General features: G+C 45.8%; 11 protein-coding genes and 1 long non-coding RNA gene across 26 annotated transcripts; 5 read left to right on the top strand and 7 right to left on the bottom strand.

Moving 5' to 3' along the window:
- Nucleotides 1-12,242: 12,242 nt before the first annotated feature.
- LOC308068110 (uncharacterized protein) lies at nucleotides 12,243-25,761 on the bottom strand. 2 transcript variants are annotated; one of them, XM_080398136.1, is made up of 9 exons: nucleotides 25,604-25,761; nucleotides 21,240-21,584; nucleotides 19,650-20,084; nucleotides 18,604-18,693; nucleotides 17,082-17,141; nucleotides 15,339-15,394; nucleotides 14,626-14,710; nucleotides 13,954-13,984; nucleotides 12,243-12,889 (listed from the first exon to the last, which is right to left on the bottom strand). In XM_080398136.1, exons 1-9 carry the CDS (start codon nucleotides 25,746-25,748, stop codon nucleotides 12,817-12,819), a joined length of 1,320 nt encoding a protein of 439 aa, XP_080254262.1. In that variant the 5' UTR covers nucleotides 25,749-25,761; the 3' UTR covers nucleotides 12,243-12,816. The 2 variants fall into 2 exon arrangements, with proteins under 2 accessions (XP_080254262.1, XP_080254263.1); XM_080398137.1 differs by having other exon boundaries at nucleotides 19,659-20,084.
- A 4,940-nt stretch (nucleotides 25,762-30,701) lies between these two features.
- LOC308068111 (hepatitis A virus cellular receptor 1 homolog) lies at nucleotides 30,702-39,661 on the bottom strand. 4 transcript variants are annotated; one of them, XM_080398141.1, is made up of 8 exons: nucleotides 39,437-39,661; nucleotides 35,857-36,201; nucleotides 35,222-35,272; nucleotides 33,274-33,353; nucleotides 32,959-33,015; nucleotides 32,062-32,176; nucleotides 31,438-31,477; nucleotides 30,702-31,050 (listed from the first exon to the last, which is right to left on the bottom strand). In XM_080398141.1, exons 2-8 carry the CDS (start codon nucleotides 36,101-36,103, stop codon nucleotides 30,957-30,959), a joined length of 684 nt encoding a protein of 227 aa, XP_080254267.1. In that variant the 5' UTR covers nucleotides 36,104-36,201; nucleotides 39,437-39,661; the 3' UTR covers nucleotides 30,702-30,956. The 4 variants fall into 4 exon arrangements, with proteins under 4 accessions (XP_080254267.1, XP_080254264.1, XP_080254265.1 ...); XM_080398138.1 differs by lacking the exon at nucleotides 39,437-39,661 and adding an exon at nucleotides 38,216-39,310; XM_080398139.1 differs by lacking the exon at nucleotides 39,437-39,661 and adding an exon at nucleotides 36,285-37,691.
- Nucleotides 39,662-40,486: 825 nt separating this feature from the next.
- Nucleotides 40,487-44,010, bottom strand: MED7 (mediator complex subunit 7). 2 transcript variants are annotated; one of them, XM_080398143.1, is made up of 2 exons: nucleotides 43,789-44,010; nucleotides 40,487-43,277 (listed from the first exon to the last, which is right to left on the bottom strand). In XM_080398143.1, the coding sequence occupies exon 2, from the start codon at nucleotides 43,256-43,258 to the stop codon at nucleotides 42,566-42,568; it is 693 nt and encodes a 230-aa protein (XP_080254269.1). In that variant the 5' UTR covers nucleotides 43,259-43,277; nucleotides 43,789-44,010; the 3' UTR covers nucleotides 40,487-42,565. The 2 variants fall into 2 exon arrangements, with proteins under 2 accessions (XP_080254269.1, XP_080254268.1); XM_080398142.1 differs by having other exon boundaries at nucleotides 43,842-44,008.
- A 9,487-nt stretch (nucleotides 44,011-53,497) lies between these two features.
- Nucleotides 53,498-87,343, top strand: ITK (IL2 inducible T cell kinase). Its single transcript, XM_080398135.1, has 17 exons — nucleotides 53,498-53,957; nucleotides 67,374-67,478; nucleotides 70,464-70,545; nucleotides 71,984-72,112; nucleotides 72,773-72,813; nucleotides 73,628-73,779; nucleotides 74,244-74,309; nucleotides 74,498-74,552; nucleotides 76,821-76,900; nucleotides 77,550-77,686; nucleotides 78,462-78,536; nucleotides 79,241-79,412; nucleotides 80,146-80,362; nucleotides 81,109-81,173; nucleotides 81,263-81,381; nucleotides 84,041-84,198; nucleotides 84,734-87,343. Exons 1-17 carry the CDS (start codon nucleotides 53,787-53,789, stop codon nucleotides 84,803-84,805), a joined length of 1,896 nt encoding a protein of 631 aa, XP_080254261.1. The 5' UTR covers nucleotides 53,498-53,786; the 3' UTR covers nucleotides 84,806-87,343.
- On the bottom strand, nucleotides 85,093-89,949 carry LOC308068114. Its single transcript, XR_013929863.1, has 2 exons — nucleotides 89,404-89,949; nucleotides 85,093-88,623 (listed from the first exon to the last, which is right to left on the bottom strand). It is a non-coding gene; the product is annotated as an uncharacterized lncRNA (long non-coding RNA).
- A 172-nt stretch (nucleotides 89,950-90,121) lies between these two features.
- CYFIP2 (cytoplasmic FMR1 interacting protein 2) lies at nucleotides 90,122-145,384 on the top strand. 4 transcript variants are annotated; one of them, XM_080398129.1, is made up of 31 exons: nucleotides 90,122-90,264; nucleotides 97,007-97,147; nucleotides 99,211-99,300; nucleotides 99,379-99,456; nucleotides 102,249-102,350; nucleotides 103,371-103,552; nucleotides 103,882-103,978; nucleotides 104,669-104,797; nucleotides 105,981-106,085; nucleotides 109,180-109,271; nucleotides 112,115-112,232; nucleotides 113,082-113,201; nucleotides 113,836-113,961; nucleotides 114,515-114,681; nucleotides 114,970-115,117; nucleotides 115,449-115,602; nucleotides 116,151-116,307; nucleotides 117,032-117,128; nucleotides 117,683-117,759; nucleotides 118,739-118,847; nucleotides 119,198-119,317; nucleotides 119,975-120,174; nucleotides 120,657-120,744; nucleotides 129,468-129,611; nucleotides 131,149-131,239; nucleotides 131,915-132,045; nucleotides 135,124-135,196; nucleotides 135,709-135,803; nucleotides 139,755-139,993; nucleotides 140,500-140,647; nucleotides 141,212-145,384. In XM_080398129.1, the coding sequence occupies exons 2-31, from the start codon at nucleotides 97,031-97,033 to the stop codon at nucleotides 141,377-141,379; spliced, it is 3,762 nt and encodes a 1,253-aa protein (XP_080254255.1). In that variant the 5' UTR covers nucleotides 90,122-90,264; nucleotides 97,007-97,030; the 3' UTR covers nucleotides 141,380-145,384. The 4 variants fall into 4 exon arrangements, with proteins under 4 accessions (XP_080254255.1, XP_080254254.1, XP_080254256.1 ...); XM_080398128.1 differs by lacking the exon at nucleotides 90,122-90,264 and having other exon boundaries at nucleotides 109,183-109,271; XM_080398130.1 differs by lacking the exons at nucleotides 90,122-90,264; nucleotides 97,007-97,147; nucleotides 99,211-99,300; nucleotides 99,379-99,456; nucleotides 102,249-102,350 and adding an exon at nucleotides 102,996-103,132.
- FNDC9 (fibronectin type III domain containing 9) lies at nucleotides 120,754-123,283 on the bottom strand. Its single transcript, XM_080398144.1, has 2 exons — nucleotides 123,228-123,283; nucleotides 120,754-122,256 (listed from the first exon to the last, which is right to left on the bottom strand). The coding sequence occupies exon 2, from the start codon at nucleotides 122,247-122,249 to the stop codon at nucleotides 121,587-121,589; it is 663 nt and encodes a 220-aa protein (XP_080254270.1). The 5' UTR covers nucleotides 122,250-122,256; nucleotides 123,228-123,283; the 3' UTR covers nucleotides 120,754-121,586.
- A 5,437-nt stretch (nucleotides 145,385-150,821) lies between the features above and the next one.
- NIPAL4 (NIPA like domain containing 4) lies at nucleotides 150,822-160,328 on the top strand. 3 transcript variants are annotated; one of them, XM_080398620.1, is made up of 8 exons: nucleotides 150,822-151,002; nucleotides 152,231-152,479; nucleotides 155,187-155,243; nucleotides 156,283-156,373; nucleotides 157,466-157,626; nucleotides 157,716-158,299; nucleotides 158,758-158,802; nucleotides 160,190-160,328. In XM_080398620.1, exons 1-7 carry the CDS (start codon nucleotides 150,966-150,968, stop codon nucleotides 158,767-158,769), a joined length of 1,191 nt encoding a protein of 396 aa, XP_080254746.1. In that variant the 5' UTR covers nucleotides 150,822-150,965; the 3' UTR covers nucleotides 158,770-158,802; nucleotides 160,190-160,328. The 3 variants fall into 3 exon arrangements, with proteins under 3 accessions (XP_080254746.1, XP_080254744.1, XP_080254745.1); XM_080398619.1 differs by having other exon boundaries at nucleotides 150,823-151,002; nucleotides 158,758-160,290; XM_080398618.1 differs by lacking the exons at nucleotides 158,758-158,802; nucleotides 160,190-160,328 and having other exon boundaries at nucleotides 157,716-158,749.
- A 5-nt stretch (nucleotides 160,329-160,333) lies between these two features.
- ADAM19 (ADAM metallopeptidase domain 19) lies at nucleotides 160,334-197,737 on the bottom strand. 4 transcript variants are annotated; one of them, XM_080398617.1, is made up of 23 exons: nucleotides 197,556-197,737; nucleotides 194,530-194,609; nucleotides 191,815-191,885; nucleotides 182,005-182,083; nucleotides 180,907-180,983; nucleotides 179,056-179,248; nucleotides 178,545-178,610; nucleotides 177,156-177,227; nucleotides 176,158-176,324; nucleotides 174,936-175,020; nucleotides 174,549-174,688; nucleotides 172,742-172,919; nucleotides 171,978-172,067; nucleotides 170,525-170,720; nucleotides 170,087-170,195; nucleotides 169,357-169,561; nucleotides 168,710-168,790; nucleotides 167,510-167,618; nucleotides 167,271-167,406; nucleotides 166,963-167,029; nucleotides 166,218-166,427; nucleotides 163,588-163,734; nucleotides 160,334-162,805 (listed from the first exon to the last, which is right to left on the bottom strand). In XM_080398617.1, the coding sequence occupies exons 1-23, from the start codon at nucleotides 197,608-197,610 to the stop codon at nucleotides 162,782-162,784; spliced, it is 2,637 nt and encodes an 878-aa protein (XP_080254743.1). In that variant the 5' UTR covers nucleotides 197,611-197,737; the 3' UTR covers nucleotides 160,334-162,781. The 4 variants fall into 4 exon arrangements, with proteins under 4 accessions (XP_080254743.1, XP_080254740.1, XP_080254742.1 ...); XM_080398614.1 differs by lacking the exon at nucleotides 197,556-197,737 and adding an exon at nucleotides 195,048-195,422; XM_080398616.1 differs by lacking the exon at nucleotides 197,556-197,737 and adding an exon at nucleotides 194,795-194,978.
- A 5,964-nt stretch (nucleotides 197,738-203,701) lies between these two features.
- On the bottom strand, nucleotides 203,702-216,974 carry SOX30 (SRY-box transcription factor 30). Its single transcript, XM_080398628.1, has 5 exons — nucleotides 216,227-216,974; nucleotides 214,732-214,971; nucleotides 213,288-213,467; nucleotides 209,644-210,124; nucleotides 203,702-207,635 (listed from the first exon to the last, which is right to left on the bottom strand). The coding sequence occupies exons 1-5, from the start codon at nucleotides 216,813-216,815 to the stop codon at nucleotides 207,260-207,262; spliced, it is 1,866 nt and encodes a 621-aa protein (XP_080254754.1). The 5' UTR covers nucleotides 216,816-216,974; the 3' UTR covers nucleotides 203,702-207,259.
- A 79-nt stretch (nucleotides 216,975-217,053) lies between these two features.
- On the top strand, nucleotides 217,054-223,280 carry THG1L (tRNA-histidine guanylyltransferase 1 like). Of its 2 annotated transcripts, XM_080398626.1 has the most exons (6): nucleotides 217,054-217,296; nucleotides 218,874-219,050; nucleotides 219,516-219,685; nucleotides 220,403-220,491; nucleotides 221,089-221,196; nucleotides 222,484-223,280. In XM_080398626.1, exons 1-6 carry the CDS (start codon nucleotides 217,103-217,105, stop codon nucleotides 222,643-222,645), a joined length of 900 nt encoding a protein of 299 aa, XP_080254752.1. In that variant the 5' UTR covers nucleotides 217,054-217,102; the 3' UTR covers nucleotides 222,646-223,280. The 2 variants fall into 2 exon arrangements, with proteins under 2 accessions (XP_080254752.1, XP_080254753.1); XM_080398627.1 differs by lacking the exon at nucleotides 217,054-217,296 and having other exon boundaries at nucleotides 218,910-219,050; nucleotides 219,520-219,685.
- Nucleotides 223,281-224,308: 1,028 nt separating this feature from the next.
- Nucleotides 224,309-240,609, top strand: LSM11 (LSM11, U7 small nuclear RNA associated). The gene is made up of 5 exons (XM_080398554.1): nucleotides 224,309-225,243; nucleotides 225,274-225,822; nucleotides 229,396-229,535; nucleotides 230,299-230,382; nucleotides 231,940-240,609. The coding sequence occupies exons 2-5, from the start codon at nucleotides 225,399-225,401 to the stop codon at nucleotides 232,342-232,344; spliced, it is 1,053 nt and encodes a 350-aa protein (XP_080254680.1). The 5' UTR covers nucleotides 224,309-225,243; nucleotides 225,274-225,398; the 3' UTR covers nucleotides 232,345-240,609.
- The last annotated feature ends 10,974 nt before the right edge of the window (nucleotides 240,610-251,583 follow it).

Here is a 251,583-nt window from a genome sequence, read left to right as displayed (position 1 = left end):
ACTTTCGACCTCATATTTTTTGGTGGCTAGATAGAAATTTCTCGAGGCTAAAAGCAGGAGATAGGTAGATGACTTTCTATTGTACACAGTCTGAGAGAGGTAAGACCTTACAGGAAGGTACTACAGAATTTTTCCGATTTGTTTCAGGGCAAAAAGGTTGTGCAAGGGCAAAAGAGAACTGAAATACTTTTGTGAAATCAGATGCTTGTCATTTTTTAAGTGATGACCAAATGGAGGTGAGATTTGAAAAGGATGCCTGCCTTTCCACGAAATTTTTTGAAAACTAGATGTTGCTGTACTCCAGTAATTAAGACCTCCAAACAGTTGGTGAGAAATACAGGGTTTAAAGAGAATCCACAATTCTACTGACGTGCAATAAGCTAAAGCAAATTAGAAACCTTTTAAAAATTGTAAAGTTGAAGAAACTGTTGGAAGTGCACTTAGGTCAACTGAATTATGTTAGCAATTTGCAAGACAGACCTGAAAGCTGGATATTGGGAAAGAATTTGGGTTTGCTTTTTTTGGGTTTGGTGGTTTGGGGTGGGTTTTTTGGCTTTTCATTTTGGGTTTGGTTTGGGTTTTTTTACTTTAAAAACGATATGCTTTATATACATATATAAATTGCATGACCTTCCAGATGTGACATTCCAGATTAATTTTTAATTCTCTCAGAAAAGAGTAAATAATGGCTAAGGAAGCAGAACAGAGCACATCCAGGATCACTGTTGCCTCTGCAAAAAAATCCTGTATTGAATAAATTTCCAATCCCAAACCAAAAATTCAGGTTCACCGTGGATCATAAGACTTGTGTCCTACACTCCAGCTTTCCATAATGAATTTCCTTTTAAAAACTCAGACTAATAGCACTCTCTTCTTGAATTTTGCAGTAGCATCATACACAGAGCCCTAGAGGTTAGAAATACTGTCTTGGGGGCAGAATGCCATGAAATAAGATCACACTGCCAGACACGGCTTATAAACAAGAAAATCTGAATTCTCAGCAAAGTCTGACATTATTCAAAGCACCCATAGACACACAGGGAAATCTACATGCATTTGATGCTCTTCTCCTAGAAACCCTTTTGCTAGGAAAAAATAAAATAAAAGCTGCAGCCATAGCACTACTCCCTGCATCCAGCCTTGCAGAGACACAACTCTGAAGACTGCTCAAAGGAAAATTGCAATGTTAAAATCAAGTAATTTTTTTCCTTTTCTATTACTGTTTGCTTCCAGATAAGGAAAGGTACTACAGAGTCACTTTGGAAGTAGCCTTTAATGTACCTCCAAGATTTCTTGCAGTTTAACTGGTCATTTCTTCACTAAAAGATGCTGCTTACACCACCATGCTGGGGCAAGACAGTCTGAGCACCTCTCCCATTGCAAATCAGCATTTGTTATTCCTTTCTCCATTGAAGGATACTTCAGAAATTTCTCTGAAAAAGAGGGAACAGAATAAGCAAGAGGAACTTATTGGCCCATCAGCACCAGCAGATGCCAAGAAGCAGGGACAGATATAGGTGTGTGCACATACACACCTACATACTTATATATATATATATATATATATATATATATCCCCTCTTGGGGGGGCGGGGGTGGGAATTGCAGTAAAACAGATATCTATGGGTCTCACTCTTCTACTGCAATTTGTCCCCTCCTCAGGATGTTTCCCTTTCCAACAGGAGGGGCAGAAGCTCTCCCATCTTCCTCACTCCTTCGGCACCACGGCTCTAACCTGCCAAAGCTGGTTTTACATGACTCTGCTGGTCTGACTTCCCAACTGGTTAACAGCCCTCAACAGCAAATAAAGCCTCCAGCAGCAGATGAGCAAAGTGATTGAGAAAGCCATAAAAACTGAAAGGAGAAAGCAGTCTGTAGTTAAAACAAGCCTCAGCTCCTGCTCCCCAGCAAACTCCCCCAGTAAATACAGAGAACTAACAGGTTTATTGCCCTCCCTTTGATTGTATATCATTATTACAGCATTGTTTTCCCAGATACCAATTCCTTCTTAGCTCCCACTTGCAATAAAAACTGGAGATTTGGGTTCTTTTTAAAGATTAATAGACACAGCTGCCCTCATACTCTAAACTTGTGAAGTGGCTGAATGTCACTCTTGAAATTCCAAGTTCAAGGCCCTGACAGTTATCTGCTGGGGCTGGAAGTCAATTAAGTCATGGATTACAGTAGGGTTGCATGGAGGGAAAGGTTGGTGGTGGGCTAGTAGCACTGTGGAGAAATGAGACCTGTTGAAGAACAATCCTTCACAAAGTCTTCAAAACTAGCAATGCTTTTTGATGGAAACATACAAACAACAAAAATGAAAACAATTTCCTTAGAAGTTTTCAAAAGAAAAAAATTAAACTTGGCACAGAATGCCTTGAGACTAAATTTATCTGCGCTGTGCTTTGAAGACAAGTAGGAAGCACTGCCCAAACTAAAGCACAAACACAACAGCTCATTCACATGGGAGCAAACCTTCCCTTGGGAAGTTCCCGTGGAGTGGCTGGGACATGCAGGATGAGGGTGGGAAGCCTTGTGCCCAGTGCTGTGCGCAGGTGGCATGGATCAGCACAGGAGGTGCAGGGATGGACCAGTTCCCAGCTAGAGGAGCCGAGGACGGGGGGAAAAAGGGCCTTTTGCCTGGAAAAAACAGAAACTTGGTTACTTTTTTTTTTTTTTTTCCTCTCTTTTCATTTTGCTGGTGGGAAACAGTTTGCATGCAAGAGCTGATTTTGTTTGGCTGTCCCAGCCCCAGGGGGATTGGCGATTGCCCTTGTCCCTCAATGGACCCACCATCCCTGCACAACATTCATGCATAGGCTTACTATGGAGCTGTAAGGTCCACAGAGCCATCCCATGGTGCTCCCTCGGCTGTCAGGCTAGGCACAGGCTGACAATTTATAAAGAAAAATTTATAAAGAAAAAGCCTTGCTGCTCACAAGGTTTAAGTTGGACAAGTGGGTAACCCTGTCAGCCCCAGGATAACACCAAGGGCTGGCAGGAAGGTCTGACAGGGCACGTGGGACAGTCTCATCTCCCCAGAGCTGGTGTCCACTTTCAGTGCTGGCCACATACCCAGCCAGTTCCCAGGACAGGGCAAGCTAGGACTCCTTGCTGGCACCCTTTTGAAGGGAGGAACATGGGACAGTAAGCCTAACGTGACCTTCGCTGCAAGCCAGTGTGGGCTGTCAGGACACAAAAGAAGAAACACACCCATGGACTAGCAGCAAGTCCACAGGCTCTAGCAGTTCTCTGGCCAACACAGAAATGCTTCATTTTAGCTCCAGTTATGATGTCTGCATTTAGTATTCATTGCCGTGTCACTGATCCTCATGAATTCCTTCCATGTGCATGTGCCTCTCTCATCCATTTCTATCAGCATCGCGCTGTAATTTATTATTAGTTAAGAATTAATAGACACTTGGAAGTATAATGTTACATTTTCCTCTTCTAGTTCTCAGAAGCATTTCATACAGCAGATCAAGCATTAAATCTGTCATGTAAACACATTATTTTGTCATGTAATGCATTATGATCGCACATTACCAGGAAAATGAAAAGCGCTTAATGGTTTGTGTTTGATGTGTACTGTCAACAAAACTCAGGAAGAATTTATAAGGTGTTGTAGTTTAATGAGTACCTGTTTAATAGGATTTGCCGTATCATTCAAAAATGTGGCTTTACAGGAGACATGTGATCCAATTAATTTCTATGTGAATTATAAAGCCCAGTCTAGATCTCCAGGCTTCTACACAGCAAAGATAATAAGATCCAGGGAACTGTTTAGAAGCAATAAATCATGACCTTTTCTCGTTTTCTCTAGGAATATTCCTCTCTCCTTCATCAGGTTTTATGAAGCTGCAGGGATCATGTCTGAAAGTGCCATCCAGTATCTTGGTATTATAAAATTAATTTCTTCTGTAGAATAATTCAGCTATAGACAGGAAATGAATGAACTAAAGAGGGAAGAACAAGCTGATAAAAATGAACCCTACCAAACGCCCAGCCACCGATGAGCCCGGCAAAGTTTAAAGGAAATGAAGCAGTTTGCTAATGGCTGGGGAAAGCTTCAGTAAGCGGCTATCTAGGGGGAATCTCAACCCAGCAGACTCCTAATGGAAGCCCCACACACCTGGCCAGAGGTATCCCAGCAGCAGCACAAAAAAGGCCAAAACTCAAAAACAGATGAAATGTCTTCTCCCTTTCCTCCCCAGGATATTGCTGGGAGCACCTTCCACAAACCCAGACAAGATGCAATGTGACATGACAAAACCCAGAGGGAAGCATGAAGACAAATTCCACCCTGCCATAGCCTGCAGAAGAACCGGTCAAGCAGTGCTTATGCTGCGGAGAAGATGGCCTGTAGCTTCCCACCATCTTGCTTCCAATATTAAAATTGGTTTCAACCATTCCGGTGAAACTGTTGTCACAGGACCTCCCCTGGGCTTCATAATCCATACATCCACATTGGGCATCTCCCCACAAGTTTAATAAACCTGCTCTGTTCCTGTCCAGCACTGGAGGGGTTTTGTTCCCCACAAGGTCTGTCTGAAGGAAGCAACCACAGCAGAGCAAAGCAGAGCTTTCCCAGGAAAAGCAGAGGCACTTAGTCATCACCTACATACACCCCCAAGGGCTCACTCTGCTGTGGTCCTCATGTTCCCCACCCGTGCAGTTATGGTACTAGTAAAGCCCTCAGGAAGGATGGACACGTTCTCCAGCTTTGTAAACTAAGCAACCTAGAGACAGAAGAAGGGATTGGGTTGGTCAGAAACATCACTGAAATTCATGGCCAGTGGGCTCTCATTCCAGTTTTATGGCCGATTTGTTTGTTTAATGGCCTTCTGCAAGTTCCACGTCCTCTGCAGGCTCCAGTTCTCTACCATCTCCTCTTCACTGTAATACAGCCACCACAGAGCCTGTAGAGATGCTCAGATCAATGATGCTGATGGTGTCCAGAGAATGACCATTAACACTGGTGTCCCAGCACGGAACAAGCTTGTCAGAAGCGCTGGTAGGCTGAGAAAACCGGCATAACTCAGCAGGCTGATGACACCATTGCCCACAGCTGATAAACAAGCTTTCCACAGAGACAACGTGATGCCCTTTACTAGAGCTCTTTACTTGGTAGCCTACCGCATACTCTCAACTGTTAAACACAACTGGGAAAAAATGACTTGTAAAAAGCTAGAATGACACAGCCTTCCTGTCCTAGAGAAGACAGGGGCCTGATCACACCCCAGAGACACTCTAACTTCAGAGACAGCCATGCTGCCCAGCACTGCTCCAGCTAGGATGGAGCCTGCAGGTCTGACAAGGCCGTGAGGTCTTCTAGCACTGTTGGGGAAAATGTCGTGGGTGTATTTAACCTAATCATACTGTCAAAGCCACACAGCACACACAAACTCTTGTACTGCTAGTCCCTATGATATGGGACCAGGGTCGTGCACGTAGTTAGCAATGCTTAACTGAGTTCTGAAGTTCTGCCACAAAAAAAGCATCCCCCACCTTCCCTTGGGTGACCTTCTGGACTAGTCCCATCCTCCCTCCTTTGACTGTGGAGGGAGCCAACGGCAGTAACACACCAAGTGGATCCAAGTTAGAGCTCCCCTTGACCTCACGGTACACAGTTCACAGGACAAAGTCTTTAAAACCTCTCTTCAGAGGGCTTTGGTTAGAATTCATCCAGACCTGATGCAATTAAATGCTCTAAGTTATTAATATTAACAAGATTTACTGCTCCCCATTTACAAATGATTTGCATTTTTATGCATTCTTTTAGCATGGATCATCATGAATTTCTTTGGTATTCATGAGGTTGCAATTTGTGTATTTCCATAATTACCTCATCATATTCTCCATTAGGTAATGGACCAAGGGCATAAAACACCAAGCAGAATTCAAAAGCAGCATTGACTCACCACCCCATTGAGAGACTGATTTTCCCTTGTCCTTGAAGCAGAGCTTACAGGAAAGCCCTGGGAAAGAGCTCTGCCTCAGCATGGGCTGAGGTTAACAGGTTGAAATGAAAATAAAAATAAATTAAAAAAATCACTGCGTGATCGTACAGCCTATGGGAGTTCCCCTGTTCACCATGCTAGGTCCATTGATAAGTTCTCTGCGCAGCTCCCTTGGGCTTAGGAGGATCATACCACATGCGTTACAAGCTAAGAAACCACAGTCATTCCAGTTCCACAGTTTTTAAAGTAGGACACAGCTGAGAGCTGAAGGGCTCACGCATACACCTTCTGCACACCAGTTCCAAAAACGGCTCCGACAGACAGTCCCTCACACCAGGATGCCGTCACTGCATCCCCTAAGGGAAAATTTTCACCCAAAACTAACCCAACCCAAACTTCATGGATAATTCACGAGTGCGCTGCAGGGAGAGGGAGGAAGGAGGAGAGATTTCATGTACATAAAATCCTTTTTGTGTACTTAGGAATGGATACGAACAGATTTAAAATTAACGGGCTTAGTTCACTGCTGGGCAAGTGATCTAAAACGTCCGATAAATAATTCATCCCAGCAACATACATCACTGTGCAGCCTGGTCTGCAATGCAGACCATGTCAGAGGGGGTCTCACTTGGTGAAAGAGAGAAACGAGAGACAACTTAATTCAGTGCAAAGTGAATAATCCAAAATCCCATAAATGATTCATCACTGGATTAAAAGCTATAGATTTCTCCATAAAATTCTCTGCCCTGCATTAAATATGCAGATGATTGTATGATGTTTATTAACTACTGGAAGGCTTAGTTAAGAATGACACCAGCTCTGGTGCCTGAGAGCAACTTTGAAGCCATGAATCTTCATTAGATGTACATTTAAGCATGAAAAGGGGTTACCTTCAAGGATTCAAGGCTCACTAACATCAGCAGAACTACAGAGCATACACCAGTACATGAGAGAGGAGAGCCAGGCTTTAGTATTTTTTGTTTTAGAAAACATAACTGTAGACAGAACTTATTCCCTGGTTTGGATTACCTACCCTATGGTTCTTTTCCCAGGTATTAAAAAAAACAACAAACCAAAACAAAAAAAACCTACACCCACAACCCTCTCCTATTTTCTAGAGATTACATTTTGAAATAACAAGAGCACACACAGCTTCTTTCCTTTTTTTTTTTTTTTTAAAAAAAATTACAAAACCAAACCCAAACCCAAACATTTTTGGAAGTGGTAGATTTCCCTTCCCCTTGGGGAAGGCTCCATGCTTGATAGACTAAAGAAAGTCAATGAGCTTATACCAAAGACCATTTCCCAACACCCTACTCCCCAATCCTTCCGACAGTTTTTGCACAGTCCAGTTTGCATCCATCTTCCCACTGTCCTTGTGGCCTCCTATCTCAGCTTCAAACCACTGGGAGCTCTCAAACCGAGGTTACCACGGGGTAAGGAAATGAGCCTTCCTACCAAAGGGCTCTCTGTAGGGACCCCCACTCAAATCTCTGCGTTTCTTTTAGTTCTGAGCACTCCCCAAAGCGAGCATTCGGAGGACTCCTTGCCAAGACCACCACATTTGCTCATGAGCTTGAGGGCAGGAGGGAGTGGATGCTGGGATGAGCTATGGGATGGTTAGAGGTCGATGCTTCCCTTACCACATCGCTGCTGCCATGGTGTGATCGCAGGAGGTACTCAGGTTTGGGGTTTATGTTTTAAATCAGGAAGTGAAACCAAAGCCACACTGCACCCAGCCAGGGTTAGACATCAGTGGGAAGAGGAAACCAAGAAGTGCGTGGCCACCACGGCCTCAGGAGCACTAGAAAACCAGGGTGTTACTGAAATTTGCAGGGAACAGTGCTCCTAGGGGGGACAGAAGCTGGAGCCCAGGCCAAGCATGCCGAGAGTGTGCCTTGGAGCCAGGCATGAGCTGAGCTCCAGCCGGGACCTCCACCCCGACTGGAGGAGGCTACATTTATTCTGCTTGGTGGCAGCAAATCTGCATCGCCTTTACAGCCTCTTTAGTCTCTCCAGCTGTTTCTCTGCTCTGTCTCTGTAGCTCAATTTTGCCATCTGCTGTCACATCTGCAGCAACACGTCCCATTTCCGATTTCTACCAGGCTAACATTTTCCACTTTTTCATGCATTCATCTCACACTGTGTGGTTATCTCTGTTCTTTCCCCAAGTCCCATGATGCTATTTATTCTTATTTCTAATTTCCTATGTACTCAGCCACGTTCTTCCTTTCTGCTTGCTCTTTCTTAAGCTCCAATTAGATTCCACCTTTGGAACCCAGAGATTTATTTACATTAACCTTAAAAAATGCCTAGAAAAGCACATTAAGGCTAAGAAACAAACCTGGAAACATAATGAAATGTGCTGCTGAGAGGGAAAGGGACTGTCAGAGCAGTCAGCTCCAATAAAGTCTATTAAGAGAGGTCTCTTATTAATCTCAAAATTATATTTAATTCATTCCTCTGGTTTCTCTTTAAAGGATTTGTATTCCTAACTCAGCCCTTGCTTTTTCTTTTTTCCCCCAGTATTTTCTCCTGTTTTCTCATTAGTCAACCCCATGTCTCAAAATATTCAGATCTCCCTTTTTAATTGCTTTTCTGCACCTCCTTCATACTAATCGGGTAGTTCAGTCATTATCTCTTCATGTCAGACCTCCTTTACCCAATTTAATCGGTCATTTTGATACAGGCAATTGTCCACTAAGTGCTGGGGTCCAGTGAAAAATTATTACTTGGACCAAAAAGCTAAATCCTTCATTAATTAACCACCTCGCTCCATGGAGCGGAGCCAGACTTCCCAGATATAACACCATTTAGACTTGACATGGACTCTGAACAAATTAAAACCTGCTTTGCCCTAGCCACAGGCTCCCGGTGCAAGCCCATAAATGCCGCAAGAACTCCGGCAGCTCAGAGCACTGGCGAGAGGCGTTAAACCTGGAAGATTTCAGGGTTTAGCACTTGGCAGTTTGAGAGGTGGGAGGCAAGATCAGGGGAGACCGGAGCTTTGGGGAAACACGCTGCAGTTTCATAACAAACAGCTTTGCTTGTTGGCAGCTCCTTGGGAGGTAGGGGAGGCCAGGGAGAAGGTGTGCATGGGCAGACCTTGCAGGGAGACCTGCTTCAGCCAGTTCCATGGGCAGCAACAAGTTGTAGCAAGGCAACCCTCGAGGAAACCCTCACCCCACAACGTAACAGCACGAGCCTCACAGCACTGCCAGGTCCAGGCTGCATTTTGTCAACAATTTCCCAGTCTGAAGCACTGGCCCCTGTAGGGCTTTGCAGCTTACACCCTGCGTATCGTCTTAAGCTGCTTACCAGAGGGTTTTCTTGGCTGTAGTGCTTTATCTTCACTCAAGTGCACTTCTTTGCCTTCCAAGGCAAAAGTTTTAAAAATAAGGACTGATAATTCCAGGCGCCAATGACATACTGAGCATCAGAACAGGCTGCCCAGGGAGGTGGTGGAACCACCATCCCTGGAGATGTTTAATAAGATGTATAAATGCAGTGCTCAGGGACGTGGTTTAGTGTGGACTTGGCAGTGCTGGGTTAACAGTTCGACTTGATCTTAAAGGTCTTCTCCAACCTAAATGATTCTATAATTCTATGAATCTTTTCTTTCTAAAAACCTGCTGCATTCATCCTGTTTTTCTCCACTAGATCCAGAAACTGCATTCTGGGGCTTCTGTTGCTTTTGGAAAACAGCGTTTCTTCCCTCCCCCCACCTCCCAGCCCCAGCTACATTTTAAAGCGCTCCCTTTAACATTTCACTGAACATGCTGACAGCCAGGGTCAGCTTCGCAGAAATTACTTCAGTGTATTTTCATTTATATATAGCCCTCCCAGATTCCTTGCTTCCAATTGCCACTCTAAACCCAAACCTCACCCTCAGTGATTGAGGTGAGCCAAAAGATAAATAAAAACACTCAGCAGCACAGGTTACACTTAGAGCTTCCCTACAACATTCTTGGGCTGCATTTCCACACGGCTGATCAGATCAAACTCACTTTGTTGGTTCCCATTTCTTCTGCCCTTGTGCAGCTCCCCAAAGCAGAGCCTTCAAGTCCAGCCAGTGCCACAGCAAATGTGCTAGAACCTTCTCCAGCAAGAGCCAGCCCTGCTCTAAAGAAGTTATTAGTGCAGAGCTAATTAATAAGAGCAAAAGGATTGGCCCAGCCCTGCTAATTGGAAGTTGCAATGAAGGTATTGCTGGCTTAATTAGCAGGTTTACTGGGGAGGGGGAAGGTTGTTTTTTTTAAAGGAGTACATGAAAACTGTTTGGGGGGGTTTCCAGGGGGAAGCTTTGTGGGTTTTTTTTAAAGGAGTACATCAAAACTGTTTTGTTTTTTTTCCCTGTATTCCTTAAAGATTTGTGCTGATTCCATGTCTAGAAGCGTGTCAGGTGCCAGGCTCCTGGGCTCAGCACGTGCTTGTCGGGGCAGTGGCAGCCACATTAACCAGCATGGGGCAGACACAGGTCTCAGCCAAGCCCCCCGCCGGGGAGCCTGCAAGCCACATCCTCTGTCTGGGGGCTCTTCTGCCTCCCACAGCACAGCCAGACCAGGCTGCTGAACCCGGGTGAGACTGAGAAGGACCACAAAGAGGAACCTCCCCTGCCTCCCCCTAGCCCACGGCCTGTGGGAAGATGCTGTGCATTCAAAAAGTCTCACTGCAGCCCTGACCGTGACCAGCGGGGAAGCCCAGAGCTGCCACACAGTGTTTTCTTCTGATCAAATGCCTTTCCCACAGCATGCTCTTCCTTCCAGTTGTCATTGCCCAGAGTTGCCAGAGCAGGGACCGGTGACCCCAGGCAATGGAGATAACAAACAGCATCGTGGATTTGAACCTTCTCCCTTGCCATTCCCGCAGAGGCTGCAGCAGAGCTGGCGAGGACCCCAATGAGCTGCACAAAAGCTCTGCAGGGTATCCCAGAGATGATCCCCCAGCCTCTGCGTTCAGTCCCACTTCACCAATGCCCCCAGGCTGATCACCAGTTTAGTCTGGCTTTCAAAGCCTAAATCTCAATCCGGCTGAAAGACAAGCAAAAGGCCCCTCGGAAAGGGTGCAATTAGCGCGGTGAAATGATGGGCTTCACTCTGCCATGCATGGCCAGTCTGACCCGCAGCCACTCAAAGGTTCCAGTTTTCCCAGCTGAGTAGAACACAGAGTTAGCGCTGCAGAGCAATCATTATGGCAGCATTTACAGGGTTTGAGGATAACAGGGAAGATTTTGGACTTCCCTGGACGGCTCTGTGCTGCCAGAAGCCCTACCTCCTGCTCAGACACCCCAGCCCAAGCCAGGGGCCACAGCACGGAGCGGGGCTGCCCCCCTGTGCTAACCACACATGTGCCCGTGCAGCCGTGTCCAAACCATCCCCATCCTCAGCGTCAGTTCTAAGCACAACACAGGATACATCTGAGCAGCTAAGCAGCCTGCTTGCCAGCTCTGTGACACTGACATCCTTGGAACAGGGATGGCAGGTCCTGCCACTGTCCCTGAGGGTGGGGTAGGAGTGTGGGGGCAGCTTGTTGCTGCAGAAAAAGATTTGGGACAAATCCTGTCCCCAGCAGCAGCAGTGTTCTCCCCTACAGCCCTCCTGTCCCACTAGAAGCAGCAGAAGGTGAATGACACACGCATCTCTCCTGCTTTGCTGGTTTTCTTGTTTCCAGAGCCTTTCCATGGAGATCACAGGATTTTTGCCTAGGCTGCTCAGGAACACTGAGGTAGCTTCACCCATCTCCCATGGGCACCTGAAGGGATGGGCAAGTTCCCAAGATGTGGCTGTGCTCAGCATTGTGCTTCTCACCTCCACCTTCTCTGCAAGGTAAATGGGCAGCACCGGTGGGACCAGGCACCCCGATGTCACCCATACAAAACCCAGCCAGGCAGCACTAGGCTAACCTGTGACCGGGTGCTGGGGCTGAGATGAAGCACCCTGGGGCTGCATGGTGCCAGTCTGCATCGCCAAGCAGGCTCCGCCACCAGAGCTGCTGATCTTTGCAGGTCGTTGTCGTGAGGACCAACAGGCAACTCCAAAGGAACGATGGGGGATCCCCTACGCACGTTGATGGGGAGACGTGGTTTTACAAACGAGTGGGACTAGGGTTTGTAGGGTCAGGATAGAAACATTTCCCTGCAGGCTGGACTTGCGGGCTTTTCCCCACGTCTGGAAGTGCTGCAGTACTTCTTTGGAGGGCTGAGACAGCACACCAGGCGTTTCAATACCTGAGGAATAACTCCTGTTCAAATGACTTAGGATGTGGCATAAAAAATGCAACTGCTAGCGATAAATTACAAAGTTTATTAACATGGTCTCCAAGGGTCATTCAAACACGCTGAATCACAGGCAGCATCGGTACCCCTTAAGTAGTCTACATTTTTGATTTATACTCATAGCATTCTCGTAGTTTAATTTTTCTCTTGATTATATAAAAGCAATAAGAACTGCATCTGCTGATTTTTTTTTTCTTTTTCTTTAGCAATTTGAAGTTAGGCAGCATTCCATGTTATTTCTTCTCTCTTCTGTTCCTCACAGTATAACTCGTATTCAGGGAAAAGCATTAGTAAAAATGGAGAAAAACAAATTCAGTTCTGTAACGTAGTATTATTAGTAAGAAGGCAGATGCCAGAAACACCTATGAATAATGCGTAAAGGACCTTCTCAAAGTAGCTTCTTGATGCAGTGATTTTAAAGGTGACATGACAAACTTTGCACGAAGATTTAAAATTTTCACAGTTGAAGCTTTGGCCTTTGGTTTACATCCATTGATATTTTTAGGGCTCGTAAGCACCTCTCAATGCAGCACGAGACAGGCCCTTTTTATTTTCCGTGGCATCCACAGATGTAAGAGCTCTTCACAGGGAAAAAATGCTGTTTTCTCCTTCAGCGCCACTGAAAACTTTTTCAGGGTTTTCTGGTGGTCCAAAGCTGTAGTGAGAAGCATAGATCACTATGGATGGGGCAAAAGCACATTGCTGCTTCAGAGCAGCCTTTCTTATTTGTAACATCAGCAAATTCCCATCAAAATGGGGACCAGTAGCTACTGAGTCCACTAACTTCAATGGTGCAATGCCTACTTTTTACATCAGAGAAGTATTTACCTTACTTACATCCTTCTAATGGATAGGAAAGGGCTGTCCAGATCTTATAATGACAGCTGTAGGGTAACCACCAGGGGTTACCAGAAAAAAGTCTCTCCTTGGGCCCCAGTCCTTATCTCCTAGGCATGGTATGCAGTGAGGGACCATCTACCACTGAAAAATTATTGATCTTTGGCAAAGAGATACTTCACTGAACTGCCCCGTGGTTTTGTCTAGAGAAATATTTTATTCAAGATAAGCCAGAACACATGAACATCACCCTCGTGCAGGGTGACTCACCATACTTCCATATTTCATATCTGCCTCAAAAGAATCACCTCAGTGATCGCCTCAGAGACTTCAGTGTGACCCAAGGAGTGTGTGCGAGGGTGCAGTGGCCCCGTGAGAGCTGCAAGATTGATCTGGTGGTGGAAAGCTTGGTCTGCCACACTGCTGCAGTGTACCCTTCAGGGGACCCATTCTTCATGCATTGGCATGAATTGCTACTCCTTGGAGGTCCATAAATCCCTGATCCATTTCTGAGCAATCATTTTGCTGGTTGATCATCATAATCATTTATCTCTTCATTTCTTTAAAATAATCCCATCATAGTTATGTCCTGGGTTTTGATCAAAGAATAAAGCAGATTAGGAACTTCCTGGAGCTGGGGTCACTACATATCAGTAAGTACCGGTTCCTCAAGTTCTCTGGTGCTCTGGATGTCTGTTGATTGCTACATAGAAGCAGTATCCAGGAACCGTTTGATTTTCTGGGGTGAAGTTATCTGAAGCTTTCTCATAATACAGTTTTGGTAGGCAGCACCACAACCCATTACAGTCCGTGGCCCATACCTTCCTGCCTCTAAGAAAAATTACATTGGAACTTTTAATAGGAAATTACAGAATGGATTACCTTTTTATTATAAACTTCTTGGTGTGTTTACCTAGAAACAAAATAATATTAATGTCACAGTGGCAAAAAGAAATCTGTAATTCTAATGAATCTGTCAAATGAGTTCCTAAGCAAAGATAGCAAGCTGCAAAATTTCAGTGGGCTAAGCAGGGAAGAAAGGATCTCATTCTGATTGAAGTTACACCAATGTCTGTCAGGAGCGATTCCAGGAGACTTTACTACGGGACCACTCTACTATAAAGCAAGAACCAACAAGATGAGCCAGACCTGCAACAAGTGAGTGAACCAGTTCTTTGCACAGGCTCCCCCCACAACTCATGCTCCCTAGTCCCCTCAGCGTGGTGCAGTCCTGGAGTAAGGACAGCAGCCCCCACAAAATCACGGAGTCACAGACTGGTCGGGGTGGGAAGGGACCTCTGGAGAGCACCTAGTCCAACCCCCCGCTAAAGCAGGGTCACCTCGAGCAGGTTGCACAGGGTCGTGTCCAGGGGGGGTTGGAATGTCCCCGCAGGAGGGGACTCCACAGCCTGTTCCCATGTGTCACCCTCAATGAACAGTGCTGTCACAGGGGCCGTGGCAGACACACCAGAAGATTAACCAGAGATACAGGAGCACCTCTGCACTAGGCCAGCATTAGAAACACTAAGAAATCATGCGCTTAGGGATACTTACGTTTCCAAAACAACAGTGAGGGCATCAATATGAAAAGAACGGACACCACTATGAGACAGGCAATGAGAACGCCATAGCTGACAAACTGGAAGGGAGAAGAGAAAAACTGAAGAGGCTTTAGAGGCATGTTTACTTCAGACCTACTCACACCGGAGTGGGTTGCCCTAATGGCTAAGAGCTCTGAAACATCTGGGCTGGAGTTTGCAATGCTTTTCTGAGCTTGTCTGTGCAAAGCATGGAAAAGACACATCAGGCTGATCGTGATAAACAACATGAATTACCTGTTAAGTATTTAATAAATCTTCTAAAGCATTTGAGCCTAGATTCGTCCCACTTAACATGAACTTCTTAATAAGGTGTCTAAAGGAGAAGCTTAGTCACCCTCATCCTTCTCTTAATCAGAGACAGGGCAGCGTAACAGCCCTCCTAAGCTGCCTTTTGCCTAGTCACACCCCGAGGATGCTTCCTCTGCCTCTTGCAGGGGTGTCAGGGCGATGAGGTTTTTCTGACATGTCCAAGCCAGATGGGATGCTCACAGGCTTCGGCTTTAACCACTGGAAAGATGAATAGATGGTTCCTGAGCTACTAAACAGAAGTTCAAGCTACTGTTTGCAAACACTGTCCCTTTAGTATGAATACATTGAAAATCACTAGCGTGTCCTGCTGTCCTTCTGGCTTCTAGTTAAACACTTGAAACTTAAAGGAAGTTTTACCTTATCTCTGTTACCATCATGTTTTTCAGCCTTGCTATCTGAACTTCCTGAAATCCCTGAAAATAAAAAAGATTGCAATTATTACTGGCACAGTCACCTGAAGGAGTGATGGCCACTGTGGTTGTCACTGCTTTAGTCAAGGACTAATGAACTCTCAGGGAATGAGGAGGGCAAAATCTGGCCCTGAGCAGGAGAAATAAAGCACCTTGCAACCAAAAGGGAACAATATTTCAGCCACAAATGGTGTATCAGGCAGTCATTGGGAAATGTCAGTCCTCATCAAGGGAAGAGGAGGCTTCCTGGGGACAGCCTATGAAGCCAGGCAATAGAAACTTGTCTGCTGTGAACAGATGTTGACTTCTGTGAGCATGGCCAGATGTTGTAGGCAGTAGCAGTAGTAAACAAGGTACAAGCCTAAGTGGAGGAGCTGCATCAGTTTAACAGTGGTCAGACTTCAGTGTGATTGCAGTTTTTGAAAGCTGCGTTAGTACTAAAAACCACAGGAAACATTTTTACATTCAGCTAACTTACCACAGATTTAACAAAACTCTATGAAGATGATGATGATGATTTTTCTTTTTTTTTTTTTTAATCTAGGGATATTAAGAATAATTCAGTTACAGTTTTCTAAGCTTTGGAAATAAGGATGAACTAAATGAATGCTGAAGAACTCTAGTAGCAAACTTTGCTGTTATTCTATGATTCTACTCTCATTTTTGCTAATGAATGTAAAGTCACAAGAAGTTAATGTAGACTGGGCTTTGTTTCATCATGACTTCATGCTACAAAGTACTGAGGTATTTAAGTATTTGGAGCACTTGATCTGTCACAGGAAGCACTGAATGTTTAGCAGCATCTTAAAAACAGAGGAGTCACTCAGCTTAGTGAACCAAAACCTCGGCTTACACCCTATGACAGGAAAGCTGCTATGCCTTAAGTCATGCCTTAATGTATAGAAAGGCTGTGATGAGTAGTGCTTTCAAAGGTTTGACAGGAGAACAACCAGAGTCTCCATCTGAGCAAAATGTACCAGGGACCAGATGAGTCATTTGTCGAGGCATGTATATGTAACACACTTGCAGCACCCAAGACCACAGCCAAAGGAAACCCTTAATATGCCTGAGTGTCATGAGTTAATATGACCCAGAATGTCACATGAGGATGATCAGATGGCCACAAATAATCCTGTTAGAAAAAAAAATTGGTTGTTTTCTTTTCTATATTTTTTAACTTTTCAGACTATCTTATTCAGTGAACAACCTAATCTCTCCCAAATTTTTCAAATCTGATCAGCTCTCTAGGACAGCTGAGTTGATTTGTCTCCATGTATCAAATAATTTTATCAAATTAAAAAAAATGCATTTTATCAAAGGCATGGACAAGGCACAGGAAGCTCATATGCATGCAACTGTGGCTAGAAATTTGCACTGGAGTAGAAAAGAGATTATGGCTAATAAGCACTACAGCTACATCCTAATAAGTGCTAAAAAACCCCCAAACCTCACTAATAAAGTGCTAGTTAGCAAGTGCTAAGAGTCTCAGGGATACATGAACATTGCATTTTGCCATTTGCTTGTTTTATGACACCCCTCTTGCCCTCTCTCAGAGGGCAGCAGAACTACCCCCAGACACACAACAAATGCATATTACACTCTGATGTGCCCCACGAGTCGAAATCAAACTTTCTGGCAGCACGCTGCAGCCAGACGGATGGGAGCAACTATTGCTCCTTAATTTCCATACCTGTAGATGCAAAGGTTCTCTTCGGGGTCTGAAGCATGGCTGGCACTGGTGGGGTTGTTGCTGGGACAAAGCAGGTGGAGACAGAATAGAAATTATATCAGAGCCTGGTCAGCAGGAACCAACCCCCCACAGCTAACCCAACCTATCTGGCAAGAGTTGGGCTTGGAGATGGAGGGTCTCAACCACAGGTTTATCTCCCAGCCAGTGTGCAAACATCAGTACAGAGTTCAGCAACAAATTAGCCTTCTCTTACGTCATTAAGGCTGAAGTTGGTCCATTTAGTGCATTATTTCACAGAGTAAAAGGAGACTGAGTCAAGAATTTAACTTGGCTTATGGCTCTTACTAGACAGCGCTCGATTATGTTGCAGCATTTTCACACATTTATGACAGTTTGGTTCTCAGAAACATCATGACACAGGTTTTTGCATGGGTGGGTGTGTACATGATTCACATAAGCACGGTACGTTTTCTGCTGTTATTGCTTTTGTGGTGGCTCTCCCTAGCCCACAGTCACAACTCAAGTTGTCCCCAGAATCCCAGAGGTAAGACCCTTTGCAAAATTTCCCATTCGCAATGGCAGAATATAGGCATTGTCCAGAACTGTATCGGACAGATGGCACGTGAGGCAGGGGTGAGAAACCCTCACAAATCCTCAAGAGACCAGTTTAGTCTCTTCTGTAAGCTCTCTCCAGGGGCATTAAGGAACTGTTTCCTAAACTCCATTTCTGCAGTAAGTCTCTACGTCTAGCAAAAGGAGATCCACAAAACCCTAAATACTGTGTTTTCAAGAATGAAGGGATTCTTGACACCAGTTGAAACTAAAAGGACTCTCTTAACAGCCACATATGACATGTCATCCTTGAATTTTAGCTTTCCTTTTTTTAAGTCCTCACTTGAGGGCACCTAGCAGACAGACTATCACACCTGAGTAACTTGTGTCATTCTACTTTTGTACTTGACTGAGAGATACAAAGTGCAAGCTTCATGTAAGTTTGTTCATTCCTCAGATACGGTGTGGGTTTGTATACCCGTTCCTTTTCTCTTGAAGGGATGACTGATGATTGTGGTAATTACCTGCTGCTTTCTGTCATGACAAAGGACACACGTTGAGCTCTGAGGAGCTGAGCCTGCGGCCACATCTGGCTGAATACATTCAATGGGGTTCAAAGCTCACAACACTCAGGGAGGATTTAAAATGGAAAGCTCAATGAACTCACAGTGATGACAAATTTCGGCTTGAATGGTGACAAAGATCAGTTCTTAACTTTTCTCAGACCTGAGCAGACAGTAGTGAGTGACTCAAAATCTACTTCCTTTGGATGCTTAAAAACATGTTTTTCTCAGCTGTTGTTACATCCTGATTTCAAACAAACAGTGTGGACCCTAGATACCTCTTACTTACAGATGCAATGAATCGGTATGTTTGATACACTTCAAAATAGTCAATAGTTTTGTTTAAGGCAACTTCTTCATTTCTCTTGAACATGCAACTTCTGACCTTGCAACGTTATCCTCCTCACCTGCACTTGGCACTTCTTCCACCATGAGAGAAGTGTGAGCACTTTTAGTTCCCTCTGCAGCTGAAAGTGTACTTGGGAATTCAGTGGTCACTAAAACAAAGTAAAAAAGTAACGTTTATAAAGATCGCTGATTAGGAGGGTCTTCGTCTGGCATTCAAAATTGCTTACACGGTTCTGCATCTGCAACTAAGAGGTGAAAATCTGTACCTTGGTTTTCATGCCTGCAGCTCATCCTACCCAGACAAATGATGTACTTTAGTAACATGTCCAGCGTTTAGACGTTTTGAGAGTTCAGCTGTAGTTGTAGCTAATTGTTGCCAAGTTTACCTGGGGTGAGTTGTTACGGCTGGAAGATGAAAAATGATACAGAAAAGCTGTTCTCAGAGGTTCAGAAAGAACTTCAAGTGGTAGAAGACCCCAAAAACATAAAAAACCCAGCCTTGTGTGCAGACATCAATCTGTGGAAAAGAGGTCACTGATGTGGATAAAGTAGTGACCTAGGGATGGTTAGGATGAGAACAGGTCACTCTGATCAACTAAGTATTAACATTAACAACAGCCTTCATTTGGGATGACAATGTAAGTACTCAATTTTAAGCATGTTTTGAATTCCCACTGACTCTATTGCTCAAGCACAACATGCTCTAAACTAACCTTTTCAGCAGACCATTTACAATTGTCTTTCCCAAATCAAGAAAAAAAATAGTGCATACTTGAATGAATCTTTCTTACTGCATCCCAAGTGCAAGACTTTGCATTTATTTCTGTTGTACTTCATGAGGTTTCTGTCACATTATTTTTCCAGCCTGTTAAACCCCTGAATACAAGCCTGATCCTCTGCTGACCTGGCTGTTCACCCTAGTTTGACATCATTTACAACATTTGACCTGTGTTTCTTTAAACCTACTGAGACATACCTATAGGCATCTTGGAGAAAACCTCCCAGATACAAATACAAGTATCTGGAGAGTCTCTATGATGGCAGGGTCAGGCTAACACAGACCATCTCTGCTACACAGAGACAAGAAAGACTTTGTGCTGGCTACCCTTTGTACCTCCAGGAAGAGGGACAGGCTCTGCTGAGCAGAACACGCTGTCGTCTTCAATCCTCGTATCAGCTTCTTGGAAATCAGTTGGAAAATCTGGGAGAGCACTGGTTGTCACTATACTTGCTAGAAAAGCATCATTTGCTGTTCCAGCAAATGCTGGGGGAGCAATGGTCTCCAGTGTAGTTACTGCTGGAGGCTTGGTGGCTGCAGTTGTTGCTTCAGGGACAGTGGTTGTCAGGAGGACAGCAGTCCCTGCTGTGGCTTGATGATTGGTGGCTGCAGTTGTTGGTCCAGGGACAGTGGTTGTCAGGAGAACAGCAGTCTCTGCTGTTGTTTGATGATCAGAGGTTGCTTGGGGAGCAGAAGCTGTTTTTCGAACATGTTTGGGGGAAACGGGAGCCTTTCTTGTAGTGGTTGTCATCACTGGAGGGGCTGCACGGAAAAAACATAGTCAAAAGAAAAGGCAGATCAGAGCATCCTGATCCGAGCCCTGAGGAAAACCAACCAGAAATGATTGAAGGTTATCTAGCTGCTAAAATACTGAGAATAAGGTGGGAGAGTTGCTTATTGAAAAGGTTGTTCAGTTAGCAGAAAACATGCCCCAGCCAGATCAGTTGCCATATTTACAGATGTGCTTTTTTTCCCCCCATTAAGTTTCAGACACCCCCTCCTTAACCCCCTTACAGAAAAGGAAGGCCCAGAATCTTGCATGGTAGAACCCAAAAATTTGCAAACTTTGTGATTTTGCTTCTCAACGTACTTGTAAAAATAAAATAAAATCACTTGATTTTCAGCTACAAGCTTCTTGCTAATCTTTTCAACCCATCCTTTTTGTTTTTTTTTTTGAGCTCTGTTGCCCTCAGACTCAGGGATGGACATGGGACTTCAGCATTTTTCCCCCACTCTCCTGTATGTCACAAACATACAAGAGTGTTGTGCACATCAGCACCACCTGCATGCCTGAACACCCCATAAAAGTCAGAAAAAGATTGTCTGTCTTCATTGTGGAGGGTGGGTACCATCATTTTTTTTCTGTGCTTTGCAATGCTTCTCAGCCTCTTCCCATCTTTGTAAGACTCTCACATTATCCTGCAGCTCAGCAAAATAATGGGAAGGGAAAAGTCCTTCAAGACTCTGAGACAAAATTTCTAAACACATGGGTCTCGTTATGACATGAACCAACTAAAGCCTTTTTTGTGTTGGGGTGAACCCCAAAGGCAAAACTGAATTTCATTCCAAAGGCTCTTCAAACGATAAATCCCTTTTATAATTCCATCATATTTTAAATGTCAAATATAGCCACACAATGAGAAATTAAATATTTCATTTGAAAGGCAAAAAAAAAAAAAAGGGTAAAAGTTACTATTTCCTCATCAAAACTGCTCATTGAATGTGGTTCAATCTAGCAACTGGTTGCAGACCTCACTTAGAAACTGTATTATTTAGGAAAAGTGGGGGGGTTTGCCAAAACAAACAAACAAACAAAAAAAAAAAAGAAAAAAACAAACACATAAACTCCAATTTTAAACTCCTACCCAGTGAGAGGTTTCTTCCTGACAGCTGTATCACGAAGGTCCCCAGACTCACCTCTGACCACCTCCAGCCGTATGTTCTGTTTGATGTCATTGAACCAGCCTGGGATCTCCACGCGGCAGCAGTATGTACCAGCATCTTCAGCCTTCACCTTCCCGATCGTGAGAGACACATCTCCATAGGAAATATAGCCCCGGAGATTGTACCTCTGAGATTTCCTGAACGTCACCCGGTTTCCAGTGGTGTGCAAAATTTTGTTACTGCACTTCGAATTTGGGCACGGGCCTCTGCCCCAGCACATGTCGGAGATGTCCTGATGGCGTGCCACCCGGTAGAGGCAGGGCAGCTGAACAGGTTGCCCTACTACTCCTCTAACAACAGCTTCGGATGCTGCGTGCGCTGTCAAGGAAGGACAAGGAAAGATGAGAGCTAGCAGTCTCCGATGCATGACTATGCAATGCAATAAAGCAGGGAAAGAAACACTCCTGCCTGCAGGCAGGCCACAGCTCCTGATCCCCTGAGCCTTCTCCTGGAGCCTGTGGGCTCAGGACACCACAGGCTATGGCCAGGAGCTTGCTGACGTGGGCTCACTGCTGGAGGGCTCCATGCTCTCGCCACAGGCAGCTGCTGGAGGGCTGCTCCCAAAACACATCGCCCATACCAAACATGCGGTGAGCGAAGCTGAGGTCTGTCGCTGGCAGCCTAAGCACAGACTAGACGTGTGCAAATGGAATCTGGGAGCTGTGCTCCCATCCCATCTCCTCTCCTAAGAGACTGTTTGAAAGTTGTTCAGGAACCTGGTGTGAAATACACCTGGGTTTCTCAGTCCACCAACATCTCCTTCAAAAAGGAAATGCTGTCACAGTCGCCTTTCACTGACAGTCTCAATGGCAGGGTCCAAAATAGCTATTCTTGTGTAAAATTAGGGCCTAATTAAGCTGGCAGAGCAGTGGGATCTGTATGGGAACCTGTTCTCAGAGAATGCGCTGTTTTTTCTGTTTCTGAGCAAGCCCTGCCAGCTATCCCACCTACCTTGCAGAGCACTGTGAGCATAGAGGCTTTAACTGCTGGTGTTAAATGTTAAATGTTAAAAAGAGCATATGCATGCTTTCCTCGTGCTCTTACTCTTAATGACCAGCTTTACTCAGTGTTTACTGCAATACCCACCTTAGCATCTGACCTGAATCTTCACCACATATTGTTCCCTCCTAACTGTCTATGCAATTCTTACGATTGCCCTAAAACAGATTTCTTCTTCATGAAAGGCACTATACAAGAAAGGTTCCCATAAAGGAACAGATCTTTTCTGGTTTACATTCACCTAGCCTGTGTCGGTCCTCCTACCTTGTTGCCTTTTTCCCCCATGTTATCATTTACACATGGTGGAGCAGGAACTGTGGGACCTGGGGAGCATCCAGATCTGGTCCTCTGCTGCAGCAGGAGGATCATCCCACAGACCTGATGTCTCATGGCCAGCTCGCTTACCCCAAAGACGGCTTACAGCGGTTGCTGCTAGCATCACCAGCTTTGGCCCTGGTTTGCCAGACGCTTCTATTTTGCCAGCTGTTTGAATGCCTTTTCTTTTTGGCGTAACTCCCAGATAGCAAACAGATGCTTCCAACTGCGTCCATGTCTCTTTTGTTTTGTCTTTAATGGACTATTCCCCAGGTGAGGATTTAGTCTGTGGCAGGCTGCCTCACGACTTGTTATTGGGATGACATTTCAGCTTCGTTATTGCTTATCCCGTTGGCAAGATAAGCCAACTTGTTCAGGTTGCCACGGCTCCAAATGCTGAAAAAAGTATGCAATATGGTGTGAAGGGCAGAAGCTTTTGCAGGGAAATGAAGGGAGGGTGTGCAAAAAAATATGAATTCCTGAATACAGGATAAGGCTTTGCAAGATGGCTGCTTGTTCTAATCCTCGGAAAGGGAAGGTGCGTTTGCCTTGTTACAGCAAAACAAACAGAAAGCAGCCTTTTCCTGTGACAACAGAACAAAACAGTTCATCTGGTTGCCCTTGAAAGTATCCCTAGGGGAGTGGGGGGTTCGTCACTGCGTGGTTAATGTGTATTTTCCAGTCACCCCAACAAAGATGTGCGTAAAACTAAGACCAGTTTGAACTGTTGCTGGAGTCACTGCTGCCTGAGGAGAAACGGGCTCATCTTCTGTTCTTATTTCATCCCAGTCCTGCACAGCACAAAAGCAGCTTCATTAAGCAACCCTTTAACTAATGAATTTTTTCCTGCTTTTCTCTTTGAAAGAAGCAGAGCCCTGAACTTAATAAATAAATAAATAGATAGATAGATAAATAAATAAGTAAATAAATAAATAAAAGAAGAGGGAAGACGTAAGGCACCAGAGTGTCTGCAGTGCAGTTTCCCACCAGTATTGGTGCTAGAAAGTTACAGGATTTGCAGTTTCAAATCCTGTTTTAATTTATGTGAAGCCAATGTTGCTAACATCTGCCTGCACTGCAGGTTGGTATGGAAAGCTTCAATATCGCAACAGCCTTGATTCAACACTATGAACCTCTGCAAGGACTAAATTAATTCCTTCTCTGGTGCAGTCCCTTCCACAGGCACATTTTCCAAAAGAAGTGGTAAAGAGCACTGAATTAACATCTCTGAAATTAAGAGGTTCCTGAGATCGTTATATTGTGACACTGTGGTCTTACTGCGAGAAGAATCCTACCCTTGTCCACAGCAGTGACCCTCCTAGGCATCCAGATCTGACCCAAGGCACCCTGAGCATCAGCTGTGCCTGGGTCATCCTACCGAAGCTGCTCTAAATCCTTCATCCAAGTGAGAGAGAAATGGACTCCAGATGTTTAATACATGTTCCAAAATAGAAAGAGGTGCTCATAATTGTTCAGATCATACCGATATACACATATTTATATATAGCGTCTCTTGAACTAACCCTCAGGGTCAGCTGGTATTAAGCACTAACTCCAACAGCTGCTGTTGTAGTGGTCTTCTCTCCCACAGACTGGTCGTTGGATGGACAAAGACATACATCCTCCAGGCAAGACAGCTGGTTGAAAAAGCGTTTTGTTTTTTTCTTCATCTATTTCTGGATTAATTTTCCCTCTTTGTAGAAGATACTTGGCATCTTTTCCCTATCAACCCTTTTTTTTTGTATTTCTTCTTGAAGCTTCTGTACTGATGAAATTGCAGAGAAAATGACTGGTAAACAGAAAAGAAGCATCTAACTGCCCACTCTGCTGGTTTCCTGAGTCTCAAGATAACCCATTCTCAGCACTGAGCCAGGTTAAAGAGAAGGTAACAAGAACCCATCCTCATCCTTCAGTAGCTCTGCATCTAAGAAAGTTTTTGAAAATCAGACCGATAGGAGGCAAGTACCTCCAATGTATTTTAAGGCTGAAGATCTGGCAAGAGAAGAGCCCTCCTGCTTTTTTCTGCCAAAACTTACAAAAGACAGAAAATATTATATTCCCTGGGCTGCAGCAAAGTGCCAGCAAGGCTCCACAGGGGCAGCAGACACTGTGGAGGTTGTATTACCTTGCCTCAAAGAGCTATGGATCAGTCACCTCTTGCCCCTCAGTGTAGCCCACCGCTGACCAAACCTTTCCACTGCTTTTCAGATCAATTTAAGAACATCACAGCTGGAAGAGATGTTACACATAATATTTCATCCTGGAAGAGGTCACGCAATTAATATTGAGTCATCTGAGACAGAATTTCCTGAAATGCCTGAGTGATTTAAAAGCACAACTCTCATCAGGAGCCCGTGCCCCACTGAAAGGGGGTGAACCCACATTCCTGAGCTGCCTCAGGCAACCTGTAAACTGCCTTGCTGATGCTTAAATGTGCATGCAGAAACGTCGCCAGTACCAACCATGCCTGCAAGACCCTGTCTCCAGAGTTATTCTTCTTTGACTTCTATCTCTTTTAAAAGGGTTCAGATTTTAGGTAGGTGAAGTGCACATTTGGGAGTTTACTCCCAAACCTCCAGCCACGCTTTCCCCTACTCGGTTCACAGCGGCAGGCAGCCCTCAGTGTTTCAGAAAATCCTTTCTGTATCATTATACTCATTCATTACTCCATCACTATTTCAATTCCCCAGCTTGGGCTGTGTCAGCACTGTCACATGGTGGAGAGAGAGAGGAAAAAGCAAAGCCGGCAGTACGCATTTAACAGTAGTAAAGAAATCAGATAATTTGGGGGGATGGGGGAACTAACAGAGCCTATACACAGAGGAAACCACATACTTTTAAAAAAAGTTTTTAAAATAAATCAATCAGTAATAACTCAGTAAGTTAATAAAACTTTTGAAGTTCTGTATACGATTATGACCTTTTCCACTGATTTTTTTTCACAAAACAAATGGCGCTGGTTTTAATTTTACAAAATATTTTGTTTTCTGAGCAAGCAATACAAAAAGCAGGTGAAGACTCACCTATAAAGATCTGTACCATAATCCAGTGAAACAGCACCAAATGGGACATTTTAGCTGACGGAAACTCCAGGGCAGTGAGTAGAAGGAGAGAAAACCAGAATGTATACTTCCCAGAGATGCTGAGTGAGCCCCACTGAAGTCTCATTTCTCCATTCCCAGATTTTATGTACCGCAACTACTTCTCTTCTACGCTTCCGGACAGAGCCGGTCAAACAAGGAGATTCTTCTGCTGAAATCAGCGTCGGCACAGGCTCCCTCTGAGTCCTGGGTGCAGTTCTGGGCCCCACAACTTGAGAAGGACATGAAGGTACTTGAATGTGTCCAGAGGAGGGTAACAAAGCTGGTGAAGGGCTGGAAGGCACAGCCGATGAGGAGCGATGGAGCACTCTAGGTCTGTCTAGTTGGAGAAAAGGAGGCTGAGGGGCGACCTCATTGCTCTCCAGCTTCCTGAGGAGGGGATGTGGAGAGGGAGATGCTGAGTTCTTCTCCCTGGGATCCAGCGATATGACACATGAGAAAGGTTCAAAGCTGCACCAGGGGAGGTTTAGACTGGACATTAGGAAACATTTCTTTACTGTAAGGGTGGTCAAACACTGGAACAGGCTTCCTAAAGAGGTGATTGATGCCCCAAGCCTGTCAATGTTTAAAAGGTGTTTGGACAATGCCCTTGATAACATGCTTTTTTAACAGGCTTTTTGTCAGCCCAGTGGTCAGGCAGTTGGACTAGATGACTGTTGTAGGTCCCTTCCAACTGAACTATCCTATCCTATCCCATTCTATCTCCTTCCCTCTTCCTAAACACTCAGCATGGCACTAACCATCAGAGATTTCAATCTACTATTTGTTTTGCTTTTCTGGAATTCTTAAGGCCCGTTGCTGTTCTGTGGTACTGAGCAGCAAGAACAAGCTCTGTGCTTACAGTTTTACACATTTGGCTTACTCTCCACCTCTGGCTTTGTCTTCACTCACATTTTCTTCATCCCTCATTTCCCCTGATTCTACCTTCTGCTTGAAGACCCCTCTCTTTCTTTCCCCAGCTTCATATTTTCTATTTGAAGAGACAGCCTCTGTGGAGGAACTCACACAGATGTTCTCTCACCAAAACATCATCCTTCTCAAAGATCCGCAACACCATCTTCCAAGAAATACTTTTTACTCTTTCTGACTTTTTTTTTTTTTTTACTTTCTTACAAACCGATAAAGTTCTCTGGAGATTTTCCTCTGGAAAAGATGAGTAATAAAGCAAAAGTAATTCAGGGCATTAAGGTCAGGAATGAAGAATTGCTGATAGACAAAATTCTATGCAAATCAATGTAGCATGGTGCAAACGGGAGAGCAAATCCAAGTTCAAATGATAAAATGATGGACTTTAACCAGACATTACCCCTCAGGAATGAGATTTTGGGCTTATCATGAATAGTCAAGCCCACAAAAATATCATGCCTCTAACTGGTAACATTTAAAAAAGCAAATAAAATTTTAACATTATTTTAGTAAATTTTTAACATTATATTAGTAAAGCTATAGAAAACAAAGCAGAAGACAGCGTTACAGCACTGTACAAATCTGCCTTGGATTCTATGCATTGTTCTAGCCCCCACAAAAGCATATCTTCAATCTAGAAAGGGTGCCAAGAAGGGAAAAAAAATGGTGGAAAGTGTAGAAGAACTTCCACAGGAGGATTAGATGGGTAGTCTAAGATGAGTCAGCCTGGAAAAGAGACAATCTAAGGGGCACTACGAACAAGTCTTCAAAATCTTGAGTAGCTGAGGAAAAGTGGACGGGGATTAGTTGTTTGACATCCCCTCCAACACAGCATCAGAGAAGGATCCTTTTGCTTGCAGACCAGTTGGACTCGGTAGTACACTGAGGTAGGAGGTAAGCTCCATGATGTCACAGTGGCAAGAAGCAGACCCCCAACAGACCAGGCTCCAGCAAAGCCAGGATGCCTGGTTTCCTTCACCAGCATCTAGCAAACTGATGCTGCTGTAGCCAGTTCAGTGCCAGATTCAAGCAGCGTGAAGCTCAGCAAACTATTCTGAGTTTATTCTGAATAAAATTGGTGCTGCAGCGCTGCTCTGTACCCTCACATGCTTTAGCGTAGCACAAACAGCAACCAGTGGGGACAGACACAAGAGTGTCCTATTGTCAGCATCACAAGGCAGGTTAACCAGCAATCAGTAAAATACCTAATTTGCTATATTCTACCAGGTACAGCTCGTACAATGCCAAATACACACAGCCTGAGCTGCTCTGTGAACAGAACTAATGAAACTTGATGGATCCAATATCTTGGAGACCTTTTCCCTACAATGATCCCAGTCCTGCCTTTGTTGCGTATCACTCGTATCACAAGCAGCAGCTGCGAGTCAATGCTCTGCAGGTGCCAGTGCAGGGAGCAGCTGAATCCCACCTGGGGCACAAATTTGAATCTTTATCCAGCTACCAATTTCCATGAAGCTTTTCCAAACAGAATTGGTCCTTATGTTGCAGGTGACTAGAGAAGGAAGAGGATGAACACAGCATCATACCAGCTTTGTTTCTGTAGCAAGACTTGGTTTAAATGCAGCAGAGTGCATTGAAAAAGGCCACCCCAAATCCAAGTGTGCTGGGAAGAACCAAAAAAATGTGGTTTGCTTTCTGCTATCTAGCAGCTTCTTGCAGGCAGAAAAGGCAGGGCAGAGCACGGTCTCAAAAATAACCAGTTTGCAGCTCGTTAGCCATCCCACACTCAGTGTGCTGCTGGTTTGTGTGCAGCTGGATAATCCCATAATGGGTGAACCGGCTCCAAGTGCCACCTGCTCATCTCTGGGCCTTATTTTGAAATGCCTGTTCCAAGATCCACTGACATGAGGGGAAGTAATGAAAAAACAGAGGGACCTTCTGCCTGCATGTATTTATATGTATTACACACATAGCCAAGGCAAAGTTCTTGCTCCACACAACCTTTGCAAAGCCTGTTTACCAAGTCACTGCGCAGCAGAAAGGAAACTTTAATCAATATTTTGGTTATCAGATATTCTAGAATGTTATTTCACATGGAAAATTCACTGATAAAAGAACTAGCCTGTAATATTAAGAAAAAATATCCTTGTTGGCAAGCAGTTTTGATGATTAGCAGTCTTAAGGGTGGTCCTCAAACTCCTTAAAAGCATGAGCGGTGAGAATAATAAGTGTGGAAACTTCACACTTGTCTGATCCCAGTAGAGATGGATTTGGTAAAATTGCAGAAAACAGAAATTGCTGAAGATGTTTCCTGAGACCTAGTTCAGAGACCAGATCAGACCTCCTCCAGCTCCAGTCATGGGCTAGAGCCCACAGCAGCAACATGCTCAGCCAGGCAGGAGGAAAACATTTGCAGTAGGGTCAGTATTTAGTTTAATAATATTTACTAATAGTCAAATACAAAAATACTGCCTAACAGCAGCAGGTCTTTTCTAGTTTTGGTACCTTCTTACAGAACGCAACAACACATGAGATGATGGCAGAGCTTGTCTCCTCCAGCACTTTTCCTGGCCCAGGGATTGGTAATCACCCAACATCTGTGCTCCCGCACTGAGATCTTCAGTCAGCCATGAATTCATCTCATTTTTAATCTTTGTGCCTGCTGCAACAGACAGCCCCAAGAGAATGCACAGCACAAGTGAAAAGGCAAAGCGCACCATGCTTTCCATTTCTTCCTTCCTCAACAGGATGAAGAGCCTTCCCCTCCTCCGTGAGTCTTTGCAAACACACTCACCTGCAATATCACACCTTAGCCAGGCTCTCCATGACTCCTGGGGGATAACACTGCCCTCCCCAGCCAGCTCAAGCCCTCCCATCTCTACCACCTGGAGGAAAGGGAGGTAACTGCTCCACCGACCCCAGCTCCCCTTAAAACACACCCAGACCATGGCCTCAAGGGTGCCAGCTGCTAACACAAACGCCTACTGATTTTATTATTGCTCCTTTATGTCTCATTGTATAATACAGCCTTGTTCTTTGCATGACTCCATCAAAAGTGATGAACTCAATGATCAAAATTATGTGGTAAGTCTGCAAGTCATCCCCATGGCAGCAACGTCTGCATCTGGCGTGCCACATCACTGCTCGGGCTCAGCTTCAGGGCAAGACTGATGCTGACCAATATTTGGCAAGAGTTTTGGAAGTCCCCAGCTTCTGTTTAAAAATGTGTTCTTAAAAACAAGTGGGGAAAATTTTTCTTCCATTTAAAGCTGGTTTGGGTGCTGTGTTTATTGCTCAGCAGCGTGTAAAGTGTTGATTCCTACTCATGGGGCTGCCTCGGTTTATTTAATTAAACCAAAGTTTAGTGGTGCAGAGAATAAAAGCAGATTCAGGTCTAACTGAGGAAAGGCACTAGGCTACCGATACTCCCCATTTATGAGCTAAAAGCAGACAAACAAATCCAGTGTAAGACATTGGCGCTGTTTGGTATCTAAAGGGGTGTAAAAGCCGGGGAAACTTGCAGCCAGTATTTTGTGCAAGGTCCACGACTTCTCCACAAGCTAGGAACAGTAAGAATTTATTTAACTTTACAAAGCAGTTAATTTTTGTTCGGTTGTTTTAGAGGCCTGGAAGTGAGACTTTCCACACTGAGGACTTCTCAGGGCACAGGCGGGTCAGAGAAAACCACAGAAAAAGTGATGTATTTTGCAAAGGAAAACACACTTAGTCATAGGTCTCTGAAAACAAGCTGTGAACACCCTGCACGTTGTACTGAACCTGTAAGCTCCAAGGACAGCCCATGAGGGGGTGAGCATCAATAGCTCCTCTAGATTTAACTGTGGGTGGACAGGAATTTTTAGTACATTGCATTACTGAGCTGCTACCAGGACTGGGTTTACCCGACTCCAATAAAATTCACCTACATGCATATTGAAATACCAATATTGCCAAGTTTTCCCATGCGTCTTTTCCAGCATGGCAGCAATGACATTGCTTCTGCACTCGGGGGGCAGTTGGCAGATACAACACACAGCAAAGACAAACTTTTAAAAAAATATGTGTGTTTTTTTCCTTTTATAACTTTTATGACTGCGTAGCCATTCTAGCACTTCCTCTTTTTTTCCATAAAGGAAGAGAGAATGTGAAGCAGATAATAAATATAATGGTAACTTTATTTAGGGTTTGATAAGTGGATTCTGGAAATTTCCATACAAACCAGTAGGGTTTCTGTTTCCGGAACAGGCTGATAAAGTTTTTAGTTAGAAGTCTAGCTTTTATTTGTTTAATTAGAATGTGAATAATGCTTCAGTAGCCCGGTCACATTTAGCTGCTGAGCAGGGAGAGCAGCTAGACATTAAATACTTTGCAAAATGTTCGGTGATGACAAAGGCAAGCATGCATATGGTCCTTAGTGTATTATATAAATGTTCTCCTCTGCATGGGCCTCCTCTTCCAGGGCACTATGGTTCCCTGCACCTTCTGGCCTCCAAAATGCAATGAAGCTGTACAAAAGAGTAAAAACCATGCTGTTAAATGAAAACCAGACAACAGAAACACAAAAGAGCAGACAGCTAAACTCAACCAGCTCACTCGAAAAATGTAAAATATGCAAAAAGAGTTATTTAAACACAACTGATAATGAATCATTTTTCCACTTATGAGACAACACTTGAAGTTTGTGTGCTCCTTAATGCAGTGAACTGACAGTTATAATTAGTTATAAGTGAAAACGAGAAGTAGCGGGATTTATTGATTTGTTTTTGCAGTGTTTCCTATTAATTCAAGATTTAAAAAGTCAAAGTACGCAGTGGAGTGGTCAGCATACCGACAACATTTTCTTTCTGCAGCCTAGTTTGCCCTATTAGCTAAAGCAAAAACAGGATACTTACCTTGCAAAGTCACCCGTCTTCTTTGTATTGTATAAATATTCTAGTGATCATCCAGAATGAAAATAAAGAATAAAAGAAAGGGAAAAAAAAATCTTTAAAGCATCAGAAGTAGTGGGTTGAAAAAAACAAACTCAAGTGTAAGAAACTAAATAAGGGAACTTTAAGCAAACGTTTTCAGTATATAGGAAATACCCATTATTTCCATGAGGTGTAATTCATATAGCCTGGTCTGACCAAGAGCCTCTAGGCAGAAAGTCTGGCACTTTAGAAATAGAATATTTAGAAAAATATTGGATATAGTTATATGAAACCAGAACAACATGGCAACTGAGGAATGGGCAGGAGAGGTGGGCTTGTGTCAAGGATCTCCTCACCAGACCCCAGGTCGACTGGTTGCTAAGGAGTCCGAGACATAAAATGATGAGACCATAATTAGCACCTTGCCCTTCTGTGCCCCAGGGGCTACGGGGGAGCTGAGCAAGCAACCGCGGCACAGGGCAGGGAGTGAAGCCATCCAGAGCCCTTAGCTCACTTCCCTGAAGCAGAAGACACATGGCACCTGCCACAGTTGTGGTTTGATTTACGGGGCCAATCCTTGAATAACCACCTGTGGAAAGTACTTACGTCTAGTGAGGAACAGAGCCAAAATAAGGATTGCTAGAAGTACCGCACACAAACCAACCCCAATGTATAGACCATTTTCTGAATACTGCTGTCTGGGTAGTGATACGGACATGTTCTGTCAAACACAAAACAGATAAGCATTAATGGCACTGACAGCAATAAGCCCATACAGTACCCAAAGGCCATTTGTGCGGTCTGCAACCATGCAGTAAAAGTACACTTGAAAGCAAGACCCTAATTTCAGATACAGGACTAGTTTCAAGCAGTATCACTGCAACAATTGTGCGAGCCATGCTGTTAAACACATTCCTTTTTGAGATTGTCAAAGAACCTGAAGTTATGACAAATCCTACTTGTTAAGGTTTAATACTATTTGGTGAATATTTTTTTTTTTATTATTAAAATATCTCCTGATTTTACATGCTCCCACCTTTTTTCAGCTTATTCAGCAATTATTCAAGGCTTTATAGGGATAAGTAAATATGCCTTCTCTTTGCATCGGCCTTTATTTGGGCTAAACTTCTTTATGAAGCCAGCTAACCTGGCTTCATTACCTCTCATTAGGATAACTAACCTCTCGTTAGGAACTCAGGCCTGGAGAGATGCTGAAGCGCAGTATGGTCCCCGACTTACATTCTGCACATGAAGCGGTACGAATGCCCACAGCATATGCTGCCTTGTGGTCTGCCAAAGCAGACCTTCCCAAAGGCTAGCCTGTCTGCCTTGCCTTCCTGATAAAATCTGGGTGACGTTACCACCTGTCACCCTGTATATGTGCTGGAGGACTCAGCAGACAGACACAGAGCTGCCTGTCCGAACCCCACTGCACCAGGAACACAGGGCATCCCTGTGCTGTCAAGTGGTCCAGTTTCCACTCTTCCCCAGATCCGGCCATACCTGCAGGTTTGCAGTTACATCCAAGCAGTCTGAGGTGCTTGAGCAGGGACCAAAGGCCTGAAAGGCAATATAGACGTTGCTAAAGCTCTTCCTCCAGCAGTAGGAAGTACTTTATGCATGCAAAGCAGGTTTGGGGAATTTTCCTCTTTAATAATGAACACATAAGCATTCTTTCATAAGCACTAAATGTGCAAAGTATAAAAAAAAATATTATGCAATCAAACTGAAGCAGTACAAGTGAACTGTAGGGACGACCCAACAACCTCCCATGTCACTCCACTTTGTCTAGGTATGTTAAAGCACGGAGATGCTTACAGTCTGAGGAGCCTCCGAAGCAGAAACCAACGGCCACGTTCTTGTGGTGGTGACGGATGATTCACTGCTGCTCCCATGAGCTAAGCAAAGGCGAGACAAACATATCACTTGCACAGAGAACCGTTCTGCCTCGACAGAGAGGAATTCCTACTGCTGACACGGGACCACCAAACTTAGGTATCTATCAGGAGTCTCGGCTCTGCACATCATAAAGAGGTTGGTGCCTTCAGAGGGCAGCACAAAACTCCGAATATTGGAGCCTCTGCTGTCCTTTTCAGAGCTTTTCATCCATTCCAAGAAGCACTTAGTTCATGCTGTTATCTCAACACAGGACCCAACCAAGGTAGGAATCTCTTTTTGGAGCCAAGAAAAGGAAGTGGATGCCTACAGCAAACTTAGGATATCTGATGAAAACTGATGAAGGTTGTTAGCTCTGGGCCTTGAAAGAGCAAGTGGTGCAGAGTTAGAGAAAGTGATACTTTTAAAGTCCCAGACAGCTGTACAATAAATAGACTGACCAAAGTGTGATATGTTTGCATAAGGACCTGCAGCATATTTTCAGGTAATTTCCCAGAGCAAAGCTGTTTGCAATATTTAAAATTCAGAGCTACAAACTTATGTCTTCTGTATCAGTCTCAGTTTCTCCACGTGTTGTCAGATGATATGTAACACTCTTGAAAAAAAGATCTCCTGTTCACATTATGATAACCCAGCTGGTTCCTTTGATGTTTTAAATTGTTACCCTTATCCTACAAACTTTATTTTGAAAAGGACAGCAGCAACTGCTTTGCTGTTCTCTTCTATTGGAGATTCTGGAATATCCCTACATCAGCGGCACACGATCACCTGCCTTTTCCAGTCTCTCTCTGTGTGAACATGCACATAATTCACTTGTGCTCTGAGAACAAAAGATTGTCCCAGCAGCAGCTAAGGAAGATGTCACAGGATTCAGAAAATCCACAAGTGCTAAGATTGGAAGCCAAGCTATTTGCAACTAGAACAGAAACAGTCTGAGAAAAAGTTTTCACTTCTTCTTCCAAAAAGGAAATGCAACTGTGGTAACATTTTAGAGTTGCTTAGCTGGAAACGTCTGAGATGGAGGGAGAAATACAAATGGCATCCGTGACTTTTCTTTCAAAATCCAGAGAATAAGCTATTACTAAGCTGTGAGTTCTCTCTTATCTATTGGAAATTAAAGTTGTCTTTTTTGAAAAAGATGCAGCTGAGTCAGTATACCACAGAAGTCTATAAACTTGACTGGAGTGGAGAAACTGAGTGAAGAATAGTTGTTCACTGTCTCTTTCACTGCAACAAGGGGCCTCACATCATTAAACATGCATAGGCTACAGAGGACACAGGCAGCCTCCGAGACACACATTGTACCAGGGTAGAAGAATACTTCGGTGCTGTATCACCAAATTACTGCACAGTATCTATGACCCTCCTTAATCATCTGCTGTCAGCTGCTACTGGCGACAGGATCCCAAATTAGATGCAATTCTGAGCTAGCCCAATAAAACAGTTCCATGTCATAGACCAACAAATAAATTTAGTCAATAGTGGGTAAACCCAACTCCTCAAAAATTGTGGTTTACTGTTCATGGGATGCGTTTCCAGAAGACAAGGTGAGATTTTACACCACAAAGAAAACAACATACCAAAACAACAGCCATAAGAAAAAAAATGCTTGCAGGACCAATAAAACATCTACTTAAGCGTAACACCTGAAAGCAAGCTTCCTCCTGCATATACATGTCCCTTCTGTTGGACTCTCTATATAACATCAGGCAGAATCTAAATCTAAGTTTTGATCTCTGGTTCTATCGTAATGTTTAGTAGATTTTAGCCAAGATACTTATATCATCTGTCATTTTGTTCCCTTCCTAAGATCCCCATTTGCAATATAGATTACATATGTTATTGAGATGAATACTTGGATAAAAGTTACCTGAGGTCTGTTCAGAGGTGTAAGTGTGAGGACTTGCAGTAGAGATCCTAGCTGATGTTAAAAAATAAAACAAAACCAACACATTATAATTAACCTTAGTGTGCGCCTATGTAGTGAGTGTGTTTCTATAATCAAAATTTGCTAGCATCAGCTACTTGTTCCATATATTATCATGCTTTTTATAAAAAAAAAAGAGAAAAACAAACAAAACAAAAACATCAAAGGAAGAGTCAATAAATTGCCCATACTAATTGTGTGTCCCTGGGCTTTACTCTAGGATCAAGCAGGGAAAATGAAGCACTGTCTTTATGAAAAGGGCACAAGTAAAAAGCTTTGGATGAATTAAGTACCCAATGCTGCCCTTTCTCTTAAATTCTTCAAATAGTGTTTCTAAGCAAGCAGTGCTGTGCACCATGAAACAGAGCACCATGTCCTTTTTTTAATTGCAGTGACTGCACTGGGATTACCCCAATGCCAAAGGCAGTTTAAACAGCACTAACAGTAGATCTGCAAAATCCTAAAGATCAGTCCTATGAGCGATTATAGAAATAATTTCCACCATAAGCTTTGAAATCCAAACCCAACCACAGATTTACCACAATGGTATTCACACAACAGCACGCCTCTGCACTCACCTTTCTCTATCACAACCTTGTGATTACTTGTCTGATCATTGAACCACCCCGAGATCTCCACGCGGCAGCAGTATATCCCACTGTCCGCTTCCTCGGCGTTCACGATTGTGAGGGACACGTCTCCTGCTGGCAGGTTCCCTTTCAACATATACCTGCTGCTGTGCCGCTCTGTAACCTTCCATCCATTCGTCCAGATAATGGTCTGAGAACATTTTGAAATAGGGCAGCTGGCACGACCCCAGCACATCGATGTGACGTCTTGTCCCCTTTTAACACTGTAAAAGCACGGCACGGTGACATTCTGACCAACCTCTCCTTTCACAAGTGATTCCAGTACTGCAGGGCCTGTGGACAAAAAGACAAACGTAGCTGTTGAGCTCAGTACACGCCAAATGGAAGCTTCTCACCTATCTTGCGTGACCCGATACCTCCCAGCCTGCAAACACCACCAGGCATTGCTGAATCAGGTTTTCCATAAATAGATGTGAATCCCAGCAGGACTGATGCAGTGAGGGAGAATGATCGGGCCAGTGATTTGTTCAGAATGCGCCTCTAGAGAAAGAAGAAATACACTTTCTGCAGCCTCTGCAGGTAGGCGAAGAGGTGAAGAGAGAACAGAGTTTGGATCTGTACAACTCTATGGCTTCTCTTTAGCCACATCCAGTCTGTAAGCTCTATTATTTTGTTTTCCTTATTTTGGATTTAATGCAAGCCACACATGGGGGAACAGTAAGACATTTCATTAAAACCATTGTGGGAAACACTTCCTCTCTTTCAATGAAAGGCCACTAAACAGTAGATTTCATCAGAACAGTCACTGCTTAATGCATTTCCTTTTCTCTTGCCTAATGACAGATTTTGCCCATTCCTATCAGACAAGATTTTTCAAAGCTTTCCTGAGAAAGGTATTTTCGCTACCTTATTTTCTTCCCTCAGTCTTAACGCAGTTTCTAACTTGTTTAGCCCCTATTAAAGGTAATTTTTCATGTTTCTAGAAGGCTGTGTCCCACTATTCAAGTCAAAACAGTGAGACCTAGCTGCCAGTAGTCCATTCATCCCGGTGAGATAGTTTATTTGGCTCCATTCAGAGCACTCCAGCCAATATTCCCTTTAGGAGGGTTTTATTAAGAGCTGTGTTAAGTGCCAGCCAAAATAATTTCTGCTCTGGCAGTCCAGTTGTAGCCACCCCGTAACCACTTCCTTCTAACAGGTTACGCAGTGGTGCTCCTGAGGTGCACGCTGTCTGTTTATACTTCAAAACAACATCAACAAAAAAGCAACAACTATTTGCCATGTACTTACTACTACACATTTCTTATCAAATTCAGTAACATGGGATCACGTTTCTAAGTATTTTGATCTATCCATATTAATGTTTCAGGGATAGAATTCTCTGCAGCAAGTACAGGCAACAAATCATCTCTATTAAAAATCTAGCCTAGCCTATAATTAGGAAGGGAGCTCCCCAGGGCAGATCCACCAACATGCACCAGCGGATCTCATGCACTGTATGACTTGATTGCAATTGCCCTTTGTGAAAAAGCTGTTTTGCGCAGCTCAGTTCAGTCATTTTCCTTAACTTATGCTATTATACTTAAAAATAAATCTGCACGCAGAGATTTTGCCACAACAGCTTACTGGAAAACAATCACTGAAACTACTATATTTTATTTAATATAAAAAAGCAAGCTCAAAATGAATCTCATCATGAAAGGCTTTCTAAAGAAGTACAAGAAACAATATCTGTAGTTTCTTTTTTCTTTCTACCAAACATATTCTACCACCAAATTTTTAATGCCTATCTGTCTATTCTAGTTATCACTCTGCAACCTGTTGCCTTTACACAGTATTTTCCTAGGACAACTGCTTTCTCAGAACAAAAAGGGGGAAATTATTATTAGTTTGTCCCAATAAAATTTCATATTGGTTACAAAACACCAAAGGCCACAGATGACCTTTTATCATTCCTCCCAAACATTCACAAACCCTGTTGAAGTAAAATAGCCTTGTTTTACAACTTTTCTAAAATGATGTAAAGTTCTCTATTCATCTCTGATGATCATTATTCAAAAAACCCAAACGATCGCTTACTAATAAGACTAGCAGACAGCTGAGGAAGGAGCATCTTTAAAACCATCATACCCTCAACATGATTTTGTTTTAAAAAGGAGATAAGGCCATCAGAAGACTATCGAGCCACTGTGATTAAAGTTCTATTCATAACACAAAACTGCAGTTTCTGTGCCACACAGCCACTCTTCCTGTTGTAACGTAAAATATCTCTTTGCAGCCCTCAGAAACACTGATGCATGTTACCTCCATCCACCCCTACCCTATTGGCTTAGGCTCACTTAATTACCTGTAAACAGGATCAGAAGAATCCAGATCACGCAGAAATAAGGCGACATCTTGACTGAAGATGAGGAACGCTCCTGCTCACCCTTCAGGCACTACATTCAAGAAAACTTATCTTCTTCATAAACTTCTGGTTTTACTTCTCATTACACCATCTTCAGACACAGCTGAGAACGCTCTTTAGTCTAACCCGGACTGCCTTTCCTGTGGTGAGACCCTAGCAGCACAGCCAGGCACCGAACTCTGGCTGACAGCGGTTTGATTAAAACGCTAAAATACTTCGCAGTACTTCACAAATCTACTTCTCATTTTTTCCAGATCTGCTGGATTACAGCATACGAAACTACCATCAGCACCACTGAGCTGACAACACTATCAGTAATCCACTGCCCCATACCGCATCCCACAACCGGTTTTCCCACAGTAAACAGAATTAGCATAAAAGCTTACATAGGATATGTAACAGACTATGGTAAATGAAAAGGACTTGGCAAAATAAGATTCCTAGAATGAACTACTCAAACACTTAATTGTAAGTTTCTGGTTCTAATACTTCGAAGCAACTCAAGAGCATCTTTAGACAAATGCTGTTATCTTTGTAGGCTGTAGTTTGGTAGTATTGGAAAGCTGTCCTACTGTTACACATCTGCAGCCTAGTAGAGTTGCAGTCTTTTTTCATCAAACTCTTAAAAATTCTGTACGCATCTGGGCTTTTGCAATATAAAGTAAAACATATGGAACACAGAGGTCACTTTAAAAGTAGTGTGGAAATCATGTCATCTCAGGCACAAGGCTCACTTTTACAAAATATTAGTGAAATACAGCTTTGAGAAATGGTGTTCCCTGGCCACTCTACCCATCCCTGGATTTCCTAACTCTTCCCGAGGACATCTGGTCTTTTTATATTGTTTGGACTACAACTGCAGCTGCGATCAAGTGTATTTCATCTACGGCCAACAAGTGTTCTTCGCTGAAGCAACTAATCTAGCTGAGACTGTTCTATTCAGGAAAAATTAAGTACTAAGGATTTGCTTTTTAATCAATAACTGAAACAGTAGAAATGCTTCCAAAAACATACATTAGGCTAGAATCAGAACCAACGTAACTGTCTCACACTGACTACCTTATGTGACAGCAATCACCAAAGTGACAGTTTCTTTAAACAAAAAGGAGAAAAAGCAAGGAGTTAAAGTAGCCAAGAGACAAACACTAGCAACATACTTACTTGTAGGAGAGAACAGAGAAAGAGGAATAAAGGGGGATCTTTTGCATGCAGTGGTTGGGAGCAGGACACTCAAGAAATTGCTTCTCTTTGCTCCTGCTTCTGGGGAAACAGGAAACTGCAGCTGCTACAGAAACAATTCTAATCATAACAGCAGGATCCTGAAACTGCCCTGCAGAACTGGAAAAGGCAGGGCAGCCTGGCTCTGGCAGAAGGCGGGTGACCCCACACGCCACAGCCATGCCATGATGAACTCGACGGTTCCATGTGCGACAAACATCCACCTGCAGACCAGGACATGTCCCTTCTGCCAGTTACCTGCAACAACATGCAGTGTGCGTGGGTCCACATGGGTTCCTCCTCTGCACGGGCCATGTCTGAGCTCTGGAATAAATTAGTAGGATAAGAAAATACGGAAACTGTTACCCCAGAGCTCTGCCTGAGCCCATTCTACTTGCTTCACCCAGGTTGTTTTGTTCATACAGTCTACAGTAGTTTGCGTACTGTCTGTATCCCCAGGAAAGCTGTTCTGGTCACACAGCAAAAGAAGGTGAGATACACGGCAACAGTTAACCCATTTGCTTCAGATTTCATCTCAAACACAGACCATATGGAATACACGTTGACATAATTCCCATGTTTATGCATGCTTGCTTTCCAAGTTCCTACTTTGTTTCTGCAAGAAACGAGCACCATTACTGTAGAAAGGTTGCCAACATCTTTTTCATGCAGCCTTAAAGTAGCTGCACATTTTTCCTTGACTCAGAGCACATAGTCAGATTGTACTTTGTGAAAATAAAGCCAAACCAAAACATTAAATATCAAAGTTTAAAGCACTGTTGGAATCATCTCTTCATTACACTATTTTCAAGCCGTATGATTAAATGGCTTTTTCTCCTTTTCCCCCTAGATGAACAGAACTGCTAACTTTCCCCTTTTGTCTACTGGTGATACACTTGGCTACTCTGTATCGAGAGACTTCTGAAAAGTTTCATTTCAAGAAAATATACTTCTGTTGTCCCTGTGATTGTTCAGATAGTGTAACAGAAGGGCTGAGCTTTTGTCTTCTACTTTTTTAATTAAGAAAACATTAAACAAAACACTGCCTAACACCCGATGTTAATTTTATCTCACAAGTTTCATAAGGCATATACAACCAAACACATAGTGTATACATTAACATTTCAGGCATAGAATACTTCAAATGTTATCACATCCAAAAATAAAATCAGGATTTGCTGAGGTATGGAAAGACCTCATCATCAGGAGCATGTTAATTAACACACAAGTCAACATTACAGTCAAATTTGCTATCAGTGAGTCACATCATCCTACAATACCTGAAATGCCCATTTCCCTGGACTAACAGGCCTGTATCACGCACTGCCTTCACTGCAGCTACAGTCCACTGTTTTCCCAAAGTTCTAACAGAAAAAGGGAAAACGATCTTTGCTTTCACCTGACAACAGATGGAAACACCAGTATTTTCAGCTGAAAAAAGCCCAGGAAGCCCCTCACAACTTTCTAAAGATTTGCCTTAAACATAGAAAAAAGTAATTAGTGCATGAGCTCTTTTATCTGGGAGACACTAAACATTTCTTGGTATCTTCCACATGAAAGAACATTTGCAAAGTAGGTACTAAATTAATCCTGCTCACTTGCAACTGTTTCAGTTACTGACAAGCTATACAATTTAGGTCTAGTCCAGGGAGAAGGACAGAAACAGTAGTGGTTGAATAAAGGACAAGTGTTAACTTTGTAAATTTATAAATTTATAAAAAGCCAAAAAAATTTCTACTTCTTGTTACTTACGTCATGTGCACTTAAAATAGCAGATGATGCTCTCCAATGAGTCATAAACCTGTTTCAGTTCATTGCACCCTTATCTGCACTGAGCTCGATCCCCAGCACCCAACAGCTAAGTACTTTTGCCTGCCCATTTAAGTAACATTTCTGAAAACAACAGAATTATCAAATGAGACATAGCTTGTTAAAATAGACAGTTAAAACCAGAGTTTGTACCAGTCCCCTCACCCATAAATTTACCTGGTTTTCAGTTGCTGTATATACTTTGGAGAAAATGTGTACTATGGGGCCTCCAGGGCTACATGGCAAAAAGATGGAAGTAGGATTCCCCTGACAGGAAGGGTAGGGTAAAGAAGCGACTTCTTCACTATCAGATCACTCTCTCTTGCTATGAGGGACAGATTCAACTTAAATGTTCTTTAAATGTGGTTAATACAGCTTCTACTTGATGGAATACAAGCAGTTTCTTTCAAACTTAGTTCTCTATTAGTATAAATACTAATTATCCAATCAGACTCTCCCTCCTGAGAAAACACACTCAGCTGGGCACAGAGCCCACCTAAAATGCAAATACAAAGCGTGTGCACTGCAAAATGATTAATTTCATGCATGTATATTAATTATGCTGGAAATATGTTAGTCTAAGCATATATGTGGGGGGGGGGGAAATGTAGGCATTTTTGTAAACTCAAGACTGGTTACAAGTTACATCTGAGGAAGTTAAAATCCAATTAATTTTAATTCATTTAGTTGTTGGGACTCCTGACTGTGTCTTTATAATGCAAACTACACCACATTACATCTGTAAATAAAGGAATTCTTAGGTTTTCTTCAGTACAGTTATATTACTACAAAAATAGAAAGGAATGGATTTTGCAGACTTCACACTGATTTTATTTTTAATGTTGAATTACACATTCCTGAAAGGACCCACTGAAATTGTGAACAACTAGCACTTGTTTGAAACAAACTGTCAAGTGCAATTCTTGTCAGATCCCTCGCTTGCTTCCACACTATAAAGCAATTAAAAAAACCAAAACAGCACACCCAAAAATCTAGAAAGTGACAAATTAAATACAATAGAAAAAGCTAACTTTGAATGTATCATGTGAAGTGGTAGCCACAGATTAACAAAAAGTGTATTTTTGTTTCTACCAATAAACACAAAGCTCACAGAATATTAAAAATTTTCACCCGTCTAGTCACTCACAAACTCAACAGGTGTACAATAAATGCCTTTTCTGCTTGTACAACAAAATACAGTGTATACCCTTAGAATCTGTTCTGCCTTTCACTATGGCAAGCTAACAAAAACAAATGTTTTCTTCATGTCATTTCATCAATAATGCTACACATTGCTGCATCTTTGTCTAAAACCTGATCTCTCTTGCCACCAGAACGATCTCTCTGCTTTTCACTCTGTCCCATACAGCTGCTGCCAACATCAGTATCCATTGGTTCCGTTTTCACTCTCAGTCCTCCCTCTGAATGAGGCAGATCATCAGGCAAGGAAGCCAGGCAGTTCTGAATCATCTCTACAACTCGCTCTAAGTGCTTCTGAAATCGCTCTGCCGTTTCCAAGCGCTGACGCTTCTGCACCTCCATCATGACTCTCAGTGTCTCCCTAGCTTGGTGAGGGCGATACTCGTTTATAAGATGATGGACATGAACAAAAAGCAGTTTCAAGTCTTCCAGTTTCTCCTCTCGCTTTATACTCCCTGGACTCCTTATCAAGATATCCAAGAGGTCCAAAAAGTTGACCAGGATAGACATATTAAGTTTTCTTAATTCCTTCTTGTGATCAAACTGCATAGGATGCAACCGTTCAATGCCCTGGCTCTCTAAGGGTCGAATAATCAGATCATCACATTGAAACTGATTACCAAACATCATATAACTGTCTTTCACAGGGGGAGGTGGCTTTGGAGCCAGGCCTTTACGGATATTTTCATCAGTATATTCTTTTATATATTGCATTGGAGGCGGAGGAAGGGCGCTCACTTGCTGAGGTTCACCCATTTTTCCCAGATGAAAATACCTAGGGAATGTCCCAAGAAATAGATGTTAAACACTTTGCATGACAACCTTACCATATAAATAGAAATAAAGGCACTATAAGAGAGCTGGCTGCAAGAAAATGAGCCAGAAACCATCTTAATGTGTAGAATAGAGGAAACTCCCGAATAAAACCACGTTAGCTTTTCACTACGGTATACTTTTAGCAGGATTAACTTCACCGGAGGCATATAAAGCGTTCATTTCCCGAACTGTGGCCAGCCTGAAAACAGGGCAGCCACAGGAGTTCCGTCCCCCAGCGGAGGCCTGGCCCACTCACACCACGCCCCGCGACGGAGGAAACCGCACGGCCCGGCGGCGGGCAAGCACGGCCCGCAGCGGGGGATGCGGCCTGGCGCCCTGGGCCCACCGCCGCCGCCCTGCCCTGCTCCGGGAAGGCCCAAACCCCGCCGCGGGTTTCGCCAGGCCACTGCTGAAGAGACAGAAGCCGGGGGCGCGCTACGGCAAGACCCCATCGGCGACTGACCACGTACCCAACGGAGAAAACGACTCCACCCGGCACCCGCAGGCAGCCACCCGCCCTCACCTGCCCGCCGAGCTCCCCTCAGCCCAATCGCCGGCGCCTCACTTCCGGCCGGCAGCCGCTTCCCTTCCCCTCCATTGGCTCGCCGACCTCGGCCGGCACACTCTGATTGGCCCTTCCGGACACCGGTCAGAAGTTTGCTCCACTCAGCGCAGGGACTCCCGCGGGGGGCGGTGCCAAGCACGGCGGGGCGGGCGGTCGCTGAGCGAGGAGGGGTGGGGGGGGGGCGTCGTGGCGGCGGCCGCGCCTGGGCTCTGAGGGGGCCGCTTTGTGCCCGGGCGGGGGGGGGGGGGGCACATTCCAGCTGATGCTGTGGCCCCCCAGGGGTGCGGGGCTCCCTCACCAGCAGCCGCTCCTGAGGCGGCAGGGCCAGAGGCCTGCGGGGGCGGCAGCGACCGGCCTGGCCTTTTGTGTTGTTTTCCTTCCATTTTGTTTTAGAAGGAGTGGAAGAATAAATTACGGATTTTTCACCATGGGGAGCACGGGGAGCTGGGCTTGCTGGCATCACCTCTGCAGGAATTTCTCCCTGAAATGGCCAGCAGGAAAGGATTGTTTGACACTTCGCCGTTTGTGGCCCGTTTTCTCTCTGCCTCAGCAGAGGGCAGCAATGGCCTTTGTCTGACGGGGACCCGTTGTGCACAGGCAGTATCATTCATTCGCTTTTCAGGATTGATTATTTCACCAATAAAAAGTTTTGATTGAATGGAAATTACTTTGTATCCTGTTAATTGTTTTTAAAACAATGCAAAGAAGATCCAGAATAGATAGGTTTATTTGACTAGAAAACCTGAAAAAAAAAATTAAAGCTCCTGTTTTACTGTATATCTGAATATTTAAGTATTCCAAACCAAACAGCACTCTACAATTGACAAGGAGTGCAGCCCTGACTGCAAAATAGGCTGATCTGTTTTCATTTGTAAGTAAAGTGTATTTTAAGGAGGAAGTGACCCCTTTGGAGACGTTTGTTCTCAGGTGATGTAGCAAGTGTTTGTCACATAGGAAGGAACCTCAGTGCACTTGCTGAAGAAGTCTCTCCCCTTAGAGAGTTTGATGCCCTTGTTCTCTGGCAGTGATCACTTAATCCGAGTTAAAGGTTTTCCCTTTTCTCTGTATTCACACAGGTTGAGGTCATCAGTGTGCTTATAGTTTAGTATTTATCCACATACGTGTATATACACATATGGCCCATATTACGTTTTGAAATCCAGGCCCAAAGACTTTTTTAAAAGTACCTAGGTCTCGATTTATGCATGTTGTTCAAAGGAGAGTGTTCTTGCCATTTGGTAGTGACTTACAGCTTTAGGGAAAATTGACAGTAAATTGATTGGGGCTCAATCTGTATTTCTCAATAGTTTCTAGACTGCCAGATCTGATGCCATCTAATATCGGAAGTGATGTCTTCGCTTTTTCTGCCCTTGATGCCATTACTTCTACTTAAAAAGTGAGACAAAAGTTCTTACGTTAAGGATTTTGTGGTGCCCCAAGATGTGAATTAATCTAGTGTTCTTTTCAGAAACATCCATACGCACTAAAATGTCACGTGTGTGAATAGATTGCTCAGACCCAGGAGGTTGGGTACAGAAAGCTCTTATTCTTTGTGCATAAATATCCCAATGAGCAGCCACAGTGGGCAACACAATGCAGAAACATAACAGAATAAGGTGGTTTGCCCATGTTTCCAGTTTTCAGCATTTCAGCACTGGACCTGCGCTAACCATCCCTTTGAAATGCAGGAGTTGGGCTAGTACACAATCTGTTAGTAGAAGCCACCTATAAGAAAACTCAAAACCACAAAAAGTCATTGGATTCCAAAACAACTATTACACACTTTAATTTTTCTGACAATCAAGATTTTAAAAATGAAAGAGGTTAAAGGATGGTGATGTTTAAAAAGCTGCCACCTGTCACCACTTTCCTACCATGGCTATGGAACTTAGGTTCTCTACAGGGTGAAGGAGTGCTCTGGGCACTGAACTGGGACCCTGATAGTCTCCCATGCCACAGGCTTGCTGTTTGGCATGAACCAGTCATTCAAACTTTCCATATCAATCCACAACAGCAAGAAGATCTAAGAGACCTTTAATCTACATCCATAAAATCAAAATACTTTACCACATTGTTTGTTTCATCAGTTGGTGATCTTGTCAGTTGAGAATCTAAACAGTTTGAACAGAAAATATGTACTATCAGCCAGCGGCATCTGAGATGGCTTATCTTTTCTTTTTTTTTTTAATGTAGTGTTTGTTTCTAAGTACTACTTCAATGCATACAAATAGTCATTTTGAAGATGGGAAAATACTCCAGGATGGAGATGCAGATCTTATCAAGGCACATAAACATGGAACTGAGAGCATGCTTTTCAAATACAGGCAAGGGTGCAGTTCCATGCTGCAACTAAAAAGTTTTCTGCTCTGAAAAGGGAGAAAAAAATTCCTTCACCCTCCTCTCCTACTCTTTCCTTCTGATCCTGCTCTCCTTTCTTCCTTCGCTGCTCCTCCAGCCCCCCACTTCTGGCTGTGCAGTCCTTTCTTCTCACTGCTTTGTATCATCACCGTCAGGCATCAGATTGGAAAGTAAATTGATGCAACTCCAAACCCGACAGAAAACATTACTGTAATTTTTCTGAATTAAATTGTTGGCTCTTCTAGTAAATCAAGTGAATTCACTGTGCTATCAGTGAACATCAGGGCGAGCTTTTAAAAGAGGAGAGTGCATAGGCAGAAGGAAGGGAGGAGGTCTGGGAGATGGTGAGGGCAGTGGTTCTCCATGTTTCTGTGGTAGCAAGCTCTCAGCTTGTCTCGAATTGTCTTCTTACATCATACCCTGAAAGGCAGGCAAGGAGTAAAAGGCTCTGCCTCAAGAGGTGCATGAGAGAAGCCATATAGTAGAAGGTATTTTGGTTTTATTGGACTCTCCAGACTTCAATTTCACATTCTTTTAACAGGAACGGATTGATTCTCTAGTGCCTCGCACTCAGCGAACTGTGCAAGGATGTAAAATGCTGTGACTTCAACCAGTAAAAGGCTGTGGCAAGCCAATCACTTGGTTTTCATGTGATCTCTGTGATTTTCTTGAGTCATTTTCCCAGTCTGTATGTAGTGGCCAAGACAGAGGGGATATAACGTCAAACTAAAGCAGAAAAAAAGAGTTTCAGTCTAGTTCTTAGTAGCACAGCTGATTCTCAGAAGACCTACTGATGACCCTTTCCAGCCTACAGGGAGCTGCTAACATATGTCTTTACATTGGTTCCAAATGAGAAATTAAGAACAATGGTGTCATGCATAGCACTCTGCAATTTGCTTTCTGCAACATTTCAGCTCTTCTCTGAAATAAGGACACGATCCAGTACAAGCCTACCACTGTTAATACAGCCCCATTCCTACAGCATCTCCAAATTGTGGGAATGAACCTGGACAGCCCTTCAGCAGATGGTGAATCAGTACAATGATATTCTTCGCCTCAAAGACACGTCATCTTAATTTACTGCTTTAGTTAAATTTGGCTTGGTTTTCTTCATAACTAATTTTAGGCAAATTGGCACGTTTCATTATCGGGCATTCCGGTTCTGTTAATTCAGCAGCAGTGTGTACAGTGTGTGCCATTGCAGTATGCTAAATTATTTTAGCACAATTTGAATCCAAGCATTATACAAGCACAGCAAATACAAACCCCATTGTCAAGTATGGTCATAGAACAGCACTGCTCTCTTCTGTGCTAAAACACATTTCTTCCATTTTTGATTGCTATTGCACTCTAAATAATGTGTGGTGTGGTTTTCCCATGTTTTCTGAAAAAAAACCCCAAAATGAAATTCAGTTCCAGTCTCTTGTTGGGCTTAGGTTGAGTGTTACATCTTACAGCCTCGTTAAGCAATGAGCTCAGAATTTTCCTTTTTTGGTGATTGTTATAGGCTTTATTGCAGGATATAACAGGGAGGGGGGGAAAGAAAAGGCGTCTGTTGGGGGTGAAGGGGACTTAAGCAAGCTTTATGTCTCCATCTGCTGTGGTTAATTCCCATCTCCCTGTCTCCTGCTGTGGCTTTGGGAATTAATGAATTTGCAGTGCAGTGCTGTGCTGCCTTTTCAGCTACAGCCTATTGGCACACTTAATAATGTAGGAAAGAAGTTTAATGTTCCTGTCATGTAAAAATTGGGGCACACCAATCTTCCATGCACGTGACAGTTTAACGGTTCCTTGCTATACAGCCTATTACCAGATTCAAATCTCAGTACAGAGCCTGCATGATTATTTAGCAATGAAACAGGTATCTCACTGCTGGGTAATAAATTGACACGGCTCAAAATCCAGGCACGTTTTGATAGAATCAGCCAGCACTCTTTCCTATGCTCAGAGACTTAATCTTCTTTCTGGAAGCAATCCCCCTACCTGATTTTTAAGTCAGACATTAATACTGGGACTTCATCACACACCTGTGTTGCCTGCCTATTCTAACTTGTAGATGCACATGCCTCAAAAAATGTTCTGCATGGCGTGAAGAAGTAGTCCCTATCCAGCCATCAGCAAGCTGGGTCGCTGCAAACATGTCATGTTGCCAGAATAAACTGCGGGATTTGCAGCACTGCAATTTGTCAGTAGTGTAAGTCACGCCTTTGTCTTCAGAAGGAAACGGTCACAGAAGAAACCACAATAGGCAGGCAATAATAAAAGGAGCTGGAACAAATTCCCAGTTTGGGTATGACCTGATGGAACTAGGGTTTTCTGTCTGCATTTTCGCCTAAGGGAGAACAACTGAGCAAAGGATTATTTGTACCTTCATCACGGAAGAGTGAGTCCTAACCCTGTGCAAGTTCACCAGTATAAAACATGTTCTCTATGTTACTGCCAGCGTCAGTAAGCCTGGGAGTGATTCACTTCAGGCATTCAAATTATGGATAATTCACTACACCCGCCGAGCAGATGCTCAGAACAAGGCATCTACTTTCCCAGGGCTCCCGAACAGTTCACAGGGACAATCTTGCTCTGGTTCTCCAAGAGCAACTCCCTTGGTCACTGGGAGCAGTGTGAGCGGACTCAAAGGTGCAGCTGTAAGACCTAGAGGAAAGCTGGATGCATCTGGCTCATAAAGACCAGGCTAATTCTTCCCTTTTTCTGCAGCTTTCTGTCTTGTTCTTTGGGTCTACTGGAGACATGTTTATTGGGGTGATAATGAACTGCCAAAGAAGCAAGACAGCTGAGTAAGCTAAATAGAGTTTCTCACACTCTAAAATAGCTAAGTAACAAAATGGGTTGAATTCTGGAAGCTTGGAAGTTGAATGATAATCATCATATTGAACAGCTGGTGAAAAGGAAGAGCTGGCACCCAGGCAGTAAAACTGGCCCAAATATTACACATGATAGAAGTATACAGATCATTTGGTGAGAGTGCAGATATAGCTGCAGCCTTCCCGTCTGTTTTTTTACAAAACCAAAAACTATCTATATTTAACTTTATAAATTTCTCTGCCGCCTTCAGGACATAAGCATTGGTATCAGAGCAGGATGTGCGGGTGGGGAGATTTCCACAGTTTGCAATAATAAAGGTGTGAACTGCATAATCTGGTAAATCCCCTAAGAAAAAATCCAATCCCAAAAATAACATTTTTCAGAGCAGAAACAGACCAGTTGGCAGGACGTGGCAAGGGAAGAACAAAGGTGATTAAAACTAAAAAAAGGAACCCAATGAAGCCAGCGTTGGTAAGAATAACTTTATCTGTAACCTAAACTTGCCCAGCACAGAGGAGTATTTAGTGCACACAGCACCTCAAACTTAAATCTGAAACATTTACAATATTTCAGATTTTCCTGCATAGGGATGGAGAAGTGTCAGAAGATACATGGTAGCAAGCTTTATAAAAGCACTTAAGCTGAGAAGATGTGGGATACCTAAAAAATTCATCAGACTTTTTCTCCTCATCTTAAGGGATAGACCTGCAGTGGTTTTAAGATACTTAGGACAGTTATATTAAATTTCTTTCTGTTAAGGATACAGAATTTCTGTACCATACAATGCAGAGCGGTGCCAAAAGCCTTGAACAAAAGGAGTGTGCTCATCCATGCTGTCCATCATACAAGGTCAGGTTCCAGAAATGAGATACCTGTGTTAGTGGGAGACTCCAGCTCACCTGAGGAGCCCTTTCAGGAAGGCGGTGTAGGTTGTGTGTAGAGCTCTACGGGCTTGTACACACATCTGCCAGCTCTGCAGCTAACTTGCTTCTAGACAAGTGGTATATTTCTACCTGAATATATAGGTACGCATGTGTGTATATAGATACAGATATATATATATTTCCTGCCCTACTGTGGAAGGGTCCTGAAGCCCTTAAATGCCTGAGGCTTTGTTTAAAAGGGTTATAACCTGTTAGTCACCCAGCTGGATGATAACATACGATTTACATCTACAGTTCATGTCATGAAAGCAACAAAGATTTTTTTTTAAAAAAAATTGATTATGAGAAATCACGATCTTCAAAATTAAAATTCAAATACACATAAGCAGGTTTCTCTCTCATAAATGTTTCATTAAATATAAATACAATTCTTAGACCATATGTTTTTGTATATAGCTGGCTATATATTCATTAGACCTACAGAGCATTCATATTCTGGTTTTGGCTTGCTACACTCACATGTTTGCTAAACATGGGGTTTGGGATTAATGTGAAAAAGGAAGATGAAGGGTAGATCTGTGGCAAGAGTGGATACAAAAATATGCCAGTCCCTACCTTCCTCCCCAGTCTGACAGTGAAGAGTTACCTGTTGATAAAGATACTGCAAAACAGAAATAGTAGCTCTCACTGAAATCAGCTCCTGTGTTATATCAATGGCACCCAAATCTGGCTGTGTTGATTTGTTTCCTTCCTTACAGTCATTCGTATTCTTTTCCCTGTCTAATATCCCAGCTGGCCCATCAGCAGTTTGAACTCACCATGGAAAACTCAGAATGGCTGACCTCACCTGCTAAGTCCTGCTAGTTCTGACATAACTACCAGATTCTCTACCATTCCAGGCCAAAATCTGTGATTATTTTCTTACAACTATGTGTGTCTTTCTACATATGTTGTATCAACACTGTGCCTTCTCTTCTGCAGCAGCTCAGCTTGTCCAGTTCTCCCACATGCCAAGCCAAATCCCATTTGTTCCTTCTTCCTCTCTCTCCTTGACCCTCAGAGCATCTTCCCGTCAGACCTCCTACAACACGTGGCATCATACCATGTTTACAGCAAACAAAGTGCAGTTACCAAGCCTCCTATCTGAATATTTGATCAAATCGCTCCCCTCTTCACGTCCCTCAGCTAACTCATCTATTATCTCATGAAGAAATCAAGCTGCCAGTCACTACATTCGAAGAATTTCTTAGCTTTCGCCCCACTACCTACCCTTGCTGAATCTCTTCTCCCCCCACATCCTCCCATCCCCAGCAGCATTGCTCCCCTCAGAGGTCTTTGTGTTGGCATCTCATCTCTTCGGTGTCCTCATAGCTTTTCTGTAAGGCTATGAAGTCACACCCTTCCATTTCTATTTATATTCAGTTTTCTGAGAAGACAGAATGCGCGTCTCTGCCAGCACGCTGCAACCCCCCCTTGGCCCAAGCTACAGAGATTTTTCAGAAAGTCCTTAACTCACTACAAATAGTGCAAAGAAGAGACTAGAAAGAATAACATAGTCCTAAATAAGTGTTCATAGCTAAAAATGCAATGACAGTACAAACTGTGGTTATAAATTCATCTGTACTGACACAAATCAAGTGAAATGCTATTAAGATCAACAGGGGATTCACTGTTGCTGGCAGGGTGAAGTCTATACAATTTGTCAGGACACCCTACTGTCCATGTTTTGGTTTATTAATTGCAAGAAAGGGTCTTTGAGCACAATTTAAATCAGCAAATTCTCAAGAGGGAGGAAAGTTACGTGCATGCTAAAGTGGTCCTATATTTTAGAGGTGCAAGCACCTAAACAAGGTCTGGAAGTATCCAAATAGCTGCTGTTTACACAAGACACAATTTCAGAAAACTCACAGCGGACTCATCGTTTTTTATATAAGTGCACTGCATGAAGCAAACGGTTTTCTAGAAGAATCAGGAAATTTGGCCCGAGTATTGATTGTGGTCTACAAATAGATACGGAATCCCCCGTGGCAGCAGTGGCAATTTTTCAGGAGATCACAGACTTGTGTCATCCTTCTTGTTCAACCACAAAAGTTCCTTCGAACTCACTCTGTCAAGAAATGAAACGTAGCTTTGCTAGACTTGCAGGTGACAAATGTTTCAGTATATACTGCACCTTGTCTTTGGCAAGACCACCAGAGAGAAAGAGAGATGCAAGGATCAGCTGCACAACAGCTTCTGTTTGTCCTTGTTTCTGTTCCATGATGCTGCATTGGCTTTAGCAAATTCTCTTACAGATTTGTATGTCAAGTGCTATCTTTAAATTGTATTTTTATGGCAAATGCAGGTTCTCTGTTAGCGTTGAACAAAATCAGAAAGGAACGTTTAATGATCCCCCAAACATGCTGCCTAAACAATGTAACATAAAACAGCTAGAAAGGGATATGCCACTTCTTTTTTGGGGAGGGATAACCACCACATTCTATTGAGAAATATAGTACCCAAGTCCATCTATGAACTTCCCTACAAACTTTATGAAAATCCAAGCTTTCATTTAAAGTTTGCAATACTGGTATTTGTTCAGATTTATTTTTTTCCTCATGAACTGAATTGAAAATAATAAAGTGTCTTCTTTGGAGCTTTCAAACAGCTCTAAAAATACATCAGAATAGAGAGTTACCTCCTTATATCTTAATGCTACGTTAAACTAAAGCCAAAAGTCAGCACTGATAAATGATTTACACTGGAACAATTTTCAGAAATACCAAATTAATGAAAATACTTACCTTGCAGATGCCCCATATTCCGCCAGACTCCATCTCTCCAATCCTCAATAGCATCAGCAACACAATTATACATCACTAATAGAAAAACCCCACACAATAAAAACAAAAGAGTAGAGAAAAATGAATTGCATTTCCTTTAAAATACAACAGTGCTGTCATACTGACTGCATTAGGTATTTTTTTATAATTCTATATTTAGCCTGGTGCAAACTGCTCCAAATGGTGCCCTAAAGTCCTCTTGGATGATGTTTGTGCTTGCTTCGCTGCTGATTATGCTGGTCTTGATTGCATCTGCAGAGGGCATGTTGTGCCTGTGCCTCCAGGAACATCCAGCCACAGCCTAATTAGAGCGCACCTGAAGCAGTCAGTAATCAGTAAGTAGTAACCAATGATAATTAATCAGTTATCAGCTATTGTAACCATTTGTTTTCGGTTTAAATATCTAACGACTGCAAATATTTATCATTCTTTATATAAATATATCCTGGCTATAATGGTCTTTGCTTACATAGCACAAACTTTCATGTTATGTGGGAAACTTCCTCAACAGAAGTTGTATGAAATCTCTGAGACTCACAGTCACTGTTAAATACTTCAGATGGGAAGACACCATTCCTTAAAAAAAAGAAATATGGATGCATAACCTACTTCCAAGAGGACAGAAGAGACACTCATCCTATACATCCATGTTCAGTGCATGTATTTATAACTGTATTTACTAGATAGGCAAGTAGGAGACAGATGCTTAATTATGCCACACCCCTTTAATTAATCCTTAATCATTGACTCACATCTACTGAATGTCCCCCAAGTGTTATTTTTTCCACAACATTTACCTTAGCGTATATTTCAACATGTACTGTTCATTTTCTGACTTCAGAGAGGATGTGGTTATGGTTTGACAGAAAGGAAGCTTTGCTGTAGATGGGAAGATAAAGCTCAAAGCACCTACGCTGCCTTGTGAACACTTTTTTTTTTTTTTTTTTTTTTTTGATTAACTGCCTTCCTTCTTCTGTTTCTTTCTTGGATGGGCACTCAGCGCGTAGGACAGGCATCCCATGTCCTGGGAGGCAACCGTTCTTGGCTCAGCCATGAATAACTGTGTACTCCTGGAGGAACTGCTGATCAAAAAATCCCAGCAGAAGAGAAGGACTTCACCCTCCAACTTTAAAGTGCGCTTCTTTGTCTTAACCAAATCCAAGCTGGCTTACTATGAACATCGCCATGGGGTACGTCAGCCATTTTCTTTCTCATAATAGAGTAGTGGAGGGAAGGATGCTAATGGAAGGAAGGATGATCTTGGTTGAATTTTATTAACTTGGCTTTTCCGGTCCTTGCTACAGCACCATTCATTGATAATTGCAAAGTGGTCAAATGGGTCATTTAGAGCTTCTGATCAGTGGGCTTCTGGTGCGCACGGAGGAATAAGATTCCTTTGCAATTTATTGAAAGGGTCTGGTTTTGTTGTAGGGATGTAGCTGTTACAACCGGTGTGTGTAACAGTTGTGTGAGCCTGTGCCCGGTGGTTCACACGGGTACGGGGGTGACCTGGAGTGGCGTATTGCAAAGATCATGAGTGTAACCTAATGACATCTGTGAAAAAAATCATCCACAGATCTCACTCTCTCATTCTTTTCTTCTGGGCAGCAGCCTGATGGCTGGTAGGAGACCAGTCCTGCATTTTAAAATAGATTCATGTGCCATGTGTAACATGTCTAGTCTTTGGAGTTAGCTTCAGAAGGGATGCGATGATGAGATCCATGCTCAGACTAGACATTGTTTCCCCAAGCTTGCATTTCCCTGATTTGCTAAATACGAAGAAAATTAGAAGACAATCTGTGCGCCCCATTGTGCTGAGTGTTCTAGTGAAGTGAGAATTATTTCCTTCTTCTACTTAGCTGGATGTTTGCTGAGCCTCATTACAGTTGTAAATAATATTGCTTGTTTTCCAACAGTCACTGAACATGCTGCTAATCCATTACGTTTAGGCACTGTTACTGTGGCAGAGCAGAGCTGGGGATCGTGCTGCTTTGCTCTCCAGCACCAGCAACTTCAGACCATCTGATCTTGCTCAGTTGCAGAAAATTAAGTTAAAATTGAACCCAACAAAAAAAAGCAAAGTATGATGTGCCCTTGTATTTTATCATAACCTGCTTGAGGTTGGATACCAGCTTTAAGGGTTAATATTCATTTTTACTTGCAAGTTATTTCTCTGAAATATGCCCAAATAAATGTTTTTCTTGCTTTTATTTTATAGTCCATGTTTCTCTTACCGCCATGTTTAGATAGGATAGTATTTATTGCTACATACTATGTCTGTATTTGGTTTGAGACTATTTGTCTGCTCTCCAAACTACCTTCTAAATGCCATTATTTTAAGATTTTAAATTCCATTATAACTATTCCACTTAATTATACTGGGTTAAATTTTCAAAAGCACCTAGGTGATTCTGCTGTATATATTCAGAAAAATCTTCATAACTAATTTTCTTTGGTGCTTCCTGAGTCTTGGTGAACTTGAGATGAATGCAACATAGACTTTGTCCAGAGACTTTTGCAGAATTGCAGTAGGTGTCTGTCAGCATCTTTAGACACTGAAATAGTTTGGAAAATCTGACTTGGTGACTTTCAGTGGGGCATAGATTTCATACACTATGTGAATGTCTCTGGAAACTTTCTTCTCTAGTCTTCCTAAAGGTCAATTACACAAGATGAGGGTTTGGTATATTATCTACTTCATGTTCTATATTATGTGTTCTAAACATTGCACATATTATATATGTGTAGACATGTACATTTAAACACGCATGTAGCTTTAGGCCCTTATACACATTTGAGGGATGGTGGCTATATCCATAATTACAGGGCTGATTTTCCATGAAACTCTGATTATTTTCTGACACAAACTGTCAAAATCAGGTGGTTACATGAGCAGAACTTGGTACAAAATTGAGAGAAAAGAGTTTGTCCTGTGAAATACTCCCAGAACTGATCCTCTGGCTCTTCAGTAATCTTCCCCAAGATGAGTCCATCCTGGTAAGACCTTCACGTGCTCAGGTTGTTGCTGTCCTGGAGAGGAAAGCTTTGGGCAACCCATGTAAGCACCATCTTCTTTTGTGCTGGGAATGGAGTGAACCCCTGGCAATTGAGTTCACAGCTAATGAAGGGAAAATTACAGTATGGGTCCAAGACATGGGCTATGCCCATCCCCATGAGTGAACCAGGAGCAGAGAGCATACACAGGCGTCGAAACCGATGGTCTGCAGTGCTCATTCTGTAGCACAGCCCTGGCACAGGTTTGCCTCTGCTCCACAGGGACCCTCTTAGATCATCCGGGGGGGGCTGGCAGGGGTTAGCACCGGCCGTCACCACTGCCAGCAGGCAGTTTGCAGATTGTCCCCCTGCTCTGGAGGTTTAGAGCAGAGTGGTAGGGACATCACTGTTCTCTGCCAGCTGGCTGCAGTCATGGGGAGCATCCTCAGGCATGCGTGTGGCACCATATAAGTGGGGCCATCAACTGTCTGGGCTTTTAACATATGTATTTGTCAAGGGAGATCTCTATGGATGGTTGCTGCAAGTTTTCAATGAGTTTCTTTAAGAACCCCTCACCAGCCTGCCCAGTGGCTTTCTGTACGCAGAGTTCAACACCATACAGCACCCACCTCCCTGCTCCCCAGTCAGTCACAACAACAGTCAGTAACAACAGCCTGTGCACAAAGTCAGGCAAAACAACTAGCAAACTGCTTAACAGTTTGAGAAACCCCCGTTTTCAGTTGGGTGGCTTGAAGTAAAGCATACGCTTACCTGTTAAGCCCGGGTTTACATGTTTTGCCTGTATTTGACAGGGTTTAGCACCCAGTCCCTTTCTCTGCATTTTGAGATCATGAATATAAAAAGATGTTGAAGAGTTTATTGTAGCAGTCCAAAATAAGGAAATAAACAGGTCAAAGGGGCACAGGGATAATTCTGTAAATGTCACTAAAAACTGTCAAGACAACCGACATCATAAAGGGAAATTTTTGCAATAACCGTAATGGCATTTTCATCATGACAGCCATAGCTAGAGAGAAAGCACTGTTCTTCTCAGGAGCCAACCACACAATCGCTGTTAATGTTAATGGACGATATTTACATATCTCATTAGGAGAATGAGCCCCCAATAACTGACAACAATAAGAAGCTGTGTTTTCTGGAATTCATTATGTAGTGCACAATGCACGGCTGTCTTGACATAAAGCAAAGCCCTGATACCAGGCACATGTATTCAGCCCCCGTCTCTACTAAAGTACATCAGAAATGCATTTATTATAACATGCAAATCAATACCATGGGCAAAAATTCTTCACTTCCAGGGTCTGATTTTGTAGCTACTGTACATGGGAGTAAACAAGCACATGGGAGTGATCATTTTAACTATTTCAATGCGCTTGATCCTCATGAGAATAACCAATAATGCAGGCACCATGTGTTACTTTCAGAGTCCCCGTACACTTGCAGTACTGTGAAAGAAGCAGGCAAGTGAATCCCTTTGGGGAGGTGTCTAGGACAGAGTTTCAAATGTCCTCACCTAGTCTTAGCAAAAACACTTAAACTGGTGACTTCATCCCATTCACCTGTTCCCATCGTCCTTCACCTATATCCCATTCACCTAACGGCTTATGGTGTTCGGTAAATGCTTCAGGTTAGCAGGCAGCAGAGTGAAGAGAGGTAATATTTCGGACACTAAGTAGATGTTCTTGCATAGTCTTCATCATGTCACATCCCTACCTGGGCAGGGACAGCCAGAAACTAGCATCTCTCCCCGTATTTCAATTAGCTGTAGTCTAAAAGTGGCACAGATGTCTAAGGCTGATGCCATGCTTAGTGAATAGGCCACTGTCTTCTGGGCTGGTACCACACTAATTAAATGATCTCTGCATCAGAGCTGCTCGTCTTGGCATAACTCAGACCTGCAGGGACTTCTTGAGTCTGTCTGTGTCAACTACAAAGTGCTCCATGTCCCTACACCACCGTTTTCCCTCTTCAAAAATAGGCATCTTGTCCTATACAGGCATTCTGAGAAGTGTTTCAGGATGGCGAGACGTGCACCTAACACCTGGGAAGTTCAGGCACATGAATATTTTTAAATTTTGTATCTTCATGCACTCATGGGCTATTACTAATCCAGCTTTTAAAGGCAGCAGTGAAAGGCGCACACAGAAAGGGCCTGGGTTCCCTTTTCATTGACATCAGCGCTGTTCTTCCTACACTGGTCAGATGCTTAGGAGGTCACAAAGCATGAGGCAGCCTTGTCCTCGGCTCTTTCATTCAGATCTTTGCTATTCAGATATAAAGATGGCACTTTAGCATGTGTTGAAATTTGCTTTCAGTCTCTTGTTCCAGGAGGACAAAGGAAGAAGTAAGTTGGCTGAAAAGCCTTTTATCAGCATCCTAAAAATGCTTCAGCTGCTTCTGTTGCATTATTTGCACACTGAGTTACTTGCATCGGTCCAGCTACCCACAGTAACAAAAGCAGCGTTTTGTTCCCCCGAGCCGGCAGTCCATTTTACCTTGATTATTCTACACAGAATCCAACTTGTCCATCCTGCCCTGCAAGGACTTCCCCCCAACTCCAACCCCCACCCACCCCCCACCCCCCACCCAGGACTCTAATGTAAACAGACTAAAACTTTTCTTCTAAAAGTCTCCATTTTGATGTTCCTATTAATTAGAGTGACTATTCATACCATTGCTTTGGGTATTCTGAAGACCTTAACAGTCATGAAGCTATAATCCTCATCTAAAGTGAATTTAATTATGGTTTTAAAGACTGCCTTCCAAATGCATATCTGAGTAGATACATCATTCTTCATGACTTGTCGTGTATTTATTAACAAGTTCTGTTTGCTTGCCAGAATTTGCAATACCATCTGTCTTCTGATGCATATCTCCAACTAATTTATTAATAATACTCATATCACCCACAAAGAAGTCAGGCTTGACATCTGTCTACATCACAGCTGTTTCAATGAATTTTTATATAATAAAATAAATACAACCTTAAATAAGGTGGAGACAATGTACAAGCCTGTGCCTAATGAATCCTTTAGGACACCTCTGTGAATTTAAAATGGATATTTTTAATACTCTGAATTGTATTATTTGAGTTGAGGGAGGATTAAGTTCATGTTGTTTGCCACAATGAGCCTCATTTCTATTGTGAAATCTCATAATCATGGTAATACTTGGTTGGGTGGCACTACATAAATTCATTTAGTCGGGCTTCGTGCACGGGGCCAGCATTAGATCAATGCTCGGAGCAGGACTATCGCCAACGCTAGAACAAGTCAGCGGTAGCATTGACTCGCCACTGCTTGAAATCCAAGGACAGAGATTTCACATCTTTGGGCAACCTGTTCCGCTGCATCTTATAAAATGTTTTTGTGGATATTTACAAAGTTCCCATCTCTTGCAATTCCCATTCACGACCTGCGGCATGATTCAGGGTGGTGATATTGCCTAGGCAAGATTGCTTGAAGCAAAATGCTGGCAGTTCTGTGTCTGGTGTCTGTGGCCTTTCTAACTCTACAAATGTGTGGCAGAGTCTGGTAATAAAAGTAGCTTCTTTTTGTTGGAATAACGAACTTTATCTTCCAGGATTTGATTATAATTATTTAATTTTTGCACTTTCTGTGCATACCCAGTTCTACTCCTACTTTTTGCCTGTTTATTGTTCTTTAATCTTTCAAGAATTTTTTACAATTACTTCGAGCAATGTCTTCCCAGCAAATGTCAGATAATTCCATTTTCTCTAAGTTACAAAGCACAAATCTTTCTTCTGTCAGAGAACACTAAGGACGCGGCAGAATCTTCAACCCATGTTTTCATTTATATCTTTAAGAAGGAAGGAATTTCTCTGAACGTGAATATACTGCAATAAAATCAAGATTTCCTAACGGTTAGCTTTTATTAGACTTTTCTACTCTGGCCATCTTTTGTTTCCAGTGACTGCCTTTGCTTTATATTGCAATCAACATTGCCACTGATGTTGCTGCAATGCCTGCAGGAGCTCTTGGCTAAGTGTGCAATGTCTGAGGTTGGGCTCATCTAACACAATTCAATGCACTCTGCATCAAGGGGGTGCCCACCTCTGAAACACCTTCGTGAAAATAGCTGTAAAACAAATTTATTAATTTTCTTAATTGAAGCAGGAGGACAAAATAGTCATGACAGGCATGTAAGCCAAGCAGCCACATTTAAAGATTTAAATATCAGATATAACAAGGTATTTAGAGGTATTAAAATATAACATAACAGTCAGAGTACTACAGAAAATCCTAATATTATCAATTATCACCTCTTTCCAGTTTTCCTTGAGAGCACTTAGTATTGGTAGGAAATGCAAAATCCTTTACAACTTTCCTTTAAGAGTCAAATTGCTCAGTTCAGGTTTTTAATTTAATTTTTCGAAATTTTAGATTGTTTTATGTCTCATAAAACCTCAAACTATCAGTGTTCCCAATGAGAAAACTCCCCAAATACTGGATGATGCTAGTATTCAGGCAAAGTTTCTGTGAATCCAGCAATCAACAGTTCTTAATATCCTAACTATTAATAATAAAAACAGCACATACCACAGTGTATAGATAAGGGATATGATAAGAGATAGAAAGTAATTGTATCAACACAGTGTTCAAGGAGGTTCAAGTTCAAGCTCAAGTCTTTTGGTCAGTGGAAAAATACTTTAGCAGGAGAATTACCACGAAAAATAAGCCGAGTGATACCTCATAAGCTCCTAGTTACTATTTTCTGTGGTGTTCTTCATTGCCATCTCAGCACCAACACATGGCTATGAGAGACCCATTCTCAGTAGCAAATAAACTGGAGATTCTGCAACACCGTAGGCATAAGCAGAATTTGGGCAGCTCAGCAGATCAAGAAATTCCTTTTCTGATTACTTCAGAAGCTCAGCAAGCCCTGAAGAAAATCATACCTGAAAGGCAGCAACATGTCACCGATTGAAAAAGATGAAGTTCAAGCCAGCTGAACTCTCTGCCGCTGGCAGGTGTTACACCTTGCACAACGGTTTTGCTTGATGGTGGCATTGATCTGTCTGCAGAGGGTCCAGCAGGTCCGTTGGAGTGCTCTGCTCATGGACCCACTTATTTCCTACCAGTGGTTAGACCTGTCATTGTGTCTCTTGCCTTGAAGCCGTGTTGTCCATAAAATGATGATTTAATAGCTCGAGCAGAGACACTGTATGGTGATGGTAAATATTTTCTAATGGAGTTACGTGGAGAGAAATCAGAGCAAGCAATGGCCATGTATACCTTCATTGTTCCTAGAGCTTAATTTAAGCACATGAGAGTATAAAGGTGTGCTCGTAGATCACGTCAGCAGTCCATGAGCCAAGTGGCCTGTCTCCAGGAGTAGTCAGTACATGCTGTTTAGAGTAAAACTACAAAAATAGCCTCAAATGTTCTCCTGGAAGCTGATAGGGAATATCTTGGAGGATGTGACCATACAAACTTAGACCTTATTTAGACTTTTGAAGCTCAGAGGCAGCTCTGTGAGAGACTCTTCAGCTTTAAATAACTTTTTCAATCACTATGAAATCAGCCTAAACTATCGTGAAGACAGCATTTTTACGATGGGATTTGTTGGGGTTTTATCATCTTAGGCCCCCTGAGCTCATTGCTCTCAGGTGCTACCAGAGAACGTGCGCTGAGCCGGGAGCAGCCCATGCCGATTCCCAGCTGTCACCGTGTCCCTTTGCTGTTCAGAGCTGGGAGAATATTTAAAATTGGTTACTGTGCTCTTAATAGCAGCATCATAAAATTGTCACTTTGTTACTTAAGACATCCCCCTGTGGGCATTCAGCTACAGCTGCGGGCTCTGGGAACACAAGAGCCCTCTCTGTTTTCACTTCTGTTCACTCTTAGCCCTAATCAGCTGAGTGGAAAGGATTTCTGCATTTATTTTTGTATTTTTTCCCCCCCCCGTCCTGTTGCTGCCTGTGTATCAACACTGCAGGTGTTCTTGGTCCTAAAAGCAGTGGGGTTGCAGAGGCACGGCTGACGGTACAGCTTAGACTCCATAGTCTTCGTGACAGGTGATAACATACATGAAAGGGGAAAAAAGTGTGAAGATCCCAGGCTGAATTTACAGCACTTCAGTAAATTGAGTAAATACAGCAAAGTTCAGTAAATCCACTTTCCTATATGGAAGTGCAGCCAAAGGACATCAACACAGATGGAAGCCAAGGACTGTATTTCCATATTTTAGAATAGGAATTGATTTTCACAAAAAAAAAAGCCACAGAAAAGGCACACGTGAAGTTCTACCTGCATTCAAGCACTGCCCCAGGGCAGCTGCATTGCCTCTGCTCCGTGAAACCAGCTCATGCCCCCTCCTGAGCCTGTTTTGACCTCTCCATCTCACCATGGTGCACGTGTCCCACGGTTTAGAAACCAGCAGGAAAAAGCTACAGATGGGAGTAATGAGATGGTTAAGTCATATTGTTGTTAACGCTAAGTTGTTGTTACTGTGTGCAGTCACTGAGTCATTAGTAAGAGTTGTGGACAGGGCCTGGAGAGCATTCACCGTGCTAGTATAAGCCCTCTGCAGAGCCACGATAGTCCTCTTAAGGCCAGTACCTACAGCAGATGTTGAAGGGACTGCTCCCACCAGCACAGCAGTCTCTCACTGCCTCTCCGAAAATACTTCAATGTGCATTCAAGCCTCTTTTCACAATTACATGCACTTTATCCTAGCGGCGTGCACAAGTCAAAGCTTTTGCTTTTTTGCATTTTTTTCCCCCTGCCTTTCCTGAGGGACTGTATATAGCATTAGGGGAAAAAAAACCCAACAAAACCCTGGCTTGGTTTCACCACCTGAAGCCCACAGAGTAAGAAACACCAAAATCAGCTTCTGCCTCTGTCCAGGCTGCACACTGAGCCCAGCCGGAGCAGAGGGACAGGGAGCAAGTGGCACAGGACAAGCAGGTCATGCCAGGGGCTGAGGCTAAGTCCCCTCATTTACTTTACCACCAGTTAAGGATGGTTCCTTCTAGTCAAGACAATAAGTGAAAACAGGGAAAGAAGTTTGGCTCAGGTTCTTACAAAAAACTGATGCTACAGAGAAGATCATTAAATGCTTTTGTTGACAGAAATGTTTTTGTCAGTGAGCTCGGAGAGGACTGGAATTTCCTACCTTACTCCACCACAGCTATAAATTCAGGTCAGGGAAAACGTCCAGCTGCAACTGAGGTGCAGCGGGCAAACATGGGCTCATGGGCAGATCTCATGGCAGGAGGAAGGACCCCATATCCAAGGGGGCACACAGCAGGGATACAGAGGGGACCATACTCCATCCTGCTGCGAGGCGCCTGGCTGGGCTGGGAGGAGTAGCCAGCATCGCAAAGGATGCAAACACCCAGTGACATGGGGCAAAGCAAGCCCAGCTGCAGCCTGGAGAGCCCTTGGTGGTGATCGCTACCGAGGAGTTTGGAACCACGTGAGTCTTAATTGCTTGGTTTTCCCCTCACCAGCACAAAAGAAACAAGGTACAAGTTCTTACACAACTTCTGAACAAAGCTGCTTTATGAGACGTGGCATGTTGCCTTTCTGCCTGCCAGAAAATGCTGCCTGCTCTCTCCTCCTATGCTCCTTGAGATAATGCTCTGCCCACCCCTGCCTTACCTCTCCCTGGCTTTTGGCCTCCCTCCCTTCCCTCCGCTTCCAGCACTGGTGGCTTTTTTTTGCTGGGGCCCTTTGGTAAATACAGTGGGGTTCAGCAAAACCTTTAAGCATCCACCAAGGGAGCTTCAGCCTAAACGTTTGCTGCAGCGCATTTGATGAATGGGCTTCGCAAATAGCAACAGCAAAGTGTTAGCCAGAAAGTGGCACATTTCTCAGACTGCACAGCCCCGTATCTTGCAAGATCTTACGACATTCGTGAAGCCGGAGGGTACAGAGTCGTGGTCGGGAAGCGTGCTCACAGCGCAGGTCTGTGTCACCTGCAGCGGCCGCTGCCAGCTCGCTGCCCTCTGGCCGTGGGCTCCACATCCCCGCTCCTTCCCCTGGTACAGACCGTGCACTGGGCAATAGCGATTCGTTTTGGTGGGTGGCCAAGCTGTCACGGTGTGGCTGAGTAGCAGTGTTGGTGGTGAGTCTTAGCACCCGACAGATGCCAGGTGGCTCGTTCCCCAAGCAAGCACGGGGAGATACCTTCTTGTGTTGCAGAGCAGGGCTATGTCAGTTGTCCCACAGCCAGCTGTCCTAGTATCTAAGGCAAATAGGGACCACTGGGGTCATCGACTTTATGCAGTAGATACAAACTAAAGGATTAATCAGTGAAAGAGCTGCTGGAGCTGTCTGGCAAGAGGATGTGAAATACCAAAGATGAAGGCGTTCAGAGCTGTTAGCTCTCCTTCCCAGAATTGCCATATTGCAAGTAACGGACCAAAAGGAATCGAGCAGGACAGACAATCTGCAGCACAGTGTACTTCTCATGAGGCGGCGGTGTGCCTCGGTTATCTTTCTACACACATTTCACAGTAAGACCACTGCTGTTTTTTCTGACCGACCAGCTAAAACATCTACTTAATTATACTCCAGGCAGACTGAAAACAAAGGAAGATCTGTCAGCAAGTTTTGTCTCGCCCTTTTAGGAACAAGTCTCCGAGGTTTTTTGGAGACCATTTTTAAGAGGCTTTTCCTCTCCACTCCCTTCCAAATGGCCCAGTTGCTTTTGTTGGATTAAAGTGCAGTCAAGCATCACAAAAGCAGGGTTATGTTTAGTTTCCAGCCCAGTTTCTGGGTAATGCCGGGTTTGTGAGTGGTAATTCCAGTTGTTTGTGCTGCTAGAGGACTGTAATTGTTTTCTATCAACCAAGTCCCATCTGCTGAGGATCTGCGGCACTGCAATGGCTGTGAGATGCACCCTGACATTGCACTGCAACATGAGATTATGAGGAGGTTCCGTTGCCAAATTGTGTGATTAAAAAGAGCACAGTAGGTGATGAGAGCTAAAAGGTGACTGCAGAAAGCTCCTTGGGGAGGCTGGACCCTGTCTTTCAGTAGAATTCAGAAAGGTATCAACTAAAACTAGTCTGCAGTGAAAAAGCATAGCGTGACTGGCACAGCATCGCTTCCTAAAGCCCCAGAGGAGAAGTACATGTGGTTAAGCCCTGGGACTTCAAAGGAGTAAGATGAAGGAGGGTTCAATTCTAGCAAAATTGAAGGGTTTTATAGGAAATAAATGGCTTTACGTCTCATCAAAAGGGTAGAAGTCCCAGGGGCAGAACAAATGATAGAGGATGTTGTGGAGAAGAGACAAAGCTGGAAGAAAGAAATGAATTGACAGGAATGAAAGAAAATAGATGGTGAAAATAGGGTGCAGTAAGGCTTTTAATGCTTGGGAATACTCTTGATAGTTAATTGGTATTTACATTTCGGGGTGCTTTATGGCCTTGGGTTTACTGATATGAAAAATCCCACTCCACCCCATAGAGCTACATAGGAGATGTTGTCGACAGGAGACATTCCTGGGAGCAAACCCAGAGGCACTGGTTAAACTGCAAGCAAATGCAAATACAAAACCCCAATACAACAGCAAAGTCCAGCAAAAGCAATGTGAGACCACACAGTAGTCATTTCCCTCTTTGTCCTCAAGTCCGAGTATACAAAGGCAAAATACCCAGCCCGTTTGTGCAAGAATGAGGTCTGAGGAGCCCTGGGGTCTCTCAGTTTTGGGGCTGCTTGACAGTACACTGTGGCAAACTTCACCCCATCTCCAGTGGCATCAGCTGCTTCCCTGTTTTAGGCTATATTTAGTAATGAAAGGAGCAAGGGAGCAGCAGGGAGGGTTGGCACAGCAGTGGGGACAACCACTGCCAGCAGGGCAGAGCTGCAGGGTCATGGTGACATAGGGAGCAAGGGGCAAGAGGATCTGGAGGGTGAAGGACTCAAAGGGTTGCGCTGGGGGTCCAAGGGAGGGCGAGTGTTGCTGAAGTCTTACTGTATCTCTGAGAACCTGTGGCAAGTACGGCTCGGTCACCGAAGTTCACGCTCTCTCCCCTTGACAGTTGCCTGTGTTTGAAAAACAGAAGCTTTTGCAGTGTTTTTGGAGTTCTTAAATCTCACCCATTTCCGCCACCTTGTCACAAAGCTGGGCTGGGAGACAGCTAGTGTTTAATTCCTACTGAAAGTGAATCAAAACAGGAAACCAGTTTGCCTCCGAAGAGCAAATGCATTTGTAGTGAATCTCTCCGAAGCCTGCACCAGATACCAAGCCTCAGCTCAGCTCCCATCCGCCACGTGCCCGCATCCCTCTCATCCTGCTCCTGCAGAAGCTCAGTGCCACTTGTCAAGGAGCTATGGGGCAAAGATTCAGGGGGAAATCGAGTATGCCGAGGTAGCTAGGATGCTTGAATATCTTTTCTTTTCTTACCCTTTCCTAACTGCCCGTACTGTTATCTAGTGGCGTGGTTTAACCCCAGCCATCAACTGAGTACCACACAGCTGCTTGCTCACTCCCCCTGCCTCCCAAAGGGATGGGGAAGAGTTTTGGGAAAAAGGTAAAACTCATCAGTTGAGATAAGAAGAATTTCATAATTAAAATATTACATTATGATAATCAATAATAATCATTGCAATCAGAGGGAGAAGAGGTATAAAATCCAAAAGTGAAAAAAGCCAAGTGATGCACAACACAGTGGCGCACTACCCGCTGAGCGATGCCCAGCCAGACCCCCCAGTTCCTATACTCAGCATCATGTTCTCTGGTGTGGAATATCCTTTGGGCCAGTTCGGGTCACCTGTCCTGGCTGTGTCCCCTCCCAGTCTCCTGTGCCACTCCTTCCCTCTGGCTGGCTGAAAGAAAAGAAGAAATTGAAAAGTCCTTGACTTAGTATAAACATTACCCAGCAACAACTAAAAACATCAGTGTGTTATCAATATTATTTTCATGATAAATTCAAAACACAGCATTGTACCAGCTACTGAGGAGAAAAGCCAAAACAAGGACATCTAGGTATCTGGTATATGATGAATAATAACACAGAAGAGGCTGCCAGAAACCAAAAACTGGTCAGGATATTTTTGAAGGTATTATTTATTTCAAAATTTCCTGTTATTTTTTCTTAGCTAAAACCCCAGACAGAACAAAAACAGAGAAGTGTTTTGTTTCTTGGAAAATAGACGCAGTAAAAAAGTTACATTTTAGATAAAATGGATAGTTCTGAAATTCTCAGTAATTGAATAAAATATTTATTCTTTTATAGCTTTTCAGTGTGAAACTGGGGTGTTAGTGAATTGAACGTTTGATGAAAAGAGTTCTTTTTGGTTAAAAGAACATTCTATTATTCATAAAAGAACATGGAAGAAAAAAGTAAAACCTGAATTTCAACCAGAGATTTTGACTGGTTCGCTAAGAATCCATGTGCTGAGTTGAAATATATGTACGTGCATATATGTGTGTGTTTGTGCAACCCATATAGCAGTGCCAGATATGAGAATGATTCTTTATCATTTTAAATGTCTCACATTATCAGTTAATTTGCTTCTACTCCATTCAAATTAAATCTCCCTTGGACACAACAGTCTTGTCTAATTATTCACTTAATCCACAGTCATTAGCATTAACCAAGTGCTTTTCTCTTTTAGAAAAAAAGGACTTTGAAGGGTTCTGTGGAACTTTCCAGGATTAAATGTGTGGAAATCGTGAAAAGTGACATCATCATTCCCTGTCAGTATAAATATCCTTTCCAGGTGAGTCTGTCTGCAGGCCATACTGATAGAGATATCACTTAATTTTCCATTTCAATAAAATTCTCCCTCACAGTGCGGTCATCATTGTACACAACATCAAGGTGAATAATAACAAAGGAAGAAGAAAAGAGAGCCAGGTTTGCAATGAACTGAGGAGTCAGAGACTGAGTGTTACTACAAGATCCATAAACTCTTCCACTCATTGGTTTTAAATTGGAAAGGATCATTAGATCTTCTAATCCCATCCCTTGTTTAACAGAATATTCAGCTGTCCCACTAACTCATGGTCAGGGAATGCCCGTCTTTCGCTGGGGGAATCCACCCAGGGTTTTAGCCAATTTACCTTTTTTACAAATGTACACAATTTTCTGCGTGGTGCTGAAACTGAGCCCGTCCTGTGGCCCTTGCACCAGGAGCTGGTGAGTGTGATGCACCAGGGGCCCCGCTGCAGGCCAGGGGAGGGGGGGGCTTCTAGGGATGAGATTGCTTAACCACCAAGAGGCGGACAGTGCTAGCTCTAGGATGAGGAACACATTGTCTAGTGTTAATTACTGATACATATGGGATACATTTACATTGGCATGTAAACATAAATGCCACAGAATATTTGCTCAGTTATTGCAACACAAATTTCCCGTTTATTATGTTATTCTCTATGCTGCCATTTATCAGAATTTTATCATATTGCTGACAGTATTTCTCCTACTAATTATGGTGTATGGACTTCAGCAAATACAGGGCCATCTCTGTTCACAGATGGCTTTAATTATGAATTATCTGGGCTCAGATTTGCAGATAAACGTTAATGATTGTGACCACATACACAAAATTGTTTAAAAAGATAGATAACTTCATAAAAAGAAAAAAGACAACCATAAAGCAAGATTTCTTTCTTTTTCTTCCCACCCTCCCATTCTTGTTATCTCAAAACCAGTACCAGGCTTGGCTTGGTATTGTCATTCTGATAAATCATGAAGTAGCTTGTAGAGTTTTCTCTAAATCTTCATTGGAACAGTAAAAGCACATATCCACCATGCTGCAGTCTGAGCCCTGGAACGTGTTGCCTTGCAGAGATATACGAAGGGAGAGGAAATAATTTCCCAAACTAGGTTGGGTCAGGAAATGCTCCCTCCAGCTTGGGGTGGTCCCCAGCCAGGATCATAAAAATTGTCCTGGAATATTACGAACTGTTGCTGTGTTGGTGCGTGATGAGCACTCGAGAAACCAGATGATCAGAGCGTTGCAGCCGTGTTTATGGGCATCTGGGAGCAGCAGCAGATGCCGTCGTGCATTGCCAAGGGCTCTCGATGAGCAGCCCAACAGGAAAGCTCTTAACTGGGGCTGGGTAGGAGCTGCCTGGCTGGGGGGAAGCTGGACGGGGGAATCTCAACTGCTCTTAACGTGAGTAAATATGAGCTAGAGAAGGAACAAATGCTCAGATCTGTTTGGCTCCTGTCAGAATTTTCAGATACCTCCATATCTCCAATGCTTGTAGCAATAGCAAAATAAAGTGAAGGTAGTGGCCAGTACTGGTGGGATGGTAACAGTGGACAGTCATGATGGACAGTGCTCCGCTGAGCTCGGGGTAATTGATCCTGCTTGTAGCACATTTGAATTTTATCCCACAGTCAGTTTTGTGGTATTTTGTAAAATTACATTTTCTGGGGGTGGGGGGTGGGGTTGAAATATCTTGGCTGCACCCAGCTTAAATCTGGGGAACCACCAGTGGCTTTTTGTTTTTGTGTGGCTTATCTGGCAAGTGAGCCCTTTGCAGAGAGGCATGAAATGAGTGATTTTGTGCAGTTGTGCAGGCTCATGGCTGTGTCTTTTGGAGATCTGCTTAATGCACATTTCAAAATCTGCCTCAGTTTGTCCAAACATTATAGACACATAACAATAACATCAGTAAGAGTGGCTTAAATAAGCGGGAATCATTCCTCCCCTATTTCTATTTTCTGTAAAAGAGGTTATAATTTATCTCTCCATAGCATGCAAAGCAACTGAGTCACACGGCTGTCTGCGTGTGCCTGCAAGGGCTTCAGGCCAAGAGATAGCAAATGTTTCCTGTTCTTTAAACAATAATCAACATTGCCTCATCTGCACCCCTGGAGAAACTGTAAAAACCAGCTGCTCTCCTATAGAAACCTCTGTCTAAAGCCAGCGGTCAAAGTTTTTCAAAGCATCTGTACATCAAAGAGACCAGGTCCCATTTGGAAGTAAATTGTTGAGATAAATACTGGAAAAGAAATACAGATTATATGTTACATCACATTTTAGGCCCAAATGTACTCATGCGCTTCGATTTCTGAGTCATTTCAGTTCTCATGATGATTTTAGTCTCTAGTCTGAAACTTCAGAAATGTTCTGTATTTCTCTTCCTTCATTTGGTCATCATTAGAGCCAAGCTGATGAAAACAGCATCTTGATTGCTCATTGTTCATCTGCTCCAGTTTCTTATTTCCCCTTTATAATCCTACTGAAAGCTATTAAAAACTTTGAAGAATACTTGTAATCCAAATAATCTCCAGGGAGTTGCTTGAGATTTATACTTACATGAGAAAAGTTAAATTTGGCTCTTAGATCTGAAGTGAAGGTATCTTACAAGAAACTGCTGAGAAACAGATGCCATTTCCCCAGAGATGCTTTAGAAGGACAAACTGTAGGCAGCAAGTAATGGGCTGAATCCTCTGCAGACCAAAACTGCTGCGTCTCCATTGATTTCACAGGTATTTCTAAACACCATAAAATTGATCTAAAACACTGCTTGACTGGAATCCTTTCTTGATCAGGATTCCTGCTCCATTTTAAATAACCAAAAGGCAATGAGGTTAAGTGATGCTTCTGTTACTCCACTTCCCCACGTCATCGTTTTGATGTAACTGTTGGTGTGAGGGCTGCCGCCTCTTTCCTTCAGTGACTCCGTTGTGCCCAGCATATCTGGGATTGCTTCTAATGGCTGGATCCCTTCTTTACCCTCCTCTGCAGATCGTCCACGATAACTACATACTCTACGTGTTTGCACCCAACCGTGAGAGCCGGCAGAGATGGGTCTTTACGCTGAAGGAAGGTAATAAAACCCCTATGCCCACCTAATTGTTGAAGTTACTTATCCCAGACCAGCGTTCTCACAAACTATAATGCAGAGAAAACCTGCAAGAGGGGTCAATGTCCTATATCGGAGCATATGCAAAGTGCTAAGGGGGAATGAGGCTATAAAATCAAAATGCTTGTAAATTTGGTGGGTGTGTTTTCAGCTGCAGTGGAAAATTTGGACATGGAATACTTTATTTGCCTCTTTCTAGAATAAACTGTTAATATGTTACTGTAATTTGAGGTTTCTTGTTCAGGAAGAGATGAGGATTTTTCTGTGGCTAATTTTTTTTAAAGAAATCAATCTTTTCTGCATAGAAGGTTTTCCAGTCCTTATTAATAGATTTCTTTTCTTTACATAACAACCTTAGAGACTCATGATTATTAAGAAACATTTTTTGTGGGTAGCTTTCATTTCCTGTTCACAACCTGAATTGTGCTGTGGTTCACTGCAATGGTTCTGAAGTGAAGGCACAATAACTAACCACCGCAGGCAGAAACAAAGCATAATGCTTGACTAAGGAAGGTGTTACTTAGTTACATGAAAATTCTGTCATAACTTCCTGGTTTATAACACAAGCTACTGTATTTTTCACTCCGAAAATGTTGTGCCTGGTGGAGATATGATTAAGTTCATGCACTTACTCTTGCAAGCAGTTATTAAACTTCTGGAGTGCACCTGCTCCCAGCTTCTCCTTTATCACCTTTTCTCATTCAACATTTTCAGACTGTCCCCTGTCTTGGACAATTTGAATAGTTTTGAAAACAAAATTTGAGAATTTTGAAACAGGCCAGCAGACAATTTTTATTCTTTTTAGGAAAATTATTATTACAGATAGAGTCTGAGCTTCAGAGACAAGGACCTTTAATCACTCGTGCAGACATTCAAGACTGGTATTTACATGTGCAGAAAATATTTAGCGCTGGTGAATGCCAGCTTGTACAGCTCCTTCTGAACACCAAGCCAAAGCAGCACGTGTCCATGTCCTACACATATTTATTTATTTATTTATATAGTAGAGCTGTAGTCTCTCTTAGGAGAGTATATGGCCTGCCAGGTTTTATTTCTTTTTATGAGACCTTTCTTCTGTGGTTTTGGTGTTTATCAGTTTAAAGAGAAAGTCACCTTGGCAGGATTCTCTTCTCCCACAGTAGAGGTAGGGGCTCCATCACCAGCAGGAAGGCTATTCCTCCACATCGATCTCCACATCGATGGTGGCATTCACTCCTTTCAGGAGAAAGGAAAACATTAATGGAGGAGGCTGATAATATTCACCAAAGCTTGGTTTGACAAGATTAAGAAGCTTCTTTAAAGTGCAGATTATTTCCATTCAGTTCCAGACAACTTTCAGAGCTGATGTGAATGCAAATAAATTCATTTTCCCCCTTCTTCTTCTTCCCCTAATATTTTCCAGAAATCAGAAGCAACAACAATTTGGTTTCAAAGTGCCACCCAGATTTTTGGATAGATGGCAAGTGGAGATGCTGTGCTCAGACAGAGAAGATGGCAGCTGGCTGTGTGGAGTATGACCCCACCAAAAATGGTATGGGATTTGTTAAGACCGTCCTAATCTTTAAAATATTTATTCCTCACAGAAGTAAAAGATTGAATCTGTCATGTACAGAACGTCAAAGAATATTGTGTTGCTTTTCCATTTCTGTCAGGAGATATGCTGCTGTCTTCTTGGGATATTCTGGCTTATCTTTTATTGCATATGGCATTCTTTGTTTTGAATTAACATCTTCCTCTGTGTGATGCTTAGAGGTGTCTTTGGAATGAGATGGAGAACTAAGAACTTGATCAGCTGCGGTCAGTCAATAAGCCATAATAACAGCTTTATTAAGATACATGCATTCAACCCTGTGTGTCCTATTTTGTCCTAATTGTATTTCCTCTGTGGTTTCAATGGCCAAGCGTAATCTTTACTTTGCCTCCTCCAAAAGCATGTTAGTCAATCATTCTTCACCCGAGACACTTTCACCTTGTATCGGGGTGATTCCTGAAATAATCTGTACCCGTTTCAAACCCACGCTGCGTGGCGGAGTCGCTGCGTAGGTGCAGGCTCTTGGCACGCCTTGCTCTAACAGACCAAGGTTTGCTGTTCACTGCGCTTGTATCACTTTTATCAGTTCATTACCTGGATAGTTTCTCCCCTGGTTTTGTCCAGATCTACTTCAAATTATTTTTCTTGATCTCATTTTAGCCTCGAAGAAGCCTCTTCCTCCCACTCCTGAAGATAACTGGGTGAGTGCCGTGGGGCACGCTAAGCCAGCCTTAGTGCCCTGTCCTCTGTGTTGAACGAGCAGTGGGTGGTGAATAGATCCTCATTGAGGTTCACCGTGGTGCAGTCATGTAGAATATCACCTCTGATAACATTCTCTGGACTTTTCTCTTAAATTTTCCATAATTTATTATAAGCTATAAACTAGCAGTACCCCACTAGAGTTAGGTTCAGTCCTGCACAGGGAGCTTGGTTTCACAAACAGCTTCCCAATGGTGAGTGAAGCTTCAACTGCATTTTTTTTAATCTATAGAAAGGGTAAGTGGGGAAGTAGGAGTGATACGAGAAATACTGCTGTGAAGAGGAACAGAGAAATGATTTTCCCGAAACCACTTGTGGATGGAATAAAATGTCATTGGCTTATTTAATAAGAAGGGAGAAGCAGGGTGGCTGTTAGGGCTGGGTGCCTTACTGGAGGCAAGTGCCTCTCAGGCAGCCATGGAGATTTTATCACTGGAGGCTTTTAAGAGGACTTTAGAAAGCATCTGTGAAGAACGGATCAGACAGAGGTAATCCTGCCCTAAGAAGGAGTAGATAACTGTTTTCTGTGCAACTGAAATTTTTGTATGAAATTGTCTGAAAGTGCTAAAAATTCTCATGTTGCCACCATACCCCACTAGATGCTCTGACGTGCCTCCCTAGCTTTGAGGCTTTTGAACCCAGAGAACACCGCTGCTACCAGGGAAATACCATTTTAGAGAGCATGCCATTGTTTTTTATGAATTTGAATGCGAATGTGAACGTGAATATGATGAGTCTTTTGCCTAATTTGTGCAGAAATTGTTGCTAGACCCAAAGGAAGCCTTAGTCATAGCCATATATGACTATGAAGCCCAGAATCCACAGGAGCTGACGTTACAATATAACGAGGAATATTATGTGATTGACAGCTCTGAGGAACATTGGTGGCTAATTCAAGATAAGAATGGGTAAGTCTCTCTCCAACAGCCAATTTATAGATCCTTTCTAAATCCAGTTTGTTCTTCCATGAACATATATGCTGGCCTCTTGCACAACTTTTGTTAAGCATCCTCTGATATACAGGAAAAAAGTGATGGAAGGTTATTCACAGTAGCTTTCTTCCTTTTGGTGTTGCTTGTATTCAGGCAGCTGAAGAAAAGGATCTGAAAGTGTATTTAGAAAAAATAAACAGTCCTTAGCTTAGGCTGATATTTGCTGTCATACACACGTGGGGAAAAAATTGTGAAAATTGTGAAACTCTCCAAGCTTCGAGGTGCAATCGGTTGTTTCCTTCTCCAGTAACCCTACTAAATACATAACAACCAGCATTTCTAGCATGCAAAGAGCAGGCAAATCTTTCAGGGCTGACTCCCACAGATGCAGAGAAAATCCTGTCTGTCTAGTGCACTCATGCTGTGTCGCATTTTCACAGGCATGAAGGCTACGTGCCAAGTAGCTACCTGGTGGAAAAATCACCCAAGAATCTGCAAATATATGAGTAAGTTGTGCCTATGTTTTTCTTGTACCCTTAATTGCCCTGTGTTTGTTTTAGAAGCTAAAAGCCTCAAATGTCCCTATCCCACATAACATGCTGCCGCTAGCGCTGGGGTCACTCAATTCGGAAGCTTTTCAGCAGAAATTTTACTAGCCTAGAAATGCTGACTTGGACTCTTTTGATGTTTTCAGATGGTACAATAAGAACATCAGCAGAAGCAAAGCAGAAACACTCCTCAAGGATGAGGTAAACTAGTGCGGGGTCGATGGGCAATCATAATTAATTATTAATTAATGCAAATGAGGAGAAGGCGGCGAGGGCTGCTTTGTGTAGAAGAGAGCTGAACCCGGGGTTCCTGCTGTGAGGCTGTCCTTGGCTGTTCTTGGTGTGCGATGCAAGAGAAAGGACTACTAGCAACCCCCCCTTACCTCCACAGCAGCTGAGCGTGGGCAGGGGGCTGTGCCATCCTTCTTTGGTCAAACACAGCCAGGAACTGGGGCTGATGAAAACCCTGTTTCAGAACTCTGTGTCGACCGAAAACCATGATTTTAGCTCATCTTTTCTGTCTCTGCAGGAGGCCTGCGGATGCCAGTAGTTCTCTGAAAATCTAACCAATCTCCTGCTCAAACATTTTGGGTGAAAGCCAAAAGTATGGGTTTGGGGTTTTTTTTTAGTTTTGTATGTGTGTGTGCATGTGAGCACGCATCTTTAATTTTTCAGTTGAGCCCGAGTTTTCCAGTGAAGACTGCAGTGAAAATAAAAAGAATAAACTTGTTGTTCATATTTTCCACACAAATACAACCTTAGTTTTTAAACCAGGCCTTACACTAGCAGGAGACCTGAATAAAGTGTTCTTTCTTGGAATTATAGTATTTTATAGAAATAAAAGCTTTTGTGTGTGGTTTGAAAAATTATTTTAGTTCCTATAAACTCCTACAGGATGTGGCCACACATGGTTTAGTTATTGCATTTTTCCTCTTGGTCCTACCAACGCAACTTCTCTGTGGCAACTACACCCGTGTGGCTGCAGAGAGTTTTGGTTCACACAGTTCCTCCTGGAGATGTGGCCAAGCTCATGAGTGATCTTTGGCCAGGCTTGCTGTCAAGTGAGATGGAAGGGCAAGGACAGAGCTCAAAGTGGCTCAGTCAGGATGCTGTCTCCGATACTTGCCTACCTGTGCAAGCAAGCCCACGCTGCTAGAGGGGAGTCATAAAGCCCTCACAGCGCATTATACAGGTGCTTCTGCACCTGGAGACCATTTTTAGAGCTCCCCTGTGCTAGATACTGATAGCGCAGATATGGTAGGTGCTGAGCAGACAGGCGTTGAAGAGACAACCCAGGAAAGTGTATAGCTCGGGGGCCTGATGCCATCTGGGCAGAGCTGCACACTGGAAGTCGGCAGTTCCTCGGCAGGGGATGCAGTGGTGGTCTCAGCCTGTGCTCACCTGGAACTGAACCAGTCTGCTGAGGAGGTGGGAAGGAAACCAAGGCAGGGTGTGCTTGGTGGATCATGTTTGCATCAAGTGTTGGTGGGTGGATAGAGGACATACAAAACGGAGGAAATCTACCATGTAAAGCAAAGGAGGGAATGAAATAATCAGGCATTTGGGATGCCAGATGAAAAGCATCTTTATCTGCAAACAGAAGAAAAATGTATTGTTTATTAGTAATGTATAAGTCAGCACAGTACATTACATCCAAACTGTGATGTTAAATCTTCTCTTCTGCCTTCTGATCCATTAGTATCTGCAGGATCATGACCTATGATACATTTTAGCATTCAGATGCGTAGAAAACAATTACAGTGAAAAATTAGAAAGGAAAATTGTTCTGTGAGTGCCAGAGTGGAGGAAGCCTGCTTTCCTACACATTTATGTTTAGATACTGGATGGCTGGGGCACTTATGAAAGGGCAAGTTCTTGTCCAAGCTTTTCCCATTTGTGATACCTCGGTAAATTATCTTTCATACACTTCCATATGGTTGTTGTGTATAGTGTTGAATAGATTGTACTCTCATTCTGTAGCTGCTCTCTCAATGGAGGGCACTCAAATGGGTTTAACTTTCTACTTAGCCGCACATTTCGTTAAACTTGTGTGAAATTAATATCACCGGTGTTGTGTCAGATACGGTTGAAGGCAATCAATGGGTTCGAAATTTTCTAGAGGAAAGGCTTGGAGGGACAGAAAGGCACATGCTCGTGTACCCACACCCACACATACTCAGAACAAGCGCATAAGTCTCATTTCCTCAGGAAACTGAGCTAAAAATACATAGCACCCAAGAGAGACCAGCTGGGTGTACCTGCAGGCACCGGGCAGCCATCAGAGCTGTGCATGGAACAGCCCAAGCTTTGCCAGCTGGCTGGTGGCTCTGGTTTTTCCCTGCATGTTTAGCGCATCCTCGTGACTGAGCAGACAGAGTTGAAAGGAGCAGAGCTTTGCCCCCAGCCCACTTCATTATTTTTTTTCCATTATGCTTCTAACCAGTTTTCTCTCCTTTGCTCCCCTTACAGGGCAGGGAAGGTGCCTTCATGGTGAGAGATTCGAGGCAGCCTGGCATGTACACAGTCTCTGTTTTCACCAAAGCATTAAGGTACAGCTGAGCTCAGCAGCTTTTCGTGTCAATTGCATCAATGAAATGGCTTCTATGAGAGCGTAATCACCGTAGTTGTTTTGGCATGATGAAGAGGGAGCAGAAGGCTCATGAAAATGATAGAGGAAAACACTTCCAAAAAAGGCAGAAGAGTTAGCTGCCATTCGCAAAGTGAACCGAAGGCTCCGCTTCCCCCTGCATCGAAAGATGTGCATATGACTAGTGACTTAGGCATCACCGGGGTTGTCGTTTTGATGCAATTGTCTTCCCAGCTGAAGTGTCAGTAGGATCAACGTGAACTTTGGGCTGGATTCATGATAGATGGGTGATACAAGTGAAAGGGTTTCAGTGATGGGGCAGAAAGTTTTGTTTCAGAACGAAGAGGCAGAGAAACTTAGCACTCAGCCTACACTTAGAGGGAAACCTCAGCCTTTCTAGAGATGAGACCATCTATGAGTGAGAGGAAGAACATACATGTACACACACACCTTTCCTTAGCAACTGCTGCTCACCCCTTGCTCCTCCCCCATTTGTTCTGTGTAAGGAAGATTCTCCCCTTTGCTTGCTTGCTCCTCCTCCATTTATACCCCAGATTCCTGTCTTTTTGCTGCAACCTGCTTTTCCTCAAAGAAAACCGCCTCTTTTTCAGCACGGATAACAACCCCGTTATAAAGCATTATCACATCAATGAGACAACTGACTTTCCCAAGCGCTATTACTTGGCAGAAAAGCACGTGTTTGACTGCATCCCCGAACTCATCAACTACCACCAGCACAATGCGGGAGGTGAGTGAAGGCTGATGCTGCCCAGGGAAGCTGCTCTTTTACCATGCAGCCAGGTGACTGTTTTAAATGAAGGAAAGTTCCCAAGGCCTCTGTCCTTCTAATGAAATGTTAAATGGCATCACCTTTTCTTCCACTTATCCTGGCACTTGGATGGCAGGAAAACGGCCACCTTCCAGCATTACATCTTCATTCTGCTCATCCTTCCAAAGCTAACTATGACCAGCACAGATGGCAATGACATACTATAGAGAGCCCTTTCATTCCTGGGAGCCCATGGGGGTATGTCACCACTGCCAGACCAAGCTGCCTGAATTTGAATTACGCTGCAGGGCCTTCTTCCCAAGAGGTGATATATCCCTGTGCCTTGATTTGACACAAAGTTAGGAACATAGCCAAGATCCATAGCCAGACGTGTCAGTGACCAAAGACTCCCATCCCTATAGTCCAGGAGTACCAAGGGAAACCCTGGACTTCACAGTGACCCTAAATACAAATAAAAGGTGCCATTTGGAATGTCATCAGAGTTAACAGACTCATAGCTCACATTTGCTGGCAGAGTACAAATGGAAAATAAGCTGAAACTGCTCAGAATTTGCTTCCTTCTGGCAGGCAGGAAATCTCAGTCTGGGTAGAGGTTCAGCTGCCCTCAAGTGGAGCTGAGAACTCAGTACAATACATCTGCTTCCAGCACCCAGCCTGCCTCCTGGGGCAAAGACAGCCACACTCCCCATGACTGTGACAATAACTAGAACTCACCTTGTCCTTTGTTGTCCAGGTCTTGTCACCCGTTTGAGGTATGCGGTCTCTTCTTGGAGAAAAAAGGCCCCGATCACTGCCGGGCTGAGCTATGGTATGGTACTCTCATGACTATATGGGAATCACACTCCTCACTGGTTAGCTGGGTGATCCTGAATATCCCTGTGGATACTGATGAATATTCATGTGGCTATCACCATGACAAATAGCCTTCTTCAGATCTTTACACTGCACTATTCACTAGATTAACATCTTTGTCATTACCACTGGTAACTGAATGAACTGAATGATCCTGTGGTGCCTTGAGGGAGGTGATGAGAACCCCAGGGTCTCAATGAAGTCAACATTAAATACTGAAATGAATGCTGAACAAAGGCGAAGGGAGTAAGAGCATAGCAAAACTTGATGAAAGTTGAGTCCCTCCTGAAAGATGCCTTCATTTGCGTATCGTCGTCTAAAGGATTTTGCCGGTATCATCTTTATTATAACTCTTAGAGACATCAAAGAAACTCAAAACCATGTGGTGCTCGGTAGTGCACATATGCGAGGTAGAAACAATCCTCCTTGAAGAACTGGATAGGCAAGACAAATGGAGAAAAAAAGGAATGTTGTTGTCCCTACTGCTGAACATGACCTGCAGCACAGATTAGGCAAAGGAGCTGCCAAAGGTCAGACAGACAATTCGAAGGGGAGCCAGAAAGTCTCACTTTGAGTCCTGTCCCAGCGTTTAACCCACAAAAGCTTTTTGTTTGACATTTTACTGCTAGAGCCTTACCCTTTCTCCTTTACAATCAACAGGAAAATTGGTCATTAACCCCTCCGAACTCACCTGTGTACAGGAAATTGGCAGTGGTCAGTTTGGGGTGGTCTACCTTGGCTACCTGCTGGAGAAGACAAAAGTAGCCATAAAGACCATTCGTGAAGGAGCAATGTCTGAAGAGGATTTCATCGAGGAAGCTAAAGTCTTGATGTAAGTAGTAGCTTCACCAAGAAAATCAGTCCCTGTAGGATTCATACGACTGAGCCAGGGTGTTGTGATCATGTTCAGGAATATGATTGGGGAATTTAAACCTGGATTATCTACTGTGTATCTAAATAGTATAGAAAGAGACTGGTGAGCTCTGGTGGTTACAAAGGAAGGCAATTCAAAGTGTAGGTGAATTACTGGGCTTCTAAGTCTATGGTCTTCCAGATCTCTGCTGTTCTGGAAGGCAGGGTTAATTGATGGTGTGTTTTGGAGAGCAAGGTTGTCTTTTGTCAAAATTAATTAGATGGAGAAATCTCTTAAAACTTGAGGGAAATTTTATTGAAAAACCTTACCTGCTTTTTTTTTTTTTTTTTTTTTTTTTTGCTTTCCACAGCTGAAAATACTTCTCTTTGGGATTTTTTACTTTGTTTGTATTTTTTACATTTCCCTCCCTTCAAAATAGAGAGAAATTGATTTTATTTCTGTTTGATTGGATGATTTCCCATGCAGAAAAGTTTTCTGGTGACCATTACCATCAAAATGGGATGATTCTTACTGCTAGTTGATGTTAGACTTGGTCTACACATTTTCTTCTTTCTGCTTTCATAGCTGGCCTGTGCAGAGAGAGGGGTGCAGCAGGGTGACATAGGCGGCCGTATATAACACACCTGCTGTAAGGACAGAAGGCACTGAGCCTATTTCAGCCTCTTTTCCTCCTTCTCTCCCTATCCTACAGGAAGCTGTCTCATCCCAAGCTAGTCCAACTTTATGGCGTGTGCTTTGAGAACGCTCCCATAAGCCTGGTGTTTGAGTTCATGGAGAACGGCTGCTTGTCCGACTACCTCAGGAGCCAGCGGGGTAGTTTTTCAAAGGAAACCCTGCTGGGGATGTGCCAAGATGTGTGTGAAGGAATGGCTTATCTGGAACAAAACTCTGTCATCCACAGAGACCTGGTACATTGGTCCCACATAGACTTTTCTTTGCTCCAGCTGAGCTTTTCCCTGTGCTTTTTCCCTTCCTTAACTTCAGCTTTCACACTCCTCCTGCCTATCTGTTGACAGGGGATCCAGTTTCTGCCTGTATTGCAGAGGCACCATCAATACTTTAGGAAGAAGGAAAAAAAAAAATATCCCCTGGAGCACTGGTTAATCTATTTCCCTTAATTGTGTTTGGGAGAGAAGAAATGAGGACATAAAGTTTGTCTCTTTTTCTGAGTGTTCTCTTTTGCTCCCCGAGAGCCTCAGCCTCCACAGTTCCTGGGTACTGACCACTCTTCATCTCTAAAATCAGCAAAGATGCCTAAAAGACCTGTTCTAACATGCACATAAATATGCATTGCCGATAAGATACTTTTAATTACATGGTGTTCCATCAAGCTGCATCAGTCACTGCTGCTGTTTTGTTAGGGGAGCAAGGACTGTGAGTAGCTGTGGATATTTTAGGGTCTTTCTCTGCTTTTTCTGGGCAACAAGAGCCTGTAAGTCAGACTGATGGTTGAACAGCTTTTGTGGTGACAGAAACATGCTGGCTGTAAAATGTACAGAATGCATAAGAACCTCAGGTTTTCTCCCTCTCTGTACGGTACGATGTCACTTTGATGCTCTGTTTTTTTAAGCACTATCTGCTCTGCCAGGATAAAAGCAGCTCAGTGGCTGTGATAGTCTTTCAGCTCTGACCTTTGCACCTTCCTTTCTTGCAGGCCGCTCGGAACTGTCTGGTGGGAGAATCCCACGTGGTCAAAGTGTCCGACTTTGGGATGTCAAGGTAACGCTGACGAGGCTGCACATGCTCTTTGTGGGGCTGTCATGGGATGGTGGGGTTACTCAGCACGCTCCCTTCTTTTCCTTTTCCAGGATTGTCCTTGATGATCAGTATACCAGCTCCACAGGTACCAAGTTTCCAGTCAAGTGGTCTGCTCCAGAGGTTTTCTCCTACTGCAACTATAGCACCAAATCTGACGTTTGGTCATTTGGTAAGAAACTCTTGTCAGAATGGAAAAAAATCAACAAACACCAGGTCAGAAAACCTGGGGGCTCAAGTAAATCCTCGTAACACAACATCCTCTGGGCTCCAAGGATGTTTTGCCTGAATAATGGCTTAGAAAAGCAAGCCTGAATCATTTAAGTGAAAGAAAGAATAGTAAACTACCTAGATACTTTGTAACACTGCAAATACTGCCCATTTAATGTATTATACCTGTGCAATGCTCTATAATACCAAATAATGAACTCTACTTCATGCTGACATAGCATGCGTGTCCAAGAAAAGGTTGGAGAGTCACTGACAAGATTATACAAGGAGAGGAAAGGAAAGACATTTAGGCACTCCACCTCTCTGCACGTCAGTCCTGGGCACTGGTGGAAGCACCAAACTCTCTGCCTTTCCAAGTTTGCTCTGCTGATTCCATTTGCTTTATGCCGTTCTGAAAATATTATTTCACTGCTCACATTTTCTCACCTCGTTTCCTGCTCCCCAATGCATTGTTTTATGACTTGCATCTGTTCTTTGGTCTCTCTTCTGGACCTCCATAGATAAGAAAAGACATTGTATATTTTTTCCCCCAAAGTCATCGGCGCTGGAGATAACAAAGGCTATCCGCTGCCCTGTTGATCTGGCACGCTGATGTATCTGGCCCATCTCCAGCTAGCATGCAAATTGCGGTGCTGCAGAATGAATCGGTGCAGTGTGCTGTGCACAGCACACAGTCAATGGGGTGCCACTCAGCTCCGGGCCTAGCAGTAAATAATGCAGGATTATAACCTTTGCTAGTCCGTGCCTGTGAGTTCTGTGCTTCGCTCACCCTTTACTGCCTTCTGCTGTGGCTGAAGTTGTGCGTTCCTGCGGTGGTTTATATACCAGCAGCACAGTGGGAGCTGGGTGCTCAGACCCACGCAACTGCCTTCACAAACCCAACCCAGAGATGCTTCAGAGAGCACCATTCCTCCTTCCGTGTCCCCTGGCATGTGGGGGAGGCTGTCAGCACTCACTACGTAATTATAGAGGACAACGTGTGCCAGTGGAGCTCTGTGACAGCTCACAGCACAGTGGCGGTGACACGGGCAGAGATGCTCCTTTGGTAAGGATGTTCTTCTGCTTCACAAATCAGAAACTGGCCTGTACACTGAGAGCCAGATGCTTCCAAAAAGGGTGCTCGGTTTGATTTACAGTCATGCCAAGCCTGGGGAAATTGTCTCGCTCCAGTTTCAGGGCTGAGTAAAATGCCAGTGAGATTTGTTTGCATTGGTCAGTCCTTTGTGAAATGTGCAGACAGCAGTGTTGTACATCTGTCAGACTTGTTATCTCCCCATCCAGTGGGGTTTGCATAAGAGGATTCCTCTGTCATGTCATGGTCCCATGACTGTGAGAAGCTTTCTGCTCCGCTTCTCTGCAGCCCATTCTTCTCTTCCACCAGGCCTGAAATCCTGCTGTGCCCAGGAGAACAAAATGAGTGTGAGAAATTCCCAGAGCAGGAATCTGCAGGCTGGGGGAGTACACCTGCTTTGCTTATTCCTCAGTAGAGCCGATACCATTGGTGAGGAGCTGCAATATCTATGCATCTTCCTATGTGAAGAATTCAAAGCTGGAAAGCAGACGTTATTTAGCCAAGTTGACTGTGGAGTTACACAACTCATATTTCAGATCAGCCTTCTCTGTCTGTCTCCCTGTTCTAATACAATGTGAACACATACCAAGTCAGTCACATTAGGTGACCAAAGAAATTAAACCTAATAATAACACAGATGCCTTGTATTCACTCCATTTGCAGAGCCTCTCTGGTCCAGTAGCCAACCGTAATGTATTCCACAGGCTTTTTGTCTTTGCCTGTCTCTCTTCCACCATGCTAGGGAAGCACAATTTCTGCTTCTGAAGAGTAACCGTAGGAAAACATTTGCCTGTTCAGGAAAAGAGGAAAAAGGCGCTGCAATCCTTTGAAATTCCACTGTCATTATATGTGAATTCACCCCAGTAAATACACCACCTGGGATGTTTTACAGGCAAGGAGTTCCCAGTACTGAGGCTAAGCTGACTAACAGGAACGGAGCAGTTCATGTTGCTTTCTTGCTCCTGAGCCTCACTAAAATACAAGCAGATTCTGGTGTAGGACACGCTGCAGGCAGGAACATCAGTGGCATGTCTTTTGTATGTGACTAACTGGAATTAAAAATAAATGCACTGAATCAGTGACAAAAAGCAGGTTCCTTCCCAGATTACACATCTGGATGGAGTACGTGCACAAGCGTTCTCTCTTCCTCACGATTTGTGAGAAGACATATGACACTGCTCTGCTTTCTGACACGTAACACGCTTAGGCTTCCTCTGACTCACGGGGAAAGACATCCATGTCATGCCAGGCTATCATGAAGCGAGATGCAGAGAGGTCAAACTTGCAGTGACCAGACGGGTACTCCCACACAGCCCAGTGCCCAGCAGAGATCCTAGCTGGCATCCTCCAACTGTACAGCTGTGTTAGGGCCTGGTTTTTCAGATGTGGACTGAGAATCCGAGTAAAAACGCTTTTCCAAGTAACCGACATCGGTGTTGAGCTGCAGAGAAGAGCAGGTGGAAGGTGGTCGTGGGCCTGCCAAGGATTTGTTTGCTTCTTTGTAATTTTCCTGATTTGTTTGCTTTAGGAGTGCTGATGTGGGAGGTCTTCAGTGAAGGTAAAATCCCCTATGAGAATCGCACCAATGCAGAAGTGGTGGAAGAAATCAATGCAGGATTTCGGCTCTACAAACCTAGGCTGGCCTCCAAGGCGATTTATGAGGTCATGAGCCACTGCTGGAAGATGGTTAGTATTGTAATGGGAGAGCCCCAGTTCCCAAAGACTTCCCAGTTCCCTTGGCTTCTAGGAGGAGAGGGAGGTATACACTTCACATGCCAACACAACATAAAATCCTGGGGGTGAAGCACTCTGCAGCTTTCATCTGCACTAGCAAGCAAACCTTAGGCTCTTTGCCTTTTATTTAAGTTGCTGTTTCTATAGTGAGTTGACTGAGAAGTCTATGTAAAGCACCTAACTAGATTAATTCAACAGTTTGCTTCCTGACAAAGCTGCGGATCTGCGGGGCTGAGTTTGAACAGTGATGGTAGAAATGACAGCCAATCCGTCACAAGGTACTTGGCATCCACTAGGCAAAATTCACTGCTAGCAGAAAAGAAACCTTGCCGAGAAGGAAGCTCATTCTTCCGTTGGCACTTTCTCTACAACAATAGATTGTATTTTTGTGGAGAATCAGTTTCTTCGCAAGTTTTTCCTTCTTAACCTTGCCATTCCTCTCAAGCTGACATTCATGTCCTCCCTCTCTTTTCTCTCCCCTGCTCAGAGGAAAGATGACCGGCCATCCTTTTCTGTTCTGCTGTATCAGCTGAGTGAAATCTCTGAGTTTGACCTGTAATTATGGCACCAGCCACTAAGCGAAGCTAAGAGAGTCCTGAGAGGGCAGATGGCTGGATTTTCCCCACGCAAAGCATTAACAGGAATCCTCTCACCATAGACTCTTGCCATATGCCTGGGGAGAAGGAGAGGGCAGAGGCTGGTACTTCCAGACAGACAAGATATCCCCAGATCTTCCAGAGCCTAGACAGACACAGGCTCTGGTTTGGCCAAGAATATGGTTTGCATCTTGCAAGCAGAAGCAGCAATTGAGCACAGAGTCCTGAGCCATACAATCCAGCAAGTGTATTTTTCCTGAAGAGACAGCCTCAAAACTAAGAGACCTGACATTGCTATTCCAGTTCTGTGAACTCCCAAATGGAGATCTTCCCTGGGGAAAAAAAAAAAAACCCAACCCTGTCTTTAACTGAGGAGGAACATTCAGACATTTTCATGGCACTCTAATTCAGAGTGGGCTGGACCTGAAAGCTCTGAACAGGAATACGCCTGGGACGCATGGGAACAGGCTGGATTTAGTGACTGCATTTCTGATGCTTTTCTGATTTCAAGGTGGTTTTGTTCTCCCCTTGCATGATTTTGTCTGAAGCTGTGGCATAACAGGAACAGGATTCTGGTACCCAGTAAACTGAAGAGGTGTCTGCATGTGCAAGCGAGTCTGTAAGGAAGGAAAAGAAAAAGCAACGTGTTGAAGAGTCTTGAAATTCTCTCAAACTGCATTGTGTAGTGAGTGGGGAAATACGGTTCTGATGAAAATGGAGACGTTCTTGGAGGGGGAAAGTCACAGCTGAAAGTCTGTATTGTTTTTTTCTTCAGTCTTTCTGCATCAGAAGATAAATACATGATCTCCATCCAATTTGTTTGTATGGAGGACTGAGCAGTTTCCAGTCCAGGACAAGACAGGATCCCAGGATCTGTTTATCTGTGAAAGGTACAGGAACCTACTCCTGAACTGGTGTGTTTGGAAGGAAGGAGCCGGAGGGCTCAGAAGGGTAGCCACAAGGAGAAAACATGCAGAATATGTGCTCAGTGCACCAGTGATAATGAGAAGAGTTTTCTTGTACTTCAAAGAGTGATTGAAACATCACAAGTAAAGACTTTTCCATCTCTTCTGTGAACAGGGGGGCTGAACAAAGAAAAAGTCCTATGCGAATAGACTGCCTGGGAACTCCGTGAGGAGTTCCACATTGTGTGGTGACAGCAGAAAAAGGTATAAACAATATTGATCTCCTGGTATTTCAGTTAAAATCTGCATTTTCACCACAAGGCAGAGACACTGTTTTGACGTAACTGACCTGAAAACTGAAAGTGTGGGTGTTGGTCTCCTGCAGAGTTTGTAAATAAAATCAGGACTTTCTGCTAAGCATTAACAATAATTAGAGAAGTCAAGAGGACTCACAGACGATATGTGCATATATGCAGTATGTACTTTTGATGCTTCTCTGTCTGGGCAGGTGAGAATATGGGTAAACCTTACATAACAGCAGTTACAAAAACTGTGAGGTGCAAACTTCCAGCAGCAATCTCTCATCATCATTACAGAAGCCAGGTTCAAATATGTTTGCCAACAAAAATGGAACAAGGAAATAATGTAATCCCATGATGTCACATATCCTGTGTCAAACTTTCTTCCTAGAAGGAGGCTTATTTTTTTATATTTTTCAGACCCGTGGTTCTAGGGTAGCTTTTAGGAGCCAGAATGTCTTTTCAGGTGTATGGATACGGGCAACGCATTAGTTCCTGCCTTATACATCTTCCCACCTTGCTTTGATTCCACATTATTTTCTTTGGTTTACTCCTACAAACGCCATGCAGAATGACTCTTCCAGGCAAGGAGAATCCTAACATTCAGACTCGAGGTTGTCAATCCTAAATGCAGGATCAGAGTGCTACCTTCAAATCAGGATTGCTGTCATAATCTCTTGGTAGTCTGAACCAACATATGGAATATTAGCATCTATAAATAGATTTTGAATTTTTGTCTACAGTGAATTTAAACTACATTTCTCTTTGTCCCTCTCATCCTTTAGCCTGAGTTAGCCTGTTGTCCTATTCCAGCGATGCTAAATTAGGCATTTAGCCAGTGAAGTTTTCAGTAGCCCTACACGTGTTAAACTGCACATCTGCAGCTAAATTTGAGGACAGCTGGCCATAATCCTATTTTCTGCCCCACTCCACTGCACTTAGACAATCCGTACAACCAGAAGATACTCTGAAACAATTCTCCCCTGAGCACAGACACCCTCTGGCAGGGGTATCTGTAGGCTCACAAAGTTAAGCTTCTGGCTTGCTACCCCCTCCATCCTTGGAGGAACCAGGAGTCTGTCAAGCTTGAGAAGGTTGCTATTAAGTAGCAGCAATATTGCTCCACTAGGTAACGTTTCTGAGATGATATTTATATTTGGATGAGGTAAGTGTAATATTTATTAGCTGGAGAGTGTCACACAAAATAATGTTTTAATGTTTTATGTTTAGTTTTCTTTTGCAGTATTTCTATGTACCTGATATGTAATTTTACAAACAATAAAATTGTTGAGTTCCAGCTGTGGCTTTCACCGTATGTTAGCAAAAACGCAAAAACCATCCTCATGTACTTACAATCATACAGCTTGCTCTTTGGCCAAATCCTCCCCCCCAAGAAGCAAACAGGCTTCTTCTGGCTTTCTGAAATACCTCTGTTCCCCAGAACTATGGCTATGTTCTGGGGTTAGGTTATGTGCTGGGTTTATGGGGGTAGGAAGTATTCAGAATCTCTGCAAATTGGGTAATTTACTATGCGGACAAAGATTTTTAAGTCTAAACATCCATTGTGGTGGCTTGAAATTGTCTGAATCTTCGTAAAATGGGGTGAGTAATATTTCAGTGCTCCCAAAGGGTGCTTCCCTGTGATTATTTACACAGGACTTCATGAATCTCCAAAGGCCAGTGCTGTGCTGTGATAATGCATGACACTAACACGGTCTTCTCCCACCCCAGCAGCTTCTATGGCAAGTTTCCCCTGTGTCCTTCACATGGCTTAACTAGACACGTTCACCACAAAGCAGAGCTGAGAATATCACCCTCCTGCTGCAAAGCGAATAACCCCTTCCCCGTCTCCTTGGAAAACCTTTGCAACATGCTGAATGCTTACGCCATTCCCCCTCTGCCAGTTCAACCCTCTCTGGCTGTAGTTCAGAAAGGTGGGAGGTTGTGTTTGTCCCTACCTTTGCCCGCTGGTTATCAGAGGCAGTAGGTGCAATGGCTGCGGTGCACGTTTGGCCAGAGCCGAGGCCCAGGGCATTGTCCCCGTGCATCCCTGACCTGCTGCTGTGCTGGCCAGGCACTGGCCCATCCAGGCTGGCATTCCAGCTAGGAAAAGGCAATCAAGCACTAACCTCATCTAGAAGGAGCAGCTGGTGCTTCTCAGTGGACACCAGGGGCTGGAGGGCAGCACCAATAGCCATGAAAAGCTCCTTCCTGGGCTTGTGTTGGTCACCCCGGGGATGTGGGGGTTGTTGGCTCTTGTTCCAGTGGGCAATTACCATAAAATCAGGCCTGAAAATATCTAGAATTTCCTGAAACATTTTTTTAATGAACGTGTTGCTGTGAGATGTTTGGCTTTGTCCTCTCTGAAAGCTGAGCTCATCAGCACAGCAGGACTCAGGTGAACGGCTCTGCTAAATGTCACTTGGCAGCCACTTCAAATTTGTGTGTAATCTGTTCAGCTCACCCCACCATCACGTTATCTCCCCCTTCCACACACAACCAGCTGATGCACACACTCCTGTGTCTGTAGCTGTATGGGGCCTGCCCCTCACCATTCTTCTCAGCCTGCTGGGAGGTCTGCGGGACAAATGCAGAGAAGCTCGTTCTATTATTCTATCATTAACAACAGAGTAGAAACAACACAGAGTAGAAAATTAAAATAATATCATAACATTCATGGAATTCCCATCACACTGAGCCTGGCTGATAATGGGAGCAGATTAAACTGTGCCAAAAAAAAAAAAAAAATCCACAACAGTTTCTACTGCCACAGTTTTCTTGAAGTGACCTTGTTTCACCCATGCCCTCAGAGCAATGTTAGCTATTAAATCTTTTGGATCTGCAGTAACAATGGTCACTTCCTGAATTCTTCTGACAAGTAATAAGTGGTAAAAAGAAGAATGATGGCTACAAAATGTTCCAGTCAAAGGTGAGATGGAAGAGATGCTATGCAGGGAAAGGAGAAGAGTCTACTCCGGAGATGCTATTCAAAGATTTTTTCAGGTGTGGTCTTGTCTATTAAAACAAAGATAGTTCCTAAGACCGTCTTGCTGCTTTTGTAGTTTGCAGCCCCCGGTGCCCTCAGCCCATGGCACCCATCCCCCTTACAGGAGCTGAGCTATGGTGCAAACCTGGCATGCAAGCTTCCCTGTGGAGCCATGGGCAGCAAGCTCAGCCCCACACTAGCACGACAGAGCAGCAGTCTCTAAGGGCTCAGGGGTGGTCCCTCCAACTCAGGAGGGGCCAGACGGCAGTCCCTTAGCACAGGCTGATGGTCACGGAGGGGACGCTGCCAGGGCCACCAAGGGAATATGCCTAGACCTGTATCTAAGCTTTCAACAGTCCTTGGGTACCCACCAATGTCTTTCAACGAACAAAGAGATGCTGAGAGGGCTGCAGGCACATGAGTGAATGAAGGCCCCATACAGGGCTTCTATCAGTCCCGGTGAGGCCACGTTCCCCTGGAAGCCGTGAGAGGTCCGGCTGGGATTTCACAGTAGACCTGAAGAGCTGTATTGCAGGTTTCAAAACAGGCATGAGCAGAAGGGCTGGAAACTTGTCCCTGCAGAAGTGGCAGATGCCAAAAATGCCAAAAGGAAGATCTTTTGGCTGCAGTGCTGACTCGGAGGAGGCCTGGAGCTTGAGCAAAGGCACTGACTCCTGGTTTCGGTCCCCACCGTGCCCAGTGCCCCGAGGCTCTCCACGCACTCCCTAAGGAGGGCTGCCCTAACGCCTGACCGCGGTGCGGTGCTCCAGGGGGTGCGGGGCTGAGCACCCGAGACCCAGCTCCGCAGCAGGCAGGGGGGCAGCCCCGGCCGGCCCCCGCCTCTCCGGGGACCTAAAGGCGCTGACCCAGCGCCCGGCCTCCGGGGGACCTCGGCAGCTGCCCCCGGCCCCGTTCCCCCGCTCTCCGGGGCGGGGGCTGGCGGCCTCCCCCCCCCCGCCCCGGCAGCGCAGCACCGCCGCCAGCGCAGCCGCCCCCGCCGCGGGGGGCCACGGCCCCCGGCCCCGCCGCGCATCCCCCGCGCTGCCCGGGGGAGGAGCCGCCCGCGCGGCTCCAGCCCCTTCCCGCGGCGGGGGCCGGGGCTCCCCCCGCCGCCGTGCGGAGGGGCCGGCGGAGAGCCGCGGAAGTGCACTTGCTGCAGCCATTTCCTGCTCTTTGTGCGGGCGGCGCGGAGCATCCCGCGGTGCGGAGCATCGCGCCCCGCCGAGCGCCAGGTGAGCGGGGCGGGGGTGGGCGCGGGGGGCTGCGCGGCCTCCACCTGCCCCCCCTCCCCCCCCTCCTCCCCCGGGCTGCGCGGAGCTGCGCCCCCGCCGCGCCCTCCCGGGGTGTGCGGGGCTACCGGGCGCGGCGGCGGGGGCGGCGGCGGGGGCAGCGGCGGGGCAGGTGCGGCCGGCGCGGGGCGGAGGGAGGGCGGGAGGCCCGGGCGGGCCGGGATGTGCGGGATGTATCCCATAATGCTTAGAGCTACCTGCAGCATTCGGCCTCCCGCAGCCGCTGCGAGGCGCCGGGGGGAGGGGGGAAATAGCGCAAATCCCCCCCTACCCCCCGCCGCATCCCCGCACCCTGGCTCCGCGCCCCCGGGCCGGGGGAAGGGCCGAGCCCCGGGCGCGGCGGGCGCTGCAGGCCCCACGGCGGCGGCGCCCAGGCGAGCCGAGGTCGCGGCGATGCTTGGCGCAGGGCGGGGGGGGCGGAGGAGCGGCGGCGCCGGGCAGGGGGCTGAGGGCGGCCCTGGGGGGGGCTCCCGGGCAGCCGCGGCGTGAAAACACGGTGTCGGGGAGCGGCGGGGGCTGCGCCGGGGTCGGGAGCGATGGGCTGGAGCTGCGCCCGCAGGTCGATGCTCTGGCGTGGGCTGGGAGCCGGGGGCAGCGATCCCTGGCCCAGCCGCCGGGTCTCCGGCAGCGCGCTGCGCCCCGGGGAGCGTGTCTTTGTATCGGAACTTGCCACCCGAGGAGGCCGGACACGCGTGGCGCCGGCCGCATCCCACCTGCGGAGGAACGGCCGGATTCTGCCGGCAGTTCCCGCGGGCTGGCGGCGCGGCACGGCACGGCACGGCACGGCACGGCACGGCATGGCACGGCCCCCCGCGGGGCTGCGGGGCACGGGGCCGGCTGAGCCCGGGCCGGAGCGCGCCCCCTGCGCCATCTGCCGCCGCCCGGGGCCCCGGCGGGGTCGGACCGCGGGGATCAGCAGACCTGGGCGGGGGGGCTGAAGCCCCCGCACCCCCTGCCCGCACCCGGGCCGAAGGGAAACGCACCCTCGTGTTGTGCGTGGTGACAGCTGCCGGGGTTAGTCACTGAGATGGGTGATGAGCCCGGCGCCTTGGTGGCTGCCCAGCCGTGTACTTCCCTGCAAAAGAGAATTCTTTCCTCCTTTTCCCTGTACAGTTAATTGTTATTAATGAAGCCGGAGGAATATGGAAAAATTCTTCCATTTTCTGACCAGGGTCTCTTGAGCAAACAGCAGACTGTGCAGATTTCATGGTAATAATTTTATTAACAAACAATTATCATCTTTGCCTGAAAAATAGGAAGATTGGCTTTGGAAGATCAGTAATCGGCCGACTATTAACAATGCTGTCCTGTATGATTTAATTTCCCAAGAAGCATTTTAACTGTCAGCAGTGGGCTTGCTTGTAAACTTGCTCTAAATTTCTCAACTGTATTGGAAATGTAGCTTTGTATACCAGCCTCCTGCCCTCATCCTCCTTCTTTGGCACCTGAAACACAATGATGAAGTTATTATAGAAGAAATAAATTCCAAAATAATTGTGTTGCTGAGAGACAAGGACAGCGTAAATGCCTGGAACTCAGCCCTAATGGAATGGCAGAAAACGTAGAGTGGAGATACAGAAAAACAGCTTCAGGAGTTGTGCAGTTTGGCGTCCTTTTTTAATCGGAATGGTAATTTCATGGTTAACATCTGTGTCTGTGGAGGGCAGGAGCCTAGCCCTGCCAGCCGAACTTATCCTGGCTTTTTTTTTTTATTTATTTGCTCCTGCAAAGAACCCCCTGACTCTGGTGGTGGTTGCAATTACAAGTAATTCTTAAAGTGTGAGAGAAGGGCTTGATGACATGCATCCTAAAACACTTAATCCCATGAATTTTAGGCAAGGGTCAAACTAAACTTTTACAGCCTGAAGTTACTGTTGTTGACTAAAAATACATTGATGGCCAGGAGCGTTTATCCTCCTCTTGCTGTGAGGCAGTTGGTACTGAAAACGCTCCGCTTTTACGCACCTGAGATATCAGTCTGCTGGGGTACTTGGGCCAGGATGGCTCCTGACCACTGCTTAGATGCTGGTTTTGAGTAGGAGGGAGAAGCATTATCACAGGGGAAAAAATAAATAAGTGACTTTCCCAGGTTACCCAGGGTCTGGGCATCAGAGCTGGAGAACTGCAGATCCTTAGGAAGTGACCAGAAGTATGTCCACCTTCTCTACATTGCCATCTCCCCAGCAAAATTCATTTTGCTGCCTGTCTCACCTCAGGCTTGCAGGGCTTGGACCCCTGTCTTACTGCCAGTCTCCTGGGCAATTCCCATTTTTTCTTGCCCCTTTTCCTGCTCTTGGTAGCTATTGCAGCTCCAGCGTGAACATGGGCTGTAGGAGGAGGTGAGCTGAAAAACTAAAACAAGCCTGTGCCACTTCCCCAGAGCTCTCAGCTGTGCAGCTTCGAAGCCGAGTGCACATGCATGCAACATTCGTTATGGCCCTGCTTTTAAAAGTCTTTCTTTGTTCCACCAAGCTGCTCTAACAATAAAGTCATCTTTGTTCCTCTCGCTGCAAAAAGGATGATACTGCACTGGTACTTCTGGGCAAGCGTTTTGGTGAGGAAAGTAGGACCTGCTCTGCAAGTTCAGACGTCTGGGATGTCCATCCCCACTCCTTCTCAAAGCCTTCCTGCGCTGGCTGTTAAATCTGGCCCCCAGGCTGCTGCCACAACAGTCACCGCGTCGGGAACTCTTTGCTTCCATTTCGGGGTGGCGGGGCCATGCCCTGTGCAGGGACCTGCCTGGCTGGCTCCCTGTGGTGTCTAGAAGCCTTGGTGCCTCTGTGATCGTTTGGCTTTAGAAGGTGTAAGAGGTGGCCCAAGGGGTTGTAGCTGAGATGTGGGATGGGGAGAGGAAGGTTCTGCAGCCCATGGGCAGAAAGTGTGGGCAGCACTGCGCTCATTAGCCCTGACACTCATTAGCAGAAGAGGTAACCAGCCCTGTGGCTGCGTCTCTCTCCAGGGTTTCACTGGGGTGGGTTCACTGGGGTTCGGGCTCACATTGTTTTGCTAAAACATGTAGGACCAGAGGGACTTGGGCCTTTCTGACCAGCAGTGGGACGTGGAGAAGACCGTAGCTTTGCGAGACGCCTCCCAGCAGCCGGTGTGGCCGTTTGAGTCCACGCAGGCAGGATGCAGGCAGGATGCAGGCAGGATGCGCTTCCTGCAGCGAGAGCTCGCCCCGCTGCACATCTGTTTGGGCAGCAAAAAAGCCCCGTTCCTGGGCAGGGTGCTGCCCTGCTCCCCTCGTGGTGTGGCCCCCAGCCCACGCCACATGTGCCACCGCGCCATTGGCAACCCACCAAACATGGGCTGACTCTGCTCTTCCGGGCACCACAGCCCCTGCCCTGAGGCCCAGGTGGTGGATGGTGGTTAGGGCTTAATGAGGACTTCTTGATGAGTGTCCCCAGGGATCCCCATCTGGCCTGAGCTGGAGCCCCTTGGTCGCTGCCATGTTACCTGACAGCTGCCCCCCTCATCGCTGGACCGAGGGGATGAAGCTGGATTTTCCAGGGCGGCCCCAGCACATTTATGTTAGAAACCTTTTTGCAGGAAGGTGAGGGAGGGCTGCATGGGTCTGTGGTGGTGGAGCTTCCCCTTTCGGCTCTCCCAGGCAGCCCCTGTGCGGGGAGACACCATGGTGTGCCACATGGACTGAGCCAAGCAATTGCTGATGCCTTCAGAGCCTTCCCCAGCCTCTGTACCGGTGCACGACCCCTGGACCTGCTGGGTGCATACAGCTGGCAGGGGAGCCCACCCAGGAGGAGGGAGCCAGCCCTACAGCCACCCCAAGGGGCAGGCGAGGGGCCGTGGCACAGGCAGATGGGGATCGCTTGAGGCTGCTCTTCTGTGGATGATCTGGGGTGATGATCCAGGTCTGCTGGCCCTGGACCAGTAGTCCCTCTGTCACGTGCTCCAGCCACAAGATTGCTGTCTGCTGCAGTGCTACAGGCATGAGACCCAGGGGAAGTCCTGGCAGACCTTGCATTTCCCTGTAGCCTTTGTTCTTTTGCTGTTGGGCTTAAGAAAGTGTAGGATGGAAACTGGGAGTCCCTGCAAAGACTCATCTATTAAACCCTCAGAGTCTGTGTAGTTTTTTCCACCTGCATCCAGATTCTTGCATTCTGCTCAGCCATGGCAAAGCACGGGGCGGGCAGATGGCACTGCTTGCTCACTGTGGCTTGATGCTTCCTTTTCTGTTGGTGTATTTCTACATGCTGCCTCTCTTCCTCTATTTGAGTGCAAGATCTTTAGGGGAGGGACTAGCCTAGTCTCACAGGTTTGGGTGCTGCCTGGCACAGCAGGATCGTGATGCTGTATTTGGGGCTGTATCTCCTGGTATGGCCCAAAGAGCAGCAGTAATTTTGTCCCTTGAACTGCTGAGCTCTTTGGGTGTCACAGGGTTATCAAGGAATCATCTTTTATTACAGCAAACTGCCAACACCTTGCACAAATGGCCTTAGAAATGGACTTAGAGAAAAAGGAGAAATGAGCCCAAATAAACAGCCACAGCCCTCAAAGCTATAAAATGGAAGCGTTTTGTCTTCCCAAAGCCAGAGCATGTAATGAAGCATGTGTGGGTACCAGGGATGCTCTGGGAACCCAGAGGTGAGTCTTGAGGTGCTGGAGGATGGTGGTGGCGAGCAGTGGGCAGCGGAGGGGGCCCATGGGGCTGGGGGAGCTGAGCCACCTGCCCGGTGCTGAGCAGCACGCTGGTGCTTGCAGGCAGGGAGGAAGCCGCTCCTGCCTGCGGTGTGCCAGGACGTAATGTCTGGTTTTGACAGTTGCTACAATTTGTAACAGGAAACCATTTTAGCAAAGAAGGGTGAAGAAGGAAACAGAAATTTGAGCATGTAGGGAAAGGGCTGCTTGAGATTATTTTTTTTTTCCCCCAGGCACTTCATGGTGCTTTAGCTGCAGGTATAACTGAGCCTGTTTCTCAGCTGCCTGGTACCTTGGGAAGGCATTTGTGGAGGTGGAATGGGTTTTACCAGGCACACACATCTTCTTTCAGCCAATGTGTGCAGGCAGCAGCGATGGCAAGAGGCACAGCAGCAGACTTGTGCCTCTCGTCACAGCAGCAGACTTGTGCCTCTCGTCACAGCAGCAGACTTGTGCCTCTCATCACCCAACATGAAGCTGCCCCAGGACTCCACGCAGCATGCATCCCCCTTCGCTGTGGTCCTTGCCGGGTGCATGTGTCTGGATGTCCCCAGTGCTGGAAATGAAAAGCCAAGTTACATTCTTGGAAACAGTGACTCGATTGGGACCAGAACCTAAGGGATTTGTAGCAGATCATCAGCTGAATATGACTGCCTATAGAGATGCTGTTGCGACCAGAGGAGCTGCTGTGGTTGTATGCAAGGAGGGAGGTTACGTTGCTGTTGTATCTGGCACTTGTGCAGACACCACTGGAACCTTGTGTCCTGCTGTGGTGTCTGTGCTTCGGCAAAAAAGTTGCAAAATTGGATCAAGCTTAATGAAAAGCCAAAGAGGTGATTAAAGGATTGGAAAATACGCTCTGTAGCAAGACTGACAAAGAGCTCAGTCTACTTGCTTGAGCCAAAGCAAAGCTTGCAGGGTGTTTTATTGAAATGTGTGAGTATCTTGATGAGAACTTTTATAATAAAGAGCTGTACTGTCTCGCAGATTAGAGTGATAAAACTCACATGGCTCACATCTGAAACTAGACAGGCTCTGAGTGGAGGAAAAAAGCACTGGGGGGTGATTTGCTGATTGAACGACATGTCAGTATTTAAAATTGGTTCTCTCTCTGCAAATGCTTAAATTCAGTCGGGTGTTTTTCTAGGAGACACGCTGTAGGTTGGCCACAGCTATTGCACATGGATTAGGTATTAACTGAGGAAGCCCAGTAGCTGTGGTTATACAAGCGCTTAGCCTGGGTGACAGCAGCCATCCCTCCATGCTTGTGCGCTTACAGCAAAGGTGAACGGCAGAGGGGATAAGGGACATAGAGGTTTGTCCTGTGGTTCCCATGAGGTAGCCTGCCTGGGGTAAGTGCCAGTGAGCTTTCAGAAACGTTTCCCTTTGCTCTGTATTTCCTATGCAACTGGCACCACTGGCAGCTTCACAGCAGGCTGGGACTGGGAAGGGGACTCCGTGTGTGTGGTAAAAGCAGTGAAATTCTTTTTAACAGCACCTTGCAGTGCCACAGCCTGCCTGCGCAGCACTCGATCCATTCCGGTGCACCTTTGAGAAGGCAGTTTATTGTTTACAGTTTCCAGTACCATTCATGTGTGTGAGAAGGAGAGCATGTGAGTGTCAGCATCAGTCATACTTTTCTAATCATGCTCTTTCAAGAGATATTTTTGATAGCACCGCTTTGAATTTCAGAGCACAGGCTTTCACTCGGGGCTGCTAAAGCTGCAGTGCAGCACCCAGCTGTTCTCTGTCTTCAACAGTTTTGCATAGAGTTAAGCAGAGAAGGGCATGAGTGGGTAGTTGTGTTCCTCTTATTCTGCATTCCTGCTCTGCTATTGAATCATGGAAGGAGAAATGACATAGAGATGACATAAATACATAAGAAAAGGAAAATGAGATAAGCCAGGATCATGCCTCCTGCAGTGCCAGCCAGTCATGGTTCTGATTTTGTCCTTTGGCACTTTCCCACTCAGTCTTCTGGCTGGTGTCTGTCTGTCTATCACCCTCTCTTTTCCTTTGGATTTAGTGTGGAAACGGAACATCCAGAACCATGACCACTCACGTCACGCTAGAGGATGCCTTGTCCAATGTGGACTTACTGGAGGAGCTGCCTCTGCCGGACCAGCAGCCATGCATCGAACCGCCTCCCTCCTCCATCATGTACCAGGTACCTTCAGCTCCCAGAGCTGGCGGGGCGGGGAGGGTGATTCCAGTAGCTCATGCAAAGTACAGGGGCACATGGTGCTGTGAGAACTAGCCAAAAACATCCTGGGTTCAGCATGCTTAAGGAAATGTCCAGAACAGATCTAGCCACAAATCTGTTCACAGAGTCTTTAAAATGAAAGCGCTAGAGATGGGTGAAAGGGATCTTGAAGGCTGAGCAAGACTTAGGGAAGTTAAAAATGAGGACCAGAGTGCATGACTGGGTAGGAAGCAGGAGATAATTGTATTAGCAGAGAAAGTTGTCAGTGATGTTTCATTGTTCACATATTTCTGTGCTTCCTTTTTATGGTACTATGTGCATCTAAGCAGATCAAAATCAAAGTTCTGCATGACTTTGGCTGGCCTGTGCGGCTAGCACAGCTGGAGCCGCTGGGCTGGGGAGCTGATGGCATGCAAGGGAGGGCAGTTGCTAGAATCACTTCTCTGCTTTGGACAACCACAGATTTGACTGCAGCTGCACTTACCAAGCCAAGCTTGGCATGAGCCCAGGGCAAGGCTCAGCCTCCTGCTTCTGGATCCGCAGCAGGATGCCCTGGCTGCTTGGCCACCACACCCTGCCCTATAGCACACACCCAGGGTTAAATATAATATGGGGTTACTTTCTCCATCCTGCCACTCCTGAATTCATGACTTACCCATGACAGTGTATAAACACACCCGCACAGTGATTGCTGTGCCATGCACGCAGGGGTCTGAAATTACAGTATCTCTTTCAGCAGGTCAGACCGCGGGCTCGTTCAGTAACGTTAGCATCTCTACGGGTTATCGGACCCAAAGGCAGTTCTGGGCTGCTCAAATTTCAGCTCTTCCTGGGAAGTCTTGTTATCATTTTTTGCTTATCTCTTCTTTCAATAAATTCCTAGTCTTTGCTGGCTTGTGTCCTGTGAGGGGCGCAGGGTTCAGCCTTATGGCACAGCCTCCTTTCGGGGCCACGAGTGTGTGCACACAGCTAAAGACCTCCTCTAAACTGGATCTAAAGGTGTTGGCCAAGCCTCCTTCCTCATCATGCTCAGTTTGTACGTAGCTCTCTCCCTTTCTAGCTAGAAATGCATATGCAGCCTCAGCTTTTGTTGTCACATTAGTCACATTTGATGTCCTGGAGGTGCTAAGAAGAGTAGCCCTGTGGCCACGGGCCAGTGCTTCCAGCTTTTCTGCTCAGGAAATCAGTTACTGAGGTGAGCGTGGTCACTGCAGTGCTAACGTCATTGCAAGGAGCAGCTCTGGGTGCTTGGGACTTGCGTGTGCTCTGTGCTTCAGCAGATACCATCAGCCAGCCTTTGCAGAGGAAGTTCCCCGAGCACAGAGCGTGTGAACGGGCGCTTGGCACAGAGAGGCTGAGGAGCTGCTTTCTCATCCCCCGCCTCGCTCTGCACTTCCGTGCTCCCCTGTCCCGACCCAAAGCAGTAGCTCAGCTTCCAAAACAACTGTTTGTCCCAGAGCATCTGCTTGCAAGAGCAACACTAGCACTGGTAACAGCACCTGGATGAGTGCTGACTTTCATATTTATGTTTTCCAGCCATCTCATTCCCTGCCCTTTCTGTGTGTTTATTCTTCGCAGTTCCTGCTGACAGGATGTGGTCTTCCCCCAGCAGCCAGGGCACAAATAGAAATTAATGAGGCTGCATCTGTCTTTGAGTTACCAAGTTAAAATCCTTAAAATAATTGCTGTAGGTTTGCTCTCTGGTGTGGCTGCAGTTTCCTGTAGCAGATCTGCGCCAAGTTTGGCTTGAGTTTACAGGGGTTTGTCAGCCTTGGTTGCCATATTTTCACATATATAATAAGCAGGATTTCCTCTAATGAACACATGTGATTGAGAAGCATCTCAGGCTGCATATATGAATCCACTTCAAGCCTAGAGGTGCAACAGCTCAAATTGTTTGTAAGCTGCTCCCGCGCCCCAGGAACCCTACTGATTCTGCTTTTTGCCAACACATCCCATGCTGGAACGTATCAGGTGAGCAGGCAGCTAGCTCTGTTTTAATCCCCATCTCTCCATTTTGCCCATAGGCTAATTTTGACACAAACTTTGAAGACAGAAATGCCTTTGTGACCGGCATTGCCAGGTACATCGAGCAGGCAACAGTGCACTCCAGTATGGTGAGTCCCCTAGGTACTGCCCCAGCGATGCAGAGTCTTCAGTGTATGCCTTGCCCCAGCAACGCCTCTCTCTTTCAGAATGAAATGCTGGAAGAAGGCCATGAGTACGCCGTGATGCTTTACACATGGAGGAGCTGCTCACGAGCCATCCCCCAGGTATTCAAGCCCTTCCCAGGCAGAGATGTTACCAGAGCACCTAGCTGGTATTGTCCTCAGTGCGGATTAGTTTGGGCTGGAGACGGAAGAACAAAAATCCAGAGAAGACTGAAGTAGATAGAGGGGTTGAAAAGAGACACCACTGGCTCTTCAGATTGTCTTCTCCCCACCAAAGTCTCAACCACTGATGTCAGCAGCTGGTGGCCATTTCAGAAGCAGATCTATACTGCTGCCATCACAAAAGGCATCTGCCCTACACCCTCATGTATATGAACGCTCCATCCCTGACAGCTCCTAGCAACACCTCTCAACTCAGCCACACTCACCCCCAAGCCAACGGCCTTATATAAATTTCCTGGTTTCACAAACCCTTCCCCTGCTCCCCGAAGCAGTCTCACCTGAAGTTATTTTGCCCCCGCAGGACCATCTTGTTTGTCTTACAGCTGCTAACAGGACTCAGCTGAGCACAGTATTTGGGATAGTGCTGTGTTTTGTACTTGGGTCTTTGTCCGCTTCTCTGTCTCGAGAATGGGTAGCCTTTGCTTTAGTTAAAGCAGTGTCATTATTTCCTTCCTGGTGCACCACTTCAGTGTTTCTCCCTGTCACGTTCTGGGGAGATGGAGTTTGCTTCAGGCAAAGGCAGTTAGTTTTTGGAAGGTAAGAACAGAATCATCGGATCTGGTTTATGTCACACTTTCCTGATGCCATTGTGTGGCGTCATACCACTACATGTATCAGGAACTTCAGCTTCAGTTAAAAATTGCCCCAGTGCTGAGTGGACTCTTGCGTTGTGCAAGGAAGGGAGCCCAGGTGGCTTGGGATGAAAACGGTGGGTCCCCTCGGGATGTGGCAGACTCAGGCTCTCCCTGACTTGCACAGAGCAGACTAGGCAGCTGGGGCAGGTTTCAGCATCCCAGGCTGATGCCCAGACTCCAGGGTGCTCTCTCTCCTCCTGTGGGAGCCCCAGAATTGTAGGATTTTTGTGAGGATGCATGAGGGAGCACTTTGATGTGTCAGAAATGTTTCTCCAAATGCCCTTCTTTGCTGGTGATATACCTGAGGATCCTGATCAACCCCCCCCCAGGTTTAATCGTTCTCCTCTGCTGCTAGTTCTGCTTCAACTGTTTTCTAGCCCTCCTCTCTCCAACCTGAATTTTGGTGGTTTCGTCCTGCAAACACCTACAGACATGAGTAAGGTTGCCTGTGTGGCCCACTAACCATGATTCAGACTCCAGCTCAGAGCTTGTCTTCTGCAATGTGAACACGCGCTGGATCCCTGCAAAAACACTGACTGGCGACACGCTGGGGCGGGTGCCGTGCACTTCCATTAACCCTACAGATAAAAGGGTTTGCAGCCAGGGTTTGTGGAGCCAGGAAAAAATATTTCCACATGGCTGGAAGTGCCCATGTTTGTCATTCCCTGGGAAAGGTCAAACTTCAGTTCCCCGCAGGTTTTACTCTGCTGATGGTCTCGTGAGACCCAGCCACGGGGAGGTTTCTGCTGCTGATTGGATATGTGCTTATCTCCTATTTATATTTGATGCTGTGCTGCTGTTGCCTCTCCTGACTGCGCTAACAGAAGGCAGGCTGTGGCTGAGCTGGTGGCAAGACAGCACTACAGATAATCTGTTCTGGTGTTTGAGTGTCCTCCCATCCTGGTCACCCCTGCAATGATGGTGCTTCTCTGAGCACAGCTTGTGGGGTCCCTGCTCTCTGCCCCGTGCTCCGGCAGGGCTGCAGGCAGTGCCACATGTGACAGAGGAGCAGCCAGCAGACACCACCACGGCAGAGGGTTCATTTGCAGATTCAGCAGTGACCACTGTGCTTTGCCATGGGGCACGTGGCTGTGGCCAGGGTGTCCTGTCCTCAGCCCCCCAGCCTGGCTGCTTGGTCACCTACACCTCCTTGTGCTACGTCAGAGACCGTGGTTTCACGGGTGAAGAACAGAGCCTACACCTGGATGTGCACCACTCCTCCCTGCCGCGAGCTACATCCTCATGGCCACCAGCATTGCCTGACTGCAGTGTGAAACACCAGGGGCTACAGAAAGCAAAGTTACTTTTGTAACTTCCCACATGTAAAGCTGGCTGATTTGTCCCCTCCTGCCCTGTGCATCAGCTGCTGCGCTACTAAATTTGCATGAGAGCTGTCAGCCCTGTCACAGACTTGTGTCACCAACAGCTGGAAACAAAACCGGAGGACAGCAGGATGCATTGCCCTGGGCGGTTGGGGCATAGAAGTTTGGTAATGACTTCAAGTAACTGGAAATGAGATGGGTAACAGCTGAACAAGTGCTTACATTTAGCTTCCTGGGATTCCAGTGTAGGTGACTCACTTTGTTGCTGCTAGGCGCATATAAGCCCAGTGGTTTTGAACAGGTCAGCAACAGAACCAAAATCATCCCAGCGAGGCTGTAGCAGAACCATAGCCTGGTGCCTTGCGTGTTCATGGGACTTTGCCGGACAAAGTCTTGGATAACTTTACAATACAACATTCCCACATTGTGTAGCAAGTCCAGACGCCACGTTGCAGGTGTTCTACCCCACCCAAATGCATTAGAAGACGTAGATTTCTCAGTGCCGTGTTTATAATGCATGGAGGGAATTTCCCATCTGAGAAACAGCCCCCTCTGCTCTCAGCTGTTGCCTTGAGAACAAGCTCCCTCTGATCCCCCCGTTGTCCTCCGATGGGGACAGGATTCGCTGCGCAACGAGCAGAAGATGGTGGCTGTTGCCGTCCACAGCTGCGTTAGAAACTGATGCTGACAAGTGTGATTTGTCTTTGCAACGCAGGTGAAATGTAACGAGCAGCCAAACCGAGTGGAGATCTATGAGAAGACGGTGGAAGTCCTGGAGCCAGAAGTCACCAAGCTTATGAAGTTCATGTATTTTCAGGTAGGTGGTGAAAGAGAGAGGGAAAAATGATTTATTACTCGGATGTTAACTTAGCCTAACAAGGCTGTGCTATCCTTGCCTGCCAGGCCTGCTCGGAGGGGCCCCGAGCCCCCCATAGCTCCCTCCCTTGAAGCCGCCAGCAGATACCTGGGACCTGTCTGAAGGGGAATCTGTGCCCCTTGCTGAGCCCTGAAATCTTGTGTACGAGTTGGGAGTGAGCACACCTCAGCCCTTGAAGTCACGGAGGACCAGAGCCCCCGCTGTGTGGAGCTCGTGGGTGGCGCGGGCTCCTGTTTGTCTGGGGTGTTGGCTGGTGGATGTGAAAAGCTGTTTCCCCACCGGCGCCAGCACAGCTTGCTCTTCTGCTCTTCCCTCTGAAGCAAAGCCAGGAAGAGCTGAGGGCCGGTGGTACAGCTGGTGCCTGGGGTGGGATGCAGCCGTGCAGCTGGACACCCTCCTGCTGTGCCAGCAGGAACAGGCATGAGCTCACAGCCCCCTGAACACAGGGGTCAGCTGGCAAAGAGCACCAAAGCTTAAATTTAGCCGTTGCTACACTTGAGGTACTTTGCAAAATAATATGCTTAGATCCCAACAGAGCCATGACCACGTGGCAAGTGCAGAGCTGCTGCGGGCTCTGGGGACCTCGCCACATCACCGCCTGCGTTTATAACTGGCTGCCGCTGGGTTTCACCATCATTTTTAGGTTTTATGTCCTTGAGGTCTTTGTGCCCCGCCTAAAAAACTGAAGCCTGATTTCACGGGACACGCTGCACTCAGGGCAGGTGCAAATGGAGGGTTTGAGCCCACTTCACCTCTCCAGTGTTGGGGATGTTCGTCTGCAGCACATTGTAATGCTGCTGTTTCGTGGTGGCAGTGGACAGGGACTCTGGAGCCTCCATCTCCAGCAGAATGCTTTTGTAAAAGGAAGGGGGTGGTGGGTGGGTGGAGGGGGATCCCAGTGGTGGTGCAGTGATCATGCATGAGCTGCTGCTGGGATGACCCTGTCCTCCTGCCTTCCAGCGCAAGGCTATTGAGCGGTTCTGCAGCGAGGTGAAGCGCCTGTGCCATGCTGAGCGGAGGAAGGACTTTGTCTCTGAGGCCTATCTCCTCACCCTGGGCAAGTTCATTAACATGTTCGCTGTCCTGGATGAGCTGAAGAACATGAAGTGCAGCGTCAAAAATGACCATTCTGCTTACAAAAGGTGAGAGGGGGTGACGTGGTGGTGGTGGGAACGGAACCGTGCCTGGTCTGCGGGGGAGCACCTGGTGTGCCCAGCGGTGAGGTCAGATGGACATCAGGAGGCTGGAGGTTGGGTTTCTGCGCTGTGGTAGGCTCTCTTTACGGGTTTAGGCAAATCTGAGCCCTGTTGTGTTTCAGTTCCCTCTTGGTAAAACGAGGATAGAGCAGAGCTGCGCTGCAGGGGGCTCTGAGGCTGCTGCACTGCAGCTGCAGGTCAAACAGGGAAGGTGGGTGGTCAGAGTCTCACATTGGGTGAGCGATCCTGCATGATGTTGGATTTCTCCCTTCCAGAGCTGCCCAGTTTCTGCGGAAGATGGCAGACCCCCAGTCCATCCAGGAGTCCCAGAACCTCTCCATGTTCCTGGCAAACCACAACCGCATCACACAGGCAGGTCCCTTTTCTCTGAACCACCTAACTTCTCCGTGAGTAGAGACAATGATCTCACCAAGGATGACAGCACTTCAGACCAGACTGTGGCAATAGCTGTTGGGTCGTTGCCACTGACCCTGATAGTCTTTTGGTCAGGCTGTGTAATTCTAGCAATATCTCCTTCTTGTGGGTCATCCTGGCTGGCTTTGAAGGTCTCTACGTCAAGACAAAGATGAAGGTCAAAAAGATGCAAGAAGAGCCCTTGAAGGGGAGGTTGTTCCAGAAGCTCTTCTCCTGTTTTCCCCAGGAAATCCATCCAGTCCATCTGTGTGACAGCACAGGGACTGCAGTTCAGACCCCATGACCCTCCACACTCCACAGGCTCTGTAGCTTCTGCTAATGAGATAAAATACTGCGCAGAGACAGGAGAGAGTCAGAAAGCCTGCTTCTGAGGCATCTCTCTTTACATCTCACTGTCTGATGTTTGGCTGTTGTAATCAGTCTGAAGGGGAGAGCTGTCCTGCAGAAGGGAGATTGTTCCTTACAGGTAGTAGCACGAGGTCAATCTTCTGCTGGTAGCTTAAGAAAAGCACGCAGACAAGGTCTGCAGAAACCTCATCATTCTACTCTTAATCCTTCAAATATGTTTCTCTCCTGGTTTCTGCTGTTCCTCTGTCCATGTGGATAATGTCCCTGTTGATGTTTCAGTGTCTGCACCAACAACTAGAAGTTATCCCTGGCTATGAAGAACTGCTGGCTGATATTGTCAACATCTGTGTGGATTACTATGAAAACAAGATGTACCTCACTCCCAGCGAGAAGCACATGCTCTTAAAGGTGAGGTTTGGCCATGCTCATGGGGCTGGGTGCTTGTGTAGTTTCATTTTTGTTTTAGTAAAATGAAATTCCCTCCCAGGACAATGCTTCTCTTAATTTTCTTTAATTTTTGCTCCTTTGGGTTTACATGCATCCCTTCTCTGCAGAGCCAGCATCCTCTGGACACACAAGTTGCTATGAGATCGGAAGGCTCTGCATGCAGCAGCAATGCTGCCTTCCTCATTTTCCTGTTTCCCTTCTGATTCCTGTTAATTTGTGTCTTCTGCTGCAATACCTCAGTCTGCCCATTTTCCCCTCTTCTTGTGTTGCTGAACAGGCTGGAAGTGGCTGTGAGCTGCCTCTGTTTCTGCTGTAACTTGGACCTTCTGCCATCGTTTCTCTGCTGTCCTTTCTGCCATTCTCTCATATTCCTATAGAAAAATCTTTCTTCCTCTCTCCCTTTGCTCTGCTCTTCCCCATCTCCATCTCTATCCTTTCCCCCAATCCTTCCCAAGGTTGCCAGCAGCTCTGCTTGCCTAGGACTAAGCACAGACGTGGAGGTGGTGGTCCTCTGCTGATGGATGAGAGCACTGGTGGGTGCCCTGTACTCTCCAGAGCTGGAAGGGTTTTTTTCTGTTGTGCATTGATGTGCAGGATTGCGGGCTTGACCTGGGTAACTGTATAGGACATGCCAAAATCACCACTAACTTTGCAACACTGAAATTTGTTCTTGATGCCCACTCCCAGCAATAATTCCCTGCAGAAGGCAGATCCTTCCAGGTTTGGTTTCCTGACTCAATGAAGCGCCCTCAAGCTGAACATGCCAGATATCTGCTCGTTTTGTCTGTTTGTCCTTGCTGTCAGTCGGTTATTACAGTGATTGCAGTCACTGTTACCATAAGAAGATCATTACCACGGTACGAGTCAACTATGGTTCTTTGAAGGATCATATGGGTAGTTTGAATGTCTGTAGTGATTTGTACTGAATTCAAGGGGAAAAATCAATGCAGGAGAATATTTTAAATGTCTTCAATTCTTCTCTGGGAGTAACTGTTTGCCTTTGGGTGGACAAGACTTTTGGGTTGAGTGACAGGTAGTACAGGAGCCTGGAATGGTCTTTCCTGATGGTAAATGGTGGAGAACTGTCCTTGTCTTGTGCTGCAGCCTTCACGCTAATGAAACCTAGCCTTTCCGTCTTCTCCAGGTGATGGGGTTTGGCCTGTATCTTATGGATGGGAATGTCAGCAACATTTACAAGTTGGATGCCAAGAAGAGAATCAACCTTAGCAAAATAGACAAATTCTTCAAGGTCAGTGACCCATCTGGGTGAGGCTGGGGTTTATTGCAGATCAGTGAATTCGCAACCTGTACCACTGCACATGCTGCCAGCAAAAAAACAAACTGCAGGAATAATTTACAAGTCCAAAAAATCCAAAAGGTCGAGCGATTATGAAGGCTAAAGGATGAGGAATGGGATTGCTGTGAATGTGCATGGGCACAGAGCTGCAGCGTGGCTGACAGAAGCGATGCCAGCCCTCAGTGCCACCAGCCAGGCTGAGGATGGGTGAGCAGTGCCTGGGGCTGGCTCTGCTCCCGTGGTGCTGGAGCCAGGGAGGTGGTGGGAGCTGAGGACCCTGCAGCCCTCGCTGGGGCCACGAGGCTCCGCTTGCTTCCTGCCGCGGGGGCTGTCTGTTTTGTGGATGAGGGAAGGACGTGCCAGACTGACGTTGCTTCTGCCTCTTCGCACATTTCTGAGGCAGCTTTGCAGTCTCCTGAGGAGCACCGTGATTTCAGGGCACAGGCAAACCTGGCTGGTTTGCTGAGGGCTGCGTGGGTGATGGTTGCGGTCCCTTTTCCCTCAGCAAGCTGAGGAGCTGAGGGACAGAGGACACAGCTGGCCAGCTGACATGTGACCTGGCAGTCTTATTTTGTGTGTGAACTGCTCCCTGTAAGACAGAAAAGGCTTCTTGGGGAGCTTGTGTCAGCTGGGACTGGGAGCTGGGACTCAGCAAGTTCCTCAAAGGGCTCACCCAGTGGTTTGATGAACCATTTTTGTCTTATCTGAGATCTGGGGGTTGGGGAAAGGCCTGTGAGAGGTCGATGCTCCCAGTGACAGGGTGGGAAGCAGCGGTGCAACCTCCCTCTGCCCATGCACATGTGCAGCTGAGTCCAGACCTGGGCTGGTCCACAGCTGGAGGCCAGGCTGCATTGCCCTGGGGCAACTCAGCACGAGAAACATTTGGGATAATCCTGTGGCTCCCCCAAACTCTGGTGTGCGTGAGGCACCAGTCACCAGTGGCAGATGGAGAAGGGGGGGCTGAGACCCCGCGTAGCACCACCGGTGGCATTTCTATTGCATCTGCGCACAGGCTGGGGCCAGGAGTCATTTCAGGTTTGCGGCAGGGCAGCTCTAGGAGGCAGGGGGGGTTGGCAAGGGGCTAATGTATGGGCAGCAAGGGCTAACAGTATGGCAGGAGGATAGCAGAATAACTTCCCAGGTGGAGCAATTAGTTTTCTTTTAGACCTAACGAGCTTGAGCAGTCCTTCCAGAGTCCTTTTGCCTCCATTGCATTAATCTTTCTCCTGAGAGGAAAAAATTAGGTTTTGTTACCAACATTTGCTCCACATCAGGGAAAATGAGAAGATGATGATTTCTGGGGGGGCACAGAATGCTTCTTCCCCATCACTCTTTCAGCAGAGTGGATTCTCTCTGCCCCTTTACCCGGAGAGCTGCTGAGGACCCTGAAAGAAGAGGTTGGTTGTGGTGATGGGGTACGGGATGCCTCCCTGCTTATTGTCCCAGCTTGCAGTTTATAGATGGTGGGCTGGGTCAGGGCAAAGGGAGAGAACGGGAGAGCCCAGACAGCTGGTTTCGTGAAACGTTGGTGTACCAGCTGCTGCCTCCTCACCCTGATCAATTGAGGACCTATTTACCCCAATTTGGATCATCTCCTGGAGACAGCTCTGAGAGCAGAGCTGAAATGCCCACATAGGGGACTACGGACAGACGCCATAACCTCATGGACGGGGCAGTAACGAGGTGATTGAGTACCATCCAGTCACCAGGGAGACTGCTGAGGACCAGCTCTGCAAAGGTGACTTATCATGCCATCCCTTGAGTCTTCCAGGTTTCCCCTGGTTCAGCTTTGCTAATTCAGCTGAATCTCGGTTTCAATCAAGCCCTCGGTCTAGTCTGTAGAGTTCAGTCATCTTGGTGCATTCAGACAGATTTACTGTTCATTGCAAAGTGCTGTGGGCCGTCAGAGAATCAGGTAAAATATCTTCCATTGCATGGAATAACTTTCTCCTTTCCAGCTTTTTTTTCCATTTGCTCTTCTCCAACATATGCTGTGGTCTCACCTAATCAGTTAAGTACCACTCCAGACTATCAGATCTCAATAAGAAAAGGCCAACTGCTCCTTTTACTACATCTGCTCATTGCCTTCTGATTAAATTTCTAGTGGATTGACCAGGAATTTGAGTAGTGAAAATGAACTACCCCTTCATTTAAGCCTTTTTGTGAAAGTGAATCCCTGATGACAGCATTTCACATCCTCCGCACAAGTCTGCCTGAGAAGGGAAGCATGTGATAACAGGACAGGGAATTTGCCACTTTTCCTGAATTTTGGGACAAGGCTTTTGTAGTTGCTTGAATTTGAAGTTTCATGTTTTATTGAAGAAATGTTGGGAGCTCTTGGTTGAATTTTGTTTGCAGCTGAAAGCTTAGTGAATCAGGGACCTGTCTGAGCTTGAGGTACGTTCTGTGCACTTTGACTTTGATTTCCCGTGCAAATCCTCCTGAGACGTAAAGGGTGAGCAAAGCCACGTTCTATTGCCTCTGTCTTTCTCTTTGTGGAGAAGTTTTAAGACATATTCACAAGCAGCCACAGTGCCAAAGTACAGTCTGAGTCCCTGGGGAAAGATGCCACATCGCTGGGAGTCCAGGCAGCAAAGCAGCCTACAGCTCCGGAGTGGCAGCAGCTTGCTGCCGAAGTACCAACGTGCTGGCTTTTCATCCCTCTGTTCTCTTGGAGGATTATGGTGGGAAGCAGTAAGCCCTGCTCAGGAATACGCTGCTTTGTTTTTGTTGTAACAAGAGCCTTTCCTCTGGCCGGTTACAGCACTGAACCATTCTGGCCATAACCAGCCCGCTATTGGCGAGGCCAGGGCTCCAGAGCACTTGCAGGGGGTGATTTTCCTCGCACAAAAAGCCTTATGATCATTTTTGGTCACTTCCTAGGTGTGAAATGACCCTGGGTCCAGGTTTGCGCCTTGCTTTAAACAGCCTGACACTTCCCATAGCTTCAGAGACACAGGACGCTGTTTCATAGTCCCTTGTGTTGCACTGGGGCCACAGGTTCTCTCTCCACTGTGTTTCAACCATCTTTTATTTTCTTTTCCAGCAGCTGCAGGTGGTTCCTTTATTCGGCGATATGCAGATAGAACTGGCCAGATACATTAAGACCAGTGCTCACTATGAGGAGAACAAATCCAAGTGAGTGCCTGCCGTAATGTCTCTTGGCTTCTGTGTGTGTCCCGAAAGCCGTGGGAGCTGCATCTCTCCGGCGTGCGTGAGGTCTGTGCACGGGTACCCGTGTGTGTCCCTGTGAGGTGTGAGTCCCGGCGTGCCGGCTCTGTGTGCACGTGCATACCTCCCTGTCCCTGCATGGGAAGATGTCCTCACCGGCCCCTGAGCACGTGCGTGTGCAGGCAGCTCTGAACCTGTGTGTCACCATACCCCTGTGTGCAGGCAGGGGAGTGGGTGAGGGCTGGGGGGGTGCTCGGTGGCCGGAGGCGAGGCAGGGGGATGGAGAGGCGGCCGGCGTGCAGGTCGGGGCAGCCACAGAGTGCTTGCGAGGTGTGTGAGTGTGAGCAGCGTGTCCCTGCTCTGGAGGGATTTTAATCCACATTTTTCATCTCGGGGACAAAATCCTCCAGAGCGTGAACACAGCGGCGGACCTCTTTTGCAGTAGCCAGGGTGTCTCCTCTAGCTCAGGCACGTTCGGTGGAGAAGGGCAGCAGGACTGAGGGTTGAGCCAGATGCGCTGGAAGTGAATGAATATTGTGGGAGAAGGGCAGAAACTGAGTCTTTACCGGAGAGCTCAGGAGTGGCGTGGTGGTTGTAAAGCACAGCTTCCCAGCCGAGGTTCACAGGCTTTTTGCTGCTCCCACCCGATGAATTTGCAGACGTGGTTTCAGATCACACCAGGCGTGTGCGGAGCCCCCATTGTCTGCATCGCTTGGCATCGCGCTCAGACGTTGCTAGAAAAAGCGGTGTTAGGTTTGGATGTCCTTGGAATGGCGTTTGCGACCCCACGTAAGCAAAGCCCACCTGAGCTGTGTCTGGCTGTAGTGGCCGATGGCAGCCTGGCTGTCACCGGCGAGTGGCCTTTCGCCATGGGACCGCATCGCGTGGAAGTCAGATTTCTCCAGTGTCTGCAAGAAGCAGCCTGGCCGAGCTGTCTCTTCAGCAGGACAGGATCTAACCTGCAGTCTCATCTCTCCGCTTCTGTTTGCTCGTCCCCTTCCATCCCGGAGGGTCCGGCTTTTTGCCCACCCTGTGGCTCACCCAGGAGCAGCCCTCCCCTGCCCGCCCAAAGGCTGGTTGAAAAGTGCCAATTAATTGTTGATGAGAAACTTGAAAACAACGTGGCAAAAATTCATGAGCAAAAGGGTTTTAATGAAAATTGGGGCGGGGGGGGGTGGGGGGAGAAAAAAATTAAAATTCTACAAACTATAAATCTAAAGAGTATTTTTGAAAACTCAATTTTAAAGGGAAAAATGGTCTAAAAAAATGGCACCTTTTTATCCCAAATCATTCAGAAAGCACATTTCAACGAAACATATGCATTCATTTTCTCATCTCAAACCCAAGGTAGCTCGCGGGCTGTTTATCTGTGCACAATTTTAATGTTTGTCTTGAAATCTGTCTTACCAGGTCTGTGTGCCGTGCCTTACTAACCGATGTTTCTTCCCCACTCACTTGCTTTCCCAGCAAATTGCATGGGACTCCCAGCACTAACTCTGCCGAGGTGGTTCCATATAATCCCCATTTCTTACTAATGTTGTTTTTGTCACTTTCTTTCCCTCCCTGTCTCCATGAAAGTGGAATTAATCGGTGTTTTTCCTGCATGGCGCTTTGTTTCTGCACTGTGGACTAGGTTGTGTGTGGCAGGGAGGGCTGGTGCAGCCCTGACCATTCCTGCTAACCTGCCGATTGTCCGGTGGGGAGCACAGCACATTGAAACGGGTAAGAGTCGAGCGATGGGGCTGTGGGAGGATGGATTTCACAAGGGATGATGTGGCCCAGAAGTTCCAGGACCTTCTGCCACCACATATATTGGCAACAAGTGCCTCGCAGTTAACCGTAGGAATATGTCTTCATGTCTATGTCCATATCGGAGGCAGATTTCTCACTTCCCTTTTCTACAGTCAATCTGCATTGGAGAAGATGACTGTTGTCGTAAGATGGACAATTATTTAGGGGGGAAAAAAGCAAGAGCTGAATATTGTGATGACAGAGTAAGACATAAGGGTCTCCCTGACAGACTTGTGCTTGCACAAAGCATTTTGGTGGAGCCGTTTGGTTCTACGTCTCATACAGAATGGGGGAAAATGAGATGCTAAATTAAACACACCTGATTCATACCGTTTCTGCATATGGCTGTGCCTTTGGGAGGGGAGCGCTGCCTTCTTGTAGGATGTCATTACACTGTTACATGGTACATGTGGCTCAAAGCAAATGAAAATCTAGTTCATTTAATCACAATCTGCTCGTCATTTATACTCAGGGTTGTTCGCTGAGCTGGTGCCGTGAGCCAAAGCCAAAAACAGAGTGGGAGGGCTATTCCCTTGCTGGCCCCTTGTGGAGTCTTTCCTTGCAGGAGAAGGCAGCATGACCCAGCTGTTTCAGACGTGGAGGGATGACCTCTAAGGGGATGATTACCCTGTGGTTTAGCAATAAGGGTGCAAACAATGCTGGGTCTTTGCAGTTCATCCTTCCCTGAAAGCTCGTCCAACAGTGGCCTGGGAAATAGCTGTCTCTGCCCATGGGGGTAGGTGAGCCCGACATGGAGAGCAGCCTTCGGGGTGGATGGAACAGAGATATTCAGGCTGAAAGGTGAGGCAGGTGTACCCATCATGCTGTGTGAGACCACCTCTGGAAGACCCCACACACCAGGGGACATGAGAGAGATGCAAAGGCTGACATTTGCCCTGAAGATGGCATGTCTTGAGCATTCTGGAGTGAAGAGAGCAGATGAGTGCAAGGCTTTGTCCCTGGGGGTGTCAGAGTGGAGCCCCGTGTCCTGTCCTTGAAACCTTTGCTTTTTTGCCCAGGTGGACATGCACTCAGAGCAGCATAAGTCCCCAGTACAACATCTGTGAGCAGATGGTCCAGATCCGAGACGACCACATCCGCTTCATCTCAGAGCTCGCTCGCTACAGCAACAGTGAGGTAAGCTCAGCGGGTGGTCACACGGGCTCGTTGGGTGGATGAGGCTGGGAGAGGATGAGTGTGGTCTGCCAAGGGCATGCAGTGAGGGGGGAAGAAGAACACAGGTGGAACAAACCACTTCCTGATCCAGCAATAAAAAAGCAAGCTATGAAAGGCTCCTGCAGGTGCAAAGTGATGTGCACCAGCAGATCTACGGCAACGGTTTCTGCTCTTTGGCTGCAGCTTTGTTAAAGTAAGAAGCAGAAAAAAATTTGCAATTAAATGTTTATTATCAGCGAGGTGACAGAACGCCCATGACTTGCAAATGGGTCTTTTCTGTTACACAGAGCTATTGGTCAGGGCTTTGAGGAAAGTTCACAGGGGCATCTCTGTTCTCTTCATTACTGCATAGCAGCACCCTCTCTGATGGCTTTGGGACTGTTTCTTGCAAATCTGTGATCTTCATTCATCACTGTTAGCTTAATGAATTGTTAACATTTTCAGCCCTTTTTGGCATTTGTAAATCAGTAAAGGACTCTCAAGGATTTCGGTAGTATTAGGCTGTCGAAAAGGAATGGGGAAGTGGAATGAAAACAGTTATTTGCTCTGAGGTGACGGGTCAGACATTTTTCTGTAGGAAATAAATTCACTGCCGGGGTAAAAAGAGCCTCACCAAGTTGTACCCCATTTCCAGAGGGATGGGATAAACACTGTTCAATTTTAGTTTGATCGTAAGGTCACGGGGAATTCGTTTCAGCTGGGATTTGAGAAAGAGATCCGTGGCTGATGTTTGGCTCAGTGAAGCCTCCGCAGCAAGTTGCTGGGTCTAGCCCTGATGCAGTGTGATGTGATGGATGTGATGTTCTCCAGGTGGTCACTGGCTCAGGACTGGACAGCCAGAAATCAGATGAAGAGTACAGAGAGCTCTTTGACCTGGCTTTGCGGGGACTGCAGCTGCTGTCCAAGTGGAGTGCCCACGTCATGGAAGTGGTGAGTGCATCCATGGAAGTGGTGAGTGTGTGTTGTCCTCCTCTTCCCAGGTGAGCGTGAATGTTTTGACATGGCATGTAAAAAAGACTGTGGAAAGGTGAGCTTCCTTTCATGTTGCCTAGCTTCAAGCCATTAACAGACGTGCTAAGGTCAGGCAGCTAATGACCCTGAGCTCTGTACCAAATGGAGAAAGAGAGCTTTGATCATCTCACCCTGGACCTTCACCGCCCTTTGCAGGTGCTAGGAGGTCCTCACTGATGTTAGGAGGGGACTGTTCTCCTAACCTGGACCACCTTGGTTAAAACCGGGCTGTTTTGGATGAGTCTGGGTCTCTCTAAAACTGTAATTCAAATGATGATGGAAATTCTTAATTTGGAAAATTTCAACCACAACTCAGTAAAAGTCCACATATGTCAAAAGCCCAATATGACTGGCAACCTCCCAAATAAACAAAACCAGTATTCAGTACAGTGATAATAAAGCCAGGAAGAAGCACAAATGCTGCTCCCAGAAGTACGCCAAACAACTGCAGTAATGTCTAGGGAGTGTTTTCCTGGCATAGGTCCCTCCTCAGTCTTTCCAGCCTGGTTTCTCACTTATTGCAATGTTGACAGAGTCTCTTTCCATCTTCTAGTACTCTTGGAAGCTGGTTCATCCCACAGATAAATTCTGTAACAAGGATTGCCCAGGAACAGCAGAAGAGTATGAGAGAGCCACCCGGTACAATTACACCAGTGAAGAGAAGTTTGCCTTTGTGGAGGTAGGTACCAACTGCACAAGAACCAGCCAGGGGTGGTTGCCTGTCCATGTTCCTCAGGCCAAGGAAAGAAGGGAAGGGCATCTTGCCATACTCAGCCAGTTCCTCATCCCTGTGGCCCACGTTAAGGGATTAAGGGTTCTCACATCCCTGTGGCCCTTAATTTGTCCAGAACTAAGGGGCAAATTAAGTTCTTAGGAGCTCCTACTGGGATAGAAACACAGCAGCAGTGCATGGCGAGCAATTCTCTCTGTGCCTGATCGTGCTCTTCTTACGCTGTGTTTGCATGCTGGAGAAAGATAGAGTGAATCCCTGTGTTTTCTTAATATTGCTGTATTAAGCCTCTCCTGACTGAAAAGAGGTTTCAGGGCTCCTGAAAAAAAAAAAAAAGGGTGTAGGTGTGATGGGTTGACCCTGGCTGGATGCCACCTAATTACCCGACCCAAGTTACCTGAGCAGAATTAATTTAGTCCCAAATTCTGTTAATGTTGGATTTATGGACCTCTTGATACAATGGAAAAATAGCTAATACACCTAGGTTTAATTTCTGCTTCAGGTAATTGCCATGATCAAAGGTCTACAAGTGCTGATGGGCCGGATGGAGAGTGTCTTTAACCAAGCCATCCGCAACACCATCTACGCAGCCCTGCAGGACTTTGCCCAGGTGACCCTGCGAGAGCCGCTCAGGCAGGCGGTCAGGAAGAAGAAGAATGTTCTGATCAGGTCAGCCTGTCCTTCCTGAATGTCATGCAAAGCCCGGGTATTTATCTGTGTAACACATTCGTACTGTGTAAGCGCATGGCCCTGTATACGCCTCAGAGAATACAACCAGCCAACATACCTTGGCCAGCAGCTCTTCCCAAGGTGACTTTTGGGCATGTCTCCCCCAGTAAGGACAGTGTATGTCCCCACCTCAGATACTTTTCCTCCCATATGTGCACAGCAGTGAATATTTTCATCTTGAAGTAGAATCAAGCTTAAGCACTACTTTCCTTCTCCCATCCACTCCAGCGTCCTTCAGGCAATTCGGAAGACAATCTGTGACTGGGAGGGAGGTCGAGAGCCTCCAAATGATCCTTGCTTGAGAGGTGAGAAGGATCCTAAAGGTGGATTTGATATTAAAGTCCCACGACGCGCAGTAGGACCATCGAGTACGCAGGTATGTAAATGTCCGTCTCCTGTGTGGGGAATTAATGGTCTTACAGCTGTGTAGGAATCTCCCAGCTGTGGATTAGCAGCTGTTTCTGTGGTCTGTTCCACAAAGTCTTCACACTGTTGTGTGTTAAGTGTTGATGCCTTATTTGTTGTATAGTTCCCAAAGCGTCGTTTTTTAGGGATGTAATTGTCTATAGCTCAGAAAGATGGTGGCTTATGGGTGCAAAGAGTACTAGCCACCTGGGAGAGTGTTATTTTTGGTTGCAGAGCACCATGACTGTGTGTGGTGGTGTCTCCCTGGAGAGTTGTAACTGCATGTCAACTTTCTTCCAAAGCTTTACATGGTGCGGACCATGCTGGAGTCCCTCATAGCAGACAAGAGTGGCTCAAAGAAGACTCTGAGGAGCAGCTTGGATGGGCCAATAGTCCTGGCCATTGAGGAGTTCCACAAGCAGTCCTTCTTCTTCACCCACCTTCTCAACATCAGCGGTGAGGTTACAGCAGGGGGAGGCTTGAATCCAACTCTTGCATGCTCAGAAAAGCAAAGATAGATCGGGTTTGCTCCTCATTGACCTATGCAGAAGATTTTCCTTGATTTTTTCCCAAACGTTCTACTTCTGCCTGATTCAGGCATGTTTCTAGGTATTAATCATTATGCAAACAGGAGTGAGGGAGCAATAACAAACAGACACAGGGGATAGTTTATGTTCTGGGGCTGGAGTTTTCTTTCTGGCCCAAACAAACTTCTGAGCCACTGGGCACAGAAGAAATCTTCCAGAATGACTCTGAGCCATAGAAATATTCTCCTTGGAGCTCTGGAGCAAGAGGAATGATCTCTTCTTTCTTCTTCCATTACGAAGTGCTCAGACCCAGCACGGACATGGTCTGGGTTTAAAAACAGACATCCTAGAAAAATGTTCATACCCAAAACCAGTCCACTGTGAGGCTGCAGCTGTGTCCCGTGCGCTTCCCTCGCTGCCACCTCCTTGGGGGTAACATGGGTGCCCTTCTGCCGGGGCATCTCCTCTGTGTTTCAGAAGCGCTGCAGCAGTGCTGTGACCTGTCCCAGCTCTGGTTCCGGGAATTCTTCCTGGAGCTGACCATGGGCCGCCGCATCCAGTTCCCCATTGAAATGTCCATGCCCTGGATCCTCACGGACCATATTCTGGAAACCAAAGAACCTTCCATGATGGAGTAAGAGCCAGTGGGCTGTGTTGGGACTGTGCATGCACTGGGGCTTGGGATTTTTCTGGGAGAAGGGTAGGCTGCTGATGAACAGTCTTTTTGACGTGGGAGGGAAAATAGATGTTTTTTGACTTGCGGTTACATGAATCTGTGCTGTATGAATACCTCGTTAGCAGTCGCACACGGGTGGGTTCCTGGCGCTGGCACTTACTTACGTGTCATAAACCAGCAGCTGGCAACTGCTCTGTTCTGATGTGGGCACTGCTTGGTGGTACCGTCATCTGCATGCGGCAGTCAGACAGCATGGGCAACCAAAGGGCCCTGGCTAAGGCACCTAAACACATTGGGGGTTTTATATATATGATAAATAATGAAGAATTGCTGTTATGCAAATCTAATAATGTTCTTAATATCTTCCTCATTAGGAAAACATTGTTTTCCATTTTATGGCCATTGTCAGAGCACTCTGTGAAGTGGGACAGGATGGAAGCTTTTTTAAGGGCAGAGAAGGAGCAAGTGTTGATTGAACAAGTCGCAGTTCAAATCCAGGTTTATTGTAGTGCTTCCAGCAGGGCACAAAGAAGGAGTATTTGAGGGCTGGAGGGAGTGGAAGTGACAGGAGTGCAATCAGAGAAAAGCCTCTTTTAGCACCAAGCAAGGCACATACACTGGCTTGTTTATGCTGATATGCCCCAAAGTTAATTTAAGACATGATCTGTCTTCTTGCCCTCAGGTATGTACTGTACCCCTTGGACCTCTATAATGACAGCGCATATTATGCCTTGACCAAGTTCAAAAAGCAGTTCCTGTATGATGAAATTGAAGCTGAAGTAAGTTCTCTTCATCTTTATTGTACAGAAAGAGCTCACTGGGGTCACATTGCCCTGTTTGACAGCCCCATCTAGCAGTTCAGTGCATCTCCTGAAAGAAATACCCCATCACACTGAAAAGTTTTCAGAAGGTCAGATTTTCCAGAGAACTTACAGACTTGTTGATCCAGGGTTTGATCTTAGTGGTACCCATGGGGAACTGTGGAAGCCAAGGGCTGTCAGACACTGGGGGCATGGAGGAGTCTGTCTGATGGTCAGAGGGTTGTGAGACATCAGAGGAAAATGAGAAACCGGAGATACCCGAGAGAGAAGGATGACTGAGGATGGGGGACCAGGACCTGTAAGAACATGCAGAAATTGTAAGAGAGAAATGTAACTGCAATTTTCTGCTTACCTTGAGCGTGTGAGAACTGCAGGACTGGTTTTAGATAGTGTATCATACATGTACATATTAAATTAGAGCTCTGAGTTGAATTACATTGATCTTGCATGCGTAGGAAGGAGCTGTTCTGTGCTGGTGACACCCTCACAAAGTCCTGTTTTTTCTCCCCTAGGTGAATTTGTGCTTTGATCAATTTGTGTACAAGTTGGCGGATCAGATCTTTGCCTATTACAAAGCAATGGCTGGCAGGTAGGAGAACCTGGCTGCTGCTGATGATTGATGATATCGCTGCATCCAAATTGCTGTTAACTGAAAGGTTTCCCTCAGGGAGTAGCCACTTCAAGTAGACATAACAAAATAGATCATCCTTGTCCCACAGAGCTGGCTGTCCATGTCAGACCAATGTAGATGGGGAAAATGAATTAATGGTGGCAAGGGAGACATGGTAAAAAGTGAAAAAATAATAGTTGGCATCCTAATAAGCCGTCTGAGTACAGTTTGTGAGAGCAGCAGCAAAGCAAACCTAGCCTATCGAAGACACATCCTTGCTTGACTTTGTGTACCAGGCAGGTAAGTGGAAGCCTGCCATCTCTACAAAAATAGGAATACCTACTTGTCCTCACCCTAGTAAAGCAGCAGGATTTGTAAAAGCTAGAAGGGTACTCGGTATCTTAGGTCACACATCGGAGCAACTGCCTGCAGGACTTCTGCAGAGTCGCTTGCTTCCTTGTGGGGAGCTAGACCTTTGTGACATTTCCTTCTTACCCCTTTAAAGAATGTGGATGAACTCTAGTGAGAGTTCTCCTCATGTCCCCAAAGGTGAACCAAGTCTTCGGTGTAAGTCTGCAAGGAGTTTTGTCTCTAGATCACATTTGGCCTTGCAGAAGGAGAGCAATCAACCAAATGTTCCCACAGCACATCTTTAAGGAGGGAGCGTGCCTGTGGGACCACCCCAGTACCTGACACTAGTGATATCTTTCAGCAGAGTCTTTTATCTTTTTGAATGGCTTATCCATAAAAACCAAGAATGATGGACAACAGCATGGCAGTCCCCAGTTAACAACTGCTGCTCTGTGATTTAGTGGTGTGAGCAGAGTTATTAGTGTGTGGGAATTTCTCAGCATTCAAAGCAAGATGAAAAGAAGGATGAAAACAACCCTGGAAAAGATCCAGAGAGAAGCTGACAGTGTTATGTTTCTTTTTTTCTGACACTGATTCCTTTTTTCAGTGTTTTATTGGACAAACGTTTCCGGGCTGAATGTAAGAATTATGGAGTGATTATTCCATACCCACCATCCAACCGCTACGAAACACTGCTCAAGCAGAGGCACGTTCAGGTACGCCGCAAGCAGTACACTCCAGTACTCGTAGCTCTTGGTCTGTTATCATTTTGTTGGTGGTTGGATCCTAGTGCTGGGCTCAGAGTCGGTGCTGCAATGAGAAGGGTTGAACCTTTTCTGACACACCGCACTGAGGGCATGGGGCCCGAGGGAAAAACGAGTTGTGCTCCGCATTTCCCTCTTTCCCTTTTAAGTAATTGTAAACTCAACGAAGGCATTTGCATCACCACTTTCACATTTAAGCAGACTTGGATGTTTGGTTTTAGTTTGCGTCTGTTAAAAAAAAAAATAAAATACCTTTTCCCCATCTGTATATAGCGTGCAAATATCGTCTCTTCTTTTTGCAGTTGCTGGGTAGATCAATCGACCTGAACAGGCTCATTACCCAGCGCATCTCAGCAGCAATGTACAAATCGTTAGACCAGGCCATTAGCCGCTTTGAGAGCGAGGACCTGACATCCATAGTGGTAAGAACTGTTATTGACTGTGAGTATGAACAGAGACAACAATGTGCTGCTATGGATATACAGCCAACTGTCTTCTGCTTCCAGTCCCACCTACAGCAGGTTTCAGCCAGCCGTGTTTCATTCTTTATGCTGCTGAGTCTCTACTATTTATGCATTATTATTGGACCATTAAGTATCTGCATAAATCACAAGGTGACAGTCAGCAGTTAGATTTTGCAGAGTTCATATAAGAGAGTCCTGTAACCTGGGAGAAGGAAATCTTGACTTTCCCCTGTTGAGGGTGGCTGAGACATCGTTTAGGTGTGCGCAGGATTTGTTGTCTTTGATACCTTACAGGAGCATCAGAGTCAAGTAGTGTAAAATTACTGGTTTCCACCTTTGGAGGACTCTGTTGTGAAAGCCAGCCAGTGCTCAGCAGGGAACAAATTAATTTTGCTTCCTGCAGATTTACGAGACACTGGACCAGGACCCCCCTGAGTGGAGGTGCAATTGGCCTTGGCCACTGAGTTAAATTGATGTCTTTAGCATTTTCTGCATCCTCACCTGGAAAGTTCTGTGTAGGTGTGCATACAAAATCATTCCCCCGGCAATTAAATCAGCTGTTTCTGTTGTCAGCTTGGTAATGGGTTGCATTTGCTGCTGCTTTATGTGCTGCAGGAGCTGGAGTGGCTCTTGGAAATAAATCGCCTGACTCACAGGTTGCTGTGCAAGCACATGACTTTGGACAGCTTTGATGCCATGTTCCGGGAGGCCAACCACAATGTCTCCGCACCCTATGGGCGCATCACCCTCCACGTCTTCTGGGAGCTCAACTTTGACTTTCTACCCAATTACTGCTACAATGGATCCACCAACAGGTGAGGAGGAAGACCAACGCAGGGGGCATCTGGAGACCCTGCTTTTCTCTCCAAAATGTCAAACCTGCCACGTAACACTCACATGCATTGCGGTGAGGTTTGCATTCCTTATGGGATGCAATAGTTACACTGTAAATGAAGTTAAAGCCCACCAGCTCCCCTTGGAAATGTTAGTAACAAATGCAAGCAGCAGTTAGTGATTGAACTAGCTTAGTCTAGAGAGTTGGTTTACTAAGCAGCAGAACTGTGGCAGCTGCTCATATATGGGTTTCTTGGCTGCCCCAAAGGAGAAAAAACCTCACCTTTGGTAGGTTAAACTGATCTTTTACACCACCAATAGTTTGGGGCAGGAGTTTGCATTCCAGGTGATGAACTGGTAATTAGTCTGCAACTGCAGTTCACCCAGACCATGCTGTATCCGCACTCAACACAGTTACCTGGGCTCTGACAGCTTTCCCTCCCGTCTCCCGTGCGTGCCACAGGTTTGTGAGGACAGCGATCCCATTCACGCAGGAACCCCAGCGGGACAAGCCAGCCAATGTTCAGCCGTATTACCTCTATGGATCCAAGGTCAGTAAATGAGCCACAGCAGCCAGAAGGGATGGATGTTGGAAGTATTTATTTAGGAAGAAAGAAATGCAAGAACTAGTTCATTAACAGAATGGTGGGTGCAAATGTGCAGTGTTGTGTTGCTGTGTGAATCCAAAAAGCCATGCAAGAGGCAGATTCAGTGTGCTTTTGCTATTACTTTCCTGTATTCCTCTCCGTAACATGCCCAGTTTAAGGGATGCTGACACTGCTCTGTGCTTAGCGTTTACACTGAGACCAAGTCGCATCCACTTAAATGTGCAGAGAGGAGACCAAGTTGGAGCTCCAAAGCAGTGCTCCTCCCCAAGTTAGGTACCGCTTCAGGAATCCCATTTGTAGTTCAAAATGGGAATTACTAAAATACTTTGTGCAAATGTAGACTACTTCATACTGACAAAAAGCTCTTTTTGTCAGGCTGCGATGACTGTTTATACAGGCATTATGAGGGCTTGGAGTGTGATGCTGGTGGAGCATCACTCAAGTGTGAAAGTACTTGAGTGGAGTTTATTTCTTTTGCATGTTGATTGATGACTCTGAAGTGAATCTACAGCACTGATGAAGATTAGCTAGTGACATTACAGTCAGCCAAGCCTGGCCCTTCCCAGAGAGCTGAATCGGTTTCTTTTTAAAAAACCCTCAGCAAATGAGAATATTTTTGTCGCTTGACAAAAATCTTTCTCCCTGCAGCCAATGCCCCCACCTCATGTTCTACCCTGGGACAGACAGCCCCCGTGGACACACAGACAGTCCTGTTGGCAGGAGCTGGGAAAGAGCAGCGCGAACCAAACAGGGTTCTCTAAGCAGGGTCTGTCTTGATATTGCTCTCATTGAAGGCCATGCTGCGGCAAGATGGCCCTTTTATCATCGCTGTTTTTATAGGAAAAAAAGCAGTGAGGGGATCTGTAGGGACTCTCCCTCTTGAAACTGGAGCTCCGCATTAGCACTGTGGTCATGGGGACTTCCAGAAGCTCCTCTCTCAGTCCGTCGTTCAGTGGCCCCTCCAGCGAGCTGCTCCCTTCACCCGCTTCGTCAGGGCTGTCATCGGGGTGCTTCAGCCTCGCAGCCCGGTGGCACCGTGCCGACCAGAACTGCAGGCAGCCGTAGGCCAGGAGAGCAATGAAGCAGAGAAGCAGCAGGCTGCTCACCATCCACATGGAGGTGGTAGACTCATGCTTAGAGCCACCAAAAACCAGAGGGGTTTTGTCCAGAGTGTGGAAGGTGGTGCAGTGGTTGCTGGAGGGGTAAGAGTTCTTGCACGTGATGCAGAGGACGTAGATGGTGGATGGGGTGAGTCGGTGGAGGACAAGGGAGCTGAGGGGGTGAGGAACTCGCTCCTCGCGGTGGAAGTTTTGGCGTAAGTAGCCAGCAAAGACGCTGTTCCAGTTGGGGCGGTACATGACGTGGTAGTAGTTCTCTGGACAGGGGCTGTTCATGGCCCAGGAGACGGTGGCACTGGTGTAAGTGATGTTGTGCACTTCGATGTTCATTGTGCCCCTGAAACCAGATGCAGGGAGAGGCTGAGTTGCCTGGTTTGTGTACAGGCTCAGAGGCCACTGACATCAGTGGAGTCTTCCCACCAGCTTTACTGGCCCTTAGATTGGACTCAGGACTATGCCTGGCTCTTAGATTGGGTTTAGATTAGATGCTAGATCTTAGATAGCTAAAATTACAAAAGATGAATCCTGCTGGTTCCCAGAGTACTGTATCACCCTACTTCATAACCAAAAATACCCAACGGGGACATAGGACATGCTTTATGCTCTAGTTAGATTTTTTTTAAAATCTCTTCTTTATGACTAGTTGTCTGTATAGGAAGCTTTTTTAGCTTTTTCGTTTCCCATGGAATAGAAAGGGTACTGCAAGTGTGATTAACATAAACTAATCATTAAACTAGCTCCAGCTTGCCTTGTGAAGCTGCCAATAGAGATTTTGATTTTACGTCTAAATGCCATTTAAAAAGCTGCATAATGATTAATTCACTGGTTTGCTTGCTGCGTTTTCTGTACCTTACTTGTTGCTTAATAGAGCATAAACTCTTCCTGTTCCTGCAGCATCTCACTGTAATATCACAATCTTAGATGTGAAATCTAAAGGTTGGTGAAATATAAAATCAGCACCTTTAGGGAAATACAAATATATGAATAATAAGTACAAAGCTCTCCCCCAGATAAAAGATGCTGATCACTAACAAATTACTGTTTAGAAACAGCCACAAATTAATACATCACTCCTTTAGATCCCCAGAGTGTTCTCTGAGCCTCATTGCAGGGTTTTCTCTCCCAACCAGCCAAGAGCTCCATGCAATAGAACCGGTTTGGTTTTGTCCTTCTTTCTCTCTCATTTAGTATAGCTAACTTTCCTTTCATTCACTCAAAAATCAGCTCCTCTTAACTGTTTTAACCCTTCTTACATGAAAAGCAGAACAGCACGCACGCCCATCGCTGAGCCCTGTAGCAGCCGCTTACCTCTCTGGGCAGGTCCGCAGTGGCCGGCGGTGCTGGTGAGGTGCTGGTGAGTAGCTGGTGAGGTGCTGGTGAGTAGCTGGTGAGGTGCTGGTGAGCAGCGTGGCCCCAGGCAGCGCCTTCCCCTCTTCCCACCGCTCGCCTCCCTCCTCTGCTACATCCCTTCCCCTCGCGCTGCCTCATATTATACCCGTCTGGGGCTCCGTCATCTCTCACCATAGCAACCAGTAAGAAAGGATGGGCAGGCATCTTCAAGTGATTTGGGAATGTTATCCCTAAAAGCTCTTGCCTGAGAGAAATAGGTGTCTCTGAGGTGGAAAAAACAAGCCAGGTAATTTTGTTTGCTGGCGTGTTTGGGTTGGTTGGGGTTTTCTTTTTTTCCCCACTATCCACAGTCCCCCAGCAAGACCATCACTGCCTCCCAGCAGGGTCTGGGCTTAGAGACATGTTGGCACATGGTGTTAAATCTGGGATCCTGGCCTGCAATACACATTGATAATTTAGCATTCAGAGGCTTTATCTATCATTCTATGATTTCTTGCAGATTTAAACTACTGATTTAAGCCAAAGCCAGTGAGCAGCGGATTTTCATCCCTAATTGCTGCAGCAGTGTCCATTACCTTTTTAATATTTTCTAAACTGTGTGATGGGAATAGGAACTGGGTTTGCAAAGACCTTGAGCTCCTGCTGAACTCCCGTGGGATTAAGACAGGCTCTTCTTTGAATGCCCCTGCCTTGTAGACAGCTCAGGGATTCGCCTGTTAGTCTGGCAAGAGGGCAGGAGGGAGAGGCAAAGCCAGTGCCAGAGGTGTTTTGGGGGAGCAGCTCGAGTCTGTGGCCAGGAGGGGACAGACGTGGCACTGGGTCTGGTAAGGAGAGGCTCTGAACAAGTGACTCGCTGCTCCCTGAAGCCAAAATGTATTCAAGAGAGGAACTTTCCCAGAAGAAATGTTGGGTCTGGGTCTGGAGTTACCCATTCCATGTTGTTCCTGGAAAGGTGCTTGCAACATTTCAAAGCTCTTCTAAATATCAACAGTGATAAGCTGATGCAAACTGCATCAGAAGAGGTTATTACAAGCCTGGGGAGTACATGCAACCCTTGCTTTTGGTTTATGTTTTGCAGTTCTGGATGTTTTGGTTTTGTCTTCCAAGATCTGTATTCCCTTCTGTCTCTGTGCGTGAGCTGTGGCTGCCAGCGAGCTGAAAACTGGGAGCAGAGATGAAAATAATTATGGGCAGGGATGGAAGTGAAAGTGCTCCCAGGTGGCTTCCTGCCTCTTAAATGGCTTGGTCCTGCTTACAAGAGCAGGTGGATAGAGAGCTCTTAGCTGGTCCCATGCTGTGAGTAAAGTACATCCTTCCCTGCAGGGAGAGAGCTGAGCATATAAATCCGTGCTTCAGAAAGGTGGATTACATGAGGTGGTAAAGTTTTCATGAGAGAACTGCTTTCTTCGGCATTTGGGTTGTTGAATTTATCAGTGTTCATAGCCGCTTCAAAATTTTCACAAATAAGATGTGTTAGCAGGAAAGGAGGAAACAGGAAAACAGGAATAGCTGGATTAGGCCAGCAAAGGGTCCTGCTGACCTTTCTGCGTGCCTAGCTCAAAGGAAAACCCAGCAATGTTTTCAGTGGTGTTGGTGTTATCTGCTCGCAAAATCAAGCTTGCACCAGTTTACACTGGTGAGGTGCTGGAAATTCTCATTTCCCAGGATGAGAAGATGCTAAAACCGTGCCAGTGTCAGGACTGCTCCAGCACTGGTGTTTTCCATGTCTGCAGGTGGACTCAGCTGTGGCCCTGCCTGGGACCCTTCACTCCTCATCGGAGGATGCAACCGCGGTTGTGCTCTGGTGGCCGGCAGAAAATGAGCCATTTTCTGTCATTCAGCCACTTACAAAACAGCAGGTTGCCAAGTCTCTAACAAAAAAGCTGCAAAATTACCAGCAACCCACTACTTACTGCTCATTGACCGCTTCTTAGCGCTGTAAATGCTTTAGATTGGGCTTCACTTACGTACTTTCACAAGTGCTTCTCTTTTTCTTGGCACTGCCAGACCCAGGGTCACATCAGACTCTCTGGAAATCCCAGCTTCCATTTCCCTGGTTGAATTCCCCGTCCCCCCCCCCCCCCCCATTTTTTAGCAAGCACGCAGGCAGATGTAACCTGAAGGACAGTGCATGCTGCCGGCGCTTGTAAAAATAGTTACGGCGTGTGAATGGGATGGAGCAATGCTATTTTCTGCTTCCATGTCTGCAGCAAGAGCACAAAGGCGTTAAAGAGCTGTGGTTGCTGCAGGAGGTGTTGGCAGCGGGGGCTGCTGATCCCCCTCCGACCGACCGCGTGGGCTGTGCTACCCGGCCTGCTGTGGCCACCAGCTTGGGAAATCATAGCAGTGTATACAGTCCCTGAAAATCAGTAGTTGGTATAGCGCGGCGTTACGCTAAGACACAGAATATACCCAGACACAGCCTCAGTACAGTATGTAAACACGCCTGCTGCATTGTGTATGTCCTGTCCATCCCAGTTAGGGAAAATAATATTTTTTGGCATCAAGGTCTCGACTGATGCAGCTGAATATGGTAAAAGCTTTCTAGGGAGAGCGAAGGTTCCCTGTGGCAGGGGAAGGAACCAGGCCATATGCGGGCTGCTTGGCTGAGAGACCCTCCTCTGACAATTCTGGTCAGAATTGTTTTTCACTTTCTAAGACACCATCTCAGCTGTCGCACTGAGGTTAGGTTGGCTGGGAGCCTGGACTAGTTATGTGCAAGTCCTTTTTTGTCTCTAAGTATATTCCTCTTTTGTAAGTTCTGCTTTTTTCCAAGGGGGTTCTGGCACAGGCACATCTTTTATTTCTCTCTCTGATCTATTTTATTGGATAAAACTGTCCCTGCTTTCCCTCAGGTGAGCTCAGACAGGTCTGGGTGACGGCCAACAAACAAGTTCAAAGACACGGGTATGACAACTGGGTTTTGTTCTGCTTCATTTGCTGCTGAATCAGCTCTGGAGCATCCCTAGTAACCTCCTGAGCTCCCAAAGCAACGTGGGGGCCTTCTCCACGTGCTCCCAAGTACAGGCGGCTGTCCCTGTTGGCCGGCCCTGAGCCCTGGGCACAGGGTGGGACATCTGGGCTCTGCGGGATGCCGGCAGCTCTGCGCTGCACTGCAGATCCCAGCGTGCCTGTGCTCCCGGCCTCCCGGCCCCAAAACCTGCCCGTTTGGCCCCAAACCAGAGGTGGGGCAGACCTCCACAGTGTCTTCAGCAGCTGGTGCTCCCAGGGGGCAGCAAGACTGGGGGCTTTGCTCTGGCTCTCTGAGGGGGTGGCCGCGGGCAGCCCAGCACGGGGGAGCTAGCCGTGCCATGCAGCCAGCTTGTACCTTCAGCTGTTTTGTCTTAAAATACCCACTGGTGTCATTTTTTACATCCTACAGTCTTTACCCCAGGCTGTGTATCTCACCCTTAAATGGAGTTACATTTTTAATTGGTGGCAGAGTAGTATTATTAGACGCAAGCCTGCTGCTGATGCGCTGTGTGGCTCTGCGGAGAGAGCTCGATGAACCTCCCTCATCTTGCAGACAGGCAGGGATGAATCATCCCGTGTGCCTGCAGCCAGGGCACATCCTAAAATGTGTCTTCTCCCAATCGGCTTATTGCTGAGACCCCCACCTGAGGGAAAAGCCTGCCTGAAAGCCGCTCTCCAGCCCCATTATCCTGCTGAGAGGCAAGGCAGTGCTGCGGGGTGGGGGGCTGCGTGCTCGCTGCCCCTACAGCAAAATGCCAGCCCTGCTATGGGGAAGGTCTGACCAGTTGCTCCACAAGTGGCAGTAGCTCATCTCAGCGGACCATGGCACATGCCCAGATGGGAGACCCATCTCCTAGCCGTGGAATAGCAAAGAGGCTTCCAGAAATGAGTGTGGATTCATGAGCCCACTGAAATGGGGATGTTTAGTTCCCCCTCCCCAGTCTGGATGAGCCGCTGGTGTGCTAACTGTGGGGAAGTAACAGGCCAAAGGACCCTATGGGGAGGCACTGGGGGCAGCCTGGCTCACCCCTGCAGCACAGCACCTCCTGGAGATGCCTGGGGCTGGAGCGATGCATTGCAAAAGCCACAGCAACAAAATCCTGTGGGAGTGTTGCTGGGCTGGGGCCCTGGCAGGTTACAGGCTTCCCTCTGGGATAATCCCAGATATTTGGCAAATACTGCAGGCTGGGCATTACCTGGTGTCTAAACAGACACACTTTTCAAAATATCCACTATTGCTTGTTTTCCTAGGTATCAGTGTGCATAACTAGTGGCTTTGGATCAGCCTACCAAATAGATTTTTAAAGACTTGGTTACCTGAGGATGCAGATGGAAGCCTAAGCAGGATGCTCAAATGCCCTTCTCTTAACAGCAGCTGGCATCCAAGGAGCTTTGAAAGTACGCTTCTGCCTGCCTAAATAATTTTTAAACTGTGGCCTGTACTTACTCAGTGCCTTTTTGTTTATTTTTGATGGGAGAGGAAGTTCATGCTCATTGTGAATGAATATGCTCCAGACCCTCCAAGGTAGCCTTTCTGTAGATTATTATAGTGTTAAAGGGTTTTTTTCAACGACCAGGACCAGGAGGTGGAACTGTGTACAAAAAATAGGGAACTTTCTAACTGTGTCTTCTTTCTGCTAGCTTTTTCAAGGAGCACTTAGGAATTACAGTAGACAATAAGCTGCTGGACCAGAGCAGCGGGACAGTAACAAGATGACAATTAATTAATTGAGTAAAGCAACTGACAAGTCTATGAAAGCGCAATCAGTACATCAGTCTGCTGAAATTCTATATCTGAGAGGAAAAGAAAATATTGTTTTGATTCTTAGCAAATCACTTTGTAACTCATTAGTAACTCAAATGAAGTGTTGAAGTAAATTTCGAGGAAGTGAGTCAGAACTGGAGGACAACTGAAGAGCGGCTGCATTGCAATTGCTGGGAGCAGCGGTGCTGGAGGATAGGCAACATTCCATCCCGTTCTGCTGCTTCAGCGCTTGCTCCCTTTCACCCTAAGCTCTTCAGTGCCCTGGTCCCTCCACTCCCTTGGCTCCGTTACTGGCAGGGAAGGGGATCCCTGTGGAGTGGGGTCTGCAGCAGCCGCAGGGAAGCCAGCTCCCTGCTGCAGGAGGATGCGCTGTGCCTCTGGCGTGCAGCGTTCACACAAGAAGCAGTCAGCCTTGCACCGCACGTTTGGGATACAGTTTAATTTGTTTTCTTATGCTTGTTTAAGAAAGATCTTTTGGTGAACGTGAGCCAGGGGTTTCACTGTGTTGCTGGAAGGGGCACTGCATGCCAGAATCTTTTCAAGAACATGCTTCTTTGCTGCTTACCGAGGCTGCAGTTATAGGTGTCTTCGGGGGAGACTGCTGGGCGGAATCGTGACGCCACCACTTCTATTGCAGAGCCTGAGCCGAGCATGTGGTGTCTCAGCTAAATCTGATTTTCAGTCTATTTTTTGCAGATCACACAAGTGAATTAATTCCCCCTATTTCTGTTTCCCTCACACCAAATGGATCCTATAAATGCTTCCAGTGATAAAACATTGCAGCAATTTCCCCATTTCCAAGATTACACTGATAAGAATGCATTCCTGGAAATCACTTTCTGTTTTCTGCTGCTGAAAGTTTTTGGGGTCAGAGTCCTGAGTACTGTTCTCTCTAGACCAGGGTTAGATTCTTGCCCTTTTCACAGTCCCATGGGGATGACTGTTAAGTACAGAGGCTGATGTGGAGCTCTGCAGGATGCAAAAAGGATCTTTTCTCTGTCTCTTCCAGCTGCCCTTAAGTGCAGATGCAGCTGTTCCTACTTTTCTTAATAAGCCTCATTTAAAGCAAATGCCCATGGTTACCTGTATATAAAGCTTTTTGTTTTAGCAAAGAAGAACTTAGTTTGAAGAGTCAAAGGCCCAGTGAACTGAAATCCTTGGAATGTGTGGGAGAGTAAATTACCTTGGGAATGAAAGTGCTGTTGCTACATAGCATGGTAATAAACCTTGTGATGTGACAGCGTATTGAGATTAGAATGTATCTGACTATGTAGGAAGAAAAGCAATCTCCTCTGCCACACGAAGCAGAAGAAATGGGAATTGTTGTGGGTATTTATTATTTCTCCTTCTCTTTCTTAAAAATTATTTGAAGTGATGGAACATAATACTGTGCCAAGAGAACTACTTACAGGTCTGGTAAATGCCCCTGTCTAACTGTCATTGTGCTTCTGATTTCTCAGCCTCTCAACATTGCCTACAGTCACATCTATAGCTCCTACCGCAATTTTGTGGGGCCACCTCATTTCAAGACGATCTGCAGGCTTCTTGGCTATCAAGGCATCGCAGTGGTCATGGAAGAGCTGTTGAAGATCGTCAAGAGCCTGGTAATTCTGAGCCTAACCCTGGCAATGGAGAGACCTAGATGCCTTGAGAAGCCCAGGCGGGACAGTCAGCCTGGGCTTTGGGTTCAGGGTGTTCGCATCTGGGTGCCTTCAAGTCCCTTGATCCACACTGAAACACTTGTATTAACGGTCTGATTTTCACTGTTGCTGAGGAATCCCACTGAATTCCTGCGGGATGATGCAGCGTTTCCACCACCCTGAAGTGTTAACTGTGATCAGCCACCTACCCCTGGGGGTGGTGCTGCTGGTGTGCTGCTTTGCTGAAAGCCCCTGGGAAGTGATCAGGCAGGATGCGACCCTCGTGGTCCCTCAGCACCACCTGTGCTGCCCGGGAGACCTTCAAGGCAGGTGCCCAGGCTCAGCAATAGCACAGGAGCATTCTGCCTCACTGCCCTGTGATACCCGTGAAGGGTTGCAGGAAGGTAGAGGGCAGGCACCAAAACTTTTGAGTCGGCAATTTTTTGAGTCCCTATTCAAGCCGTAGTGTCCATTTCCATCGGTATTCTGAAGCCAGGCTGCCAATAGTCCTATCTGCTTTCTAGTGCTCTCTTTTTCAGAAGAGAAATGTGATGTCCACAGGGAAATGATCTCATGTGCACCCTAAAGGCACTAACAGTACCGAGCATTAACAAGGAAGGAGGGAGTGTGCAAAAATGTATGATTTTTCAGGTCGTGCTTTTCTACTTAAACCCTTGCTTTACTGGAAAAACAATTTACGTTCATTATAAATATTTGAATTCTGTTTTGATTGCAAAGATGTCATTTGGAACTTGCCTAACAAAACAATGTAGAACTGAAAATCTCAAGCATATATCCATTTTCCCTACTGTAAAGGACCATAGTTACCGAAGATGTAATTTGTGTCACTTATTTCAAAACGCTGTAGCTGCTGTTCAAGATTCAGCACAAAGATTTTATGTTCGGCTAAACAGTGTTTAGCGCATAATCCCATATAGTGTATCTACAGGTTGCAGGCATATAACTCCAAATGACAGCAAGTGCTTTTAACTAAGAAATACACTTTGCTCTTGCCCGTATTAGTTCAGTACATCAGATCTGCAGAAACTGCTTCTACATACATGTAAATTCTTTTTTAAGCTCTATCTGGTGATCATTCCTCAGGTGGAAGGAGCATTTCCTGTGCTGGGGAACGACTCCTGTAGCAGCTCTGGTGAAATGCTTTTTGGCTTGGGAGCCCAAGTCCAGCTGGATCTAAGACTGAGCCTTGTTTGGATTTCAGCCTTAAATAAAGCAAACACAGCAAGCTGCATTTTGACGCTGAAAATCCATGAAGTTCTGATTTATTATTTGGGAGGAAGCTGTAGAAGCACTAACTCCATACACTTGGGCTGGATTTTTTATAGTTGAGTGAATTCCAAATTAAACAAGTCCTTCTTGGACTCCGGCTGATGTTTCATCCTGTGCTGTCAGATCTGGACCCGTCCACAAACCAGCCTCTTTCAAAACTAACACCAGGAGAAGCTATCATTCCAGCTTAACCTCCTTTTGTCTCCGACAGCTGCAAGGCACCATCCTGCAGTATGTGAAGACTCTGATCGAAGTAATGCCCAAGATATGCCGCTTGCCAAGACATGAATATGGCTCTCCAGGTGGGTGCTACAGATAGATGCTTGAGCAAGAGCTCACGCTGTGTTGGTGTTGGTACAGCATTCACTCAGGCACGCCCTCGTAATTAAACAAGGTTTGGCACCTGACGTGCCAGTGCAACATGCAGCCAGGCTGGTGAGATGTGCTTTCAGCTGCTCTGCTGTTGTCACTGGAACATGCATAGGAAACTTTTCCAGGAAATTTCCAACAGGAACACACGGATGGCTGATAAGGAAATGTCTTCCGGTAGCTTCTGTTTTGTCTTCATGATTTCGTAAGCTTGTGGCTCTCACTGATATTTTTCAAAAGCTCTGCTTAGTTGATGGAAAGGTTTTTTGCAGCGTGACTGCAGTCTGCCGTTCAGCTGGATGGGGAAACCGGCTGGTATACATGAGCCAGCACCAAGACATCCATGACAGTCTTGCATCTCTTTTTTCCTCTGATGAGGAAATCCAAGGACTTCATAGTTATTACTCCCTGTTTCCCAAGGGTTCCTGGAAGCAGGATAAGACACTGTGTGCTAGTTCTGCCCAGTGCTGGTCTCCACCTATCTGTTTAGCAATTACAGCTTGCAATTTGTGATTAGGGAAGTATCAGGCACTGATTGTCCTTTTATCCAAGTTATTAGAGGGTGATTCTGCTCTTGCTTCTCTGACTGTCCTTCCTTGTCTTTTCAGGAATCCTGGAGTTTTTCCACCATCAGCTGAAGGACATCATTGAGTATGCAGAGCTGAAGACTGATGTGTTCCAGAGCCTCAGAGAAGTGGGCAATGCCATTCTCTTCTGCCTCCTTATCGAGCAGGCTTTGGTAAGGCAAAACCCCCTGCACCAACAGATCGTACTTGAAATTGCCAGCTTGAGAGTATAAGTGGAAGTGGGTTCTCCAGCAGAAGAGTTTGGGAAATGTTACTTTCCAGCTCCTCGTGTGCTCAGGGTCTCTCTGGGGCTGTGTTATTGGGGTCTGTGGGCATGTCCATGGGGATGGTGTGCATTGGTGCTTGGTCACTGACATCTGGGATTGCTGAAGGAGAATCTGAATACTGGAAGATCTAGATTTAATTCTTGGACCCAAAGCTATCCTTCTCAAAAATGAAGCCAACTGGAGCTTATTTCTAGATTGTAAGCTCTCTGGGGCAGGGATCAATACTTCTTTATATACGTATTTTTACAGTGAGAAGTAGATCTGAGCCCTTTGCTCTTTTGGGGTGCCAGCATGATGAAAGAAACCTGGCTGATTCTAGTGGTGATAAGGATAAAGCAATCCAACAGGAAGAAAATATTGGAAGAGCTGATGATATATTTCCTATGACTTATCTTCACTGAAAACTTAGCTGGAGTGATGACGTGGTGTTTTCCCCTGCACAACTGTTTTCCACATATACAAGTCTCTCAGCTCATGTGATGCCCTTTCTGGTATGGGGCAGAGGCTGTGGCTGAGTGTCACACATCTTCTTAGCTTCTAGTTTTCCACACGATACGTTCACTTCCTAATGAATTTATCTCGTAGTTTGGCCTAGAGCCAACCGAGGAGTGTTCAACAACACAATTTTACATTAAAAATGCGTATTTCATGTCAGAATGGTTTTGGCAGGGTTGTTTCAGTTTTTTCCAGACATACTCCAGAAAGACTTCCCTAGTATAAGATAGGATTTTCAAGCAAAGCCAGAAAGTAGTTCAAAGATTCCGATTTTTATCCAAGCACAAGGGAAAACTAAAAATCTCAGCATGTCCTCAAAATGAATATTTCTGCCCTTGCCTTTGCATTTTAACCCCAGATACAGAGATTTTTAGTTCCTGATATGGTGTATCAAACGCCTTCAGTGAGCAGTAGTTGTGTTAAGATTAAAACTAGTGATGTGTATCACCTAGCAGCTTGGTTTTATTTAATAGAATGACCAGAGTTGCCAACTGTATTCTGGCAGTTTCTGTTCCTTTTGTGGCTTCGTCACTGCTTTCTGCTGTTCTCAGTGTTGGATTTTATGCTGGATGTACTATTGCATTTGCCTTTTCTGTCCCATCTTTAAATGGACACTTGAGGGACACATGGTGGTTTCTTTTAGAAATCCTTCATTTCGATGCAAAAATGTTCCTCCAGTCCCAGGAGCTGTACATCAGCAGCATACTGGCATTTTAGAATAGCAGAAATTCAAGAAAACAAGATGGTGAGAATTTGGGGGTCCCTTTAGGAAGGCTGCCCATCAAAGTCCATGCATGCCCAACTTTCCATGCCAGCCAGAGCCTCTCCCTCTCTGATCCCTTGTTTTTCCACACAGAAAGAGATTCAGAATATAAAGCCATTTTGCACGCAGCAGGCACTCGCTTGCTGGAAGCTGTCAGATGTGTAGAGCCATCACGTAACAAGATTTTCCCTCTAATGGAGCTCTTATGCAGCAGGAGCAATTGCTTGTACGGTGCAGTTATCTTCATAGCTGTCAGAGTGATCCAAGGCTGGTGGTATTTGCTGGACTGCTCTAGTGAAGATGTGCAGTCTGCACCATTCTACCCTGTTTTCATTGTTTAAATTTGAGGAGTAAGGGGTTCCTTGGGACTAAATTCGTAAGCAGAATTCTCACTCTCAGGTAATGGGCCTTGGTGGAGGGGATCTATTAATAACATGACTAATTTGGGACAGATACCAGGTGAATGCAGGCTGCAAATGGTGCTAATACTCTCTATCAGAGGAAAACAGCAGTGAAAGAACATTCATCTAGGAACAAATAGTGTTTTGCAAGTAAAATGACCAAGGTGACAGGCACACTCTGTTTGCATCAGCATCTCTCCGCCCATGGAGGGACCCCGGACTGTTTCTGTTCCTCCAGCACTGTGTCACAAACTGCACTCCGACAAACTCGCTCTCATCCCAGCATCCATGTGCCAGTACAGCCTCCTGCAGCTCCATACTGTCCCCTCCCTCCTGGCTGGAAGGTGGGGTATCCACCTGTGCATCCCAAACAGACCCAGCCGAGTCATTCCATCTGGCGCCCAAATATCTTTTGCTGCGCTGTCATGACCTGCTTTCGAGTGTGTCTACATCTCTACAGTAAGCTCAGAACTGAAAGCATGTCCTAGAACTAGACTTTTGTAGGAGCAAACTAATGCCTTGTTGTGACGCAATGCCTCTGTGTTAAACAGCTTTGGTTTCCTTGCTGCTGTTTCCCATTGCAGACTTGTATACAATGTATTGTCAGCCATCGCTCCTCAGTCTCCACCTGCCTATTTCTAGGTTTCTTCTCCTTGTGCATCTGTGTTTGGGATTATTTTTTCTCAAGTGCATCGGCATGCATTCTCTCAGGTGGCATCTCATGATGTTATTCCTCTCTGGACTTCTGTATTATTCTCCGTGGTGCCTACACCACTGGGATTCTGGTCTGGTAGCCCTGGCTGAGAACACCATATGAACAACCAAATAATTTCAGACCAATGTATTATGTACCTATTTGCAATAGAGCCATGCATCAGTGTATTTTACGTGCACACATCCTAAAATAATTAAGCCAGCGAGTAGTTTCCACCCGGGCATCTCCTCTGTATGAGCAAACAGCAGGAGGTCACCAGGGTAAGATGAAACAGAAAGGTCCGTGTTCTTTATCCCCTCTGACTTGCAGGGCTAGTAAGTGGGACAGGCAACAAATATAAAGCTCTGGCCTTCTACAGGCAGGAACTAAATTACTTGATTTAAAGAAACTTCCTGGCTTAAGCTGAGAGGTACTCCTTCCAGTTTTAGCTCACTTAGATTCAAACCATTGGAGTTGCTGCCGAGCTGGGTTGGATTTGAATAGGTGCCGTAGACTTGAATTGTTGTAGCGTTGCCCAGGCCCCTAAACCATACACTCAACCCCTGTAGGTGTTTTTTAACTTACTTTATCTTTCTTTCTTCCTGCCTCAGTCCCAGGAAGAAGTTTGTGATTTGCTGCATGCTGCTCCCTTCCAAAATATTTTGCCCAGGGTCTACATCAAAGGTAAGAAGCTGAGAGGGAAGCAGTGGACAGACTCAGAGGTCTCTGCCCAGAAGCTGTTTCTCTCCCATTTCTGCTGAGGATTGGTTCTGGCCCTGCTTCCCCCTCGAAATAGATAAGTGGCTACAGCCGAAAGTCAGGTGGAAACAAACGCCAAGGGTTCGTTTTCTGTAGCCTAGTTACAGACTGAAACCTTAGCCAGTTTGGGGGTTCCTTAAGGTTCTAAAGCCATTTCACAGCCTCTTTGGAGAATGACAGCATGAAATGTCCATCTCAACAGGAGTGATAAGTAACAGGGACACGCTTTTGGACATGTGTTATTAAGCTGCTGCTGAGGCTGCAATCACACATCCCTCCCTTCTCTGCATCACTGGTTCCCTCATTTGCTCTCGGTTTGGCTCACTGATCCAGAGGCTCGTTGGATGGTTGCTGGGGGGCAGCTCTGAGCAAACTCAGCGGAAATTGCGGGTCTCCACTTCCTCCTCTCATTTCACTGTTTGCTGCTCGCTTGACAGAAGGAGAACGCTTGGAGGTGCGCATGAAGCGTCTCGAAGCCAAGTATGCCCCACTTCACCTGGTTCCCTTAATAGAGAGGCTGGGCACTCCGCAGGTAAGGATTTCATTGAAAGGGATGGCTGTTGAAATTTCGTAGCAGTCCCTAGATGGCCTGTTTGGCCTTGGGAAAGTGATCTATTTCACACACACCCCCCTCCAAAATGCCAGTCGGAAGAAAATCAGAATCCTTGCCCTAGCAGACACTTGGAAGGGAAATTTGTGAGCGGGTCCAGAGGTGGTGTGTTGGTGCTTCCAGTCTGGAGAGCTGGTGGGGAGCTGCGAGGCAAGCGTGCTTGAAGCCAGCTCTGAATAAGAACAACTCTGAAAAACTCTCCTGCTCCGTTTTAAAAAGATGGAGAATTGCTGGGGTGGTTTGAGGGGTAACTTTGCAAGGCTGTCCGTGACTTCATCAATTGCCTTCACTTTTGGGAATCCCGTTTTAGGGCTGCAGTGTGGTCCATTTTTAAGCTCATCCCTGTCAAGGAATACATCTGAGAATGGTTTTCCTCCTAGTACATGCTTAGAGCTTCAGCACATGCTTAAAATTACGGCTCCATTTAAGTGTTTTCTTGAGGTGGGTCTCAGCTTGGAAAAGATCTCTTGTGCAGAAATTTAGTACCGTTAAAAATACCTCTGTGGATCGGTCAATGTAATAGGCAAAATTTGAGCTCGGTTGATATCAATAGCCAAACTGCCACTGCCTACTTAGTGGGGTTGATGGGATAAAAATCTTTCAAAGTATTAAAATTAATCAACATTCTTTTTCTGTAATGTACTGCCGAGGGAATGGAAAAAACACTCAGTTGCATGAGGTGACAGATCTATGGCAGGCAGAAAGTTGTTGATTTTTTTTATTGTTTTTCTGATGAATCAAGGACATTTTCAGCTTTGCTTCATTGGAAATCATATGAAACAAAGAAATTGGCTGGATAACTGAGGGCTTTGCCTTACTTTGTAGACATTTCTCTCACTTCCCATTGACTTCCTTTTAAAGGAGACACTCGAGAAAAAGAATTCACCTCTGTGTTTTTGTGTCTTTGTGTTGGTCTTTCTATCTCTCCTTCTTTCCATGCAAAATCATCATTGAAATCTGCTACTAGAGTCCACTCGTTGCTTATCCCTGCCATAGTTATGATGGTGATGAAAACAAAAGGTATTTCATGTCCTGCTAAAAATTACTTTTTCCGTAAACTGTTCCCATATTCATCACGCAGGTACGGTAGAATACCAGATCTTTTTTGAGCTCAGGTGTAAATGAACACAAGAGTCACTTTCTATAGGTGCCTCCATAGCTTCCAAGCTTGTTCCTTATGCAGTTTTGGACATGCATTTTGGAAATGCAGTTTTGGACACAGGCCATACAGGATTTTTTTCCTGCAGAATGCATATGTGCCTTTTAGCAATTGTCCAGAATCTGAGCAGAAGTTGCCTGCTTGATTCCTCTCCCAAAAGGTGGCCCTATGCGTTTCAGGTAATTGCATGCTGTGAAGGGGCTGAGCCAGAGGCTGCTGTAGTCAGTGGGGATCCATCAGTCCTTGCAGGCTTTGGGTACGATTCTGGCAAGCTTGCCAGTTAACAAGCTGTAAAAGAGGAATGGCACAACTGGATTTGTGCAGTGGTAGGAAAACTGTCAGTGATTATTGTAATTGTTTTGCCTTGAGAATCCAGCAGCAGCTGTTTGATAGATGTTTCATAAAGAACCAAGGGGGTCAAAGTGGTTCGTTAAAAGAATCCTCTCCCTTTTAATGTTGATCATAGAAATATTTAGTGAGGGATTTTCAGAAGTGCTTGGTCAGTCTGATTTTTTTCATTACACTGCAAGTAATGGGAGCCTATCCTTTTGAAGACAGAGGGAATAGTTGAGCTGGCACAGTGGCATCCTTTGACAGTTTCTCTCGAGAGCACCCTTCCTCTCCAGATCTCAGAAATCGGTGGGACACCAGACTGTGAGGCAGATCTGGCCACAAGACTAACAGCTCTCCAGCTGCCTTCACCATGGTAGATACCTACCCCGATGGTAGTAGTCCTGTATCAAGGACTGATCTTACAATGATGAATTTTAGAACCAAATTCTGTCTGTAAATGTGCATAACTGAGTGGCACTACATCCTTTGAAAGCCAGATACATCCCTTTCTAGATCAAGTTTTCTTCAGAAAGGGTACACTAAGATCGCACTGGACTAGTTTGTTCTTAAGAGTACCTGTTCTATCAGTATATCTTAGCAAACAGTAATGCTAATACCTGATTTGCATTTGAAATGGCTTTACTTCTAATGTGTCCCCATTTTGCCATCATAGCCTAGTGTGTGCAGATGCTAATCTGTACCCGTAAGAGCTTGGAGCAGGTGAGTAGAGAGAAAGTATACAGCCTTTAGCGATAAAAACAGGCTGGATAAAATAAATCTTTACTTGCTAAGCAAACATATGCAAGTGCGTGCCATGAAACCGGTGATATCATTCCTGCATTTAACAGATCCAGGGATCCCAGACCCAATCTGGCCTCTGCACAGCGATACAGCTTTCCCTTGATACGTGCTATTAGTTGAACATTAATTGATCTGAGGTTCTCAGAACATCCTTGAAATTGTGGCACAAGCGGGAATTGTAACACTTTGAATTTCAATAGCCACGAAACTAAAAATACTTCAGGTCACTGCCAGCATACTAATAGTCAGGAAAGGGGATGTGCAGGTGCATTCGTGTTTTTTCAGAGTGGAATAACGATGACCCAAGTAAACCAAGCATAATTTGTCTTCTTCATATCTGGCCACAACACGTGCCTGCCCGTCGTACCAGATGCTCTGAGTCCCCATCACGATTCTGATCGAGGTGACGTTTTTACAGGCATTACAGGGACAGCTGGAAATGGAGCGGATGCTTAAAAACTACTCAGAGCTCCAGGAAGTCCTCTGGGATAGGCAGGGGGTCGGTAAATGTCACGCTTGCTCTGCACGCCCCTGCCGAAGTGGTGAGAGGGGAAAAGGCTCTGCCTGTGGGGCTGGGGCACCTGCTGGGGTGAGCGTGGCCGAGCCGGAGCCTCCCAGAGCCACGGGCACGACCATTCGTTCCCTGTGCTGTGTAGGGCAGTGCTGTAGAGACGTCAGTAACGCTGCTGGAAACAGCAGGGAATGGGACAGCTAAAGGCATGTCAGGGCAGTGAGCAAACGCCATGCCTGCACCCCAGCCCCACTCAGTGGAGTCAGCGCTCCCATGCCGCGGGGGCCCTGCTTGCTAATTTAAAATCCCCCCATCCCCCCCTTTTTTTTCCTCTGGGGGAGCGATGAGCCTGAAATGAAATCAACTCTCTTTTAATTTTTCTCTAGTGTAAAATGAACTCCAGCCAGTGGAGCCGTTCCAGATTTGTACATGTAAATCTCAGTGGGGATGTCGCAAAAATTCTCCACGTGTGTAAAGCTTTCACATCTGGAAAAAAATATTTTCCTTTCTTATAAACCACAGGTTTTCCAGTATTAAGGTTCCAGTGGCTTCTCATCTTCCTCAGAGCTTTTAATCCTAACTGCAAAAGAAATCAAGAAAACCATAGGCTGCCTACATTTTAAAGAGATGATGGCAATGTCCTGGGAAGCAAAATGTCCCTGTTCTCTCCTGTTTCATTTCCATAATCTGCAGAAATCATGAAATTAAACCCAGCAACACTGAGTAGCGCTAATGTAATAGAACAGTGTGCTAGCAGAATTAAGGATCAGTATTTCTGATCAGAGCTTTCCCTTCAACTTTTGTTTTCTGACATACGTAATCATTTCAAAAGATACTTAGGTCGGTGAAATATAATTGAGCACAAGATTGAGTCTTCTTCTGTGTGAGGGATGAGTATTCTCTGGTGGGGAGTGCCATGGGAGCAGCCATCAGAGGTAAGGTTGGACCTTGCGTGGGATGTGTTGTTAACCTTGAAAGAGCCGGGGAGACCAGGAAGCGTTAAGTCCAGCAAGAGCATCCGTCTGTATTACATCGTCACTTGTGTTTCTTTGGTTGTCCTCCTCCTCAGCAAATAGCCATCGCCCGGGAGGGTGACTTGCTGACGAAGGAGCGGTTGTGCTGCGGGCTCTCCATGTTCGAGGTGATCCTGACACGGATTAGGAGCTACCTGCAGGACCCGATCTGGCGCGGGCCACCCCCGACAAACGGGGTCATGCACGTGGACGAGTGCGTGGAGTTTCACCGGCTCTGGAGTGCCATGCAGTTTGTGTACTGCATCCCCGTGGGCACCAACGAGTTCACTGCAGAGTGAGTGTCCATCTGGCAGCTCTGCCGTTAGCACTGCTCACGAGCTAGCAGGGCCGGCAACCCCCCAAGATACCCTCAGCTGCAGCCACAGCCTCGACCACTGTGGCTGTAGAGGGGGAACGTAGATCCTTGATGAAAGGATTTTGTTGTGCATGGGCATAAAGATGCTTTCCATCTGAACAGCTGGGGGAGAGAGCAAAGTAAAGGGGCCTGCACAAGGTAACGTGCAGAAGGAGATGGGTACATGGGCAACAACCCAAGTCAGAGGCTAGGTCCTCACCTGTCTTACCCTGTGATGCACCCTGCACAGCCCGGCCCTCGTGTAATGCTGCGTATTTCCTTCTGAGTTCCTTTTCTCTAGGTGTATACCCACTTCCCAGGAGTGGGACTGAATCTGGTTTCCCCAAGAATTCACCAAGGAAAGTTCCTGGTGCCATGGTAGGACTTCTCTTACCTAACTGTATCCTGTCATCTCTCCGCTCCCCATCACCCTGTCTTCCTTCCAGGCAGTGCTTTGGAGATGGTCTGAACTGGGCGGGTTGCTCTATCATTGTTCTCCTTGGTCAGCAACGGCGCTTTGACCTCTTTGACTTCTGCTACCACCTGCTGAAGGTGCAGAGGCAGGACGGGAAGGATGAAATTATAAAAAACGTGGTAAGTTGAAGGGCAGGGTCTGAAGGACCTGAAGCAGCACACTTCTCTCTCTGTTTTCTATCTTGCTTTGTCCAAACACATAAATTACAACTGTGCCCGGTGTTAACCTTTTTCAAACTGAACACACTCGCTGTGAGATTTCCATCTGCAGTCTCAGCAGAGAGGCCAAGGTTTTAATTGGCTTGGCAATCGAATCTTTTTTTCTCCCAAAGCTTTTCCCTTCTTCCTGAGGTTGGGAGGCTGGAGCTGAGAAGCTGGCATTTCCAGCAACCATCCTGTGATCTCAGTGGCTTTATCAATAAGCAGCTGGGCATCTAGACTTTAGAACAGTTAACTTGGGACCACTCACTGACCTTGTTAATGCTCTGTCTTGAGTCATCAGACCCTATAATGAAGTGAGTCACGGATCCCTGGGAAGTGCTAAGTGGAACTGTAGCGTGTTACAGCGGCTTTGCTTTATCAGAGGTTTCCAGCAGCAGCACAGAGGTACTGGTACTATCTAGCTGATCAGACGACATAAGACTCTTCATCTACTGTTTTTTTTTTCCCTCACCATCCCTCCAGCCCTTAAAGAAGATGGCCGACAGGATCAGGAAGTATCAGATCCTGAACAATGAGATTTTCGCCATCCTGAACAAGTACATGAAGTCGGTGGAGACAGACAGTTCCACGGTGGAGCACGTGCGCTGCTTCCAGCCCCCAATCCACCAGTCACTGGCCACCACCTGCTAGTGTGGACGCTGACCCCCCCGCGGGTTGGGACGGGAGAAGGGACTGAACCCAGGACAGCTGGGAAGGCTAGAAGGGTAGACTCGATGGCGTGAGACCTGGCAACAAAGTAAGACTGGGTATGCCTGCTACACACAAGGACGCATCTTCCCATCCAGCCCTGTGTGAGTGCATGTTCTTCTGTACCATCCCTGTGATCGGTTTTACTTGTAGCTTTCAGACTTGGGGGTGGGTGGGGGTGGGCGGGTGAAATGTGCTTTTCTTCCATGACGTGGTCCGGTTTTACCCTGTGATTCATCCAATCGAACACATCACTCTGAAGCCATATTGCAGCCCCAAACGTGGGGCTCCTGGTGGAAAAGCTCCATGCTTCTGCAGCACCGGGAGCCCACTCCCACCGCCGAAGCGATGGGGCAAATCAACACCCCCATGACACGTGCCACCAGCTGTGGAGCAGGAGGGTCTGAAGACAAGCCCCTGATCCACTCGTTGTGGGGGAAGGATGGATGAAGGCAGGACCCTGAGGATCAAGTGATGGGTGCAGAGGAGCTGTGCCGGGCTGGGTGGCTGCACACCCCGGGCTGGGGCTGGTTCCTGCGCTCTGCCGCTCCGTTGGCCCTTCCAGCATCTGTTAACGGGAGCTTTGGCACGTGGGTTTCAGAATAGCAACGATGTAGTCGCCAAATGACTCCTCAGCACTTCGGAGAGCTGGGGAGAGAGAAAACAGCCTGGCTTTTTCCCTGCTATGGATCATCCACTTACTTTAATGCAAAGGGTTCTCCCCAAAAAACACATCTTCCACGAACTAGACAAGATTTCTTACGGTCTGCAGAAGAGGCTGCATTCATGTGAATGTGCTCTTGAACATACTAATGTGGGTGGAAATAATCACTGGTCCTGAGAGGAGGCAGGTGTAGCTACCTCGGACATACGTGATCTTTGATCTTCAGCAAGGATGAGAGCTGGGGTGTGTAACTGGAGTATGTTCTGGGATGCTATTTTCCCTTGTTTTAGACAAATTCCTAGTGGCACAGCAACCAGATCTCTTTTCTTCAGAGAATGGTGACTATCGGCAGGGCTTAGGAAACTTCCCATCACTCAGAAATCATGATTGTTTAGAAGATGTAAAATACAGGATAAGCATCAAAAAATACCCAGAATTTTCTAGGTTTAAAGGTGTTCAGAGGGAACACTGGAGTCTGTTTCCTTTTCCCACTCAGCTAATCTAAGATCCCTGGATGTTGAGAACAGATTCAGTAGGAACTTCAAGGAGGATTTCATAATTCATGGTCTTCCCAGCTTCCCCTCAGTAGTGTCATTGAAGTGATGCAAAAGCTTGTGCTTGAAGTTAGAGGAGATCAAACCACATGCTCCAAGAGAAAACGATGCTAGTCTCACCACTGGCAATATTTTAATTTCCCACCTTTAGCCAGATCACAGCAGGTAATTGCTGTTACAGTATACAGATGTGATAATATATATTGCTTTCGTGCATTTCATCATGCCTTGTAAACTGCATGCTACTACAGATGTTAAAAAGGCAGAGCCTGGGCATTTATTCTGTCAGAGGGAACATATAATTAATAAGTAGAAATGTCCCAGCTGGAGTATTTTGTCTTAGGAAACAACAGCCAGCAAACTACTGTTAGCAAGAGGCGATCTTGCTGGGTGGGACAAATTTGTTCTCCCAGACACTCACCACCTACTCCCTTGATAATCAACGAATAACCGACATGTGAAAAGTGCTGGACATTTTCACACCTTGAGTTTCCTCTAATTACCGAGACAGACATTTAAACTGCAGGGAGGAAACTGTGCGGCACGGTGATCTAAAAGTAAAATGAAATCTCTGGAAGTCTGGCTGAAATCTTGGAGTGGCAGGGAAGGAGCCAGCCCAGCAAGGCCAGTTGTTTCCTCCATGGCGTGAGGAAGAGCAGCAGAAGAGCATCTGGGACTCGATGACACTGCAAGGCTCTTGCTCTCTATTTACTTTTCCACTAAGGATGTCAGTTCTTGTTTTCCATCATGTTCCAACACTTCTACGCTACTGGAGTGAGGGTATCTACAGATATATATTTTTAAAAGGAAGAGGAGAATCAAGCACTTTATTTTTTGTGGAAAACAAGATATGAGGGAGATAGATCCAACCAAGTTCCTATTTTTCCTGACCTAAACAGTAAGTGCTTGTTATTTTGGTATGAAAGTGTTGCTGAAAAGGTGGCACAAGTCCCTGTCTGGCTCTCAGAGCCACTTCTGGGCACAGCACAAATGTAATGTTCTACTGCGTCTGACATGTTATGGGATGTTGGAGTCTTCCCAGAAACCAGCATGAGCAAGAACAAAAGGATGAACTGTACCCCACGGCCCAGTCTCGGCTGCCTAGACAAAATAGGATACAGTAAGGTGAATTTAAATGCCCATTTTCATCTGTTTAGGTCTGGAGTGAGTCATGAGATATTTTACCTAAATATGACTATCACTTTGTATTCTTTTGCTGTAGTTTTGCCATAATAATTCTCTGAAACCCTGCAAAACACAGTTGTGTGTACTTGAAAGAAGAGGTAGATGAGATCTATTTGTTGCCCTCCAATTTGCTGGCAAAAATGTAAAATCCCTTCAGATTCTGAGGGATTAAATGTTTTGAGCAAAATGTCCAAAGTGCATGAACAAAATGTAAAGTGTTTTTGACTGTAGAGTGTATGCAGATGTTTTTCCTTGTTGCTCAAGTAGTATGAGGTATCAGCTAGGAATAACCTTACAGTCTTCATTTCTGAGATTTGATGTTATTGCCCTTTTATTATCTAAAGGTTGCAAATAGTCTTTAGCTTCAGTTTTCTGACCCTCCTTGACTGTGTATGAGAAACAGGTGTCCAGGCTTAGGTCTTTAAAGTACTCCATGAAAATGGAATTTTTTTCCTCCTATCCTTTTTCTAATGTTGTAATTGTTAATGGAAATAGAGAGCAGATTTCTAACCGTAGGGCTAAGTAGTAACAGATTGCCACAGGGTCGGGCATATTCTCCACGCTTGCAGACTTTCTGCCAAGTTTGGGTGTCTTCCTTGCAGATATGCTCTAATCCTATAGTTTTCAGCCTTTTACAATCTGCAGACCCCTAGTTTTTTTTTTTCCTAGGGAAATGTGGACCCCTGTCCGGATACTTTTTAAGTCCACTGACTGTGGGCTCACTTTTTTACTTCCATTTTCCTGCTTACTCTGAAGTAGTCTGCAAACTCCCCAGGATTTACCAGCCACCACTTGGAATGTCTACTTCAAAGGCAAGTTGTTGGCTCCCTACAGGAATTACAGGGGGGAGAAAGGATGGCCTGTGTCATGAATGAAGTCAGACTAGGTTATTTTAATGTTCCCTCGGGCCCTGACATTATAAGATGTGACTATGGGCAGTGCACATGCCTTTCTTGAATGATGCTACACTTGACTTTCAACGATCCAGTAGAAAGGGGAAGCAAACTAATTAAAGCTCAGCACTTCAGTGATTTCCTTTTGAACTCTGACAGCACTTATTACCATTGAACAACATGTTAGTCCTTTTTCTCCTGCATTACTCCAGTCCAGTAGGTTCATGTGTGTTTGAGAACAAAAGAAAAAAAAGAAAATTGAAGGTGTAAAAAACCCAAGAAAATATTCTCAAAAACTTGTCAAATGTACCATATTTGTATGAAAAGCTGCTTGAGATATTTTGTAAAATGAATTTTATTTATGGTGAGGTATATTTACGCTCGTGATCTGATAACGGTGTTAAATTTTTGATCCATATTTGCTATGCAGCTGAAGATGATATTGGTTTTGTATTATTTTTTGCTGTCGTTCTGAAATCCAGCTAACAGAAGCTTCCATTTCCATTAGAAATGCTTCTGCAAGAGTAAAGCATCTGGTACATGGTGATATGTCCCGTTACACAGCAACCAACAGTGCGTACAACAAATGTGGGATGACTTTGTGATGAAGAGAAATAAAAATTGGGCTCATTCATTAAATGGGCAGTCTTTACCTTGTGGTGTCATCATCATTGCAATAACTATTATTTGGGGAGAGCCTCCAATTGCACCTGGCACAAAGAAAAAGCTAAGAGGAATAATGGCAGCATTTTGTTAATGAAAACATAGAGCTTTTGTCAAAACCAAAAAAAAAAAATGAAGCTTTATGGCCAACACCATTTGCCTATCAGAAAGTTAACAGTTTGTCAGAAAAACATCCTTCCACAACAAATTTTCATTTGAAATCTTGTTTTAGTTATTAGAGGGCTGGGGGAGGGAAAATTGTATTATTATTGTCAATGGAACTTGACAAGCCCTACTCAAAATGAAGCTGATCTAAGGAGCTAAGTTCCTGTCATTACCACAGCCTTGCAAACTCAACAGGGACCTTTTTATTCCAGAAGACTCTCCCTGCTCTTTGTTTCCAGATTTCCACTTGAAACCATTCTTAAGTTTGTGTCAAAAGCATCCAAGGAGCAGCCATGGGTGTTGACTGCAGAAGGAACAGTGGGAACCAAGGGGAAAAGACCTGGGAGAGCCATGGATCTATGGGAGCAGGAGCACCTGCTTCCCTTCTTCATCAGCAATAGATAAAATATTGCAGCTGAGCTTCCCTTTCATAGCTTCTTCCCAAGGATTCCTGGTGGGAACATCTTCCTAGCTTAAGAGGAATAAAAATGCAACGATTCTTCACATAAAATGGGAAGTGAACTTTAGTCCAGGACCAGGCAGCTCTGTTGATCTTTCCAGTGTGCTTTAAGTCACGGGACACTGGATGTTCCCGCAGCTTTGGGCATAGCGTGCGGCTGCGGAGGGCTGTTTGCCTGGCGGTTGAAAGTTGCACAATGTTTACTGATTTCAACATGGTTCTGCAACAGGGAATGGCAGAGAGGAGAGCAAGACTTTCTTCCTCACTCAGTCACTGATACTAGGCAGGTTGTTTGGGTTTTAACCTTTCCTCCATTGAGATTTTTTTTTTTCCTTCCCTTTTTTTTCCCCAATTAATTTCAGCTGGTCTGGTGGACACCCTATGCTAACGCCTAAGGAGTGCTGATAGCTCACAGGCAGGGGGTCTTACCTGGAGCCAGAAGCAATACTTGCTTTGAGTATCGAGGGCCAACACTGAATTTTGAACAAAACCCTAAGGGACCAGGATCAAAGATGCAGGCCCACATCTTTCTTCTTCCTAATGTTTCTAGATAGGTTTACATCTTTAGATTAAAAGCACTTCACCAATGCGAAGAACAGTTCGTTAATGATTGTTTTATTGTTAAAAGCAGAACAAAATGACCTTTTCTGTGACCCCTTCTGCAAGCCAGGAGCGCCTTTCACATCTAGTTTTGCTTGATTTAGAGTTCTGTTGCAAGCCCCTGGCAGATAAGAGGTCTGCAAATAACCAACCTGCTGATCGTATCAGTTCTTGTGGCATGAAGTGCTGCTCTGATGCCCACTGAACATCCACCTCCCCTCTATCACCAGCCTACCACTCCTGTTCTGCTAACATACATGGTTTATGGGGCTGGATAAAAAATTTAACAACCCTGGGAGGAACAAGTTGGGGTGTGTTTTATAGCCTAATGACCCCGGATCACCCAGCTGCTCCACAGCACAGATCCACAGGTACGTGCACTGGCACAAGGAGGGCAGTACAGCAAGGGTGGGAACCCACCATGGGCGTGATGAGCTTGGGAATTTTCCTTGGTGGTGGTGATGTCTAAACTTTTCTAGCACAAAATGAGAGCCTCTGCCACTGCAGACATGGTTACCTTGAGATAGGGTGAATTAAAAGTTGTCTGCTCAACAAAGCCCAGTCTTTCAAGCTTTGAGCATCCTTTCATGTAGTGCTGCAATCAACCGAACACCAGGCAATTCCCATAACCCCTACACAATCAGGCCATTGTCAGAAAGAGAAGGATTTACCCCCTCTTTGAAGCAGCAAACGGCTCCTTGGAGACCTCAAACTATATAAAGCCATAACAGAATATTGCAAGCTTGTTCTGAAAGTTTCCAAAGGAACTGTGCCTAGCAGACATCCGAGGGCAAAAGTCTCCATTACCTGTTAGCAGGATACTTCCACCATTGTTTGTAACACAGGACAATTGATACCCAGTATTTTTCCATCATTTTTTCCAGACCAGAAATGTTGAGCAGAGAATATCGGGGAAAGAAAAACCTTTTGATGTTGCTAAAGAGGTTATTTGCATGCAAAGCTGTCTTGAGCTACCCCCTGGATTCCAGTCAAGTTCCTTGGCCTGGAAACCAGTATTTCAGGAGGAACTGCATTGCTAGAAGATGAGCTGCTAAGGAAGACTCCCTGATTTGTGAGGAGTTATTTTTAAGGAAACATCTGATGCGAGTATCAACCAGTGAGGTCATAGCTTGGAGCTGAATTCCCTTAATTACAGGCTTCCCATTAAAATGAGGATATGAAGCAATAAAAGAGGCATTGATTGCATCCCAGCTTTATTGTTATCAGTCTCAACTTGCCCTTGACTAAGCATAGTAGGCAACTCCATGCTAATCCTACCTGGATTTTAACTCCCATATCGCCATACACATTCTTGCTAAATCCATCAGTGCAACTCTTGTGACTTAGTGATTGTATATACTACACCCCCGCAGCCCCTGAATCACAGAAAAGGGAATACGTGACACACTTGTGTCCCGTGGTTGATTGCAAGGTCTAACTGAAGCTTCTCCCACAGCGGTGACAGCTAGGCATGCTCTGGATCAGCTCGCACTGTGGCATCCCCTCCCCTCGGGACCTCTCCCCTGTCCTGTCTCCTCTCTTCCCAGAACTAAGAACAGCTTCTCTTGGAGATCTCACCCCTTGTCAAATCTGGCAAAAGCGGCCCATGGGGTCAGATGTCTTTGGAGATGAAGGGGGATACATAAACACAAGTGCATGTGGCCACATTAGCCTTTTCCTTTAGGAAATCAAGGTGACAGGGGAAGGTAAAGCTGTGGCCCAAAGTGCCTTTTGCTTTTGACTGCACCACCCCCTCTGCTGTGGCAGTAATTTATGAGGTTGCACCATGACCAAAAGGATTATTTTAACACTAGATCCCTTCCATAAATACTTGTTCCCTTCCTAACACCTCTTTGTGCACAGTGGGCAACTGCACTCTGCACAGATGTCAACAGCACTCACCCACAAACGCTTGGAAATTATTCTGGATGCAGTTTAACTACGGATAACCACATCACCATTAGGACTCCCCAGCTACAATCAAGACCTCAGGGTGTTGGAGAAGCCCCAGCAAAGGGGAAAGCCCCACAGTGCCCCTGAGCACCAGGGCCAGCAGGTAGAGCAGCCTGCGAGGGGATGGGGCCACGAACTCCCCCAGCCGCAGGCAGGCAGCGCTGCAAACAGCAAACACTTGTCCCACTCGGCCATCACCTCGCTCTCTGCAATCAGCCTCATATTCACACATCGCATGAATAGCTCTTAACCATCATCGGCAAGTAAATTTACTAAATAAAGGCTGAATCCTGCCAACAGTGTCTTGCCCAGGGTGTCTTCGGCCTGTGTAATATGTAACAGCAGCAGAAATTGCTCCCAGATCACTGGTAAACCAGCACTTTTCATTTCCTACATCAAAACCTGCTGCCACAAGATTTGGATTGATCACCGAGTGCTCCTGTAATAAAGGGGAGAACAGGACGTGGGATTTGGCTGGTAGAGTCTCTCCCAGCCAGTGACCTGCTGGTCTGTGACTGATGAAGAGACCCGATTAAAATCAAATGACTCACAAACCACTCTGACATTACATTTGCTGGAGAAAACAGTTGTACAGCGATAGGATCAGGTGCTGCGTGAGGGAGCCATGGGGTGCTAGCAATGCTGTGGCTTGACGGTCTAAGGGCAATTTCTGCAGTAACAAGTAATACATTTCAGGGGGGAAAAAAAGGCGAAATTTCAGACACGTTCAGATCCTGTCTTACAACTTTATATCGCCTTATGACGGATACCGTTTCGACTTATAAACGTGACCTTGCTGAAGAAAAGCTGTTGGTTTTCCTTATCTCTGCTGACCTACAGCGCAATCTGGCTAATGGCTCCTGCTGCTTTTGTATAGGCAGCAGGTTTCTGTGTACACACAGCCACTGTGCACACACACAGGAAGGGAGGATGTCAGCAGAGGAGGGTGGGGATGAAGGCAAAACCCACTGGCGTGCAACACCTTCCGAAACATTCACACACTAATATTGGCAAGAGAGGCTTCGGCGGCAGGGGGACAGAGCTGACGGGGGAGTTAAGCCCCTGCTCTATAGTGGGGGCTGAACCATGATCAGTGAGGCCTGCCAACTAAATAGTCACAAAATAAAAGGGTGTAAAACGAATTTAAGTGATGGAGGAGCCCATGAGCTGGAGCTGACTTTCTCAGGGCTGGGATTCAGCACGGAGGCAGCTGTGTCTTAAATCACAGCTGCTGCGGCTGCTGAAGTTGTGTCCTGGCTCTCTGATCTCATTTTGCACAATGTTTTACAGCACAAGAGTGCCCTTGTCATTACACACTCACCTTCTTTGTTAAATTAATACTTCTTTTTCAAATGCACCTTTGCCTGAGCTTAGGAGCCTTTCCCACTACAACTCCGAAGTCAGGAAGGTCCATTAGGGAAATGTGGCCTGACCTCCAGCAGAGAACGTGCCTTTGCCCAGCAAGTACACAGGCAGGGAACCCCACACCCACCACAGAACTTCCATTGGGATACATCCATCTTCCCCAGACCTCTACCTGTTTCTCAGCCCCCCAAACTTGTCCTTCAGTCCTACAACCTACTGCACACAGCCACAGTACCACGCAGAGAATAACCACCACCGCGTGAAGCAACAGGGCGCTTTCCGAAAAGTTTCCCTGCGATATTAAGTGCGGTTACAGGCTCTTTATGTAGGAGGAGGTATCTTCAGGAGTATTGCATTTAATTTCTCATTTACTTTGAATCTCTGTGCCACCACAGCCTGCACACCTGTGAAGTCCACAGCTCATGCCCCGCTAACCAGAAGCGCAGCCCCAGCCTCCTGCTTCCCCAGCACCTCCTCCCACCCACTGCAAGAAGCAAAACACACTCCGGTGGAGAAGCCCCTGCCTGGGCTGAGGCTGGGGAGCCTCGTCCCACATCCCTGCAAAGGCTGCCGAGCCCACCCGCTGCTGCCACCTTGACCCCCTCCCCTGCGCCTCCAGCCGCCGGGGCTGCGCAGCCGGGGCGCACGGCTCGCGCGGGGCAGCGCGCAGGGGAGGGGGGGGAGGAGGAGGAGGGGGAGGAGGAGGAGGGGGAGGAGGAGGAGGGGGGGGGGAGGGGGGGGAGGAGGAGGAGGAGGGGGGGGGAGGGGGAGGAGAGGGAGAGGGAGAGGGAGAGGGAGGGGGAGGAGGAGGAGGAGGAGGAGGGGGAGGGGGAGGGGGAGGAGGGGAGGGGAGGGGAGGGGAGGGGAGGGGAGGGGAGGGAGGAGGAGAGGGAGGAGGAGAGGGAGGAGGAGAGGGAGGAGGAGGGGGGCGGGCAGGTGTGCTGGCAGCCCGGCCCTGCCCAGTCCCGCCAGCAGCGGCTCCTGCCCTGGGCGCCGGGATGCTCTGAGCCGTGCGCGGGGGGAGGCGATGGAGCCGCCGGCGGCCAACGGCAGCTGCAGCAACGGTGGGTGCAGGCGTGGGGAGCGGGGGGGGCCGGGGAGCCGGGGTGGGGGATGGGGAGCGGGGGGGAGCGGGGGGACCCGGGGACCGGGGCTCGAGGCTCGGCCCGCTGCCCCCCCCGGCTGCGGGGCCGTTCCGTGCCACCGCTCGCTTGCTCTCTGGCTCTGGGGCTTCTTCTCCTGTTTTTTGAGGTGCCTCCAGGAACGGGAAAAACGCTTTATCCACAAGCCCCGCACAGCCTGTCGGCCTTACAGCGGGCACAGAGGAGCTGGGTTTTTTACTTTTTTTTTTCCTTTCAAGATTGCCTAATCCAGTCGGTAATCACCCCATCCCACTGCCTTGTGCTTGCACCCAGTACCACATTGTGGAGACTTTTACCAGCCGAGGAGGCGAGATGCCCCTCTGTTCCCCAGGAAATACTTCCACAGCCAAGGATGTTTTTCCATCAGAAAAGAAGCCTATTAAAGGACCTTTGGAAACTCGTCTAGAAAGTCACTGGAATTTTTTCCATTAGATCTAGTTTCCAAAAGATCTAGTTTCCATTAGATCTAGATCCCAAAGTTGGGATCTAGTTTGCATCCAAACCCTCAGCTACAGGTGCTGGGGGGGTGTGTGTGGAAGATCCAAGCCAAACTCTTGGCTCAGGAAAAATGTAGGATCCACACTCCGGCTGCTGCCAGAACTGTGACCAGTTTCGCCATCGCATACCCCCGCCTGCAGAGACGCAAAGACTCGCTCTGTGATTCCTACCTGAGTTCAGGCAGAAAATTAAAGTCTTGTAGTACAAAGGGACTTTTGTGACACTCCAGCTGGAGGTTCTGTTCCCCACGGACACAGTCACACTGTCCTTACTACACTCAGACTGAAGATTGCGATAGAAAGATGTGCTGGGTGTGGTAGGAGCAGGAGGGTAGGAAGAAATTCCGTGCTTTTCCCACCCACTCAGAGCAACACGCTTTGGCTGGAGGCACAGGGGGTCTGTGCTTTCGCTGTTAGCACTTTCGGTGTTAGCAGCTGCAAAGCGTGCCTGCTTTCACCCCTTCCACCTTGCCCTTTCCACACGTGAGGAAAGAAGTGTCCCGAGTGTTTGAGAGCTGGTGGGTACTTGCTTTTAGGGTGAAAGCATGGGTGACTGTTCAGGGGGGACATCTGAATGCTTCCAAAGGCCAACAGAGGCACTGTGGATAGTCTTACCAGTAATTCGCTGTTTTATCTCCACGGTGGTCTCACAGGGTCTCTGATCACCCTTTCATGCCTTTCCCACCGGGTCGTGTGCCGAGTGATCAGTGATGCTGACCCAGCCGACTCCGGCCATGACAATGGGACTTTGGATAACTTCTGGGTAACTCGGCTGGAAAGCAGTTATGGATTCTACATTGGCCTGGGCTTGGCTGTCTTCTCCAGCTTCCTCATCGGAAGCAGTGTCATCCTCAAGAAGAAGGGACTGCTACGGCTAGTGGAGAAGGGAGGCACCAGGGCAGGTAAGGCTTTTGTGGGGGGCAGGAGGGAGGAGGTCTACCTGTTCCCAGAACCACATACATCATCCAAACTCCAGCACTGATAAGGCAAGGGAACACCTCTGGGTACACATGTCAGCCTGCCATCAGCAAGGTAAATAAAACCTTTTGTGGATGCATTTTTGCCTGCAAGACCCAGAGAGCACTGCTGTGCTGGAGCTGAGGAGCTAATTTACAGAGCTCTGCACTGGAAGGGCTCAGCTAAAAGCATTCCCCTGTCCTGCACCACAACTAGCAAGTCACATGCCCTGTGTGATCAGACGTGCACCCACCACAAGAACAACACATGCCCATCACAGCTCTTACATGGGAAAGTGTGAGGCCAGGAGGAAGCAGATTGTTTAAAGCTCTTTGAAACAGACCCCTTTGCACAAAGGTGCAAGTCATCACCATGCTGCAGACCGGAGCAGAACAGCACAGCTCCATGACCCCACTCTGACTCTTATTGATGCACTAGGCATCGAGTCATTGAGACAAGGATGTGGCCCCGTGCACTTTAATTGCATTAGCAAAAGCCATTTATTAATGCAGGACTGCACACCTGTGATCTGTGTGAACTCTGCTTGTGGTTTTCAGAAAGGATACTGCTCAAGTCTGTTGCTCAACAATGTGCAGACAACTTTTCCCCAGCACCAAGCTCTTAGGGCGAGGTGTGTGTTTATGTGCACGTATATATTACGGATGGGAAATGGTGGAGGAGCACAGCCTCCCATTGGATTGGACGCATCCCATCAGCAAACATGTGCTCTAGCAGCAGCCTAAGTCCTACCTGGCAGGTGACCTACTTGCATAACTACAAAACAAAATAATGCTAATTAAAATACTACTGCTTCCCAGCTCTGGTCTAGGAATGTTTCTTAAATCGTTTTACAAAGGAAGTAAATATCGCTGTCCTCGTTTTACTGTGTCCCCCATATGGGGACACAGAGGCATAGAATGATGAAGCAGAGTCCACCAGCAAAGTTACCAACAGCACCCGAGCTGCAGGCCAGTCTCAAGTCTGTCCCCATCCTCTGCCATTAGGCTGCCCACATGCAAGGGCTGAGCTGCATCAGTTTGGGTTTTGGCATTATATTTGCACAATGCAATATCAGTATCATTTCAACTGTAGAAGAGGTCTCTCTTCTCCTTTAAGCCCTCCCACAGAGCCAAGTGAGTAAAAAAAGAGCAAACCCCTCCCTATTTTTCAGGGTGTTTAATTAGGAATTAGAGATTATTGACAGAAAACTGCAGCAGACAAAAAGAGTTCTTGAGAAAAAAAAAACAAAAAACCCAAAACCAAATAAACCAGCAATTTCTAGGGAATACCAAAGCATAACATTTGAACTTCAGCATTTGTGAATTTGTTGAGGAACCAGAAGAGGCTGAATTCTAGCAAAATATTTTGTCCTAACCTCTTCCTGTCTGCCTCTTTGATCCCCTTTTTTCTCTCTCACCCTTAAATCTTTCAGTCCCAGTGTTTCACCCCTGCTATCTGAGCATATCCCTTTTCTCCCAGGCAGGTCAAACGCTGCTGTTACTGACAGCTCCGGTCAGGTCAGGCTTCTCAAAACCATGGGCTCGCTCCGACCCAGCAAAATCAGGGTTCACAATGTCAGCAGGCTCAGGCTCCTTACATCTAACAGCTTGTGGGTTGAGACCAGAGATGCATTAGTTCCCAAAACAGTACATCCATGCTTCCTCATTTATATGCAAGTTTTCTTTCATTCAGTTGTTCCAAAGTCAGGGATCATTTTTCATCAGAAATGCTTCGTCACATAGTGACTGTTTCACATAAAATTAACATCAGGATTTACGGCAGTTCAGGCTGAGGCCCTGCACTACAACTATGATACAAAGCAGCGTACAAGAGGAGCAGATAATTTCGGGAACAGGATGCAGGGGGCCTTCACCATGGCTGCACAGCAACACAAACTGTGGCACCATGTGCCTGCACGGAGCAACCAACCAGTTTTTCCCCCTTCATCCTTCATAGCTATAACCCCCACTTGAGCTGGGTTTGGAAAAACTCACTGCCTCACCTTAGTGCCCGTGCGCGAGGCTCCACAGCGACCTGGTGTGATGTGAGGTGCAGCTCGAGCTCCCCGCAGGCAGGGTGGTGGCTGGCAGCATCCCCCGGAGCAGCCTTTGGGTGGGGGGCACCCAGAACAGAGCACCCCTTGCCATCCTTGGTCCCTCTGCTCCAGGAGCACCACACAGGGAACATGCAGGACAAGGCATGACCGGTCTGTGGTTGCTCAGCTGGGGTGTTTATCGCTGAGTTTAGGGGCCGGTGCCCCCTGAATCATGAGGATGACCACAGCCGCCGGGGCCGAAGGTCCATGCCCAGGCTCCCTGCTGCAGCGGGGCAGGCTGCACCCCAGGCCAATAACCTCTATGGCTTTGGGGCAATGGGTGCCATTCCCATTGCCACCCTGGGGTTAAACCACGGCTTTTACTGTCCTTGCGTTGCCCACCCCTCAGTGCCAGCTCCCACTAATCCCTTGACTTAGCTTCCACGTAGGATGGCATGTCTGCGTATTCTGTCCTTCGTATTCTGTCCTTCCAGATCTTTTTCTTTGTCACACTCTTCCCCTTGCAATTTATCCCTCTCCAAAGGGATGTTTCCCATCCCTTGCTCTGCGGAACACAGTTGTTGACTCCTGCATACCTGTGTGCTTTACTTCCCCAGGAGATGGAGGCCATGGCTACCTAAAGGACTGGCTCTGGTGGGCTGGCTTATTAACCAGTAAGTAGAAGCTGTTTCTCTGGGTTTTCAGCATTTCCAGGGTCTGTCCCTGTGAATGAGGTGAGGAATGAGCCCAGCATCTTGCGGCTTAAAGCCTTTTTTCTGGTGAGTTCCCCATCCTCAGCAGAGGTACCTCCAGGAGAACAGCAGCAGCAGCGAGCTGAGCCGCACGGGATCTCCCTTACCATCCTCCTGCAGGGCTGGTAGGACTCGCTAGCTCAGTTTTACCGGATCAAAAGCATGGAAAGCCAGGTTTTAATAAAGCAGCTGGCTGGTCTGCCTGCGTACCAGGCACAGGGCAAACAGCCTCCCGTGTGTGCCTGGGGGCCCCGAGAAAGGTTACAGCGCAGGGGAGATAACAAGGAGGTGCTGGTAGCAGCTCCTCTCTTGAGCAAAACTTGCTTTCCTTTAGAGCAAGCCTTAAAACATGCAACACTGGTATCTTCTCAAATTGGACTCGTAGCTGTGCAGAGAGCAGCAGATTTCACGGGGGGGGGTGTGTGTGTCAGAGCAGCATTTTCTGGTTCCCACTGCTGCAGCAGCTCAAGGTGCCCCCACCTCGCACCACCATTGCCGCTCCTGCACAACCCACGAGCAAGCACACAGTACTCCCTGCGAGGGACAAGGGCACCACAGCCCCAGGGGGACACTCCTGGTAGTAGGTGAGGAGCAGCCTCCTTGTGCTGGGACTCCCACAGCTGCCCACCCCCTCCCTGGTTAATCACCCAGACGCACTGCAGCTGCCTGGCTGGGCTCTGGGGGCTTAATGAGTTAATATGGGTCAACTGTGACATGGCCAAGCCCTGGCACCCCCAGCCCTCCTCTGTGTGGGTGCAGGGCTCCAGGGATGCCTCTCTCCTTGCATTAATCTGTAATGGAGAAATTCCCACCCACTACCTGGCCCTGCTTAGCAGCAGTATGAAACCCCCGTAATAAAACCCACTCTTAACTGACATCTTATTAGTTTACAAGCCCACAAGAGAAAACACAAAAAGTGTACTGTATCTCACTGGTATTTATTTTTCTTGTGTTTGTTTAGTGGGTGGAGGGGAAGCTGCCAACTTTGCTGCCTATGCCTTTGCTCCTGCAACTATCGTCACACCTCTGGGGGCTCTGAGCGTGCTCATAAGGTGATTTATGTGTCTCTAGTTTGCAATTTGCTTTTTTTGTTTGCCTGTTTGTCTTGTAAGATAGAAAGACTTGAAGTGATGCTAATATGATTTATTCTGCCTACAGGAAAAAATGTCTCTATGTTTTCCAAAAAGGTGCTCTAATATTTGTTGTCCCTTTGGGGGATCGTTTGGAAACTACTGAATAAAGTAGCGTGCCCTTCTGGAAATGCTGCTTGTGGATAGCAGCTATGTACACTTCAGGTTCAATTATTGCAAATATCAGTGTTACTGCCTTCCTTATTCCAGCTTTTTAGCCAATTCAAGGTTGCTTTTTTTGTTTTGTTTTGTTCTTCTAGTGATCAATACTAAAAATCTCAAACGGTCAAAAATACCAGGGTTTTTTTTTTTAAACTGTTTTTCCTTTGCCTTTTATTTTCTAGGCTTTTAGGGTGGTCTGATGTTGTGCTTTTGTACTTCTGCCTATTGCCAAAAGGGCTGAAATGTTATTTCTTTATTTTTAAAAAGGTGATTCATATCAAAAGTCGAGGTACCGAAGGTGTTATATAGGGACTGTTACTGTGAAATGCATGAGCCTGCTGAGAGTAAGGACTGCTTTGGTGTCTTGCCTCAAATTTTTATGCATAACAAATAGATATTTTGCAGATATAACTGTAGCCCCAGTACCTTCAGGGTTTCTCTGGGGTTTGATAGTTCTGATGATTTAGTTAAAATTAATGTAACTCTTTTGTTGTTGTCTCTGTTACACTGGTCCTTGAAATAATTTTCTTGGGCGCTAAAGACTTCATAATGCCCAACAGCTCATGAGAGAATCTATTGACCCTGAAAATACTTCTGAGGATGTGCTAACACATTCAGCACTTTTTTATCTTGCTGATACATGAGCTGTGATCTATAGATCACACCTGCATCTGTGTGGGTTCAGCTGTCAGTAGATGTGTTGTCCTTGTGTATTAACACACTGGAATCTAACAAATTTACTCCAGATTTGTATCCTGGTATCACATGAAGGCATTCTTTACCTTATTTTAGCGGCTGTTCCTTCTTTAAAGGACTTTAAATCCCCAGCTGTTTTTTTTCTGTCCCGTGCAGTGCCATCCTGTCTTCATATTTGCTTGGAGAACGGCTCAACCTGCTGGGAAAGCTGGGCTGCATGCTGAGCCTCGTGGGCAGCACCGTGATGGTGATACATGCGCCAGAGGATGAGGAGGTCACCACTCTGGATGAGATGTCTTCCAAGCTGAAAGAGCCAGGTACACAGCAGGTTGTGTTTTCTCTCTCAGGGCTGGGCGGCACATGCTGCCCACCGCTCAGTTTTGAGTTACTCTGCTCCCTCTTCCAGGTTTCCTCGCTTATGCTGCAATCCTCTTGGCTCTTTGCTTACTCCTGATCTTCTACCTCGCACCCCGTTACGGCCAGAAAAACATCCTCATCTACCTCACCATCTGCTCCGTTATTGGTGCCTTCTCCGTGTCCTCAGTCAAGGGCCTGGGTATTGCCATCAAGGGCTTCTTCGCTGGCCGGCCGGTGCTGCAGCACCCATTGACGTGGATCCTAGTCATAACGCTGGTGGCATCCATCACTACACAAATTAACTACCTCAATAAGTCCCTAGACATTTTCAACACCTCTTTGGTGTTTCCCATCTACTATGTGCTGTTCACCACCATCGTCATCGCAACTTCCATCATCCTGTTTAAGGAGTGGGTCACCATGACCGTCGTTGACATCATTGGGACAGTTTGTGGCTTCCTCACCATCATTTTGGGGGTGTTTTTACTCCATGCCTTCAAAGACATAGATGTCAGTTTAGGGAATCTGCCACAAGTCCTCCAGAGTGGACAGCAAGCACCAGTCACCCGAGATGACAAGAACATCCTGATAGAGGTGGACAACTCCAGCATCGGCCCAGAGGATAAACCCAAAGTATTCATGATCTACACTTAGCTTGTTATACGCGAGGGTCTGGAGGTGGGGTGAATGGGTTGATGTCTATATCCCAGATGCTAGTGGGCAACTTAAAAAAGGAAAAGCAGAAAATAAAACCAGCAGTGTCTTATCCAGAGCTTGGTAGAGTCAAGCCAAGTCTTTCTCTGGGCTTTGGGACTGGATGTTTGTCATGGTGTGGCAGCAAGTGGTATGTTTAATCCTCACTGGCCTTTAATACATGCAGCCACTGAAAATGAAAGTCCTCTTGAAATAGATACTCCTGGGACAGAGCTCCTCTCTGAGGCCCCTTCCCGTCTCTTATTCTTGGCAGGGCTAAAGTTTACTCTTGCACTCCTTCCCGCGGGTGGCCATTGATGTGTTTAGTTCCAGACCCTGGTTGAGTCATTGATCAGTGTTTTTTGTCTTTTTTTTTTTTTTCTTCTTCTTCTTTCTAGACCATCGCATGAACTCTCAAATACACACCAGTATCTCAAACGGAGGTGAGAGACAAGGACTGAATGGTGCACGCCTGCTATTCAGACTCTGCTCATCCATGTTTAATTATTTGCTCTGCAAATATGAGACAAGAATATAGGTGGACGCGGGCGGAACATGGTGAATTTTGGAGTAGGCGCTCATTTAGACTCAGTGGCAGGACCCAAGCCATGAAGTGTTTTTACAGGACTGTGGCAGAGAAATCTTCTTCAGCTTTTGGGTTTTGTGAGGTGCAGGAGTTTCTCTGCAGCACAGTGTTAATTGGTTTGATGTGGGGTTTCCGTTTCTTTGGGTTTTTTTCCTTAGCAGCTGTGGTGCCCAGGCCATGTTGATGTGGTTGGTGAAGCTGTTGGACCTGATCCAGACCTCATCCTAGCAAGGGGCAGCCCCTGCTCAGGCTGGGGTGCTCTGGCAGGGTAAACCCCATGTCAGGAGAAACATTGCCACCATCTTCAAAGGCTTTTTGTGGTCTGTGGAAATACAGCTACTTGGTCTTTCAAGCTGAACGTAAATTCTAAGTATTTTTTTCTTTGGAAATGTCTTGACCTCTTTGAGCCCTGTGACCTGTTCTGCTGTCATTTAAGCCCAAAAGGTTTTTTGTGGTTGTTGTTCAGAGGAAGGTATGAACTACATGCTAAAAGCCAAACAGGTGTGAGTGGGTGATGCTCTGCAGAGCTGTAGGGATGCAGTTTATCCCAGAGCATTCCTGTTCATCAATCTTAATGTAGTGTGGATGTTACCTGGATTCTTGCTCACAGCTCACCTTCAAAACCCCCTTGGATTTGTATCGGTGGTGAGGATGAAGGGATGGGAGAACTAACATTTTGAGCTGGAAGGTGAAAAAGGAAGGTATTACCACTGTTAAAAGTTTCTCCCATCTTGCTGCTGGGTCTTGCAGCACAGGGAGCCTGGAGCTCATTTGCTCACGGCAAACCCCAAACAGGGAGTGGTGAAGCCTGAGCTGGCTTTGCCAAGCTGCCTCGGTCAGCCCTGGACCACAGCATGTACTGATGCTGTCTGAGATGCTGACCTGGCTATACCTGGGGCTGAGCATCACTGAGCAAATGCAGCCTGGGGTTGCAGGGGGGGAAGGAATATGCACTCTCTTATTTTAATAACGTTTCAGTACTTTCTTTTGGAATGTGGAAAGCGAAATAAAGGCTTTTTCTAAAAAAAAAATAATCCAAATGCTTGCAGGTGGATCTGAAAGTTTTTAGCGATTTTGTAGCCCTGAAAGGTAAGGGCTGAAGGAGAGCAGAGCAGGGCAAGCATCTGGGACAGAGAGTAAACCAGCAGTGCCCTCCTTTGGTAGCAGAAAATAATCCAATTAACTCACTCGAGCTTCGGTTTTGGCATCCTAATTGCTGTAATGCTTTATGCATTTTATTTTAGGAAAAGCTTGTAACCGGGACTCATCTTTCCTTACCGCATTTCATAAAAGCCGTTCCTCCAGCTGTCCTGCCATCTCCAGACAAACGCTACATATAAAGTGAAGATTTGAACCGAGGTAATGAAGTAGCACACAGTGACAGAATATTTGTTAATGACAACTGACAAATTTATTAAAACTAGGCAAAAGGCACAATGAATTGCATTCTTCAAGTATTTGCATAGATGCATAGAGAGCATTATTGTAAACCATTAATTTGTGGACACAGGAGAAAGTGAGATGTATTTTGGTATACATTCTCCCAAGTAACATTATCTTTCAAAAAGTCAGGTTTTACCATCTTTTACTCCTCCTGCAGTTCCCCTATTCTCATTCACTCAACTTGTACACATGAAAATTTAAAACTGCTTACTTAAAACTACCTTTTGGAGGTTTTATGATATTTCAGCAATAAAGTTTTCCATGAGAGTTTGGGCATGTCTGGTTGTTCTGAGCTTTGTGTGTCCAGGGGCATTTTTTAAAAAGCTTGAGGCCGTGCTCACATAAAATGCAGTGAAGCTATTTTTACTGATATTTTGGTAGCCATTTGATAAAGATCAGGGGCTGAGCAGAAGTATGCTGCTGGCTCAGATATAAGATCAAGTTTTTGTGGTTGAATCTATCCTACCACAGTGTACATAGAGACTGTACCCAGCTTACTGCTCCACCTGTGAGCAGTAGCACATGCTATTCCATAGCCACATTAGCTCCATCCCAAGAGACAACAAATTTGGGGGCTGTTTAAATACATGTTGTTTAAATGTAATACCCCCCAGCTATAGAAAAAGACACGTAAAGATTAGAAAGCTGATGTCTTTCACTTGCCATCCCTTATTTCAGAGAGAAGTGTTGCAGGTTGGCTTGTTTTCGAGGCATATAGAAGGTAAGAAAAGGTCCAAAAAATAATCAGGATAAGAAATAAGCAAGCAGAAATTCAAGACAGACCCTGTGTACTGTTTCCTTGCGGAGAAAGAGGTAGTAAAGTTGCGAAAACTAATGTGGTTTAAGTCATCCTATAGATACACTGCTACATATAACTAGAAATTTAATGAGTCCTTAGGGCTTATCTGCTTTTTTTTCAATTAGTAGAGCTTAGGGAAAGAGAACCATCAGAAAAAACTTTTTTATGCCAATAATAGTTTCTCACACGTGCAGCAGCAATCATGCTGCTTGAGGATTTGTCCATAATAAATCAGGCACAACAGAACTGTTGTAACCATAGTTCCAGAATTCTCTGTGATCTCCGAGGAAATCATTTCAAGAAGGGAAACAAAAAAAAAAAAAAAAAAAAGAAAATATTTGGCATAACAAGGACTTAATGTAAAATCCTGAGAAAAAACATAAAAAACCCCAAACTATTAGGAGAAAAAAACCCAAATTCATAAGGGAGGGTCCTCAAGGTCAGAACCATCAGCTGCTTAAAGTGCACACAGGTAACTCTCTCCATCCGTGTCCTGGAGGAAAAACCTGGAGTAAATGAGCTGCCCTACAAAAGCACCATGTGTTGCATTAATATTTCTGCTGTTTTACCACCTGGGCAATTTTAAGGTAAGGTTTCTCACTGGTATGGGGAACAAGCAGCCCATGCTGAATTACCGCTCAGCACAGACCAAAGCCTGAGAAGATGTGCAAAAGTGTCTACTGATCCATGGTACCGTGTGCCAGAGAGAAGGTTTCAGCACTGGCTTTTGCTGAACTTCCTTCTGGCCGTTTGTTCTGTATCTTGGCCAGGGAGTTTCCCTGTCGTACCTTAACTGTGTCCCAGTGACACAGATCAGAGCGGATGGGCCATGCTGGGGATGCTTTTGGGTCTTACAGCACTGAAGCAAGACAAGCAAGTGCTGGAACGCTCTTGCTGAAATGCCTAATATGGGGAAAAGAATTAATCTACTACACCAAAGCTAATCAAAATCCATAGTGACCCACAAATTATTTTAACCAGAATATTTCCCTGGTTTGCTCCCTGTTGTGGCCCCACTTGCCACCCACTGTAAACTGAGAATAAGCTGAAGAAAGTTATCGATGGCTGCCTCCTGCACTCCCAAGAGGCAGTGGTTTCTGTATAGCACCAGCGTATGCTCCTGCGGCTGCATGGATGGACTGAGGAAGCCAACAGGTCTTACATGAAAGCCCATCAGGGCCAGCACCTGCACTTACAGCTTGTTCTGCCTGGTAACACTTAAATAATTGATTAAAACCACGTGAAACCCCCATCACCCTGTTCCTGCATTGGATATTGCACAATAATATTTAAATACCATATAAACAAGTCGTCCCTATATGAAAAAGGCTATCAGCAGAGAGGGCTGAGTTCAGCTTGGCAGGTACCAGCACAGTTCCTGGGGACACTCCTGCCAAGCCTGACTGCAGCTTGAGTCACAGAGGAAAGAGGTGATGCTAGAGGAGAGGAACTGAGACACTCTCTGCGGTCATAAATGTTTTTCTGGGTGATGAAGGTGATCCAGTCCCCTGTGAAGGTGAGAGCCAGCCAGGAGCAGACTGCTTCATGAGTGCCCACCGGAGTCCGGCTGTCCCATTTTCAAGATGTTTGCTGCTCAGGCTCTCCTGACACCGGTATTCTGGGTGAGATGGAAAATGGGGAAAAGAGAGAAGAGTGAGCACTGATGAAAGAGCAGATGCTGCCCTCTTCCCTCTCCTGGAGCTGATGTTCCAGCCAGCCAGGGGAAACCTGTCTGTTCACATGCATCCACATCTTAAAGCATGGCATAGGAAGCTCTCCCACCAGGGGCACAGTGAAGCAGCTTTCTCTGTTTTTCCCAGCTAGCCTCAAGGATATTATTGCAGGCTGGAGACAACGCCTGTGGTGTGTGGCATGGAGGTGGTGTGTGTTAAGGGGTCCAGTTTGCACGGAGCTGAACTCAGTAACTAGGAGCCCCTTATTAACTGTCCTTATTCAGGACAATTTTGGGGAACACTCCCTGCAGAGAAAGCACCTCCTTAGCCATGGCTAGAGAGAATTTCTGTTCCTTACTGGGGTCTTCAAGTCTTGTGTGGACCTTCCTGTTTTGCAGCTCTTCACTGACCATTCTGGGTCACACACACCTTGACCGCCCGTTGCTCAGCCCCGCTCACACAAACGGCTCATCTGAGGAAGAGCTCAGGGACATGGAGGGTTGAATTAACTGTTTTGCTTAACCCAAACACTTGACAAGGAACAGGTGAAAACAGAGACCCCTGCAATAAAGGCACCCAGCCCAACAGCTTCTCCATTTCCACCCACCAGGGCTGTGCGTGCAGATGTTTTGCAGGATGATCTCAAGGTTGCTCCCTCCAGAGCACCTTTATTCCCCAGTGTTGAGGGGACACTGCTGTGCTTCCCATCACCGCGCTCAGCGCCTACCTCCGCCGTTGGCCGGAGTCGTCCTGGGGTCCTGGTGTGTGCAGGAGGCAGCGAGATGGTGGGGCTGTTCCCCAGCCAGGCTCTGGTTCTGCCTGGGACAGGATTCGCTGGCAAAGCTCTTTGGGGTGGCCGAGGCCTAGAAATATCCTAGGCAAGAAAGAAAGAGTTTTGAATTCTCAGCCTGGACATACACCTAGCCTGAAAACAGAGATCACATTTGCATTCACTTTACATGGCCAGAACTTCTTCTGGTATGGCCACAGGTCCTTTGGATCTCTTGGGTTTGGTTTTGGGTTTTTTTGTAGGTCTGAGGCAGCAGACTACGTATGGAGCTGCCCACCTTGAGGTCTCTGATTTGGAGTTAACCCCAGGGATTATTACAATCTAATGGCTGCACGATGAAGAACAGGAGAACCCTTACAGATAGGGCAGGAGTCTCCATCACAACTCAGCCTGTAGCATCCCTGCCTGAGACAAAGGGCTGAAGGAATGGGGGTAAAATCACGCTTGCAGAGACCCCTCTCTGAAGCCACTAGGGCTTATTGTCTTATGCAGGTGATTAGCCGTTTTCAACATGCACGAGTTTTCCCCTATCAAGTGTCATGAAGATCAGATGGTCTGAGGCTGCTCGGCAGCTGGTTTCCAACAGAGGTCAGCCAAACAGGGTGACAGGGTTACCTTGCTCAGTCCCCTAAATGAAGCTGCAGGCTGAAAGCATGTCATACCCTGGCTGCTAGAGGATCCAGAAGTTTCAAGCCTTGACTTTTGCAAGTAATAGGGAAACTATGTTCCAGAGCCTTTTAATTAGCCACATTATCGATGCACCTAAGGTTGGAAGCAAGTTTCACATGCATACACTCGCTATACGACTGCCCATACAATGCCTGTAAACCCTCTACACGTGTATGTACGTGTGCCCCCACACACACACGCAGCCCTGCACCCACCTACACAATCAGTTATTGCTTTGTTTGTGCGCACAGCTGTCCCTCATAGGATACTCGGAGCATTATATTTTCCATTCATATAATGAGTATCAGTGTAAAGCATGCCCATGGGGAGAAATCACCCACATAAGACCTAACTGCCTGTTGTTGCTTAGCCTCTGTGCTGTCGCTGGCTTACAGGTGTTGATTTAATAAACACAGCTGCACTTACAACTTGGAGGGCACCCAAAAACCCTGCAGTCTCCTGGGACTGTGCATAAATGTGATGCTCGATGGCTGCACCAGCCAATGCTTGGGGATCTATTGCTCTCCAAGGACCTTGCCCTGTGACTCCAGGAAGGACAACACAGACTAAATCCCACCGACCACCGGGTCCAAAAAGCTCCTATAGGAACAGCAAGAGAGCAAATCTAGCAGATACTGCAAACGTCTAGGAAGGACACTGACACTAGCAAATAGCAAAATCAATTATTTCCTCCGTACCTTCTACATTTGTGGCTCTCCTGCAACAGAGATGGCAAGGTTTCTTTTGGAAATCCTAGGAAAAGTGTTCCATCTAGTAGGTCTGACTGAGATAAAAAGGGACTGGACGCATTGGGGAGGGAACACAATGGAGATTGTGGGGAACTTGTCAACAACCAGCTGGGAAGGATACCTATTCCTTACTGACTACAGTCAGCTTCCTGCTTTTGTTTTAGTTTTCTTTCCTGCTGAAGTGCTGGCTGTTCACAGGAACAATGGAGCTAGAAACAAACCCCATTCACTAAAATATTTTGGGTTTGTTTTCCTCTATATCCTTCAAGGAGAGACTGCCAGGGATCCAGTCTCCTGCTATCTCCTGTAACTGAGCCCTTTGCTTCTCTTCTGGCCCTAACCCAATAAAGTAGTATGGAAATATTTTGGTTAAATGGTTTTAAGCCAGTCTGAGTGATTTGCCATCTTTCCCGTAAGAATGTGGGGTCTGTAGTAAGCTTAAAACAAAATTGCCAATAAAAGAAGTATATCAATGCCCTTTCCTTATAACCCCCAAAATAACCTCACTGCTAGGATGCTCACAGAAGACGGGGTCAGTCTGGGTTAAGTCTAATGTTTCCTATGCAACATGCTTAAAGGTCCCATTTCTGCTCCACATGAAAGTTTGTCTGAGGCTCCCAAGGCGTTAAGTGCAGGAATAGCCAAATGCAAGATACCTGGGAGATCATCCCAAGGAATGTACTCAGTACTGAACCTCAGATTTATCACTGATTGATAATCTCAGAAGGGCTTGTTTCCAGGAGATAAAACACATGCAAATGGTAAGAGCAGCTATGCTAGGCTTGATTAGGGAAAAATCTGTCCAGTCCTTTTGTTCCTTGCAGATTATCTATTTGATTTGCAGCTAAAAAAATGTTTAGAGGACCTTGGTAAAGTGAATGCTGCCTTGTGATCCACATTACCTGACTTCAGCTCCACATCAGAGGTATCGAGAGACCTGAATTAACAGGAATTAAGTGTGCTAGCATCCAGCACGGTCAGTGTTAGCCACACGACAAAGCACGGAGGGCCACCAGTAACTGTCCTGTGGCGAGCTGGAGCACGTTCTAGTGAGCACGGTACCTCCTACAACCCCCCCCAGGGTTAGAGAGGCTGCACCAGCCTTCGCTCAGAACAAACCTCCCATCAAACCGCATCTTGACCCTGTACCTGAGAGACGGGGGGTTTGGGAGCAGGAGGAGCTGGCCTGCTCGGGGGTGTCCGCCGGGAAACGTCCTTCGGAAACGCCGGCTGTGCCTGCCCAGCGGGCTGCCCCACGCCGCAGCCAGTGGAGAAGCTGGATGGCTGCTGCGTGTGGAGTCGGAGCCCTGGCCCTTGCTGGGGAGAAGGTTTTGATGGGATTTCAGGGAAGCCAATCACCTGTGCAGAAGACCCACAGATCCCCAGAGTTAGGTATTTCCACTTCAAATCACCTTTTTACTCTCTGCTATGCTTTTGAGGATCTACATGAGGTGTATGAGCCACACAGTAGAAAATATGGCCTGCAACACAGGTATGTGTTGTATCGGTCTAGGAGGCATTAATTAGATAGACCGGGACAATTTGGGATCGCGAGGCAGGAATGGGAATCAAGAGAACAGAGTAACTCAGGCATTAGCGTTATAAGCAACACCTGCAAATAAACCCAGGGTTTGCAATTTCTGCAGTTTTGAGAGGGGGATGTGACAGAAGAAGATCTATCAGGAGAGACAAGCAGCCACACAGGCTTGGTCAAATCTCAGCTCCTGCCTTTAAGGAAATTACTAGAAACTTTCAGCCATGGGTGATGTCTGTCTATTTTTTCCCCATCCTTTGATAAAACCGTTCCCTAACTGTCGCATCAGAGGAACCACATCCCACACTTTTGGGCATTTGGATCTCTGCCCAGTGAGGTGGAAGGTGACTTTGCCCATACCTTCCTCTGCTCCTGGGGGGTTTTCAGCTTGAAGGCAGGGTTTGCGTGCCCGCTTCCAGAGGTGTCGCTGACAATGAGAGAAAGAAAAGGATAAGTGTTATTTCTTTGATAAGTTCTTTTCCTTCTTCACTGTATTTTCCATTATATTTGAACTGAAGTAAAAAAAAAAAAAAAAAAAAAAAAAAGAGAGAAGCGAATACTGACTATACCAACAAACCCATTTAGTCACAGCCTTTATAATTGCTTTTCTGTCCTGACACTGAAAAGGGCTGGATGCAAGCGGACAAAGCACAGCACTGACCATTTACCTGAACTGCGGGGTCTTCTTTAGAGAACAGATGGCAAATTTATTCCAGCATTTCAGATAATAGAATAAAAACATCATTCCAATGAGAAGGAGAACAGGAGCCAGGATTGCAAGAGTTATCACAACTGCTGAAGGGCCTGGAGGGCAAGAAAGTAGAGTTAGATAAATGGAAAACTCCCTGCTCCCAATCTAACTCGAGTCCTTCTGAAGTGCCACCATAGCAGAGCTGGTCCCACTCACCTTCGGGCATGGGGGGACCACTGTCCAAGCTTCCTCCCCTTCCCTGCTTGTTGCAAAATGGGGGGGCCCACCCCTGGTTGCAGTGGCAGTTCTTGTTGTTATTGCAGACCTGAAGCGGGAAGACCCAGAGACTTCAGTGCCAGCTACTACAGAATTTGCAAGCTAAAAATAATTAAGCCCTTGCTGGATAAGACCCTACGGAAGAAACTCTCATTGGCATAAACAGGGAGTTAAGTGCCTGGAAACGTTTTCTTTTCAGGGAGTGAAAGTGCCTTTTATTTCCTTAGAAATTCTCCCTTTCTCCAAAAGACAAGGGTTCTTCTGCTGAAGTGCCACTAATCTGAATGTAGGAAAAAAGCAGCATTTAGAAATGCCTTTCCCTTGTTCTTATCTCTAATCTGAAGGAGCTAGTCCTCCATTCAGTGAAAATTTCTTACTGTTTAGGTTTATTGCTTGGCCCATTGCTGTTTGTTTTATCAACTAAGCAGCTGCTGGAGGGGAGGCTCATCTCTCTGATTAGGGATGTCCTGTGCTAACTGTAGCATTTCATTTAATACTGTGGAATAGCTGACACTTCCCACAACTTCACGGATTGTAAGAAACAAAGCAGACTGGGAAGGAAAAAGCAGGGCGAGTCCCTCTCCTTGTCAGGTACATCACGGGGCCTCCCAGGCTGCTCAAGAAGGCAGGCACTGCTCACGCTGCTGTATTTGTTGCTCCTCCCCATTGCTTAAACGGGCTGTGGGGATGGAGAGATGCTGATGTTTTGTGCCGGAAACATCAGCAAAAGTGTAAAAAATTCTCAACAGCCTTTTCTTTCCATTTCTGGGGCACAGCAGAAGACAGTTCGGGATAAACTGTTCTAAACATGACTTTTTCCTATGTTTTTCCCTCTGATTTTTTTTTATTCAGTCTAAACTGGGCTTGAAAGATTTTTTCTGTAAGATTACCCCTTCCAGGTTTTCATTCATTGCAATTCATATCCCTCCTGTAGACCTCTTTAAATCCTATGTCAAAGGGACGCTCACAGACCAGAAAAATGCATCAAACATGAAAGGAATGTGCAAATTAATAACGAAGAAGCTGAAGTGCGGAGCGAACCTAAGCGTGGTACCAGAACTGAGCTGAACAACCATCTACAGATGAATGGCAGCCCATCCTGCTTCAGTCTGAAATGGAGATGAAAAGGAAGGCACCTACTCCATGCCCGTGGCACTTCTTGCTGCAGCTTTCAGAATCAAAGATGATGGATGTGTTCTGGCAGCGTCCCTCAAAGCAAACCTGCAGAAAAAGGATCCAGAAACTCAGCATTAGCTCTTTGGGTTATGCACCACATTACTGCCTCGTGTCATTTTGTGACTTGAGGGGTCCCAGACACCTTGGCAATACAAGTGATACCCTGGGCAGAACAACAGACCATAAGGGCAACCTGGCTCCCAAGGAAACATTCCATCACTACCCCAAATCCCAGCTAACGCGCATCAGAGAGAGGAGTGGGAGCTCAGAAGTTGATGACTTTGCCGTGCCCATGTGGCAGGTCTCTGAAGGAGCTCTCAGGTGTCTTAATTTCTAATTGAAGCAAGACAACCTCAATCAACTAGTGAGTCCCAGGCTCAGCACTGGCCCTGGACTTCATCTAGCAAAGGCTTCAAGTATCACCTGTGGTATGTATTCTTCCATTGCTTCTCAGAAGCCTCTAAGAAATTATTTTTCTATCAAACATTAAAATCTCCTAGAAAGGCATGAGTCATAAGAAATTAATAGCTTGATAACAACAAAGCACTTTCTGGATGGAAAAGCAATACCCTGAACCTCCCCCAAGCCATTACAGGCAGGACTATACCTACATGATGGCTCCCACATTTTGTTCCCGTCAACACCAAGCCAGGATCCAACATCTCCTTTTCTTCATTCTCAGATCTGTACACATGGGTCCCTCGGCACCTCAGCTCCGTCCTCTGCATGCGGATAGTTGTGTCTATGGCCACCGCATTGGACTGCAGGGGTTTGGAAGCAGAGCTCTGGCACTGGATCTTCCCACATTTAGCATCTCTGATTTCAAAGGAAAGGCTAAAGTGATTATTTCTGGCTTGCTGAACATTTTGCAGGCATCAGCTCTACACGTAAATTAAAACAGCAACATTGAATCATTGTTCAATGGCAAAAGAGCAAGCACCTCCCAAGCGCCAGCCCAAGCAACAGCATCTGATGGGCACTGATGGCACCGTGTCACTGTCCCCAGGGGTAGGCCAGCCTCAACAACACAGATTAGATTAAGGAGGTTTTGTCTCAGTTAAAAAGCTACATTTAATTTACAGATTTGAAAATCCCCTCTTCTGTTGCTTTGAAAAAATATCAACGAGATGTTTTAAAATGCAAAAGGCAGGGAAAACTGTAAACTTAAAGCTTCAGTCGTAAGGGCTCTAAGTCTGACAAGGATGCAGCTGGTTTCCCAGGAGGTCGAGGCGGGGAGGGGACCCAAAGCATGGATCAGTTCTATCTACTGGCCCACAGTTTTCTAATATATAAAAACATCTTCTCCAGTGAGCAACTCTTGGCTGCCACGCTGCTTTCTACCTCATCTCACACTTCCTGTAGTTGCCGTAGATGTCCTTCCCACAGTTCCCGTAGATGTCTCCAGCCGCGTTAACCTTCTCGAAGCAAGCGTCTGGTGCTGGCCTGGCTCCTGCGTGGAAAAGACTCACATGGCCGATTCCTGTGGAGCCTGGCAGCCCATCTCACCTCACACCAACCGCTCAGTTGTTCTTTTTCTGGGATGGTTTGAGGATGGGAAAATCTACCATTTTTGCTCAAGCGAGCAAGGCAGGAGAAAAGGCTCCTCAGACTTCACCACTGATAACAGTGTCGCAACTGAGTAATTTAAGTTGCATCCTGCATCCTTCACAAATGGGTATGAAAGGTACTACTGCCTTACACGGGGTGAATAATAGTAGGATGCCACATAATATTGCCTATCCAAAGGACAATGTATTTCATTGCAAGCAGTGTCCTTACCAGGACCCCACAGCTGCAAGCACTGCTCTTTGTACGTGAGACACATGCCGCTGTAGCAATAAGCCTTTCCTCCATCGCAGGAAGACCCATCAATTTGGTAAGAGTTGGGGGGGCAAAACGGTGACTCGCCAGTGCAGTATTCTGGGAGGTCACAGAGTCCTGACCTTTCCCTGCAAAGAGTTCCCGGAGACATCAGCTAAAAAGATAAAAAGGGGGGAAAAAATTAATTATTGCTTGGCTCCTTTGTGGTTCCATGTCTGCACAATGTCTCCCCGTAGATAAGAAAAAGACCTTGCATGTGTCTCTTCATCCACCTTGTCTCCATTTTTTTGAGGTCAGCAGTGATCCAAATGACTCTGTAACTTCATTAACTGGGTGAGTATAGAATCAGATTAATGACTAGATCCCTTCCCTAGGTAGCGATGAGATCATGCACAGAAAATACGGCTGCGAGATCTCAAGGGGACACCGAACCATCTCCCTCTACCCTAGGGTAGGATCTGATTTACCTAAACCATTTCTAACAGATGTTTGTGTAATCTGTTCTCAAACCCCCCCCCCCCCCCCCCCCCCCCCGTCTGGGACATCTGTTTCAGTGTTTGCCTGTCAATTCGGCTGAAGTCATTTTGCTAATGGGTAGCTTACGTCTCCCTTGCTTACGAGTTTATCCAGTTCATTCTCATCTTTGTCCACCATGGACATGAAGAATGGAAGGGCATACACAGTTACATCTAGGAGGTGTTTTGAAGTCTCTTGTGAAAGGAGTGAGTCTAGGTAGATTCCTGGAAAATTATTTCCCACGTGCTCAGGATCAGTCAGTAGGAGCACATAGTCAATGCACAAACACAAAAATGAGCTTAAGGGAAAGGTTTGCCTATGTTCATTTCTGAGTTAATTTGTTGTCAAAGCTTGAGAACTTTAGCGCCACAGTTAGAAACATATTTTAACCAGCTTCTATAAGGAAAGCTGAGATTTAAAATGATAGTGGTCACACATTTACAGTCCTCTTTGCTAGCATTCCTTCAGCAAGTACCTGGGCTAAAGGAATTCAACTGCATCCCAGAAAAAAGGGTTCAGAGCAAAGTTAGAATCCAGCCTAATCAATCCCCAGAGAAAACATTTGCTTTAAGAGCTCTGTCTAGATTTCTTCTAGAGCCAAAGGAGGGAAAGATTTATTCTGATTCACCCCATCCCTAAGAGAGGCAGCGTGACTTCATTCCAGCAGCATTCACAGCTCGTCTTAAGTTATCACAGGAGTCAATTAAATCAGCTAGAAGCAAGTTTGATTGCACTCGTAGCTGTTGTACCTACAAATCAGACCATGTTTCTTGCAGGTGAGGAGCTGAACTCCCATGTGTGGCTGCGCTTGCTCCCCTTTCCCCTCCATTTTTCAGCCTCACACTTCTGCCACCATTATTCCCTCCCCTCTCTTAGGAAAATCCAGAGATCCCACCTTGCACTGGTGACAGCATCTGCCATGGGCACATTCGGCACCCAGCTTCAGGGAGCAGGTGCTGGCGTCGCAGCAGGGGTTATTGCATTCCTGGAAGACGGTGAGATGCAGAAGAGCTTACAACACAGACGTTCAAGACAAGAACATGCCAGAGCATCAAAGTGTGAGGCTGACGCGAATCTGTTCTCATACAGGACAAATTACATGCAAAGTCACAGCCTTCCTTCCACAGTATGTTCGTGATCCCCAGCACGTGCTGAAGCACCGTACTGCATAACTGTATCCTCTGTTGGACTGACTGGATACTACAGGTTGTGCTCATTACATCAGGTGAGTCTGGGCTGCTGGTTCCAGCTCCCTTTTGTCTTACCAGTGAAAATGGATTTGAGAAGTGAGGTGCAGCGCTAAGAGAAGCCACATCCTTACCAGGAATGGAGCCGTAGATAAAGTGAACTTATATATGAAACTGCAACACTTAAGATCGGTTTTTCTTTTTTAAATGAAATTTTCTTCACCTCTGTTCAGCCATGGATTACAGCATCCCTGAGTTCTGGGATGCATTGTACTACAGGCTGTGAATTTAGTTAGACGTGACACTTTACAACCTTGATTTACATTGCATATACAGTACGCACAGGGCAGGTATGCGTATCTCCTGCACAAACAAAAGCTGTTTACATATCACATAACTGTATATGCAAAATACATAATAAAATCACTGTGTCCCACTAAACCCCAGACAGTTGAATCTGAACAATCGTTACCTCCACCTCTCCACAGTCACACTCCTCCCCTTCTTCCAAGTAGCCATTTCCACATTTCTTCCCACCATACATTTTTTTGGTATCTGGCATATTGGAGAGACACATCCCTCCGCCAGACTGCAGATACTTCTCCAGCTCTTTTCTATTGCACTGGTTGAACACCTTGGGGAATGGATGCCTGCATATAGACAGTGTAGAAAAACATCAAGACAGATCTGGGCAATGGTTTAGAGCACCCAAAATGCGCGCATGCAAATCCTGACAAGTGGCAAAGGACTCGGGTCTCTCTCTGAAATCTATGAAACTGTGGTAATGCAGATCATGACTTTCTGTGCCTGTTCAAAATCAGATCCATCTGGATTACAGTTGAAGAGAAGGTGTGATTGCACTGCAAGACTGTCTGGTAATATAATGGCCTTAAAAAATAAACTTTATTGAAACAAAACATGTTGAGTTAGATTTGGCTTTGATAGCGGACAAGTACGGCTGTCCTTACCTGCTCAGTACTGAAGCTGTGGTTTATTCCTAATTGGTCGAACAAACCCAAGAATCCAGCACTCGGACTGTAAAAAACTGCTTGTGAATCTAACTGTTAAAAATAATATTTCCTTTTCCCTATCTACTGCCTCATTGCAAAAGATAGGAATATTTTCTGTTAAATTGATTATTTATTTCTGTTGCTGCAATGCCAGGACCTATGCACTCTAGATATGACTGTGTATGTGTGCGTTTGTGTTGCATGCTCTACTTGCATGCCACTACGTCTTCACTCCTCACCTAAGTGTTTTTCCTTATTTGGAAAAAATCGTGCACATAAAAGATGATATCTATGGAAAAAGTTTTGTTAAAACCTGCTAAACCCCAAGAAGGAATGCTTGAGGAAATAGGGAATGTGGCTTTAAGTGAATGGGCTCATCTGATATTTTTACGTGACTGAAACATAGAAGCTGTTGTGGTTCCTCACCCAAAAGGAGCTCTGGAATCCCTGTGGGTTTCCAGAGTCACTCTTGCTTCCCTTTCTCTCACAGACAGCTATTTCTTCCCTTTTAAACACAGATTTTCTGTGGCTCGCTGAAACCAAGCAGTATTCTTAAGACAACATACATTCAACCTGTTTTCACAACTCCTGACATAGAAATACAGCCCTATTGCTGTGCCTTTTAATAAAAAATCAGTTCTTTCCTGAAACAATCCTTTTTCCTCTTGTTACTGTATTATAACGCCCATTACTTTTGCACAAGATGCTTTAGAAACCCTATCAACTATCTACCTATGCATCTCATGTGCTACACAGGAGTGAAACCCATGTAAACCTCCGCACACCGAGGTCACATATGTTCTGGTCACCCGTCGTTTCTCTGTACCTGCTGGCAACAGGCAGTCCAGAAGAAGGATGTGTGCATTTATGCACTGAACTTGCTTTGGGGTGATGGATTGTTTGGTGGTACACAGTGGGAAGCACAAACTCAGAGATGAGGGGTTAGAGGGGTCCTGAGACAGTCTCTCAAGACAGCAGTTAGGAACATTTTCCTTTTTACCAGACAGTTTAGAGTTCCACTTCTAAATGCTGCCAGGTCCCTACATTACCTAAAGCCAGTCTCAAGCAGGAATACGCTCGATGGGAATTTAGCAAATTGCTACGGATACACGAGCCAGGGTTTGGCCAGCAGCGTTTTCTCTATAAACACACTGGCTCCAACAGGCAGCAACAGACCCACCTTCAGTCTGCATTTCTAGCTGTTCTGCCGCCAAGGGTCTTGTAACGAAGCCCTTTGCATTTCCACAAGACCCTGTAGGACAAACTCACCCAGTTGCAGAAGCCATGATGCAGCCTCCATCTTCTGCAGGGGTGGTACAGCAGCCAGCTGAATCATGATTCATGCCAAAATTGTGTCCCATCTCATGGGCAATGGTAGCAGCCACACCAATGGCGTTATCAGAGTGATCCTGTGCGAGATCAAAGAGGCACGTCAGCATTTCACCTGTGCCTGTCCTGTGCACCTCTGAGTCAATGGGGTAAGCAGTACTTCTCATTACTACATGTAGAAAACATCTACTGAAGGTATTCCTGTCTATAATCAGGTAAGTTAGAGGCCTTCACAGGAAATACTTTCTTCCAAGGCTTTAGGAGGCATCTATCCCACGAATTCACTGCGGGAAAGATACGTCATATTAGGTATTAGAAATTACTTACCATGTTTACTCCTCCTGACTGGAATTCAGAGCACATGGCCATCACAGGAGCCAAGCCTACTGTGGTACCTTGGAAAGGCACACCCCTAAAATCAACCCAGAAAGACCGTGAAATGGCGCTGAGGCACCGGAGAAGGCAAGGCAGAGAAACGCGCCCTGCAGTCCACAGCTTTATACGTATACACAGCGTCAGGTGAATACATTTTCTTTAGTAGTATCTCCAAGTACAGCACATTATAGCAGAGCTACAAAGCCTTAAGACCTATTTTTCTTGCACTACTATGTCGTTTTAGGGGCCAACCAGCCAATCCTAGTTTTTTTATGGGTCTGGTGCCAAGAAGTACTCCTGCTGAGCTTTGTAACAAGCACAAAAAAGACTATTTCTGGATCCTTAACTGGGTACTGTTTGTGAAGACTTCATTCACCTTAAATCTGATATTTGCCAGCTTGGGATTCAGGGACTTGACAGAGTACTAGATAACACCTTTGAGATGCAGGCATGCTCAGCTCCTGCCTGGCGAGTCAGAATTCTGCCCGGTCTCTGCCAGCAGGTACAGAGAGCCCTGGAGATTGTGCTCAGAAGATGACCAGATGAAGATGAAATACAGTAATGTTAAAGGGGGAAAAAAACCAACCAAACAAACAAAACAGGGGAAAAGGCATTGTGTCTCTACACTTCAGTCCTCTGACTTGCCCCTGTTTACTGGCAGATGAATTACCGTGGAGGAGGTAAGGAGGTCTAAGAGCTGCTGCAGATTTTTCTTCCAATGACATCTGCATTTGCTGGCCATAGCTACTGGCCCTAACGAGATCAGCAGGATGAGTCACAGACCATCAGCTAGCCTCCAGCACCATGTCCCCTGTGCCTCAGCGGGATGAGTTGGGAATGAACGCCTTCCGCAAAGAGCTAAGTTCCCCTTTACAGGTTTGGCTTATGGGTCAGATTTTCTTGAAGTTTTACACACAGCTGTGACAGATCATGTGCAGTTGCTTGTGATAGGGACACACAATAAGGCTGATGCGTTTTGGTGCGTGTGTAGTGAGCGGGCTGCATAGCCGCCACCTCCACTTTTCCCAGTGATGGGTGCCAGAGCTCAGTGCTGGCTGAGTGGCTTCTACGTCAACCTGCCACTCTGAATCTTAGAACAATATAATCTTGCACACTGCTCTCCCACCCACCCACCCCACCTCTCAGAGTCAGGTTATTTCAGAAGTAAACTTACGTGATTAGTTGGGCATTATCGTGTTTTCTGTGCACCCGCTCCTTGCTACTCCAGGCCAGAAAGGACTTCAGGGTGGAGTAAGGATTCTCAGTTACATCACATTTATTCCAATTGCTCCAGATCTCCAGCCCCACCAAGGCAATCCGGATATTCAGGGATCTGTAAAACTAAGATACAAGAATGAAAAGAGATGAAAAAATGAGCACCATTAATTTATTTTACTGTGTTTAAAATCCTGACTATAAACTCTGCTAAATGCTACTACAGATACACCTGTCCAGAGAAAATGGTCCCTCTGGAAGTGCACTGCAACTTGGTGCTACAGCTCTGCAGAGTAATGTGCACCACCCACAAACCTAAACTCAGCCGAACTAGAGACACTGAACTTTCATTTTGAAATCAATAACAGAGATAATCTACAGAAACAATGACTGGAGACTGACACCATGTCTATCTTTAGATATATCAAAATTCCTGAAAGGAGGAAGGAAATAATCTGCTGCCCACGTCAAGTACAAACAGAACAAGTCTGGCAGTGGAGTCAGGGGAGTGGTGGAAGGAGTTTAAGGGGAGAAGGGGAGTATGAAGGGAGAACTGAAAAGTAGTGAGGTTTACTTCAGCAGCATTGCGTACCACTGCGAGGACGACCTCTGAAGGCTCCTTCCAGCCCTGCCTGCCAAGATTTCCACAATTTGAAGTGAATAACTTAGTCCCTTGTCCAAAAACGTTATTTAGGTGACACAGTTAATACAGAGATGTATTAAAACACAGAGATGCTCATGCTAGCTCCAAGGTAAGGAACGGAGATTCTCCCACCCCATCCCTGATGTCCAACACTGGAATTGTTTGGCAGATGCTCTCCACTCCCCGAGTCACTGGGGAGCACTGCTGAAACATCATTCTCTCCCCCAAGACGACATTCCTCCTCTGTTGCAATTAATTCCTGTAATTCATGATTCGACCTTTGCTTTCCTCATTTCACACACACCTGATCTCACCTTATCTACGTAATTAGCAGCCTCCACTAATTTAAGTCTTGTTGCTTCGATGCTGAAGTGATTCTTCTGAAACTGAACAAAACGAACATGTCAGGCAGCACAGAGGCAGCTAGGAAGAGCTGAAATGAGTTAAAACAAGTCACACTACTCTGGGAATAAGAGGGTAACTATGAAGTGAAAACACTAGGAAGCCCGAAAGCCTTCCTTCACCGTACATCTGAGTATAAGCTGACCCATACCTGTATATTCAGAATTCTTCCCTGGCATCCCACTGTAGCGGTGTTACTCAAGTGGTATTAGTAACACAGTGGAGCAACCCAAACCTACCAGACTCCCCCAGAGCCAGAGGCTGACAAAGAACTAACAAATGTGCCAGGTAAAATAAATGGTAACATGACTTCATGTCTGAGGTCAAGGCTACTGTAGTGCTCATCCCATCTCACTCACCCAACAAATTTGTCTATTTGAAACCACCTGGCAATTAATGAGTTAATTTTCGCAAACCATTTGAATCAAGGAATTGGAGTTGCAAAGCATTTCGATTTTTGTTTAACAGATGACAAAACCTGGGACATTTCTTCTAGCGAGGAAGACAGTAAGGGCAATTAACGACACTGTGAGGGCATCTACCCCAGCTTGTCTAATCAAACGGCGAACAACATATGGCAGTTCCTGGGTATAATGTGTTTTCTCATCGCTTCCCTGGTATCCTGCTGCCTAACAGAGACACCAAAATAGGTTCTGCCTCTTTAGTTTTGTTCAGAATGTTGTAAATTATGAATAGGACCAGCCTGGCTCCTGTCTGTGCTGGAGATTAAATGATCAGCAAAACACTACGCGGTTTCCACTGTCAGTAAGTACGTCTGGCATGCTGTCCAGGCTGGGGATGGGGGAGGGATTGCTGACTTCACTTCCAACCCTATTCCTATGATCTGGAGCCTTAAAAATGTGTATTTATGTATGTGCTACCAGCTCAGAGCAGAGGCTATCACAGTTATCTTCTCTAGAGATTAAGTGTACTGCAGAGTCAGATGGACGTCGTTCCTGGAGACTCACGAGTCACCCCTAGGCTGAAGGCAGTCTCTCCCACCAAGAGATAGGGCTGACCACTGGTGCTTGGGAGGCCAGAGCTGACCTCCCACCCTAGTCCTTCATCCAGATCACAACCTGCATCTCTCCCCTGGCCAACGGTGGCTGACAGCGGTGGCAGGGGGGTCACGGCTGCTAGGACAAAAATGACCAAGACACAGCTCTCCCTGGTGGGGGTAAGACCATTGGGATGGCAAGAGGAAACCTGCTGAGTTCCAGCTGCCCCCAGGAGACGCTGCAGGTGGGAACCTCGCCCTGGGCCCAGGGCTCAGCTGGTATAAACATAAGCTCATTTCTTACCTCTGCATAATCTGCCACGAGCAGAAGCTCCACGTACTTTGTAGCCTGCAGAGCCTCCCGTTTCACCTGTAGCGGCAGCAACACAGATTTACTTTCCCAAGATCCCCCAAGAAAGTCCTTGCAAAATATATGTACAGCTCACCCAGTTCGTTTTCCGCTGGCCATTCACCCCACCCCATCACACACAGGGACCTCCAGATGTGACTGACTCAGCTACAGCAAGAGCCCACGCGCCTGTCCTCAGCCCACCCACTCGTTCACGTATCAGGTGCACAGACCTGTGCAGGAGCAGCTACAGCCCAGATTCCTCGTGCTGCACAGTGGTTCCCAACACTCATTTATTTCCCTGCTGGAGCCACTATTTGGCAACCAGCTTGCTACAAAACCTCTTAAATATTGTCCTTCATTTAACTTTCTGAGCTATGCTCCTGGAGAACAGCAGGCTCTTCAGGGTTGGAACAGGTGGGAAATTTGGAGCATCATGCATGGACCCCATTTGAGCCCTGCTCACCCTCTGGTGGGGTGGTTTCATCCCAGCTGTGAAGTCCCTGAGCCAGTCTCCAGCTGCATCCCCAGTGCCCTGGTAGGCACAGGCTCCTCTCTGCAACCTCAGATCATCCAACCTGTAAATCAAGTGCTGGTTTGGGCTGTCGGGAGCCGGCTCTAAGATATAGCTGGAATTGCTGCTCAGTACAATAAGTCCTCTGTTGAAATGGGAAATAATAAGAAGGAAAGTTAATTACTATCACAGCTACCAGAGACAAATCGTCCTGCTGCTGCCGAGTTCCCGCCTGACCCTGGCAAGGCACTTATCCTTACCAGGCCATTTAGTTCATTAATAAAAAGGATGGGAGTATTTTGAGTTCAGAGGGGGGAATCCCTGAGCTTGCATATATTAAAATCTATTCAGAGGGCCTCAGACATTCAATTAAGGGGCTATTGGAGCATGTGCTGCAACAGTGCTAACCTGAGAAGTCTGTTAAAGTACAGCTTTCTCTTTAGGGGCAGTGGAAGCTTTTCAACCTGTTAAAGACAAATTTATTCAACTGAACTGACCTAGAAAACGCGAAGACTTTGTTTCTCAAGAGAAAAATACAAAATGGAGTGCTCTTTAAAACTTGCACATAGCCGTATGGTTCTGGTTTTCTCAATGCATGTGTTACGGCCAGGTTCTGGTTTTCCCAATGAACATGTTACAGCCAGGAGAGCTGGAAATCTGTGTTTGATGCCCACTGGAAGATGTGTGGCTCGATGGGCAGCACATCTCCCTGTGAAGGCTCAGAGTGAAAACACCCACACGTGCTCAGCTCCCATGCAGTAAGAAAATTATATCGAGGACTTGCCAGCACATGCTGACAGCTCAGGGGTGCAGGAACCCTACTGCATGTGCACACCAAGACACCTCGGTCTCCTCTGAAGCTGGAAGGCAGAGCCTAGGGAAACGCAGGCTGGCAGAGCAAGGCACACCACCTTTAACTACTTTTGCTTTTGGATTATTTCCTGCAAGCCACAGGTGGCTGCACTGTCTTGTTTATCTCACTAGGCTCTTTGGCCGGTGCTATATTCACTTAAGATGTCTCAGGTTTGCTTTGGCATGGGCTGTTTCCTGGCTGGAGCTGGTCCCATCAGCACAGCTTCCAATCAGTGCTTTGGAGCAGATGACCACTAACATCAATAAAGGCCATGTGGTGTTTTGGACCACAAACTCTGAGCTGGTGTAAATGAATGCAGCAACTTGGGTCACCACGATCCATTTCATTTACTCCTGCTGAGGATACAGACCGTCTTTTCCTGCCAAAGGCTCCATTACTACCAAAGCGAAGGTTTGAAACGCAGAACACACACAAGCGCCGCACCACCCAGAAAGCAGAAAGTGGGGGTGACAACCCAGGAGGAAGTTCAGACTTGAAGACTTTGCCCCAAAATGCACACAGAAACTTGCCAGTTGCGAGTGACTGGGAGAAGGAGCTAGGTCCTGCATTAGAGTATTGGGCTGGGCTGTGGCCAGTGTCCCTGTCTCTGTAACAGATGCAGCCCTGCGTCACTGACACGAGAGCCTTTTGCTCCAGTGGACTCCTGAATTAAATTCCCTTATTGCACAAGTCCACATTGCCAGCACAAAGGGGGAAGGGGGCTAGGGGCTGGCTAGGAGGCCACGGTTACTAATGACACCCAAATGTCTGCATTTCCCCTGCCACGCTCCCTTTTACACCCAGCTCTCTCAGCCAGCTGGCATTTAAGATCAGGTCTGTCTGAGCAGAAAAAATACAGCAACCAGGCTGCTGGGGAGCAGGGCCGGCGTGGCAGCACACTGCGGAGCTGAGCAGAGCATCCTGCAGCCCCGGCACCACCAGGCACTTACCGCAGCCCTCGGCACGTGCTGAGCATGACACTGGAGCGCTCCCAGCCCCTCACCACCCCGTGGTAAAAGCAGTGGTCCTGGAAGGCAGAAGGGAGCAGGGTTGGCAATGCCGTTTCAGGATGGCCACGCGCTATATTTAGGCATTACTGAGTCCCTTGTGAGTACTGCCGATACTCCAGTAATTGTTCTCTTTCCACTGCATTTGGTAGTTGATGATTGTAACTGAATCTCTTAAGTCTGCATCGAAATTTAGCCTTTGAGCTGCCACGCATGGTCTCTGCAAGCGCATCAAACGGCTCCTTGTTGCCAGTAAAGATTGAGAGCTCGGAATCCCCAAGGAAGCAACTCGGATGGCTGCAGCATTAGGGCCGATGCAAAGCTTTCTGCCTGTAACAGAAGCTGCCCACCGATGGCAGCTGGCCCTGGGTCGGGCCCCAAAGGACGTGCCTTCAGCCCCAGAGAGGGTGACACCATGGGCAGTGGGCAAGTCCCTGTTCTGGGGGCTCCTGGCAAGACAAAGGCAGCCTCTGGCAGGGACAAGGAGGCTTTGGGGCAGAAACGCCAACGTATTCATCACATCGCTTCCCCTCACCCCGGGGCAGCATTAGTAAAGATGATCTCATGGGATTTTTATCTTTTATTTTTGCATTGCAACCAATGCACATCTTTGTGCTGGTGCAGCGGAGAGTCAGCCAAGGACTGCGTGAGATCGGTAATTTATGGGATTTTTACTGAACAGGAGCCAGCTTACACGGGCTGGTTCTCCCGAAAGCTGGGAACGTCCCCAGCATGGAGCACCCAGTGGCAAACAAAAAGTAAGAGGATGAGCAGCAGGAGGAATAAACAATTCCCCAGCACCCAGAGAGAGGGAATCAATGCTGGCAGCTGACCTTGGCTTTCATAATGGAGCTCAGGTGAAACAGTAAGATGTTTTTACCATTTTGGGGGGATGGAGACACCTCCTCACTGGAACATCCCAGGTCAGAAAGCTGGACTGACCTCAAAGAAAGGCTCTGGAGAAAGAAACTCACCCGTTTCTCTGGACCCCCTGCCTGGTCTCCGCTGCATGCTGCAGGAGGGAAAGCAGTCTGCACTCACCGTGTGGGTCAGAGAGATGCTCTGGGTTTGTCCAGTCTGGCTGTAATGAGTCTCAGTGTAGCTTGGCGCAAACAGGTTTCTGTAGACATGGCAGAAAGGGTGGGGAAAAAAAAAGAAAAAAAAAAATACTTTCTTTAAACCTGGGTTTCTGCTTCTTAGGTGTGCTAGAAAATCATCTAGATTTTCAGCTCTTTCTGAAGTCACTATAAACATCCCTGTTGCTGTGAACCACCACTGTGGACCTGGGGCAGTTGCTATTTGCTGCCTGTAGTGCAAACCCAACTGCAACACACTGAGAGGGCAGGTGGGAGGCAGGTACGTGGGACACCGGCTGTGCCATGTCGCTGCACCGTGTTGCGGCAGGACGGGCACCGCAGGCTGTGGGTGCTCCCTGCGCAGAGCACGCTGTAACGGCAGGGGGTCAGAAGGTGGAAGGATAGCTGACCTTCCCACAGCCATCTATCTGCTGCCCTGGCAGGAGGCGAGTGCTTCTCATGGAGCACATGCACTTCTGAAAGGGTGCAGCCAGCCATCTTCCTAAGTGCTCTTCCAAGCACTTTTAATTTAATTTCAAGCACTGTAAAATTGAAATAATAAAGGAGAGCCTGTCCCTGACTTCAATTAGGTGCCAAGATCCAGTTCCAACAGCTGCAAGTGAACAACTCAATTTTTATGTGAGGACTTTAAAAAAAGAAAACAAAACAAAACAGAAACCCAACATCGTCATTGTCCCTTTAATGGGTACAAGTCTGTGTGCAGTTTCCTTTACCACTGCCAAGTTATGCCCCAGATATACTGGGATGAGATTCAAAGCAGCAAGCCCAGCGTAGCAAGCACACCACAGGCCAGTTCAGGACACATCTGGGCACTGGTGCGAGTTCTCAGCTCAGACCCAGACTCTCTTCAATGCCCAAATCTGAGTATAATTATAAACCAATCTGCATCTGCACTGCAACTTCTGCCCAGAAGCCGATTCACATCTTTGTCCTAGGAAAATGCTGATTCCTCAGTTTGCATTTGTTCATGTCATATGCTTAAGTGTCATGTCTCACTTAAATAGACAATATTCTCCCTGTCTTCAGCCCAGGATCAGACCAAAAGTCTATAAAAGGAGCTCCTATGCACTAAATAGTAAGCGTTTTGATTTTGTTCCAGAGGAAACAGCCTTCCCCTTCTTTTTAAACATCTGTATTCGCTAAACAGTGATGTAAAAAAGTACAGCAAGTCAAAATGTGGGCCAAACCAAGAAGGTCATATCCTGTGTCCAACTCAGCAGCCATAAAATGTAGGTTTAAAACAGTTCTTTTAAGCAGCAGTTTCACTTCTGAAAATTTGCAGAAGGCTCACAGAACATGCCCCATCTAGGAAACACCCTTCTGCAGCAACCCCGCGGTGCAGTCAGGCCACCGAAGTGCCACGAGGATGCCGTGTGCATCCTGGGCAGAGCGATGCCTGCGACACTACAGCTGCAGTTCAGTCCTCCCGCATCCCTGTTCAATGCATTTCATGCACCAGATTTTTGAACTATGACCTTCAAGAAAGCAAGAAAGAAAAGGTTTTCTTCTTTTCTTTGCTTCAGTTCTTTGGGCTGGATGAAGAAAGCTGTATTGAAAGCAAAACCAGATATTTTTCCATCTGTCTTGGTTTTTGCTACGTGGCAGGCAGGTCTAATCTACCTTGAAAGCTTCTCTGTTTAAACAAGGGATTGGGTGCTTGTGACATCTAATTAAATTAGGCCAGAAGAACAGGAAACACAACCTTTTATCAAAGTATTTGCAAGGTGTTCCCCCATCCAGCATCTAAAGGCTCAGACACTCAACAAAGTACCGATGGCTTTGTGTCAGACAAAACTGTGCGCCTGTGTTGTATTTCATAGCATTTGATGTCGGCAATACAACACCCTTTATCTCTACTTTCAAAGTTCACTGTAGTTCAGGAAAGCTCATTTTGTTTCTTTCTGATGTGTTAATTCTCATCTCTAGATCCTGTCAGTGATCAGAAGGCGAGATTGCTGTGTTCAGCTATCTCCAATCTGTAAACTTAAGATAAGCACAGAAGCACCATCCCACAGAAAATAATTCTGTTCATCTCCCTGACTGCAGTAGCTTGCTCAGCATGAGGCTGCGAGAAACAAATGTTTAATCAACAGATTGCATTAACTCACAGGAAATTGCCTTGAGCAATGTGCTCTGGCAGGTATCTGCTCTGTGTAAGACTCATCTCGAGAGCAGACAGCAAACCAGTGTACATCTGCCCAGCGCCACTAAAGCCAGAATCAGACACCGGCCTGTGGATTTCCAGTAGCTGAGGCTCGCACAGCCTGTTTGTTTCACTCCCAAACAAGCACGCTTATGTTTTCTTCTTGCTCCTTTATTCTTGGAAAGCATTCACTATGAATAGCTGTTTTATCTCTCTTCCAGCATTCACCATGAAACTCCTCAGTGCTTTGACTCCTGCCCACCCCAGTGCCGAGCCAGGCCACGCTGAGCACCACAGCCCAACACACCAGGTTTCAGGGCACAGGATGATGCCACACAACACACAGTGCATGCACACCTCTTCCTGCCTGCAGACCCAGGCTCTAGCCCCTTCTACAGTGGATTAAGGAGCTGAGAGGTCTGCTTGACTTTTTAGGGATGCTTAAGCAGCTGCTGAGCTGCAAGCATGCATCACCCGGCCGAGCAGTGCCATATAACAATTTCCAAGCCTCTCTCCACCAGCTGACTCCTATCCTACATCGCAAGCTCCCTGTGAAAAATCCAGCTTCTTATTCTGATCTCAGAAGAGTTCTGTTTTGAAGACCCTTCCCTGCCTTAACAAGGGGAGCCCTGGGGCTCTTGCAGCATTGCTGAGGGCAGTCACAGTGCATTGCACAGTGCATGGTGGGGAGGGCAGTGAGGAAAGAGGAAAAACAACAGGACATCTTGCAACACCCCTGGGGTGCTATCTCACTTTGGGCCTGTGAACATTCGTTCCCAGCCCAACTCACTTCCTCAGCTAGCATCAAGCTTTCCACCAAACTGTAACTAAATAGGAAAGAAAGCTTCTTTCCATCTCAGGATGCACCAAAGTTACCAGCCAGCCCTGTCCCTCTTCTCCACATGTACCTGTTATTGGATAAACAGGAGAGATTAATGAGACACACATACCCCAAAACCTTATCTGCCATCATTTCAGGACAGCATCACTGCCAGGCCGAGGAGCTGATTCCAGGGGAGTCAGTCCTGCAAAGCACTGATGGACATGCTTCATCGTTTCCAGAAGAGCACAGAGCTTACCTCCTTGCTGGAGAAGGAAAGCCTGGGAAAAACAGCCTAATTTGATCCTTTCTTCTCTGTTACATTCTATGTCTCGGTGACTAACTCTCCAGCAGCTCAAGATGAAGCTGCAAAAGCTTGGATGCAAAATAACATCATTTAAAGGCTTCTGAGATCGAGTCAGGCAGCTGGCAGATTGCTAGCACACATCATCTTCCTAAAAGGCAGCATGGAGTCCCTCATTAGAGTAGTTATCAGCATGAAGAATTGATGAAGTCAGAGGAAAAGCTGGTTTTGGATGGAAGCACTCCCCTTTGCTAAACCTCGATCACAGCTGCAGCCACATGGGGCTGTCTGAGGCCAGGGCGTGCTCCGCAAGAGACTCAGGATGTTCTAGAGAAGCCCTCACACCTTTCCAACAGCGACCAGCTTTCGGCAACATCAGTTGCTCCCCGAGATCTGGCTCGGCATCCAGCTGAGGGTGGAATAGCCTGCTCTTGGCAGGGTTTGTTCCCCAGCAAGCCTTGGGAGCCAGGTTAAATAGAAGCGAGGAAGCCTAACAAAGAGTGGCTCGGTGCCATAATGTACAGATGGCTTGAGGCTGTTTCTGCTGATGACCGACGCGGAGTGATCTTGGTCCCGCTCCAGCCTGTCAATGATATCGTTGTCTGAAAAAAACCCCACTCCACACGCCGCCGTGCCGCTCGCGGGGCATCCCTCTGCTCACCGCACAGAGACGCCGTGCCAGGGAGGTCACCTACTGCGCACGCCAGCCGATGGCATTCGGCAGGAGAGGCAGGATGAGGGTGTGGGGCCAAACACAGCTTTCTCAGCCAGAAGCTGCCCCTGCAGCACTTGGAGATGGTGCAAAGCACAGCCTCCAGCTCACCCGGCTGCTGCAGAGGGGCAGAGAAGCAGCAGGGGGCTGGGGGGCTCCCCCCATGCACACCCAAACACTCCCAAAAACAGAAGGAAAACTGGGGCCTTTCTCACACGACTATGTTCACTCAAGGGAGTGCACATTTCCCAGCCACTCTGGGGAACCTCGCGCCTCTTTTCCTGATAAACGGGAGCAGCTTTCTCTTGCCTGTGAAACACCATTTGTCAGCACAAGCCCAAGGGGGGCTCAGAGCCTCCCACCCCAGGGGACCACCGTGATCATGCTCAGTGCCACCAGCTGGAGGGAGGTCACCCACAGGCACCAAGAGGGCCCCGGCAGCACGCTGGTGCTCTTGCTAATTGGAGCAAGAGGGAATTTTTTTTATAATTTGGTCCCATTAGCAACTTTGTTTGGGTTCATTTTACAGAGGGGCTAAGTCCACATGGACAGCTGCCAATTTAAAAACACCCATGAGTAGCTAGGAGACAGACACATTTTTTATTTCCTCCCAAAAAACTAACGCCAAACGGTCCACGAAGCTCTCGTGAGAAACACGAACTCCTAATTTTTCAGTCAAGGGACCAACAAAAGTGAAGCCTGCAATCTTTTACATCTCTTTCCCTGTCCCTTTCCTCAAATCACAATAAATCTGTCCAGCCAGGCTGCCAGCATCTGGGGGTGGAGGGAATTGATTCTCCCAAGAAAGTTTAGACATAAGATTTCCATCTACAGTCTGTGGTCCCACTCAATTGCCTCTCAACAGGCTCCAAGTAGGGTAAGAAGGGGAATTTGACCCCTTATCTCCCAGTTACTTAAATGTTCCCTAAAGTCAGAATTTATTATCAAAGCCTGATGCGACCCCATCTTGACCACCACCAGCACATGACCCATGACAACACAAGCGGCCAGGCCTGCTTTCTGTATCCACCACTAGTGGGAAATTGGAGATTTCACCTCTCTGGAATCCTCCAGCCAAAACCTGGCACTTCATAAAATTAAGGAAATCCAAACTTTTTTTTTTTTTCTTGGTGAGTTTCATCCAGACAAAGCCTGGAGCTCTTCAGCTCCCTTCCTCAAGAGCCTTTGCTGATGTATCTGAGAACATGTTTGTTGTGTGAAAAGCAGCAGTCTGGAAGGGGAAAGCAGCTTCCCAGCTATTGAGGTGGAACTAAGCTAGCTGTTTGTAAGGCCTGGGAAAACAGCACAGCCGACAGGCTCTCCATCCCCTTCTGCCATCCACATCATCTGCAACATTCACTGCATAAATCACCTTAGAGGACCCAAGTCAAATTTGTCACATAGCCCCTTGGCTTACCAATGGGACCCATAAAACTTGCCTGGAGAGGAAAAAGGAAATAAAATAAATGGAAAACTGGTTGATAAGAGTCAGTGTGCAAAAGATGTCAAGGGCTCCATTTCCTTGTCTCTTCCTCTTTGCCCTGCACAGAGATGTCCCTGAGTATCCCAAGGGAATCAGGAGGCTGAGAAGCAACTATGGCTTTCCAGGTCCCAACCTTGTTTTTCTGATAACTCCAAGAGACAGCAGAGCAGGATAAACTCAGTTTCCCTCCTTTACTTAACCCTTAACCCCCTCCCCATGCAGGAAGCCCATTAGACACCGATGATATGAAGCCCATCGGTGGAATAATCTCATATATCCTTCCTGCTCAGAGGCGGGCAGCAACCTCCCCTCTTCTTCGCTCAGTTGATAGAAAAGGCCCTGGAAATGAGCAAAAGCAGGAAACAATGAAATACAAGTGACATCCAGCTCTCTTATCGCACCGCTGAGAGCAGCGAGCCGGGCGGGAGTGCTTGTCGCCTTCCCAGGTGGGGTCAGAAGAGACTGGAAACGATACCACACCCCATCAGATCCGCCTGCCTATAAATAGCTGTCTGGATTGCTCCCGAGGTCAGACCAGGTGAGCTTTGGATTTCCTTCGCAGTGTCCTCGGTTGTTGCACATCTTCCCTGGGGCTCTGCCATCAAGTGCCCCGCGCCATCACAGCGGCTGCGGGCAGGCAACAGCCAAAACACACAGCCAAAACGTGCAGCTGTGCCCCACGCTGCCCATGGGATTCACCCACAGGCAGGGACATCCCCTGGAGAAGCCTCCACTACCCCTTGCAGCTGAGGGGTCCTCTCCCCATGACGGATACAAAGAGGAAAAGAAGAGGGAGGAAAGTCTTGATACTCCTCCTGCACTCAGGTGAGAAGACAAATTCCACGCAGGTTTTTGCTGTGCAAGTATGAGCTGTCCTCTTCACCAGAAAGAACAGGCTCACACCAGGCAGCACTGCCACACACATTCAGAGCATCTCAGCATCCCCTCCCTGCTTGGCTGAAAGCTGCTTTTTATTAACAAATGCAAATGCCTTTTAAAAAAAGTCACTTTTCATCCAAGGTTTGCAACTCAGATTCTTCCGTTCCTAAGCCCCAGCCAAATTTAAAGCTGCTTTATAGGCATCTCTCCATATATTTGTTGTTTGTGCAGCTTTGAGCTTTCCAATCCTGCAGCTGCAGGACATGGTTTTGAGTCATTTAAAACAAGCCCCAGTTGTTTGGGGGATATACTTTTGTCATTATTCAGAAACGTTAACCAGTGTTGTGACCTCTGCTTGGAATTACAGTGGGGTTCTGCCTTCTTATCAAACTCCTGAGCAGTAAATAATGCAATATTACGTTGACTGCTAATGCAATAATTGTATTCGTAGATATACGAAGCCCAAACTCAGATGCGTGGCAACCTTATTACAAAATACAGAGTTACACACAGCTCTGAGGAAAGATACGCAATCATTTCTGTGTTTCACCTCTGGGGATGAACACAATGTCCTGCTCATATAGAATATGAAATCACAGGCTTGGCATGAACATTTCCTCCACGTACTGAAAACGGCACGTTTCTTCCAGAGCTAGTGCATCCCTACCAAAGCCGTACACATTATGAGTCTTTCACCACCCCCACCTCTTTCAAAGCAAGCTCATACTCTCATCAGTTTTTCCTCTCCATAAGGAGAGCGGTGAACATGTTAACAAGGCTGCCTAATCCACCGAGAACATCACAACCGTTTCACTAGCTCGGTATACCTACTTTCTAGTTTTGGGAACCACCGAGTAAACCATATCCCAACCAGACCTGGATTGTACCAATCATTCCATGCTTTCTTTGAGCGGTGCGAGTCTGGGATGTGGGTATGAGAATAAACCAGGAGCTAGGCAGATGCCTTCACACGCCTGTGCTGAGCCTGGGGACACGGGGAGCAAAGCACCAACCTCAGCAGCAAAGCTGGTTTCCAGAGGCTCCTCTAAGCTGTATCTGTTAAATGACCCAGAACTCCAGGGCTTATTTTAATTCAAAAAGCCCCAAGTACCTTCCTTAAAGTTGCAGTTCTGTTCTACCCACTTGCATGTGAACATGAAACCAGAAGCATCCAGGTGTCAAACAGCTTTGAAGGGACACTTCCCACTTAAGGATTTCACCTCTCCCTTGTCTGGGTGCCCAACAAACCCTTCAGAGGAGTCACTGATGCTGCAACTACTCAGCACCCAAACCTCAGGCTCCCCGATAAGATAAGCGGTAGCAGCGGTGAGCTCCTGGGTGCTGTGGAGCAACACCAGGCTGGGAGCCTGAGGAGCCAGGCTGGACGCTGCCTCGCTGCATGCTTTGACAAGCTGAAGCAATTTGCCTCCACTTCGAAGTGCTCTATGGATGCTGGTAATTACAACATCCACAGGGCTCCCAGGGACTTTGTGTTTTTGTTTGCTTCATCGTTTCTCTTTTGAGTGTCTCTAATTCTGCACCTTCACAAGTGTGTGAGAAGTGGTGGCTCTCCAGAACCACTCATCTAATTAAGTTCAGAGTTGCATTTTGGGATTATACCATCACCGTTTCCGAACAAGGACTTGAGGCCTGGCAAAACTCCCATGGGAAGCACTGCTATCTATGAATCACTTGCATTTTCCACAGAAAATAAAACTAGAAAACTTCAAGCCCCTTGCTGTATTTCATCAGTCCCAGTGAGGCAATTCATCCTGCAGTGGAAGTGTGTGCACACACACTTCAGCCTGTGTATATACATCTCAACAAATGAAAATGCATTTCAGGAAATAAACACAATAGAAACCTTCTATTATTACAATTCTGTTTACTAACACCAGCAATGAGTTTGTCTGCACTGGAAGTAGCACGGCACCGCTCCCGCGAGGCACCTGGAGGTTACATCACCATGCTCAGAGCACAAGTGGATTAATTGAGCAAGGATCCTTGTTCTTGCCAGCTTCTATTGTGCCAGAAATAAATTCACCTTTGCATAGCGACTGCAGAATATGCAAATCCTGACATTCCTTCCACCAGGAAGGAGACCCCCCCAGCAGCATTAGCAGCAATGCTGCTTCCAGGTTCAGCTCAGACTGGCACCGCTGACCGCTCTCACCAGCAACAGCTGTTTTTCCTGCATTAGACAGGACTGAGTTAGCAGTGCTTATTGTGCCTGGCCTCTTCTACCACTTCTCTATTTTCCCAGATGCCAAACCACACAGAATTTATAGCTGTTCTATACAGGTGCATGCCTGCCTGAGAAACGTGTCCAGCTTTTGCAGCACTGGAACTCCAGCAGCGTATGTGGCCCATAATAGAAAACACCTCGTAGGCTGCACTCGCCTTTCGTCAGCCATCAGATTTCTCTCTTTACAGCAGACAATGCCAAGAAAAGTCTGGTTTTCCTCCAAAACACCCTGAATATCATTTAGGTTTATGTACTGACATCAGAACTAATAAGATCTTCTGACATTTCACTCTTGAGGAAGGAAAGCTGAGCCCCCAAGCTCCGTGGTTGGGATATCCATACAATAAATTTAAAAATATAACCAGGGTTTTTATTCCAAGGTTATTATCCCTACTGATTCTAGTAGACAAATATTTGGTTGTGTTTCCATAGATAAATCTTCAGACCCATTTAAAAATAAAACAGCAACAGTGCAAGTGGACTGCTTAGCTTATTGCAGCCAGATTTCCAGCTGTTGTTCCACCACTGGAAACTAATGTTTCACAGGGCAGAAAGCCTCTGCAGCAGCCTCCGGACCAGAATCCTTCTACCTACCTCAATCTCCTGCAGCTTCAGCTGAATTCAATATATATCATACACTATGATACCACACAGCATTGCTGTATCATGCCTGAGAGGAGGTTGCATTTCAGTTAATGCAAAAGCATTTTTTCGGTCCGCTTTAGCATGAAGGGCACTAATGGAATTGAAACTGTCAGATCATTTCTCCTAGGAAACGGAGCAGGACCTCTTCGGATCACAGCAAATGAAGTCCTCATTAGAGTCAGTATGACTCTTAGAGCATCAAGCCATTCAGTAAATAGTGCACTTCATATCAGCAACATTTTCTAGTTAATGTAATAAGAATTATGATGCAAAAATAAGTTTACACACTGAGGGCCAGGTCACCATCTGCTTTTTGCTGACAAAGCTCTGTTGCAGTCAGCACTGCTTGGCTGATTAACATCAGTGGGGACTCAGACCTGGAATAACCTTGAAATCCAGAAAAGGACTTCCTCATCCTGTCTTTATCAAAACCCTGAAGTCAGTGGAGGCTTTCCTGTTGACTTCACTCTAATCCTTATTCATTTTTTCAGTGAGACCCAATGCAAGACACAAGCACACTTACCCATTTTTCTCCAGTTCCAAGATGAGCTCCTGGCCTTCTGCCTTTACCTTGACTTCAGCTCTGTATGGATACTGCGTGCAAAAGAGAGAGCGCCTGTTACTTGTACATCAGAATTATGGACACACTCAGCAACAAAAATTGTTCCCCTGGAAATTGCAGATGACCTTAAAACCACTCCTCGCCTTCCTCCTATCTTCAGACCTGAATTTCTGGGGGAAGGGATGGGTCCCAGCTCCAGGCACGCTGCTGCATCCCCACGGCACAGCCACGCAGAGCTGGGAAGCAGCCAGGGACGCTGGTTGGATCCCATACCTGAGCTCATGACCCTGGTGTATCGGGAGGAATAGTGGGCTCAGATGAGGCAACAAGTCCTGGTGCTGGGGGGCTTGGTGGTGCAGCTGAGTAGGAGGGGTGTGCTGCACCCCCTTCTCCTGTACACTGTGTTCAGGACCACATGACACAACATCCCGACTTGCCCCAGAGGTTTACAAGTCAAATATATGAGTTAACGAAAGCTTCCTTTGTCATCACAGCAGAAAGACATTTTTAGGAGCCTGTTTCAGGACAAGAGGAATCATGCCTCTTCAAGAGATGTTCATGTAGCTCCGTTACTTGCACGAAATGCCAATAAAAGGCATGCAGCAGGGTCCCTTAGACGTCTTTAGGCTCTAGCCTTTGTTCAGACAGTATTTCACAGCTGCTTTTGTATTAGTCCCAGGCTGCCAAGGGACTGGAAACCATGACAGCAGCTTTCTAGCATGTTCAAGCACACAGACACAGCCCTGGTTTGCAATGTGACTACAGCTCCGAATGAGGACCCAGGACAGCCAGCTCCCCAAGACCCACTGGTGTTAACAGAAAGGACCCTCATTTCTTAGTGCAACAGCAAACACATACACTAAAACAGACACTGAAAAAATAATAATAAATCAAGAGGCCGAAAGTATAGAATATGCTTTCTAGAGGACCAAACAGAAGGGCCTCTGAAGGTCTCCAGTTTCAGTCCCCTCAAAGCAGAACCACTAGCTAAGCCATGGATTTCTGAGTCTGAGCACTTTCTCATAAAGCAAATGAATGAATGAACTCCCCAGAAGAGAAATAACCCATTTGATAAAAGCAGACTTCTCTATTCAGCTGAAAGAAAAAAAAAAATCATAAGAACTTGTGAGATTATTAACCCACTGTAATTCCTAATTCAGCATTGGAGGGGATTTTGCAGAACAGATAATTGAGAGCAAAATAAAGCAAGGCTGACTGCATGGGATGTTCTGATGAAAGACATCAGCCCATAGATACGCTTACTCGCCACTTCATCAATTCCAAGCTCAGTTACAAACTTCTCCTTTCATCAGCTCCCTGTTCATATTCTGGGTTTTGTTCATCTTCCCTTCAGTTTCCAGGACATTGCACCAGGCCCATGCAGATGATGCAAAACAAGTTGATACATTGACTATATACAACAGCTGATTCCAAGGGGCTGAGTTCAGCTTACCGAGTCACAGGTGCTCAGTACATCTCAGTATAGGTCTGCTGTTTTGCTAACTGATACGTAAGCAACAGAGGTTGCCTTGTCCCTAACTGGGGGGCTCTGACAGTCTCCATCATCATAAACTCTTCAAAAAGTTTGTGCAAACATCATTATTACTAGTAATGTACTCCCTTCTCGTTCAATAATCCCACTGCTTCAGAGCCCGCCAGTTGCTGTGTAGCTGAGATATCCCCAGCTGTACACAAGCTTTGTTAACACAGGTTTTAGAGCCAACAGGAACTTGCCTGAAACAAACTAAGTACGACCCCTGAGACCCAGCAAATTTGTGCAAGGGAAAATGCTGTCCAGATGTAGTTGGGTCACTATCAATAACAGAGAGAATGAAAACTTCCAACCAGCACTGCAAGAACATTTTAAAAAGAGAATTAAGATCAGGAGAGAGTCATAGTAGTGCTTTTTTTTTTTTTTAACATGGCACAATTAAAAGCTATATCAAGTCTCATCATAAGGAGAAGACATAAACCCCAAAATAACACCACTTATGGGGAGACACCATGATTTTTCTCTAGTATAGTATAACGCTGCAGCTTCCTTTTTCTGGTTCACAACGTAAATAACACCATCTGGATTTTCCTCTTTCATTTGATTAGGCAACTGATAACTTCTTGATTGTGGCAATGCAGAGGCTGGGAAGTCGAGCTGCGGTTTGTGGTTGAGGCTGAAGCCCAGCACCTCGGTGGGTCTCAGCATGGCTGCAGGGTGCCACACCGCTCCAGCCCCCACTTTACGGGAAGCAGGGGCGCGATCTGTCTCCACGCGTGTGGCATCTAAGCCACAGTGAGACATACCTGAGATGCTGGGTGGCTTTTCTCAGTCAAGCATCCTCACAGCTGTGACACCTTCTCCTAAAGCGGATGCCTCTACCCGGCTGCTCCCCAAGCACCACTGAGCGCATCGTCTGCCCCCTCCCCCCCCGTTTTGTTGGCACAGGGCGCAGGTGGTCCCGATGTAGGTTTTAAGGCATGGCAGAGGGCCAGCGCTTCCCAGCCGCTGGGACGATGGGGGCCAGGCACTGGAGCACCCCCCAGGCCAGATCAGCCCCCCGGGCTCGCCCCCGGGCTGCAGGTGGGCTCTCTGGCTCTTGGCACAGGGCTCAGCGCAAGCAGCAATCGCAGCCCCCCGGGAGGGTCCCGCAAACAGCACACACAGCGCTGGGCGCCACCTACCTTCTCGCTGCTGGGGGTCCCCAGGGCTGCCCAGTGCGGCACCACCACCTCGGACTGCGGCTCCGCGCCGGCCCCAGCACCTGCGGGGACACAACAGGGGCTGCTCAGGAACCCGACCCCATCCGCACCCCAAGGGGTTAAACACCCCAAAGCCAGGGCGGGAGGGGAGAGCTCCGCGCGGCTTGTAGAAGAAGCAGGAGGGTGGTCGTCCCCCCAAACCACCACCCCCCCCGGGGAGCTCATGCCGCCGGACCCTCACACTCACGGGGCGGCGGCGACAGCAGCAGCAGCAGCAGCTGCGAGAGGGCGATGCCGCAGAGCAGCCCCCGGCCCCGCATGGCTCCGGGCAGGAGACGGCGCTCCGCCGCCGCCGCCCCGCGTATAAAACCTCCGGCGCGGCTTTCCCCTCCCACCACCGGCCCGCAATCCGCCCCTGCAGCCCCCTGCCCGGGGGGTGTCTCCTCTTCTTCCTTCTCTTCTTCCTCCACCCACCCCCACCCACCCCCACACACACACACCCCACAGCACCGCGGGGATGCGCCCCGGATGCGACAGCGGCTGTGCCCGGCGGGGCGGGGTGCGGGGCTGCGCTGTGCCCGGGGCAGGGGGCAGCCCGGGCACACCCCGGGGCTCCCGCTGCAGTGTCTTTCCCCTTCCCAGCTCTTTTCCCAGCACAGAAATCCATTGTGCTTCCCTCCAAAGCTGGCAAAGAGGGGAAACGTGGTGGCAGGAAGCTGCTACATCATTGCCAAGCGGCTCCTGTAGGAGCTGTGCCATCGCTTTAGTTGCTTATTTATTTATGTTATATCTATGTGTAATCCTAACCAGTCGAACCATTCACAGCCGAACCTGTGGTTCCAGAGGCATCCTAAATCCCTCTGCACCTGGGAAATGCATTGTCCCCGGACAGCTGAAGGGCTATAGGATAGATCTTTATGTGCCCATGTAAAAGGGTAGAGGCAAAAAGATGTTCGCTGCCTCTCTGCCCTTAAGGCAGATGGAGGGGCTGGGCCTGGGGAAGGGCTTGGCAGCATCCACAGCTCATATTCCCTGTACTGCCCTTCAAGGATATATCCGCTTACTCCCATGCCGCTCCCAAAGAAGCATCCCTGTCTTTTCCTGCATCCTTCAGGGCTGAGCCACGGGTTGACATCCACACATCATCTCTTTGCTGGTCCTCTGTCCTTCAGGGAGATGAGCACCCAGAGGACTGCCAGCCACAGTGCCTCGCTGCTGGGGCAGCTCTGGTGGGGGGGCAGGGTGGCACCAGAATAGGAGAGTCCAAGTCAGTGGGGCCATGCTGACTTGGTTACCGGCCGTGAACCCCTGAGCTCCATGGTGCTGTAGATGCTCCTCACACACACTGAGCCCGTGAAAAGCAGCTGCCTTCTCATATGTCCCTGCTGTGACTCCTGCCCAGCTCAACTGCAGCTACATGAGCAAGGCTGTGAGGGCGGACTGATGTGGTTTTATGGGGTCAGCTCAGAGTGGCAGGCAAAGGCATTACCTCCTTGTCACACTCTTCAGACAGCCATCAATCTGCATTATCCATGCAACCCTTCCCATCCATCTCTATAAAGCACCTGTGTAGGTGAACCACCAGGAAACCAGCTGAAGAAATGAGGAGAATTTGCACCTGGCTATATTTCAGAGTGTATTGGTAAATCAGGCTGATAGGAAAGAAATACTCCATTTAGAATAAAGGTTCGCTAGATAATAATAATAATAATAATGACTTTGTCTCTTGTCCAGATGTTTATTTATGCTATTGAAACCACTGAGCTCTCTTTTACTGAAGGGCTTTGCTGACTCCTCCCACAGTTGCCCAAAGGAAATGTGACTGTTTCTGTTTGCAGATACCGTCTTGGCTTATGACTTGCATCTGCATCCACCTTCTCCCCCAGCACTTCATATGCTGAACCTTTGTGATCTTGTGAGGGCCACTTTGTCCCTGATATCACCCTGGCAGAGGAAAGCTAGGGCATCCTGGGGACACCTGGGGGGAACTATCAGGGTGAGCAGGCTATAAATGACAAATCAGCTGGCCTGCGACAGGTCACAAATTTTCAATGCACAACTGTTATTTCCCAGATCAAAAATCCAGGGACCAGACTTCAGCTCTTTTCTAATCATATGGAGTATCTTGAAGGGAAACCTTGTTTTTCTTTGTGAACTCCCCCATTTATTTATAGCTGCCTGTAATATAGAAGAAAACAACGGCACTGTTGTTGGTGTCCTTATTATAAATAAGTAAAAATGCATGCCAAATTTAGACACAAATTTAGCAATTCTGCTTTCATCCCTGCATAAAATTTTTGCCTGCCCAAAGGGAAACAAAATACTTTGATGAGGAACATGTATATTTGCAGTGAAAGACTGTCACAAATCTTCTCAGTGCAACAAATCTCCACAGGAACTGCTCCATATATTTCTCTAAAAGAAGATCAGGTCAAAAAAAAAAGGATAAAATGGAAAAAAAGGAGCCTTATTTTAAGATTGGTAAAATACTTAGGCCAACAACTATCTACTTGTGATTGTTGTTAGCACTCAAGTACCATACAAATATATGCAATATTTGCATGTGTTACATAGTGGTATTTTTATCTTTGGATCTTGGTAATATGAGAATTGATATCTTAATTTATAATCACTAGAAACTCCCTCCATAAAAATATAATCACAGACTGTGCAGTTGTTATATATAGTTTAATCTATATTTATATATGATATACCGCTCACATTACTGAGATGTTGTTGCATGGAAAGATTCAGGTTATTCTAGCCTTATTCACAGCGCTCAGATGTGCAACGCCACGTGCCTCTGGCAACAGGATGAGTCAGATCCTGCCTGTACCCACGTGTTCAAAAACCTCTTACCAAAGTCAGTGGGACATTTGCCTGATTCACAGAGCCAGCTCAGGCTTTCAGATAACTGGGAATTACACAGATTCATTTCCTCAAGGATCCCAGCTGCCTGATTAAATGTACCAGCTGGGAATTTGGAGGTCTGTGCTCTGTTCCCTTACCTGTTGCATCCTCTGCGGCCAGGGGACGGTCATACCTGCCAGCAGCAGCCTCCATGCAGCACCCAGAGCAAGGGCTGGTGCACGCAGTTGTTCAGTAGGCTTGAAAATGAGTGTTTCAGTTTCCCCAGGGGGAAGCTGGTGAGAGTGCTTTTGCAGTGGGGTTTCTGCACTTACTTGACAGTTTGCAAAATGATTTAACACTATTGTTGTTAGCTGGAAAGCAAAAGAGGATGATTCTCCCATTATGTTCGCAGTAAATTAGGAGTTAACCACCTGGAAGGAACTAGAAAGATCTACAGAGGGGAATGCCTGTTCAAGAAACACACTTCTGCAGAGAATGACTTGGACATGAATCAGACTAAAAGCTCAGTAATATTTTATTGGAACTCTCTTTTTAGAAATAGGACAGCTCATTGAACGAGCTGCTCTGAAAAGACTCCTGCTGGCACTGGAGAAAACGTTACCAAGAATCAAAGTTTTAGCAGGAGGAGGTAGAAGACTTTATCCTGCCGAACCTCTGCATTACAGACACTGATGAAAAATTTTGTATCTTTGGCTGACTTGAGTGGAATGTGAAATCTTCCACTTTTCAGATCATTTTTCTCCTTCAGACAACTTGAAATGATCAAAAGAGGAAGGCTGTGAAGGGAACTGGTGATTCAACAGCAAACTTCTTCATTTTGAGTCTTAACCATTGAGAACAGCTTTGGATGACTCAGAATATTCTGTTCAGCTTTGGTTTTCCACCACCCGTGTAGGACAGTGGGAATACTTGGAAGAGCCCTAGAGCAGCTGTCCTGCCAAAGAGGGAGAAACGCTGTAAGATGATCAGGTACTAGACAAGGGCTTGTCCCGATGTGCTGTTAGGGAAATAATATCAAAGCACTCCCTACACTTTTTTTAAAGGGTGGGTCACTGCTGCTACTTTTGCTTCATTCCTACAGACAAGTGAACTTAAGGGTAGAATACCCCAGCTTGATGTATCGATGGTGCCTATTCCTTCTCCCAGGGCCATGCTTTGTTCACTGTTTGTAACATCCTCTGTTTTTCAAATTCTTTCTTATTTTTCATTATAGATACTTACATATTTTGTCTAAATTTCAAGTGAAATAACAGACTGAGCTCCTATTAACCAGGTATCTGTGAGCCAGTTGACTACAATCCCCCTTTTTGAGACTACCTAATAACACTTTCCTTTAGATAAGTCTCACCTTATCTCTCCACTGCGTTATCAACATCAAACAACACTTACAGGGACATTGGATCAATACTTAAATGCATACAAACACTAACAATCCAATTATCAATATGCTTAACAAACTTTTTATCGATGTGATTAAATCCTAGAGGTATCAACCTTTTGAGTTTCATGTAAAAATCTTAGTTTATTTCCAAATTTAATTCAAATCAGTAGAAATGCATCCACTTTGATCCACATACACACAACCAGTAGTTGGTACAGTACACAGTCCCCCTTGTGAAGCTAAAAGCATATCTAAAGCCATTCAATTTTGAATTGCAATCAATGTCAGCTAATGGTCTAACTGCCTGTTGTAAAGCCACCGTAGCTCAAGCAGTTTCATTCCCACTTTTTTCTATGATTGCAGATACTTACAATAGATTTTTCTAATTCAATTACTCCTAGCCACAGAAGGAACCACCAAGCAAAAGAGTGGAAAGTTATACATCTCTCAGTGGATTATGGCCTCTTTTACATCTCTGGAAATAGGTTCTCAACCAGGCTTTAGAATGTGATTTTCACATTACTGTAATGCTCAGAACTAGTGCTCCTAATGTACATATTCCTGCCCAATTCTTTGGTAAAATTTTTCTAGCCTTTTTCCCCACAAAGCCAATACCAGCCTTTTCCTTCAGGAACAGGCCAGGAATTTTGAAAATCCCCTCCCCAATTAGTTTGGAGTGGACATTCTGGTCCCATGGACTTAAAAGACTGTCCTGGTTCCCTTTATGTGTTGGTAACATCAAGTAAAAGAGGACCGTTACCCCTTGTAGTTCATTCATTTCTAATTCTAAAAAGTCTGTATACTTGTGAAGATATAATAACATTGTTATTATTACTAATAATACAAAATACAATAAATTTTTCTCCCTGTACACAATCTAAATAAACCACTGATCTCCAATTAGTTCAGGTACAGTTCATTAACTCCATATTAATTTCAAAGGTCCAGTCTCTCTTGACTTCCACTTTTCTAGAGGGGCACTCTTCACTGGAGTATAGTGAATCCAAGAGTTTATTCCTTTTACCTTGCTTGCTGTGGATGTGATTATTAATGCCAAATATAGTCCTTTCCAGCGTTCTTTCAAAGGTTCATCTTTCCAGGTTCTGATACAAACCAGATCTCCTGGCTGGGAGGTATGTACTGGGGCGTCCAGAGGTACAGGTGCTCTTTTGTTCAGGTACCACAGCATACCTTGCTTTCCACTGCCCGTTGTCCATAAACTGCTTCCATCAGTGAAGAATTCCCCGTCTGGATTCTCTAAGGGTCTATCTTTCAGTTCCAGTTGGCTGGAATACACCTGTTATATGACATGTAGACAGTCATGTTCCAGTTCATCATTTTCATTAACGGGAAACAGGGTGGCAGGATCCAGGATGGAAGTCACTTTCAAAGTGACATCACCTTGTTCAATCAAGGATGCCTGATACCAAATCAATCTGTTCGGGGACAACCAGCAATGGCCCTTCTGCACCAGTACCGCCAGAACAAGCATGAGGCACAAAAACAATAATAGGTTGTCCCAAATTCAATTTTCAAACTTCTGTAATTAGTAAGACCGTTGCCACCACTGCTCTGAGGCGTGCTGGCCATCCCTTGCTCACTTCAACTAATCACTTAGGGAAGTATGCCACGGCCTTTTCCAGTCTCCAGGGACTGAAGTTAACAACTCCTAAGGCCACATGTTGTTTTTCATACACATGTAAAGTGCAAAGCTTACCCAGGTCTGGCAATGCCAGAGCAGGGGCCCTCATAAGTTCCAATTTTGTAGCGTCAAAGCTTTTACAGCACTCAGGGGTCCATTCAAGAATTTCTTCAGGCCCTTTGGCAGCAGCATCTGAGGGCTTAGCAAATAAACTGAAGTTTGGCATCCACAGGCGACACCACCCGGCCATTCCTAAAAATCCTCTGAATTCTTTGATTTTGGAGGGGCTATGCAGCATATTGCCTCTTTTCATTCTGTTCCTAATGTTCTCTTGCCCTAAGAAATCTCAAAACCCAGATATTCTACAGTCAGCTGAGAAATTTGTGCTTTTTCCCATGATACCAGTACCCAGCAAGTGCTTAGACATTCAGTAAGCTGATGGTGGCTGCCTGACATTCCTGTTTTGTCACGGCTCCCAGTAGGCTATCATCTACATATTGAGCAAAGTAACCGAAGAATTTTTACCTTGCCAATCTTTGCCCAATCCATTACCAAACAAAGCAGGGCTGTCACTGAATGCCTGGGGTAACACAGTCCAGTAGAGCTGAACTTTTTGTCCCATCGTTGGGTTTTCCCATCCAAACATAAAAAGTTTTTAACTCCTCTCCAGGGGTATGTAAAAGAAGGCATCTTTGAAATCTAATACTGAAAAACAGACATTGTTTTTAGATAAAGATGATAACGAGGTATAAGGGTTCGGAACCACAGGATGTACATCAACTGATGCTGATGTACATTTGATTAATTTCCCTCAAATATTACACCAATACGTAATCTTGAGTCTGGGATTTCTTAACTGGTAAGATTGGGGCATTATATTCACATTGACACTCCTTCAATAGTCCACATTGAATAAAATAATTTATTAGTGGTTCCAAACCCATCTGAGCTTCTAACTTAATAGGATATCACTGTTTTTCTTACTGGTTGTCCTCTGAGTTTTATTTCAGCCTTCGCTGGTACTGCATTCTTTGCTCTTCTAGGTTCTGTTGGTTGCCCATACAGTGGGTATTACAGCATCCAAAGTTTTCTCTGGGATGTTTACATCTCCCCATTGTTTCTTCATTAATAACCAAATCTGAGCCTTCCAAGCTGTTTCCTTTGGCAGGTATAGCTGTATTCTCTTATCAGAGAGTTATTTGTGCTCTGAATTTACACAGCAGATCTTGCCCTGAGAGGGCTAAGGGATATTCTGGCATGTAGAGGAATTTGCAAGTTAAGAGTTTTACTTCAAATTTTACATTCCATTGGTTTTAAAAATCCTTTCAAATCTCACTTCCCTGTGACCCCCCACGAGTGGCACGCAGCTGTTACTTGAAGGACCCTTACAACCAGTCACGACTGAACATGTCGCTCCTGTATCCACCAAGGAATCAACACTTTTGTTCCCCAGCTGAACTGGAATCAGATCAGCTTCAGGGGTCATCCCTTCTTGGGGAATTGTTCTTCTTTTGGGGCACTCATTTTTCCAGTGTCCCTCTCCTTTACTTACAATAGGCACATTGATTCAGACCTATGGAATTTTCTAAAACCAGTTCAGAATTCCAGCCCCGGCCTCCGTCTCTACTTCGGATATTTCCTCAATAATACCCTCACCTCTTCGCTTGCCTCTCACAGAATTCCCAGCAATTATGGCCGCTAACAAATTAGCCTTCATTTTATGATCTTTTAGTCTTTCTTTCTTCTCTACCTCATCTTGATTATTATATACTTCATAGGTTGTTTTTATCAATTGAAAGATTGTCATTCCTCCTACCCCTCCTATTTTCTGTATCTTTTTTTTTGCATCTGAAGTTGATAAGCTGATTGTTCAATAAAAAAATATATTAAACATTCTCCTATTAGTTTCATCTTCAGGCTCTAAATCAGTCCATTTTCTAGCTGCTTCACACCACCTCTTGTAAAATGCTGAGGGATTCTCATCATTTCCTTGTCTAACTTCACGTAACTTCAACACTTTCTTTGATTTTGGGACCCCATGTTGTATGCCATATTAAATCAATTGCTGATACTGTTTAATCATTCCTCTCCCAGCACCAGTATTTGGGTCCCATTCTGGATCAGTTTTAGGCATAAATCTAGCAGGGTCATCGTTAGCATTTTGCCTCTGAGTGTCTTGTTCAGCCTTTTCCAAAACCAACCGCTTTTCTTGTGTAGTAAAAAGAGTGTTTAACAGTGTTTTCATGCCACTCCAGACGGGATTATGATTCAACACAATTCATTCCCCTGATACATCTTGTGTGGATTATTGCTGTATGATCCCATTGATTTTTTCCAATTGAGTGAGTCTGAGCTGGTAAACGGGACGTGCCCAAACACCAGCAAACCTTCAACTGCCACTGCCGGCCGGAGCAGTGCCTGTAGCACCGGCGGCTGAGCCCAAGCTCTGCCTGAAATGGGAGAGAAATTTCCCCCTTCCATTTGAGGAGATGGCTCATCCGAATTAGTACTAGCCTCTTCTTGGCTGAGCAGCAGTACTGACACTTGAACATCCTCCAGCTCCTCGTTTCTCTTAATACAGCCCTTCCCAATACCACCAGCCTAACAGCACCTCTGCGTCTTCAGTTCACTTTCAGCCAACGCATTGGTACCACTCGGATTGCTCTGTAACAATTTACATTTCTTTCTTATGTCATAATTATCCCACAATGCAAAGAACAAATCATCCTTCAAATCAGTACTTCATCCCAGTTACCCACTCTCCTACAGAAAATTATTAAACACAATATTAGTATTCTAATTTGAAGTCCTATTTTCCAGCCATTTCTCACCACCACCCAACTTATACTCTGGCCACCACTTATTACAGGAGCTGTGTAATTTTCTTTTAGTTAAGGGACCCCCACCGAAACAGTTCCAGTTTTTCAGGATGCATCCTAAAGGCATGCAAAGAGGTATCTCGGCGGAGCAGGTGGAACCTATATTACTTCCCAGGAAAAAAAAAAAAAAAAAAGTCTTTACCAGGACTTCGTGTACTCAGCAAACGGATCCTCGGGACTGAGCCAACCTGACACCCAGAGCAGCACCCAGATGCTGGGTCCACCCCATACACCACTCCGGGCAAACCTGCTCCCACCCAGGTGGCCAGGGAGGGCTGTGTCACTGGCCCAGCTCACCACCCACTGTGTCCCACCAGCCTCCGCCCAGAGCCTGGGCACTGCTCACCGCGTGTCACACCGGACAGACATCCCATACACGTCGAAAAAGCACTTGCGATTCTGTCTGGTCACGCTTAATTCTCACTGGGTCTTATAAGCCTCTCTCCATTGAAAGGTACCATGGGCTGGGGGGTTTCCCACAGTCTGTGGGGAGGGGGCTGTGTTAGTAGGGGGCTTTCCCAGCTGGAGGGTGGATCTCTCAGTATGCTCATGAGGATGGTTCACACACAGTTCAAGTAATTTTCTGCTTGGTCTCATTAACCATTTGGTTCTCCTTGAGACTGTCTTGTTACCTCTTAGCTTGAGGTATTTATGGTGTCTATTCCTTCTCCCAAGGCTGTGTTCTGTTAACTGTAACATCCTCCTTTTTTCAAGTTCCCTCATTTTTCATTATAGATATTTACATATTTTGTCTAAATTTCAAGTTAAATAACAGACTGACCTTCCATTAACTACCGACCCACCAACTGGTCAGCTACAGCACTACTGAATGTCTTTAGACTTTTAGAGCAGCAGGAGCAAAAGAAACTGGAAAATCTGCACCTCGTTTGTTTTTCAAGCTGAGAAGCATGCAAGGTGGGTTTTAATGTAGATTAAGGCAAACAGCAAAGAAAGAAAAAATATCTCAAGAGTAGAATACACCTGTCTCATGTCCCAAGCGCCCTCTGTCCCGCCGAGTGGTGGGCTTGCAGGAGGGCACACGCTGGCCAAGGGGCTGACGGGCCCTGCCTGTGACCCACTCAGGGAGGGCTCAGCCCTACATTTTGTTTCCCATTAGTATATTCAGGATGTCTTAAACCTGTTTTCTCTTCTTCTGGATTTAGTGGTATTGTCACCATGTACTGTTCCTTTCAGTATAATTACTGTGGACTGTTTGTTTCAGTATGATTATTATGGATAATTGCTATCAAACAGTAGTTGTGCAACATTAGATTGTTAAGGGAGGGTTAATCAGTAATTCCAAGACAGATCTAAACCGAAAGATCTTCTTGCAAAGCTGGATCTGAAATCAAAATTGCCAAAAGATGTTGAACTGTGGTCAAGACAAGTCCACATAGGGGAAGATAACTGAGGTTCAGTTCTCGATCAGCAGTAACTAGAGTGTCAACTGTTGTTTGAGACCTCCAGAATTTTTCTAAAATACCTGTAAGGAGCATGCGTGATGCTTAATTAATATACTACTGCCTATTGAATGCATATGTATGATTTTTCTGAGAAATCTAATGTATAAACATATGTATGGTCTATATAATCTCGTCAAAACATAACATACGGTATGCACGTTAGGTGGAAAGATCCCCCGTGCACCCAGCACAGCAATAAAGGAATGCCTGCTTCTTAATCCTGCCTTGGTGTTAAGGAGTTTTCTTATTCCCGATTTCAGTGACAGTATTAAACAGAACAGGTATCTACTGAGGGTATAATACTGTGTTTTCCTACATGAACAGCAAAGGTCCCGTTAGCAGATGGATCCTGTGCAGCAAATGCTGAATCCCTGGACCCACTGAAGCTCACTCTGATCTATCAGCACAACAAGCTCAGGGTGCATACAACCAGGCAGCCCTGAGGCACCTCCCTTCAAACATATAGGTATATGTATATAACGTATAGAAGGAAGTAAATTTGTAGTACCCATGGCAAGCACCCATTCTAGATTCCGGTGCATTGAAATATGTCTTACACCTGAGTTCACAGTGTATAAAAAGAAAATTGGATTGGAGAAGAAGAAAGTTAGAGCTGGAGAATAATCCCAGAAACAGCTGTTTTATACCCTAAAAGATAATTGTGTAGGAATTAGCACATTTGCCCACACGCATTCCTGCAGGCCAGATCAGCTTTCAGTAAGAAGATAATTTAGAAATAAACAGGCATTTTATACTATTTATAAGACTTTCCTCTTAAGGATCCATCTGCACTGCAGATGCAGTGGGAGCAGGGGCCTATTTACAACACAATTGCAATGTGTAGTAGGGTAGACAGGATTTACTCATGCTTTTGTGTTCCTTAACTACAAAATGTGTTCTTTAACTACAAAAAAGTAGGTCTCAAATGAGAGGTTTTGATCTTGGACTTGGAAAATGGAGTTATGAGCCCACAGAAGCAGAAAAGCATAATAAAAATGTTGATATGAGACTGAAAACTTAAAATGCAAAGATCCCAGAGGATATCTACTCTACACTGGCTTAGGATTTTTTGAGGCATAAGGAGATTTCATTTGTACCTGTCTTTATCAATAATGTAGTCTCAACGGACATCGGGGGCCGAAGCCTCAGGTTTGAGAGGACACTTGGGGTCCAACAGATCCAGTGTGATAACCCATAAAATGCAGGATGTCCTACATGAGGCGGTTGATGTAGCTTCCTCTGAATCATTCCTCAGCAGCCCCTGGCAGCCCAGCACGGACTGACTTCTCTGCCCATGGCTTTCAGTTCTTCCCGTATTCTTGTGGTAGCTGGATTTACATAATGATAAATATTAAGACACACGTATATACACACACTAGTATTAATAGCCCAAATTGTGTGAAAAAGTTACTTCAGCTTGTCATTCTAGGCATATGCAGTTTAGCTGCGCAGGAAGTCTCTGTATTACACAAATTAGGATTTGGCTGTCCCCACTCAGTTCCAAGGCTTTGGTTTAAAATTAAACACTAGGGATACATTGTTCAGATTAGTTTATTCAAATACAACAGCAAAATAACAGGATTCCCGGAGGAAAATAACCATCTATTCCGCAAAGCAAGGGAGAAAGAAAAAAAGGTTACTAACATGAATTACAAAGTTTGGCCAAAAAGTTCTGAATTTCATTACTCTCCAAGTTCAGCACAGATACTCTCTCCATTAAAAGCCTTTGATATTCTTCAGAGAATTTGGTAGTCTCTGGAGAATTCCTTACAATATAACTATGCTCAGGGATCAAGTCACAGCCCACTAGTATAAGTCACAGGGCCAGATGCCATCCATTTTCCTCTCTCTGGGTGCTACCATGCCTCGCCATACCTTCTGGACAATCCCCCTTTTATTAATGGAACTGGTTGCAGACCAAGATATTACTGAAACTGATCTAAGTTTTCCATGTATGATACAACAGTTGTACCACAAATACAGACTACAGTTAAGAATAACCACATTAAAACTGTCTCATCAAAGAAAAAATACAAAGCATTGCTGAATCATTCTTGACTTCACTCTCCAGGCCTTAAAATATTTTACTGCAGTTAAGAATTATATTAAAGTCATAAACCAGAACTATTTCACTTGCTAAAACTCCTAAGTAATACCTACAGAATTATGACAAATACCATCAGAATGCCTATTTGGGCATTAAAAGGATGCACTTAAATACATCTCTCCTCAGGAAAGCACATTATCACATGCTTAAGGCTAAATTCCTGTGTTAAGTGCTTTTCTGACCCAAACAATGCCCTGATGAAGCAGGAAAAACTCCAGAGGCTTTTGACCTCCCCAGATCTGCATGCAATCTCTTAAAATACTAGCAGATCATCAAACTCTTCAAAGTTACCGTTTTCCATTGAACATACTGACTGAAAACATTTCTTGCCCACTCTCTATTTCTCTGGATTATAATTCGTTTTAAAAATTACAATGCTTGCAACAACTTTACTTCTTCTTCCTCATCGGTGTCAGTTACATTGACTATGCGGCTGGTGGAGGGAGTAGGTGGCCTGTATGGTGATAAAACCTCCCTCACTACGTCAACATCCAGCTGTTGTAGGGGGCTTAAATACTGCTCCTGGTTGTAGCTGCTGTGACAGGGCACTACTTGAAGGCTCTCAGAGCTGCGTTGGTTCTGACGTGTACTTTCTTCTGGGGATTGCTTGAAAGGATAGCCTTCATCCATAGCAGAAAACATCACCTCCTGTCTTTGGTACCTGTTTTTATAAAAGCCAAAGCATTCAGGCACTGAGCTGGAGAAATTCCCACAGGCAAATGGAGGTCGGCTGAATGGGCATATGCTGCAGATAAAAGAGATCGAAAGTTGGCTTTCAGAAATGCACATTGCCTGGACTTCCATCAACTAAAAAAAAGCAGAATGACATCAATTTTCTATGCTAGTCAGCTTATCCTGCTGGAATATTCAAAACATGCATACTTTAAACCATGCCTAATTTCAACACTAGGGTCCTAACAAGAGTCATGCACAGATTCCATGTCTCTGCATACGCAGCTCTTCATGCTAGCTGCATGCTTGACATTGCTTTGAAAACAAACACACAAACCCATGGTATTTATCAATGAAATAGCATCATGGATAAGCCAGCATCTGATAAGCCTGCAGTATGTTAACCAATGTACTTCAAAATAGTAAAACAAAGCATCAAAACTCAGTTTGTGTTATTTCTGTATGCCAAAATTTGTGACAGAGCTGGGATAAACGCTCTTATTTAGTCTTTTGAGTGAACTCTTGCATCTGTTACGTTACCAAACAGGAAACTGACAGAAGAATCCTTGTGCCAAATATGTGGTTGTCAATGTTACTATTTAAAGAATATACAGTGATACATTTTTAACAAGCAACCACATAGTAGATTGCAGGAAATTACTATGTCAAATGTAACTGTATTCCTCCAGTGTCAGAAGTCTGAATTTTTATTCTGATGCGGAGTGGCACACATATTGTAATTTACACAATGTTACAGAAATTCACTACATTGTTAATAAAACAGCATATGAAGAAGTAATAGAGCTCTATATTGCAGACATTATAAAGGCATTAATACAATGTCTATTGAGGTTGCAAGGAAACTATTCATCTTTCCAATCTAATATTTAAATTTTTAGTGCATAAAACTGCATGCATACATTTTTACTGCCAGTGCTACTCAGAAATTCTGATTCTTGTATACAATAAATAAATTTATAGGAATACAAACTTACAGATCATTGCATTATAAAGATCCTGGCATTAGCAAAGCTGTCAGCCTTCAGAAGTTCATTAATGTGTAAACTCAGAACAGTCTTTTATGGTACAAAACACTCCTCTCCCTCAGAGGCCTCACAAAATGGTCTAATTGCAGAGACCAAGGGCTAAGAAAAGTTCATCTTTAGCAATTTTGGGAATGTGTCCTCTGTTTCTTTAAAGGACCTCAAAAATAGAAATGTCTTGTATTGTGCTTACCAGCTCATAAAGTTCTTTTTAGTTTGATGGGTCATCAACAGCCCTAATTAATGACTGGCTAGTCTTATCACCATAGGAACATAATGGTTGCTGCTATTAGTAGGAATGAGCAGTGTATAAATGGGTGGAATTTAAGTCTAATAGTTGTCATAATTTGTCATGTTAGATATTGCACAGTCAGGAAAGAAAAATGATGCCTTACAAAGAACAAGCCTCAGCAGGCCATCAGATGACTTGCATTTGAGCAGCACATCTGCTGCTGGGAGGGCACTGGTGCTTTCTGTGCATGGTTAGCTTAGGAAATACCCATGTGATATTGCATTTGTTAGCCTGTGAATTCTTTGATCAAGCAATCTCTGATTGACTGCTCAGAGACTGCTGAGGAAAAACCAGGAGCTGCTACTTACATAAGAATGGTGAAGACATTTCCCACCAGGTTGGATTTCAGAAATATTGGTAGTTATGATAGCTGCGATCATAGTACCCAGGAGACATCTCACACACCTACTTTAATTCTATCCGATCATTTTCAAAATATATTTACACTATCTCTACCTAATGTTTTTCTGTGGAAATCAACTGCACTTAGATGCATAAAGTGGAAAGATGATACTTCTATTTACTGTGGGCTTGGGAGTGCCAATTACTGCAATAATACTATGGAGCCTTCAATAACTGGGCATGTATTACAAGCAGCCTCAGGCCAGCAGGTCCCACCACACAAGAGCTGTAGGAAGGGAAGAGCACCTTTCCTTCTGAATACTCCATCTGTTTTCTGCAAGTCAAAAGACTCTCTGCCTTTTAGCACTTGTTCTTACTGGTATTGAAATAAAGGGTTTCATTACCTTGAGGGGAAATACTGCGGTCCAGGTACAAAGTAACGGTGGTAAAATGAAAACTGAGGAGGCATTCCAAATAGACTGGCTGGCTGATGGGTGCGAGGAGGCTCATAGAGCTGTGAGTGAAGAAAAGGGGCAGTTTGGGGAAGAGGTATCCCTCTAGGAAAAACAGAAACCCCTGGGTACTCCTTTGGCAGCTCACTATTAGAGACAGAAATTCTGCCAATAGTGGTGGTGATGTTACTTGGGTTTCTGTTGAAAACTGGTGTAGGTCTTTCCAGAGAGCAATTGAGCCCAAATGATACATCAAGACCTGCTATCTGAGCAGGTTCAGCAATGTGCTGTGGTGAAATTACAGGGTGCAGGGGCAGAGCTGGAAGTGGAACAGCCACTGATGCAGTGCTTGCACTAGTAGTCTGGAAAAGAGTAATTGGACCAGCATGTTGAATGGAAGAAGCCGACAGACAGCTGGCAGACGGAGGCTCACCTTTAGGAAACAGAACAGTTACTTATCAAACACGAGAGATTTCATAAACAGCAGTGTAGCAAACAACACCCAGAGCCAGAACCGTTTCTCCCAAAACACTTTCTAGCATTACTTCCCTGCAACTCAGTCATACACCACTTGGCCTGTATGTGTTCTGACAGATGGGTTTGCAGCCCACACATTCAAACTTCCTTCTACAGAAATGCAAGGGTGAAAGAGGAAGGAATTGGCTAGCAAGTGTTGAGGCTGTGAGGCTGGTGAGGGCTGTATCTTGTCCTGATATGGCTACAGAATGGGGCTGGAGGATGCATTTAGTGCCTGAAGCTCAAAAGACCTTCCAAGTCTACTAGCTGAGTTGGAGTGAGACAAACTCTTAACAAAACTGTGTGGTGCCAAAGCAGCAGTGAGCAACAGAAGCAACAGTTCTAACACCCTACTCTCCGATATGTTTTCTTATTTGTTTCACCAATGAGTGTACTCACTAGCCAACTTCACTTTGAAATATTTTGCAGAACTTACGCTTGAATGTACAGTCTCAAATAACACCTCATGTCAACAGGGCTGCCTTTATACAGAAAGATTTCAAAATACATTGCATAAGTATTTTCAAATCCCACTACCTAGTCTAAAAGTCTAAATTCTGAGTCAACAGCACGTAAATGCATCTAGACATTTACAGTTTGTATTTAAGAGTAATTTCAACCACAATAGGACAGTAAATTCCAGAATAAAACATAGTGATACAAGAATATTTAATTTTTAAAAAAAGAGAAAACAGAAGAAATATATTAATATGTATAGTGGGGGAAAAAAAGAAAGAATTTGAAAAATGGAGGATGTTAGTTAATCCTTAGAAACAGTTAACAGCCTTGGGAGAAGGAATAGACACCATAAATACCTCAAGCTAAGAGGTAACAAGACAGTCTCAAGGAGAACCAAATGGTTAATGAGACCAAGCAGAAAATTACTTGAACTATGTGTGAACCATCCTCATGAGCACACTGAGAGATCCACCCTCCAGCTGGGAAAGCCCCCTACTAACACAGCCCCCTCCCCACAGAACATGAGCAGTGAAAAAAACCAAAACAAAAAAAACCCCAAACCACTGTACCTTTAAATGGAGATGAGGATCCTATGAACCTATGAGAATTAAGTGTGACCAAGTGGAATTGTCAACGTTTGTTCAAAGTGTATAAAATGTTTTACCCTATGTCAAGAGGTGGGCTAGCTGTGTGGTGTTACCACCCAGCACCCGCCTCTGTGCAGACATTCAGTAAACAACTAGCTTGACTCTGTGTGTGGGTTGGCTCTTGCACACTGGGTGAAGAACCCAGATTTGGGATAACAATAGTAGCATCTGAGGACAATAAAACATTATAAAATACACCAGAGTAAGAAAACTAAGAATGTTCAGTCAATTTACAGAAGGATTTGAGAAAGGATCACATCACTAACTCTGAACTTCACCAGAACAAAGCTGAGCATTTTTTACATCTCCGAATATTACTGTTGCGGATTGTCTTTAAAACTTGCAGAAAGTTTGACTGAATCTTTCTATATTTTGTGAAACAGTCAGCTATAGGAACATCTTGATTTTTTAAGAGACCAGCCTCTACGTTACCATTATGTTAATACTTCCTAACCAGTGATGTAAGGGCTGCTGTGCTACTTGTCATTTGAGGCTGTGTTACTTGAAGTCCTTATTCTCTGGACCATAACCAGAGCACCTGGGTTCTATTGTGTATAGGATGAGTTATTGGACGACTTGGCAAGGTAGATACCTGGCCATCCAACTTGGCAACAAAACTTACTTTTAAGGTGTCCCAAATTGAACTACCTTCACTGTAATAGTAAAGAACACACCCACAGGTCAGGAAGACCCTTGCCCAGGTGAAGACCCTTCCTCTGTGCAAGCGTAGTAACTGAAGAGGCTGACACAGCAGATATTATAATTATGTGCAAATTGCCAACCAATCATTGTAACTGGGAGGGTGCTACTTTGTAAATTTTGTGTATAAATGTAATGGTGAAATTGGCATAGGCATACTTGATTTGTGGAGATTCCACCAAGTACCCAGTGCTGCAATACAGAAGTGCCTGCTTATCTACTTCGTGTAGACGGGTTTTTTGTTCCCTGGCTAACACTACCACACAGCGTAAAGTCACTTCATTCTCTTGTCTCATTATAAAGAGAGCAGCCCATGTCAGTAATGCTTAAAGAGAAAAATGCCATTGCCTGGATCTAAACTATTTGTTGCTGAAATCCGCTGTCCATGCACTGACAGAGTCAGAGCTCTTTCACTACAAAATATGCAGGTCAGTTGTTACACCTGACTGAGGGCTCTCAGGCTGCACCCTATTTCACTGCCCATATTGGCTTCTTATAAAAAGGAGAAGCCTTCCAGGTTAGGTGCACCTTTTTAATGCATTCCTTATGTAACTATATTTTTTTTTGTATAAAAGCTCAGCTACATATGCTCAAACTGTGGGTATGTGCAAGTTCATAGCAACTGCATATAGAACTATTCCAGATGTGCATAGATACCCAAGTTACTCTTCATGGAAAATATGCAAATGAAAAATGTCTTGTTCAGATTCAGTGACTGCTTTAATATTGCAGCAAGCACTAACACTCTACTGACTTCCCTTCTGATGACCTTGTTGACAATTCTGTCTGCTGTCTCTTGCAAGCAATCCAAGTTGCTGAGCATTTACTCTCAAGCAATGGTGCCCCAAGGGACACTAACACCAGGGTGGAGGCACCATGGACTAAGCTAAGGAGCTTTTTCAGGCTTGGTAGGGAGGGTTTGAGCACTAGTGCAGTTAGAGCTGGTGAGGTAGGATGAATGTGAGGTGGAGACAGAACAAGAAAAAGAAACAGCTGTAGCTTAACAGGAAGCAATTGAGATCCAAAAAGATCAGGAGGTAGGAGGAGGGAACCAGGAACTACAAAGACAATACCAAGGATCTGTGGGAGAAGAGTTTAAGAGGCTGAGGAAACAGTAGGTAGAGACCAAGAGGCAGAGGTGTGTTGCAGAGGACTGGTAGAAACAGTGATGTCAAGAAAGTGAGAAGTTGTTCTGACTGTATGCAGCGTATGTATAACTTTTACTATAGTAGGTAAATTCTGAATTTTTAAAATAATTAATTCCTGAAAACTCACAGGGTGGATGTCCAATACTGTTCTTAACATTGGGGATGAATACAGACAAAGCAGGTGACTGGAAGGGATAAATGCCACCTGGATTTGTAGTGACGATACTCTGAGAAGTGCTGGAAAATACAGTAGAAACGGGGAGTGGAAAACGCTTCCTTTTGCCTAGTCGTGGTTGATAAACCCAACCTGTCAGAGACGAAAAAAGATGCAGACGTGTCAAACCAATGAGTTCAGCAACGGCTCATATAGTCAATGGCAGTACTCCATTTGTTTCAGCGAGCTAGCAAATCGGGCATTTCATCAGAGGTGGAAATAAAGTAGATGTATTTGGGCATAGTTTCTGTTACTAAATAGTAACCGTGAGTGAAAGAAATACAGAACAGTGGGGGATGTGGCACAGCTGAGGAAAGCAGGTTAAGGGGAACATGACGCTGTACCATGGGCTTTCAGCGCAGAAATAAACCATGACTGTATTCAAAATGTGGGTCTTTCCTGATTGTTTCCTTAACCCCTTAAGTCTCACATATCCCCACAGGTTACAGGAGATAATGGAAAACATGACCCATTAGGAACCCTGTATAGATTTTGGAGGAGTGTGTTTGCCTTTGCCTTACGAGATGTATAAATACGAATTTACACTGAGCAGCTCAGTTTCTTACACAGGCTAACTCTTAATGTAACTTTAAAGAAGATGCTTTTTTTCTTTTCTTCTTTGAAGGGTGCAATGAGAGAGGGAGAGTGCTGTTCTTTCTTTTCCTTGTTTATGAAAGATTAGTCAGATTTTACCAGGATTAGCCATAATAATGAACTAGCAGGATTATGACAACAGAGAAAGGACCACAACACCTGATATCCCATCAGCTTTTAAAAAGCATGTTCAAAGTACTTGGGCTCTGTTTTATTGAACTGCAGTGTTATGGAGAAAGGAGTTTGTGAAGGGTACAAATTTTTAACCCTTTTCACAAAAGGCTGAGAAACAACATCTTCCACACTGTTATTTGGGAATCCCAAGTCTACACACTGAAGAATCCCACAGAATACAATGCCATTTGTGCTTCCCGTGGCGTTTCCCTTTCCTGCTTTTAAGGAATGGATGTGTCACCACAGGCCACCTGGGCAGCTCTTTTTGGAGCATGTAAAATGATGCAGCAGGCCATGTTCACAATAAACTTGCTATCTGGCCAATAGACTAACGCATTCAGAAGAGCTGCTGCAGCTGTGGTGGTCTAAGACCATAAGAAACATTAGAGGCTATGAAGGATCAAACACCATTTTGGATGCTTTAAAAAAATTAATATGTTTTCAGGCACTAGAAGGCTGACAGAAGGACTGTGTGCTTGAAATTTTTGTAATTTTTTTCTAACTGTATTACTTGTTCTAATGAAAGAGATGAATTCTTTTTCAAAAACTCTTGCACTTCTAAAGCATTCAGGTAAATAAATATGTTTACCAGGAAATTCTTGTCTGTGCCTTTGTTGTATTTTATGAGCTTCATCATAATAGGGCTGCTTCTGCTCTTCAGTCAGTTTGCTCCACTCCAATCCAAGCTGAACACTGATTTCTGCATTATTGGCAGTTGGGTTAGCTTTTGCTAGGGCAGGTCGATGAATCCTAGCCCACACCATAAATGCGTTCATTGGACGCTTTACATGGCCACTTTTGTCCTTGCTAAATGGAGCATCTGGCATGCCTATGCAACAAATGAGGAAAGATGATCATCTTCCAGGCAATATATGGAATACAGGTTACATTCAATAGTACATCAAAAGGATATTTGGCAACAGTCAAAAGAATCACTAGAGCTTTGGAACACATAAAACTGGGTGCACATTTGGAGAGAAGTTCCTAGAAAAATAACTAAGGCTAAGGGAGTATCCTCCACTAACCTTCAGTGAACCGCTGCATAAGGAATCCTGCATAAGGAGTCATTTACCTAATCATTTACCTGGGGTTTGTTACTTTTTTTTTTTTTTTTTTTAAAAAAAAAAAAAAGGCAGCATATGGGACTCCTAGCACACTGGTTTGGATTTCATTTGGCTAGATTGTTTTCTTAAGAATTTATGAACTTCTGAATTTATAACGTAAACATTGTATAGCATAGACCACCACTACAAATTTGTCATCACCACCAGAACTATCTACCCCAAGCCCTAGCGATGCAGGGACCAGATCTAATGATGGTATGGCAGGGACCTGTGCAGTCCCTGGCTTCTCAGCTGAGGTTGTTGCTGTTCTGGGTTTCTGGTTGGTGTCCCCCCGTCCCCTTTTTCTCAGATTTGAACACTCGTTTTGCTGGAGGAGCCTGCGTTACCAATGACTGCTAGATGATACTCAGCTTTGGCTCTTTGTAAACATGACAGCATTTAAATTGAGCTGGTGACACGATGAACCCCAGGCCCCTCACAACTCAACTGATCCCTGAGAAAGCAGTTTCCTCTCTGGAAAAGCCTTCGAAATGAACTCCTTCACATTATCAATGAAGAACAAAAGTCTTCCAGTCTTTGAGACCTCACTTTTAAGTAATGAATTTTGAAAGCCTAGATCCCTTTCAAAAAAGTAAGCTTCTAATCCTGCTGTTCCAAAATGTTCCTCTTGTAATGTGTCCAGATTTTCTCAGAGAGGTGTATGAATGCTTCCCAGCTTTAAAAATCAAGCAGATCCCTGACCTTAAACTTGCAGTCACAACCCAGTGCAACTCCGAACACTCTTATAAGGGGTTTAACGTAGTCAGGGAGCAAATGGACAAAACATTGACTTTAACAAACCCTAGAGAGCTCTCTGCTCCCGTGCGTTTAAGTCTCATGCTGAAGAAGAGCTGTAGAAGCTGAGGTCCAGCCGAAGGGATGGTTTTCTGACAGAACCTTTGCACTACTAGTGTTCTGTCCGATAACCTGCCACCTGCGTGCCACTCACCGAACCCCGGCGAGCTCTCATTAACACAATACCTGAATCGGAGGGCAGTACTGTGAAGGGAATATTTTTAGTTTCGATCTTTACTGAAGGCTCCGGTAAAGACTCTGTTTTGAGCGCCACTGGCTTCACCGGCAGCAGAGGGCCTTGTGTGCGGGACCCCGGAGCCAAGGGCTGGCGCACACCCGCGACCTTCTGATCTCCAGGGGGGACCCCCAGCCCCTCACACGGCTGCACCCTGCGCTCGTCGGTGCCGGCACGGGCAGGCCCGCACGGGGGGGCAGCGGGGCCAGCGCCCGCTCCTGCCCTCACCCCGCGGGGCTCAAGGGCCACGTCGGGCGGCTCCACCTTGACAGCAACGGCTTCCCGCGGCTCCTTCCCACCGCCGCCCCGCTCATGGGCCATTTCTCTCCGGACGGAGCCGAGGGCCTCCCGACCTTCCCAGGGCGCCGGGAAGCACCTCAGCCCGCCCCCCGCCTCCCCCGGCTCGGGCTCCTCCACTTTGATGTGCGGCACCCTGGGGGGACCCTGCGCCTCCCCCTGCGGCCGGGGCGGCGGGGGGCGCCGGCGGGGCCCCGGGGCAGCCCTGGGGCGGAGCGGGGGCTCCCTCAGCCACCGCTCCATCCCGCCGCGGCCGTTTGCCGCCTGCGGGCGTTGGACCAACGCTCGCCGCGGCCCCGCGCCGCCGCCGCCCGACACCGGGCGCGTACCAAGCGCTCTCGCCCCGGCCACGCAGTGCGGGCGCCATGGCGAGCAGCGGCGGCGCGGTCCGGCCAGGCCAGGCCACGCCCCACCCGACCGCGCCCCACCCCCCGACCGCCGAGTAACATAGAGAGGTCCGCCTAGGCGCCCAGAAGGGCTCGGCGCCGCGCTCGCGGAGGGCGCCCGCCGCTTCCGCTTCCGCTCTGGCAATGCTGGGGAGCTGGCGGGCTGCGGCGGCTGTCGTTGCGTGGAGCGGGAGGTGGGCGTGCTGCCAGCGCGGCCGCTGCCGCCGCCTTTCCATGGCGAAAAGCAAGTTCGAGTATGTGCGGGACTTCGAGGCGGACGACACGTGTCTGCCTAACTGCTGGATAGTGGTCCGGCTGGACGGCCGCAACTTCCACAGGTGGAGACCGGGCGGGCAGCCGGTGGCCGGGGCGCTTATAGCCGTGTCTCGGCTGGCGGGAAGGCGAGCGGGAGTTTCCTCGGCCTAAAGGCGCCGGGGGTGCGGGCCCCGGGTGCTGTGCCGGGAAGAGGGATCCCGAGTGGTGCCGGGCGGTTGGCCTCGGCTGTTCCGTGCCTGACCCGTGTGAGTCCTGCAGCGTGTGGCAGATTATCTGAAGATCTTACTGAATCTTTCTATATTTTGTGTTTATGTAACAGTTAGTTAGAAGAACGTTTTGATTCTAAGGAGTTAACCTTCACGATGGAATTATGTTAGCATTTATTAACCAGTGATGTATGAATCGCTGTACTGCTTGTTATCCGAGACTGTTACTGGAAGTCCCTATGCTGCAGACCATAATACCCTTAGTCTTTACTCTCTAGACCATAACCAGAGCACCCAGGTTCTGTTGTGTGTAGGATGAGTTATTGGACAGCTTGGCAAGGCCGATATCCAGCCTTCCAACTTGGCAACAAAGCTAACTTTTAAGGTGTCCTGAAGTGAACTACCTTCATTATAATACTGAAAGTCACACCCACAGGTCAAGAAGACCCTTGCCCAGGTGAAGACCCTTCCCCTGCGCAAGCATAGTTACAGAAAAGGATGACACAGCAAATACTACAATTATATGCAAATTTCTAACCAATCATTGTAATTGGGAGTGTACGACCTTGTAATTTTGTGTATAAATGTAATGGTAAAATCCACACAGGTGTGCTTGATTTGTGGTGATGCCACTGAGCACCCAGCACTGCAATAAAGGCGTGCCTGCTTCTTAATACTACATTGGTGTTAAGAGGCTTGATCCCCGATTTCGGTGACAGGTGCAGGGGTTGCAGGCCCTTCCCCCCCCCCCCCCCCCCCCCGCCCCCCAGGACCTACAGAGCCTTCACTCGGCCTCCCCAGCGCACAGGATTACTGCTGGTGTTTTGTCTCCAAGGACCACGGGCAGCTTCAGAACCCTGCCTTTGCAGGGTGGCTGGGAAATGGCATACCAGTGCCTTGGGTGTGCTGGGGGAAAGCCAGCCACTGGTGTACAGGGATGTTTATTTGTGTTCGGAGTCAGTGCCTGTGTGGCATTCGCCTTTCTTGGGGGTAAATAGAGCACAGTTCTCACAAGGGTCGGTGACACATATTCTTGCTGGGGATTTTATTTCTGGTTTGGATGTGTGGGGTTCTGGTAAAGCTCTCAAGTTTTGCCAAGTTTATTGTAATGTTGCCCCTATTGGACTGAGTATAAAAGGCACTCTAGGAGAAAGCGAGTTTTGTCATCCTTTTCCAAGTCAGATATGGAAACCAGTCGTTTTGAAGGACTGGTTAGGGTGAAGATACTGATGGGAAAGAGAATGGGTAATCAGTTATCCAGAGTGTATAAGAAAGCAGGGTTTTGTTAGTGCTTTTCATACGTGGAGGGAATTCACTGTCAGTATTGGCAGGATACCGGAAATCAGGATCCTGCCAGAAGGAGGAAAATGAATGGGTTAGCATTTTTGAGTAGCTCTTTAAGGGATTCATATTTGACCATTTTTGCTTTGAAGGTTTTCTGAGCAGCATGAGTTCAAAAAGCCAAATGATGACCGTGCTCTTCATCTGATGACCAAGTGTGCCCAGACAGTGATGCAAGAATTGGAGGATATTGCTATTGCTTATGGACAAAGTGATGAATATAGTTTTGTTTTCAAAAAGAACAGCAGATGGTTTAAAAGAAGAGCAAGGTAACGACTACTTTGATAGTGAAGTGAATGTATTTTTAACATCTCTCTCTAAACCTGTAATTCTTCTTCAGAGTTGCTTTTATCTGCCCAGAGGTTAGGAGTAGGGCTGTGTTTGGGTGCATATGCTGCAGGTAGTTCAAGTTCATGTGAATTCTTTGCCTGTGATCTCTCAGGAAAGTATGTTCAGTGATACAGAGCTTTTAAAAAAGAAAGTTTTGATAGAACAAACGTCGGAAACAAACATTGTTAGAACAAACATTCTTTTAACAAAATGTTACCTTTTCCAAACTCTTGAATCTCAGTACTTCCTGTTCTTCAAAAGACTATGCAGCTGCTGATTTGTTGGGCCATTATTTAGGAAATGCTGCTGTCCACCAGAACTATCGCTACCGATACCTCAGATAATCACGTATATAATCATATTTATATATTTCTTTCTTTTTCCTTTTACTTTGTGTTTGCAAGTAAGTTCATGACTCATGTGGTCTCCCAGTTTGCCTCAAGTTACGTTTTCTATTGGAAGGATTACTTTAAGGACCAGCAACTTCTGTACCCACCAGGATTTGATGGACGAATTGTGTTGTATCCAAGCAACCAAAATTTAAAGGATTACCTCAGCTGGAGACAAGCAGACTGTAAGCATTTCTAGAAAATGGAGATTTGTACAGTTGAGTTCTCTTTCTGTCTGACTAGAAACGCTTTCATTGCTAGTGTTTTTGTACATATAGGTATCAGTGAAAGGTAGGTAGGGTGGTAGTTTTAAACAAACAATATTAGGATTGTTTTGGGCTCTGTATGGGTACAGGAAATACTGGTTGAAATTCTGAGTCTTCGGGCTACAGACTATTTGTTACATCCTGGGAGTGAGTTCAGCACAGGAAATGTTATAATTATTAATAGAATTAAATTATTATCTTTCGTGTTTTGGGTTCATTTATCCAAGGTAATCTTCTTAGTGAGGGGATGTGAATGTTCAGATTCACACCATGTAGCAACTAAAAGTGCTATATATTCCATGCTAGAACAGACCATTTGATTTACTTTCTAGGCTTGTGTTAGTTAGTACCTAGTCCCTGTTGCTGAAATGAAGATAATTTGTTACACATAACCCTTCACCCTCCGCTCTCCCTTTTCAAAAATATAATGAAATCTATCTTCTAATTGTTCTTACGATGTGCATTACTATAAAAAATGGATCAGAAAGACTGTGTCTTCTCTAGCAATGGATATTATTAATTCCCTTTTATTCTTGCTTGTTTCTTGGATATGAGTCTGGAAATAAAGTTGGGTTTTTTTCCAACTAGTCACTCAGATTTGGTAAATACTGTTTCTCTCTTCTCTTTTTTTGGTAGGCCATATTAATAACCTTTATAATACAGTGTTTTGGATGCTTGTACAGCGAAGTGGTTTGACGCCAGTGCAAGCACAGGACAGACTTCAGGTAAGAGTCTCTTGAGGTCATGCTTTTTTCCACTTACAAAGAAAATCATAAGATTTGCAAAGCTGTGTCTTGCCTACCCAGCAGCCCTGGCTGGCTTGCCTGTTCTTACTGTAATAATTTTGTGGGTGTAGATTCAATAACTTCTTGAATTGTACACGTGTTAATATGATGAGCATATAATTTATGTTTGGTCAAATATTAGCAGGATTTAAATTTCTTAATTAGCAAGTTCAGAAATCTTGGAAATGACATACAAACATCCAGTATCTATACACACAAGTACAATGGCAGGATTCAGCTACTGTTGATTCCCAGTCCTTTCTGTAGTATTTGGTCTCATTCTGCGGACTTCAGCAGATTATTTCCGTTTTCTCCTGGAGTCCATTGACTGACTTCTGTTTGCCTTGAAAACGTAATAAAACCCCTCTCTGTTTTAATATCCCCATTTTGCAGTTGGGACAGGTAATTAAACCTTGTAACTTAAAGATGGACAAACCTGTATAAATGTCAGTTTTCCAATATTCGCCCATCTTTTACCCTAGTATTTTGGTTTGTTTGTTTTCTATAAGGTGATGACTTCTTTTCATTTCCTTTCAGGGAACTTTGGCTGGAGATAAGAATGAAATCTTGTTTTCTGAATTCAACATCAACTACAACAATGAACCTTTGATGTACAGAAAAGGAACTGTCTTAATATGGCAGAAGGTAAAATACTATTACCACTTGCTTCATGTTTTAAATAGGTACATTGTGGCAAAGAAGCTACACTTTTAATATCACCAGATGTATCCCAAATGTATGTCTTGGGTATAAATATGTTTTAAAACTAACCACATTTGCCATATAATGATGTGTAAGAGGGCTGATTGTTTTGGAGATGGTTTTGAGATCTGTATCTATGAGCATAGTATAAAAACTAGTCTCTGAAGTCTGGCTTAGATACAGATTATGACAGCGGAGATAAAATGTGTATCAACAGATCACAACGTATATGTGGAATTTCACAAGACTGATATATTTGCTAGATAAATCTTCCTCGTTTAATGAATCATTCACTTGGTTTCTTAGTGGTAACAGCTTTGAAAATTGAGGAAGTATCTTGCTTCCTGAAAAATTACATTTTAATGACTGTTGTCAGTTTGATATGGTGATCGCTGGGGCCTGTGCCAGGCCCTTCATAGGATTAGATCCTGAGTATTTCCACTGCAAAGGAATTAGGACCTTTTGTTTAGTAAGGTAACTCAGCTTATAGTATGCTTGTCCTTGTCTACTGTGAAGGAGCAGAGTAAGGAGTGCAGCTGTTAATGGGGAATTCCTTTTAATCATAACTTGGAAATGTTCATCATTCTAGGATTACATCATTGATCCAGAATTAGTGGAAGAAATCCCTGTCCTGTGTTTTGTATGAGATGAGACCCCAGAGAATCATAAGTGTTTATGGCCTGAATGTCCTCCCGTACTAGGAGATCTTAACTAGAAATACGCATTTCATGTGATCGGGATCCCATCTGTCTGTGTTAAGAGTTCTCCATAACTTGCTCAGCCTTCTGTCTTCTATACATTAATAAAAATAGTAATTCTTTCGTTTCTTTTTAAAGTTGGCCAACAATTTCTATTGCTTCATTTGAACTAATTAGAACAGATAGAGGCTCCCACCTGGAAATATATTCCACTTGTTCTTTATGCATGTTTTTTTTCTTGGTGGTTGTAGAAATCTGCTTTATATAGCTCCAAAGTAAATATTGTACTTTATTCAAGAATACTTGCAATCGGGTGAATTTGCAGCTAATTTCTTCAAGTCAGGTGATGATGACGTGCAGTGTTAACTGCTCATCTGTTGGTCTTTGAATTGAGAATAGACTCTTTCAAAAGATACAGTGTTCAGATTCTGTAGTATGCTATAGGGTTAATCGTTGCTTTTGTTGTAGCTCATTTGTGAATCCCTCCCGCTGGAGTCATACATGTCTGCTAATGTGTCAACTGTATTTTCAGATTAACGAAGTCATGACTAAGAAAATAAAACTACCAAAGGAAGCAGAAGAAAAGGAAGTTGAAGTTACCCGGACTAGGACTAAAGTTGTTCCCCTGCACTGTGACATTATTGGGGACCAGTTCTGGGAGGAATATCCTCAGATTCTGGCGGAGGATAGTTGATACCTCTGAGTATAACTGGTAGTTCACATTTTGCTCTGCTTGGGTTGTTGGCAAGTGAGCATGAATGGTGGCTGGCGGAGCTGGACCTGTAACCCTCTTCAACAACATTGAGTTTGGCACTGTTGTTGCCTGAAAAGATGACACTGGTATGTTATCTGATATACAAGGATATGCCCATATGGAAAACTAAAATCATAATATATTCCAATGTGAATTAATAATTGAAGACTTCTACAGATATGCATGTAGAAGGAAGGAGCAAAAGTGTATAGAAATTTCGTGTATTTCTATAGCATTTAAGCCATGAGGTATTTTACTGAACTGCTGAACTATAAAAAAGCTTGCATATTTGAACAGGTAAAAGTAGAGGAGAAAATAATTATTTTGATTTTTTTGTTTCAACTGAGACAGACCAAGATACTTCAATTGGCATTTAGTATTAAATTTCAAGGACAGTGTCTTTAGTCACATTAGTGACAAACTGTTTAACTGCCTAATGTCTCTTGCAGAATTCTTGCAGAAAGGAAATGGAGGAACCCAGCAGTTCCCTGTGACTGATTTTAAAAGCTTTTGTCAAATGTACAGGATTTTTATACTTTTAAAGAATAAAAATAATTTCTTCCTTGCCTTGTTCATTACTTGGCCTTTCTCATGCCTGGGACTTTTAGTAGTAATCAGTGAAAGTTCCAAACGGTAAAGTTAACAATAAGGGTACTGTATAGACTTGAATTCTGTTTAGGAATTGTGCTCTCATCTTCCATGGTCTTGGGAAGTCATTTGTCTCCTACTGTGCAGTGGAGTGAAAGGTAGCAACAGAGGCATGTTCGTGGTGCCTGCAAAGAGGGTGCTGACAAGAACTTACGTTGCTGTCTGATTTTCTGGGAATGATGCAGACATAACAGTCCTGACAATACATGTTAGTTAAAGGGAAGGGAGGAATGTGTCACCTGGTCTACGCACAGTTTTGTTCTGGCTTAACAATCAGCTAAGACCCTTTGTCAAAACACTTAAATCATAGAGCCTCTCAGAGCAGAAATATTTCTGCTAATGTAAAGGGGCTTGTTCCAGTGTAACTGGAATTGGAGGGAAATAACCTACTTCAGTATATAAATACAACTATAATGATAGGTACTTACATATTCTTACTGCTTTTAACCTTACTGGTTTCAAAAACATGTTGATAGAACAGTAATGTAGCAAGCTGTGGCTAAGGGAGAGAGAGCAGTGGAAAGAAAGAATCAAATGTGACTAAATAAGGTCAGTACTGATTTTTTTCCCATGAATTTGCATAGAAGCCTATTTTGTTTGCCCTCTTCTCCCCACAGGAAGAACTTAGACATTTACAGCAATGTGCACTTTGTTTTGTGGGATTTTTTTGTATGGGGTGGGTGGGTGTTTCTTTGGGTTTTTTTTAAACTATAAACAGCTACTGATGTATACTACTCTGCAGTTTCTTTCTGAAATTGAACAATGAGTCTTATGTGCTTGTAGTGCAGAGCTTCCCCTTTACTGCTGTGTGCTAATAGCGAGCAGTTAAGTACATGCAATGAGAGAATGCATATCACTTTCAATTTGTAGAATGGGCTGTATAATTCCCAGGAAGAGGATATGAGGGGTTGTGAGATAATGATTCTGAATGAATCACTCACCGCACCAGTCATTTCCTCCTAAGAACTTCCTATCTGCCTGTCTGGCGGTTTTGGAGGTGGGGGGGTTGGTCTTGTAACACAAATGTAATTTAATTGACTGAAATGCCATGTCACTACCTGGTGCCTGACTTTGGACATAATGTATAAAGCAACTGTTCCAGAGGTGGTAACATTTGGATTTTGGGGTCTGAATAAAGGGGGGAAAAAATTTTGGCAACAGTGATTCATGTCAGGAAAGCTGTAGGTTTATTGTATGTTATGACTACCTGATACATAAATAGATACACTGTAGAATGTATGTACCTTGTGTGTGTATAAAAAAGGAGTTTGTAGTAGGTTTTGTCCTCAGAGTCTTCTAATTGACTCATCCTACAGCAATATGTAGTAATTAAACATACCTCTTTACAGATGGATGCAGACTTTGGAACCAAGGTAGGCATTGTCTGTACAGCCATGGCCTTTAATTTGTACTAACAAAAGTGCTAGAGAAAGGAAGTGCCTGGGGTATCCTCATGCATAAAGTCATACAACTTTGTAGCTGTAGGGCGAAAATCAATCTTCCCAAGCTTGAAGAACAAGCTGGCGTTAGCGGCACACACAGCTCCACCTGCGGCCCCTGCCGCTGCTCACAGCTGCTTCTGCGGCTGCAGGGGCCCTGTCCTGCGGCGCCGGGCAGGAGTGCGGGTTTCCTCTGCCATGCTGCTGGAACGGGAAGATGTTTGTGGAAGACTAACGGTGGGCGGTGGCATCGGTTACGGTACAGACCCTCGCAGTGCTCACGCACGCTGCCTCGGTTTTCTTCGGAGGAGTGTGCCTGCGCTGTTACAGCCTCTTAAAGATTAAAATGCCAATTCTCCTGCAGCCGCCTTTTGCCCAGGTGCCTTTCAGCTGCCCGGGGCAGGTGGCGGGGCGCACCCCGGACGGGCGGGGCGGGGCGGCCGCACCGGCAGTTGGCGGAGGGCGCAGCACGGCAGGGAAGCCGCGGGGACAGCGCAGCCCGAGCCCCCCGGGCCGCCGGCGGTGCCTCCCCCTCGCCGCCAGGGCCTGGGCGGGGCGGCAGCGGCCCCTAGCGGCGGCGGGCGGGGCCGCGGCCCGCAGCCCGGCATGGAGGAGGCCGAGGGGGCTGCGGGCGGCGCGGAGCAGCGGGGCCCCCGCCGCCGGCCCGGGCCCGAGCGCTCCCCCAGCCCCAGCCGCCTGGACGTGAGCTCCAGCCGGTTCGATCCGCTGCTGGCGCTGTACTCCGCCCGCACGCCGCTGCCCTTCCCCGCCGCGCCCTGCTTCAACAACCTGGCCGAGTACGAGAGCTTCCAGCGCGGCCTGCTCCGCCCGCGCGGCCGCCGCGCCGCTCCCTCCCGCCGCGGCCCGCCCGCCTCCCGCGCCGTCCGCCGCGGGCCGCCCGCCGCCGACCCCGAGCGCATCCAGCGCCTCCGCAGCCTCATGGTGAACGCGGGCCCCGAGCAGGAGGCGGCCGAGGGCGGCGCGGCCCGGCGCCGGCGGCCGCCGCGGAACGTCCTCACCCGGATGCCCCGTAAGAGCGCGGGCGGCCTGAGGGAGCGGGGGCCGAGCCGGGGGGCTGCGGCGAGGCCTGAGGGCGCAGCCTGGGCCGGGGGGGGCTGAGGGGGGGCGAGGGCTGCGGGCCGGGCCCGGCGGCGGCCGGGGGGCGGGGGGCTGTAGGTGCCGGCGGGGGCTGGCAGAGCTGGGGTGGAGGCGGCCCTCGGGTGGCAGGTGAGGGGGCCCGGCCTCTGCCATTGCTGGTGGCGGTACGGCGGTGGCCCCACGGTGGTGGCCTCCTGTTACTCGGTGATGTTCACCCTCTTGATTTTGAGGAAAAAAGGTTGAGAAACTGCAGCTGGTTTTAAACCGGGAAGCAGATTGGAGCCGGTGCCGCTTGTAGTTAAATCACAACCGCAGCATGAGGCTGTAACGCACGGCTGTACCTTGTCACTAACCCTACACCCTGGGGGCATAAATACAGGCGTGGGTTTCGAGTAACCTGATGGTAGAACAGTGGAATGAGGTGGCAGGCAGCTGTGATGTTGCTAAATTCATCAGCTGTGATGATGATGTGCGTTTCTTGCATGCATTTATGCCTACGGTGTAAGTATCAGAGTAGTAGCCCCTCACCGTGAAGGGGTGCAACTTATGCACCTACACCAAGAATCAAATGGCATTGCTATCAAATGAGTTGTAACTTCAGCACACTTAATTACAAGTACTGTGTGTTTTCTGGAATCACAGCGTCTCTTCTAATCGCCAGCATCACCTTAATGTTCTTTTTATAAAAAGGCAAGACCCAAAACATTCCATTGTGAATGCCCAAAGCAGGACTTTTTTCTTGCTTAGACACCAAAGCAATGCATTTGTTGCTGTAGGTGGTGCATGATCTTCAATATCGTGTCACCTTTGCGTTCTGCACAAATGCAAAGGTTCTCTTGCCTTAGGATTTCCAACAGAACTGACCTTAAATATTGATTTAAGATCTTAATAGAAAGCATCTGTATTTAGAACACTGTGATGGAAATTGGAAAAAAAAACCTCTCTGTAAGACTTAACTTTAGTGATGGCCTAGCAAATAAATCACACGGTTTCACTAAGGGCATGTATTTAATATCCATACTTCTAAGGCTGGACAGCGCGGACTTTGAAGAAGACTGGCACAACTGACACAGAAAGTGCTATTCAGCAATCTGGAGAATTTTAAGAGTAGCTTATAGCCAAAATTGTGTGCTTTCCCTGTAAACGGGGGGGCTGTCTGCACTGCAGGTGGGCCAGCGTTTGAAGCTTCGATGTGAAGGTGGTAGCTGCCTCTGAAGGCAACTGTGATACATGGTTTGCTGCGTCCAGCAGTTGTGATGCTGTGCTCCTAGATAGCTATGACAAGGTATGACATGTTCCTTAAATTCAGTGGGTCAGAAATGTAAAATGGAGCTAAAATTTTGCCTGTCATGAGGGGTGATTTCATGTTGCCATCAAAGTAAGAAGGAAGCTACTTTAGCAGTGCTTGGTTTGGATCAGTTCAGGAGAAGCTAGTTCTAATTACTTTGCATTTACCAAGGGGCAGAGAACTCATGTGCAAGTGGTTACCACAGGCTGGTTAGAAAGGCGTTTGATGGTGTTCTGAAGTATTTCCACTCTTCTAACTTGTTTTTGCTCTTGTTTTTTAATTTTGCTATTTAAGGCTACCCTGAGGATAGGGACTTGAACTTAATCAGAGTTGGGATCTTTATTTTCTCTCTCCTGGGGTACTTGCCCTCTGGGTTACAGTGGAAAACCACCTTCTTATGTCATTCTTATGAATCCTGGCATTAAGTATGTGCTTATTTTATATAAATAGGGATTGGATTTTGAGTACAAAACCAACTAGGTAACTATTTTCTCTACAGATTGAAAAATTGATGCTAATACTTAGCAGCATCAGGTGAAGCTGGAGGTTTGCCCTGGTGAAGCCGGAGTCTTATGCAGCACGGAAAAGTGGAAAAAGCATGGGTTGTCTAGGTGTGGTAGAGCTGTAAAGTAGTGTTTTCTGCCAGGCCTAAAGGGGTGCCAGCAAGCAAAGGCATAGTCAGAAATAAAGATTGTACTTGGATTTTTATAAGAAGATGTAAATAAAGTTTGTATGTGAAGGCAACACCGGAATCTAAATAAAATAAAATAAAATAAAAAATTAAATCTGAAATGATCCTGTAAATTATTAGGGTTGGTTAGAAAAACAAATGTTATCTGATTAAAAACATCAATCTGATATAGTGATAGTGTCATCTGTGGTTCCCCATGATGGATTTGTGACTTCAGAACGTAAGTTCATCATCAGTTCGGCTGCAGGAAGCAGAGGGACTCCTGAACAGACCCCCATAAGCAAAGCTGGGAGGTACTGAGACAGCTTACGCTCTGTCTGAAAGCAATTTTCTCCAGCTGTCCAGCTGCAGAGGGCTGGCAAGGAGACAACGGATCTCAAAAAATAAACATGATAGGTTAATTCAGAGGAAACTGCTTTAGATTTCCCTGCTGTGGCTAAGAATTACCATGCAGCCAAATACTGCAGATCAGCTGTCACATGGTAACATTTTACACTCACAGGATGCATTTTCTGGTGTGCAAATCAAACCTTGAATACATAGTCCCTAAAGCACAAGGCACGAGATCATCTCTGACCCAGATATTTTATTAATATCAAGAACAGTGTGAGAATTTAGACCATTATTTTTCCCTGACTCTTAGTAGGAATTGTACAGCAATCCTGGGGCTGTGTTTGCACAAGCGAACGAGTAGCTGTAATTTATCACTGGAATGGCTTCATCCTGGTGCGGGTGGAAGTTGTAAAGTAAATAATATCTACCCCTCTAGATAATTTACATTTGCAAAGATCTCTAGTGTGTAGGTAAGGCTTGTGTGTACCAGGTAAGCTGTATGTTTTACTGAATTCCTTTGGTTTTGCCCTGACTAAAAGCATTATTATTCTGTGCTTTAGCGTGGTTTCATTGGTGGCTGCTGCTTATAGTCACCTTCTTTCTTTTTGCCAAAGACCTGTACGTCTTTCAAGGACGTTCAGCTAGCTGCTGAGAGTTTAACTGAAGCAATGGATTTTCATAAAATTAAACTGATCCAGTTTAACTGGTTGAAGAACTTGAGCCATTCATTGTTTCAGAAATCTTGCAAGGAAAAGGAATGCTTCTGATAATACTTTATTAACAGATCAAAACTAATCCATTTGTCTTTTCCGTGAAACTTTCTCTGTCTTTGTGGGCTTTCAGTTACCTATGAACCACTTTTATTTAAGATTAGCATTACTTAGTATGTTTTTTTAATGGAGCAAAAAGATTTTTGGCTAAGGCTGGTTTGGCTGTGGGTTATGTAAAGCAAAACCTTCATATTTTTTTCAAGTCTTTGCTGTCCCCGTTATAAGAAGAGTTTTGGTGGTCCAGTAATGACAACTGCAGTGCATTACAGTGCTCTGGGGCTTCTCATTTCTTTTGCTGTGAACACAAGTGTTATACCAAGATCTGCCATACTTCTATGTAGAGTAGATTTCTACATATTTTATTATATTTGTATATTTACATGTATTTTGTTGAAGACTGGTGATGTACTCTTTCTGTTTTAGTCCATGAAGGCAGCCCACTGGGGGAACTTCATCGCTGTGTCCGAGATGGTGTAAAAATCAATGTCCATATCCGCACTTTCAAAGGGCTTCGTGGAGTCTGCACAGGGTTTTTGGTTGCATTTGACAAGTTCTGGAATATGGTAATTATTGTTTCAGCCCTTAATTTATAACTGCTATATCAAAAACTTGAAATTTGCAACAGGTTTAAGCAAATCATATTTTGAGAGAACTGACGTGGTAGGGTGTTTCATAAAGCATTTGCTCTGGCACTGAGTGCTGGGTTTCAGGCTAAGTGGTTCTTGGTGTTGGGATTGGTACATCTGAGAGGTACCTAGCCATCTTAGAGAGGTTTTAGGTGAGAGAGAAGCTTTGAAGAGTTCTCAGCATCTTCAAAGTTTTTTTCTAAAGAACTCAGAAAGGCGGAACATGAGGAATATCAGAAGCTTTCAAAGCTTTCTCTGCAACACCCAGTCGTCTTACAGTGGTAGCCGCTTCTCTGTTTTCTTTCACTAACATACCACTGGGATGTCACTGACAAAAGATTTTTTTTCCCCTGTGTTCTACTTCATGAAGATCTTAAAGACAGCGGATGGAAAAGCAGCTCTTAAATATTTGTGAGCCTGGAGGTGTAAAAAGTTTGGAAATGGGAACAGTGTGAGGGATTTTGCAGGTAAGGCTCACGAAGATTTTGCAAGTAATGCAGAATGGATTCTAGGCTTTGCTGTTGCTTTTATACCTCAGTATGACTTGGATGATTAAGAAGCCAGCTCCAAAGCACAGCTTGTTCCTAGGATGGAGTTTTTCTCAGATAGAACATAATTTCCTGATACTGTGACACAAAGCTGGTCCAAAGCTGCTTCAGACTTTAATTTTGAACTTTCTATTTCTTTTATCGTATTCTAGGCCCTTACAGATGTGGATGAGACATACAGGAAACCAGTAATGGGCAAAGCTTTCTATGCAGAACCTCAGCTCACCCTAACCCGGGTAGGTAAACATCTCCAGTTTTCTTTTTATCTTTTTTGGTATCTCCTTTTTCAAAGTAGTACAAGGGGAGCATCGATTGGAAAACTATATTTACATTTGAAATATTTAATCTCCTTTTATTACAGATGAATCTAAAATGGCTTGAACTGGGGGGGGGACGGGACATGGACACACAAACAGTTTTCTGACATTTTTGAAAGTACTATGGCCATAGTTCAGTGTTACAGAAGTTCCACTTGAGTTTCTAATGTCAGATCATCGTTGCTGACGCTGCTTAGTGCAATATGGTGACCTTCTGTAAGGTCACTGTGGTTTTTGACTTACTTGTTCTGTGCAATTTTTACACCCATGACTGATCTGGTCCACATTTGTCTGCCAGGTGATCTGGCAGTGCATAACTCTGATACTAATGTTCATGGAGCAACAGTCTTCGTCTCCAGCCAGCAAAACAGTACATCTGTTTGGTCACTTGAACTTCTAGTCTAGGTGCTGTGAAGCCCAAGATTCTGCATGTTGCTCCAAAGCAAGACACTCTCTAGGATCCAGCTGCGAATAAAGATGTTTATGAAGTTGAGAACTGAGGAGATGATAGATGAACTTCTGAACAATGAAGGGGGGAAAAAAGTAGTGACAGGGCTGTCCCTGTTGAATGGCATGGCTCTGGGCCTTCTGAACATCAGAGAAGCATCACAAAAACTTTTAAGCAGTTTCATTGTGAGGCATTTGCTTTCAAATTCCTGCCATTTAAATCTCTTTTCTGATAGATCCCACCCTTCCTTTTTTAAAGATTAGTTAAAAATTATCAAGTTGTCATTGTTCCTTTAGCCCACTCTTACAGGCATTGGCTTTCCATCCTGTTGCTGGGAAGACACAGGATAACCAAGAATCCTTTTCATTTGTCAGTATTTCATAAAAGCTTGCCTGCTGCCAGAGTAAAAGCAGTTTTTTTCCAGTTTCAGCACCATATATTCTTAGATTAATGAGTTCATACAGTGCTTTGGATCTGCTTCTCTAGATTTATTATTTTTCTATTGTTTGTGGTCTGCTCATCTCCCAGAATACCCGCATGGCATCTTTTAGTTTGTTTTGGGGAACATAAAAGTTCCATCATTTTTTCAGTATGCACTCTTTGCTGATTGAGGCCCCTTATCTTAGGGATTCATGTCCTGCCTGAGGACACATGGATGGAAATATCTCTAATACTATCTGATAACATTACAGGAGCGCTGGGGGAGAGTGAGCTAACAGAGAAACTTGGTAGCTCTCTGTTGTTCCTGACCAAAGTTAAATGCTACTGCACATCAGTATTGCTGTCCAAATTAAATTCCGTGGTGCTCACGTAAAGATACTCATGTGCATGCAAGAGATCCGTTCACCTTATGTTGCTGTTTGACTTGGCAAGAAAACCTCGTCTTTATTGCTGGTAAAGATTCTTCACTAATTGTGTGTTGTGAGCTCCGATTTGAGATCGTACACGCAAATACCATGTAGAAATGCTGAACAAGCAGCCTCTCTTGTTTTATGAATGTGGTCATATACACAAATGTTCTTTTACAGCTGTTTGACAGACTCAAACTGCAGGAGTCCTCAGTAAAGAAGGGAGCTGACTCAAAGACTGTCTCAGAGGAGCTAGCCTTGACAAATGACTCTCAGACGCTGGGATTGAAAATTGGATTGGGACGAGGGAGAGCAGAAGATGAGCGCGAGAAGCAGAAGCGCTTGGGCAGAGCTGGAGAAAAGAAGATGCCAGGTGACAGTTTGCATCTGGCTGCCAGAGGTGAAGCTGATGTGGGTAGCAGGACTGCCCACGCAGAGGGTGCCACTGCTGGTGGTACCCATGCAAGAAGCCGTTCACAGAGAAAAAGGCGGCCCAAAGTGGATTATCAGCAGGTGTTCACACGTCACATAAACCAGATTTTTATTCGAGGAGAGAATGTCTTGCTTGTGCACTTAGCACATTGACGTGGCTGAGCCTTTGTCAGTGTATTTATTTGATAGCATGAATTGCCGCTGTAGCTCTCATTGCTATTTAGCGTTCTCATTAAGTATGATGGTACTGTGACTGGTTTCCCCTTGCCAAACAAGGGAAATAATTCTAAGTGGAGCACCCTGAACTTGATGCCAAAGCAGCCTCCTTAGATCTCTGTCAGGGGTCTCAGGACAAGGTCAGCAACACAGTTGTTGCTGTGAGATGAGGGAGGTAAGCACAGTCCCTCTGCTCCTTAAATAGAAGCTAAATGGAAAGGGCTGGAAGAGAATTTTGGTGTACTCTGTTATAGGAGCTAATTGTGGCACATGTTTAAGGACTTTTAAGATTAGATCTCCACTTGAAATGACTCATAAATGCTATTTTGCATGTTCTGAATAATCTCAAGAGAAGATTGAAAATGAAACCAACAGTTTATCTGCTGTTGTTACATGGATGTCCTCTTCTCCAGACATAATTCTGATAGTCATTTTGAAGTAGCCCATAAAAAGGTGGAGTGACATACTACTGATGGCTGTTAGCCTGTTCTTCGTAGTTAGCTCTGTAATGCCCTGTGTGATAGACAACCTCTTAATTGAAAACTGCTCTGTTTGTGTGAACGATGGCAGGATTTTAATTTGTTTTCAGTATCAAAGCTTAGGCTTCTGTTGTAACGCTGTGCTTTAGCCCTGTGTCACCAGCAAGCAGCTAATGTAGCTGATCCAGGGACCTCCATATTATCTGTGAATGTTGTGGATGCAGATGGAAAATTGTACTTTCATATTTCACCAATTTGCTACTTAGTGAAATAGCGAAGTTTGCAAAGATGTAGTTTTTCTTCTCGGATTGAAGTGTTTGTGCTGAGCACAACTGTACTGTATCTAAGCGCCTTTCAAGTTCCCTGTGTTGAAACTAGAGGTGCTGTGTCTCCAGCAGTTCTCATGGAGCAGAAATCTTCATGGGTCTTTCCTATCCATATGAATGATGTGTCATCTAATTCCAGTTGAACTGAGCTTTGGAGGTGTGCCTAAAAAATCTTTTGAATTATAGAAGTCAAACTCAGCTCATTAGTAGTTTTATTTTAGCAAGGTTGTTAAAGCTATTGTAGATCAGGCCAGGCTTCTGCAGGTATAAACTGCTTTCCAAGAGAACTGCATGCAGAAGTTTGGGGGTAAATGAAGCTGTTATATTATCTAGTCTGTTCCCTTAGTTGTCGAAGGACACTAGATTGCACGCTGCTATTCCTGTATTCATCTCAACTACCTTATGCTTTGCAGCAGCGCCCTATGTTTAAGGTGAAGTTGGGAGATTGCTTTATAGCAGGTCTTGTATTGCATATAGAGGTCATAAGTCCTCAAACTGAGTGACTGTGGTCTCACTGACATATATTTCTGTTCCTGCAAATGCAACATACTGCTTGCTAGTCGTTAGGGTATGTCTGTTGTTTGGGTGAATTACAGAAATGGTTTAGCAGGAGTTCTGGACAAACAAAGCAGCTGTATGCCTCTGGGGGAGCCTGAAACTTTTATGTCAGCATTTCAGATGACATGGGGCTTGGATGGCTGTTCAGCTCAGCCACTGAGCTGCAAACCCAAGTTCAGCTTGGGACAGAAATGCCTCAGAATAAAAAATACTGTTGAGGCAAAACAGTTTCATGAAGGGTATGGAAAAAAAAAAGAAAAAAGGAAAAAAAAGAAAAAGGAAAAGAGTTTCTACAGTTTCTTACCTACATATCATACATAGCTTTATTGCTGTAATCCCTTCCTACTGTGAACTGAGACTAGGCACTGAAAAGGTTCTTCTCTTGGAGGTTCTTGTTTCCTCTCCTTTTGTGCTGTTCTTGTTTGTGTTCATGTGGGCTACAGTTCTTCCATTCCCCCCCTTCTGTCAGTGCTTTGTCTCCTCAGGACATTCTAAATCTGGTTTAGGGAGATTGTTATTGAATACACCTCCAGTTGTCCTGGCTCTCTGAACCTTGCCTGGTTGGCTTTTCATGTGGTTGCCAACTGACCAGAACCCTCACCAATTGTTAGAAACATGTGAAGCTAGAAACAAGGAGCTTATTTCTGCTCCTGACATCTCAGCAGCTTTTATTGCAAGCGAGTATTTTTTTATGTTTTTGGTTGTGCATTGTTTTTTCCACTCTGCTTTCTGACCGTTTGGGTTTTATTTCAGTTGCTTGGGATGACTTACCTCTGCCTTTTCCATTCATGCCAAAGGCTACTGGTTTTGACCTCTCCTCCTTCCTTTACGCTGGACCAAAGGGTGTCAGATCTCCACTCAAGCCTACGTACTATGACATCTAATTGAATTCTTGCTTTTCTTTACCTCATATTCTTAATTCTCTTTGTCAGCCTAGTTTATACTGCCTTGTGCATTAAATAAGATACGACTACCAGGAATGTTTTTGTGGCTGTACTGCCCTCTTTCCTTGTCAGTTGACACTTTGCTGAGTCCTCAGTTGCTACTAGAAGTCTCAGTGTTTCCTTTCATCAGAAGTTTTTCTCTGAAACCTTGCAGGTGTTTGTTGCTTCACATCTACAAGTTTCTTTTTTCATGTTTTATGAAAAATGCTGGTGCTTAGACTTGCATTTGTGCCTTGATTTTTATATCATCACTGACCTGTTCTTCCAGAACCATCACCTCGGTCAACAAACCTAGTTAAGAACTATACAGTTTGTCTACTTTTTTTGCTCTACCTCATTATTAAACTGGTCCTCCTCTATTTTCGTTGTTGTCTTACCTGTAGAGTTGGTTAAAAATCTCTCTTCCAATTTAGATTTAATGGCTTATTTGGTGATTCTTTGTTTCCTACTTCCCTATCAACCTCTTATTATTACCAAGCTGCTTCCTAAATATAGCCTCTTCTACAATTTCAGATCTTCCAAAATGTCTTCCTTTTCCCTTTTTCTAAAATTGTATCTTTTTTAAGTCTATTATCAAAATGCTGTTTTACAAATTTTGTCTCTTTCAAGCATAGCATTTGTGATTTTCGTCTCTTTCAAGCATCATGATTGTGACTAAGCAAGTGATCCTGTATGTGTTGTCACTTGCATGTTTAATACTTCAAAGTTGCTCTTTAAATAAAATCAAATGTGACATTCTGAATAGAAGTCTCCTACCTCACTTCAGTATTCATTGTAAATCTGTTTAACAAAAACAAAACCAAAAAAAAACCCAACCCTTGGAAACAAATGAGCTTTGGGTTTTTGATTGTTTCTGGTTATTTCTTTCCATGTTTTCCTTTTCCAAACTTAGCATAAAATCCAGGTTCTTTGTTCAAAAGGCTGTCTGCTCCTAGTCATTCCTCCGTTGCTCCAGTGTCACAAAGATGGTATGAGGGTAGATACCTGGAGCTATTATGCTAAAGCATGAAGAATAGGAGCAGGAGGCAGTCTCAAGAAACAGAGAGCTGTGGGAGCGTGAAAAAGCTTTGGGCCAAATACAAAGAACTCTGTGGAAAGGATCAACACACTGGTTGCAACCTGTCCAGAATTCCCAGGACGTTGTTCAGCCTGGTGCTCAGCAGTGATTCCTGTAGCATGTTTATGGTGAGGTACCGAATTAGTACAAGGAACAGTTTTCTGAACTACCTTTGAAGAAGTATTGTGATAATTTGAGAATTCTTTAAGAATAATTTTAAAATAGGAGAGAAATAATGAAACTGGTGAAATGCTGCAGAAATGATGTAACGGAGTAGTCTTGGAATGTGATGTTACAGATACATCTCATGGTGTCGTCATGTATCTTTTCATTGCCAACACAGTTCAGCAGGGAGCCAAGTCTCATGGTTACTTTAGGAGTAGCAATTTTATTTGTATGGTGATAGAATTCTAGGGACGTTTGCAGATAGTCTGAATGAGGTTTTCATGGAACCGCAGCATAAAACCTTGCTGTGCTGTGGGGATGCAGGGAAACTGGGAGGGAGAATCAGGCTGAGTGCTGCATTGTTACCCTAGTTATGGCTGTCGTGGCTGGGATTATTTCTTGGGAAACTCTTCAGCACAGGTTTTACTGAACACTTCTTAAACAGGGCTGTGGTAGTAGAATAGATAAGGTCAAAGGGGAAAAAAGGAGCTTGTAAAAAAGTGTGTGTTTAGTTCCTTCTCTCAACTGACTTACCCAGCTTGTTAATTGCCTGGATTTTTTTTTTTTCTGATTTAGAGGCAGGTACTTAGCATAACCTCACCAGGTGATTATTGCAGTAGTTGGTTTTTCCATCTGCTTCTTGTCCTTCAGTTTCTGGATTCATTTTTTCTGATGCAGCTTTCCCTTCTGTGTCATTGGGAAGCAGGGCGATGTCTCTTGGCAGGAGTAGGCTTGACTGCCTGCTGTTTTTCCCCCCTTCCTAAGGAATGTTACTCCATCCAGTTTTGCATCCAATAAATAGTTTAATTTATAGCCTTTGGCTATTCTTGATTTTCATACTACTCTGCAGACTTTTGGAATTACTTGATCAGAAAAATGATTTATCTTGGGTCGATTGGAGTAAACTGATTTTTTTAAAAAAAACTTTAATTCCTTTTTTACTTATTTTCCTTTCCGCGGTGCTAGGTTTCCCTAGTTTGCTGTTGCAGTAACCCACTTGCACCTATGAATCACTGTGGGTGAAGAAGTGTCCAGGAAAAGAGAAGCAAAGAAAAAAGATGTCTGATTTTTGTTGAATTTGACATTCAGTCCAACATGCTGCCTGTGCTTCCCTTTCTGTTGCTTACTGGCACTGACCTAAGTGAGACAGGTGGAAACTGATTTAATCCAGAATCTTGAAAGCAAATGGAAAGGCAGCAGGGACAGCAAACTGTGAAAACAGAGTTTCTGAAGATGCATATCTCCAGGCAAACTTCTATATTTGATTAAACAGATCAGAATTATAATCACCATCTTAAACTGTAAGCTCTGCAACTGGATAAAATTGGAAGGCACAGTACTACACCCTTTGAGAGGCAGCGCAGCAGCAGTAGCAGTGATGCAGTGATTCCTTCAGCCAGGCAAGCTCTTTCCTCAGAAGCTGTGGAGTTACGTGCTAGTGTCTGCCTCAGGGCATAACTGCAAAATACTGCAAATTAATATGAAGATGTTTTCTCTCCTGCCTGCATTGCAAAGTGTAAATCAAATGCTGAAATATGCGTCTTCTGCAGCCCAGAGCTATTTAACTTCATGCTTTTGCTTCTTGGTACTGGCTTAAAAATTTGAAGTTCATACTATAGCAATCCTAAGACAGTCTTTGCTTTATGAAAGGCTAACACTTACTAGAAATAATATTGGAAAACTAAGCTATTACAGAATTTGTGGATTTCTTAATTGTGTATTGCAAACCAAAAATAGCTATTCCTACGGATATTATCAAGATGCACAAATGGAAATACATGAAGCCACAACTGGAAGGAGAGAGGATAAAGAAATACTTCTCTTCTTCTAGTGAAGGAAGATGATCTTCCTAGAGTGAGATAGTAATTTCAAAGCTAATTCTCCCAGTTTGGAGGCTTGATGGTAGGTGGGTGTAAACTCAAAGTGAATTAAGCATGCACCAAAAACAGAGCTGCAAGAGGCGTGGCTGTTTGCAGACTTGAGTATCAACAGTCTTAACTTTACAGTGAGAGTTTCTAGAGAAGCAACACCAGTCTACACTCCTAATGTCTACAGCATTAACTTCCACGAAAAGTTTGCTTGGCATTATTATCCTCACCCATTAGAAGATGACAAATACAAGGGTCTGTGATGGGCTGCCCTATATTTTTCAAGATGCTGCAGCAGCATACGTAGTGGTGAGATGTGACTAGGTGGACAGAGGAAGACAGGGGCAGCCAGTTGCAATAGGAGCTCAAGGGGGGAGACCTAAAATCTTAGTAATGTCCTTCTAGCTAATGAGCTACAAGTCTAGCAAAGGAGGATAGAGTCCAAGCTTAGTTTTTTAATTTACCGAAAATATTAGTATCAATGTTTTGATTTCATTAATATTAATAAAATACTAATACTCTCGTAGGGTATGCTTGGACCAAAAATTAAGAATGTGCCCAAGTTTTCATTTAGAAACTTTAGCTTGGTCAGAGTTTTTTTTCAGCAGTGCCTGTGTCTCACCTTCAGATAAACATTATTGCAACCTTTTTTTTTTTTAAAGTACTGCATTTTTCATGTAGCCAGTAATGTTCATTTCATACCTAAAAAGTGCTTTAAAGATCCACTGTCATTAGGAGGGTGCACCCATTTTCAGGAGTTTACATACCTTTTCTTCTGTTCTGTCTTGCAACCTAAGATGAAACTGGCAACAGCTGGATGTAAGTAAAGCAATTAAAATTTCCTTGGAAAGTAAAAACAACATTTTAAAAATCACAGCCTTTTCTGTCAGGTGTTGCCCATGTATCACCAGGAAAAAGTATCCATTGCTGCATGGTAGTAAGGTTTTTCTCCACAAGTTTTCTATGTAAGAGCATCCTTTGCTGCATTTTATCCATTAGCAGCCTGGGCCAAAAAAAAAAAAAAAAGAAGCCACTTGAGAAGAGGTAGCCGAGGCAGTCCAGTGGTGGTCGTCCAAGTGGGCACTGCAGGATCAGTGCACTTGATGAAGACTTATCTTGATGGAAAAAAAATGTGCGTAATCTACTGTAAGTATAACTCTGTATGTTTTCCCGACTGTAGGCTTTCATGGCATGCTGAAAGTGTGAGAACAGGCAAAGAAAGAGGAGGGAGGCATTACTTGGTGATAACTCCTTGAAATGGGAGGTTGCTTTCTAGCCTGTACGCTTCGGCATAATTTGGCCAGCACCGGCCATTTGTATTCTATAGGTGAAGGGGGAGTATGCAGAGCCGGTTCTGAAGTGCAGCCTCCGTTGCATTGTGAGCATTTCACAGCACGTGAACTATGCACCAGGAGTCTCTGCCAGACTCCGTCCCTAATAACTGACATGTTTGATCCTGCCTCTAAAATTTTGTAGAGGAAACCCAGTGGGAGAAAAAACAAGCAAACAAATTTCCCCTTTTGAGGCAGGGATGGTAGGAGGCTCGGTTATCCTTGTTAGCTTCCTGGGGGTGCAGGAGTAAGGCCCGCTTTAGTGGAGGAATATCAGAGATGGCTTGTCTCGTGATGTTTACAAGTCCTTTTAGATGTCACTGTAAGTGCTCTTGCTCTTGGCTGGTAGAAGTAAAGGCCTGTCAGGGAAGGAAAATGCCTTCTGATGTTCCTGGATAACTATTTTATTAGCTGCTGGCTTCATAGTGTACACTTGGATGACTTAGCTGAAGAAAATTAGTACACCTGAGACTTTCAGTCAGTCTTGTATTCGTTTAGAATGAGAAGTAGTTTGATCAGTTTGTATAAAAACATATCCATCCTTTTTTCCTCTCAAAAGATCAGTGCTCTCCCTCAGGAAAGAAATGAAAGCTACTCCCACTCCTATAGCGATTGCTTCTGATTTCCACTGCTTCAGAGCAAAGTGCAGCTGTGTCATTGTATCTTCAGCGTGACAGATCATTCTGAGATGAGAAAATGAGAGAATCATTTGGTTTCTTTCGAGCTAAAATGGGCATTACGAGGGGAGCAGTTGTGTTGACCTCTTTTTAGGTGGTGCATGCATCCACTGTAGTTGCATGGATGGGGACTTGTTAACCAATTAGTCATCTATAAAACTTCCTTAACGAACCACAGAGGAGCAGCATGACCTACCAGACTGACACAGGATTGGAAGTCAGTTGCGGACAAATTCTGATCTCTTTACTGCCACTTGCTCACTGAATGGCCTTGGCAAGTCACTTCCCTCCCTCTCCCTTAGGCTGCACAGCTGCAGTACATCTGAGAGCAATCCTTGCCTGTCTCACTAGGATTTGGGGAAGTGGTGAGTGCTATACAAGTGCTAAGTATTGTTATTAAAACTATAACATGTCAGGTAATGCAGATACATAGATCATCTGCCCTCTCCAGGCACTTGACTGTTAGCCTTATGTCCCAGCACGCTAAAAGTGTGCAGGGTATCAGGTACAATGATGCACTTCAGTCCTGAAATTACTTATGTCTTCAAGGTCAGATTTGGTGACTTCAATATCTGTTTCAAAGCTGCAATATCACATTTTGGTCAAATGGTGATAAATGAGAATGTAACTCATTTGTAATACCTTCTCTGTCTTCCTAAATATTTTGTTTCTTAGGAAGCTGATGCTGCTACGAACATACTGAATAATACTGAATTTGCAATATTCTGCTTTCCAGATATATATGTTTATATTTAAAATTGCTATGTCTGCAATGCAATAAATATATCCATGTAACAGTTTGCTTCAAAGCATGATTTTTTTTTGTGCTCTGTCAACGCGCTTGTGTCAGTGATGAAGCTGCTACCGCAGCAGTTAGGACAGATGCCTGGATGTGGAGACCACCAGGTTTGAATACTAGCACTGCTGTCCTCACATGATTTGGGGGCCAACCAGTCATCTGTTGTTCAAGAGTGCATTAATCTACAAAATAAGAATATCATCATACCTGTGTTTTAGAGGCGCAGAAGGGAAGCGAACTTGATGTTGAAGAATGTAATATCTATTGGCCTGATCACTCAAAGGTCTGTTACCTTAGTGTATGGTCTTCTACCATGCCATCAGGAGATGGTTCTCCAGGAATTGGGGAGGTCCACAGCCAGCACCCAAGCACCTGGTCCAGTGTGTGCGTAGCCAGTGGGGAGCCTGACTTCCAGGAACCTTTTTATTCCCGTGGTCAATGAGGCTGATGTGTTTGGATCAGGGATGCTACCTATATAGATGTAGCTTGCTGGAGATGCATGGTAACATACCTGTGCTCTGGAATTCAGATGTTTGCTGCAAGGACTAATTCCCCTTGCAAACTGGGAACTGTTTAAATCTGCAGTGTAAAGCCAGGAGTGGCATTAGGAGGATGCACATAATGAGAAGGATCAGACAGAATTCACAGAAGAGGTCTGCAACCCATTGGCTTTCATTTGCATTTTAAAGTGGTGTTTTACACTGGGTGTCTGCCCTGTCTTCCACGTGTCTGATGTTTCCCTGATGTCTTACAAGTTGATTTACTGTCAATGCGGCAGTAAACTCTTGCTCTTTCAGATTGCAGTTCTGTCCCTTTAATTTACAAGTGCAAAGGTCACGAGTTTTTCTTTGATATTCATGCTGATGCTTAGGGGTAAGTGTGTGCTCAAATACCTTTCTAAATTGGGGTCGAAACTGTTAATTAAACTGCAAGAGTTGTACTCCCAAGCTGTTGGGGAAACAAGTTCTGTACTGCCACAGAAAACCTTACCTGAGCTTTTCTTACTGTGTTTTGCTGCCTATAAATTCTGAAAAATAAGCTCTGTAGCTTTTCTAGGGTGGAAAGGCCTGTTAAAACATGCTGCCGCCCGAATTAGCAGCTTCCATCTCCCGTGCCGATGCAGCGCATTGGAGCATCGATTCTGCGCTGCCCGGGCGAGGTCAGACGGCCGGGTCAGTTCCTGCCGTGGGTGTGCAGAGCTCTCCCGACCCGCTCCATTGCCCCACGGTGAGTGCAGTGATGTCCTGGGTTGCTCCAGGTGCTCCTAAAGCAAATGCCCCAGCTCTGTCAGTTGGCTGCCTGTGATTTGTGGTGTGGGTTGTTTGGGTTTTTTTGCATGAAGGTAGGATACTCCTTGGGAGTATTTAAACAGGCATTGTTCTCATCTCCAAGGAGAGTATTGCTCGAATTAAGGAAAAATTATAGCTGGAGTGGTAAGGTAGAGTCACAGATTCCAGTTTTGATTTTAGCCGCTCCTCTGGAGTTCTATAAAGCTTCCACCACCTCTTTCTGGTGTTGCTTTGGCCCTTTTCTAGAAGGGAGTTGAAAGTTTTAAAAAGAAAAACTAGGGGGAGGAGGAGGCATTCCTCCTAGCTACGAGAAGTTATGCCTTTTCTAGCAATGCTGAGGCAGGTTTTTTTTCTGATCAAATGCTACCTGAATTCTCTGAACAGTTCTTCTCAACTTCAAGTTGTATCTTCTTGCTGTGAATGATTTATTATCCCAAACAACTAGCTTATTCCCCACAGTTTCTTATAAGCCTTGGCGATCTCTCTCATCTTGGCGTTTATGAGCCTGTCCAGTGATCTTTCGCAACACGGACAATTTCTTAGGTTTGATCATCCGTTCTTCACAGCCCTGCAGCCCCCGACTCCTTGGCTTGCAGCCCTGCCCGCTGCCGCCGCCCGCCAGGTGGCAGTAGCGTGACGGGAAACCCCGCCGGGCCCTGGGCAGCGCCGTGCGGGGGCGGGGCGGCCGCGCGCCCGGGAAGCCCTGCGGGCCCCACCCACCGCGCGGGCCCCACCCACCGCGCGGGCCCCACCCACCGCGCGGGCCCCACCCACCGCGCGGGCCCCACCCACCGCGCGGGCCCGGCCGGAGGCGCGGCCGGTGCCCCGAGCGCTCCCGCGGGGCGCGGTGGCCGCTCGCCCGGGGCCGGGCTTTGGTCGCCCGTCGCACCGCGCTGCCTCCCGGTGCCCGGCGCACCGGTGGGTGCGGGTGAGGCCCCCGCGCAGCGCCGCATCCCACCTCAGCTGGCTAAACCCGGTTCCCCAGTACAACCAGTTGCTCTGGAGCAACCGCGTGGCTGGAGGCACTGGGAACGAGCCCTGGCCTCCAGGCTGGCGGCCGGTCAGCGATGGCAGCCACACCGCATGGCGGCCGGTTCATGGGCACGGGCCAGGGCTGGGGCCGGCAGAGCATCACCACAGGCACAACCGTGGGGACCCGGCTGGGAGCAGCCCCGGGGCAGGGGCCCGTCGCCGGCTGTGGCATGGCAGCGCGGCTCTCACCGTGGCATCAGTGTAAGGGCAGCAGGAGTCCCACCGCCACCGGCCAGGGTGATGGCCTTGGCCCGAGGACACGTTGGCTGTGGGAGTCGAGCAGGGGTCGGTGCTGCACAGTGGTGAGCGTACTAGAGCTGGAAACAGCGGCCACCAGCACGTATTTACTGGCAGAAATGGTGTCTCGTTTCTGCACAACGATGCGGTAGAGCAGATCCCACGATGTAATACGCTTTGAGAGTATGGATGCTGCGCTAGAGCCCTCCATATGTGCACCAGCACAGGCCTGAGGAAGGAAACCAGCCCCTTTCTGTCCTGCCCTTCGGGGGGACGGGGCTCAAGCACAGTAAGTTTTTCCCCTCAGAGCGTGGCCGATGACACAAACGTACGATGCATTGATCAGGAAAAGGATGTGGGAGTTTGAGTGGAAAAACGGATACTGTTGTGCTAATGGCAAGGAAGCATGGCAAACAGGACACGGCACCACGCGTGGCGGAGGGAGCATGACACGATGCTGTGACTGCAGAGGCTGGGGTCGGGCATGGGAAAAGCTGGACCAGAAAGCGGGAAGTTACTGATCTTACACTTCCCTGCTGGGAGAAGGGCTCTTTGCCGATACTTTTGGGGAAAAGCAACCAAATGGTAGGCAACGTCCCAAAGTTGTCAAAATGGTGGAAGAACCAGCTGGGGGAGAACTTATTTTGAGTTGCTTGAAGGCTTCAAAATGAGGGCAGTGGGAAGCTAAAAAAGGCGGGGGGACTCTCGGCCAGACCTCCTTGCATCCAGGGCTTTGCTGGGAGCAGTTCCAAACGCAGGGATAAACAGGTTCAGAACAACAGTCAAGGGAATATGCTTATGCCTGTCCTGCTAGCTGCTCCAACGCCTTGTGAATGTGGCCGAGAGTGGGAACACGCCTGCCCTGTTGGTTTTTTTGGAAGTTAAGGTTTTGGTGTGGCTACCATAGCAGGTCATGTGGTGGGAAGATCCTCGGACGGTAACTCTTCCAGTGTCACTTGGAGTTGTCTTTGGGGTGTATCAGTATTTTGGCAGGCTTGAAAAACTGTTTGTGTGAGACGATAGTGCTTCCTGGCCTACGGTTAGGTCTTGGTTAGAGGTTTGAGCTTCATAGCTGAAGACCACCTACCAGGTGTGCTCGGGCAGCTGTGAGAGCCGGGCAGGCAGCCGTCGCAGCCCCGCTGCTCCGCGAGGCTTCAGCCGAGTTGGTTGTTTTCGCAGCCCAGCCATGAGCTGTAGGAGTAGGTGTGTAAGGCAAGTCCTCAACTCGTCCTCTTGTCACCACCATCAAAATGGAATCTGAGAGCAAGGAAATGCATTCTAGTTGTCCTTGGAGGGCTGTCTCACAGGGAAGGGGTCCCATACAGAACAGTTGTTAGGGTTGCATGGGGTATATTAGACAATTACCAACTGTGGGTAGGGAAAGGGTTGTCTGGAGAGAAGCACTGGCTGTTTGCTTCTCCAGTTGCCTGTGTTTGCAGTGTTTTGTAAACCAGATGTTTAAAAATTAAATATCTGTAATTGTGCAGAATATGCTCCTCCAAGCATGCTCCTGCAGGCACCGTGGGCAGGTGTGTCACCCTGCCATGGGCTCCCGGCCCCGTCTCATGTTGGCGTGAGTGCTGGCGGGTGATGGTGCAACACTGTGGGTGGCAGAGGCAAGGTGCACTGAAACAAGTCGTTGATGTAACTCACCCTAAAATCAGCCCGACAGCGTGAATTGGTACTGACTCGTGTCTTCCAGCTCGCCTTTGGCACTCGGTGTGTTGCTGGTATTGCAGTAACATTTGCATGAACGTAGCCTAGTTTACAAAACTGCTTTGCATCTGGGTTTGCCCACTTTCCTCACGTGCTGACAGATTTATACCAGTAAGATAGTGGGTATTAATTAATTTATTTTAAAAGCAGCCATGTGCTTGTCATTCCTTGTTGGGTCAAAATGCTCTGAAGTCACCAATTCCTCAGCTTGCTGTTTTAATTAAAAACACAGACCCTTGAAAGAGGATTGTACTGTCTCCAACTGTTCAAGACACGGCAAATGTTAGTGCAGCAGAGTGTGAATCGCTTGCCAAGAGCCATCCTCTATCCTGGCCTCACATCTGTAAACTAATGAACAAAGAGCTGGCATTTGTCACAATATCCAGTGTAAGGGCTTTCAAAAAGTGCTGCAGGCTGACATGAAAAGATTGCAAGAGGCTGCAGCCCCTGACCTCAATAAAGGCTTCAAAGGAGGCTCCTGAAAAGTTTTTGCAGCACAAAAAAGGAATTCTCCTGGTAGTGTAGCAGCCAGCACACTTTAATAGCTAAAACTACGTCAAGGCTTCTGCTGACTGGGTGGAAACAACATCTTTGTTTTGCATGTAAATGCTGTTCCATAATGTCTTTTTTTGCTCCATTAAAAAAAAAGGACTTGAGGCTTACAAGATGAGGGTACCAGCTTATGCAAGCAGCCCACCTGCAGCGACTGAGCCGGGCAGCATGCGAGGGAAGGAGGAGCTGGGGAGCAAGAGCCACGCAGGTGCCAGTCCCTGCGATGGGCTGGGGTGCCGAGGTCCCAGCGCCCGGAGAGAGAGAAGACCCTGCCTGTCTCAAAGGAAAAGCTGGGCAAATGCAGCAACTGCTCAGGCACCCACCTTTGCTGCGAGGCTGTCTGTCCTTGGAGTGGGGGCAAACGAACAAGTCTGGGGGGGCTGAGGGAGCCCGGGGGCAGTGCAGCACAGGGCGCAGGCAGCGATGCGATGCACAGCGCTGCTGGGGGGTAAGAGGCTGCAGAGCTCCCGCAGCGGCTGTGCTGGGCGCGTGGCTGCGGCCGGCGCTTGGGCCACTTTCCCTCCCGCCAGCTCTCGGCTGCTCCAGCCGTTCTGCCCGGTGTTGGGGCTGCGCTCCATCACACACCGGGTCATCGGCTTTGCCAGCAGCACCGTCATGTCCCCTGTCGGGCCGCGAGCCCTACAACCGGTGACAGCCCCGCTCCCCGCCGTGCGCTGGACCGTGCCCCGCTCCATGGCGTTCCTGAGGCCACGAGCCATCGCTGCATGCGCTGGCTGCTGGCGAGAGGGGAGACTGGGGCAGCTCATTTGGCCCAAGCAGTTTGTCTCTAATTAAGTTGAAAACTGTCATCCTGCCTCTCCTCCTGCCAGCCCAAGGCCCTGAACGCCGGCCGTGGCAGGTGACCCTTGCTGTGGGGCTGGGTGGGCGTACCCGGCGGCGCAGGCAGAGCAGGTCGCTCCCATCAGTGACATTTTTCCAGCCCTTTTTTGTTGGCAGGTACTTAACGTTTCCCATGAGCTGCAGGCCCCAGCGTAGGGAAGGGAAGACACCAGGTCTGGCTCTTTCCAAGTCCACGGGACAAAGCTCAAGCACAGCCTACCCTCAGCAGCGCTGTCCTCAGGCCACCCAGCGCTGTGATGGGCCTGGTCTGCAGGTGCAGGGGAAGGGAAGTGGCAGGGTGACAGTCCTACCTCTGAGACACAACTGGAGAATGTCCCAGCACCAGGTAGGGAGATCAATGTGCATCGAACTGGGCTGATAAAACCACCCCGAGGCCAGTTTAGGAAGCTCGAGGGGGAGGCAGATGCTTCCTCCTCCCCTTTTTGCACCTCAGCGGTCCTCTAGGAGGATGTGGTCCCCTGGGAAGGGCAAGGGCAGAGACACCTGAAAGAACCGGGTTTCCTGGCTTTTAGAAATTTAACCCTTAGCGGTCTCTCATCCCAGATTTTGTTGGCAAATCAAAAATGGGGAAAGATTTTGGTAACCCCACAGTATCACCAACAGTTTGTTAAAAGACTAATTGCCAAGTAGCTTATGCATGTGGGACCATTAGTAATTCTGTAGCTATGCAAATTAAAACAGTGATGTATGATTTATAGCTTTAATAATGTTCTGAAGGCTCTTAAATTTTAATCACTTGCAACATCCTTTTTAATATTCAATTACTTTATTAACTAATTAGGTCACTTGCTGAAAAAGCACATAAGGCTGGTGCTATTTTAATATCAGCTGAACATCACAAAATACCTTTGAAATAGTGTAAATGGTTTATTTATTTTAAATAGATCATTAAGATGCTATAATTAATAAATCAATTGCAGAAAAAAGACAGGAAATTGATAGATGCCAAACCACAATAGTGGTGGCTTCTCCACTTACTTTATAAGCGCTCACAGGGATGCTGAACTCGGGGAACGTGGCCACTTGAGCACCTTTCTAGATAATTCGTATTCAGCTGAAGGAATAAGGTTCAAGATATGCTTGGTTCATTATAGATGCTTTCTGTATGAATTTAGCTTTCTGATTGATAAAAGCTCCACAAATGACCTTGAAAAGTTAAAGTATTTAAAAGGACAGCCCTCCTTTACAGCTTGCCCTTTTGTCTGTCTCAAAAAAGATAAAACCTTAACAACTTAGTCCTGCTAATGCTGGCAGAGCCCTTGAGGGAGGGAAGGTGGGTTACGAATCAGTGACCTACCTGCCCTACTCAAAACAGACGAGCACTTGCTCCTGCCCAGAGACACTCGCCTCTGAAGCAAGAACAGAAAACTGTTACCCTGCAAAACCCACAAAGATGCTTGTCCGTAGTGCCAGAGGGTTACACCAACCCTTGGTGTAAAACCTGAAGTTTGAGAAGTTAAATTTGTCACCAGTGTGGCTGCAACTCTCAAACAGACTGAATAGTCTCCTGTTTTAAAACTTAGTAATTAAGGGTGAGACAAATACTATTCTAGGAATTAATCTTTTTAACAAATTTTGGCTTAAATTACATCAATGTGACGATACAAAGCACAATAGTTTTCTCTCTTAAGAAGCTGCTAGAAAAGATCTGCAGTAATTAAACAGCACTTATCTCCCTGTAGTAACTTTTCTTGCTTCCATTTTCTCGTAACTAAAACCTGTAAATCGGAGCAAAAAGCTTAATGCTGCGGTGATTTTTCGGCTAAACGTGCAACCGAGTTGCAGACAAAACAATTCCAAATCTCCATTTACAGAGAGCTTCCTGGGAAATAAAACATGTATGGTCCAAGTCTGGCTCTAAAGCGGAGTCGAAGTGAGGTACAAGCCTGCTGCTCCAGTTCCCCAGAACCAAAAATAAAAGCTGCTCCTACCTCTGCCCCAGGGGAGCCTGCAGACCAGTTATTCAGCAGTTGACAGTAACTTGTACCATTACTGTGGCTTAAGATGACATCAATGTTTTTCTCTTAGGAAAATTCTACCTAGTTAACATTTCTTATCAAAATGATTATCACCGCTTCAAGAGGCTACTGCTCGGGTGACAATCCATTGAAAGGAAGAACACGCTAGACTAACCTGGGCTGGAAGACGGCTGTGCAGGAAGGGATAAGGATGCCTAAAATAACGCTAAATCCATTTCACATTTTATGGGAGCTGCCACAGGAAATAAAGGTGCAGAACACAAATAAAGATACCAAATATTGCTGCAGGCTGGGACAACAGAAGACGCTACGCACCTTGGACCAAGTGCATATACAACTGTTCAGGGATCAGAGATACAGTCAATTGAGGTCAACGTCACGGTTTAAGCGTGTTTGTTTCACCCTACAACAATCCTACTGTAGGACGTGGCTCGGGGGCTGTTCTTGGTCTCCTTCCAAAGCCCCAGGTCTCAGTCAAACAGGTGCATTTTTATCCCATTCCTGGAGCTTCTCCCCAGTCATTTATTCACACGATTGATTCCCTGGTCACTCACATCATTTGGGTAGGAAACCCCACGTTTGCTCTCGGTCAAACCAAAAAAGGCAGACTAGCTGGAGCTGCAAATACAAGGTCACCAGCACCTCAAACCCAACTGGTACCAGAGAAATAAAGAGGCACACCGCGGCAGAGGCCGTCCACAAAGCTTTGCGAGTCCGGCCCTCTCCCTCCGCCGTGAGGCTGCCGCCGCTCTCTCCGCCGCAGAGCCACTGGTACCAAGGAGCGACTGTTAACCTCCCCTGCTCGATTCAATGTGACAGTGACACTTCACAGCACATTGCATCCAATCTCATTTGAAGCTGACAAAGATTGTTTCTGTTTTATATCTATTGGTTTATTAATGGCCTACAGCCTCTTAAGCAGATGCATATTCATTAGATAGCCAGCTGTTAGGAGGTTCCCAGATGTCGAAAGTAGCTCTGTCTTGGAATGCATTCTTTTTTTCCCTTATCATGAAACAAAGTAATTGTAGCTCTACTAAAGAACTAGTTAATTACTGAACCGGTACCTTATGGCACGATTAAAAAAAAAAAAAAAAAAAAAAAAAAAAGTCTGCAAATTTGTGAGGAGTAAGGACATATTTGAAAACAGAGCTGAGCTGAGCCTTCACTGTGCTGTACATGCACTGAACTTCGATGTAGAGACCAGGATTACTCTGTGTAAGGAACCCCCAGCTGCAGACATCCAGGGATATGCTAAATTCTGCAAAGGCACCTCTCTTCATTTTCCACATTCTGCAGAATTTTTCTCTTACCTCTTATCCTTCCTTATCTGAACAGCGGACGCAGCAGCACATAAAAAATGAAAACGAGACACATCTCAGTTTTTAAAGGTCATTTTACACAGAGAAGCAAACTTCCACGGCATCCCAGCTAGATAAAACTGTAACCAGATCATTGAACAAGCTGTACAGATTGACTTACAAATTCCACAGGCCATCCTTTCCAGTCTCACAACATTAACCAGGCTCACCTAGTTGTCTTTGCAACTTACTATTTTTTCCTTTCTTTCTTTCCTGAAAGCGCTAAAAGCGGCTCCCGAAGGCAGGTCTCTGGAAAGCCCTTCACCCTACTAAAACGTTAAAACATCAAAGTCAGCGCCAAATCCAAGTGGCTTGGGCAAAAAGGTTCATACTGATTCTGTATTTTTGGTTGCCAGGACTGCAGACCCGTTGGGTCCATCTCATCCATCCCACAGCGCCGGCCGCCGAGGAGCGGGCAGCACAGCGCTGCTTTGGCCCCAGCAAGCAGCTGTGCTTCCATTCCAGTATGGGAAGGCAAGGGCAACTGCTGTTCCCATGCTGCAGGCACGGCTCCTGGGGGGAACAATTGGAAAAATACAGGTATTCAGCATTTAGTTTCTAATTCCCTCATTCATACTTCTAGTTTTTGCCAGTCAAATCTGTCAGTGAGGACCTGGAACTGCACAGTAAGCAATTTTTCACTGTGCTGATGGTTCTAACAAAAAGAAAAAAAAGAAGTTTCCTTTGCAGTCAAATTAAATATTTCCCTTAAAACAAAATAATTTCACTGTGTGTGAAACCCAGTGGGTTTGCCCAAAACGATTCTGAATTTTAGTCAGTGGCAGCTTGGAATAAAACTTGGGGGCGAAGAAAAAAAAAATTAAAAATCACATCTCCATTAAAAGCTTTAATCAGAACCAAGTGATGGGACTATAAAACGTCATATGCTATAAAAGTGTTTACAGTCATGCACAGAGGAACCTGGAGGCAATTTTGTAGAGTGACTCCTGGAGCAAAGGCCTCTGAGAATAAAAGTGTCTTTAGATATTTGTTATCGTGTTATAGTTGATATCACCTTGAGTATACAATGCCTGCCTGCATTATGTAAACACTTCATTGATAAATCCCTCCCCCACCTCCCTTAAGCTGTGTCAGACTGTTCTTAGCTGACAGATATAGCTGAAACAGATGCTGCTATAAATACCCTTGTTTAGCTGTTTTGAATATAATTTCTTTTGTAGAACATGGTAGATGCTCTAGTTATCACTGAGCTTGCACCTGTGCTGGAATTTATTACTCCTTTGTACACATCAAGATGCATTTTTTGAATGGTTCTATTAAAAAAAACCCCCAAACCACAGAGGGTTGAATTCCGTTGCCCCTTTGTCCTCTTCAGCGGAGCCATCCTTTACAAAGGATTTTACTAATTTTAACTGAACTCATTATTAAGTTTAGAAGCTACAGAATACAGAGGTAGTAAAAGTTTACCTCTTACAACCAGACAATTAATTCCCTCTATTTACTCCCTGTAGACTCCAACCTCCCATGACAGTTGCTGCTTTTTATAGCTGGGTGTGAAAAGATCACGCAGCCACACTGGCAGTGCTGACAAGGATTACAGCCCAGGTTTTTAAACCTCATGTGCTTTGGACGCTTCCATGATAATTTAAGCACATGCTGTGGGTTTGATTTTTTTTTTAAAAAAAACCCAACATGTAGAGTACAACTTGTGAATAGTCTGGGGGGAAAAGCAAGGAAGTCATATTTTTGCCAAGGGACAGCAGGGGAAAGCCCAACGCACCGGTACGATAGCACACCATGTTGCTGAGCGCTGTGTAGCACGGAGCCAGCCAAACCCAGGCTTGTAGGCAGTTCACAGTTACAGCTGGACCTGGTATTAAAAAAAAAAATGAAGAAAGGAGCATGTAGCTCAAGTAGCATGATTTAGGTTCTATTCAAGCTGTATTAGGCAGCAGCCGATAAATGGTAGATCCGTCACCATTCA

Source organism: Falco punctatus (assembly GCF_963210335.1).
Source record: "Falco punctatus genome assembly, chromosome: 8".
NCBI lineage: Eukaryota > Metazoa > Chordata > Aves > Falconiformes > Falconidae > Falco > Falco punctatus.
Note: the sequence above shows the minus strand (reverse complement) of the source record. Positions and strands in the feature narration are given on the sequence as shown.

Bases quoted from the DNA above. Each gene is read 5' to 3' on its own strand.
- LOC308068110 (XM_080398136.1), bottom strand. From the start codon at position 25,748: ATGAGACTTCAGTGGGGCTCACTCAGCATCTCTGGGAAGTATACATTC. The intron at 21,585-25,603 runs GTGAGTCTTCAC...CTTCCTTGACAG, and splicing joins TATGGTACAGATCTTTATAG to CGCACGCAGCATCCGAAGCT. The intron at 20,085-21,239 runs GTGAGTCTGGGG...TTTTCCGTGCAG, and splicing joins ACGGCTGGAGGTGGTCAGAG to CCCCTCCAGTGATGACAACC.
- LOC308068111 (XM_080398138.1), bottom strand. From the start codon at position 38,264: ATGTCGCCTTATTTCTGCGTGATCTGGATTCTTCTGATCCTGTTTACA. The intron at 35,273-35,856 runs GTGAGTGCAGAG...TTTTAACATCAG, and splicing joins CAAGGTTGTGATAGAGAAAG to CTAGGATCTCTACTGCAAGT. The intron at 31,051-31,437 runs GTAAGTATCCTG...TCTTTTGTACAG, and splicing joins AAGACGGGTGACTTTGCAAG to CTTCATTGCATTTTGGAGGC.
- MED7 (XM_080398143.1), bottom strand. From the start codon at position 43,258: ATGGGTGAACCTCAGCAAGTGAGCGCCCTTCCTCCGCCTCCAATGCAA.
- ITK (XM_080398135.1), top strand. From the start codon at position 53,787: ATGTCCTGGGAGGCAACCGTTCTTGGCTCAGCCATGAATAACTGTGTA. The intron at 67,479-70,463 runs GTGAGTCTGTCT...CCTCCTCTGCAG, and splicing joins AGTATAAATATCCTTTCCAG to ATCGTCCACGATAACTACAT. The intron at 81,382-84,040 runs GTAAGAAACTCT...TGTTTGCTTTAG, and splicing joins ATCTGACGTTTGGTCATTTG to GAGTGCTGATGTGGGAGGTC.
- CYFIP2 (XM_080398129.1), top strand. From the start codon at position 97,031: ATGACCACTCACGTCACGCTAGAGGATGCCTTGTCCAATGTGGACTTA. The intron at 109,272-112,114 runs GTGAGTGCCTGC...TTTTTTGCCCAG, and splicing joins TATGAGGAGAACAAATCCAA to GTGGACATGCACTCAGAGCA. The intron at 139,994-140,499 runs GTGAGTGTCCAT...TCTTCCTTCCAG, and splicing joins ACCAACGAGTTCACTGCAGA to GCAGTGCTTTGGAGATGGTC.
- FNDC9 (XM_080398144.1), bottom strand. From the start codon at position 122,249: ATGAACATCGAAGTGCACAACATCACTTACACCAGTGCCACCGTCTCC.
- NIPAL4 (XM_080398618.1), top strand. From the start codon at position 150,966: ATGGAGCCGCCGGCGGCCAACGGCAGCTGCAGCAACG. The intron at 155,244-156,282 runs GTAAGTAGAAGC...GTGTTTGTTTAG, and splicing joins GTGGGCTGGCTTATTAACCA to TGGGTGGAGGGGAAGCTGCC. The intron at 157,627-157,715 runs GTACACAGCAGG...TCCCTCTTCCAG, and splicing joins TTCCAAGCTGAAAGAGCCAG to GTTTCCTCGCTTATGCTGCA.
- ADAM19 (XM_080398614.1), bottom strand. From the start codon at position 195,306: ATGGCACAGCTCCTACAGGAGCCGCTTGGCAATGATGTAGCAGCTTCC. The intron at 194,610-195,047 runs GTGTGTGTGTGT...GTGTCCCCGCAG, and splicing joins CATCCCCGCGGTGCTGTGGG to GTGCTGGGGCCGGCGCGGAG. The intron at 174,689-174,935 runs GTAAGTAATTTC...GATCTCGCACAG, and splicing joins AGTCAGGAGGAGTAAACATG to GATCACTCTGATAACGCCAT.
- SOX30 (XM_080398628.1), bottom strand. From the start codon at position 216,815: ATGGAGCGGTGGCTGAGGGAGCCCCCGCTCCGCCCCAGGGCTGCCCCG. The intron at 214,972-216,226 runs GTATTGTGTTAA...TTTGTTGCATAG, and splicing joins AGTACTGCCCTCCGATTCAG to GCATGCCAGATGCTCCATTT. The intron at 210,125-213,287 runs GTGAGTTTTCAG...TGTTTCCTAAAG, and splicing joins CAGTATTGGACATCCACCCT to GTGAGCCTCCGTCTGCCAGC.
- THG1L (XM_080398626.1), top strand. From the start codon at position 217,103: ATGCTGGGGAGCTGGCGGGCTGCGGCGGCTGTCGTTGCGTGGAGCGGG. The intron at 217,297-218,873 runs GTGGAGACCGGG...TTTGCTTTGAAG, and splicing joins GACGGCCGCAACTTCCACAG to GTTTTCTGAGCAGCATGAGT. The intron at 220,492-221,088 runs GTAAGAGTCTCT...ATTTCCTTTCAG, and splicing joins AAGCACAGGACAGACTTCAG to GGAACTTTGGCTGGAGATAA.
- LSM11 (XM_080398554.1), top strand. From the start codon at position 225,399: ATGGAGGAGGCCGAGGGGGCTGCGGGCGGCGCGGAGCAGCGGGGCCCC. The intron at 229,536-230,298 runs GTAATTATTGTT...ATCGTATTCTAG, and splicing joins TTGACAAGTTCTGGAATATG to GCCCTTACAGATGTGGATGA. The intron at 230,383-231,939 runs GTAGGTAAACAT...GTTCTTTTACAG, and splicing joins CTCAGCTCACCCTAACCCGG to CTGTTTGACAGACTCAAACT.